The sequence below is a fragment of the Leucopleurus acutus genome (assembly GCF_964270905.1).
Source record: "Leucopleurus acutus genome assembly, chromosome: 6".
In the NCBI taxonomy this organism is placed as follows: Eukaryota; Metazoa; Chordata; class Mammalia; order Artiodactyla; family Delphinidae; genus Leucopleurus; species Leucopleurus acutus.
Genome location: NC_139149.1, coordinates 84,092,826 through 84,361,279, shown reverse-complemented (window position 1 = coordinate 84,361,279; position 268,454 = coordinate 84,092,826). Strand labels below are relative to the sequence as shown.

The following is a 268,454-nucleotide window of genomic DNA, read 5'->3' as shown; positions in this document are numbered from 1 at the left end:
ATCCCAAGTGAGAGAAGATGAGAGTTTCAACTACTGTGGTGGCGAAGCAAACAGAGAGGAGAAACATTTGTAGATTTAGGGACAGAATCAGCAGGGCCTGGATTTACAGGGGCAAGGGAGAGTTGTGCAAACTGCAAATAAGATAGATGATGATGCCACCAATAAAACAGAAAAAAGTGGTATTTAAAGGCGTGGTATGGGGATAAGGTCAATACTTGTATATATTGGATTTTAAATACTTGTAAGAGTCATAAGTGGAAAATGTTCAGAAAGTGGCTGGAAATATAGGTTCTTTTAAAATTTTTTATCTTTTACCTTAAGAAAGCATTCTGAGACAGGAAGTAAAGACATAGGAATCATCATACAAACGGCTGTCAAGTTAAAAGAATGAATAAAAACGGTCCAGGCATAGGGTATAAGATAAGAGACTGAACCTGTAACTGAGTCTCTAATCCTGAAGAAGTACCACTATGGTCTAAATGTTTCCGTCCCCCTCAAATTCATAGGTTGAAATCCTAACCTACGGATTAGGAGGTGTAGCCTTTGGGAGGTACTTAAGTCATGAGGCTGGAACCCACACGAATGGGATTAGTGCTTTAGAAAAGAGGCTCCAGAGAGATCCTTAGTCCCCTCCACCATGTGAGGACACAGAGGGAAGGCACCATCTTTGAACCACAAAGTGAACTCCCACCAGACACCACTCCAAATCTACCAGTGCCATGATCTTGGACTTTCCAGCCTCCAAAACTGTGAGAAGTAACTTTCTGTTGTTTATAAGCTATCCAGTCTGTGGCACTCTGTTATAGCAGTCCAAACATGTTATAGTAGCCCGAACGGACTAAGACAAGTTCCAACATTTTCTTATTCCTGAAACGTCTCCGTTTTTTTTTTGTTTTTTTTTTTGTTTTCTTTTTTTTTGCGGTACGCGGGCCTCTCACTGTTGTGGCCTCTCCCGTTGCAGAGCACAGGCTCCGGACGCACAGGCTCAGCGGCCATGGCTCACGGGTCCAGCCGCTCCACGGCATGTGGGATCTTCCCGGACCGGGGCACGAACCCGTGTCCCCTGCATCGGCAGGTGGACTCAACCACTGCGCCACCAGGAAAGCCCACGTCTCCAGTTTTAAATATACTTTCCAGGGCATGACATGCCCTCAATCACCACTTTATATCTAATAATTTACATATGAATTGTCAAACAAAAATGCACAGTAACATATTTTTTATTACCTTCTCCAGTGACAGAATTTCAGTCTTCTGATAATATTGTCTGTTCTGGGAAAGAAAAGCCACCACCTGCATTAAAGCTTGCTGAGTACAATTCAGACTGAGCCGTGTTTGTTCTTCATCATCAGACCTAGAAAAAAAGTCACTTCCTGGTTTAGGATAAATATAAACAATGTATTTAAAAGAATCCACAGTTTACAACCTCCTATAATAGGAGATCAGATTTATATGGAATTTAGGACTTAATTCCAAGCCAAACTATTTTCTAGAATAGTGTTTCTCAAACTTTCACATGCATCAAAATCATCTCATGGCCTTATTAAAACAGACTGCTGGGCCCTACCCCCAGAGTTTCTAATTCAGTAGGTCCGAGTGGGGGCTAAGAATTTATCTTTCTAACAAGTTCCAGGTGATGCTGATGTTGCTGGTCCAGGGACCTCACTCTGAAACCCCTGTTCTAGAACAGTTCTTAGTCCTGGTTGTGCATCAGAAATCTCCTGCTGTCTTCTTAAAATAACAGCTGCTGGACCCTTCCATAGATCCAGTGAAACAGAACATCTATGAATGGGGCTGGGGCAAACTGAATTTTTTTTAAGCCCTAGAAAAGTTAATTTTCAAACATCATTGAATACAAGAATCTCCTGGACAGATCCTCAGGCAAACCCCATTCTAATTACACAGATCTAGGATAAAGCCCAAAAATCTGCATTTTTCATAAGCACCCGTTAGCAATGATTCAGAGGTCCCTGAATCACCCTTTAAAAAGCAATGCCCTTAAAAAAAAATTAAAAAATAAAATAAAAAAAGCAATGCCCTTGGGAATTCCCTGGTGGTTCTGTGGTTAGGACTCGGTGCTTTCACTGCTGCGGTCCAGGTTCAATCCCTTCAATCCCTGGATCCCTGGTTGGGGAACTAAGATCCTGTAAGCCGTGGGGCACAGCCCAAAAAAAAAAAAAAACCAATGCCCCAGAGCCTCTCCAAAACAACTAGCACCAAGAAAGTTTTGTATTTAACCATATACTCTAAATATAATCATAGAATTCTAGAACTAAGACACCTTACAAGATAATGTGGAAGTGTAGTTTCAACACTGGAACCATCTGTAGAGATTTGAAAAGAAAAAGCAAAAACAATGCCTGGCCCCCAATCTAATGGTAAATCCCCGATATTACCTGTAATATGGAGAAACTGGAACCAAACTAAATGTGCATCAGTGTTTTAAAAAGTCCATCAGTTAGGAAGAGGAATACTTCAAGAAATTACAGTACATTCATAATAAACACTGTGTAACAATTAAAAAGAGAGACATACATGGATAGATTTCTAAGACATCTTAAGTTAAAAAGACAAATACAGCATACCATTTAATTAAGAAAGCAATGAATAAGACAAAACTACACATTTCTTTGTGTCCCTATACATGTTTGGAAAGATACCCACTTCTCTGAAAACAAAGGAAAAGACAACTTGAGTTGAAGATACTGGGATTGAGTAGAGGGGACAAGGAGAACTTTTGTATTGCTTAAATTTTTCATGCTTTATTTGTATAATTTTAATTTCAGTATTTACACAGTATTTCAGTATGGTAAAAGACACCATGACTGGAACCTATGCAAAATCGTATAAACAATTTTTCTTAAGATTCTTGGAATTCCCCAATATTATTAGAGGACATTTACTACGATTTTACTATAATGTATCTACACTTAAAAACCACTCATCAAAGAGTCATTTTTGGGCTTCCCTGGTGGCATAGTGGTTGAGAGTCCGCCTGCCAATGCAGGGGACACAGGTTTGTGCAACAGATTTCCATTTTATAAAAAAGTCATTGTACCTATCGTTTTTTTTTTTAACAATTATTAAGTCCTAGCTTTGTATAACTTGTCTTTTACGATGCTTTAGTAGGTATTAGGGTAAATCAGCCCCCAAAAAAATCTCTAATGAAGCAACATTTTTTTTTAATTAATTGATTTATTTATTTTTGGCTGCATTGGGTCTTTATTGCTGTGCAGCAACCGGGGGCTACTCTTCGTTACGGTACACAGGCTTCTCATTGCAGTGGCTTCTCTTGCTGCAGAGCATGGGCTCTAGGTGTGCGGGCTTCAGTAGTTGTGGCATGCGGGCTTAGTTGCTCCACGGCATGTGGGATCTTCCCGGACCAGGGTTCGAACCCGTGTCCCCTGCACTGGCAGGCGGATTCTCAACTCCTGTGCCACCAGGGATGTCCCTGAAGCAACATTTTGGTATCTCAGCCCTAATTAAATAAATGATTGACCTTCCAAGAGGCACTTTAATGTATTTTTCTTTTCAAGTGTTTGGGAATCATCATTTGCTGGGAACTGATAAAAGTAAACCTATGTTATCAGCATATAACTAGGGTATATCTGCATACCCTAAGGTAAAAATAACTTTCAACATTGCCAGGAGGATTAGAAATACTGTAGGATGTGTGATATAGTCTCTCCCACATAGAAAATAGTCAATAAGTGTTACTTATCATTTTTATTGCTTTGAAAAGATCCCATGTTTCTCCTTAGGGACCCGCAGGCAAATGAGAAGTATGCTGCTTTGTAAACCCACCCTAGGAAAGTGATTTGCTGCAAACTTAAATAACAGAGTTATAGAATCTGTAAGAAAGATTCTTACAAATTAATATACACAAAAAGATGAAAAGATATTGTACCTAGCAGAAAAAGAAGTGACAGATACACCTGCAATTCCTTTCACTGCAGAAATGACTTTGTCCAGGTCTTGGGTGTGGGTAACATTGAATTCTACTCTGTGTGTTCCCTCCGTGGGGTAGTCAGGAGCTCTGGAAGCATGGATGGGCCTGGAGGTACAAACTCCTAGAAAGAAAAAATTGTCAGAAATTGGAGTTTTTGTGGGTTTATTTAAAAATTAGAAAGATAAACCACTATGGGCAAAAAACTTCTAAGAAATGAGTATTTTTGAAAAGATTCATTCTCAGATGCTTATATAATATACACACACATACATATCCCTTATATATACATTCAACAATCCCCGTAATTTAGGGATTTAGCACAGACATACATAATCAAATTTATTTTCAGATTTTCCAGAAGACTCGTAAATATCACAAAAAGTTGGACAAGACTGACTCATGAATTTTTACATAACATATAGAATTGTGACTGCTTACTAAATTTACTCATGTAAACTATGATTCAAGTCGCAGATGCTCATAATTTACTTGACCACATTAATCCAGATTATATCATCACAGAAGCTTCAGCCCAAAATGAGTAAACTAAAAAGACTTGCTAAAACACATATGCTGAATTCCCTCATTGTGCTGGGCATAAGGACTAATTCAATAAAACTCTATTTGATTGACATATGAAGTATATTTTGGAGAAGCTTGAAGCTTTCAGTTCAGTTTAACAAGCGTTTCTGGAGTGCCTGAGTGCCAGGCACTGTGCCACATGAGTAAGGAATCACAAAGCTCGATCAAAAATGAAGATTTCCTATGCTGTCCTTGTTCACTAAGGATAAAAATTTCATTTTTCAAATGCAATTTAATTGCCAGATTTCAGCAAGATTATTTTAAAATATATGAAAGTAGAATAATGGTCCCCATCCCTAAAGCAGTTAAAACACTACTGGAAATACATTCTAAAATTTCAAAGCACTGGTAGGGAAAATACTGAATATGAAAGAAGAAGAGGCTTCTCACCAAGCCCTTTAGCCAGCCAGTTGTTGACTCCCTGCGGAGCAGCATCATAGGCCGTGTGAGGAGAGTAGATCCCGACTCTGTTCTCCAGTGCCCGGATCACCAGGCGCTCTTTCCAGGTTTTCCAGGTGATGCGCTTCATAGGTCGGAAAATGGGTGGATGGTAGGAGAGAATGAGATCTGCCTTCTTCTGCAGTGCCTCCTCCATCACTTCTTCTGTCAAATCATTGGTTAGGAAGAGCGTGTTTACAGTGTGTGGTGGGCTTGGTTCCACCAGTAATCCAACATTGTCCCAACTCTCAGCAAATGAGAGGGATGCAAAGTCATTCAAGGAGGAAAGGAGAGTCTTTAGATCCATGAAGGAACGGGAAGAACTGCAGAGCAGGGAATGGATTAGGCGGACTGTCGTGGGGACCAGGCGTACACGAGATGACAACATGCAGAAGTCAGGTAAAACTGAGTATCTGAAGTCAAAACACAGAAAATGGACCTTTGAGACAGCAAAGCATACGAGCAAAAGAGCTGTAGTCCTACGTGCCTGGCTTCAAATACTGGCTCTGCCACTTACTGGCACATGGTATCATAGGTAAGTCATTTAACCTCTCTGAGCTTGTTTTCTCATCTACAAAATGGAGACACTATAACTTACCTCACAGGCCGTCTGGAGGAGTAAATGGATTAATATGTTTAAGTCACCTTGCACAAACCTGGTGCACAATACACAATTATGTTCCTTTCCCCCTCCCACACACCCTTGTTCTTTTTTTTTTTTTTTTATTTTGCGGTACGCAAGCCTCTCACTGTCGTGGCCTCTCCCGCTGCGGAGCACAGGCTCCGGATGCACAGGCTCAGTGGCCATGGCTCATGGGCCCAGCCGCTCCGCGGCATGTGGGATCTTCCCGGACCGGGGCACGAACCCGTGTCCCATGCATCGGCAGGCGGACCCCCAACCACTGCGCCCCCAGGGAAGCCCACACCCTTGTTCTTGTTCTCCCCACCTGTGCTTCAACCACCCTTCTCCATTTCTCTAAATATTACCCTTCCTTCCAAGACCCTTTCGACTTCCTAAATAAAGCTTTTCTTGACAAACCTTCCTTTTCAGTGTCGTCCCTCTCCCTGTCCCACCTGCTTTTGCACTAGTTATTCTCATAATATTATATTCCTGTTTGTCTGTCTCCCCCAGTACGCTAAAGCTACCGGAGGACAGAAACTACCTTTTCTGTATCTCAGGATCACCAACATAGGCCAGCACTAAATGCTTACTATACAGACTGACACAGTCCCCCTTCCCCCATCATAGCAGAATTTGGAGTTAGGGTGGTACATACTGACATTAAAAAGTGCTTTATCAAAAGAGTAACAATAACATATTTAAAAAGTTAAGTGTTTTGTACGGTGACCAAGGGGGGAAAGTGGCGGGGTATGGGTGGTGGTAGGATGAACTGGGATATTGGGATTGACATGTATACACTAATATGTATAAAGTAGATAACTAATAAGAAACTGCTATATAAAAAATAAATAAAATAAAATTCAAAAAAATAGTTAAAAAAAAAAAAGTTAAGTGTTTTATCGGCAGCCAGAACCATGGGATGCACAGGTGAGTCACTCTGTGAATGGGTAGGGTCAAGGCAGGAAAGGGCAGGAGCTGCTGCCCCTGAGCCAACAGCTACCTGCCACACAAAGGCCAGAATCAAGAGGTGGGAGAGGTGAAGATGTAAGGGCCCACACAGTCTGTAAGCCTTATAGACATCTATATCCAATACAAAACACTGTCTGCTCCATTCTTAAATGTAGTATCTATGAACACTTTTGTTTTTGAAGAAAAGCATTTCATGGTATGCAAAATAATTAACAAGAAAGCATAGTCAATTGTAAATTTAATGAAATATAACTCAATTTCAAAAGCAAATTTTTTTCAATATTTGTATGCAGAAATATTTAATATTGGGACTTCCCTGGTGGCACAGTGGTTACGAATCAGCCTGCCAATGCAGGGGACACGGGTTCCAGACCTGGTCCGGGAAGATCCCACCGGCCATGGAACAACTAAGCCCGTGCTCCACAACTATTGCGCCCTCGCTCTAGAGCCCGTGAGCCACAACTACTGAAGCCCGCATGCCTAGAGCCTGGGCTCCGCAACAAGAGAAGCCACCGCAAGGAGAAGCCTGCGCACCGCAACCAAGAGTAGCCCACGCTCGCCGCAAGTAGAGAAAGCCTGCGTGCAGCAACGAAGACCCAATGCAGACAAAAATAAAATAAAATAATAAAAAAAGAAATATTTAATGCACTTATTCAATATACAGTTTGGAGTGAGGTGGAACCACTCGAACCTGGGGTCTTGGAAGATCTTCTAAGGGTCCTTATACCACTTCCACTCTCCAGATTCCACGTCCTGATACTACTCCACTCTCCAGACTCTTCTAAATCTGGCAAGCCCTAAAGTGAAGCTCTAATGGGCCACCACGCCGGTTCTGTTACCTACTGTTACATTTGAAGGAGCCCTTGTAAGTAACAAAACACTCCCCATTTCCTACGAAGCTGAGTAGCTTTAAGTCACAATTAACGAGAATGGGAGGCGGCAGAGCACGGTGGGAAGAGCACCGACGCTAAAACCAGACTGACTCCCAAAGCCACAGCTGTCTGAGGACTCTACCTCTGTGGTTTCCACCTCTGAAGGGTGCAAATAATAGTGCCCAGCTCACAGCGTGGTTGCAAGATTTAACCGTGAAGCTAGGAACAATGCCTGGCCTAGAGTCTGCACTATTTATTATTAAGATTCATTAGCAAGGCCCACTTTACAGCCTGCAAACAGCGCCCTCTTGTTTCAGTCCCCCTTCAGGCCTTTTCTAGAACAATGAAGAGCGCAGGTGGCACGGCCGATAAGTCCGTGAGTTAAGTCCCCGGGCCCTCTAGAGCGCTATGCTCTCCCGCGGCAAGCCGGTTTTCTGCGCCTATCTCCTCCCCTGCCACCTTTCGCTGCAGCAGGTTCGTAAGCCACAGCCCGCCGCCGTGGCCTCAGCTACTTACGCTGAAACTTAACCCGCCCAAGACTCACCAGCCCCGGGAACTCCGCGAGCGCTATTTCCGGTCCTGCGCGGAAGTTCCCGGCTTCGTGAAAGTGGGCGGGGCGGGGGAGCCGGTTGGAGGTGGTCTTTCCGGCTTTGCGACTGAGCCCAAGGCACTTCTAGAGGATGACCAGAGTTACGCTTGTTGTCCTAGTGTAATTATTAAAAGATAATTTTGACCCTTTCATAGTCACAAGTGTACCTGGTGGGGAGAAATTAGTATCTCCCTAGTTCTAGTCGTTTGGTTTGAGACGGGGCGGAGGGAGGAGGCGAGCAGGTGAGGGGCGTTCTCTCTAATGCGTCCCTTGCTCGACCTCCGGTGGCCTGAAGAAACTTAATTTCGAATCTGCAGACCCGTGGGGGCAACTGCGATTGCACCTTTGCTCTTTTAACAACCGCTGTGCTAATCGAAGTGGTTAAGTAAGTATGGGGTAACGTCACTTATTCTTTCATTCACTTAACTCAAATGCTCTTAGAGCGCTGTGTATGTTAGTTCTTGGACTGCTTCCAGTGAGTATTCTGTACGGGGAGGGTGTTGTTGAAATAAGACAATTAGTAAAGCATAGAGTATATTAGTGCTAAGTGCTATGGAAAAGGAAATCGTTAAGGCAGGTTTAAATAGAGTTATCAGGTCCAGACCAGACTTTCGAGAAGAGACTTGGAGGTGAGGAAAATAGCCGTACAGATGTCTGAGTGTACGTGTTCCAGGCAAGGGGAACACCCAGTGCTTAGACCCCAAGGCGGGAATGTACCCGGCCTGTGAAGAGTGAGCAGTGGAAGTAGGAGTTGAGGGGCTTGAGACGAGTAGTATCGCCTGATCGCTTTCATAACCGGGTTTTTATTACTTGGGGCAGGATGGGTGCTCATCGAGACTTTTTCTCTTAAATATGCGGTAAAGATGAGCAAGTGTGAGTTAAGGGAGGGAAATGAATTTAATTGTTTTTTCTTTTGGAAATAGAGGCTCGTTTTTGAACTTCTCTCAGTAAACTGAGAAAGTAACAGTACTTCCTGAAAGCATCAAGAAGAAAAATGGTAAATTTTACAGAATTCTTATGAATGTCTTTCATTATAAGTAATTTTTAGAAATTCAGTCAAGGGAAATAAAACTGCATGGAAATTTCAGTGACAAAACAGAGCAATGATAATCTGTAGAAGCATACAGTGTAAAGTGATTTCAGATTCTTTATGTTTTTCACTTAAAACAGAATTTACCTTTTATGGAAAAAGATTGATACAAGATGGATAGAGATGGAAAGGTGGTGTTGCAGGGTCAGAAGAGCATAGCCAGGTGTGGTCATTTTGATTGGATCCTTTTGCTCTTGATCTAAGGTGGACAACTATTGTAAGAAGAGAATTTTAAAAGGAAGCCTCAGAAGTTTTCCACCCTCTCTGGAATGGGGTAACAAAAGGAATATTCTAGCTACCAAAACAACAGATTAAACAAAAAGCAAGCAAGAAGAAGTACTCTGGTTACCTCTGCACTTTTACGATCTGAAAACACTGACGCTTTTTATGTCTGTTGTCTTTAGTGGAGAAAGAAATTGTTTTTTAAGTCTCTCGCAATTAAATTACATAAGAGAAATGGTGGAAACTATGTTTGTAAAAGTCGTTTTCTTACTATTTTTCAATATATATTAATGATTTAGTGAATTGCCACTTAAGTCAGTAATACTAACATAAAAACTTTTTATTTTTATTGATGAAATATTCAAACTTAAAATGATTATTTCCATCACAATATTTGCTCCCAAATATTTTAGCATAGATATCATTTTACCTTAACATTTATATTTCTCTTCTGGAATTTTTTTTCTACTGCTGAAATAAATTTTGAAGAAATACAACTTATCTCTCAGAGCTACGGTGTGGGTGGATCATCTCTGAAATGGTGTTTCTTTCTGTTTTTATTCAGGTAGTTATCTTTAATATCTAGTTAGGGAAATGATACAGTGCACAAAGTCACCTGAAGAAATCTCATTCGTTCTCACATTCTCTCTCCTTTTTAGTCGGTGACACTGCATACAGATGTAGGTGATATTAAAATCGAAGTCTTCTGTGAGAGGACACCCAAAACATGTGAAGTGAGTACCATAATGTATGTATAAAAGATGAGTTAATGCAACAGGATAACCATTTTGAAATTGAGTCATCTAACTTACACAACATCCAAACAAAAGTTTCTATAAAACTATTGTCAAGAAAAACCCGCAATGATAATTTCTGGTCTAATTTACACTTCTTTTTCTGATGTCAAAGTTGGATCAAAGAAAGGGTAGAGAATTTTTCTCTAACCACAGAGTGGCTGGTATCTTTTTCCTTTGGCTCATTTTCCTCAAGAAATGTAAATAATCATTAGATATTAGGTAAGAGAACTGTTCCATACATTATTTTACTTGTTTAAATGACAAGGTTCTATCCTTGTCATTTAAACAAGGAAAAAAGAGGGAGTTCCCTGGCGGTCCAGTGGTTAGGACTTGGTGCTTTCACTGCCATGGCCCAGGTTCAGTCCCTGGTCAGGGAACTAAGATCCTGCAAGCTTCGTGGCTCAGCCAAAATAAAAAAAAAGAGAGAGAGAAATACAAGAAGGAAAAAGAGTCAGCTATATATATTCGTTCATTAAGTAATTTATTTATGGAAGGCTATCTTGCCAGCAACTAGAACTACAGTGATGAACAAGAGACATGCCTTGCTGTTGTGGAGCTAATATTCTACCCGGGAAGATAGGCAGGGGGGAAGATTCATTCTAGAAAAAAAGTAATTCTAGAGGGTAATGATGCTTTGAAGGAAATAAAGTTGTGAGATAGAGAATAATGGGAAAGGATTTACTTAAAATAAGGTGAGGGCAAGCCTAGCCAAGAAAGTGATGCTTTAAAAACAGTGCGAAGGCTTCCCTGGTGGCGCAGTGGTTGAGAGTCTGCCTGCCGATGCAGGGGACACGGGTTCGTGCCCTGGTCCGGGAAGATCCCACATGCCGCGGAGCGGCTGGGCCCGTGAGCCATGGCCGCTGAGCCTGCGTGTCTGGAGCCTGTGCTCCGCAAAGGGAGAGGCCACAACAGTGAGAGGACTGTGTACTGCAAAATAAAAGCCACAAAAAACTGAGTGTGAAAGGTAATGAAGGCATCTCTCTGGAAGGACTTATAAAAAGAACATTCCAGGTATAGAAATAGCAGGTACAAGGGCCTTAAGGTGGGAAAGCCTGTGTTTTTTGGATGAATTTTCAGAAGCCTGATGGGGTTAACACAGTAAGCAGCAGGGAAGGGGGTTATTATCATTATGATGATGTAGAAGTAGGCTAGGTCATGCAGGGCTTGCTAGGCTCTCCTGAGGATTTTGCATTTTATGTCAAGAATAGAAGGAAGCTATTGAAGAGTTTTAGGCAGTGACATTATCCAAAGTAATGCCTAAAAGATATCATTTAAATAGGTTGTTGTAGTGTTTTCAATAAATACAATTGGCTTTTTTTTGTTTGTTTGTTTGGCTGTGTTGTGTCTTTGTTAATGTGCGCAGGCTTTCTCTAGTTGTGGTGAGTGGGCTTCTCATTGCAGTGACTTCTCTTGTTGTGGAGCATGGTCTCTAGGTGTGCGGGCTCCAGGGCGCAGGCTCAGTAGTTGTGGCGCACAGGCTTAGTTGTTCCGCAGCATGTGGGATCTTCCTGGACCAGGGCTCGAACCTATGTCCCCTGCATTAGCAGGCAGATTCTTAACCATTGCGCCACCAGGGAAGTCCCTACAATTGGTTCTTTATCTTAAATATTCTTAAATCTTAAATGGTTCTTATCTTCTGCTACATCATTTCTCAATCATTGTTTTTATTCTCTTCAGAATTTCTTGGCTCTTTGTGCCAGTAATTACTACAATGGCTGTATATTTCATAGAAATATCAAGGGTTTCATGGTTCAAACAGGAGATCCAACAGGTAAGTTATTCCAGTAATACCTAGGGTATATACCTAGGGTATGTAGTGTGAAGAAGAGACTAGACAAAGAAGAGAAAAATAAAAGCATGTGGGGTTTTTATAACTTACCTTAGCAAGAAATTTTTAAGCAGAAGGTACTAGCACCGAGCCCTAAAGTATGAACAATATTGATCAGGAGGGGTTTTGGTTTTTGTAGAGATATTTTATTTTTATGGTTTTTAAAGTTCAATTTTGGTAAGTTAAGAGAGGACGTACCAAATTTTATTTGTATTTAAAGGGTTATGCTATATAAACTAGCCCTTATGTTTAGAAAATGAACCCTTTTTCAGCTTTAATTAAATACTTTCTTTCATTTGTTCGTCTTGTAATATAGGTACTGGAAGAGGAGGTAGCAGTATCTGGGGCAAGAAATTTGAAGATGAATACAGTGAATATCTTAAGGTAAATCCAAAATACTTCAAAATCTATTTTTTCATGCTATGTTTACACTTGGAAACTTTGATACATATGTTGTAATAATACAGGTTAAAATAATTGGGCTTCCCTGGTGGCGCAGTGGTTGAGAGTCCGCCTGCCAATGCAGGGGACACGGGTTCGTGCCCCAGTCTGGGAAGATCCCACATGCCGCGGAGCGGCTGGGCCCGTGGGCCGTGGCCGCTGAGCCTGCGCATCTGGTGCCTGTGTTCCGCAACGGGAGAGGCCACAACAGTGAGAGGCCCGCGTACCGCCAAAAAAAAAAAAAAAAAGTCATCCTTTTTCTGAATTGGAAATGAAATGATTTTTTAGGCATTAATGAATGACTGCTTCCTTGGTACTAATCTGTCATCCTATGCCAGTGGTTTTCAAACTTTGCTGTTACAGATTCACCTGTGGAAGTTTTAAAACTATAAAAGATTAGGGCCTTACCTCCCTAAGTCTAGAGAAAAAGTCAGTAGAACTGATTAGGACCTCGATTGTATTTTAAGGTTCCCTGGTGATTCCTAGACAGACAAGGTTAAGAACTATTTTCTTATATACCAGAGTTGAGGATGCGTATTGAATATTCACGTACTCTAACCCAGAAATTCCATTCCCACATGTTTACCCTAGAGAAATTCATGTACATGTGCACTAGGAAGCATGTACAAGAGTGTTCCTAGAGTACTATTGGTAATAACAAAAGTCTAGAAACAATGTCTATTGATCTTTGAATGGACAAGTTGTAGTATATTCAGAAGTAAAATGTTATACAGTGAAAGAAATCAGAACTACAGCTATGTATACATGTATGAATCTTAGAAACATAATGTTAAGTGTAGAAATCATTTCCCGGAAGACTACAAATAGTATGATACTATTTTATAGAGCTCAGAAACAAGCAAAAGGAAACAATATATTGTATAGGCATGTATTGAATGTAAAGATATCAGAACACTGGTTACCTCTTGGAGAGGCTGAAGTAATAACTGAGAGGAGCACATAGGCATATGCAACAGTTTGGTAAATTTTAATTCTTAAAACTTGGAAATAGGTTAATGGGTGCTGATTTTATTAAGTTGTAAGTGGTACATATATTCTTATGTATGTATCAAACACTACATATGTTATTGGTAGTCACCTTTTAGGGAACGGTAAAGCATTAATATCTCTATGAAGCTGCATCTCTGTAGTTTGTCTTATTAGTGTCCCCTGATGAATAGCTAAAGATAGAGTAATCATTGGCGTTACCTTTAGTATATTTTATATTTGGGCATCTCCCTGTAAGACAGTTCTGTCTTCAATCTTATCAGTAAAGTCCTTTTAATTCCTGTACACAGTCCCTTGTATAGCAAATAGTATCATGAATATTAGAGTTAGACAAGGCCTTCCTTAGATCATCCAGTCCTGGGGTTATAAACTGACTGCCCATGGATGGAAGACCCACAGATTCATTCTCTATGGCCATTGGTTTAAAAAGATTGTAAACATCATGAGGCAAGAGCTACACTATTCCTTTTGCCAGGCTCCACCATTCCCTAACGTTTACATTCTGCCCAATTATCAATTTATTATCTGGTAACCCTTGTGAGGATTTGAATTATGAATAAACCGCTGAATTAGTCCAACCTGCCTTGTTTTACAGATAAGGAAACTAGCCAGAGTCCAGTGTATATGTGAAGAGATTATGGGGATTTTGGTTTTGTTGTCTGCCTGATCATTTCATGCCAGCACACTGTTCCTTAATATAAATGTAAGGATTATTTCTGTTATACATTGGTATTGCCAAAAGTGTTTGTGGCTCTGCTTCTCCAAAGGTGAAATTAATTGGGGAATGTGATTTGAGATATATATATATATATATATATACATAAACAACTTAGATACAAGTTTCCAGAGATACAGATAATACAGAAACTGAACATTTGGATTAGCCCTAATGGAAGATGGTTACATGTTTTCTTGATCCCTTAAATACTGGGAAGGTAGAGTGCACGTCTTGTTTCAGTCCTTTATTTGGAATACTTATGTAAAAACAGCTAATACTTTGGTCTTTCTTTTTCAGCACAACGTTAGAGGTGTTGTATCTATGGCTAATAATGGCCCAAACACCAATGGATCTCAGTTCTTCATCACCTATGGGAAGCAGCCACATCTGGACATGAAATACACAGTATTTGGAAAGTGAGTATTCTGGTTATGGTTTTCTTTGGAATTTCAATGCAAAGGATGCATATGAGTGGCTGTGATGATAGCATAACCAGTACTCAAAGAGCAGTATGAGAGCTAAATGTACGTGAAATTTAAGTCCACCACGTAACAGCCCCGTGACCTTGGGAAACGTACAACCTCTCTGAGCCTCAGTTTTATTATTTTGTAAAAGAAGGGCCAGTACTATTTTTTCAGGATCATTATGCAAGTTAACAGTATGTATCTGTTGTCATTAAGAATAGCATCTTGCATCAACTAACACATCTGAAAAACAGTTGCTTAAACAAGATGGTATGTGATAGTGGTTCTATTATATCACCAGTGTTCCAGGTGCCTCTGTCTTTCTTCTCAACCGTCTTTAGCTATCATTCTGAAGCTCACTTCATGGCCATAGCTTGGGCAGCACAGCCCCAGCCGGAACAGTTGTACTCCAAGTAGGAAGAAGGAGGAAGGGCAAAGGTGCTTGCCAGCTGAGTCAGCCCCTTTCTCAAGAGCTCGCCTGGAAAGCCCAGAACTTACCTACAAGGGAGGGTAGGCAGTGTTTCTTAGCCAGACATATTGCCACTCGCAATAAAACCAGGCCTCTGTGAATAAGAAGGGGAGATTGGATCCTAGAGAGTGTTTAGCAGTCTCTGCAAGAATATCCATTACAAGCCCTCTACCTGGGAATTGCTTTTATAAATCAACAGGAAGTCAGTTTGTCAACAAATATTTACTGTGCTTAATAAACCAAGGCACAGTTTTAGAGTTTATTTTATTTAACAGTTTGAATGCCAAGCTAGGTTAATTAAAAATAGAAGAGTCTACAGCTTTTCTTTTTTATTCCATATACATGTCTAATTTATAGATTAGTAATAATCAATGAAAAGGAATATTATAGCCTTTAGTAGTTTTTGTGGGCTTCACGAATGTGCGTGTCTTCCTTGCTCAGGGGCCATGCTAACCTTCTCTGTATCGTTCCAATTTTAGTATATGTGCTGCCGAAGCGAGCACCAGACTCCCTTTTTTTTCTTTTCTCCCTTAACCCACCATTCAGAATTATTGATTAGTAATTACTAGGACTTATTTTACTGGATTGGTAAAAAAAACTGTAGAGTTTAGAACAAGGATTCTTAATCTTTGGTCCAGTACCTCCTTGAAATTGTTTTGTATATATGCACATACATTTTTCTGAGAAAAAGGGTACATAGCTTTCCACTGGTTCTCAAAGGGGCCCATGGCCCAGATACTTAACTAGGCTTACTTGCTTCAATTCTACATGCCCTTTTTTGCCTGAGATCTGTTTCTTGTACCCTCTTTCTCTCTTACTGACCCAGAAGGTAGGAAAGCCTTTAGTTAGTTAGTTAGTTTTTACTGGAGTATAGTTGCTTTACAATGTTGTGTTAGTTTCTACTGTACAGCAAAATGAATCAGCTATACATATACCTATATACCCTCTTGTTTGGATTTCCTTCCCATGGGAAAGCATTTAAAACTTATAATTTCAAGACCTTAATTGTCCTACATTTGGGTGTAAAATCCAAAGGCTTTGGTTATAGTATCACTTTAGTGGAAATGTAAAATAAAATGGAAATCTGTTATCTTTTTTTAAAGTACATAGTATGTTTTAGGAATTGATTTGAATTGCACTAGGAGGTATTATCTAAAAAGCCACTTTTTCTTAGCAAATGTTTTAGACTAACTTTCTAGAACATATTAGAAGGATAGCTCTCAATATATATATATTTTTTCTTGATAGAAACATGAAGTGGGCTTGCTGGAAGTGGCATAACTGTTGAGCTTATCTTCTCCTATTCTGAATATTGTTTTTTGTTGTCCAGAAGCAAAAAATAAAAACACTGTATTTAAACAATAAAGTGCAAAGAGGCCACCCACTTCAGGACCTTCAGTGTAGGGCAGTACTGATAATACTAGTGTCATCCTTACATACTTTCTCCAGGTTTTTCCTATAACAAAGAAAACCTTATGACTGGTTATATTGGCCCCATTTGTAGCTATTCCATGTGAATGAGGCCGAATGTAATGTTTAGATACTTTGGTGGGAATATTCCTTTCCATTGCTATTGTTGTCTAAAGGCATAAAAATGAATTTTTGTTTCTGAATTTTGGCCCCTACCTATGGCAGAAAATCAAAGCGATATTTTATTGTACACTCAACTGGGGAATTCAAAGAACTATGAGACATGGTGAGACTGTAATTGCTATAGGTATTTGGATATTATGTTTCAATCTCAGGATATTTTCAAACATTATATTGTTTCTCTTTCAGGGTAATAGATGGTCTGGAGACTCTAGATGAATTGGAGAAGTTACCAGTAAATGAGAAGACATATCGACCTCTTAATGATGTACACATTAAGGACATAACTATTCATGCCAACCCATTTGCTCAGTAGCTATAATAGACCTGGACAGATACTTGGCAAACTATTCAAGGAACTCACCTATTATGGTTTACCCAGTTTTAATTATGTCAGAGATTGCATCATTATACAACTTGTTTACAACTAAGATCTACTTGTTTATAGCTAAGATCTTCTATGAGTTGGTGGTACCAAGGGAAGCCAAACAGCTTTTACTCCTATTCTTAGAGGGTATTCTTTACTGTAACTATTACCTAATGCATTTCTTTAATTTTTTTTAAAAAAACCCTATGTTTAATTTTGTTTTTCCATACAAATATTCATTTTAAAATGCTGAGTCTCAAATCCAGGCATTGTTGAGCACCCTAATTACATGCTCCTACCATATGTAGTCCACATCCTGGAAATATTATTTTCTATTAATTATTTACTTTATACAGTTAGAAAGAGGAAGGACAAATAAAGAGATGGCCTAGAAAGGCTGGTCAATCCAGTTGTTATTTTCCCTGGTCTTTATAGTAAAGGCTCAGAGAAGTCTCGAAGTACAGTAAACACTCAGAATTTCCCAACTCATGTGCCCATGGAACATTTTTAAAAAATATATCTTTTCTTGTAAAGCAATTATACCCCAATAAAGATGTTAAAAATAAATAAATAAAATTCTTAAAAAATATATCTTTTCAAAATGCAAGGTAAAAAAGAAATATAATGCAGGATAGAGTTCTACAGATGATCCATTTGAAAAATACAATTAGTTGTAGAGTTCTGGTTTGGGTTTGAATCACAGCTCTGCCCCCTAATATTAACTTTAGGCAAGTTAATATCTCCAAGCTTTAACTTTCTCATACATAAATAATCCTTCACATGACTCTTGTGAGGATTAAATGAAATAGTGTGTATAAAGCTTCTGGCATGTAGTAAGTGTTCTATAGCAAGTAAATGGAAGCTGTGCTCTTAACCATATCAGGGCTCTCACCTAATCAGGCCATTTATCAGGCTCTACCATTGATTTGTTAAAGAACTATGTCCCACTCACTGTCTAGATCACCTAGGTTAGATTTGGGGTATTTCTAAGACTGATACCAAACATTTCTTCGTTTGTATCATTTCTGCAGATGGCTGATCTAATTGATTCTTTCTTAACTGCAATTAGGGAGTTAGCTTGCAGTTATTCTCTTATTACTATTGGTACCTTCCATACCTTACACTAAACTGAGGGGCCAGTTACACTAATGCCCTCATGTTTTGTTTCACCCTTTTAATTTAACCATTAGTTTCTAGAATTGGTATTAAGGCCTCTTTTAGGCCAGAATTTGGTTTGCCACTTCTTATACTTGATATCTTTCTTCTCCAAACATGTCATTGAATTTTTGTCACCATTCTTAAGAGTATTTTACTGATTGTCAGGAAGTTTTTGTACTGACTGACATTGCCTCAATTTTTATTCCAAACTGTGCCATTTTTTTAGTGGTACAGATATGACTTCTGGGTTCTTAGAGCTCATTCTTATGTCTTATTCTTATGTCTGCTTAGTTGTACCCATAAGAATCTCATAGATAGGGAGGTATACTGGCTCCCCTTTGGGCCTCTCATAGACTACCATGAGGATCAAAATCCAGAACGTTGATTTCTGTCCACTCACACTGAATTGACTGGTTCACTACATTAGCAGTTGGGTAATTGACATTCTGTTCCATGTATTACTTGGCAGTAAGTATAAACTACTCAGAAGACTAGAAGACTAGAATATTGCTGATCAACCCAAGTTCTCTTTAAAACTAAAGTAATGTGGTTCCCCAGCTAGACAAGAGGTTGGCAAACTGCAGCCCTCGGGCTGGCCACCTGTTTTTGCAGATAACATTTTCTTGGAACTCTGCCATTCCCATGTTTATGCAGTAGCTCTGGTTGTTTTGTGCTACCAGAGCAGAAATGATTGGCTGTGCCAGAGACCAAATAGCCTGCAAGCCTAGAATATTTACTCTCTGGCCGTTTAAGAAAGTTTGCCAACCCTTGACCCAGACTATCAGAAGTTGCCAAATAATCATGGTTTCACAGCAAAGGGAGTTAAAACTCATACGAGTTTAAGGGATAGTATAAACTATGCCTGAAATCTGCTTCACCATGTTGCCGAAAAATCGGCTTCCCCGTGCACCGAGGCCGAACAGAAATACGGAGACACGGATTTTGGAGGAAGAGAGAGGTGGCTTTATTTTTCTGCTAGGCAGAAGGGAAGACAGCAAGCTAGCACCTCAACTGTGCCCCCCCTCCTTGGGAATCGGGAGATTTTAGATGTGGGGCTCACAGCCCGGGGTATATGGTAAGGATCAAAGTAGTGAAGGTCTTGCATGCTTCCTTTCCTTTGCATTATTTCAAAACAGTCATAGCTGGCGTCAGGCTGCCTGGTAATTGGGGTCTGGCAGTCTGGAAACTGCGTCCATTTGCCTCTCGTTTATCGGCCTGTGACCTTGTCTCTGAAATTCAAAAACTATAGGGGGTGATTTGTTACGAGGGGCCTGTAGAACGTAAGTGGCGGGAGTGAGAGGTGGGGTATGTAACACACAGTTAGGGGTGATGGGTGCCGAAGGTAAATTGCGTAGTGTCAGGGAGTGAGGTTCGCTTTGTAAAGTACAAATCCAGTTACTGCAAATTAGTGACAGTTAAACAAGGAGTGATTAACTCTCAGGGCTGGCTGTGCTGCTGCTTTCGCCTGCTCGATGCTCCCTTTTTTTCCGTTGCTCTCAGGAGAAGGAGAAAGAAAACTCACTTCTATTTACATCGCAACATGATTAACTCTCAGGGCCGGCTGTGCTGCTTCTCTGCCTGCTCGCTGCTCCCTTTGTCTCCCTTGCTCTCAGGGGAGGGAAGACTTCATGGCTATTTTTGCTGCAGCCACCATTCTTGAATTGTACCTGAATTCATTAGAATTCTTGAGTCCTGTTAGATACTCGTTTGGAGCTCTTGAGTAGAAGGCTTGCAGACCTTTTGGTTAATGGCAAATTGAATAGTTGTAATTCATACCTTGGTTGAACTTGGAAATTTCCAAATCCATTTAGCAACACATTCTTAATCTCTACGGTGGGTATTTCTGAAGACATGTTTTTTTGTTGTTTGAACAACTAAAACTAGTAAGTAATTTATTGAGCTTCTTCCAGGTTTGGGTACAAAGGACATCGGACACTGTCTACTCCATGGGAGCACAGTCTCAGGACCTAAGAGACATGTAAATAGATAAATTTTAATACAAAGGACTCAACTTTTAATCAGTTTAGTAAAGTGGATAGATTAGTTACTATTTCACTAATGGATTGGTGGTTCTTTAAATTCAATTTGTACCAATTGTGGTTCAGGTAGTGATACTCCATATAATAATTATAAAGCAAATCTAGAAGAATACATGATAATGGAAAATTTTTTAAATATAATGAAAAAGGAATTAATCCCAATCTTTATAAAGCTGCAAATATCAATATTAAAACTGTGATGTGTGAGGAATAAGACTAGAATAATAGAGTGTAAACAGTAGTGTATACATAGTTTATTTAAAGCAGTATCCAAAAATCATTTAAAAAAGAGAAGAGGGGACTTCCCTGGTGGTGGTGAAGACTCTGCTTCCATTGCAGGAGGCACGAGTTTGAACCCTGGCCAGGGAACTAAGATCCCCTGTGCTGCACAGTGCAGCCAAAAAAAAAAGTTATTCCATAAATTGTGTTAGGATAACCAGTAAATGACATGGAGAAAAAAAAGCAAAAGAATTTCACCTCACGTGATATACCAAAATTCCAGATGGATAAAAGAGTTGCCTTTTTAAGAAAACCGAAGAAAAATTTAAAACATTTCAAAGAATTCCTCTGAAGAAGAAAGGAATTTCTCAGTTTACAAACTTGACAGAGGTAAAGATGGAATAGGTTTAACTGCACGAAAATAAGACAAAAGAGAACTGTACAGAAAAGCAATAAGGTATGAATGGACAAGTCACAAGAGAAAATGTGCAACTTCACTAATTAGAAAATAAAGTTACAAGTTCAGTATCCACCAAAATAACAAATTTTTAATGTTATGCACTCATTTAGTTAGAGCCGCCAAAACAAAGTACAGTACCAGAGACTGGGTGGTTTAAACAACAGAAAAGTTTCTCACGGTTCTAGAGACAAGTTGGGAGATCACGATGTGGGCAGGGTTGTTTACTCTGAGGCCTTTCTCCTTGGCACGTAGATGACCATCTCCTGTCTTCACGTCATCTTTCCTCTGGGTGTGTGTTTCCCAATCTCTTTATAAAGACACCAGCTAAAGTGGATTAGGCCCCTCCCTAATGACCTCATTTAATCATATTACCTCTGTAAAGACCCTATTTACTGCCAACTAAAAATTGTCGCTTACTATCTGGCTCTAGTGTATAAGAATGAAGTCACTAGCCACTGCAGTCACTGACTTTCAACACACCTTGAAAGGAGTTCAGAGTGGAGATCAGGAATGAGGCACCCTGTGCTTTGGGGAAAACAGGCAGAACAGGCCTTCAGATAGATATTTTCAGAAGATTTTATGAGCCCAATTTCTTGCATCTTCTCATATCTAGAAAAGCACTAAAATCATTAATGGAGACACCTACCTGCTCCTCGTGACTAGCAGCAACCCTCTGACAAAAGGTGTGCTTGACTGCACATATCCCCCTTCACTAAAATCATATATAACACTAACTTCTCCCCCTACCTCTAGGGAGCAGTTCCTCAGAGCTGAGAGGCTATCTCCCCAGGCATTTTGCCCCAAATAAAACTTACCTCACTACTCTCACATAGTGCATTTTTTTCAGTCCACACTACAAATACAGTCACATTCTGAGGGAGTGGAAGTTAGGACTTAAACACATGAGTGTATTGGGGGGGGGGGCAGAGCCCTTCAAACAGCCCATAGCATGCACTAACAGATGCACTAAAATGGCTAACTTCATTAATGAAACTTTGGATATATCCTGAACCAGTAATCGGCTGTATGTGGGCTTTGCTAAATTTAAAACCATTTTGGAAAGCAATTTTGGCAACATGTACAGGATTTTTTCATTGGCTTTTACCCTGTAATTTTACTGTGAGGATTTCGCCTAAAGAAATTAAATACTCTAAATTGCTGTCTGCACAAACTGCAACTTTGACCTGTAATAGCAGAACATGGCTAATGCCCATATTTAGATTGCTGTTAGGATTAAGTGAGAACTTATGTACAGTGTTTAGCACAACGACTTCGATTAACTGTTATACTCCAAGGACTGGGATTCCCTAGGTTTTGCTTAACATTTAAATGTGCTGTTAAACATATACCGAATAGCTGTAAATTTCACAAGTTACTGTGAGAAATTTCTCCCTCACAAGTGAAATACTTACCTTGTACTTAGTGATCCTGACCCCATGTAAGAATCTAGGTATTAATGGTTTTAAAGCATCTTGAAAGCCATTTTGAGAAGCGGCTTAAGAAATGCAAACAAGCATAGGGATTCTGGGGATGCATATTCCTCATCACTTTACCCTACAGTAGTTGTGCATCCGTATCCGGCAAGTTATCTACGCTGCTCTCCTGTCTAAATAAAGCCAGTAAGATTACGCTTTACCGTAATACGTGATAATTTTATGCGTTCCACTAAATTTGTAATGAGTACGTGATTTTCTTCAAGTGACAAATGGAGAAGGGGCGGGGCGCGGGAGTCAGGATTTTCAATTACTTTGTTCCATCAAATTGCAGCTTGGAAAAAAAAAATTGCAGCTTGATTTTTGTTGTTGAGGTTGTTTCCTGATAATTGTCTTCTTCTAATGACCTTCCATTTCCCCCTTTTACAGTTTACTTCATCTTTACACCGCAGAGGTCTCGCTTAATGCGGAAATGTTGCTTGTGAGGAGTTCCACTTTCTGTCTCCAGGCTTTTGCTCTCACATTTCTTCGACTTTTAAAACCTCGGGAAAAATCTTTACAATCCAAGTTCAGTGCGTGTGGGTCCCAGCCACCGAAGATTTAACTAGTTTTAAACAGGTCTCAGAACTTTAACAAAAGCCCAAATCCAGACAATTCCCAATTTGGGGCTATTTGATGCAGATGGTGTATTTTTTTTTAAAGCATCGTTTAAGCGATTGCAATAGGGTACCGGCTACTTTGTACCCTGCTTCCCTCACTTTTCCTCATTTCTAGCGTTCACAAACACAATTTTTAGTGACCATGAGCGAGTCTCTTCTCTTCAACTCTTACAATGTTTTCTCAGAGCTGGAACGGAGAGCGGGGCCAACATGGCGGCCAGCAACAGCTTCCCTCCCTCCACCCTTGGGCGCTGAGCGCCCGACCCAGAACCTGCGCACAAGTCGGAGCCGGAGTCCGCTCCGCCCTCCCCGCCTGCGCGCCCCGCCCGGAGGCGGAGGCCCGCTTGCAGCGTCATCGTGTTTTCCAGGAGAGTCCTGACGCGGTGACTGTCAGCTCCATTTTGCTGTCGGAGCTCGCAGCAGCCAGCTGCGTTTTCTCCGTGGTCGCGTCGCAAGCATTGTCTCCTTAGGCTTGGACTCTTTTCCAGGACGGTAAGACGCGGGAGAAAGCAGGCCAGGTGTCAGGGCCTCTTTTTGTGCCTCGAGAGCGCTTGTGACGCTCCTCTCCAAGCTTGTTGGGCGCCCGCAGTCTCCGGCACGGTGACCCCCTTTTCACTACCCTCCCGGCTGCACAAAGGTGGCCCGCTCGTCTTCCATGCTTTGCCAAGCCCGCCGCTGCGAATTTCAGTTTGAACCGCAACGCTCCAGTCAGTCACTGGTGGAAGGTAGCGGTAGGGTTTGCCAGGCGGGGGAAGGTTCTCGAACGTTTGCCTTCCCCAAAGGGAGGGGGGAAGGGCCGAGCCCCGGAGCCCACGGGCGCCATGTTGTCTGCGGCGGCGGAGGCCTCGGCCGGGCTGTAAAATGGCGGCGGGGCGGAGACGGCAAGGCAGCCCGCGGGGGGTGGCGTTGACTCGGGTTCTGGAATGTTCCTAAGTCCCGCTCCTCTGAGGAAGTGTTCTTAACAAATGAAAGAACACGTTGACCTGGTGTTAGGCGGCGTCACTTAATGTCCAGTTGAGTCTTAAAGGATTCCGGGGAAAATGGCGCGTGCCTTTGCCTTCAGTGGTGTAAACAAAAGTCAGGTTTAGGATCTCGAGGAAAGAAAAATAATATGGCGTATTTGAAGGAGCGCGTGAGGGAAGTCGGGCAGTGGGGCCGTTTAGCCAAGGTACTATTTGCAGACCTCCCTGCCCAGAACAATTGGAGCTTCTTGATTTCGAGTTGCCTTTAGAGACGAGGTGAGGCCCGGGCAGTCAGTACCGATATGAACGATAGTTGGTGAAAAGTTTGTGTATAACGTCTTTTTCAAGTTGTTAGGAATTTGTGATTCTGGCAGGAGAGGATTTTTCCCAACGTTCAGAAATTGGGATTTCCTCCTCTCTCTTTTTCCAACCCTCTTCTAGTAAATCTGAGCGTGACATGAGTAATGCAGAATATCTATGAATAAAGTTCAGACTCTAGATTTTGAGGCAGCAGAAAAAAAATCATTGGGTTTATCAGTGATTTCAGGTTGGGTGATAATGATTTTTGAACTTTGATTTAAAAACAATAAAACGTCACAAGTAGAGTGAATTTGCAACAGTGTTGACATGTGGGGTAATATTTAACTGGGAAAAACTTGTCTTTTATGTAGATGAGACACTCAAAGAGAACTTATTGTCCTGATTGGGATGAAAAAGATTGGGATTATGGAAAATGGAGGAGCAGCAGCGGCAGTCATAAAAGGAGGAGGAGATCACATAGCAGTGCACGGGAGAACAAGCGCTGCAGATACAATTACTCTAAAACATCTGATAGGTAATGAGAATATTTATAGTGTCTCAGTATAAAAATATTTTCATTACAGTGTTACGTATCAGTTGTATCTCAGTAAAACCGGCGGAAAAATACATTTTCATGATTAAAACTAGAGGCGACTTACGATAACTGATTACCATTTCTGTTTCCAGTGACAACTTGTAATGGTTGTAAAATTGGGAGGTTTTTTTTTTTTTTTTTTTGCTTTTTGGTAAGAAAAGCGTAAAATCTTATTAAGAGTACTGTTTTAAGAGATTTACTGAGAATTTGAGGATATTTGGGATTAACATAGAGCATTGAAAATGCATTTTCACTTTTTCTAGCTATTATCTGGAAAGCAGATCCATAAATGGGAAGGATTATCATAGTCGACGCTACATTGATGAATACAGAAATGACTACAGTCAAGGATGTGAACCTGGACATCGTCATAGAGATCATGAAAGCAGATATCAGAACCATAGTAGCAAGTCCTCTGGTAGAAGTGGAAGAAGTAGTTATAAAAGCAAACACAGAATTCACCACAGCACTTCATATCATCGTTCACATGGGGTATGAGCTGTTTTAAAATATTTTGGAAATTTTATTTCCCTTGTGGAACAGGAAAACTTGAAATTGTGTTTGATCATTTGAGGAAGTTCTGTTTAAGATAAAGTCGTCTCGATTTTAACTTGCAGGAGTTTTTGTGTTTGTGCATTGGATAGGAAATTCTTCAAATACCATATCTGTATAGTTAATATAGTAATAGATTTTATTAGTAGTTGGCAACTAATTGTCATTCCAGTGACAGGAGGTAATTTAGGTTAGTTTATAGCAGGGATTACAAGATATTCTGAAAGTTTTCTTATAGTACTTCAATAAATGTGATTTGTTAAAGTCTTACTACAAATAGAAGTAGAATTTTTATATTTGTACGACTGAGGATTATGCTGTGCATGCCTCTTTGTTCTGGCAAAGCATATTCTCTAATCCTTTTTTCACTAAGGAAACCACTTAAACAGATTTGAATGTTATGGGTTATGGGTTAATTTGGAGATCAAGCTCAGATGACATTTTAAATACCATAGTGTTATTCTTGTATGCCAATTTTTTTTCTCCCCAAAATTAGGATTTTTAATTTTATTTGCTGTTTTGTTATTTTCTTAGTTTAGCTGGGAAATTATAATTTGGCCACAGTCTACTTTTGACAAGTAAATATTCTGCAATTTTGCAACATTAAATTAGGACACTAGAAACTTAAAATTATGTTTCAGTGAGTGCTACAACTAAGCATTTTTTAAAAAAGAAAAACAATTGTATTATGTTTTGTTGCCTTGCCACTTTGAGTATCTTATCTGAAAATCTGTTCCTTGCCATGTTTTTCTCCTGTTAACATAAACTATGTGCCCTGTGAATTTCTGGGGACTGAATTTGAAATTGCTCCTGCCAACCGTTTGTGGCCTGGCGTGTATCTGAATGCCTGAATATCTCCCCGCTGAATGAATTTCGTATTCTGCCCTGAATTCACTCGGGTATATTGATTGGCTGGATGATCTTGGTGCCGCCCACTTGACGTTTCCAGAAGAGTCACCGAAGGAAAAGAACCAGGAGTGTAGAGGATGATGAGGAGGGTCACCTGATCTGTCAGAGTGGAGACGTACTAAGTGCAAGATGTATAGAATATTTTTCAACACTTATTAACTTTTCAGATAACATAATCTATATATAGATTAAGATTTCAGGGATTTGGAAATCTTTTTTTCTTTCTCTGTTTTTGTTTTGTTTTTTTCCATTTCTTTTGGTGGGGGGGGTTGTGTTTTTACTTTCTTTAGAAATTTAATGTTTGTTATGCAGAACTTCCAAAACAGTAAATCAAGTTAATGAAATTAGTTTAAGAATGAAATTAGACCTAAAAATAATTATATATGTTTTTTGGCAGTGTTGACCAATAAAATATCTAGTGACTAAGGAAATTTGTAGCATCAACTAGAATAATCTGCATTTGATAGCCTTTATTGTAAGTAAACTGTTTCCACTTCTTGGTATAACTGAGTTTTATTTCTCTCTTTTAGATGAAATTGTAGATACTTTAGGTGAAGGAGCTTTTGGGAAAGTCATGGAGTGCATTGATCATAAAGCGTAAGTCTCCTGGCCTGGGATTGCACTTGGGAAGGTGAACAGTATAGAAAATTTATTCAGCTTTAAGATAAAGTCTGACCATGAATTAGACACATCATTATACCCTTTTAGCTTGGATTTTTGACTTGTGTATAGGAAACTCCAATAAAGTTACTAGCCTTTTGTGTTCTTAAGCAGTAGCTATTAATAGTATGTGTAAGTCTCTAATTACAAGCTGAGAATAGATTTTATTGTTTCAGAAAGTATTCTTTTGTTGTCCCACTGGGCACAGTTGTGGCCATTGTTGTTTTTTTTTTCCTGGATCGGTAGATTTTAGCCTTGGTTTTATATTAGGAGTCTGTGGAGCTTTGCTTACCCCAGACATTGAACCAGTCTTCAGGGTAGTTTACCTAGGAACCTGTATTTTTAGAAAGTAACCTAATTGATAAGGGGTGACACAGCTAGAGCTGAGAACTCTCCTAGATTTGTGTCATAAGTTTAATTATCTATGCCCTTCAAACAACTGATTGAAATTTCTTAACATAGTGTAAGAAATTTTCTTTACTTTGTTTCCTGTTTGATTTTTTTTCCCTTTGGAATGGCAAAGCTTTTCTAAATGAATTATTAGAGGAGGCTTCCTACTATTGGTTGGTAAGGTTCTGAGAACTAGAACTCTTCATCCTCACTATATCCCAACTTTTTTGGTAACCTGGACCAAAGGAAGATTGGAGTTATTAGCCAGTGACTGGTATTATAGGAAGATACTGCTCTATGTACATTTGTTTTACTTCTTAGTTGGAATGTAAATTGAGGTGATAATGTCCCAGTATTGCTAAATTAGAGCTATTGGTATGTAGTTAAAGGACCAAAAAAAAAAAACTCAAGTGGTCTGATGAAAAAAATCTGTCATTCAGCATGTGTTACCGACCCTACCGTATGCCCAAAGGTCATTCTAGTTGCTTACACTGAGTTGAAGTTAGAGTACTTACATATAATTAGACAAAACTGAATGCTAGACCATAAATTCAAAAAAACAAATACAATGGGTCAGAATAGAAGTAGTACAGTTTGAAGAGTGATGGAAAAATGGAATTGGACATCATCTTTATCATTTTTTTAATGTTAACTTTTCATTAACAGGGGAGGTAGACATGTAGCAGTAAAAATAGTTAAAAATGTGGATAGATATTGTGAAGCTGCTCGCTCAGAAATACAAGTTCTGGAACACTTAAATACAACAGACCCCAGCAGAACATTGTAAGTATCAAAATAGAACTTAGAAAAATGGCCTCGGGTAGATTTGAATTGTAAGAGGCTGTACTCAGTTTTTTTCTCATATGTTTATAGCCGCTGTGTTGAGATGTTGGAGTGGTTTGAACATCATGGTCATGTCTGCATTGTGTTTGAACTACTAGGACTTAGTACTTATGACTTCATTAAGGAAAATGGTTTTCTGCCCTTTCGACTGGATCATATCAGGAAGATGGCATATCAGATATGCAAGTCTGTGAATTGTAAGTGTTTGGCATATATTCCAGAAATTTGAGTTTATGGAGACTGGTTTTAATGCCAGACCAATTTGAATCTTTGAAAAGAAAAAAGTACAATCTAACATATATGATTTGGAGGCCTGACTTAATTAAGAGTAGGTAGGAGAGGGCTTCCCTGGTGGTGCAGTGGGTAAGAATCCGCTTGCCAACGCAGGGGACACGGGTTCGGGCCTTGGTTCGGGAGGATCCCACATGCCGCAGAGCAACTAAGCCCGTGCGCCACAACTACTGAGCCTACGAGCCGCAACTACTGAAGCCTGCGCTCCTCAATGAGAAGCCACCACAATGAGGAGCCCGCGCACCGCAATGAAGACCCAACACAGCCAAAAATAAATAAATAGATAAATAAATTATATTTTTTAAAAAAGCATTGTTTAAGAGTAGGTAGGAGAAAGATGTGGTTGATTACAAGCGGTTGGTCAGTTTACTGCATTTCATTCAGTAAAGAGAATATTGTCCAGCATATAATAATAAATTGTATAAGACTGATTTAACTTTTCTAATTTCTAAAAATGATAATCTAGAACCACTGGGTTAAAATTAAGGAATGGCAAATCTCAGCTTCATAAGAGAAAGATACTTCTAAGCAGTTAGCTGTCAGTGAAGTAACTTTTTAGAGGGGTAATGGGTTTTAGTCCCTGGTGGTTTTGTAGTAGGCTATTGAATGTTGACCACTTATTTGGACATGAAAAGCATTCAGAGAGGATTTTTGTTACCGGGCTTTGGGGTTTGGTTAGGGTTTTGGTTTTCAAATTTTAGAATACAGGAACTTTTTCTGTTTCATTCTCAGTTCTGCACAGTAATAAGTTGACTCACACAGACTTAAAGCCTGAAAACATCTTATTTGTACAGTCTGACTACACAGAGGCATATAATCCCAAAATGGTAAGTCTTTGATGTTTTATCTTCATAGTTTTAAGTGAATATTTTACACCTTAATGTAATGCCTCCTTAATCATTTATGATTTTCAGAAACGTGATGAACGTACTTTAATAAATCCAGATGTTAAAGTTGTAGACTTTGGAAGTGCAACATATGATGATGAACATCACAGTACATTGGTATCTACAAGACACTATAGGGCACCTGAAGTTATTTTAGGTAAGAATTTCTTAATTGTGCTTTGAGACCTGTGTATGTCTTTATTGAAGCTAACTAAAATTTATTTACAGTTCTAGGTGTTTGTAGGACTACCTTTTTCCCTTTTAGGGATTAGTATAGTAAAACACATTAAGGGTTTTAAGCTCTTTGTTATTCCAAGTAGTCAGCTCTGGGACTTTGAGAAGTTGCTTAATCTTTCTAGAATTCAGTTTGCACATTTGTAATATGTGATGGGATGTTATTTTTATTTATTTTTTGGCTGTGCGGCCAACGTGCGCCCCCTGCAGTGGAAGATGGAGTCTTAACCACTGGACCACCAGGGAAATCCCGTGATGGGATTTTAAAACATAATCATACAATGCCTGTTATACTTCATACATGTCATGTCTAGTCGTTGCATGGTGTAGCTTGCTCCCATTTTACAAGTTAGTAAATGGAGGTTTAGGAAAAAAAATTTTCCCCAAATCAGTCCCAAAAGAGTAAGCCAGATTTGGGGCTTGAAACTAGATGTCTCCAGAGCCCTAACTAATTCTTACATGCTATGCTATCGTATTATGTTTAAGCTTGGATTAAGTGATTCCATTCGGATCTTTCCAGCTCAAACATCAGATTATATCCTTGTTTTTTAAAATGTTGGTAAGAAATATTGAGGAGTTTTTCATTAACAATTTGCTTTACTTTGCAGCCCTAGGATGGTCCCAGCCTTGTGATGTCTGGAGTATAGGATGTATTCTTATTGAATATTACCTTGGGTTTACAGTATTTCCAGTAAGTGACAATGATCTGTTTCAATGACTTTGCAAAAGTAAATTGCCTGTTTATATGAATTCAACACAAAGTATACACATTTAGGTAGCGCTTTTTCTCTCTCTCATTATAGACTATTAATTGTAGGTAAAGGTAAAGAAATAAAACCACGTGTAATTCTGATGCTGTTGGGCATTTGTATTTTCTTTATAATTTATCATTTTATTGGAAACATTTCTAAGTATATTACAAATAGTTATCTTTGTTTATTTAGGGAAATTGTTGGTGAACTTCTGTAGGCCTTAATTATTTTTTCTTCTAAGCTGTAACTTGCTAAAAGTATGCCTGTTTTAGAGATCACCTTCCTTTGTGACCTGTAACCTATGGACTAAAAATTTAGCAGCTGTGTTAAATAAGAACAAAGCACAATGTGCAAATAGAGGTAGTTAATAACTTTTTTTTTTTTTTTTTTGGTTAATAACTTTTTGTTACTATTTTAGACACACGATAGTAAGGAACATTTGGCAATGATGGAAAGGATTCTTGGACCTTTGCCAAAACATATGATACAGAAAACCAGGTATGTTTAAGAGTAAGTGCCGTCGATCACCTTTGCTACATGTTTTAAGTTTTCATTGTCAACATTATAAACATGAATGGATATGGACTTATTCTTAGGAAACGTAAATATTTCCATCATGATCGATTAGACTGGGATGAACATAGTTCTGCTGGCAGATATGTTTCAAGGCGCTGTAAACCTCTGAAGGTAAGCTTGGGTCATTGCTTAAGTGATCAAAACCTTGAGTTTTCCCTATTTTTTTGGTGGGGAAATAAAATTATAATAAGTGGTAGTAGAAAAGGCTGTTGATTGTATTTATTTTCCTTTCAGGAATTTATGCTTTCTCAAGATGCTGAACATGAGCTTCTCTTTGACCTCATTCAGAAAATGTTGGAGTATGATCCAGCTAAAAGGATTACTCTTAAAGAAGCCTTAAAGCATCCTTTCTTTTACCCCCTTAAAAAAAGTATATAAATCTATAATTGTATAGCTCCCTTAAGAGATCATATGGACTGTATCAGTCTAATTTTTAAATTTAAGTTATTTTGTACAGCTTTTGTAAATTTACATTTTTGTATTGCCATGTTTATTTTGTTTGGGTAACTCGATTTAAGTAAATATTAGCTAAGTAAAGTAATGAACATCTTTCAGTAATTACAAAATGATTTATTCAGAATAAAGTTTTGTACTTACAAAATTTATATGAATCTGTATAGTTTGTTTTTAGCACCATTTTTGTTCTACCTGTTATTGTAAGAATGGATGTGTATCTCTTCCTGGAGTTTTCCTTAAGTCTTTGGAAATGTTTAGCTTTGTTTGCATTTTAGGGGTTGCCAGCATTGGGAGTTACGCCTTCCTTCTCTAAACCAAATGCAATGAAACCAGGTTATAGCATACAAAGAACTAGAGATGAGCCAAGAGAATTGTTTGCTCCCTTTATTCCCAAATTTAATATTGCTGCTTTCTTGTCACCCTCAGTGGGATTCCACAAATGGCTTTAGTTAGTGGGGAATTTAGGATTCTACACAGTTGGCTTTTTTTTTTTTAAAGACTTTTTTAGAGTAGTTATAGATTCACAGCAAAATTGAGAGGAAGGTGCAGAGATTTCCAGTATACTTCTTGCTCCACACATGTATAGCCTCCCGCATTATCCACATCCCTCATGTATTTAGGATTATAGGATACAGAGTGTTTTCACTGCTCTAAAACTCTGCTCTGTTCATCCTTCTCACCTCCAACCTCTGGCAACCACTGATATTTTTACTGTCCTTAGTTTTGCCTTTCCTAGACTGTCATAGTTGGCGTCGTATAGTATGTAGTCTTTTCAGATTGGCTTTCACTTTTTGAGTAATGTGCATTGAAGGTTCCTCTGTGTTTCCATAGCTTAATAGCTCATTTCTTTTTAGCTTACAATTTATTTTTTTTAATTTATTATGTTTTATTTTGGCTGCACCAGTTCTTAGTTGTGGCATGCAAATGTCTTAGTTGCTGCATGTAGGCTTCTTAGTTGCTGCATGTATGCGGGATATAGTTCCCTGGCCAGGGATGGAACACGGGCCCCCCTGCGTTGGGAGCATGGAATCTTACCCACTGGACCACCAGGGAAGTCCCCAGTTAATTTTTTAAATTCTGAAAGACACTGCAAGATCTAAACTTTGGGTAGTGCTCCCCACATGCAAACACCTGGTCAGGAACCCAGTAGAAGAGCCCTCTTTGTAGGAAGCATTGCAACAGTAGAGTTGTGTGGTACGGATATACTTTTACTGCAATTTTTAAAATTATACATATATTAATATATACATATATACATTAATATATACATATATACATTATGTATATGTATACAATGTATGTATGTTTATGTATATGTATATATGTATTTATGTATATATATGTATATATGTATGTTTATGTATATGTATATATGTATTTATGTATATGTATTTATGTATATATGTATATATATTTATGTATATATATGTATATATATTTATGTATATATTTATATATATATGTATATATATTTATGTATATATATGTATATATGTATTTATGTTTATGTATGTGTATATGTATACATATGTATATGTTTATGTATATGTATACATTATGTATATGTATACATATATACATTAATATATACATATATATACATATATACATATATTAAAATATACATATATACATATATATATTATATATATACATATATATAATTTTTAAAATTATACATTAATATACGTTAATAATGTAAATTACAAACGTATGTAATCAAATTAAAAAAATTAAAAATCTGAATTTAAGTATCCTAAAACCACATAAAATGGAAACTTTCACTCCTTTACATGGTAACACTAATAAAGACTTAGCAGCATTACTACCTAATGCTGTTTTATCCTAGTTCTTTCTGGAACATTCCATTTTAGTGTCTGTGCAGTTCACAATTGTCTATCATAAATATCTTTTACAAAAAGAACCTGTGTGAGCATATATTTTCCAAGGTGGTTTGTACCTATTACAAAATAGATGTGTACCAGAGAGAGCCATCAAGAACTAAAGCATTCTGGTTGCAAGTAATAAACATCTGTTCTCTAAGATTATGTGGACTTTTTATCTTATTTTTTAAAATTTATTTGGCCATGTCTGGTCTTCATTGTGGCATGCAGGCTCTTTCGTTGCTGCACATGGTCTCCGTTGTGGCACATGGGCTTCTCTCTAGTTATGCGTGGGCTCAGTTAGTTGTGGCACGCAGGCTCTAGTGCACGCATGGGTTTAGTTGCCCCACGGCATGTGGGATCTTAGTTCCCCGAGGACCCAAGTCCCCAGCATTGGAAGGCAGCTTCTTAACCACTGGACCACCAGGGGAAGTCTCTGGAGTTTTTAGACAAATAACATTCAAACATTTTCATAGGCCATCTCCATTTGTTCAAATATTAGCTCTTCATCTTCATGTTTTCTTTTTCCAGTAGTTAGTCTTCATTATCTGCTTGTAATTCCTTTTTTTTTTTTTAAGTGCTGAGTAATAGTCCATTGTTTCGGTATACCAGTTTATTCACCTATTGAACGACATGTTTGTTTTTAACTGTTAAGAAAAAGTTGCCTTTAACATCTGTGTGCAGGGATTTTTTTGTGGACTTAAGTTTCCAATTCCTTTGGATTGATACCAAGAAATGCGATTGCTATATCAAATAGAGTATTTTTAGTTTTGTGAGAAATTGTGATTTCCCCCCAGTCTAGCTTGTCTTGTTCTCTTGGCATCGTATTTCACAGAGAAGTTGATCTGTAAGAAGTCTGGTTGGTCATTCTTTCGTAGGTTGCGCTTTTGGTGGTAGGTTTCTAAAAAGTCATTGGTACCCAAGATCATCTAGGTTTTCTCCCATGTTATTTTGAAGTTTTATAGGTTTGTGTGTTACATTTAAGTCTATGATCCATCTTGAGTTAATTTTTGTAAAGGATTTAAGCCTCTAGATTAAACTTTGTGCTTTTTTTTTTTTATAAATATTTATTTTGGCTGCGTTGGGTCTTCATTGCTGCTCGTGGGCTTTCTCTAGTTGTGGCGAGCAGGGGCTACTCTTCGTTGCAGTGCAGGGGCTTTTAACTGCAGTGGCTTCTCTTGTTGCAGAGCACGGGTTCTAGGTGCATGGGCTTAGTTGCTCTGTGACATGTGGGCTCTTCCCGGACCAGGGCTTGAACCCATGTCCCCTGCATTGGCAGGCAGATTCTTAACCATTGCCCCAACTTAGGCCCTACATTAAGTTTACTCTGTCCTGACACTGCATCCTCCAGGTGGTGGCTGGTCATAATTTAAACACACACACACACACAAACAAACAAAAAAACACCCAAACACTTGTAAGTGGAGGTTGATTAGAATAAGCTATAAAGCCTGCACTGCTATAATTGGTCCTGAGGCCAGTGTTACTATTTATCACCCTCTCGTCTACCACACATTGTAGATTCACACTCTGCTAGTTGAGAATGCTTCCTTCTCATCGATGGGATGCCCAGACTTTCATCCCTTTTGAGGCGACTCAGTCTCTGCTTACCTTGCCTTTGTAAGGCCATGGTTGCTACAGTTGCCCACTTGGAATTATCAAGTCGTAGACATACCAAGAGTAAGTCCTTAAAGTTCCAGACATATTCTGCCTTGCCCCTGTAGCAGCAATCCTATCTTTCATAATAATCAGGCCCATTTCCCTGTGATATACTAACACCTTTACTTGGCTTATGGTCGGCCAGCATAAGAAGGCCCAAATAATCAGGCAGCAGTCAAAGCCTTAGGTTTAGTGGAACTCACTGGGTGTCCCCTTGCAGAAGTTTCCTCCTGTCCTTGGAACAAAACTTCCAGTTCAGGAGTGTTCCCAAGTGGGTTGCTGGCCCCGAGTCATGCATTCTATCCAGTGGGGAAACAATAGCACATGATGGTCATTAGTTCAAAGTGTATAACACATCTTGAAGGATAGTGCCCCAATCTCAGATTGTTACCCCTAAATTGATGTCTTAGCTGCACTTTTTTTTAATAGATCTTTATTGGAGTATAATTGCTTACAGTACTGTGAAGTTGTACACCAAAGTGAATCAGCCATATGCATACATATGTCCCCACATCCCCTCCGTCTTGAGCCTCCCTCCCATCCTCCCTATCCCACCCCTCTAGGTCATAGCAAAGCACTGAGATGATCTCCCTGTGCTATGCTGCTGCTTCCCACTAGCTATTTTACATTCGGTAGTGTATATATGTCGATGCTACTCTCACTTTGCCCCAGCTTCCCCCTCCTGCCCCGTGTCCTCAAGTCCATTCTCTATGTCTACATCTTTATTCCTGCCCTGCAACTAGGTTCATCAGTACCATTTTTTTTTTTTTTTTAGGTTCCATATATATGTGTTAGCGTACGGTATTTGTTTTTCTCTGACTTACTTCACTCTGTATGACAGACTCTAGGTCCATCCACCTCACTACAAATAACTCAATTTCGTTTCTTTTTATGGCTGAGTAATATTCCATTGTATATATGTGCCACATCTTCTTTATCCATTCATCTGTCGATGGACACTTAGGTTGCTTCCATGTCCTGGCTATTGTAAATAGAGCTGCAATGAACATTGTGGTACATGACTCTTTTTGAATTATGGTTTTCTCAGGGTATATGCCCAGTAGTGGGATGGCTGGGTCATATGGTAGTTCTATTTGTAGTTTTTAAAGGAACCTCAATACTGTTTTCTAACATGGTTGTATCAATTTACATTCCCACCAACAGTGCAGGAGGGTTCGCTTTTCACCACACCCTTTCCAGCATTTATTGTTTGTAGATTTTTTGATGATGGCCATTCTGGCCGGCGTGAGGTGATACCTCAGTGTAGTTTTGATTTGCATTTATCTAATAATTGGTGGCGTTGAGCATCTTTTCATGTGCCTCTTGGCCATCTATATGTCTTCCTTGGTGAAATGTCTATTTAGGTCTTCCACCCATTTTTGAACTGGATTGTTTGGCTTTTTGATATTGAGCTCCATGAGCTGTTTGTATATTTTGGAGATTAATCCTTTGTCTGTTGTTTCATTTGCAAATATTTTCTTCCATTCTGAGGGTTGTCTTTTTGTCTTGTTTATGGTTTCCTTTGCTGTGCAAAAAGCTTTTAAGTTCCATTAGGTCCCATTTGTTTATTTTTGTTTTTATTTCTGTTACTCTAAGGTGGGTCAAAAAAGATCTTGCTGTGTTTTATGTCAAAGAGTGGTTTTCCTCTAAGAGTTTTATAGTGTCTGGTCTTACATTTAGCTCTTTAATCCATTTGGAGTTTATTTTTGTGTATGATGTTAGGGAGTGTTCTAATTTCATTCTTCTACATGTAGCTGTCCAGTTTTCCCAGCACCACTTATTGAAGAGGCTTTCTTTTCTCCATTGTATGTTCTTGCCTCCTTTGTCATAAATTAGGTGACCATTAGTGCGTGGGTTTATCTCTAAGCATTCTCTCCTGTACCAGTGATCTATATTTCTGTTTGTTTGTTTGCAGTACGCGGGCCTCTCACCATTGTGGCCTCTCCCGTTGCGGAGCACAGGCTCCGGACGCGCAGGCTCAGCGGCCATGGCTCAGGGGCCCAGCCGCTCCACGGCATGTGAGATTTTCCCGGACTGGGGCACGAACCTGCATCCCCTGCATTGGCAGGCAGACTCTCAACCACTGTGCCACCAGGGAAGCCCTATATTTCTGTTTTTGTGCCAGTACCATACTGTCTTGATTACTGTAGCTTTGTGGTATAGTTTGAAGTCAGGGAGCCTGATTCCTCCAACTCCGTTTTTCTTTCTCAAGATTGCTTTGGCTATTCAGGGTCTTCTGTGTTTCCATATGAACTGCAAACTTTTTTTTTTTGCGGTACGCGGGCCTCTCACTGTTGTGGCCTCTCCCGTTGCGGAGCACAGGCTCCGGATGCGCAGGCTCAGCGGCCATGGCTCACGGGCCCAGCCTCTCCGTGGCATGTGGGATCTCCCCGGACCGGGGCATGAACCCGTGTCCCCTGCATCGGCAGGTGGACTCTCAACCACTGTGCCACCAGGGAAGCCCTGTATACATTTTTAAACTTTACAAATGAGATTGCACCTCTTGCTTTTTTTTCCTCTTAACAAACACAAGTATTTCTGTAAGATAGGTGTGGCAGAACTTTTCCAAAAATATCTACCACAGTATCTCCCACTTCACATGTTCTTTGGCACTGGTAACTGCTTCAAATAATAGACTATAGCAGAAGTCATGCTAGGTCGTAAAAGCCCATGAAGCTTCCTTCTTGTTTTCCTTGAGTACCTGCTCTCGGCAGCTCGCTTGTCAGGGACTACCTTTTGGAATCCAGCTCAATAGAATGCAAAAAGTTTGCTCCTATGTAGCTGTGCTCTCTCTAGTCTTCTTTGTGCTATTACTGTCATACAAATTACATCATTAGACATCAGAAGTTCATCAACACAGTTTTATCATCATTGGTTTATGGTACTTGTATTATACATCAGGAGAGAAAAAAATTAGAAACAAAAAATACATTTATACTATCTTTTATATTTACCTATGTAGTAACATTTACCAACATCCTTTATGTGAGTTTGAGTTACTATCCAGTGTCCTTTTTCTAAAAAATATCTATCTATCTATCTGTCTATCTATATGGCTGCGCTGGGTCTTAGTTCCGGCACTCGGGATCTCAGTTGTGGCATGCGGGAATTTTAGTTGCGGATGTGGGATCCAGTTCCCTGACCAGGGATCGAATCTGGGCACCCTGCATTGGGAGCGCAGAGTCTTAGCCGCTGAACCACCGGGGAAATCCCCACTGTCTTCATTTCAGCCTAAAGGACTGACTCCTTTAGTATTTCATGTAGGGCAGGTCTTCTAGTAACAGATTTTCTCAGTTTTTGTTTTTCTGGGAATGTCTCAAATTTTCTCCTTCATTTTTGAAGGATAAATTTGCTGGATATAGAATTTTTGGTTGGCATTCTGGTTTCTTTTTTTTAGCACCTTGAATCTGTGATCTCATTGCCTTCTGGCCTCTGTGGTTTCTCATGTATTCAGATGCAGCCATTCCAAGCCACAGTCCTTGTAGTAATCACTATTGCCATAATCGCCAAATGCAGCAGGCACTTGGTTCCTCAAACACTTCATTTGTAAGTGCTTCATCGATAATTTGATTAACTGGGATGCTATTCCATGCCATAGATTCCTCGACTTCTGTTTCCCACTGACAAAAAGCTCAGCAGTGCATTCAAGTACAAACCGGATCCCAAATACCTTTCTTTCAGAATTTTCTAGGACCACTCCTGGTACCAATTCTTTCCAGCCAGGAGACAAGAGAAAATCGAATTGTTTTAACAGAGGGATTTAATATAAAGTATTTTAAAGCAAGAACTAGAGAATTGAAAAGGCAAAGAGGGAATACTAATGTATCACAGAGGTAGTGATTACAGGAAGTAGAAATCATCTCTATGGCTGGGGGTAAAAAGGAAAGATGTTTGGATTATTAAAATAATTGAAAGGTTTAGAAGAGAGCCCAAAGAGCTGGGATTTAGCTTGGGGAGGTGCCCTTACCTGCCTGGTACTAGAGCCTTGAACTCAGAGAATGAGCTTCACAGAGCTGGGGGCAGACCTTTGAGAGGAAAATGCCAACTGGCTGGTGCTGGTATCTTTGAGAGTGACCATAATAAGACTGATTCTGGTAGTATGGGATTACTGCAAAATGGACCCAAGTGCCACTGCCAGGGTGAGGGCCATTGCTACGGTGACACTGACAGGAACAGGAAGCAAACAGGAAGGAGCAAGTTCTTCATCATTCCAGTCTCCCTCTAGAACCCCCTATAGGCAGAGCCTAACTGGGAACCAGATGACATAAAAGAAAGGTAGTCGGCAGAGTCCCAGCCCCAGCATCACATAGGAAGAAAGGGTCCGGAGCTGTGAGATGATAGCTTCATCATCTCTCACACACTACCACTTGATTTCTTTTCCTGAGATGATTGATCTACTTGGATTTTCTCCTCAAGTCTATTATGTTTAAAAATTTTTTGGCTGCATTGGGTCTTCGTTGCTGTGCGTGGGCTTTCTCTAGTTGCAGCAAACGGGGGCTAGTCTTTGAGGTGTGCGGGCTTCTCATTGCAGAGCACGGGCTCTAGGTGCGTGGGCTTCAGTAGTTGCAGCACGCGGGCTCAGTAGTTGTGGCGCACAGGCTTAGTTGTTCCGTGGCATGCGGAATTTTGCTGGATCAGGGCTTGAACCCGTGTCCCCTGCATTGGCAGGTAGATTCTTAACCACTGTGCCACCAGGAAAGTCCCTTTTTATATTTTAAAATAACCATTCAGGATTACATTCATCTGCATGTGTTAGGGGACCTAAAATAAAAATGATTTAAATAAGATAATTTTATTTCTTTATTATCTGAAAGAAGTCCAGATGTAGGTTGTCCAGGGATGGAATGCTGTTTGTGTCAAGAACTCAGGCTCTTCCTATTTTGTTGCTCTGCAATTCTCCACAATTCTTTACGGTCCAAGGATCCTGTTTGAACTCCAGTCATTGTGCCCATTTCCCAGCTAGCAGGAAGGAGATAGGGAAGGAAAAAAGACATAGCCTCTTCCTCTCAGGCAATGGTCCCCAACCTTTTTGGCACCAGGAGCTGGTTTCGTGGAAGACAACTTTTGCGGAGGTGGGGAGGGTCTGGTTCAGGCGGCAATGCGAGCAGTGGGGAGTGGTGGGGACCAATGGGGAGCGGCAGATGAAGCTTCGCTCGCTCACCCACCACTCACCTCCTGCTGTGCGACCCAGTCGCTAACAGGCCGTGGACCGGTAGGGGTCCACGGCCCCGGGGGTTGGGGACCCCTGCTCTAAGGGCACTAGAAAGAGCCCATCCCACCCTCTGTAGCTAAATCATATGGCCACACTTGCTTACAAGGGAGGCTGGCAGATGTTTTCTGAGCAGACGTGTCCAGCTAAAAGTTGGGGATTCTAAGAAAAAATCAGGGAATTAATATTGGGGACCATGATACGTCTGCCACACGGGTATAGTGCTAGGGATCTGCCCACTTTATTAACTTTTTTGGTTCTGAATTTTAATACGGTGCTTACTTTCATCTGTGTCTGGTATCAACCAGTCCATAGCCCCTGTCATTTCTCCCCAGTTTCTCCAGATGGTAACCCATTTTCTGCTGAACTTGTGGAAGGGCAGTGAGCAGGTGGCATAAGGGCAAGGGATAGAGGAGGTGGCTACTCCTCTGTACAGAGCCCAGTAAGCGCATCTATTTTCAGCTCCAGCCCTTACTCCCATCCTTAGAAAAACTAGTGGTCCCAATATCCGAGACTTTCCTGGGCCCTGCAGTTATCAGTCTACTTCTCATGGTTGTTAGCTCTCTGCTGTGCTACCGGGGCTTAGAACAGAGAAAGCTAAAACCAAGCCAGTAGGTCATCTGCTTTCCTTCTTCCAACAGCTGATTATTTTTCATCTGCCATTAACTCTTCTCTCTTGTTGTCTTAAATGTTGTTGTTGTTAAATGTAAAAGTTAAATGTAAAAGTTAAAAAGGTGAGAATGAAGTCTTGGGAGGACATTTACTCTGAATGCTTGACCACACTTAGAAAACATGACATTCATTCTTACTAGGCCATGAGGCTTTCAGTTGTCATCATGGGTCTTTCTACACGTTGCTAAAGCAGGCACGATGATGATGGTTGTTGGAACTTCCCTTACCTTTTACCAGTTCAAATCAAACAAGAAACCTGCCAGGGCTCTTAGTTCCCCATGAACACATCTTTCCTTGCCAAATAAAAATAATAGCCACTATTCACTGAGTGATTATGTGACAAGTACTGCATCAAGCACCTCTTTTATTTAAATAGATTTCATTGCAAACGCCTCAACCACTCCATGAGATGGGCATCATTTGATTTTACAGATGCAGAAAAGAAGGCTCAGGAGTTTTATTATTTGCCTCAATCGCACAGCTCGTAGATGAGTGAGACATCTTTCTCCAAGACTGTGTTTCAGGTAGGCATGCACTGTTTTGATGTCGAGGGCTTGCAAACCGTATTTTGTCCAGTGTAGCTTCCCTCATGGGATTTGAGTGGTAGGTGATAGCCCCTGAAGTGGACTATCCCCAATGTGCTAGCACCTCCAGCATCCTTGCTCTGCACTCACCTCACTCTCCATTACCTGCCTCCTCCTGTAGGCCTGAATTCAGGCATCCAGTCCTGCTCACCTCCACAGCCCTGAACTCATAGGAGCACCCAGCAGCATGCATCCGTTGACTGACAGCCTCTAATCCATCCTGGCCGCCATCAGTCACGGCAACCCTAACCGCAGAACAGAAATCTTGGATTCATCTTTTCTAAAGAAAGTTGCTTCTAAATATTTGTAATTCACACAACAGCCTTCGTTCTACATGTAAACATCCCCCTCAGTGCATTTTTTCATACCTTCAACTTCTAATCCAGGAAACACTGGATTTGTTCTCATTACTTCACCTATTCAACTAAAACGTAATGCTTACTACCTGACAAATACTGGATACTGGGTATATAGTGGTGAATGAGGGGAAGGCAGATTAAGTTAAAGAATTATGCAGGGTCCTCCAGGCAAAGGCAAACGCCTTACAACAAACTACACTTGCATTTAACTACTACTCTGGCTGTTGATAGATGCTGATGGCTCGAATTCAGGTGATGGCACTGGAGAGAAGTGATTTCAATAATTGGAATAGGCAGGATTTGATCTGTTAGATGTGAGGGCTGAAAGGGAAGGGACTTGAAGCCTTCTGGAGAGGGTAGATGCCATTACATTTTACGAAGTGAAACACTGGAATTTTTTGAATATGTACGTGTTTGGATAGGAGTTTGAAGTACACGTGAGCCGAACAAAAGCAAACGTTGTTTGGAGAAAAAAAAATTTTCTGAGGGGCACAGGCCTTTTGATGGTACTTTAAACACGAAGTCAAAACAGTAAGGACCAGGACAGGACTGAGTGTTAACCAACCCCAGCACTCAAAGGTTATTAGCATACAACAACCAGTGCAAGTCACTGCTTTTCTCTTTACATTAATAAGGAGTCTCATGAAATTTTATTCAATTTCAAGGGTACAGACAAGAAGCAAATTTCACAGAGAAATAACGCAGCAATATAATCACTGGCTTGGATGGCTGTACTTGAGGTTGTTCAGAGTGCCAAGAACTATCTGGATTATTGGCTACACAGTTTTCTCCATTCTTCAGCTTTTTGCCAAATGAGGATCCATTAGTCCTAACTAAAATGGAAATGAGGTGTACTTACAGACATAATATTTTATTCTCAGGATGCCAGAAAATGTAGAACATCTTTCTGAAGTAATAGGGGCTTCAGTCTGTAAGTGGGTCACTTATTTCCCCAATAGGTTTACCTCTAAGTCAACTTGAAGCACAGCCTTCAGGATTTCAAGCTTAAAAAAATGGTTTAAACTATTTTCATCCGATTTTAAAATGGTTACACTGACTGGAAATTCCCTGAAACAGCTCAGTTATATTTGATAACTTTGTAGCACCCCAAATTCGTTACACACATTTAATGCATAGTTCCCAGACCTGCAGTAATACAACCATAACCATTCTAATCATATCATAGTTTAATAAGATATTGGTCCCTCTAGGTAAAGTCTACAAAGCAAAGGACTGCACAGATTTGCTGCCACGTTTCCTCTACGGCACTGTAGTAGGCACAAGCAGTTGAGCTTTTACTTTAACTAAGGTTATTAAAGAGTTACTAAATTGACAGTGATAGAGTGAATTTGTAAAGTATTCTCATCATTTTTTCATTAAGAGGTGAAATGATAATCTTAGAATAAGGATAAAAGGATTGTAGGTGCATTGGAAAATTAAAATGATTGGATTTAATATGGCTGCTAATATAGCCCACAGTTAAACAGAAGGAAAAAAAGTAGGGAGGGAAAGGGAGTTTGGAAGCCTTTCTGATCCATACCAAATTTCACACAATTATGCATAAGATTGTGTTTAGGTACAAATCCACTGCATTTCAAGTTTTTAGACAGAGGCCAATTATAAATTCATTATTTCGAAGTCAAAAGTACTTATCACGTCTTCTAGATCCCACTTAAAGTCTTCTTAAAAACTTATTAATAATATTTCAAACCACTAGGTTTCAGTAGGCTGGTGAATAGACATACCCTCTATCAGTACTAGAGGACTAATACTTTACATGAAAAACCATAGCAAGGCAGTTTACCAGAATTCTCATAGAAATGCACATTAGCCTATTTTACATGGCACCTGTAAATAGCATCTGAGGAAATTTTTACAAAGATAATTCAGTAGTCTAGGTAATAATGTACACTAGAACTTTGGCATCTATGTTACATTTTAAATCAACCAATAGTTCTATCAGTTCCTGCAAGCAGCCTACTTGAATATGACAGTCGACTCATCAGTAAAATTTCAATGCCATTTATCAATGTGTTATAATGAACAACTTTAATTAAAATAAATCATTCACCTAGGATTTTAATTGATTTTTATAGATGAGAAGGAACCTGAATGATTCTATTTATGATACATTTATAAGTCAAGTAAGAATCTGGCAAGACCTCCAAAGCCAATGGGAAATGATTTGTCTGATGCCTATGGTGGGAAGGGTATAAAGCACGGCTATTATGAGATGGTGACTGGCAGGAAACAAAGTTCTTCTATTTTCTAGTGACCCTGACAGAAAAAAATACTGCTTCAAGATTTGGACACACATAAAGATACATTCGCCAACGCAAATGTCTATCACTAGGTCCCCTCCCCTTTTAAAAAAGATATATTAGGATCCACATTCTCAAGCGGGGGTGGTGTCACCCCCAAGTAGGACCAAAAAACCCCCTTACTCTTTTCATGTATAAAGCAGATATAATATATATACAGCATATCTATGATATTAAAATTCAATGGGGGGAATTCCCTGGCAGTCCAGTGGTTAGGACTCCACACTTTCACTGCCAAGGGCTGGGGTTCAATCCCTGGTTGGGGAACCGAGATCCCACAAGCTGTGTGGCGTGGCCAAAAAATTCACTGGGGCACTATTAAAAAAAAAAAGTTTAAAAGTCTTTGGGCCTGGGGTTGATGAAAAAAAGCTTTAAGAAACACTGAATTATAAGTCAATCTCTGTCACAGGCCATTTCTTCTCCCCACCATCACTATGCTATGTCAAAATACCGTGTGGCATTTTTGGTATTTGGAATTTTCGTAAGAACATAATGTCTCTAGGGCAATACTCCCAGAATAATTAAGATTAAGAAATTTATCATCCGCTCTAAACACATTTAATTATGGCATCTAAGAGGAGACTTATCCTTAGAAACTGACACCAAGTTAGGAAAATCAATTAACATTTATCTGATCATAATTACACGTACAATCTGAACAACTATATTACGAATTACAGTTTTGAAGTTGGCACTGGCAGCTGAAATTCAAAATTGCCACTTAAAATTCAAAATGAAAATCTGCAAAGCCTTTTTAGAAAGCATTCCCTTTCTTTACACTATACTGTCACAGGTGACTTTATCCATTTACTATAATATTGTAGTAAGTAAACACTACTTTGCCATGAAGGAAAAAACTGTGATCAGGGATCATAATGTAGTTCTGGAAGACTATACATTTTCACTATACACAGTATATAATAAGGTGCACTCTGTACTGCAAGTAACATGCAATGATTTGGTTGTAGAAACGTTAATGTAGTTTCTGCTACATCAGAATTCTGTGTAGGTGTTTACAGTTTGGGGGTCATAAGGATGAAAAGAGCAATTATTTAATGCTTACATAGTAGAGATGTCTGAATGCATAACATACAGTTACCAGTAGGCATTAACATGGAAATTACAAAAAAATTAAAAAAAGATTAACCTATATAAACCTAAGTGTAAGGATGGACTTTATTTAAAAAAAAAAAGTCTTTTAAGGACTACAAATTACAAAGTAAAAGCAGATCACTATGTAGAAACCTAGTGAATACATTTTGTCTGCGCATGAAAGCTTTATCAAAGTCATTTAACAATTTCACCCCCTTCACAACCGTATCAGTTATGATGCTCTTCTTCATAAGGTTATTATACCTTTATTTCAAACTATATTACATGTTATTCCCTCAAGATAAACTTTTAAACACCTAATTTTTAGCTCCTAAGAATGGCACCTCTGAAAGGGGCAATTCCCACGCAGTCTCTGGCGGCATTATTCCAAGCTCATTTCTTTCACCAATCAAAACAGCTTTCAAAATGTTCACTTTTAACATGAAATCTTTCCACCAAAAAGTGTGGCCACATTTTCTTTTCTAATGACTACATATAAAAATGGGTAGCAGCAAGAAAAGATGGAAATTAAAAGGCAGCCATTAAAATAAATGGATCAACTGTACAGAAGAGATATTTGGCTCATGGCAATTTAAAATATTGGCAACTGGGGTAAATTAGTAGGCAGATGCTTGAGTCATACATGAATCTGTGAAGAGAATGAAGCTGGCCCAGTATGACCAAGTAGGATAATCATTATCACTGCACTTCATTCTTTGCAACAAATACCCTAAGCCAACAGGAGATATGAGTTATATTTAGAATCCCAATCAGAACATGCTAACCACTTTTCTTTCAACAATTTTCTGGGTTTAGTACAGTCATTTGCTTTACTTATACTGTTTTATGAGTCCTTTCTTACCAATCTAAGTGTATGACAACTGTAAAATACTTTAAATGACAATGCTTTTCCAAGGTATATTTGAAAATGGCGGAAGCAAACTGAATGCAGAGGTTTCTCAATGGGTAAAAGCTCAACTTTTTTCTTCCCACCACCACCACATACAATTTCCCAAACACCTCACTTTCAAGTTTGTTCTCCATGGCTTCATTTTAAGGAATGAAAATCAGAGAGCAAACAATTGAGCTCAAGTACATCTGGGGTTAAAAATGCAAGAAAATATCAACATGCAAGCAGTGGTCCAAATACTCAAGATTCATGTAAATGAATCTACTGTATATGAGATTTCCATTGATGAGCAGGGCTTTGGGCATACCAAATTATCACACAAATCACTGCCTTCTGAGACTCTGGATACTTTTACAGTTTAATTTGCAAACAGAATTTTTATAACAAATTATTTTTAACCAAATCATATCTTGAAAACTGTTTATATAGAAAACCCAGGGAAAAAGTGAACTGTTCATTGTGGAAGGCCTTAAATTACATTATTACAGTAGAAAATACAGGAGGTAGAAGATAACTGAAAAGACTAATGCAACATTAGATTCAAATCTATAGCTCCTGTAGCTACTTAAAACATGGTTTTAGAAACTAAATCCAACATTTCCAGTAACCATAGAAACAGTTAAAATAAAATTTGCCATGAAAGCCCTTATATCATGCTTGATATAGGGAGGTAGGAAGATGTAAGAACCAGGACACATGAGACATGACATTTTATCTACAATTCCTGTTTGCTTTACTGAGGGTGTAGTTTCAAATTCAGTCACCTTCTTCAGCTTCAGACTCAGATTCTAGAAAAGGGGAAAAGTGCAGTCAAGCATTACATGGTATCAGAAAGCAAAACTTCTGTTTATAACTTTATTTAAGGAATTTTATTAATAATGCTCTACTCATATGAGGGGGATATTAAATGTATTCATTTGTAAACCTCAAAATTCATAAATATTAACTATTCTCAAAATTTTCTAATTTCCTAAGAATGACAGTATTATGGCCAAGCCATCAAAATACCTGAAGTCTAGTTTTCCTCACCTACTTTAAAGTAATAAGTTTTTGCAGGTCTGTCATAAATGAACGAAAATCTGTACTCACATACAAAATGGTACCTGAATGAAAGGCGGCAACATGTATGGACATACTCTTGGCCACATTAAAATAAGTTCTCAGGCTTTACCAAAAAAAAAAAAAAAACAAAAACCTGCTCAAATGAAAAGACTTACCTTCTTCAGCATTTTTGAGCCACTCTACAAACTTTTTCATTTGCTCAAGGAAGACACTTTTCCCCTTGGCAACATGTGCATCTTTATACCACTTCAGAATGGGTTCTTCACTCAGAACTTCAGCTATAAAGAGAGCAACCTTTACATTTGTGGAGTTTTCATACAGTACTTCTCTAACTAAGGCAGAGTTAGAAACCCCCTAAGGCAGCTGTCCTCAACCTTTCTGGCACCAGGGACCGGTTTCGTGGAAGACAGATTTTTCCATGGGGGGGTGGGGGTGGGAGATATGGCTCAGGTGGTCACGTGAGCGACGGGGGCAGCAGATGAAGCTTCACTTGGTCGCCCGCTGCTCACCTCCTGCTGTGCGGCCCGGCTCCTGATGGGCCGCAGACCGGTAGCGGCCCGCGGCTCGGAGTTTGGGGACCCCCTGCCCTAAGGTGCAAACGCCTTCAAGGCAAAAAAGATCTCACTGAAAAGCAAATATTTTGGTTGCTTACAAAATAAATCTGTGTTCAGAACTCTCTTAACTGGTTTCTTCAATGAATTAAAATTTAAAGTAGAAAAGATGAAATGAGAACACTACATTAAGAAACTTTTTATCAACTTGTGGCCAATGTATGAACCTACAAACAGGAAATCAACCTTATTAAACCAGTGATTCTTTCAACTGAAGGCAGTTTTATCCCTTGGGGACACCGGACAATGTTTACAGACATTCTTGGTTGTTACACTGGGGAGAGGTGCTACTGGCACCTATTGGGCTGATGCCAGGGATGCTGTTAAACACTCTATAGTGCATAGGACAGTCACCTACAAAATAGTTATCTGGCCCAAAATAGTAGTACCAAGGTTGAGAAATCTTGTGATAAATGATCAAGGATATCTCATAGATAATTCTTTAATTTTTTTTTTTTTAGGTGTGAAAATGGTACTGTGATTTTTTAAAAGTCCATGTGTTTTATAGATAAAATTAAAAGTTAATTACTAACTTTTCCAGAATTAAATGAAGATTTCTAAGATTTATTTCTAAACAATCTGAGTGGAGGTATAGATACTTTAAAGAAACCTAACCACAAGTTGATAATCACTGAAGCACAGGGTACTTGCAGTTCATTACCCTATCCTTTAAAAAACAAAACCAAACCAAACCTGGGGATGCAGGGATGCAGGTAGACCTCTAAGTTTAAAATATGGGAACCAACAAAATCATCTGTCTGGGGAAGAGGACTGGGGGAATATAGGAGGCAAAGTTTGAGGCCTCATCAAGAAGGCTTTAAATTTTAACTTGTTAATAAGCTTTAGAGATTTTTTAAAGATAATGCATTCAAAAGTAACTAATTAAATCAGAGACAACTCAGTCCTGTGATTAGAGTAAAATATTTTAGGGTGCTGACGTTCAGAGAACTACTCATTAGAATTATTTTGAGTTTCCTAGGATATTTGTCAAATGTATTCACAAAATTCAAAATTTAAATTACCTTTATAAAAAAGCACCACTATTTTCTGGAAGGCTTTCATGAAATGAATGTTGTCATAGCAATACTCCTGAATCTTCAGTAACAGAGTCAGCTCAGACTGACCTTGAGTTGTAAAGGCAGCAAGTAGAGGGCTGTATTGCTTTTAAAGGGAAGGGAGAAAAGATTTAGTCATTTAGTACGATGGCCGTCTATTATAAATTCCTAAGACATAACTCATCTTTTATAATCACTGTGAATTATATTCTGTTTAGTGGAAGTTAAAATAGAAGAGTAAAGCAGAAAAATTAAGCATTTAAATCAAAAAAGCAATACTACACCAAGGATTCCAGATAATTGTGAATACAATGTTAACATTTTAAAGGGAAAAAAAAAGAATCCTCCTGTTTTCCAATATTCTCTCAAAAGCAAAGACCATATTACAGGTTCAATCTACTTTTAAACATGTATTTGTTTTTAACCTGTGAGCCAAAGAAAGCCCAAATCAGACTTTTTAAAAGGTTATCATCAATAGTTAATATGTTATTTGTCTACTTACTGGTGGTTTATCCCCAGGAAGCACAGGATGTGATAAATCCTTTTAGAAAAGTACACTGACAGTTCACTTACCCCCACTTACAAGAATAATGTTTTACCAAGGCACAGTTCTAATACCTTCAAGTGCTTGATGGCTTGCTCTGCTACAAGCTCCTCTTTTTTGTTCCATTCCACAGTGCTCATTACACTGGACCATATTATTCCGATGACAACTGGTTCTGGGATGTTGTTTTTTTTCATCTCCTCCTTGACATACAAAATTATCTGCAAAAGAATCCAAATTTAGTACAGAAATAAGTTTGATATGTAGATACTACACACATGAAACTCAGACCTTTCACAAAAGCATAAACACCTTTCCATGCCACTAGCAATGACCAGGAGACCATATATAATCATAGAACTTTTAGAACAAGGAGGTAGGGACTTCTAGTTCAAACCCTGTATTACACATAGGCAAACTACCTAGGAAAAGACCAAGATGGAAACAGAAGGTCTGTCTATTGGCTTGCACCTTACAAAAATCCCCAAGTGTTATGATTTCTGGGTACCCATAAGGCAATGAATATGAAAAAGACTGAGGCAAAGTCCCAGCATAACATTCTATTGCTATTATAAAACTCACTGGTGAAATACTTTAAAGTTTCTGAAATGAGTAAAAATTTTCTTAGCCAGAAACTTGGCCATATAAAGATAGTTTAAATAAGAATATCTCACATCCTTAAATGGATCACCACGGGACATCTGTTCTTGAAGTTCTTTCTGGAGTTCCTTACGAGCTCCTATGGTTTGCTGATTCCGAACATACTCTGAAAGCTCTTTCAAGCCTGCCTCAGTAAAATACTTTGTGAAGTGTTCAACGCTTTGTTTATTGGCAGGAAAAAGTTCCTGAAAGGAGAATTTAATCTGGTTAAATGGTCTTCAAATCAGATTAAGAAAAACACTTTTCCTCTTTTCACAGATTAAAAATGGGAAAGTTGCCTATTAAGCTTTCAAGACTGTGAAGAATGAAAAGTTACAAACCATCAGTCTGTTATCCATGCTCACTTTCCGAAGACTTGCAGCTACTGCATTGATATCTTTTTCATTTATCCATGATTTAAAGAGCTTTACAGCAAAAGCTGCTGAAACCCCTGTAGAAAAACAGAGCTTACTTAACAGAAGTACCTTCCTGGATTTCAATGACTATCTCCCATTTCCTCCCTCTGAGGTTCCACCACACAGGATTATTCACTTTATCCCCAAGCTTACCCCTGAACTTCCCTCTGCCACTGCTTACCATTCTACTCCAATTTCTCTACTCTACCATTTGCTAGTTGTGTACTGTCAGTCAAGTTAAACTGTTTTCTGATGTGTAAAATGAGAGTAACAATTCTTAACACTTGACAGGGTTGTTGTGAGAATAAAAATAAGGCATGTTAAATAACTCAGTACTCTAAGCAATAAAAAGAAGTTAGCTTTTAAATTACTGCACAGAATAATTTAACTATGGAAATCACAAAAGGGAACTTATTTTCTTTTTCAGCTTGCCATTTTCCCCATTTTCTCTATTCAAGATGTTCCCAAGTTTCCCAGTTGGGATTAATCTCTCTCTGGGTTTCCACAGCATTTTTTTTTTACTTTACAATCAATCACATTTTGTCTAGACCCTGGATAGACAGTTGTTAAGTCTAAATGCCAAAGGTATACATTAAATAACTAATGAGCTGAAATGAACCAATTAAATTTAAGGATACTAGTTAAAAAACTAAGACTATCACACAAGTCAAATCTACATAAACTATATCTTAACTTTCGTATCAGTTCATCTTTCAGGCTCTTATCTACTCCACCCTCAGCCAACTAAAGATCATCCTTTACTAAAGGTTGATTACCTTCTTTAACCAAATTCTCATTATAAAGACTATTAAGAATGGATGCGTTAAGTGTTCCATTAGCCAGAAGAACACCAGTCAACATAGCCAGCTTGTTCCTCTCCGACTCTGAAAAACCCTTTAAGAACAGCAGCAGCTATAAAAGTAAATAGTTAACGGTTAAAAGAGCAAATGCATTACATAAATAGAAGCAGTAAAGCATATTATATTGGTTAAAATTGTGGGCTCTGGGGCCTAACCATCCAAGTTTATATCTTGGTTATAATACTCACTAGCTGAGTGACCTTGAGCAAGATACTTATTAACCTCTGTCTCAGTCCTCTCATATGTGAATGTGGATAATAAAACTTGTTTCACAGGGCTTTTGAGAATATTAAATGAGTTAATAATTAAGACAGTGTCTCATATTCATTAAATGATACTATTAACCTTACCAAATTTTCTGTGCACTTATATGTAGAATATCTAAGACTCAGAGAGCAAGTATGTTAAATTTCTCCTTGTTAGCTCTGATCTGCTACTCTCTGTCTACTAAACAAACCCCACTTGGATTTTAACCCCTTTGCCACTTGTTTGGATATAGAGCTAAGAAACAGTGTACAGCAAATTACAAAATGATATACCCCCAAACTTCATTTCAAAGACAGCTTTGAAATGAAATAATTTCATTTGAAATTTGAAATGAAATGAAATAATATCTAAATAATATCTAAACAGCTTTGAAATGAAATAATATCTAAAATTATCTCAAATCCGTGGCAGAATTAGGATTTAACATTCCCTTCTTTGACCCCAACCTTCTGTTTTCCACAAAGCATATTGCTGCTCATACCTTTTTAACTTCATCTTCAAAACCCTTCTCCAGGTATTTGTAGCGCCTGATTAACTTGTTAAAAACCTGTAAGAATAGTAAAGGAACTGAATGATAACCTCATACGTAAAAATGTCAGATTCCCAAAAGATCTAAGTCAGGGCAACTAAGACCTCTCCACAGTATCTCCAGAATAGCAAAGAAGTGAACCTTTCATCAGATGTTTAAACCAGCTTGGGAAGTCTGTCAATTCCCAAATCCTACAATATACCAATACTGTTAACACTTTAACTGCCACCCTGCAATAGATTTTATTGCCAAATATCAAAGCATGGACTAATTATTGCTCAAATACAAGTCATTTACCCATTTGTAGGATATTAACAGAATAGGATCATAAAATATAGTTCTACTTTCCTAATGACATAGACAACAATCCCTAGGTTAGATGCATTTTAATTCTTTGCTTACAGTAACACAAGCATAACTATGTATGCAACTTTCAAATGAGATTCTGACTGGTAAAGAAGCTAATCTGCCTCATTCACCTTTAAAAAGCTACATGCAGAATAATTTAGTGATGAAAATCACGACAGGGAACTGATTTTCCTTTTTCAGCTTGAATTTTTTCCCTAAAAAATGGATTAATTTTAGAGGGACAAACAGGAAAAGGAGAGCTGATTCAATTTTTTTCTATTTTGTTTTCCTCAGCACATTGTTAAGTTCCTAAACCATCATACTGCACACCCAGAACACCTCTAAACCTTCAGCTCAGATTCCTTCAACCTGCTACCAGCAATCTCTTAAAAGCAGAATATTCCTTAAACATTAGATGGATAACAGTTAACTGAAATAATTATGTAAAGTTTAATTTACCTGAGCAAATGCTTGCATGGTCTCTAGGTCTTCTTGTGCTGCGAACACACAGACATCTGTACGCATCATGTCATCTGCCAGTGTACCACCTGGGGCTAAGGTATATTTTACAAAAAATTTGCAATGACCTTCATTTAAAATTAGTAATTATTTCAATCTTACTTTCTTTTAAACTTTAACTTAACTTTTTATTTTTATGTTTCAGGTGTACAACATTATAGTTCAACCTCTGTATATACTAGTCAATCTTATTTTCTGTAAGGATTCTCATTATAAAATAAACTGATAAAAATTCTGAGATGATTTGAAAGCGAAGTCAATTTCTCAGTAGGAACATGGCTGGTTGGTTCAATACGTGTGAACAAAGTGAAAACAATTTACTGTAATAAATAAAATAACCCTCTTTAGCAATCCAATGAAACTCACTCACTGCATTAATTCAGCAGTGCCAAATCTGTCACTCAAGTGGAGATGTTCAGAATTGGTTCTGACTTTCCATATAGAAAACCTTTCATAAACTTCCAAAGAGGCTGGGCTATAAAAACCTGCAAGTTAGAGACTTTATCTTTTAGATACATTTGTAAGTATTTATGGATAAAATGATGTCTGACGTACACTTTAAAATACAGGGGAGGGGAGATGAAGTTGGTGGGGTAACAGATGAAGTAAGATCATTAAACATTGCTGAAGTTGGATAGCAGATCCTTAGTTTATTACACTATTCTCTCCAGGATATGTTTGAAAATCTCCTTATTAAAAACGATCCTTTAAAAAGCATTTTAAAAAGCGGCTTATTGATAGCAGTATTATGAATAGAAAATAGGTATGTTTCCCATTTCTTACTACAACTGATACTACAATAAAAGAGATACTCATCTGACTAGGCATTAGAACATATGAACATTTAAGTTCCCGTTCCACCACTGAGCAATTGTTTGATCGCATGCAAGCTACTGAAGCCTCTCTAAGACTCCATCCTGCATGTATACAAACAGAGTTCTGATTCTATCAGCTTGGCCGAGGTGCAATACACTGTTACTGTGAAAACATTTTGGAATACTTTAAAGAGCCATGGAAATGAAATTACCAGTATCCTTTGAAAATATGTAACTAAGTAGCACATTCTATTAAGATAGTCTGAGCCTGTTGAGGGTGGAGGCAGGAGTAAATCAGCAGGGCTATGGGTAGAAATATAATGTGAGCACATAATGTAACTTTGAATCTTCTAGTAGCCATATTAAAAATAAAAGGTGAGGGGCTTCCCTGGTGGCGCAGTGGTTAAGAATCCGCCTGCCAATGCAGGGGACATAGGTTCAAGCCCTCGGCCGGGAAGATCCCACATGCCACGGACCAACTACCATGTGCCACAACTACTGAGCCTGCACTCTAGAGCCCACAAGCCACAACTACTGAGCCCCCGAGTCACAACTACTGAAGCCCACGTGCCTAGAGCCCGTGCTCTGCAACAAGAGAAACCACCGCAATAAGAAGCCTGCACACCACAACGAAGAGTAGCCCCTGCTCGCTGCAACTAGAGAAAGCCCATGCACAGCAATGAAGACCCAACGCAGCCAAAAATAAATAAGTTAAAAAAAAAAGGTGAAATTATTTTGATATACTTTAACCCAACACATCAAAAATATTGATTTTAACATTTCAGTATTCAAAATATTAGAGATATCTTACATTCTTTTTAGCATTGTCTTTAAAATCCAATGTGTATTTTACATTTTCAGTACCTCTGAATTTGTACTAGCCACATTCTAAGTGATTGATAACCACAAGTGGCTAGTGGCTAATACATAGAAGAGTGCAGGATTAGAGTCTTCAGGTACAGAGCTGTCCTGAATTGGTTCCAGGACCGTCGTGGATACCAGAATCTGCAGATGCTCAAGTCCCTTATATGAAAGGGCGTATTTACATATAACCTACACATATCCTTATGTATACTTTAAACAGTCTCTAGGTTACTTATAAAACAGAATACAATGTAAATGCTACATAGTTACTGGAGTATGGGAAATACGAGTTTTGCTTTTTGGAACATTCTGGACAATCCCCCACCACCACTCCAGGGAATATTTTTTATTTTTGATCCACAGTTTGCTGAATCCATGGATGCGGAACCCTCGGATACGAGGGTTAAATTTATAAAGTATTTGGTAAGGCAGAACAAGAGATAGGGATTTCTTCATTAACTGAGAGTGTACAAACACAAGTTGGAAAAATCACTGATGGAAGATATTGTTGGGACTTATATGTCAGACAAGTCTTCCCCAAATGTTATGGTTCTGTAATGGATTTCAAATATAAAGCTAGACAGAGCAATGCAATTGGCAAATTTACTATAATTTGAGAAGAAAAAAATGGGAAAATCCTAAGGGGGTAAAAAAAAAAAAAGCCACCCTGATTTGATAGGTTTGTCAATTAGTTCATATTCTGGATTCTACATAATCCTCATACAACACACCTCCCACAAGACCCAGACACTTACCCAGCATTCCACCGGCCACCAGAATGTCAAAGAGTGTTTCTGCATATCGGCGGTAATCAAGTTTTGCTCCAGAAGCATCAAGAAACTTTGCTACTGCTTCCAAATCAGTACCAGTTTCAGTTAAGCCTTGAATAATGCAGTCTTGAAACTGAGTAGGGTCAAACCTCTCTTTTTCATCTGGGGGAAAACCCCAAAACATTCAGTTTTAAAAGGCTTACTAAAATACCATGAAACCATAACCTTATGAAGCTATAAATACTGAATAAGTTAACCACATTCATCACAATTTCATTTATTTCAATAGCTGGAAAAAACAAACACTACCTAGATTACCCAAGACCTGCAACACAAGCAAACACAACAGGAGACTAAACACACGTGCTTTGCAAGTTGCACCTCTACAAGTGCAAGGCAGGACTGCCTATCATAAGAAGTGTGGGGCTTCCCTGGTGGCGCAGTGGTTGGGAGTCCGCCTGCCGATGCAGGGGACGCGGGTTCGTGCCGCGGAGCGGCTGGGCCCGTGAGCCATGGCTGCTGGACCTGCGCGCATCCGGAGCCTGAGCTCCGCAGCGGGGGGGGGGGAAAAAAAAAGGAAGTGTGTGGCTTTTCTCCCACTATTTTTTCACACAAGTCTCCTAAGTGAGCTAAATGAGCTGGTGTGTTTCTACTGCCAGGTTACCATTTCCACCTGGAATGCTCTTCCAATGCCTCTGAGCTTTTCTGAAATTTAGGATATCTTCTATACCTCAAGTAAACTTCATTCCTGAGTGAAAGGGAGCTCTTGATTTTCTTTAAAAGTGCCCATAACACTTTCTACTTAAAAAAAAAAATCACTTATTTAATACTTATTAAGGTAATCTTTAGAAAGTACATTTACTGAGTATCCAATACATGTCATGTAGCAGTTATGAGTAAGGGCTCTGGATTCAAACTGCCTGATTCAAATCGAGATCACTGCCTAACTGTCTGAATTTTAGCAATTGGCCCCATTCTTCATGTTTGAATTTCCCTATGGTAAAATGGTGATTAAGAGTAGGACCTATCTCATAAAGTTGTTGTGAATATTAAATGACATAAATAAAATATAAAGCATTCTAAAAAGTGCCTTGGGTACATACCTAGCCTTTACTGTGCTGCTATCACACACTCCAGGGTAGGGTTTGATTTCCCTATCTAGGTTAGATGATATCTTAATTTCTACACAGCACTAGGGTGACCAACTCTTCCCTGTTTGCCTAGGACTTTCTTGTTTTTAGCACTGAAAGGATCTGTGTCCTGGGAACTCTATTCAGTCCCAGGCAAATTGGGATGGTTGTTCACCATACCCAGGACCCAATCATCAAGAACTAGGAGGCCATGAGTGATCGCAATCTGGAACTGGGGAAGTGACATCTCTTCTTGGTACTAACAACAATAATAAAACTACTTGATACTATATTTACACAAAGGCGGTATCAGTAATCCACATAACTTGAGGATACAGAGTTTTCCATTACTGCAGAATTGCTCTGGTTCCCAACTTCTATGCCTCCTCTTGAGAAAATTTACTGGCTTAAATCTAAATGAATCTGCAAAGACTAGAATCCAATTACTCCTTGGTCTCCCTGCTGTAAGGGGGCAGGCTACAATCAGAAATCATAAAAGATTCTGTAATATATATTTCAAAGTGTCTGCCACTCAGGATAGAAAAACACAATTTATAACGAGTAGCCTATCCAGTTCTCTATTTCCTAAAAGTTTCCTGTAAAATAAGGTCAATATGTGCTTTTGAGCAACAACACTGAAAAGTATAGGGGTAAAATATTAAACCCAATACAAAATATATCTGAGACCACATCTCACTTAACTGTGTGTCACTAGTGCAGTGCCTTGCTACAGAATTCAATATTCATTGAAGTACCTGATAATACACAGAAGTAGTTAATATAATTCTCGTAGTTTTCTTACTAAGTTTGTGAGGGAATAGTTTCAAAAGACACTGCAATGTGAACTCTGTTCCATAATTAACTTCCATGGGTTAAAGTCTGATTTTTCTCCCACAAATGTTCACACAGTTTGGATGAAACTAGTAGTCACGTTAGGAGCTCTCCTTTTATAAATTAACCTTTTCCCTCAAGCAAAAGTTTCCTTAAATGAAATTTAGCGAGTGAAAATGCAGCCCATACTTTCTCTTTTTTAGAGGCACTTTATCTGCACAACAAAAACATCATTCACTAAGCTGCTTAGATACATATATGTTGATACCAAAAGTCTTAAAGGTAGTAGAAATATTAAGGGTATATCTGAAATGGCAGTCAACTAGAAATTCAAGTTGCTTTCGGTACTTTCTCTTTAGGTTTTAATGCTAAGCAATAGCTTGCCAGAGGAACCAAGACATAAAAGTTACTTTGGAGGTCTGAAGAGAGATATTATTAAAATATAAATATTTACCTCTTTTTCTGGTTTTAAAACGCTGGCCTGATAGCGTTGGCTTTTGCTGCTTTTGATTATTCATAAAAGACACCCTGGGGGGGAAAAATAAGGCCTTAAAAATATGAGTGCCCCAACATCCATTTTAAAAACAAAGTATCAAACCCTGGCCTAGTCACATGTAAACCATATAGAACATACACTTAAAGTCTAGCAAGAGACCTGGGGCAGGCACACAGAATTACCTTTGCTTGAATTAAACTTAAGTTCAAAACCTGCATTTCTCCCTACACAAAACCCTTTAAAGATGAAATGTGAAGCACACTTTTAAATGACTTTTCAGCGCCACAACGACTAGTGGCAAATCACCCACCATAAACAGAGGTTAGTCTCTTCCTCTTTAAATTCGCCTACATCTTCCACCACTCTGAGCACCACAGAGGACTAACAGAGATGACCACCACAGTCAGGAGGTATCCCAAATATGCACGTCAATTTAAAGACGCTATCAGAGGGCGAATCCCTTCATCGAGGGGCCTGGTTATGAGGAGCACTACCCTACTCTGAAGTCGTGCCCGTGACCGCAGCGTGCGCTTGCACCACTCCAGCCTGAGAAAGGGGCTGAGAGCCGGCCTAGCCTTCTCCGCCCCATACCTTACAATACAAGCCGCCTCCCTGGGCACGTGTCTCCCCATCCAACCCTTCCCGTGCCTCCCGCCCAGGACCCCCTTGGGCACGGCGGGGACTCCTCGCCCTCAGCCCCCTCTCTACTGACCCCGTCGTTGGCGGTGGCGGCCGCTGCAGCGAGCTGACCACAGGCGCCGAGGCGCTTCGCGCCTGGGGCCCAGCCGCCCCGTACATCCGCCCTCCCTCCCGGGAGAGCAGCGGCGGCGGAGGCGGCCGCTGTGGTGGTGGCGGCTCCTCCGCCCCGCCTGCCGAAACCCCCCACGCGTACATCATCAAACAGAGACCACGGCCGCTTTGTTACCCAGGCCGGGAAGGGCCGCAGGGGGACCTGCCCAGCCCACTGCCTCCGCCTGTGGCGCCGCGGGGCACACTCGGGCCCCACGTTCCGGCCCGGTCACCCGCCCCTCGGCCTCCCTGCTGAAGCAGCGGCCCCGACCTCTGAATCCCGGCGCCGGATCTGATCCGGCCTCATGCGGCGGCCTCCGCCCGGGCCCATCCAAACCGGGCCGCACAGGACCTGTCGCCTCCCTCATCCTCTGCCCAGCGACTACGGGCCGCAACCTCGGCCCGAGACGAGCGGGCCCTGCGCCTCACCGAATTTAAGGCGAAGAGGAAAGAGCCAGAAATCCCGGAGGTGGCGGCAACTGCGGCGATGTCTCCTCTGCGACCGGAACTAACGAGAGGAGGGGAGGAGGAGGGAAGAGGTGCCACCCCCGCCCCGGCCGGTCTCCTATCGCGAGATTTCTTCCTCTGGTGCTCTGCCCGCCCCTCCCTGATGGCGGCTTCGGGGCGTGCGGTGGGAAAGGAGGCAAAGGAAGCGAAGAGGATTTTCAAAGATTCTTTATTCCTCTATTGGATTCCAGATTTCCCGGACACTTAGCCTAGACTAGCCCATCTTTCTTCCATCGCCGTGTCCTCCGGCCTCTTAGTTAGCACATGGAGGGGTTAGGAGAACGAATATCCCCCACCCCTGCCGGTGTCGAGGAAGTTGGACACGTCCGGCCCGAGTCCCTTCCCCACCGAGCCCCCCCACCCCCCACGCCCCAGTAGCGCCGGAAGTCGAAGCCCGAGGGCTGGGGGCGCCCGGGCCCTTCGTGGGCGGAGACCGAGTTGGCTAAGGGGTCCATACGTGGTCTCTAGTGCGGCTGGGCTTGGCAGCACTTGCTCAGGCTAAGTCCGAAGCGGGGCAACATTGCTCTGCGGTGCTGGCTGGGTGGGGTTGTGCACTGCCCTTCTTAGGAGCGAGGAAAATCCAGATGGGGTCGGAAGGAAGTTCGGCCCTCCGACTGTGGCCGCCATCCTTGCAGTGGTCTCGGTAGTTCCGCCCTGAGTATGATGGTTGTGGGAACTTGGAGATCATCAGAATCCTCTGGAGGACTTGTTAAAACACCTTGCTGAGCTTCGCCTGAATTAGGTAGATCTGGTGTGGGACCCAAGAATGTGCATTTCTAACAAGTTCCCTGTGATGCTTGATGTTGCCAGTCTAGGGATCTCATGGGTGAATCGCTGAATTAGAGGATGTATCATCAGAGAGCTGGGGGACTAAAAGTGCGAAAAGTACTGTGGACGTTGTAAACCTGTACAAATAACGATGCACAGTGTCTCCAGGATCTAGCCTCATATTTATATTCCGTTTGTACCATAGTTGTTTGCCTCTCCATCTGCTTCCTTACTCTCCTACTACCAGAGGAACCCTAAAAACAGGGTTTGTCCCTAAAATCACCTTTCTTGGACCCTGCTTCTCCTCCTTATCAAATATTTGGTAAATTAGTTTGTTTTAGTTGATTTATTTTTCCTTAACAATCTGATCTTTGCCCCATGCTCCTCCCAATTTCATGGAAAATTACTTTCTCAGAGTTCTTTCCCAGAATTATTGCCAAATCCAGTGATTCTTTCAATCTTGAGCATTTAGGGTGTTACCCATCTTCTTAAAACTTCACTCCAACTCTCCTGGTTACTTCTGCATAGTCCTTTGTATTTGCTGGCTCATCTTTTTTTTAAACATCTTTATTGGAGTATAATTGCTTTATACTATAAATTAGCTATAAACTAATGGCGTGTTAGTTTCTGCTTTATAACAAAGTGAATCAGCTATACATATACATATATCCCCATATCTCCTCCCTCTTGCGTCTCCCTCCCACCCTCCCCATCCCACCCCTATGGTCACAGAGCATCAAGCTGATCTCCCTGTGGTATGCGGCTGCTTCCCACTAGCTGTTTTACATTTGGTAGTGTGTACAAGTCCATGCCACTCTCTCACTTCGTCCCAGCTTACCCTTCCCCCTCCCCGTGTCCTCAAGTCCATCCTCTACGTCTGCGTCTTTATTCCTGTCCTGCCCCTAGGTTGTTCATAACCAATATTTTTTCTTAGATTTTTTTTCTTATATATGTTAGCATACGGTATTTGTTTTTCTCTTTCTGACCTACTTGGCTCATCTTTTTTGTAGTCACATCTTATGTCATCTTTCCTCAGATTTTCTTACATGGCAGTGTCATACATTCTCAGGGATTTAACTTTTATCTCCATTTAAAAGAGTTCCAAATTTATCTATTGAACAAATATTCGTTGAGTCCAGGCTCTGTGCTCTTTGAGGTTGAGGGAACAGCAGTGGAAAGATCCTGAGGTAGGAGAAAAAAACCTGACCTACTGGAGGAAGTGACAGGGCTAGTGTGACTGGGGCTTGGTGGGAGATGAGAGAACTGTGCGTAGCAGAATGAAGTGGCAAGAGTCAGACCTCTAAGTCTAGCCCCATCCTTTTTCTCAAGCCCCCAATCCACCCTATCTGGTATCTCTCCTGGAATACCAAACTAAACCCTTAATACTATTGATTACTCTTCCCCCAAGCCTGCATTTCTCACTTCTGAAGTTCTGTTAAAGATATAATGTTTCACTAATAAAAATAATAGCTACTTTAATTTAGCAGGTATGTATCATGCATTCTTCTAAGCACTTTCCATATTAACCTCATTTAATCCTCAAAACTACACTATATTCTAGAAACTATTATTAGCCCCATTTTATAGATGGGAAGACTGAGGCATAGAGAGGTCAAGTAACTTGCCCAAGTTTATTGAACTAGTAAGTAAAGAGCTTGACTGGAGCCCAAGCAGTCTGACTCCACCATTATAATATACTGCCTTGCCACCAAGATCTTATTTATTTACCCATTCAACAAATATTTATTGAACTAGAGACTTCTAGAGATACAGAAGTCATAACTTAGACCTGTGCACTCACAAAGCTTATCTTCTATATTTGTCACCTTTCTTATTTCCATCCTCCTTTCCTGGTACTATCTTGATTTGGGCCTCTAGTACCTCTAACTAACTGGGACTTATGCAATAACTTCCTAACTGTGCTATCTCTTTCTCCACACTTCCAGAGTAATTTTCCCAAATGCAGCCAGAATCATTTCTCTTCACAGTTTAAATACCTTGGTTTGTACTTGAGGCCACCTGAGGATAGCTCTGACCAATGTTTTCCACCACTATTTCCCATCATATTGGTGGTTCTTAACTTATTACCATCCATTATGGGGTGTGTAGCAAGCAATTCTTGACAAAAAACTTTATTAAAGTTAGCAAATAATTTTCTTTAAAAATTAAAGCAGATCGAAAGTCATCTATTATAAGATCATTATCATTCATTTGCATTCTGATATATGTTCTTGGAAGTGAGAGCGGGAGTGGGGTTACTAGGAGTTGTATATGGCAAGCAGCCTATTTTATCTATGCTTTTGGGTGCACCCATAGGAATAGGTGCAGTGGGCTGGCATGGGAAATGTTTATAAACTGGTATCATGGCAGAGAAAGCTCTTAAACAACTGAACTCTATGTTTTAGTCAGACTGGACACACTGTGTCTTCCCTCTTCTTGAGATGTCCTTCCCTCACTTTCTATTGTCAAAATCCTACTTATTGTTTCAAGCCATATCTTAAATACTACCCTTTCCTGCAAGCCTTTCTTAGTCATTGCATCTGATGTGAACACATTCCTTTTTTGAACTTTGCACCTTGTACTTTCTTCCTGATATTTGGTAACTTTTGCATTTGCAATTGTCTTATCTTTTCCCTTAAACTGAAATTCTTGATGGCAATGGCAATTTCTCACTCATTTTAGTGCTGCCTCAATGTATGGCAAGCAACATGCTTTAATATGTATGGAATGAATTTGATAAAGCCAGCACTTATATCACAATCATAGACTTGACTATGGAGGAGAAAGGGTGACAAGCTGGTTTACTTACAGGGATGCTGGAAGATAGACAATTAAAGGAAGATCTAGTCCCTGGCTATTTTTGTGATTTCACATGAGTCACTTAAGCTCTTTGTAAAATGTGAGTACCAAAGCTTTACATGATAGTTAAGACTCTTCTAACTCTCGTAATTGGGGTTCCAGATCTCTTTGTATCCTCGTTATTGGTATCCTTGAACTGATTGGATTTCCTAGCAATATATTCTGCTCCTACTTGATAAATACTGTACTAGTGTAACTGATGACCTTAAGGAGAGGAGGGATAAATCAGATCTTTGAGGAAATATCTCATAAGACAAGGTCCAGGGCTGCCTCAGATTGGCTTTTGTTTTGTTAGTGCTGTATAAAACTTTGTTATTCAGACTTTCAATGCTCAGTTAAGAATTCTAAACTGGCTAAACTTGCAAACTCCAGCTGTAAATAATAAAGGTTTTGGTAAAATATTAGCAACATTCGAGACAGTGTCTTTTTTTTTGAGTAAATTTATTTATTTATTTATGGCTACATTGGGTCTTCATTGCTGCGTGTGGGCTTTCTCTAGTCGCGGCGAGTGGGGGCTACTCTTCCTTGTGGTGCGCTGGCTTCTCGTGTTGCGGAGCGAGGGCTCTAGGTGCGCAGGCTTCAGTAGTTGTGGCTCACGGGCTCAGTAGTTGTGGCGCACGGGCTTAGTTGCTCTGTGGCATGTGAGATCTTCCCGGACCAGGGCTCGAACCCGTGTCCCCTGCATTGGCAGGCAGATTCTTAACCCCTGAGCCACCAGGGAAGTCCTTGAGGCAGTGTCTTATGATTAAAAGTATTTTGGAACTTTTATCATTGATAGGCCAGTTTGGCTTCCCTACTTTCAATTAAGATTTATTTCATGAATGAGCATATTTTATTAATCATTCCTGGCATTCTTCATAATATTTGTATAGGACTGGTATTTCTTTTCAAAATATTTGATAGAATTCATCAGTGAAGCTATATGGACTGGGGCTTTCCTTTATGGGAATATTTTAAATTAATAGTTCAAATCCTTTACTTGTTATAGATCTGTTCAGATTTTCTCTTTCTTCATTAGTCAACTTTGGTAATTTGTGTCTTTCTAGGAATTTGTCATTTCATCTAAATTGTCTAATTTGTTGGCATGAAGTTGTTCATAATATATATATATTTTTATTTTCCAGTACGTGGACCTCTCACTGCTGTGGCCTCTCCCGCCGCGGAGCACAGGCTCCGGACGCGCAGGCCTAGCGGCCATGGCTCACGGGCCCAGCTGCTCCGCGGCACGCGGAACCCTCCCGGACCGGGGCACGAACCCGTGTACCCCGCATCGGCAGGCGGACTCCCAACCACTGCGCCACCAGGGAAGCCCCATGTTCATAATATTTTATTATAATCATTTTAATATCTGTAAAGTTGGCAGTGAGGTCTCTTGTTTCATTCCTATTTTGGTAAATTTGTGTCTTCTCTTTTTTTCTTGGTCAGTATAGCTAAAGGTTTATCAGTTTGTTGATGTTTTCAAAGAAACAAAAATCTTCTGGTTTCATTGATTTTTCTCTAGTTTTTGTTTTATTTCATTAATTTCCACTCTGATCTTTATTCTTTCCTTCCAGACAAGAATGCCACAGAATTCCTGTTCTTATCTGAGGTTTAGCAGTTTTTCATGAATAAACTTCTAAATTTGTTGTTGCCCTTTGGTTGATTTCTAGAGTCCTGAAATGGTAGTTTTGGACAATCTTACCCAGTTTTCTAGTTTTTTTGGAGAGAGGATTTGCTGACCTCTTTACTCTGCCTTTGCTGTGAGATCCCCATAGTACTTTTGGATTAAAAATTTTGCCCTACTTAGATGAAAGGTGTTAGTTGCAACATGTGAGCTTGATATTGCTTTTAACTTTGGTGGTGGAAATAGATGCTGCTTTTTCAAGGACAAGTAACAATAGGTCTTTATTCCCATAGCTAGGAAGATGCCAAGGGCCTGTTTCAACAAGCACATTGCTTCCCTTGGAAAATGATCTGGGAAAAGTATTTATACTCCTATGCTTTGAATAGAAGATTATAGAACACCTGATGAACCTGGCTTAGATACTGTATCGTATATACACACACACTCATAAATACATATGTATGTATGCATATATGTATGTGTGTTCTTGACCTAAAACAGACTGCCAGTTATTTCTCCAGTAAAAATAGGTTTATCTGGGATCAGCAGATAATTGCAATTAGTGGTCTGCAACCATGGTGAGACACATGCAAGTCTTGGCACAGCAAGGAAAGGAGAACTCTTTTTTTTTTTTGCGGTACGCGGGCCTCTCACTGTTGTGGCCTCTCCCGTTGCGGAGCACAGGCTCCGGACGCGTAGGCTCAGCGGCCATAGCTCACGGGCCCAGCCGCTCCGCGGCATGTGGGATCCTCCCAGACAGGGGCACGAACCCATGTCCCCTGCATCGGCAGGCGGACTCTCAACCACTGCGCCACCAGGGAAGCCCAGGAGAACTCTTCTATAGAGGGGAAAAGGAAGTGGGGAGGGCTATAGAAAACAAAGAGTCCATGACTTTTCACTGGCTGAGTTGTCATCAGGAAAGTAAAGTTTTCTTATTGGGCTCTGCTCTTGTCCCAGGCCATGAGTGCTCCCCCTGCTGGTCTCCCAACTCTATTTAATTGAGGTTTCCATTTATTAATTTTTTACAGTTCCCCCTTTTGATCAAGATCTTTCGCTGAAAGCACTGCTGATCAAGAGTCAGGTTTTCCAGTTTCAATGGCTTTTTGTTCGTCAATGCCAGGAAGGATCTTTCCTGGGTGTAGTGTCTCATACTGGGGGAAAGTGCACAGATTGGAAACCTATTGAGGTCACATTTGAGGGAGAACGCTCAAGCACTTTTTATTTAACATCCATATGTTATCAAGATTATAGAGATTGGAGATTATCTGAAGTATTATGTCATCATCAAAGGTTCAGCAACAGACTTCCAACATGCCTTCTCTGTATCTTGGGAAAACTGTCTCATTAGATGTCATCTGCTTCAACTGGAAAATCTTTACTGTCAGGTCACCAGGTAATTTGCAGTTCCAGTCAGAGTTTGGTTCTTCCTTTAGTGTGTCATATGAATCTAAGAGTCTGTTCCCTGGAGTTTGGTGGCACAAGGGTTGGTTAGTAGTACTTGAAAGGGCCCTCTCCAGCAAGGTCTTCTGGAGGTTTCTTTTCCAAAAGACAAAATCTCCAGGTTTCAAGGTGTGATGCTTAAGGTCTTTGTCTTCCTAGAGTACCTGTGAAAAGATTGTCCTACCAAAACATGGTTATTTTTGATAGAAGCAATTAGGCTTTTGCAATATTGGAGTATCTCTCCTTTTAAAAGTTGTGGATCAAAAGAGGCAAGAGCCAATTGCATTGGGTGTCCTGTGACTCTCAAAGTTTATGAGTTCCAGAAGGCATGGATCTGAGATTTAGAAGGACCAACTTCAATGCTTGTGGCCAAGGTATTTGGAGGGCCTCTACAAATTTTGCCCATTGAGTCTTAATAGTGCTATTAGTGTGTCTGACTAAATTAGAGGATTGAGGGTGGTAAATACAGTAAAAGTGTTGTAAAACCAACCAAACAGTGCTGACTTGTCGAAGTATCTGACCAGCAGGACTTCCCTGGCAGTCCAGTGGTTAAGACTCCGAGCTTCCACTGCAGGGGGCATGGGTTTGGTCCCTCATTGGAAAACTAAGACCCCACATGCTGTGTGGCATGGCAAAAAAAAAAGAAGTACCTGACCAACAAAATGGTTCCTCAATCACTATGAAGTTCAAGAGGAGTCCTCCAGGTTGGGATAAATTTTTCCAAAAGTACTTTAGCCATAGAAGAGGCAGTAGCCTGTCTCAAGGGAAGGCTTCAGTTCAGTGTGAAAACAAATGGACTGTGACAAAAACATATTTATATCTATGAGATGAAGGAAGTTGTATGAAATCCATTTTCCAGAACTTGAGCGGTCCATTAAGCAATTTAAAATGTCTAAGAGCCAAAATTAATGCACAGAAATCTCTTGCATTCCTATACACTAATGATGAAAAATCTGAAAGAGAAATTAAGGAAACACTCTCATTTACCATTGCAGCAAAAAAATAAAATACCTAGGAATAAATCTACCTAAGGAGACAAAAGACCTGTATGCAGAAAACTATAAGACACTAATGAAAGAAATTAAAGACGATACAAACAGATGGAGAGATATACCATGTTCTTGGATTGGAAGAATCAACACTGTGAAGATGACTATACCACCCAAAACAATCTACAGATTCAATGCAATCCCTATCAAACTACCAATGGCATTTTTCACAGAACTAGAACAAAAAATTTCACAGTTTGTATGGAAACACAAAAGACTCCAAATAGCCAAAGCAATCTTGAGAAAGAAAAACGGAGCTGGAGGAATCAGGCTCCTGGACTTCAGACTATACTACAAAGCTATAGTAATCAAGACAGTATGGTACTGGCACAAAAACAGAAATATAGATCAATGGAACAGGATAGAAAGCCCAGAGATAAACTCATGCACCTATGGTCACTTAATCTATGACAAAGGAGGCAAGGATATGCAATGGAGAAAAGATGGTCTCTTCAATAAGTGGTGCTGGGAAAACTAGATAGCTACCTGTAAAAGAATGAAATTTGAACACTTCCTAACACCACACACAAAAATAGACTCAAAATAGATTAAAGACCTAAATGTAAATCCAGACACTATGAAACTCTCAGAGGAAAACATAGGCAGAACACTCTATGATGTAAATCACAGCAAGCTCCTTTTTGACCCACCTCCTAGAGAAATGGAAATACAAGCAAAAATAAACAAATGGGACCTAATGAAACTTAAAAGCTTTTGCACAGCAAAGGAAACCATAAACAAGACAAAAAGACAACGCTCAGAATGGGAGATAATATTTGCAAGTGAAGCAACTGACAAAGGATTAATCTCCAAAATATACAAGCAGCTCATGCAGCCCAATATCAAAAAAACAAACGACCCAATCCAAAAATGGGCCGAAGACCTAAATCGACATTTCTCCGAAGAAGATATACACATTGCCAACAAACACATGCAAGGATGCTCAACGTCACTAATTTCATTGGTGAAATGCAAATCAAAACTACAATGAGGTATCACCTGACACCGGCCAGAATGGCCATCATCAAAAAATCTACAAGCAATAAATGCTGGAGAGAGTGTGGAGAAAAGGGAACACTTTTGCACTGCTGGTGGGAATGTAAATTGATACAGCCACTATGGAGAACACTATGGAGGTTCCTTAAGAAACTACAAATAGAACTATCATATGACCCAGCAATCCCACTACTGGGCATATACCCTGAGAAAACCATAATTCGAAAAGAGTCATGTGGGCTCCCCTGGTGGCGCAGTGGTTGAGAATCTGCCTGCCAATGCAGAGGACATGGGTTCGAGTCCTGGTCTGGGAAGCTCCCACATGCCGCGGAGCAACTGGGCCCGTGAGCCACACTACTGAACCTGCGCGTCTGGAGCCTGTGCTCCGCAACAAGAGAGGCCGCGATAGTGAGAAGCCCGCGCTCCGCGATGAATAGTGGCCCCCACTTGCCACAACTAGAGAAAGCCCTCGCACAGAAACGAAGACCCAACACAGCAAAAATAAATAAATTAATTAATAAACTACCCCCAACATCTTCTGAAAAAAAAAAAAAAAGAGTCATGTACCACAATGTTCACTGCAGCTCTATTTACAATAGCCAGGACATGGAAGCAACCTAAGTGACCATTGACAGATGAATGGATAAAGAAGGTGTGGCACACATATACAGTGGAATATTAGCCATAAAAATAAATGAAATTGAGTTATTTGTAGTGAGGTGGTTGGACCTAGAGTCTGTCAGACAGAGTGAAGTAAGTCAGAAAGAGAAAAACAAATACCGTATGCTAACACATATATATGGAATCTAAAAAAAAAAAAAAGGTTCAGGAATAAAGATGCAGATGTAGAGAATGGACTTGAGGACACGAGGGTGGGGGAAGGGTAAGCTGGGACGAAGTGAGAGAGTGGCATGCACATATATACACTACCAAGTGTAAAATAGATAGCTAGTGGGAAGCAGCTGCATAGTACAGGAAGATCAGCTCGGTGCTTTGTGCCCACCTAGAGGGGTGGGATAGGGAGGGTGAGAGGGAGATGCAAGAGGGAGGAGATATGGGGATATATGTACATGTATAGCTGATTCACTTTGTTGTACAGCGGCAACTAACACAACATTGTGAAGCAATTATACTCCAATAAAGATGTTTAAAAAAAAATGGGAGCAATATGGACAAGAATCCCTGGGTTGTATTTCAGACAAATGGGACAATTGAGATAGGCACTTTTTGCAGCCTTGGTGTTTCCCCACCAATACTGATTGATGAATGCTATCACTTTGTCAGTAGACTAATGGTTTAGTGCATGTACAATAGTGAGCAGTGGGAATTTTAGTCTTCGGTAGGCCTGGGGTGTTGTTTCATCCAAATGAGAACTTTCTCTTTATCAAACCAACAATTGTTGAATTTTAAATCTTGTTTTTCTTTTTTTTTTTTTGAGGCTGGCTAACTTCTCTAGCCAGTGTTTCTAAGTTATCATTTGGGGAAATATCCCTTTGAACCATGACAGAGGTTTGGCTGCTGTTGGTTCCTTTAAGAGCAACATTCCTTGTGGAAATGTCAGCAAGATGATTTCCCTTAGCTTCCAGAGTCAAGTTTAGAATGCCTCGGAATCTTAATAATAGGTAAAGTGGCAGGTAAAAGTATTGCATCCAATAATTCCTGAACATAGGGGTCATTCTAAATTTCATATTTGCAGAAATAAGGAAGCCATGTTGCTTCCACAGCATTCCAAAATCATGAAAGTGCTTCAAAAGTATATCTAATATCAGTATGAGTATTGGCATTTTTGCCCTTGGCCTAAAGTGCAAGCCTCTTGGCTGAAGTAGTCATGGGTAAAGATACTGCCTCAACAACATCAAAAGGAGTTGCAGTATCATACCCAGCACAACATTTGCCATTGTCACCTTTTTTTTTTCACTATACATTGTTTAATATAGCAAATACAGAAAATTAGGAAAAATAGAGAAGCTATGAAAAGCACTATTAACAATCTAAATTTAATGGCTATATGGATTCTCAGAATCAACAAACTGAAAATCCACAATCTCCTCAAAAATATGTAGAACATTTACAAAAACTGGCCATTGTCACCTTTTAAATAAGAGCCATCATTGAACTGTGAGATGTCAGCGTTACGTAAACGTATTTCCTGCAGGTCATCATGGGGAGTCTGGAGGTGACCTGTCAGAATTAAGTAGTGGTGAGGGACTTTGTCAGTGATGGAAGGGAGAAGAGTAGCAGGGTTAAGGTTATTACAAAATAAAAGAATTACGTGAAGAGCAGTTAACAAAAGGATTTCACAGGAGGTGAGGCAGCTCACTGAAAGATGTTGAGTATTATGAGAGTTGAGGAGAGCTTCTACTGTATGGGGTATAAGAATGGATAAAGGGGATCCCACAGTTATTTTCTTGGTGACCTTAACCAAAAGGCTGTAACAGCTCTAAGGCAAGGGAGTATTCCAGTGCCATACAGTTCTGTTTCTGGTTATAATACCCTATGTGTTAACAGAGGCCCCTGTGTTTTGGGGTGAGTACCCCAAGGACCTTCCCTTCCTTTTCATATACAAAAGGGAATCTGATAATTGGGATGCCCAAAGGGCAGGTGGGCTCGTCAAACTCTCCTTTAAGGACTTAAAAGCTATGTTGTCTGATTCTTCCCATAAAATTGGGTCGGGGTTGATGTTCTTTAGTAAAACATACAGAAGTTTGGCCATAAAAGAGAAATTTGGAATTTAATTTCAGCAGTAACCAGCGAGCCTGAGAAAACCTCACAGTTGGTGCTTAGTTTGGGGGTCTGGGAAACTTAGGACATTATGAAGTCTGTCTGGATCTAGGTGTAGCCCTTATTCTGATATCTGATGCCCTAAATATCAAACCTGGATTTGGGCAAACTGCAATTTTTCCTTGGTGACCTTATGTCCCTTTAAGGCTAAAAGCTTTAGCAAGTAGATGCTGTCTTCCTGTGAGGAGGCTTGAGAAGGAGAGCAAAGAAGCAAATCATCCACATATTGCAACAAAGTAGAACCTCAAGGGAACTTTATGTCATCCAGAGCAGCCTTCAGGATTTGTGAGACTAAGGATTCCGAGTAAAAACCCTGAGGCATTAGTGTCCAGGTGAATTGTTTTTCTTCCCAAGTGAAGACAAAATGGTATCGGCTGGCTTCATCAATCAGAATACTAAAGAATTCACTACATGAATCAATTACAGTAAAGAATTTACTCTGGTGGGAATGGGTATCAGTAATGTGTAAGGGTTAGGGACAACAGTGTGTCAAGGGAGAGCAATGTTGTTTATTACTTGGAGGTCCTGGACAAACCTCCACCGTGGGCCCTTGGGTTTTCTCACCAGTAAAATGGGGGTATTACAGGGACTAGTACAAAGGATACTGAGGCCTTGAGCCTTGTATTCTTTTATTATGGGCTCTGTGCATTGAAGGCCTTCTTTACTTATAGGGTATTGATTAATTCCGTGAGGAGGTTTCGAAGGATCTATTTGAATCTTGATGGGAGGTGTGCTGTGAATTTTGCCAATATCGGTTGGAGATTTTGCCCATAAGGAGGATGGTAGCTCCTAATTCAATAGGGACAAATGATCAGTGTTTCCACAATCATTTCTAGTGCCATGAGAGATGGAGCAAATAAAAGACATCATAGGGTCATTTGATTCACCTTATTGGCTGCTGTGATGACTCAAATTCTAGAATTATTCCCCCTTTTGGGAGCAAGAAATTCTGCCATGATACTTCTCTAAGAAGTTTCAACCTAATAAATGGATAGAAGAGGAGGAACTAAGGAGAAAAGGGTGTATATGTCTCAAAGGGTCTAAATGAAAGGGAATCAGTTCAGAGATGGGAATCTCTCTTGGCTCATTAGAGCTTCCCACTATTTGAACTGTTTTAGTACTCCGAAGCAGGGGCTGCTTTATGGTTGTGTGGTTGAGCACTGAGTGTGGCTCTGATGTCTGTTAGGACTGGAAGAGATTCATCCCCAACCTGGAGAAATATTTCTCTAAACCAATTAAGAGGGAGTGTTGGGAAGAGCCCCTTTAGTTCTTTGGCACCCCATCATTGAGAATTGGGAGGCTGTTGGAAAGGCTGGTTAAAGGGCTGAAGGCACCTGAAGTGCTTGAATCTGTAAAATCTCCTTTCCAGTGTCCTAGCTCTTTGTAGTAGTAGCAGAAACTAGGAGGGTTCTGGTCTTATTTAGGGACCCTCAATTGCTGGAGTTGAAGATTAAGAATTTTGGCCGTCTTCCTTATAGGTGAGTCATCTAGAGTGTGAGAGCACTGGTTTGTCAGATTCACTAAATCTGGAGTGGAAATAATTTTGCATTCCATTCTGGCCTTTTTTACTTGAAGGGAAAGGTGCCAGTTCAGCCCATTAATAAACATAGAGCTAAAACCCACCTGGGTGGAATCAACATCTGAAGGAAAACCAGAATTTTCTTTAAAAATTATCTGAAGTCAACTGTAACAGTCACGAAGTTTCATCAGGTTTTTGTGTGCAAGGTTGAATTTTGTTCCAGTCAACAGGCTTTGGAAAAGCCCTAGGAATTGCTCAGTGAAGTCCGGTAGCAACTGCCCAAGCCTGATAATATAACAAGGTAGTGGGCTGGTTTCCTGTTTGTAATTTTAGAAACCTTTTAGGATTTTTTCAGTTAGCAGTTTTCATCCAATAGTGGGCAGACCTTCACTGACAAGTGTATGAACTAGCTGATATAAGTCAAAGAAACCAGATTGATAAGTTTGAATGACTATAGTAAATTCCTCAGCAAATCTGTGAGAATCTTTGGTTACTTTGGGAAAATATTTGACTATGGCTCACAGTTCAGCTTTAGTCTAGGGAATATAAGAAATTAAGGGTTTAGCCTCTGGATCCTCAGCAGGCTCAATTTTAAAGGGACAGGTTCTGATAAATTCAGAGGAAAAGGAGTGGGGAGAGTCAGAGAAAAAGGGAAGTTCAGAGAGGGAATTACTATGGAGGAACTGAGGGCATTGGAGGAAGGGAGGAAGATGGCACTGGAGGTGGAGCCTGAGACAAAGAAGCCTGAGGCTTTGGGAGACATTTTTCCTTTAATTATTTGTTTATTTCCCTCAGTTAATCTTAGAATCTTATTTTGCAGAGAGGCAATTTTACATTCAGAAGCCTCAAAATAACAATCAAAATAGGCATTCCATTCAGTTCTGGAAGTTTTAGAGCTATTGTAATATAAATTGGTTTTAAGAAAATTAAGTTTGGGGATTTCCAAAGTTCCCCATAATGGCCATTGATATTCTATTTTTTATTTTTTGGCTTCACCGAGTGGCTTTCAGGATCTTAGTTCCCTGACCAGGGATCGAATCTGGGCCCTGGCAGTGAGAGCGCAGAGTCCTAACCACTGGACTGCCAGGGAATTCCCATTATTTTAAATTGCCTTTGGTCAAGTCAGTCCATTTAGTCAGAAATGTGCATGAGGAAGGACAATGCATTTTAAACATGAAATCAGCCAGAGTCCCTCTCTAGGGTGGGGCATCCTCAAAATATTTGATAACTGGGGTATCATTTCTCAGAGGTTTTTCTCCAGAGTAACAGAATAATTTTTTTAAAAATTTATTATATTTAATAATATATACATATTTATTGAAGTATAGTTGATTTGCAATGTTGTGCTAATTTCTGCTGTACAGCAAAGTAATTCAGTTATACATACATATATATTCTTTTTTATATTCTTTTCCATTATGGTTTATCACAGGATATTGTATATAGTTCCCTGTGCTATACAGTAGGACCTTGTTGTTTATCCATTCTGTATATAATAGTTTGCATCTGCTGACCCCAAATTCTCACTCTATCCCTCCTTCATCCCCCTCCCCTTTGGCAACCACAAGTCTGTTCAGTATGTCTGTGAGCCTGTTTCTGTTTCATAGATAAGTTCTTTTGTGTCATATTTTAGATTCCACGTATAAGTGATATCATATGGTATTTGTCTTTCTCCTTCAGACTTATTTCACTTAGTATGATAATCTCTAGGTCCATCCATGTTGCTGCAAATGGCATTATTTCATTCTTTTTTATGGCTGAGTAGTATTCCATTGTCTATATGTACCACTTCTTCTTTATCCATTCATCTATTGATGGACATTTAGGTTGTGTCCATGTCTTGGCTATTGTAAATAGTGCTACTCTGAACACTAGGGTATGTATCTTTTTGATTATGGTTTTGTCTGGATATATGCCCAGAAATGGGATTGCTGGATCATATGGCAACTCTATTTTTAGTTTTTTGATGAACATCTGTACTGTTTTCCATAGTGGCTGCACCAACTTACATTCCTACCAACAGCATTTCCCATACCCTCTCCAGCATTTGTTATTTGTAGACGTTTTAATGATGGCCATTCTGACCAGTGTGAGGTGGTACCTCATTATAGTTTTGATTTGCATTTCTCTAATAATTAGCAAAGTTGAGCATCTTTTCATGTGCCTATTGGCCATCTGTATGTCTTCTTTGGAGTAATGTCTATTTAGATCTTCTGCCCATTTTTTGATTGGGTTGTTTTTTGTTGTTGTTGAGTTATATGAACTGTTTGTATATTTCGGAAATTAAGCCCTTGTCAGTTGCATCATTTGCAGATATTTTCTCCTATTCCGTAGGTTGTCTTTTTGTTTTGTTTATGGTTTCCTTTGCCGTGCAAAAGTTTGTAAGTTTGATGAGCTCCCTTTTGGGTTTTTTTTTGACCACACTGCATGGCTGTGGGATCTCAGTTCCCTGACCAGGGATTGAACCCAGGCCATGGCAGTGAAAGCCTGGAATCCTAACCACTAGGCCACCAGGGAATTCCCCATTTGTTTAGTTTTGCTTTTATTTCTATTGCCTTGGGAGACTGACCTAAGAAAACATTGGTACGATTTATGTCAGAGAATGTTTTGCCTACTTCTAGGAATTTTATGGTGTCATGTCTTATATTTAAGTCTTTAAGCCATCTTGAGTTTATTTTTGTGTATGGTGTTGAAGGTGTGTTCTAACTTCATTGATTTACATGCGGCTGTCCAGCTTTCCCAATACCACTTGCTAAAGAGACTGTCTTTTCCCCATTGTATATTCTTGCCTCCTTTGTCAAAGATTAATTGCCTTTAGGTGTGTGGGTTTATTTCTGGGCTCTCTATTCTGTTCCATTGATCCATATGTCTGTTTTTGTGCCAATACCATGCTGTTTTGATTACTGAAGCTTTGTAGTGTTGTCTGAAGTCTGGGAGGGTTATGCCTTCTGCTTTGTTCTTTTTCTTCAGGATTACTTTGGCAATTCTGGGTCTTTTATGATTCCATATACATTTTGGGATTATTTGTTCTAGTTCTGAGAAATGTCCTGGATAATTTGATAGGGATTGCGTTAAATTTGTAGATTGCTTTGGGTTGTATGACCATTTAAACACTATTAATTCTTCCAATCCAAGAGCATGGGATATATTTCCATTCTAAAAGAATACTTTTCAACAACTTACAGCTCAAACAACTCAATTCAAATAGCTTAAACAGTCAAATATCTCAAACAGCCTTCAGGCCTAATACCAGTCAGTTCTAAGGAAACAGCTTGATCCCTGGGGAGACAGGCTGAAGACTTCTCAGCCAGTTCCCATAGAACAATCCCTATTCCAATGGAATAGGTGGACAACTGAATTGACACAGTTTCAGTGAAACAGCTCCTGTTGCAGTAGTAATGGGCCAAAGGCTTCTCAGCCAGCTTCAGTTGAAACAGTCTGATCTCAGAATCAGAATAAAGTGCCAAATGAGTACTCACATACAGAACAAGGCCTTAACCAGAAAGGACAAAACCTTAAAATGGATTCTGAATAAGTCCTGGAGAGCTTCTAGTGCAAAGAGGCTGGAAACCTGAGTCCAAGAGAAAGACATACCTTCAAACTTCAGGGTCAGCAAGAAAAGCAGTGAGCTCACTGGGCTTAATTGTGGTTACTGCACCTGTTGGCTCATCTGCCCCAGAGCCATCTGGCCCCCATATGGGTTACCAGAATATTGACCTAAAACAAATAGACTGGCAGGTATTTCTCCAGCAAAAATGGGCTTATTCAGGATCAGCAAGCACACTCTATTATTTAGATTTTTGAGGCTTAGGGATTCAAGAAACCTGGCATTCAATCTCTCCACATAGGAATGATGATAGGTTAAGGTGAAAACTCTTTGTTCTTGTAAACTGTTTATTCAGAAAGTAGTTTGAGGTGACTTGCTAAGTAAGTAATATTATGGATGACCACAATATCTACATTATAACATTCAAGGTATTTATTAATAAAACAAAAAAGAACCTAACAGAGTTAACTGTGATGGCATATGGTATAATTGTTAGTTATAGGATTATTTAGGAAGGACTCTTTATTGCTTATTAATTCATACCCTTTGGTATACTAAAATGCAAAGGAAATCTTTTCCTTGTTCCTAAAAACAAGAAATCTTACTGATAACCCAGATTTAAATGTTTCTGTGTTAGAAAATTATCTCAAATATATGTTGAACTGTTGCTTGACATATTTACATGGCCATCTTTCTTTGATGTCTTTTTATAAACCAAATTTTACTTTTTGGAGGCCTCTGTGTGATGTAAAGTTATTTACCAAAAATAAAAAGGCAACTAAACTAATAGAACTGCTTTACTATTATTATTATTATTCAAAGTAGTATTAGTAGCAGCAGCAGCAGTGTACTACTACTCTTAATAGTAGTAGTCACTACTACTACTGCTACTAATTGGTGTGTTCTATTACTATTAATATTAATACACTGGTCATAGTAGACCTTATGTTTATAGAGGATGTTAATGTTTACAAAATATTTTCACATGCACTTAATTTTATTTTTAATTTATTTTAAAAATATTTATCGATTTATTTATTTATATTGGCTGTGATGGGTCTTAGCTGTGGCATGCAGGATCTTTTAGTTGTGGCGGGATCTAGTTCCTGGACCAGGGATTGAACCCAGGCCCCCTGTATTGGGAGCTTGGAGTCTTACCCACTGGACCACCAGGGAAATCCCTCACATGCATTTTATAACTTTCCACAGAAACTTTCTGAGTAAGAAGGACTGCTTTACTTTCAAAGTAAGCTGACAATGATTGTTATTCTTCCGAAAGAAGGCCATGGACTACTGTTAAGTAAATATAATATCAATTTAGCTGGTGAGGAAAAAGTAGAACCTTTTTTCTTAAGATGCGTTTCAGGTTCTACTCTTAAAATGCAGTATTAAAACTGTCTTGGAGGATTTCCCAGGTCCTTCTGGGATAAAAATAGTTTTCTTTTAAAACATAGCTTCCTTTTTCAGAACCTGACCAGTTGCAGGAGCTGTAGCCTCAGGGGACATTATACAATAAGGCTTACCCACAACAGAGATTCTTAGCACTAGGTGACTTGTTATAGGAAATGTAAAAGTGAAATTCTCCATCAGTTCTCTATACCTATTTCTTAGCATTCAGTTCACATTTTAAAATACAAAAATGCCATTAAGAATTTTCAGAAGCCAAGTAAAAAGGTTAAATAACATTAAGAACTTTGGTGTTTTCTAATTCAGAAAGACAAATGCACCCCAATGTTCACTGCAACCTAAGTATCCATCAATAGGTGAATGAATAAAGAAGATGTGAGATACACACACACACACACACACACACACACACACACACACACACACACACACGGAATATTACTCAGCCATAAAAAAGAATGAAATACTGCCATTTGCAACAACATGGTTGAAACTAGAGGGTATTATGCTTAGTGAAATAAGGCAGACAGAGAAAGACAAATACTGTATGTTATCACTCATATGTGGAATCTAAAAAGAAAACAAATGAATGAATATAACAAAACAGAAACAGGGCTTCCCTGGTGGCACAGTGGTTGAGAGTCCGCCTGCCGATGCAGGGGACACGGGTTCGTGCCCCGGTCCGGGAGGATCCTATGTGCCGTGGAGCGGCTGGGCCCGTGGGCCATGGCCACTGAGCCTGCGCGTCTGGGGCCTGTGCTCCGTGGCGGGAGAGACCACAGCAGTGAGAGGCCCGTGTACCGCAAAAAACAAAACAAAACAAAACCAAAACAGAAACAAACTCGCAGATGTAGAGAACAAAGCAGTGGTTACCAGTTGGAAGAGTGAAGTGGTGGGGAGGGGCAAGATAGGGGTAGGGGACTAGAAGATACAAACTAAATATGTATAAAATAAATAAGCAACAAGGATATATTGTACAGTACAGGGAAATACGGCCATTATTTTGTGATAACATTTTTAAAATAAATTTTATTTATTTATTTAGGCTGTGTTGGGTCTTCATTGCTGCATAAGGTCTTTCTCTAGTTGTGGCGAGCGGGGGCCACCCCTTGCTGCGATGTGCGGGCTCCTCACTGCAGTGGCCTCTCTTGTTGCGGAGCACGGGCTCTAGGCATGCGGGCTTCAGTAGTTGCGGCATGTGGGCTCGGTAGTTGTGGCTCGCGGGCTCTAGAGTGCAGGCTCAGCAGTTGTGGCGCACGGACCTAGCCGCTCTGTAGCATGTGGGATCTTCCCAGACTAGGGCTTGAACCCATGTCCCCTGCATTGGCAGGCAGACCCCCCAACCACTGTGCCATCAGGGAAGTCCCTTTATGATAACTTTAAATAGAATATAACCTGGGACTTTGCTGGTGGTTCAGTGGTTAAGAATCCACCTGCCAATGCAGGAGACACGGGTTCGAGCCCTTGTCCAGGAAGAACCCACATGCCATGGAGCAACTAAGCCCGTGTGCCACAACTGCTGAGCCTGTGCTCTAGAACCCCCGAGCCACAACTAATGAAGCCCGCGTGCCTAGAGCTCGTGCTCCGCTACAAGAGAAGCCACCGCAGTGAGAAGCCTGAGAACCGCAATGAAGAGTAGCCCCCGTTCACTGCAACTAGAGAAAGCCCGTGCACAGCAACGAAGATCAAATGCAGCCAAAAATAAATTTAAATAAATAAATAAATTTATATTAAAAAAACATTTCAAATAATTTTCTAAAACTCCATCTTAAGGTTTTGTTGACTGGTATAGGGGATGATAGAAATAAGATAACATGGTTGTCTAGAAAGATAACCTGGCCCTATGACCCTTATCTGAAGAAGGTGTAGGGATCCAGCAGGCAGTGCTGGGAGCACTATTGGTTCTGAGTGCCTTCTTCCCAGAGGATGCTGTCACTTGTCCAACTGGAAGGTTAGATGATTCTGCCATCTGAGTGTTGTGCCCACTCAAAGTGAACCTGCCATGTGAGATGCTTGACCTAACCCTTAACTGGTGGAGTCAGCCAATATTTATTAAAAGAATCTGTCGATTGTTGTATTTGTCAATTGCCCAATTGCTTTAGATCAGTTTGTGACCATCTGGTCAACTGTGGAGACCACTGGAGATTATCAAAGTAAGCCACCAGCAGACTGTTAGCATTTTAGAAAGATCACTTTGGGGGAAGGGAGGTGTGGTGGGCTAGAAGGTGAGACCCCATAGGATTCTATTTTAACCAGGGCAATATATACCTCTTACAATGTGTTTTGTATAATTGCTTCTCTTCTTCCTCCTATAGATTTTTAAGCTACCTAGATTCTGGCAATACCACTTTGGGGTGGTGTATCAGGATAGGGTAGGGGTGGGCAGCCAGATAGGGGAATTTTAAAAAAGCTCTTTACATAGTTCTGATATGTTCACGCTTGCTTCTTCCAGGTGCTTAAGGGAGTGGGGAGAAGAGCCTCAGGGCAGGAGAGGGGACAGGGTTTTGTTGTTGCTGTTGTTTTGTTTGTATGTACATGGTATCTCCTCAATGTGTATACATTGTGAGAAACTTGAGAATAGGATGTTGAAATATTAAGCCCCTAAACTTTGATTCATCTAGTCTTTAGTTAAAAATATAAATAAACTATTGTCACAATGGTGTTTGACAGGCTTGAGGAGGAAAAAATCAAGTACTTTGCATTTTCAATATACTGATTTGGATAAGCCTTGGAGAACATTTATATGCCAGCAATTTCTTAAGCACAAGGAACTAAGATACTGAACAAGTGGAAAAAGGTCTTGCTTGTATTGGTACAGGCTCTGCTCTTGTAATATTTGCTAAAAAAGGAAGAAGTTCCTCCTTAGTTATACATTTAATGTTAATTACATCGGGCTTGTTCAAAGTTAAGACAAAGTTCCTTGCATCTTCTCCCTGGAATGTAATTGTCTACTGGTTACATTTAGTCAATAAGTTATATTTGTTGTAGGATATGAAATTTATTCAGTTAAATTGTAAATGAACTGTGTTCATCAATTTCATCACTATATAAATTGTGTAGCCTCTTCTGACATACAGAAAAATCTCAGAGTCCTGTGTCTGTTTTTCCTTGCTAGCCGTGTATCACTGTCTAACTTTAAAAATATTAAACCATGACTCATATAATGTACAGTGAGCAAGATCAAAGATATAGTCAATGAGGGAGCCAAGATGAAGACACAAGTTCAGAGGAAGATATGAGAAACTGATACGGAAGAAAAGAATGCCAGAATAAGATTACACAGTTAGACAAAAACAAAACAAAACAAAAACAAACAAACAAACAAAACAAAAAACAACCCCAAACCCAAAAAAACAAAACCAAAAATCAAAACAAAACTGGTGAATGTCCTACAGGGCAAAAAAACTCCTGAAACCTTTGGGGTTATCTTTTCCACTCTACAGAAATCATTTGCTGTTTGTCAATGTTCTACAAGTTAACACCTGTATTAGTTTCCTATTGCTGCTGTAACAAATCACCACACACTTGGTGGCTTAAAATAATACAGATTTATTATCTTACAGTTTTGGAGGTCATATGTCCAAAATGGGTCACACTGGGCTAAAATCAAGTGTCAGCAGTGCTGTGTTCCTTCTGGAGACTCTAGGGGTGAACCCATTTCATGGCCTTTTCCAGCTTCGAGAGACTGCCTACCTCAAGACATATCTTTTCGGAGGATGAACCCTACTAAATAGTGGATACATAAATTTCCATTTCCCTAGAGCAGTACTGTCCAATATAACTTTCTGGGATGACAAATATGGTCTCCTCTGTGCTGTTCAATATTGTACCCACCAGCCACTCATGGCTTTTGAATACTTGAAAGGTGGCTAGGGTAACTAGAGAACTGATTTTTTAATTTAATTAATTAAAATTAAAATCTAAATAAGCCACGTGTGGCTTACGGCCACCATATTGGACAGGGCATCCCTAGAGCATCAAATTACTCATTAATGGGTTTATTAGTTCTGGAGTATGACTTTGAACCCTCCCACAGTATTTTTTCCCCTTATTTCCAAGTTTTGGAAAAAATTTCAACATGTGCAAGTGACATAAATAGTGACTCCAACAGATTAAAATTCAATAACAATGTAGCCTGATTTCTCTGTTAAGGAACTAGTTTCTTTATTTTTACCTTCCTTAGATCTCCTCGCTCATGAATATCTGAGTTACACAGTATAGGTTTCACAACTATCGAAACTTTCTGTTTGAATAGAGCATATTGTTTGCTCTTCCTTAGTCAAACATGTGTTAAGTATCAGTTTGAGATAGACCCTGTGGTAAAGGATGAGTAAAATACAGTCCCTGACACCACAGTGGACCCATTTTCTAGAAAGGGAGAATACACGTGTAGACAAATAGTTGGTGGGAGAGAAAGAAGAACCAGGTACAATAGGGCATAAAGGAGGGAAGGTCACATCCACCCCAAACTGTATCTGTCTCAGCAAGAAGGTTTATTGGCATGGTGGGTTGAATAGTGTCACCCCAAATTCATGTCTACCTGGAACCTCAGAATGTGACTTTGTTTGGAAATAGGGTCTTTGCAAATGTAATTAGTTAAGATTAGAGGTCATACTGGATTAGGGTTGTTCCAAGTCCAATGATTGCTGTTTTAATAAGAGAAAGAGAGAGAGCTGGACACAGACACACAGGGAAGAAGGCCATATGATGATGGAGGAAGAGATTGGAGTGATGCGGCTACAAGCCAAGAAGACCAGGCGCCTCCAGAAGAGGCAAGGAGGGATTCTTCCCTAGAACCCATGGCCTTGCCAACACCTTGACTTCAGACTTCCAGCTTCCAGAACTGTGAGGAAATAAATAGTTAAGCCATTCAGTTTGTGGTCATTTGCTACAACAGCCCTAGGAAAGTAATACCTTTTTTTTTTTTTTTTTTTTTTTGGGCTGCGCCGTGCAACTTGTGGGATCTTAGTTCCCTGATCAGGGATTGAACCCGATCAGTGAAAGCACCTGATCAGGGAAAGCGCCAAGTCCTAACCACTGGATCGCCAGGGAATTTCTTTTCTTTTTTTTTTTTAAGGAGAGTAATACAATTGGAAAGATACTCTGTAGCTCACAGAACTGAGTGCTGAGCTGAAGAAGCCAGGCTTCAGATGTGTAGGAACAGGGGTACCTCTGAGGATCTCAGCTGCAGAGCTCATGTACTCTCCATGCCTGGCCCGGCCATCCAGGCAATCTGCTCCAGTGGCCTTTTAACCTTGTGTACCTCACTCAGGAGTCTGACTCTCATCAGAGAAACTCTGAGCTGGCTTATTCTGTGCCTTTCCCACAGCCCTCCTGGAACACATGGAGTGGAAGACAGGTAACTTCTCAAAGGAAAAGACCCCAGTCAGATAAAAATGACAGATGACCACTATGCCAATGTTAGCACCATCCTTTTTGGAAGAAGAAACTGTACTGTTGGATGCTACTCATTTAGCCAAGGAGGGTGGGTGGTTACAGATGTTGAGAAAGATTATCCTGGCAGCTCCGTGCAGAGCGGTTTGGAGCAAGAGTAGCTAGACAGCTGGTGACGTCAGCCAGAGTGAAGTTAAGGGAGCATGGGGGCGTCTCCTGCTGCCATGTCTGTGCCAAGGAAAGAACGCTCTCGTTTTGCAATCTGCGGTTTCTTAACATTGACTCATTCAATGTTGTGTAGGGAGGCTGAGAGATGCCTTTATTTTCTATCGCCAATTATTTCCGCCTATTTTTTTACTTCTTTTTGGTATCTTGAAAGTCAGAAAGCTTACTTTTTGCTACTTGTCTACCCAGTTATATGAGACGATCAAGTGTTTTTACTGTTCCAGGGTGGAGCTCAGAGCAGATTGTTTTTCCTTTACGTGAGAGAAAACCCACCCAGAGAAGCCAGGCTCTGAAGGCAAGTGTACAATGCCTCCTGTGCACCCAAGACCCAAGGGGGAAAAACATAGAGCCCAGATGAGTGTCAAGGGTTACAATTTCTCACTATTATGGGCACCAAGGTACTGCTGACATGGAAAAGGGGGTGGAATTGTCTAGACAGAGAAAGGGGGAACAGCATCTCACTCAGTGGGTCCAGCAGGGGTAACAGGCAGGAACCACCTGCTTGTCCTGCTGCCTTAGACTCCCCCTGACATGCTGACATTTGGCCTTTGTGTCCCATCCATCTGTGGGGTCAGTCAGGAGTAGCTCTAATCTTGACAACAGTGACTGGGCATTCTGGGACCAGCTATTCCTGAAGGAAAGAAAAAGGTAAAAAGTAGCTAATAAAAGTGGTTATACTCTGCGCTTGTGTACAAATTGGCTGGATGGGATGGTGGTATGAGAGTTTTTACACTGTATAACTTTTCATATTTTTTTAACTGTGTGAATGTGTTACTTATTTAAAAAATTTAGTAAGTTTTATTCTTTAACAAGGCTTATAGAGCCCAAAGAACTGGTTTTTAGTATGTGGCTTCAAATATGTCTTTTAAAAAAAATGTTTTATTCATATCCATGCCACCCAGATTTTAGTGCATCAACTAACATGAATAATTTTTATTCAGACCCCTCTGTTCTTAGTGCTTTATAGTTCTCAACCATGACAAACGTTAAATAAATACCCAGTAACCATCCTTAGCCCTAATACACCAAATTAAAATAAAAATTATATTCACCATCATTTAAAATGATACAACTGATAAAACACACACATTTCTCACATTCATATTCGATTACACAGTTAAGGATTTTTTGTTTTTAAACTTTTTTCTTTTTTTTTTTTTTTTTGCGGTACGTGGGCCTCTCACTGTTGTGGCCTCTCCCGTTGCGGAGCACAGTCTCCGGACGCGCAGGCTCAGCGGCCATGGCTCACGGGCCCAGCCGTTCTGCGGCATGTGGGGTCTTCCCAGACCGGGGCACGAACCCGTGTCCCCTGCATTGGCAGGCAGACTCTCAACCACTGCGCCACCCGGGAAGCCCAAGGATTCTTTTTTAAAGAGCCAAAACATTTTTTCTTTATTACTTCCAACTTATTTTACCTTGGCTACTCCCACTAAGTTCCCCAGCTCTTCAGCTCATGTGTGCAAAAGTCTTGTGTAATTTTTTTGTCCTGCCTGTGACCCTTCTGCTTCTGTCTCCTTTCTCTTTGTGCTCCTGCCCCACTTCCTCCCTTAGACTCCTGTGGCCCAGTGAGACCTCCAGTCAGCCTGTGGACAGATGTGTCCCAGTCACTTCAGTCAGACATACTCATGGCCTTCAGCAGCCCTCAGCCTCCTCCAGACTGACTACATGCCCAGTCTTTGCCTTCCCCCCCAGTCACCCAGAGCTCCCAGCTCAGCCTCACCTCCTCTGTGCATTCATTCCGGGAGTCACTGCAGATGAAGGCTTGGTGAGCCCGATTGTGGATTCTGGCTGACAGGGTGTCATTTTTCCCTCTTACTTTCTGGTCAAATAACGCCTAATTCATATGCTGGTCTCTAAAATGCAGATTAGTTGAATTTGATGGATCCTGCTTGTTTTTTTTTTTAATGATATGTATTTTTTTAAGTTTTTTATTTATTTAAAAAAATTTGTTTTGCTGCATTGGATCTTTGTTGCTGCACGCGGGCTTTCTCTAGTTGCGGCGAGCGGGCTACTCTTGGTTGCGGTGCACGGGCTTCTCATTGCGGTGGCTTCTCTTGTTGCGGAGCACGGGCTCTAGGCGAACAGGCTTCAGTAGTTGTGGTACGTGGGCTTCAGTAGTTGTGGCTCACGGGCTCTAGAGCACAGGCTCAGTAGCTGTGGCGCATGGGCTTAGTTGCTCTGTGGCATGTGGGATCTTCTTGGACCAGGGCTCAAACCCGTGTCCCCTGCATTGGCAGGCAGATTCTTAACCACTGTGCCACCAGGGAAGTCCCAATCCTGCATGTTTTAACTACAACATAAAGGTGATTACAATTTAGAATTCTTTTACTCCATGTTACCCACTTCAGTATGTGGGAAAATGAGCAATTATGTATTTCTGAAACTGATACCAGATTGCATATTTTTCATAAACAAATTTAAAAAAATAAAATGTTTTGTGATCATGTTATGAAAACGTTTTTACATTGCTTTTTCCCTCCAAATTCCAAAACAATGTTAAGCAGTTGAATAGCTGACCTACCATGAGGAAAATACTCCTTTCCTGTCAGATGCAATACACAGACCCATAGCTACTCCACAGTAAAAACAAAACAATACAAATGACAGTTAAAGACTCAGAATGCAATTTCTATTTGCATTTTGTTTTAATTGCACAGCACGGAGAAAATTCTGACACATAGAAATAGTCGTAAGTGGTAAAGTGGCAAGAGGTTTTTTTGGGGGGGGTTTGTTTCATTTCATTTCATTTTTTTTATATTTGTCTTGCAATTTGAAGATGGTCTTTATTTTAAAGTCTGTACAAAAACTCAACAACCTGTTCATTCATTAGTGGTCTCCGATTTGTTAAAATATGGCATTTAGCACATCTGAGTGTGTGTGTGTGTGTGTGTGTGTGTGTAGCTGTCCTTTATTGAGTACTAGTGTCAGGCATAATACTATGCACTTTATATACCTTGTTTTATGTAGGAATTAGAGTGGACTCGCCATCACATCCATACCTGGGTGTATGTTGTTAAATTACTATTTTATAATAACTTAAAACAAAATTTTAAATGTTGCCTATTTTGATTTTTGTGGTTGGTATTGTGAGAGGAGAAACAAAAGTCTCATTTATTTAGTCTGATTTAGCAAAACTATCAATGCAAGTTCTCATCTGACAAAGCACAATGGAATTAAACATGCATATGTTAGCCCACAACTTGTGGGTTGTTTTAGACATTTAATTGGAAAATTAGCATTTGATGAATAAACTTTGTTTTCTTTGAATCTATAATGTTATTCTCTTTTGCTTTCAGTTTTTCTAATGTTGCCCATTAAGTGTGCAGAAAAGCAGAAGTTTAATTTTCTAACAACGAAAATACTTGTTCCTTTTTATCAGCATATATCTCCCAGGTAGTTTTGGTGGCCACTCTCCAAAGTCCTCAGTGCTTTGTATTTTGTGCTAAGCAGCAGTACAAAATTGTAGCAGTTGAACTCAACGAATACAAATAGACAACTCTTCCAAATAGCACTGGTTAATTATAAGTGCAGTAATCAATAGATTTTAATTTGATGTTTTGCACTCAAGTTGTAAGTGACTCTCGAAAGAATCAGGGAGTAGGATCTTTAAAATATCTTAATCCACTGCATTTCCATTTAAAGTTTTATTTTAAAATAAAAAGAAAAACTGCATGTTGGGTAAAACACCCTGAACTTTCCTTTGTCAGCATCCAAAGCCATTCACATTTAGTGCTGAAGGATTGAAATGTTGGATAAGATTTGAAGAGAAAACTTGATTTACACACTTGTGCAATCCTAAGATTCCACAGAGCACAGCTTGAAAGCCACTGGACTAGCTGATCTTGTCATTTTGAGTAATAATCTTTCAGCTTATTGATCTTACCTTTTAGGAAATGACAGCAGTGTTATGCTATAGGGATAGACCAGGGTTTAAATGTCTTAGGATCGTTTCTTGGGATCTAAGAAAGAAAGCAAATTAAATACTTAATATCGTAATGCCATTGCAATATTTCACCAGGAAAATGATATCGAATCTGTAGGTTTTGAAAAATTTTTCTGATGGGAGGTGGCAGGATTTTCCTGGGGAATGGGACTGTACCATTCCTTTCAAGTGACAACTCTGAAAAGACAGTGGGTCAGTGTTGTCATCTCTGCTACCTGTAATGTTGCTAATTAAGAGCGCACTTGGATTCGTTACCTATCTTCTCTGCTTCTCAGATGTGAATCCTATGAAAACTTTTGGGGGAGGAGAACAGAATGGGGAAAGTGGTTAGGCTGAGTGTTGCTTGGAGCCTTTAGACCCAGACTCCTTTGCAGTGATCCGAGAACAGCCCTGTCTACACATTTAGCCAAATGATTTGTGTGGTGCACACAAATCTTCCTTGTGGTTCTTAACTCCTGTCTCTGCTGGGAATTCTCCCTCTTAGGTTTGGCCGAAAAGCAGAACAAGCAGAAGATACATTCCCTGCCTCCGCTGCTGTCATGTTTTTGCTTGCAGAGTTGACTTTTAGTTACAAAGGTGTTAAAAACAAAAAAAAAAACTTCCCATAAATAATGAAAAGTTATGAAGATTCCGGAAAGCTTCTCCTGATATTTATTTCACAAAAATACAAAAAGATGACAACAAACACAAATAAAAACACAGCCCGACCCCCAGGATATCTTTACAAGTTTTATTCTTACTGTTTGCTTTTAATCTGTATCGAAATGTAAATGGAGGGCTAGTTTGCCCTCCTCAAAGGGATTTCCCTTATTCTCTACCTAACTGCTGCGCTGGGAGTTACTTGGCTATCTTTATTGAGAATCAGCCTGTTCCACCTGGGCTGGGCTGGCTGCAGGACAAATCGACCTCGTCTGAGGTAGATTCAGGTCAACTCTTCTGCTAAAGGTGATGGCAACTTTTAGTCTTTTCTAAAACCTGCTTCCTATTCTTCTCTCTAGACCTGGGTTCCTGGGGTGCCCTTCTACTTTGGGACTCAGATCAATACTCATTCTCTAGCTACCCCAGCCTTCTTGGGTCTCACCCACTCCCTAGCTCCTTGAGTGAGGACACAACTTTCCTTTTTTCTCAAGGATCCCAGCTCTGGGACTTAAACTGCTCTTCATCGGCCCTGGCTGATGTTCCCTTTAACTTCTCCCTTGTTTGGGGCCATCATTCCCTTCCTCCTTCCTCCTCTTTCTCCCTGGTTGGTTCCTTTTTTTTTTTTTTAAATATGTGTATATATATATATATATATATATATATAAATTTATTTTTTTATTTTTGGCTGCGTTGGGTCTTCGTTGCTGCACGTGGGATTTCTCTCTAGTTGCAGTGAGCGGGGGCTACTATTCATTGCTGTGCGCGGGCTTCTCATTGTGGTGGCTTCCCTTGTTGCAGAGCACAGGCTCTAGGCATGTGGGCTTCAGTAGTTGTGGCTCACGGGCTCTCAGAGCACAGGTTCAGTAGTTGTGGCGCATGGGCTTAGTTGCTCCGTGGCATGTGGGATCTTCCTGGACCAGGGATCGAACCTGTGTCCCCTGCATTGGCAGGTGGATTCTTAACCGCTGCGCCACTAGGAAAGTCTCATCCTGGTTGGTTCTTGATAGCTATGATTAAGGCAATATATCACTATGGCTGTCAGAGATACATCTGTGCCCAGTCTCACTGGTTTCAAGGCCTAGTGTCATCAATCCAGGATTGTTAATCATCCTCATTGGGCAGTAAAGGATGAATTTAGGAGGTTCCGTTGTCCCAACTCTGCACATTCCTAAGAAGGGGTTAGCCCTTGACCAGCTCGTGGGAGATAACACCTCAGCCCTCAAAATAACCTGCCTATGGGAGTGTTTTTGTTTACCTGAGGCCTTGGGCCATGTGATATCACTTGACCTGTGGAAGACCTGGACACTGAATGACTAAGGTCAGCTATGCAGGTGACCTCTGTCTATGTGACTGATCACTAATGAAACTCCTGGACACCAAGGCTCAGCTGAGCTTCCCTGGCTGGCAATACTTTGTGTATCTTCTCCCACATTGCTGCTGGGAAAAGGAGGTGCTATCTGTGTGACTCCACTGGAAGAAGACAACTGGAAGCCTCACCTGGTCTCTCCTGGACTTTGCCTTATGTGCCTTTGCCTTTGCTGATGTTAATCTGTATCCTTTCACTGTAATAAGCCATCACCATGAATTTAACAGCTTTCTGAGTTCTGTGAGTCCATCATTGAAACATCAAAACTGAAGATAGCCTTGGGGACTTCTGACTCAATCATCATCATCATCAATGTATATTGACCATTTAATATGTGTGACAACTGCTAAATGCTTTTCATGGTTCTTATTCAAACCTTATAACAATGCTGTAAAGAAACTAGAATTATTCTCTCCACAAACGTCTCCCCTCATTTTATAAAGAAACTAAATGATCAGAGAGGTTAAATAAATCATCAAAAGTAGGGCTGGGATTGCAACCCAGGTCCCTTTGACTCCAGGGCCATGTCTTAAACACAAAGCTAAAAAAGTGTGTCATAACTCCTTTCCCTGACCTGATAAGATGGCTACCATTTTCCTTTTTCCCATTCAGCGTCACTTATTCCCTCCCTGGTTCCACATTAAATATGTTTATTCCAGGATGCCTCCAGCTTTACCAGACTAAAGGAGTAACCTTCCAGAGACCAGGTAGGAGAATTTTTAGATGCAAAAATACACATTCACTGGGACTTCCCTGGTGGCGCAGTGGTTAAGACTCCGACCTCCCAATGCAGGCGGCCTGGGTTCGATTCCTGGTCAGGGAACTAGATCCCACATGCATGCCACAACTACTACATGTTATCGGGGTAGGTTCCAAAACCGTAAGGAAAAAGAATGCAGGCTTGTAGGACTGTCAGGACATCTCCCCATACCTGGAGAAATGCAAGGCTGTGTATGCATAGGATATGGGGTTGGGGACTAGTGTTTGGGGTCAAACCATCCAAGAACAGTGCGAGTAAAGCAGGCTGGCCACAGCACAGGAAATGTTCACATGCCTTTCCTCTTTCATCTGGCAGGAAGGGCTTCCTTTACTGCACTAAACAGGTGGCACTTTGAATGCTGCCAGCTCTCAGAGTCTGTGTACCTAGAAATGCAAAAGAAGCAGGGAGGGAAAATGAGACATGGGTACTAGTGATGTAGAGGGAGGAGAGCAGGTGGAAGGAGGCTGTTTTAGGGTTTTCCTTTTTTTTAGTTTTTTTTTTAATTGAAGTATAAATTGATTTACAATGTTTTATTAGTTTCAGGTGTACAACATAGTGACTCAATATTTTTATAGCTTATACTCCATTTAAAGTTATTACAAAATAGTGGTTATATTTCCCTGCACCGTACAATATATTCTTGTTGCTTATTTATTTTATACACAGTAGTTTGTGTCTCTTAATCTTAATGCCCCTTCCCCAGGCCCTCTCCCCATTGGTATGTTTTAGGTTTTCAAAGTGGGGAAGGTAAATGTCTTTAGAAACAAGACACTCGCCAACTTTATAGAATAACAGGGCAGGACAAGTTCTCCAAAGCAGTACTTTTCTAATTTTTAAGGTTGTGGAACCCTTCATGTCTCTGAGTCCTAAAGATTTTTTAAAAAATGAAATCCTTGTTTCTAAGGAAGTTCCTAATTTGAAAGTGTTAATTAGGCATTTTCTGTATAAAGGAAATTTCATTTTTTTTCTTGTGGAATTTTAAATGACTACACAAAATACATTTTCCAATAATGTTTCTTTCTCCCATCACGAAAAAGGAAATTTTGTATAGAAATGATATTTCTTGTGGTATCTGTTTGAGCCAGGCTGCTCTGTTGGGCTCAGAGCAGAAACTATCACCAGCAACACTGTTCTGACCAAGTTAACCACCTAAGAAAGGGATACGAGCAAAAATCAACAACTCTGATCAAGGTTACCAAAGCCACACTGGTAAAAAAACAAACCACTTTTGATATGATTATTCAAACTGCAGAAATTTTTATAACAAAAATGCTCCAGCCTTCTTACAAATGTCTGCTTTTCATTGATGCTGAAAGTCAATTACCCGTGAAAAACAGGCTGCTAAATCTTAAGGGCTGTTTTTTCTGCTCTCAGCAGTTCAACTTGATTTAATGCGGAAAACTCTTTTTAAGCCTTTGGGAGAGGTATATTTTGAAAAACGTCATTAACAGTTATAGGTATTAGGTGGAGACCTTAACTGTAATATTTACATGGTGACTTGTATTTACACAGTATTTTTACATGCATTATTTTACTTAATTCCAAAGGAAAAATACTGACTGTTTGACCCTGATTTCTGTTTAAGAAGTAGCTATATCCTGGCTTTTATTTACCTTATGATTATAAGAAGCTTGTTATAAGACGAGGTTTGGGACTTTCCAATGCTCATGTTCTAGTACACAGACCTGACCGTCTCACCTTCTTACTTGTCAGAACAAATTCTTTTGACAGAAGCATTCAAAGGCCAAATACAAAGAGTGTTAGTATCTATATTTCTCAAAAAAGATTTTTTTTCATAGTACAATGTTGCATGCCAGTGTGAAGCATTATATATCTCAACTAAAAAACCACATTGGAGTTCGACCAAATGTAAATGCTAATACAGGCTCAGATTTGCTCCAAGGTGCTTTAAAGAAACTGGTCTGTGTCAAGAGCCAGGCTACAACAATTTCAGGAGACCTGCTGTGTGAGTGAACTGTAGTTTCCAAAGATCTGAAGCAGCAGACTTGCACTGTGATAGGGGCTAGTTGCCAGCAAACTGCTGATTGGATAAGGACTATCCGGGTTTCACCCTGATGACGTGAAGATAAAGTTGCTTGGCCACACATTTCTATTTCTTTTCTCTCTCTGCCACGGAGAACAACAACTGCAGCCTTTCAGTTACAAGTTTTTTTCCACCAGGGAGTCAAGATCAGAAACTTACAAAGAAGGCCATTTTGGAGGACTACTTAGTCCCAGGCTACTTTGAATCCATAGAAACTGCCACAGGGCCTTTGCACTAGCTGTTCTCCGCCTGGAACACACCTTTACCAGCTTTACGCTTGCTCCCCCACTTCATAAAGGCCTCGGCTCAAATGTAAATACTCCAGAGAAAACTTCTCTAATAATCTAAAATAATCTATCACAAGCTAGCCCCCTACTCTTCTATTTTGCTTCACAGTATTTATCACCACCTGAAATTGTAGGTTTCTTTATTTGTTTACTGTCTGGTTTCCCCAATAGAATGTAGGCTCCATATGGCAGAGATTGACTATCTCACTATCTTTTTAGTTACCGGCAGTGCCTGGCACATGTAAAGGGCTGAATAAGTATGCTAGATGAATGAATGATTGCATGATAAATGATCAAAGCTGGGGCCACATCTCATACCCTTTTGACTGTAAGAAAAGGTTAAGTTAGACAAGTTTATTCTGTTGACACACAGGGATAACCCACAGTTAGGCAAGCGCTTATAATTTACAGTAATTGTTTGTCTTCCCCCTCTGGTATACCATAAACAACTAGAGAGACGGCGCCTTTGAGTCTAGTTCACCACTATACTCCTCGTACCTCAAACTATGCGAGAAGGAAAGTATCATTTAATTTGATTTGATTCAGATATGAATTTGAAGATATGAAATTTGATTAAGATGTGAAAGGTGAGTAGGGGGTTAGCCAGGTGAGGAAAAGCAAGAAAATGGTTCCAAGCTGTGGGAAGAGCTGGTGGAGGCCTCTGTCCTTGACATGAGGAACAGACAGAAAGCAAATGTAACTAATGTGGAGAGACAAGGTGGGGTAGGGAACCCCGTGTGGCTGGGGAAGTGGGTGGGGGCCAGCCATGCTGGACTTCGCAGGTTTATGCGTTTGGCAGGGCAATGTAAACAGGTTTATCTTTATCCTAAGGTCAATGGGAACCTTTTCGCCTCTGTACATGCTAGAGTGACATGATCATATTTGTCACACCACGTTGCAGTGGGTGTAAGGAGACCAGTTAGGAGGCTGCTTTGACCCAGGCTAGAGAGATGGTAGTTGGACTTAGAGTCTCTAGAAAATAAGCTTCTTGAAGGTAGCGATCACTCTCTGTTTCATTCACTGCCATATTCCCAGCACCCAGATCAATTCCTGGCACCTATTAGATACTCAGCAAATGTTTGTTTAATGAATGAGTGACATAGTGGTTAGAAATGTAGGAAATAGACTGGTGGAAAAGATTGTTAGGGGCATGGTGAAGGACTAGCTACTGAGTATGAGGGAGAGAACTGTCAGGCCAAGTCCAAGGTTTCTGGTTTGTGTTACTATATGGATAAAGGAGTATCGACATTTCCTGTGACAGGAAGTGGCAGAAGAATCTATGTTTTGTGCGTTTCTGGATCTCTCTGTTAAACTAAGAGTCAGGACTTCCTCCTCTTTGTCTCTCTTGGGAGGCCCCACTCAAGGCTGGCTTCTGGCTGTCCTCTCCTCTGTTGGTGTACAGCTGAGGAGAGGGGGCCTGCAGGCCAGAACAGAGGAACCCTTGGCTCACGGAAGTCTTGTCAAGGATTTGAAGAAGCCTATATTCTCATTGATTCAAATAGATGTGAGGTCAGTGGAATGGCTAGGAATATTGTGGGTCAGGATGAGAATGAAAGATAAATGGTCTTTCTCAACATGTTCTAAGTAGCCTTAATAACAAGAGGCTTATTATTAAGAAGTTAAAACTTCTGCCCTGCTCTTGCCTCCAAAACTTATTCCAGTGGCTATAAATAAAGATTATGAGGGGCTTCCCTGGTGGCGCAGTGGTTGAGAGTCCGCCTGCCGAGGCAGGGGACGCGGGTTCATGCCCCGGTCCGGGAGGATCCCACATGCCACGGAGCGGCTGGGCCCGTGAGCCACGGCCGCTGAGCCTGCGTGTCTGGAGCCTGTGCTCCGCAACGGGAGAGGCCACAACAGTGAGAGGCCCGCGTACCGCAAAAAAAAAAAAAAGTTATCAATTTGCTACTCCTAGTAAGAAGTCACACAATAGATTTTAAAGAAAAATTTAACAATGCATCTCAAACCTAAATGAAGTTTCTACTCCAAGGGTAGTTTTCACATAATCTGCATACAGCAGTGCAAACAAATTCTGACTTACTTTAATTCGCAATTTCACTATTTTAGCAATTACTCAGGGTTGGTGTCTTTGTTTCCTGGCAGTATTGACATTTTGGGCCAGATAATTTCTTGTTAGGGACTGTAGTGCATCGAAGGCTGTTTAGCAGCATCCCTGGCCTCTACCCACTAGTAGTAATATTTTCCCCCAGTTGTGACAACCAGAAATGTCTCCAGACATTTGGTAGCTGTTCCCTGTGGGAGCCAAATATCCCCTCTCCCCCAGTTGAGAAATGCTGCTTTAGATCCATTTCTCAGTATGACTGAGGACTCTGGGCCCCTCAGAGGTGAGTGGTTTGCTTAACATCATAGGGAATTGGTAGAGCTGGGCAGGAATCCAGGTCTTCTGAGCCCTCGGTCCGGGATTGTGTCCATGCTGCCGCTGCTTTCTAAGATTTCAGTAGCATCGTGCCTTCAATCCCATTTAATATTTCAGTCTTCAGGTTCTTAAGTGAGAATGTCTTAAGTGAAAATGTTATTCTATCAAATTAAAGCTTCTTGCTGAATTTTAGAGTTTTCAGTGAAAAAGAATATTAATAAATAAAATCCCAGGATTGCCATTGGGCAGATCATCTATCTTCTCTGAATCTCACTTTTCTCTAGGTGATTCATCTCCAAATGGTAACAGTTTATCGGGATTGGGTCCTGATAACCATTAACCTCTATCTTTTATTTCGTCCACCTGCATTCATTTACCAAGCTACCTGATCCATCACATTGTGTAGTAGTAGGTTTGGATGCTTACCTTGGATGAATAGGCGGTTAGCGGGGTTTGTGATGATGGCAACGTGGAGACATTAAGCTCCTCTGGGACATTGCTGATGGTTGGAATTCTGTACTCATCTGGACCTCGAGAGTACAGGACACCTTCTGGGGAGTATTTCACCTCTTCAGTGGTATAAAGGCCCATTCCCTGAATAAATAAACCTTCAATCTGAAGGGGGGAAAATGTCAAGCTCTGTGATATCGTGTGCCTTTTAGAAGGCCTTTACCTACCCCAAGTGGCTCTCAGGAAGCAGCACCCATCTTGGTGGGCCAGCACCTACTTGCCGAATATCAGTGGCCGGATTTTGACTGCAACATGCATCCATGACGATGTCTGTTCTGATTTTCTGCCAAAGTTAAAATTACCTGACCATGAGAACTTGAATTAAAAATACTATTTTAAGGTTTATTAAATGGTCCCAATTTATTCCAGGACTCGGGCTGGTTAATTAGCACTGCATTGAACCCCGTCAACATTAGAGGTGACGAGACATCTGCTAAGCTCTTCAAATTTAGTGCTAGGACTGTCAATGACCCCAGAAGGTCTTCTGCATTCGTGGTTTTGATTCCTCTCAGGTGACTCCAAAGTCCACGGCATGTTGGTGTGTTTGAGCGTCTCTTAGTAAATAATTGAGCCTGACTATTCATCTGATTCTCAGCCTTGATTCGTTCTAATATAATCATGAGCTCATCTAGTCCTCATAATGGTTCACTGTAGGTGGTATTATTGCCTTTTTATTGAGGAAATCATGTAGTCACAGCGGCTTGTATGAATTTGGGGATTTGCAAGATCTTGGGTGTATTAAGGGCGAATGTTGAGACCAATTTACTTCCTTCCCTGAGAAAAATCACACTAATCTGGCCCTTCTGTTGTGTCACTGGGCATGTGCATGCAGGCTGTGAAGGAGCCACAGAAAGCCCTATATGGCTGTGGTCTATCTCAGGAATATCTCTGGGCTTTCCTTCTCCCCCATGTCCAGTGTTTGTTCCAACATCATCATTCACTGTTTAGGCCCAATACCTGGGCTCCTACTTTCTAGTCCTTTGAATGGGAAATTCTCTTTTGATTCAACCATTGGCCTCTCAGACAACCTACTATGGGCACTGAGACCAACCTTCGTCCATTCTCAACCTGGATAGGGCAGGAGATTAGACACACCCCAGAGTGAGTTTTCAACTTATTTCCATCTTGAAACCTGGTGTATTTTGCATTATAGGTATTGGAAAATGGGAAGAGATGGCTGTGCACTAGCTGAACCTTCAGATGGTTTAGTTCACCAACCACAAATAGCCACCAGCAATAAGGCCTGTCATTTTATTTCTCTGATTCCTCTTTAAAATCAGTTTTGCCTCTTCAAAGAATGAACTATTTCAAGGGACCAAAGTGATACTGAAATGACTGAACCTTAAGCTATAATAAGGAAGGCACAGGGAAGACCAAATCTTAACTTTTCTGGCACCCCAAATTCTGGAAGATCTCCATGAGGTTCATTTCTTCAGGATTTCTACCAAGACCCTCAGGTGGAATTGCCAGATAAAATAAGTATGTCCCATATAGTGCATGGAGCATGTTTATACCAGAAAATTGTTTGTTGTTTATCTGGAATTCAAATTTAACTGGGAGTCCTATATTTTTATTTGCTAAATCTGGCAACACCTCCTTTAAGGTGGAGGATCAGACAACTAGTTGATTTCTAAAAACAGCTTCCCACCTAGTGTAGAGCCTCAAATGGGTTACAGGGGTGCCAAGATACAGACACAGGCTTTCGGAGGTCCTGGGGCAGGACACCCAGGTTGGTCACCTGCCAACATGGCTTCCTTGTTTGCAGTAGTGTGCTGTGCAAATATGATCATTGTCTATGTGTGCCAGGATGTGAAAAACATCCAGAAACACAAGTTTTAAAATAATCATGTGAGTAATCTGTGATCCTAATTTCATGAGTTTACTTCTTCACAATGATCTAGAATGAAAATGGAGACATAATATTAATGTGCCCTAAGGATAAAATTGAGTGGAATGTGAGGGCAGCTGCTCTCCAGACATCCCTTCATTTATTGTATTTTTTTCTTATTTATGTAATATCTAAGCAGTGGGCAAGTTAACCAACAATGGGGCAATAAAAGACATTTTGATAAAATTTATAGGTCAGTATTTGCAAAGTCCTTCCCATTTTTACATGGACTGACTATTTCTATTTTGGGGCAAGGTGGTTCAAGATGATGTTAGAATAATTAGTGTATGGAATTTAGATGTGTCATCGGTACATCCTGTAAATTTCCTATACTTTGGATTGTACTATATTCTATTTAAGGTTTCTGTAATCTCTCTGTTTCTAGAATGGTACCTGGGGTTTATCCTTTATGGTGGAAGTTATTAGTTTTTGGTTAAATATGACTCCCTGTCTCCAATAAGGGTGTTTTTTGGATGCTCAATTAAATAGTAAACACAAAAATTATTTTAATTACCTGCCCTCCCCTCTCCCCCAGTCTATTTCTTTAGGACCAGTAGTACCTTTGGGTTAATTGACTTTGGGGGAATATCACATTGCTATGTGCTTTCAAAACTTTTACTCAAGACAATTTACTAAATTACCTAGTCAGATAGATAACTTGACCTTCCTTTAGGAATAGACCCTTTTTTGGAAAAAAAAAAAACTTTGCAATGGAATAAAATATTTAATGCATTTTAGGCTGTCATGAGCAATTCCTTCTGTACTTCTTTTTGAGTGGAAGTTAGGATAAAGCTGAATTTCTAGACATTCCCATGGAATTGAAAGAATCTTGTCCTTATCGTACAAGTATTACATAATGAAATTGGGTTATTAGTGTAAACATAATTTTGTTGTTGTTTTTACTTGCTAAGAGGAAAATTGTCAAATAACTTACCTTGTGAGCTCCTGTCAGGCAGTCACTTTCAATCTTGGAACAGGTTACTCCATAGACATAGTAGGAAAAAGGGTCTCCTTTTCCTTTCTCCCGGTCCATGAGGGCCTTGTAGCCCCTGATGGAAGAAATAAAACCCTTTAGCTTGGGAGGGGAGGTGCAAACAATGTTGATTTGTTTTAAATTTACCAAAGTTTTAATGACAGCATTTTATTTGATTGATGTTCATTGTGACTGCTTTTAAGTTACCCATATTTACAGTCTAGCTACTTACAGCAACACTAACATTTGCCTCCATTTTTAAAGAGGATATGCTTTGTGCTGCAGTTAGGATGCCAAAAAGAGAGAAGCCAACAAACTGTTTCAGTCCAGACCTCACAGCGTTCTGCATCTTGAGGGTTTAAGGTTTGACTTTTAGATCTGCACGTTGAAAACCTCAATTGATTTTTATTAGGGTTCCCAGAGGGACCCCCTAGACTGCGCTAACCAAACTCATAGGGGACTGGTGGTGATTCAGGGCTGGTGAGAAAGGGCCGGTAATTCGATGTGTTTATTAATGGAAGATGGACCCAGCTAGAGGGCTGATTTGCCCTCTTCTTGGATTACTGAACTCAGGAATTTGGAACTTATTACGTACAGGGCACTGGGCTGGCCCTTACCTCCTTTCTTCATGAGGATTTTCTATACTCGTGTGTGTGTGTGTGTGTGTGTGTGTGTGTGTGTGTGTGTGTGTGTGTCTGGTTTGTTGGCTTGTTTCATTTGATTGTAAAACTAATGTCATACACTTCCCGCGTTTGACAATCAGCTCCCCTCTTTGTGCTTCATTTAATTAACGTGCATCTACTGAGGACCTCCCACTGCCAGGCACTGCACCCAGGATGCCTGGTGATGACCGTCCTATCCATCCTATCCATCCCTCCATCTTTTTGCTTTGTTACCAACAATAGAACCCATTCTAATATTTTTTTCTCCTCAGCTGATGCACTAACAATTTCCTTCTGACTGAGTTCAGAAGTCTAAGTTAAGCATCCTATCCATCTCTCTTGCCCAGCAAGGAGCTTCAAACTAGAAAAGTTTTATGGTAAAGGGAGGGAGATGTGTAAAATTGAGTTGCAACTTATTTCTAATGATATTACTACTCATAGTAAAGAATAGTAAATAACGATTAGACATCGTAAGTTATGTTTATTTTTTTACCAAATAGGGGTATTTTTATTATTTAATATTTTTTGGACATAGCTCAAAGGCCTATTCAAAGTCATGGAATTTGGGGCCTAGAAGGAACCTTAAGGATCACATAATAAAAACTTATTTTATGGGCTTCTCTGGTGGCGCAGTGGTTAAGAATCCGCCTGCCAATGCAGGGGACAAGGGTTCGAGCCCTGGTCCCAGAAGATCCCACATGCCGCGGAGCAACTAAGCCCGTGCGCCACAACTACTGAAGCCCGTGAGCCACAACTACTGAAGCCTGTGCGCCTAGAGCCTGTGCTCTGCAACAAGAGAAACCACCGTAATAAGAAGCCCGCACACCGGAATGAAGAGCAGCACCCCCTCGTTGCAACTAGAGAAAGCCTGCGCCCAGCAACAAAGACCAAACAGCCAAAAATAATAAATAAATAAAAATAAAGTTTATTAAAAAAAAAAAAAACTTATTTTACAACTGAAGGAACTGAGGCCCAGAGTGATTTGATGGCCTCATAATTTCTTAGCCAAGTCAAGGCATTATTGTAATTTTTACCTGGAGTATCCAGTGGCTGAAAGACTGATTATTTGTTCAAAAGCAGTTTCTGTGTGCAGAATGGGCATATTTAGTCAGAATAAAATAAACATACCATCTGATAGGTGAGAAGGAAAATATTCTGTATATCAGAATTGACATCTGACAATTGTTACTGGTGCTTTGTAACCAATAATAGAACCCATCCTAATATTTTTTTCTCCTCAGCTAGTGCACTAACAATTTCCTTCTGATTGAATTCAGAAATCTAAATTAAGCAAGTACAGTAGAATCTTGCTGCACATCTGTGGTGTAGGGGCTTAGTTCACAAGATATTTGGAGCTTCATTTCTAAGTGTTAGAACTCTGGTAAGTGTGTGTGCAAGTGTGAGATAATTGTTCTAATGAAATAAGATACAGGACATTGTAAAGTTGGATTAAACAAGTCTTTTCCCTTGAGATATATTCAGTAGCAATTAGACTTTTTAGTTTTCTTCCTCCCTTCCCAAATATCACATTTTTATGGCTTAGGAAGGCTCAGTCTTTTCTTTCTTATTTAAGAAAGAAAAGAGGTGGGCTTCCCTGGTGGCGCAGTGGTTGAGAGTCTGCCTGCCGATGCAGGGAACACGGGTTCGTGCCCCGGTCTGGGAAGATCCCACATGCTGCGGAGCAGCTGGGCCCGTGAGCCATGGACGCTGAGCCTGTGCTCCGCAACGGGAGAGGCCACAACAGTGAGAGGCCCGCGAATCGCAAAAAAAAAGAAAAAAGAAAAGAAAAGAGGTAAGGCCTCTGGTAATTCTTCACACACTTCTGTTCCTCCTCTCAGCGATGCAGTTCCCTGTGCTCTCTCTCCACTCATACCTGGGATACATCATGGAGCAGTTGTATCACCTGGTGATCCTGCCCTTTCACAGAAATCCACTCCTAGGTCTGACTCTACGTGGTGCGTGTGCGCACTACCACAGCTCTTTCAGCACAGGTTTGGATTGCTTTCTCATTTGTAGTAACAGACAGAGTGGAACACTTACCCAGTCTTTGCAGGTACCTTCTGGATTTTTCTTAATGATGGGCTCAAGGTGTTTCAGAAGAATCTGACAAGCATTCTTGAAGGAGTAAAGAAGTGAATCCTCATTAGAGAAGAGCGTGGTGGTTAGGATTTGAAAGAATATTGGTTGACAATTGATCAGGTCAGTGAATGCTTTTGGGGTGCCTGATACTGACACATTGGGAATGCAGAGACGATACCAACACAGCCCCTGATCATGAGGAGAGTATCAGTTATAGAGGGTGATTTCCCTTCCTCACTCACTTCCTGTGAAACTATGGGCTCAGCTGAATTTCTACTCTCAGATCCCCTTTCTAAGAATATTCATGTTCTTAATTCCTTCTCTTTTTTTCCTACATTTTGGATTTATACCTTGTTTTGTATTTTCCAGCCATTAAGATCTATGGAACAAAACATCCTATTTTCATTCAAATTTGTGCTCTTTAGTCTGTAACAGTGACATGCCAGTATCCCTCTGGGTCTGAAATATTGTTCAACTGTCTGTCCAGTCTTTTGTCTGTTCATCCATCTGTCATCAAACTACTGCAGTGAAGGCCTTGGCTTTGAGTGTGAAGTGAGAAAATAATTAAATTTGTTTCTGTGATAACCTAGACCCACAGAGTTTATGATCCATGATATAGAAGCCCCAAACCCTAGAAGATGGATTAATGCCTAGGTTGGGCTGACAACTTCCATACACACAGAGCAGTTCCTATTTTGTGTTTGATTCTACCTAAAATTGGATCTCATGAATTTGAGGTTTCCCACCTTGTTCTGAGCAAAAACAGTCTGTTTTTTGAGCCCCTAGGAGGTGTCTCCACAAAGATAAGATGGATTTGAAAGTGGTTTCTCTTGGTAGCCTAAGTGCAGTGTCCTGGGAGTGAGGCTATATGCCTCCTCAGAATGTCCCAGTGGAAAAAGTGGACAGTTTATAACAGAAACATGACAAATAGATATTACTTCAAAAGTACATGCAGTCAGATCTTTGAATTAGGAATATGAAGTCATGGTTCTATTCTGAACTAGTGAAAATTTAGCAGTCTTTTTTTTACATTAGTTAGAAAAATAAGTACAAAGAAAAAGGATGAGTAGTCTGGTGGAACTCTACTAATGCAGACACTTTAATTGCACTATATCTACCTGGTTGGGGTTCTGTCTGCCTACCTGCCTGCAAGAACTTGTTTGTATCAAGGCAAACTTGCACAGGTCTGCATTACTTGGTACCCAGATTTCTTTGTTCTGTGTCTCCCAGGGACACAGAAAATTTGTTCACCAAAATCCATTCTCCCCTTCTTCCATAGTAGCTGGGCCATGGTTTCGCACTGCTCTACATTTCCCCAACCTCCCCTGTTTTTGGACATGGCCTGAGACTGGTTCTGCTAATGGATGATGAGGGGAAGTGACTTGCATCCCTCCCAAGTCTGGCCTCCATGTTCTTTCCCTTCAGATCACCCAAGTGATGATGCTTAGGGCAACCTTGAAAGCCACGTGTTGAAGATGAAGGAATTGCCGTCACACTCTGGGTGCTCGAATGACCAAATATTCCCTCTGGATTGTGTGCAAGAAAGAACTTTTGTTGTGTTGGAGCCATTATATTCTGGGTCTGTTTGTCACCTCAGTTTAGCTTACTCCAACTAACACCCTCTCCTGGCATTTTGGTGATCCCAAGCCTATGTTCAGCGACACAGATAACTTCTCTGAATCCAACCACTGTGACTATATCCAGCTAAGAAAACCAGAGATGTGGAGAAAGCACCCAGGGAAAGACAGACAGGAGGAAGCACCTGTACGCCTCTGCCATTGACATCTGAGCCAATGGATGCTGCTGTAGCAATTGTATTAGGTTCCATGGCTGTACTTGTTTCACAGATGTGCATGTATGACATGGGTATTTTTAATTCACGGCTGGGCACTTAGGAGAAAAAGAAATAATTTCAAGTTTGGTAAGGACTTCTATGAAGACTTGAGTCATTATTTTTCTTAATTAAAAAATTACTATTTTTAGTACATCCACAATATCCTTTAAAGCCTAGAATAATGTGTCTTTTAAGAATTAAAACCACTTTTTAGTAGGGCCTCATGCTAATTTTTAAAGTGTTTTCTTGGTAATATCCCACAGCAGTTCTTCTATTCAAATTTAGTGCATTTAGGATGTTAAGGATTTCCTTTTTTCTAAAGTTTACATGTGTAGAGAATAGGCCAAGTTGAGATTATTCAGATTTACTTAGTGGCAGTGGCAGGAAGAGAGACAGAGAGTAGATTGACTGACTCAGTTTGGTCTTAAGTGTGTTGGTATTGGTTATCAGATGAACTTGGAAGGACCCTGGGGGCCCGTCTTCTTTCTTGCCCTCATTCCCACCTTACTTTAACTTCCTCCCTCTTTTCTTCTATTTGTTCCCACTTGCTTATACTCCTCTAGTATGTGCTATTCACTTTTTCCTTTTCTGTGCTTTTCCTTCCGTTTCTCTAGCAGACACATGTGGAAATTAAGATATTTAATCAAGAAAAAATGAAAAAGAAAGAAAGGGAGGGAAGGAAGGAAAAGAAAAAAGCACTGTTTTGGCCGATACTGTGTTTTAGTTTTTGCAAAAACACTTTCTCTAGATGTCTGCAGGTATGTACCTGTTCATACTTGCCAATCTTCAGACTAATACTGTTCAGTGATTAAGTTTCTCCAGAAAGACGCAAAATGAGAGAAAAAAAGGACAATTTGATGAATTCTTGGTGATGAAAATCCAAAAGGAATTTATTGGTCCACATCACTGGGAAGGATGGAGGAGCTAGTATCACATATATCTGTATCTAGGGGCTTTGTGGTCTCATCTGGATTCTCCCACAGCCTCTCATATTTGCTTTTCTTTCTACCATGGCCACGTCATTTTCAACGGTAGACAGGTTTCATCATGGCACAGAATTGCCTCTGACAGCCACTGGCCTATAGCATAGTAGCTAACCTACCACAAGGGAAAAATAGTTCCTTTCTCCTAACATCTACACATCAGTTCCAGGAAAGGACATTGATTGGCCTTGCTTGGCCCTGTTTCTTCTTCCTCGACCAATCCCTGCAGCCAGCAGGGTTCAGGAACTATGATTGGTCAGAACAGGGTCCTGTGCCTATATATCTGTGGCAGGCATTGGGGCCAGGAGGGGGATGAGGTTAAAAGGTACCAGAATTGAGGAGTCTTTCAGAACTATATGGAATGTGGGAGGGGTATTCCAAAGGAGCTAAGGGGCCGGATAGTCAAAAGCTGCAGATGTGCACTATAACAATCTAGTAAATTAGTCATAAAGTTACATTGATTCAATTTAAAGCATTATTCTGTTTTTTTATCCTGGGATTATATCTTCCTACTTTGGGTATATGTGTGTGTGTTAAGATATCCTTTAAAAATTATAGGATGATGACAGTTGATGAAATACTTGTCCTTGCTTCTCAAAACAATCCATTAGCCACCTGACGTTATTGTCCAAACTTTAAAAATTATACATACTGGTCTCAAAATAGAAAAGTTGAGAAACGCCTACTCTAGGTAAGCCTGCACGGTGTACCCACCACAGTGCTCTGGGGGCACATCAATGGTGTTTTCACTAAGAACCATCTTTGTCCATAAACCTGGGCTAAGCTCCAGGAGTATCTGCACATGTGTAGGATTTCCACCACCTCAGCCATTCTATTTCATATGTAAGAAGTTTTTCAACTAAATAGTCAAGATCTTAGGGTTTGCATACAGGGAGTCATCATTGACTCTAAAATTAGTGCCAAATGTCTGTCATGTCAACAATGTATGGAGAGATGAATTTTATTTCTCTCACCTGTAGCATTTTGGTGTAAATACCTTGTCCCAGTTCATTGACATCATGTGTGACCAATACGGACCCATCGGTGTAGATATGAACTCTCTGAAAGTCATTCCTCTGCTTAAATCCTCTGGCTGACCACTCAACCAGCTCCTTAAACATTTGTAAGTGCTTGCACAGGTTATGTGCCAACCTGTGCTCAGCTCGACATGTAAAGACGAGTAAGACGTGGTTCTTCCTCAAATAGCTCACAGCATAGTGGGGGGACAGGCTGGAGAGCAAGTCATTACTGTGTGGAATGTTCTGTGAGATAATGGATGTGGCGGAAGGGGCTCTGGGAGAACAGATCCAGCTGCTTCTGGGGAGCCTGGGAAGCGTTCCCCCAAATTACAACTGAATGGAATCATGGAGGGAAGAAGGGGTCACCACTGGGCAAGGTGGGTGAAAACTCCCCATTGTGTGTAAGGGAAAGCCTGGCTCCTTACCACAGTACGGGGCCCTTTGGGATTTGGTCTCTTGAACTTTCCCAGATTCATCCCTGTCTTTTCCCTCCTTGCTTCCAAGTCTGGCCTGACAGCTGCTCCTTCCTGACCTGTACTCTTGCTGATGCCGTTCTCTCTTCCTGGCCTGCTCCCCAGCCTTCAGACCCACACCCCAAGTCTCTATTCTGTGAAAATTTCCTTGAATGCTTCTCATTCCCCTCTGGGAAGGATCAATGACCCCTTCCTCTGCACTTCCTCTTACAGGGGTGTACTGGGTTGAATAGTGTCCCCTCCCACACCTCAAATTCATGTCCACCTAGAACCTCAGAATGTAACTTTATTTGGAAATGGAGTCTTTGCAGGTGTAATTAGTTAAGATGAGGTCATCGTGGATTAGGGCGGGCCCACTAGGACATTGGCTAGTGTCCTTATAAGAAGGTGACGCGAAGATGGAGGCCACCATAAGCTGGAAGAGGCAAGGAAGTATTCTTCCCAGGAGACTTCAGAAGGAACGTGGCCTTGCTGACACCTGTAGTTTGAACTTCTAGCCTCCAGAACTGTGAGAGAATAAATCTGTCGATTTAAGCCACCAAGCTTGTGGTACTTCGTTACAGCAGCCATAGGAAACAGATACTGGGGTGACAGGCTCTCCTGTGAGTCTCTCAGAGGAGGGGCCCTGGTCTTGTTCATCTCTGAGTCCTGCAGAGAACTTTGAGCAGGTCTGAATCACAGAGACACTAAATACATGTTTGTTGAATTGGACAAATGGAAATGTGGTATTTTTCTTTCCAGGAAGAGGAGGAGGAATTGGGACTTTATTCGTGTCTGGAGATGCCCGGAAGCCCAGGGTGGCTTGGAGGCGCTCCGGGGCATCAAGGCTTGTAGGCGCTAATAATAGTATTTATTCACCGTGGGCCTTTGACTCCCTCTGAGGAGAGTACTTCTCATACCTAATTGAGAGAGTAGGTGTTCCAGCTTTGTGAGTCATCGGCTGACCTGGAATAACACACTTCAACTCCCAGCCAGATGATTCTTGGGTGTGTCAATTTAGAACGCTGTGGGGAAGCTGGAGGCCTTTCAAATGGAGACAAAGTCGGCGCTGGATTTAAAGATTTTTTTCTTTTGTAGCAAGATGAGAAGCTGTCTCCCATGATGATGGTAGAGAGTAGGCTATGGTTTAGGTGAAAGGTGGCCATGCAAGTGAGGGGAGATGTGGTATAATAAAAAGTAAATATGTGGGGCTTCTCTGGTGGTGCAGTGGTTGAGGGTCCGCCTGCTGAGGCAGGGGACACGGGTTCGTGCCCCGGTCCAGGAAGATTCCACATGCCGCGGAGCGGCTGGGCCCGTGAGCCATGGCTGCTGAGCCTGCGCGTCCAGAGCCTGTGCTCCACAACGGGAGAGGCCACAGCAGGGAGAGGCCCGCGTACCGCAAAAAAAAAAAAAAAGTAAATATGTGGCACAAGGATATATTATACAATATGGGGAATATAGCCAATATTTTATAGTAACGATAAATGGATTATAACCTTTAAAATTGTGAATCACTACATTGTATACCTGTAACTTGTATACCTGTAACTATAATATTGTGCAGCAACCATACATCAATAAAAAAATAATAAAAACCAAAAAAGATGTGGTCTTTGGCCCTGGTTCTTGGCACAGAACTCCCCAAACTCTTGGAATTTACTGTCTTCTGTAAGCTAATGGGATGGTTCATGGAGGGAGCCTAGATAACTTCAGGATGGGTGCTCATTGCTAGAACAACAAAGTACATGGTCAGAGGGTGCCCTATCTCCCAGTCTCCAGGGAGGGGAGAGCAGTTCAGTCACCAATGGTCAATAATGTAATCAACGGCACCTATGTAATGAAGTCCATTATCAACGCCCCCCCTCCCCGCCCCAGGTGACAAGGTTCTGGGAGCTTCTGGGTTGGTGAACACATCCACAAGCTGGAGGCAGCATGCCTGGGTGAAGAGGGCATTGGAAGCTCGACTCACCTTCTCCCATCCCTTGCCCTGTGCATCTCTCCCATTTGGCTATTCTTGGGTTGTAGCCTTTGTAATAAACTAGTCATAATCATAGTAAAGTGCTTTCCTGAGTTCTGTGAGTTGTTCTGTGGCATTATCAAACCTGAGGGTGGGTAGTGGAAACCCCTGAATTTGTATTTGTCTGGGCAGAAGTGTAGGTAGTATGGGTACCCTGTTTGCACTGGCATCTGAAGTGGGGACCATCCTGTAGGACTCAGTCCTTGATCTGTGGGTTCTGCGCCAACTCCGGAACTGAATTGATGGACACGCAGTTGGTGTTGGGGAATTGGTGGAGGACAGACAGCACTTGGTGTCAGAGAGAAAAACCACCCTGGCAGCTATCCAGGATCTCTTATACCCCGGCTGTTGATTCAGTCCAGACTTGTAGACATGACGGTTAACCTCCTTGTGTCTCTTTATAAAATGGGCACTCTGGACCCAAACAGGAATGTGATCCAGGAGTCCAGGGAGTCCTACCCACCAGAGGAGCCACAGCCTGAGAGATGTGTCTGAGATCTCCTGTGGAGGGGCTTAGGGCTGCCCTGGTTAGCACACAGCATTCCAGGAACGCTGCCAATCCTACATTCAGCATCTCATTGAATCCTCATCAGTCCTAGGAGAAAGGGCTATTATTCTCCTTTTATAATTGGGGAAGCTGAGGCTCAGAGAGCTTGAATAACCTGCTGAATATCACACAGCTAATAAGTGGCAGGGCCATCTGGCTCCAGCTGATTAGGGATTTGGGGCAACTGCTTTATTCCCTAAGAGGGATTCCCTTTGACAGGGCAGCCTTTGTGTTGTGTGTGTATGTGTGTGTGCTGGCTGCCAGTAGCTGAGTATAAGTGGAAGAATGCTTTCAATGATACGCACAAGGGAGATCTAATGCACTTTCAGATTTGGATTTTAGATTTAGATCTAGATCTAATGCATGTAAGATTTTCCAGTTGCTGAGTTTCTGCTTTTGGTGGACAGCAACGGGGAGGCAGCAGCCTCTCCCAGTTTTCTAACATCCTTCCTGTATATGACCCATTGGGATTGCTGGGAAACTCATCTGTACCAGTCTTTGTGCTGTTCAAAGGTCCCATCCCTATGCCGCCCTTCCTCCTCCCTTCTGGATGAGCCTCTGAATGACTTGACTCTTCTTTCACAAATCTACCTGGGAGGATTTTTGGACCCTCCCACCCCCATTCCACCCCTGCAGAATTGACACAGATTCTTAGGAGAGGTGGCTAGGAGAACAGCCAGCCTGTCAACGGCAAGATGGAATGACTTCTCTGCCTCAGACTTAGGGGCACGGAAGAGTGCTGCAGGGTCTGGGGCACAGAGCAGGAGAAGCCCATTCTTGCCCAAGCCGTGAGACCTCCAAGCTCAGAAAGCATGGCACCATGGGCCTCGTGGGCTCCGGTCCCCTTTTGGAACAGCGGGGGTTCAGCAGGGGTCAACGCTCTATCATGGCAGTTTTGCTTCTGTGGATCTCATGATTGCTGATGCCGTTTTCTGCCATTGAGGTGTTTTTCCACTGCGCTGTATTGAAAGTGCTTGCAGATGGGGGACTGCTCAGGAGGGTTCTGTACATTTCTCCCAGGTGCTGGGGGAGGGGCCCAGTACCCTGAGAGATGTAACACTCTTCCCACATCGGAGAGCCAGAGTGTGTCTGAACGAGGGTTACTTCCCACACACACAAGACTTACCTGATGATACCTTGTTGCAGCAAATCCGACTTAAAACTTCATGGGGATCATAGCAATGCCTCTCTTCTTCCAGTAATTCTTCTTATTGAATTCTTTTTATTGCATTCTTCTGTTGTGAAAGGAAGACTTTTCCAGACATTCATTCCAACATCTTATCAGGGTTTCAGGGTTGAATGCCTGTTTGTAGATGGTTTTATCAACTGTTCTGTACATGTTTTTCTCCCTAATCTGAAGTGGGTGGGAAATTGAGTCAATAGTTATGATAAGACAGAAAATGATTGCAAAACAGAGACTTGTAAAGCCTCCCCACTAAAGCATAAACTTCAGTGTGGAGAAGACAGGGTCTTTCTTCTTTTTCTTTGAACAGCATGTGTTTTTGCAGAAATAGTGGGGAGCGGTATTTCTCCTGTCTTCTTCAATGCACCAGTCGGGGTCTCTCCCTCCTGGAAGTGGAAGATAGAGGTAGTAACTGATTTTTGAAGGGCAGTGGGATGGAGGGGCTGAAGGGGGTAGATTTTCCTTTTTTTCCTACAAGGTTCAGAGAGGGGAGCGGTGTTGTTAGACAGGATATGAAAGCAAGGATTTATTGTCATAACTGAAGATTTGTTTTGCTAGAGAGGAAGAGCACTGCAGCTAGTCACAAATAGCAGATCTTCTCTAAGCCTTCCAATTGCCTTTGGAATGTGTGGTCAAATCTTTTTAGAAATGTATTTAAATATAGGTGTGTCATGTCCTAGAAACTTGCAACATCTGACAAAGAAGAAGGGGAGCCCACTGAGATATGCTCAGGGTTTTTCATCATCCCCAACCACTGTGATGACAATAAAGGAATTATGATTATCAGCAGTTACACTGGCATACTACTACCTAGTTTATGAAACCAAATATTAACAAATTCATTTAATTCTTGCGGAAACTCTGTGAGGTGAGTCATATTGTCCTCATTTTGTAGATAAAGAAACTGAGCCACAAAGAGGCTGCCTCTCATTGTTCAAGGGTTCCACTGGCCCAGATTACCTTTCCATTCCCTGTGCTATTATTCTTCAAGGCCTACCCCAGTGCCATCTTCTCCAGAAAGTTCTGCTTGACTCCCCTCCCCCAAGCCAATGTGATGTTTTTCTCCTTTGTACCCATAGAACACTTTATGTGACTTCTCTTAGGATAACTACCGTCTTCCTTGTTCAATACTTAGGTGTTCCCCTGTGTGTAGGAAGTACCTCAACATTCACAATTCACAGACCTGGTTGTTCTCCCTGTTGAATTTAAGGACAAAGGGGTTTGAAGACATGGAGAGTCTTTGCTGGAGCAGAGGGTCTATACTGGGGAAACGGGATAGAAGTGGAAAAAGCAGGCTGGGATTTGCTTGGCATGTGTGAGGAGTGGAAGAGTGTTATCAACAATGATCTCAGTTGCCAGTGGCTGCCTCTCTTTGGTCTGGCATATCGTACATACTGTGTACCTTCTAGGATCTTGCACAAGATAATATTTTTGGAGGGCATTCTTTTGGCAATACCTCTCAAAAGTTTTCAAGTGCACCAGCAATTCCACTTCTGTAAGTTTATCCTACAGATATGCACAATAGAGCAAAGATACAACCTTGGTACCTCTGTACCAATACCATTTTAATAGCAAAAAATGGGTAACAACCTGAATGTGTATCAATAGTGGAGTGGCTAAATAAATTATGGTACATTCATGTTACACAGAAGTATTCAGTCATGAAAATGAATGAAGTAGATCATTTTATTGACATGGGAAGCTGGCCATGGCATATTAAGTAGAAAAAGTAGGTGCAGAATTATGTGTTTATTATGGTCTCATTTTGGTAAATAAGCACATATGTGCACATTTGCATCATATGTCAGCATTTATGTAATTGTGTATGAATACAGATGGGTGGGTAAACATAGAGAAAGGGCTAGAACAATAAACATGGAACTGTTAACAATGGTTACCCTCAACCAATATGGACGGGGGATGAAAGGATGTTCACTTTTTACTTTAATAACTTCAGTATGGTTTGAATTTTAAAAAGAGTAATTCCTTTCGTACAAATTTAAAAAAGAAAGAAAAAGAGAAATCGTTGCATAAGGAAGGAGACCGATAGGTGGAGGTGAGTTCTTTTAGGTAGCCCCTAATTTATCTTGAATTCTGAGCCAGGGCTAATTTGTATGGTTCTTCTGGGGTGTTTCCTTGAGTAGCTGGTTTCACACCTCATCTGACTCTTCAGCAACCTTGGTTATGACTTCGATTACAATCTTACCTCTTCTGGCAGAAGGCCACATTTGGCTGCCACAGCTGTGATGCAAGATTCTGTTACCAGGGTTCCTTGTGGGAAGCCAAATCTGCGAAAGGCCACGTCAGATGGTAAATTTGTCAGGCACGCATGGCCCTGGAACCTGAGGTTGGGGATTTTATATATGCATTTTTCAGCTTCAGTATAAGAAATTCTACTACCTAAAGTAAAAGGAAATATTCACATAATACTGGACATTTTTTTTCTCTCCTCTAAAAGTCAAATACAGAGTTGAACCTCTTGCGGAACTAGGTAAGTACTTGAAGAAAGTGCTCCACAAAGACTCATAGAAATTCTAGGGCTTCCCTGGTGGCACAGTGGTTAAGAATCCACCTGCCAATGCAGGGGACACGGGTTCGAGCCCTGGTCCGGGAAGATCCCACATGCCACAGAGCAACTAAGCCCATGTGCCACAACTACTGAGCCTGTGCTCTAGAGCCTGCGAGCCACAACTACTGAGCCTGCGTGCCACAACTACTGAAGCCTGCGTGCGTAGAGCCCATGCTCCATAACAAGAGAAGCCACCACGATGAGAAGCCCACGCACCACAATGAAGAGTAGTCCCCGCTCGCCACAACTAGAGAAAGCCTGCACACAGGAACGAGGACCCAATGCAGCCAAAATAAATAAATAAATAAAAAAGAAAGAAATTCTACATTCTGTTCACAAGCAGGATGGTGCCGGTTTCTGATGCACATACCTGCTCCAAGTCATCCAGTGTGCACCCTCCATTAATGAAGCACTCAATGTCTAGAGCTTTGATTCGCCCGTTGTTCATGAATCCCACCTGTCACCACATGATGGACATTTTACAATGTTTCGAATTTAATGCTAAGTTTGAGCTGCAGCCCAGCTCCTCCATGGGCAGGACTGAAGACAGACCACCCCCGTTTGCTCTGTGGTGGACCACGTCTGGACATTCTCTTGTTTTTCAGTGCTTGGCTGACAAAGACCTCCTCTGACCTGAATTTTGCTGAGCCCTTTCCTTTCAACGTGTAATTTTCTGGCTTCACAGTCAGTATGGAATTCTAAAGTTCTTGCTTGTCTCCCAGCATATAATTGCTACCCTCTTCTTCCTTGTTCTTGGAAGATTTTCCTTCACTTTTTACTGGTTTTCCTTCTAATTTAGTCTGTGGTTTTCCCCCTTGTGGAAAAGTCTCTGGGATTCCAGAGTGCATTGGAATGAATCACAGTGCATCTTTTTACAGGAAAGCCTCTGAGGTCGGGGAACAGACATGGGAATGACTGCTCTCATCTTACTGAGCTAGTGAAGCACTTTGTCACTGATGAAGCATGTAACAAATGTGAGCTCGTGTTGCTGTTAGTACCGGACAGCTTGCATTTTTCTCAAGTTGCCACTCCCTTCCCGCCAACCTGGATCATTTTGTCTGCACAGCCCAGGTTGAAAAGAAAAATTCCCACTCCCTAGTGTAGTTCTACTAAAAAAGAATTGGCCTTGGTCCCTTTGCCTTTCTGAAATCAGGGATAAATACATTGATGGAACCATTTGCCTATTTGGTTATCATCTACTCCAAGGGAACTGCTGGATAGTAAATCAGAGAAGTTATGAAATGGAGCAAAATGTACAAATTTAGAATTTATGGTAATTCCAAAATTCTTTTTATTTTTTAAATTTTTTTAATCTCCTCTCAATTGCCTTTCACCAAAACCTCCACTATTCTTTTTTTTTTTTTTACATCTTTATTGGAGTATAATTGCAATACAATGATGTGTTAGTTTCTGCTTCATAACAAAGTGAATCAGTTATACATATACATATGTTTCCATATCTCTTCCCTCTTGCATCTCCCTCCCTCCCACCCTCCCTATCCCACCCCTCTATGTGGTCACAAAGCACCGAGCTGATCTCCCTGTGCTATGCGGCTGCTTCCTACTAGCTATCTACCTTACGTTTGGTAGTGTATATATGTCCATGCCTCTCTCTCACTTTGTCACAGCTTACACTTCCCCCTCCCCATATCCTCAAGTCCATTCTCTAGTAGGTCTTTGTCTTTATTCCTGTCTTACCCCAGGTTCTTCATGACATTTTTTTTCTTAAATTCCATATATATGTGTTAGCATATGGTATTTGTCTTTCTCTTTCTGACTTACTTCACTCTGTATGACAGACTCTAGGTCTATCCACCTCATTGCAAATAGCTCAATTTCGTTTCTTTTTATGGCTGAGTAATATTCCATTGTATATATGTGCCACATCTTCTTTATCCATTCATCCGATGATGGACACTTAGGTTGTTTCCATCTCTGGGCTATTGTAAATAGAGCTGCAATGAACATTTTGGTACATGACTCTTTTTGAATTATGGTTTTCTCAGGGTATATGCCCAGTAGTGGGATTGCTGGGTCATATGGTAGTTCTATTTGTAGTTTTTTAAGGAACCTCCATACTGTTCTCCATAGTGGCTGTACCAATTCACATTCCCACCAGCAGTGCAAGAGTGTTCCCTTTTCTCCACACCCTCTCCAGCATTCATTGTTTCTAGATTTTTTGATGATGGCCATTCTGACTGGTGTGAGATGATATCTCATTGTAGTTTTGATTTGCATTTCTCTCATGATTAATGATGTTGAGCATTCTTTCATGTGTTTGTTGGCAGTCTGTATATCTTCTTTGGAGAAATGTCTATTTAGGTCTTCTGCCCATTTTTGGATTGGGTTGTTTGTTTTTTTGTTATTGAGCTGCATGAGCTGCTTGTAAATTTTGGAGATGAATCCTTTGTCAGTTGCTTCATTTGCAAATATTTTCTCCCATTCTGAGGGTTGTCTTTTGGTCTTCTTTATGTTTTTCTTTGCTGTGCAAAAGGTTTTAAGTTTCATTAGGTCCCATTTGTTTATTTTTGTTTTTATTTCCATTTCTCTAGGAGGTGGGTCAAAAAGGATCTTGCTGTGATTTATGTCATAGAGTGTTCTGCCTATGTTTTCCTCTAAGAGTTTGATAGTTTCTGGCCTTACATTTAGGTCTTTAATCCATTTTGAGCTTATTTTTGTGTATAGTGTTAGGGAGTCATCTAATCTCATACTTTTACATGTACTTGTCCAGTTTTCCCAGCATCACTTATTAAAGAGGCTGTCCTTTCTTCACTGTACATTCCTGCCTCCTTTATCAAAGATAAGGTTACCATATGGGTGTGGGTTTATCTCTGGGCTTTCTATCCTGTTCCATTGATCTATCTTTCTGTTTTTGTGCCAGTACCATACTGTCTTGATTACTGTAGCTTTGTAGTATAGTCTGAAGTCAGGGAGCCTGATTCCACCAGCTCCATTTTTCGTTCTCAAGATTGCTTTGGCTATTCGGGGTCTTTTGTGTTTCCATACAAATTGTGAAATTTTTTGTTCTTGTTCTGTGAAAAATGCCAGTGGTAGTTTGATAGGGATTGCATTGAATCTGTAGATTGCTTTGGGTAGTAGAGTCATTTTCACAATGTTGATTCTTCCAATCCAAGAACATGGTATATCTCTCCATCTATTTGTATCGTCTTTAATTTCTTTCATCAGTGTCTTATAATTTTCTGCATACAGGTCTTTTGTCTCCTTAGGTAGGTTTATTCCTAGGTATTTTATTCTTTTTGTTGCAATGGGAGTGTTTCCTTAATTTCTCTTTTAGATTTTTCATCATTAGTGTATAGGAATGCCAGAGATTTCTGTGCATTAATTTTGTGTCCTGCTACTTTACCAAATTCATTGGTTAGCTCTAGTAGTTTTCTGGTAGCATCTTTAGGATTCTCTATGTATAGTATCATATCATCTGCAAACAGTGACAGCTTTAATTCTTCTTTTCCGATTTGGATTCCTTTTATTTCCTTTTCTTCTCTGATTGCTGTGGCTAAAACTTCCAAAACTATATTGAATAAGAGTGGTGAGAGTGGGCAACCTTGTCTTGTTCCTGATCTTAGTGGAAATGCTTTCAGTTTTTCACCATTGAGGATGATGTTGGCTGTGGGTTTGTCATATATGGCCTTTATTATGTTGAGGAAAGTTCCTCTATGCCTACTTTCTGCAGGGTTTTTATCATAAATGGGTGTTGAATTTTGTCGAAAGCTTTTCTCTGCATCTATTGAGATGATCATATGATTTTTCTCCTTCAATTTGTTAATATGGTGTATCACGTTGATTGATTTGTGTATATTGAAGAATCTCTGCATTCCTGGAATGAACCCCACTTGATCATGGTGTATGATCCTTTTAATGTGCTGTTGGATTCTGTTTGCTAGTATTTTGTTGAGGATTTTTGCATCTGTGTTCATCAGTGATATTGGCCTGTAGTTTTCTTTCTTTGTGACATCCTTGTCCGGTTTTGGTATCAAGGTGATGGTGGCCTCGTAGAATGAGTTGGGAGTGTTCCTCCGTCTGTTATATTTTGGAAGAGTTTGAGAAGGATAGGTGTTAGCTCTTCTCTAAATGTTTGATAGAATTCGCCTGTGAAGCCATCTGGTCCTGGGCTTTTGTTTGTTGGAAGATATATATATATATATTTTTTGCAGTACGCAGGCCTCCCACCACTGTGGCCTCTCCCGTTGCGGAGCACAGGCTCCGGATGCGCAGGCTCAGCAGCCAGGGCCCACGGGCCCAGCCACTCCGTGGCACGTGGGATCCTCCCAGACCGGGGCACGAACCCGTGTCCCCTGCATCTGCAGGCGGACTCTCAACCACTGCGCCACCAGGGAAGACCTGTTGGAAGATTTTTAATTACAGTTTCAATTTCAGTGCTTGTGATTGGTCTGTTCATATTTTCTATTTCTTCCTGATTCAGTCTTGGCAGGTTGTGCATTTCTAAGAATTTGTCCATTTCTTCTAGGTTGTCCATTTTATTGGCATAGAGTTGCTTATAGTAATCTCTCATGATCTTTTGTATTTCGGTAGTGTCAGTTGTTACTTCTCCTTTTTCATTTCTATTGATTTGAGTCTTCTCCCTTTTTTTCTTGATGAGTCTGGCTAATGGTTTATCAATTTTGTTTATCTTCTCTAAGAACCAGGTTTTAGTTTTATTGATCTTTGCTATTGTTTCCTTCATTTCTTTTTCATTTATTTCTGATCTGATTTTTATGATTTCTTTCCTTCTGCTAACTTCGGGGTTTTTTTGTTCTTCTTTCTCTAATTGCTTTAGGTGCAAGGTTAGGTTGTTTATTTGAGATGTTTCTTGTTTCTTAAGGTAGGATTGTATTGCTATAAACTTCCTCTTAGAACTGCTCTTGCTGCATCCCATAGGTTTTGGGTCGTCGTGTCTCCATTGTCATTTGTTTCTAGGTATTTTTTCACTTCCTCTTTGATATCTTCAGTGATCACTTCGTTACTAAGTAGTGTATTGTTTAGCCTCCATGTGTTTATAGTTTTTACAGATCTTTTCCTGTAATTGATATCTAGTCTCATAGCGTTGTGGTCGGAAAAGATACTTGATACAATTTCAATTTTCTTAAATTTACCAAGGCTTGATTTGTGACCCAAGATATGATCTATCCTGGAGAATGTTCCACGAGCACTTGAGAAAAATGTGTATTCTGTTGTTTTTGGATGGAATGTCCTATAAATATCAATTAAGTCCATCTTGTTTAATGTATCATTGAAAACTTGTGTTTCCTTATTTATTTTCATTTTGGATGATCTGTCCATTGGTGAAAGTGGGGTGTTAAAGTCCCCTACTATGAATGTGTTACTGTCGATTTCCCCTTTTATGGCTGTTAGTATTTGCCTTATGTATTGAGGTGCTCCTATGTTGGGTGCATAAATATTAACAATTGTTATATCTTCTTCTTGGATCGATCCCTTGATCATTATGTAGTGTCCTTCTTTGTCTCTTCTAATAGTCTTTATTTTAAAGTCTATTTTGTCTGATATGAGTATTGCTACTCCAGTTTTCTTTTGGTTTCCATTTGCATGGAATATCTTTTTCGATCCCCTTACTTTCAGTCTCTAGGTCTGAAGTGGGTCTCTTGTAGACAGCATATATATGGGTCTTGTTTTTGTATCCATTCAGCCTATCTGTGTCTTTTGGTGCGAGCATTTATTCCATTTACATTTAAGGTAATTATCGATATGTATGTTCCTATTCCCATTTTCTTAATTGTTTTGGGTTTGTTTTTGTAGGTCTTTTCCTTCTCTTGTGTTTCTTGCCTAGAGAAGTCCCTTTAGAATTTGTTGTAAAGCTGGTTTGGTGGTGCTGAACTCTCTCAGCTTTTGCTTGTCTGTAAAGGTTTTAATTTCTCTATTGAATCTGAATGAGATCCTTGCTGGGTAGAGTAATCTTGGTTGCAGGTTTTTCTCCTTCATCACTTTAAATATGTCCTGCCAGTTCCTTCTGGCTTGCAGAGTTTCTGCTGAAAGATCAGCGGTTAATCTTATGGGGATTCCCTTGTGTGTTATTTGTTGTTTTTCCCTTGCTGCTTTTAATATGTTTTCTTTGTATTTAATTTTTGACAGTTTGATTAATATGTGTCTGGCGTATTTCTCCTTGGATTTATCCTGTATGGGATTCTCTGTGCTTCCTGGACTTGATTAACTATTTCCTTTCCCATATTAGGGAAGTTTTCAACTATAATCTCTTCAAATATTTTCTCAGTCCCTTTTTTTTTCTCTTCTTCTTCTGGAACCCCTATAATTCGAATGTTGGTGCGTTTAATGTTGTCCCAGAGGTCTCTGAGACTGTCCTCAGTCTTTTCCTTCTTTTTTCTTTATTCTGCTCTGCAGTAGTTATTTCGACTATTTTATCTTCCAGGTCACTTATCCGTTCTTCTGCCTCAGTTATTGTGCTATTGATCCCATCTAGAGTATTTTTAATTTCATTTATTGTGTTGTTCATCGTTGCTTGTTTCATCTTTAGTTCTTCTAGGTCCTTGTTAAATGTTTCTTGCATTTTGTCTATTCTATTTCCAAGATTTTGGATCATCTTTACTATCATTATTCTGAATTCTTTTTCAGGTAGACTGCCTATTTCCTCTTCATTTGTTAGGTCTGGTGGGTTTTTATCTTGCTCTTTCAACTGCTGTGTGTTTTTCTGTCTTCTCATTTTGCTTATCTTACTGTGCTTGGGGTGTCCTTTTTGCAGGCTGCAGGTTTGTAGTTCCCGTTGTTTTTGGTGTCTGTCCCCAGTGGCTAAGGTTGGTTCAGTGGGTTGTGTAGGCTTCCTGGTGGAGGGGACTAGTGCCTGTGTTCTGGTGGATGAGGCTGGATCTTGTCTTTCTGGTGGGCAGGTCCACGTCTGGTGGTGTGTTTTGGGGTGTCTGTGGCCTTACTATGATTTTAGGAAGCCTCTCTGTTAATAGGTGGGGTTGTGTTCCTGTCTTGCTAGTTGTTTGGCATAGGGTGTCCAGCACTGTTGCTTCCTGGTCGTTGAGTGAAGCTGGCTGCTGGTGTTGAGATGGAGATCTCTGGGAGATTTTCGCCATTTGATATTATGTGGAGCTGGGAGGTCTCTTGTGGACCAGTGTTGTGAAGTTGGCTCTCCCACCTCAGAGGCACAGCACTGACTCCTGGCTGTAGCACCAAGAGCCTTTCATCCACACGGCTCAGAATAAAAGGGAGAAAAAGTAGAAAGAAAGAATTAGTAGAAGGAAAGAAAGAAAGAAAGAAAGGAGGGAGGGAGGGAGGGAGGGAGGAAGGAAGGAAGGAGGGAAGGAAGGAGAAAAAGAAAAAGTAAAATAAAATAAGATAAAATAAAATAAAGTTATTAAAATAATTATTAAGAAAAAAAAAACGGATGGATAGAACCCTAGGACAAATGGTGGAAGCGAAGCTATACAGACAAAATCTCACACAGAAGCATACACATACACACTCACAAAAAGAGGAAAAGGGGAAAAAATCATAAATCTTGCTCGCAAAGTCCACCTCCTCAATTTGGGATGATTCCTTGTCTATCCAGGTATTCCACAGATGCAGGGTACATCAAGTTGATTGTGGAGCTTTAATCCGCTGCTTCTGAGGCTGCTGGGAGAGATTTCCCTTTCTCTTCTTTACTCTCACAGCTCCTAGGGGCTCAGTTTTGGATTTGGCCCCGCCTCTGCGTGTAGGTTGCCAGAGGGCGTGTGTTCTTCGCTCAGACAGGGCGGAGTTAAAGGAGCAGCTGATTGGAGGCTCTGGCTCACTCAGGCCGCGGGGGAGGGAGGGGCACGGAGGGGGGGCGAGCCTGCAGCGGCAGAGGCCGTCATGACGTTGCACCAGCCTGAGGCGCGCCGTGCGTTCTCCCGGGGGGGTTGTCCCTGGATCCCGGGCCCCTGGCAGTGGCGGGCTGCACAGGCTCCCCAGAAGGTAGGTGTGGATAGTAACCTGTGCTCACACACAGGCTTCTTGGTGGCGGCGGGGTCCGTGCTTTTAGCCGCGGCTCGCGCCCGTCTCTGGAGCTCCTTTAAGCAGCGCTCTTAATCCCCTCTCCTCGCGCACCAGGAAACAAAGGGAAGAAAAAGTCTCTTGTCTCTTCGGCAGGTCCAGACTTTTCCCCGGACTCCCTCCCGGCTAGCCGTGGCGCACTACCCCCTGCAGGCTGTGTTCACGCCGCCAACCCCAGTCCTCTCCCGGCGCTCCGACCGAAGCCCAAGCCTCAGCTCCCAGCCCCGCCCGCCCTGGCGGGTGAGCAGACAAGCCTCTCAGGTTGGTGAGTGCCTGTCGGTGCCGATCCTCTGTGCGGGAATCTCTCCGCTTTGCCCTCCGCACCCCTGTTGCTGCGCTCTCCTCCGCGGCTCCGAAGCATCCCCACTCCGCCACCCGCCGTCTCCACCCGCGAAGGGGCTTCCTAGTGTGTGGAAATCTTTCCTCCTTCACAGCTCCCTCCCACTGGTGCACGTCCCGTCCCTAACCTTTTGTCTCTGTTTATTCTTTTTTGTTTTGCCCTACCCACGTAGTGGGAGGTTTCTTGCCTTTTGGGAGGTCTGAGGTCTTCTGCCAGCGTTCAGTAGGTGTTCTGTAGGAGTTGTTCCACGTGTAGATGTATTTCTGGTGTATCTGTGGGGAGGAAGGTGATCCCCGCGTCTTACTCTTCCGCCATCTTCCCGGAAGCCTCCAATTCCAAAATTCTTGAAAGGTTTATATCGAACAGCTTAAGAATCTCTCTGCTCCCTCATTTATGGTACTATTTTGCTTAGCAAACCTTTCTTCATGAAAACTTCAGCCTAGCATTTGTCAAAATTACCAAATGACAAAATCACACAGAAAATCTAGCTATGTGTATGCTATAAGCAATTCCCAGATGAAGCATGTTTGATATAGAAACATTACATTAGAACTGTCCTAACACTGAATCACAAATTTGAAAAGTAGTATTGTTGTCAACCAGATCCCAGCAGTTATTTTTAATAGTGTTTATGCTATAGTTGCATAAAAATGCAATGAATGTGGTTTGAGACAATTTAAGTTATTTCACTAGTTAGTTTATTCTTTTTTCCTGTTTGCAAAAAGCTTTTGTGGTGCTTTCATAACCATTTGGTGGAAACACTTGTAAAAAATAATTTTGCAGTTAAAAAGGTCAAATGGTTTCCAAACAGTTTCTACTGCAAAATAATATTTTTATAGTCAAGAAGTTTTGGTACCACAATGTCTGTAGTTTCTTTCTTTTTTTTTTTTTTTGTCTTTGAGGAACCACTAACATAAATCCCATTCCTTCAATAGTGTATTTTTAATAATTATTGGAAATTATTTTTATCATTTAGCTTCTTCATAATTTTACAACAAATTTACTAAAAGTTCCTCATAAAATGTTATTACGAGTATTCAAACACACAGCACCCATTTTAATATTGTAGGTACTAAGATGATTGTTTTTAGAATTTGGCAAAATCAAAATAATAGAAAAGGATAAACCATTCAAATAAAATGAGGCACTTTAATATTTTCATCTTTAATACTTACTTTATATTTTCCAAATAATGGGTGTCTTCTCTCAGTTATTAACATATCATCTTCACAATCAAGAACAAGACGAATGGAGTGACCAGTTCTAAAGAAACAAATCTTAGATTCTTCATCCATCCCACCCACCCATCCATCCATCCATCCACCCATCTACCATCCGCCCACCTATTTATCCATCCCCTCATTTAACTATTTACCCACCCATCCATCTATCCACCTTTCTACCCATCCATCCACCATCCACCCTTCCACCTATATATCCAACCATTTATTTAACCACCCACCCGTCACTTATATACATTCACTGAGTGCATATGATATGCTAGGCACTGATATGAATTGATGTATGGCTAAATTACTATTATCTCTGTGTTCTAGAAGTCATTGTTTGACGAACTAGCCAAAGGAGATTAATGTCACATGTCAGTTAACTTGTGTTCTCATGGCTTCAAATTTGACCCTCACCTCGATCCAACCATTTTGCATATCCCCGCCACTAGTTACAGAGGCCAAAGAGTGTGAACAGGTAGATCAAACTTAACAACACAACTGGAAAAACAAGGCCAAACACACGGCCTAGGAAGTCTGGATTAGAATCTTCATTTTCAGCTATGAATGCTACTATGTTAGCTAAGTTGGGCCCTTGGGTAGTGAGGACGTCCAGGCTTTCTGTTTCTCTAGGGCAGAGGTTCCCAGACTTCGAAGTGCAGATGAATCATCTGGAGTGCTGGTGAAATGCAGATTCCTGAGCCTTAGCACTAGGACTCTGATTCGATAGGTTGGGAGGAGCCCTAGAATCTGCATTTTCCTCAGTGATTCTGATGCAGGTGTCTTCAGGTACATGTGGAAAACCACGACTCTACCACAGGGTTTTATGGTCCTCTTTAATGATGAGGACCACCTGGAGTATCAGTTAAATGTGCAGTTTCCACATCCATCCCCTGGTGATTCTGATTCAGTGGGTCTGGGATGGGGAGGCAAGAATTTCTATGAGCCCAGGAGACTCTTATTATCAGCAGTTTGGGAACACTGCTCTGGGGACCACTTAGTGCATGGCAGGTGTTGTAGCTTAAGGCACTGGTTCCCACACTTGGCTGCACAGTGGAATACCTGGGGAAGTTTTAAAATAGACTGATGCCTGGGTCAACATGGAGAAGCCTAGGTACTAGGATTTAGATGCTCCCAGATGATTCTGATGTGCAGTCATGTTTGAGAAGTCTTAAATGCACAAAGCTTGGTGGGAATACGATGAATTAATTATGCCTTGCTGACTCCTTGTTGGGTGTGAATACAAAGAGTTTCATTATGGAAAACACTGGGGATGGATTTCAGATCCCACCTTTTCCCCACCTGTCATTGCAAAACGAGACACATATCTGAGTGCTTTGGGACCCTTGAACTACATGGAAGTTGTCAAAGGAAGCAGGACCTTTGAAATTTGCAGGCTGATTCGGGCTTTGACATAGTAACAAAACAAAACAAAAAACAGCCATAAAAAATGAACGAGGAATAACCATTGTAAAGCAATTATACTCCAATAAAGATGTTAAAAAAAATGAATGAGAAATAGAAAAGCCAGCGCCATGAACAGCATGAACAGTGAAAGAGCAACACTTCCGGTTGAGGTCAGCCCAGGAGCTCTCTTTGAGGTTGTCATGTGTCAATTGAGCACACATTGAAGAGCAAGCCCTTCTCAGGAGCAGTGAGGGAGAGGGTGGGAGCCTTTTTTTCCTCATCCCACTGTCTTCAGCTGACGGTAGGAAGGAAAAGTTGGGGAGCAGCCTTCCCCCTTGACACTCCACTTGGGCAGGTGACTTGCCCTACCCCTAAGTGGGTCACCTTCCCTGAAGCTCGGGGACGGGGCCGCGTCAGCTCTGGAGGTGTTCAACAAATAATACCACTTTTCCTTTATAGAGCAAATTAGCCTATTCAAAGTTCTATGTGCACTTGACTTTTCCAATAACTCTAGGAGGGTACGTGTTATCTACAATTATAAAGAAAAAGGGACAGGAGGCTGAGTTGCCCAAGGACACTCAGGTGGTTCTGACAGCAGCCCAAGTGACTCTCAGGCCACTGATTTGCTCTCAGCTGTGTGCATTTTACGCCCTCCCGTGCCCCCAAGCGCACTCACCTGGTAGTGCCCACAGCTGCAATAGCCCTGATACGGCTGGTCCTCCTACCTTCCCGCCTAAACCTCCACCCACTCGTTTTACATGACAGGTGATTCTGTTGATGGGATGTTTAAAGTAGAGGACACTGTTTTCTGTAAAAGGTAGATAACGGGAAAGATTTACAAGATTGAAATGGTAAAGAAGGTTTTTGCTTCCTGAAACAGCACAGCAAAATTCATCGACATCTACTGTCAGTAAAAAACAAAGGAAGAAACAACTGAGATAGTCTGAATCTGTCTTTCAGAGCTCTACTGAGTCTATAAACATTGTTAGTCTCCAGCAGACTTTCCAGCAGAAAAATGGTACTTTCCTAAAGGGAAACTGTCCTGGATTCCTGTCAGAACCTGAATCTTAGACAAACACCTATCCCTAAAGTCCCAGCAAGGTGAAAGCTAGTGAACACCTGACAATTTACTAAAGAAGATATGTTTGCAGCTAAAACCTGGAGCACTTTATGACTGGGGAAATGAAAATGTGCTATGAAGTGATGTGTTTACTCCAAAGGTTACCTGTAGTGATTATTTTAGGGAAAAATCAAGTACGGAAATAATCAAGTGTTGTCATCCAGTCACAATCACATTTAAGCACGAAGTCCATGAATGTACACCTCAAGCTGAAAATGGCTGTGGCAGTTCTTTCATTTACTTGACAAGACCAGATAATATCAGAAAAGGGTCTGGGGTCTTAGCTGCTCTGCTGATGTCCAATACTTGGATTCTAAGATTCTGCAGGTAAAATGGTGGCCAGCTGTGAGACTGTGGAGGTGGAAGGCCATGACACAATTAGGAAGCTGGGGGTGATCCTGGACCTCACCTGCACGTGGGCTGGATCTTGTGTTGACACATAAATGTCCAGTTCTTTGTCCTCTGTCTTTGGAATAACAAGCACTCGCTGTGTTTCCATGTAAAACTGTTCCTGTCCTCCAACACGGATTTCTCCTGTTAAGGGTAAGCACAGGGAAATGCCTGAAGTTGTATGCTGGTTGGGGAATTCAAAAGCAGGTGAGACGTGCACTGGCCAGCTGGATTTGTCCTGACCAAGGCATTGATGGATCAGGTGTTTGTCCTGTGACAACTGAGGCCATCTGTTTCAGAGACTGAGGTTCTGGATAACAAGTTGAAAGTGTCTGCTTCACTTCTTCACTCTGTCCTTGACTAATCAAAGTCTTAGGAATTTTTCTTCTGTTTATTCTATTGCTTTCTACCCCCCACCCCCCAAAGCAACACATAAGTCAATTTGAAAGGAAGCGAGAAAAGAGAACTTTGGCAAAACGCCAAGACTTTAGAAGCTGGTCTTTCTGAGAGGAAATCACATGTTCTCAATGTCTGCGTCAGAAGAACGTTGCGCAAAGATTCTGTGAAACATCCTGAGTCACTTCAACAATTTGATCGACTTTTTCAAATGCCTCCTCAATGTTTCCTTGTTCAAGTTTTTTTTTCAGGGCACAGGAATGAGTTGTGTTTTATGGCATCCTGAGTGACAGGAAGAAAAAGAGCTAATTCTTTTTTTTTTTTTTTTTTTGCGGTACGCGGGCCTCTCACTGTTGTGGCCTCTCCCGCTGCGGAGCACAGGCTCTGGACGCGCAGGCTCAGTGGCCATGGCTCACGGGCCCAGCCGCTCCGCGGCATGTGGGATCTTCCCGGACCGGGGCACGAACCTGTGTCCTCTGCATCGGCAGGCGGATTCTCAACCACTGCGCCACCAGGGAAGCCCAGAGCTAATTCTTCTGACTGTTTTCTTCCAATGGCAATTTGTTCTTACTCAAAAACCAGTAAACTCCCGAAAATCGCCATCTGCTAAGACACACAAAGGAGTCAGGCAAGCAAGGGAGCACATACTAGAGTAGCAGACTCCCCGCAGAGATGAGATGTCAGAGGAAATAACTTCTAAATGGCAGAGAAAACCAACAAGGATTAGAGAAACATTTAGAGTTGAGATCTGGGGACACCATGATGGTCCGGGATGATAACTACTCATTTCTCATTTTCAGTGTAGATCTCCAGGGAACAAGTGATACCTCCAAATGCAGTAAGAGTGAGGCTCAGGGCCCTCCCTTTTTCCCCTCTTCTGGAAGAAAAATACTCGTGTCAGACTTAGGGAGCTCACATATAGGATGGAGACCATGTTAATGGGGGAGGACTAAAGTCCTAACACAGCTCTTGGGCAAGAAAGCCCAACAGACACAGTATGCAGTTCATTCATTTCTTTTTGTATTTGGCATATTTCATAAGGGCCTTTCTAGCCCTTTGCTCTAGGGGTGTTTTTTGGACAGTTACATGAACTGACTCACACATGAAGACTGGAAGCCATCCTGTCCTGTGGTTCTATGGATTGACCTAGGACAGCTGATCCTTGCTTAACCTTTAGATCCAGGTGTTTTCCACACTTGACAATGGCACCTGACTCCTGCATTCTCACTTGCCAATGGCCTTATGTCCATTGCCTTTCTTGCTAATGATGATAATGGGAATAATGAAAGCAGCTAATATTTATTGAGTGCATGTTTTGTGTCAAACACTGTACAATATACAGTGTATTTACATGTATTCTCACATGAATTCTATTATTCTCTTCATTTTCCAGATGAAGAAACTGGGCTTAAGGAGGTTAAAATAACTTGCTCAAAGTCACGCTTCAAATAAGTGATAGAAGCAGCTTTCAAGCCTGGGCTTAGTTTTCAGAAGCATCTTGCCTAATAATGAATACTGGATTTCTCAAAGCAGCAGAAAATGAAGAATATAGTTGAAATTTTCATTTTTTGCTAAACCAAGATCTCAATATGTCACCGTAGTACATGTGGAAGTATGTTTATTGCCGTCCCATAAATGTGTCCTAGGGTAGTATAATCTTATTATAATATATGCTATATTTATCAAGTACTAACTATCAACATGTGCCAGGCACTGTTCTAAGTGCTTTGCACACAGTAACTCATTTAGTCTTACAACAACTCGATGAAGTAGGTATTATTATTATTATTTTCATTTTACAAATGAGGAAACCATGGCACAGACAGGTTAAGAAACTTGCCCAAGGTCACACAGTTAGGAAGTGGTGTAGCCAGGATTCAAACTTGGCAGTTTGGTTTTATTTATTATTATTATTATTATTTTGCGGTACGCTGGCCTCTCACTGCTGTGGACTCTCCCGTTGCGGAGCACAGGCTCCAGACGCACAGGCTCAGCGGCCATGGCTCACGGGCCCAGCCGCTTCGCAGCATGTGGGATCCTCCCGGACCGGGGCACGAACCCACGTCCCCGACTCCCAACCACTGCGCCAGCAGGGAAGCCCTGGTTTTAGAACCTGTGCTTTTAACTAGTACCCTATACTGCCTCTCATATATATAGTCACGTTAATGAATGAATGGATTAATGAGTATTGGTATATATGACTGTTCTTTTAGCTACTTTTCTTTTTTTTAAATTTATTTATTTTTTATTTTATTTACTTATTTTTGGCTGTGTTGGGTCTCTGTTGCTGCATGTGGGCTTTCTCTAGTTGTGGCGAGCGGGGCCTACTCTTCGTTGCGGTACGTGGGCTTCTCATTGTGGTGGCTTCTCTTATTGTGGAGCAGAGGCTCTAGGCGCACAGGCTTCAGTAGTTGTGGCGTGCGGGCTCAGTAGTTGTGGCTCACGGGCTCTAGAGCGCAGGCTCAGTAGTTGTGGCGCATGGGCTTAGTTGTTCCACGCATGTGGGATCTTCCCAGACTAGGGATCAAACCCTTGTCCCCTGCATTGGCACGTGGATTCTTAACCACTGCGCCACCATGGAAGTCCTACCTGCTATTCTTCATAAAAGGATTTTAAAAAATTTATTTTATTTTATTTATTTATTTTTTGGCTGTGTTGGGTCTTCGTTGCTGCACAGGGGCTTTCTCTAGTTGCAGCGAGCGGAGGCTACTCTTCGTTGCGGTGCATGGGCTTCTCATTGCGGTGGCTTTTCTCTTGTTGCGGAGCATGGGCTCTAGGTGTGCAGGCTTCAGTTGTGGCTCTTGGGCTCTAGAGCGCAGGCTTAATAGTTGTGGCGTATGGGCTTAGTTGCTCCGTGGCATGTGGGATCTTCCCAGACCAGGGATCAAACCCGTGTCCCTTGCGTTGGCAGGCGGATTCTTAACCACTGCGCCACCAGGGAAGGCCGACCTACTTTTTTCGCAAAAGAATTTTTTTGCTGATGGTGGACAGTCCTAATCGGAGGGAACTCTAGATCTCTAAACGTTCCAAGTCCCCAGATATTTCATGAGTGTGTCCTTTGGGTACCATTTCCCCCTTGAGGAAATGGGATTGGAATTAAAATTTCAAAAAACCCTTGTTAGGATCCTAGTACAACCCTAGGAAGCGGGGTGAGCCAAGAACAATGGCTTGGACTTCTTGCAAACTTGATGAAATGGGAATTTGGAACAGAGTTGATTTGGTTTAGAAAGAACAAGAAACATGACCTCTTTAACACTTTGAATATTGAGTAAGTTGTACCTTTTAGGCACATTTTAAAAATGTTCAAATGGTTCACTAGGGCCTTTGAAAAAATTTTATTTTCTTTCACAAGCAAAAAAAGAAATAAGCTTTTCTCAACTTTCATTGAATTAGAACATGCAAACCCCTGTCCACATCTCACTTTTCTAATCTAAATTCATTATTTTTGCTGGAAGTAGCATTTTCATTCCATCATCTAGACCCAGAAATGAGAGTGGAAATTTCTGTGGAATTTCATCATGAAAGTCCCACTGCTTTTGGGCTCTACCTTGAAAAGATTATTTTTCCCAATATCCATTCTCACTATTTTCAAGTAATAGAATCCCCAATTTCTAGTGAATACCTGGCCACCTAGAATACAGTCTACATTTCCCAGATCCCCTTTCTAGGTATGTTGGTGTGGCATGTGACCAGGTTCTACCCAAGGAGAGGTAGGAAGGTTATGTGCAGCTTCTGGAAGTGTCCTTAAGGGGAGGGGATATGCTCTTCGTCATCACCTCATTCTCTCTGCTGACTGAAATGTGGACTCAATAGCCAGAGTTCAGTAGCCATTGTGGCCCAAAGCGTGATCTGGAGAATGGAAACCACGCAGGACGGAGCAACTATATACAAGAAGGCCAGACCCTTGACACTTAGAAACACATATAAGCCCGGGACTGGCCATTTCTAGATTTTCTGAATGTGAGAGAGAAAGAAACTTCTATTTTTTTCCTGTTTCTTGGAGCCAAAGCTAATTTTAATTCATTTAAGTAATATCTTCCAGAGCAAGCTGATTTTTCCAGAGCAAGCCAGTGACAAAAAAAAAAGTAGAGCCCTGAATTAGTCTCGCATTAAGAAGTTTGCAAAGGAACTTTTGATTCTACAAGCTTACCGGAGAGATCAGGCAGTCTGCTTACCTCAATGGTGAAGATTATGGGCTCCAGTTCTTCACAGGTTACCTTTATCTTTTTGCGTGCTTTGCCTGTACATCTGTCTCTGCAACCACAGCACAGATGATCTGGCCCATGCAGAGTACCTGCGGAAAGTACATACATGAAGCAGGTGGAAAATTCTGGGTAGAAGTACTGTTAGTGCAAACTTACCAATGGCTGGTGTTTTAGTTATCATTGTTGACCAATAATAACCACATGTGACTACATGTGCTTGGCTAAAAAATATTTCTTTTAAATTTTAATTTAAAAATTAATTAAAATCATACAGATGCTTCTACTACTGGCCATTTTACTCAGTGAATGTAAGCCCCAGAGTGGATGTGAGATTGGCTGTGACCTGAATCGGTTGCATCCTCTGTCAAGGGTCGTCCGCGAGTGTCGCCTTCATGGAGTCATTTTAGAGTTTAAAGATAAGGAGAGTATTTTTTGTACAATGTGATTCCTGTGCTTCCCCCCACCCCACAACCCCAAAATTCATATGTTGAGGGGCTGACCCCCAAGGTGACTGTATTGGAGATAAGGCCTTTAAAGAGGTAATGAAGGTGAAATGAGGTCCTAAGGGTGGAGCTCTAATCCAATATGACTGGTGTCCTTATAAGAAGAGGTAAGGACACCAGGGAGGCTCATACACAGAGAAATGGCCACACAGGAGAAGGTGACCATCTGCAAGCTGGGAAGAGTGGCCTCAGGAGAAACCTGCCAACAGCTTGATCTTGGACTTCTAGCCTCTAGAACTGTGAGAAGATACATTTCTCTTTTTTAAGCTATCAAGTCTGTGGTACTGGGTGGACCAAAAGATTCGTTCAGTTTTTTCCGTAAGATGGCTCTAGTAGCGCTTAGTTGTCTTTAACCTCATTTGAAACAATTTTGTTAGATTCTATGTGACAGCTGTCATATCAGTGTGCATTTAGAAAAAGACATCAAAATTGGTGAATTTTTGTGTAGCCATTTTAATATTGAAGATGGAAGAAAAAGAGCAACATTTTCGGCATCTTATGCTTTATTATTTCAAGAAAGGTAAAAACGCAACTGAAACGCAAAAAAAGATTTGTGCAGTGTATGGAGAAGGTGCTATGACTGGCTGAACGTGTCAAAAGTGGTTTGCAAAGTTTCGTGCTGGAGATTTCTTGCTGGACGATGCTCCACGGTCCAGCTGAGCATCAACACAGGTGGACCACTTGAAGTTGATAGCGATCAAATTGAAACAATAATTGAGAACAACCAACGTTATACCAACGCGGGAGATAGCCGACATACTCAAAATGTCCAAGTCAAGCGTGGAAAATCATTTGCACCAACTTGGTTATGTGAATCGCTTTGATGTTTGGGTTCCACATCTGTTAAGTGAAAAAAATCTTCTTGACCGTATTTCTGCATGCGAATCTCTACTGAAACGTAAAGAAAACGTTCCGTTTTTAAAACAAATTGTGACGGGTGATGAAAAGTGGATACTGTACAATAACGTGGAACAGAAGAGATTGTGGGGCAAGCGAAATGAACCACCACCAACCACACCAAAGGCTGGTCTTCAATCAAAGAAAGTGAGGTTGTGTATATGGTGGGATTGGAAGGGAGTCCTCTATTATGAACTCCTTCCGGAAAACCAAATGATTAATTCCGACAAGTACTGCTTCCAAGTAGACCAACTGAAAGCGGCACTCAACGAAAAGTGTCCAGAATTAGTCTACAGAAAATGCATAATCTTCCATCAGGATAACGCAAGACTGCATGTTTCTTTGATGACCAGGCAAAAACTGTTACAGCTTGGCTGGGAAGTTCTGATTCATCTGCTGTATGCACCAGACATTGCACCTTCGGATTTCCATTTATTTCGGTCTTTACAAAATTCTCTTAATGGAAAAAATTTCAATTCCCTGGAAGACAATAAAAGGCACCTGGGACAGTTCTTTGCTCAAAAAGATAAAAATTTTGGGGAAGATGGAATTATGAAGTTGCCTGAAAAATGGCAGAAGGTAGTGGAACAGAAGGATGAATACATTGTTCAATAAAGTTCTTGGTGAAAATGAAAAATATCTTTTATTTTTATTTAAAAACCTGAAGGCACTTTTTGGCCCACCCAATATTTTGTTATGGCAGCCCGAGCAGATAACATAGCTCCTAAATAACAGCCAACCTCTTCATCTGGAGTTCAACCAAAAGGACAGTGGTTTGTTTCATGGCTGGAAGAGAAACAGCCTGAGATGCAACAGTAGTAGCAACACCTACTGAGAGCCTTCACATGCCAAGCACTGTTGTAAGCACTTGGCACGTATCAGCTCATTTAAATCTCACAACAACACAATGAGGTGGGTGCTACGATTATTCCCATTTTACAGATAATGATATTTTACAGGTATCACGATACCATTTCACAGGTGATGATACACAGCTAGTGAGTGGCAGAGCGAGACCATGAACCAAGGTAGTTTGGCTCCAAAAGCAAGTGCTCAATGAATGATTGTAGACTTGAATTAAAAGGTCAAGGATGACATGAGCAACTTTATTAAAAATGGAGTATGTGAAGGTGAGTGGGAGGTGGCAGGAAGAGGGTTAGTCCAGGAAAGGAAAGAGTTCAGTGTAAATAACAGAGACTGGCTATATATTTGTACTCTCCTTTCTAGATTTTTCAAGAGTTTTCTATCCTGATATATGTCAATTCCAGCATTTATTCTTCAAATAAGAGTAAATTGACTCAAGAGCACACAGTGGGAAAACTCGGACTTGTTGTTTTCCTGTAATAAATTTCCTTTTCTCGATGTTATTTCCTGATTCCAGAAGAGTAGGTCCATCTGAATAAAGGCATTAGGGGTAGAGAGAAGCTGGAAGAATTGGCACTTCTAGCCCCCAGTGACAGAGAGGGCTGGGAGGCGACGGAAGGCCACCTGGAGGTGGTACCGTGGTGATTATCTGCACAAAGTCATGTGGGAAGGCACGTTCTGTACCTTACCTTATCCACGGCCAACAGTTTGTCATTTTCGGTACCACTGGTGCCTGGAATGTCCTCCGCTCTTATCACATCAACCACCCCAGGTAGTTCAAGGGCCTCGGACAAATCAATTGATCTGAAAAAAGAGAAATATTTAAGAAGTAGAAATCAGCAAGCTTTGAGGGCCCTAAACCTGAGGGAGAGATAGAGCATGGGTGAAAATCAAAATATATAACAACTGGTTCACCGTAGGCCCTGACCAATCAGAGCTGATCTGACACAGAGCAGGGTCCAGGAGGCCCCCTGCTGGGCCTGGGGTAACATCATAGCTACTGGGATGGGAGGAGAGGGAGGGACCAGTACGGCTGTGGCAGGGGTGTCCTTAGGAAGCTTAGGACAGTGGCCATTTACCATTCATTCATTGTTTTATCACCAGCTGAATATTAGCCCTACTCAGAGTTACTCCTTTGAGCCATGCTTGAGGCAGCAGCAGGGAGATGAGATTAGAATGAAAGCGAGGGCCCTAATTGTGATTTTTGTCTCTCTTTCATGATGGGCATTTCCAGTTACACTCCCTTCCTCCTCCTGGGGCTGGTGACCTTTTTAAAATTCTTTCCATAAGGTTCTTTGGGTTTAGAACATTTCAGGAGAATGGTCACATTCCTCCAAGGGAATCCCCAAGTGTGCTTTAAAAAAGCCTTTCGAAAGCTTTTCATTTACTTACATGATTTTTGCATGGGCTTTGGTACTGGTCACCAAAGCCATTGAAAGTTCTTTATCCAGCATGGGGATCTCATCACAAAATATGGCTTCATCTGTGCCATGTTTAAGGCCTGGTAGGTGCATGATGGGGCATCCAACTGGATCTTGGAGGGATTGGTGAGAATCCACACTCTACAGAGAAAGACAAGAGTTTCCCTGGAAAACTTTAATCTTCAGAAGTGACCTGGCCGATTACCAACACTCCTGATTCAGGATTGAGAAATCAGATGGTCACCCTCAGGCAACAAACAGTGGAGTGGGTCAGATGAGCGTGGCAATTTAATGATGTAACTAGACTGGGGAATTGTTATTTCGGTTATGCGGCAATGCTTTAGACAGGGCTAATGTTTTGGCAAAATTGTGAAGTAGGTGAAGGGGCACTCTGGCTTCCCCTTTTGGCATGTTCTTTTCCCAAGTGGTACCCCGCACCCCTTTATTCTGGAATTCAGAGGGTCTCCCTGTCCTGCTTTCTTACCTTTCCAATGATCAGCCTGTTTACACGTAAAGTGACCATGATGATGATGCCTTGAGTGCTATAATTCCTGAGGATGGGGGGGCCAAAATCTAAGCCAAAAGCCTGCTTATCGGCTGGAGCAGGGCCTCTGGTGGGAGATGGTGGGCACATGGCAGTGGAGTCTATCCAGATCTGGTCTAAGGTGCCTCGGCTGCCCTTGTGATATTTTTGTGCACAAAAATATCACTGGCAGTATAAGTAAATGGATGAATTGGGAGACTGGGATTGACATATATACACTATTGATACTATGTATAAAATAGGTAACTAATGAGAAGCTACAGTATATAGCACAGGGAACTCTACTCAGTGCTCTGTGGTGACCTAAATGGGAAGGAAATCCAAAAAAGAGGGGATATATGTATACGTATAGCTGATTCACTTTGCTGTACTGTAGGAACTAACACAACATTGTAAATCAGCTGTACTCCAATAAAAACTAAAAAGTAAAGGGAGCATGTGTTTATTCTGGAACTCTTCTCAGCGAAGATCTATGTGTGGACTGTGTGTGGAGATCGGGTGGCAGGAGGGGCTGTGCTCTAATAGATAATAATAGATACTTTCTAAATTGTCCTTCAAGAAGAGGGGCTTCAGTTACTTGCAGGGCTCTTGTCTTGCCGACTGGAGATTAAACATTTGCAATCAGGGCTGGAGGCTGAACCTTGCTACTGTCCTGCTCTGTCCTTCCCCCTACTCCTGGCTTAGCTGCTCCTCAAACAAATGCCCAAAGAACAGCAGTTTGAAGACACTCTCAATTATTAGTCAGATGGTCAAACTGTTTCAGGTCAGTTTGGCCCTGAGGGCATCCAGCGGTAGCTCAGGCCTGATCTTAGATCCAGCCTCTCCCTGGATCGACCTGAACAAAGGGCCAACGTGCTAGCAAAAACTAGAAAGTTAGAAGGGAAAATCACAACTTTGAAGCACTTGCTTCTTCACACAGCTACAGCTGTCTCTTAGTTTCTCGGTTTCCATTAAATTAAACTCACTGACCTGGTACCTTTGGACTCCCTGGGGTACTGTGACCGGGAAGTCTTCTAGAGCACTTAGGAATCGGTCTGAAATTTCAGGATAACGGTGTCTGTTCTGAAAGACGATTCAAAACAATAAAGATAAGCTGATTAGTCTCTGATTAAACTGGGCTTTGAAAGTGACTTGGCTTAAGTAGCCAAGAAACCGTAAGGTTCGGGTAGCCTGGATGACGCAAATCCACATCACCTCCCAGGATTCACTTCTGTGAATGTTCTTTGCCCTCCCTCCCTTTCCACATAAGGAAGACCTGGACTGACTGTTTGAATCTGATCCTCAAGCCAGTCTGAGGAGAGAGGGGCCTGTCAGCAAGCTGGGCAGAGGCAGGAGGAGAAACAAGAAAATCTGGGGTTGGAAAAGCCATTCTAGAACGAGCTGGGGTGGTTCATTGTACACAAAAGAGCCCAAATCCTGATTATTTTCCTCAGCAACTCAGTTTTTCTGAGAGAGCAGCAAAACTGGGAAGGCTCTCTGGGTGTCACTGAAACACATCAAGGGTCTTGATTAAGAAATTCAATGGCAGCAGGAGTTATTCTAGTAAATGTGGTCTGTGAGGGTCTTCATCTTTCTTTCTTTTCTTTCTTTTTTTATTTCGGCCTCGCCGCACAGCTTGTGGGATTTTCGTTCCCCAGCCAGGGATCAATCCCGGGCCCCCTGCAGTGGAAGCACGGAGTCTTAACCACTGGACCTCTAGGGAAGTCCTGTGAGGGTCTTCATCTGAATGAATGAAAACCAGAAAGTTTAGGAACACACTGGGCTGTTGGCGTGGGGTGTGACTGGGGAACAGGGGTGCAAGTTAGGGTAAGAGTTGTAGTCACAGTCAGGGGAGGAAAGATAGATTCAGAAGAGAGAGGGGGAGGGGGAGAGAGAGAGGGAGAAAGAGAGTGAAAATATTTTGCTTTGGTAACATATTCCAGAAGTTTATAATCAGAAATTCTGAAAAGAAGCTACTTAAATATTAGCATATAAACCTTTCAGGTTTTTGTTTTGAATTTAATTTTATTTATTTTCTTATACAGCAGGTTCTTAGTAGTCATCCATTTTATACACATCAGTGTATACATGTCAATCCCAATCTCCCAATTCATCCCACCACCACCCAACCTTTTAGATTTTTTGAAAAATAAAATTTTGTTTCACATTTCATATTGAATATAAAATTCTAGAATAGGCAAAACTAATCTATAGTGCCACAAAGCAGATCAGGGGTGTTGCCTGGGGGCAGGGGTGGGAGGATTGACAGCAGAGGGGCAAAAGGGCACTTTTTGGGGTGATGGAAATACCCTATCTCTTGTTTGAGGTGGTGGTGAGGCCAGTTTACACAATTGTCAAAACTCTCTGAGTTTAAATAGGTACATTCTGTTCTATGTAATTATACCTCAATAAAGTTGATTTTAAAAGAGAAAAAAATTGCACATAGGAGGCAGGGGTCCCGTCATGTTTCCCTGCTCAGGGCATGTGGTAAACATCTGTGCACTGAAGACAGTCTGGCATCCTGAGCCTCACGCAGTAGCCCTTCAGGGCTGACTTCCGGAAGAAGGGATGGCTGGGAACTGACAGGCTGCCCACAAGACAGTTTGCAAAAGTAGTGGGGAAGGTGGGAGCTTACGCTGCCAGGAGCACATAAAAGCCAGAGCACTCACAGGCACAGAGAACAGTTCTACTAGCTTCTTCTGTTCCTGCAGAACTTGTAGGTAGAATTTGAAGAAGCAGCTGACCACCAGAGTCCTCTCGAATGCCACCCTCCCACCTGGAGCCCAGCCTGGGAGGGAGAGTTCATCCAGGAGCAGCCTGCAGGCCTCATCCAGCATCAACTCACCCCAGCGCCTGGAGAAGGGCAGCCTCAGTGACTACTGGCACGTGCTAGATATTGGATGGTGGCGGTTCAGACACCCCCGAGTCTCATTTTATGAGTTGGATAGGCACTTAGAAATCACCTAAACAAGCCGTTCAGGAAAACTGGGGCCTGGGAGGCTGCACTGAGTAGCCTGAACATGCTGGAACCAGGCATTAAATAAATAGACGATTAGGGTCAATTCCATTATGAACTGGACACTGCCTTTACTGAGGAAGAAATAGAGTGCCCCCGAGCAGTGGGAGTGGGAGGTACCACTTGGATGCTGCCGGTGTGGGTTTGCAGGAGTGTTGATGTGCGCAAGAGCAGTGGGGCTGAGCACAGTCCTGGGCCATATTTGTTGTATCCCTCACTCAAAGAGCGGCACCTAATTAATCAAAGTCAAATAAGGTTGGATTCATTTAGCAAAATTACAGAAAGAACAAGCAATGATTCTACATATAGGAGTTTCCATCTTCCCACTTGTTTTTTTGACGTCAAGCTTCACCATCAGGGTCCAGGGTTTGTTGCTTACCTCCCCAGGAGCTGCTGGCAGGATTTCTGTGCACTGACTGTGGCAGCCCCGACCCCTCTGTAGGTGATGCTCAGGTCCTCGACGGTGTCTGTGCCCTCCCTGAAGAGGACTTGCCTGCCAGCCTTCACATGGGCCAAGGCATTTTGCTGGCACTGAGCCTGTCAGAAGGCTGACACAGATTCCCACTGTGGAGACAAAAGCCGTTTGGAGTTATTTGATATGTTAAAACTAAGAGCAAGTTTTCTGCTTCTTGGTGCCACGAATTAATCACTTAGACTCAATCTAAATGGACACAAAGGACGCTTGGCACAATTTGAGGACAATTTGGCTGCCTGTTCGTTCAAAGAGAGAATGACGTCCTCCCAAAGGTCTGTCCCCAACCCCCCATACCCTCAATGAACAGGGATCACTGCACACTTTCCCTCTGAGGCCAGGATGCCTCTGCACAAAATGCCTGGAGCATTTCCACATGCCTTTATTTCCGGGCGCCATTAACTCCAGTTTCCAGTTCCCTTTGTCCCCTGTGAGGATGGAGGAGCCTTCTCAACACAGGTGCTTTTAAGCGTGATTTGCTGAAAGTGTGAAAGAGACCCACCGAATTTCTGGGTTTGTAGATGCTATCATTTTTCCATTTTGCAAAGTTCGTAAAGGCGTTGAATAGAACTTTCCAACGGTGGACTAGGGACTCTTCTAACTGAGACAAGAGTCGGGATGGTGATGGCTGCTCCCCTTACCCTTGGCACCATCAACACTGGTGTGCTGACATAGTGTTAACGGAGATGGCCGGTGCCTCGAGTGTGTTTCCATCTGTGTGGCCACCGAGGGTGCTGTGTTTGGTCAGCTTGTTTTCCTCTCTGGGGCCCTTACCCAGATGCACACTGGCTCGGGAACAGATTTCAAAGTTTCCATTCCCAAGGAAAAATAAAGGAAGGTCATACACGGCTGAAAGCACGACTTAATATAAGACTTCCTACATGACCAAGGTGACTCCTGCCTTGGGATCACTGTGTGTGTGTATGAAGTATTGCCCCTCTTGGCAAGACTGTCCTCTGGGGTTCAGGTACAGTTTGGGGGAGAAGCACAGGGAACAGGGAGTGAGGACAGAGGGCTCCCTCGGTAGCTGGCTGGGTGGCCACATCTCCCCCAGGGCTGGTGTATTAGGCACTCCTGTTTCTCTGAACTGTTGGGGTCAGCTCCGGGGTGGGGGTGGAGCACAGAGGTCCGGCTGCAGCCTCTGCCTCCTTTGGGTCAGGTGGAGAAGCTCATTCTGCAGCAGGAGAACTTGAATTTCCGCCTCCCAGCGTTGATATTGGACACGAGGGGCTGTGGAAGCACCTCCGCGGGCCGGGCAGGCGCCACCCCACAGCTGAAGCAACGACCGCAGCTGGTCACCCGGAGCCGCCCGCTCAAGGGTTGCTGAAAGCCTTGGTGCCGCACCGGGCTACAGAGGACAGGAAACAGGTTTTCAGGGCAGCCTTATTTTCCTTCCATCTGTTCTGAAATTTCTACAGATGACTGGACTCAGTTATGCAAAGAGAAAAACAACTCTCAAAAGTGACCAGCAGAATTCTTACCTTTTGAGAGTGGGGGATATACGCAGACTCCGCAGTTCCCTCCGGCTCCAGGTCTGCACTCGCCAGCCCAGCAAGAAAATGTTCGCTTAGAGGAATCTGTTGAAGAAAATGACATTTCTGCACAGGTGCAGCAGGAATGCGAGATTATTCTGTACTCTTAAATGTCAGCAGCGGAGAAGAAAAGGTCACCTTTCTCTGCGAGGAGCAGCGCGGGGATCTGAGCGCGCCGTGGACCGGGCCCCCTTGTCCCTTCCACAGGGAGGGGTGGCAGCCGCTGCATGACATTTACTCTTGTTAGTGCACGTGCCGTGTGAACTGGGTCTCTTCCTGTCCCCAAGGCCTGTCAGGCCTGTTTTCATCTTTCAGCAGAGGCTGGTTAACTAAATCTAACTCATTCAATACTGGGATCAAGGTAAGGGCGTAACTTAAGCTGAGACGTGGTTTGTTTCCATTATGAACAGAGCTCAAATCATTGGATTTGCCTTTTGTTCTTGCCACCGCTGTTGGCCTCTAAGCGGGATACCCACACCTTTAAAGCAAAATGAACAATTCACAAAACCTCCTTTCGGCCCCGTTGTCACCACATGGTGGTCAGAGAAGTCCCCTCTGGCTTTAAAAAGTGGTTGTGGCTCCACAGAGGAGATGATCAAGCGGCAGTGCAGGGAATCTGACGTGGGTTCCGCTCCTGGCACAGCAGCGATATGCTGATTGGAAGGCAGGCGGCAGGGGGACCCCAAAGGAGCCCCTGTGGACCTTTCCCTCCCTGCTACTGGCCTCACCGGAGCGGGCTGGGCTCAGGCTGGAGGTGGCTTTGGCAGAGCTGGGAAAACAGAGACCTTAAGCCAAAGGTAACGACCAACATCCCAGCAGAAGAACACAGCTAGTACTACTAGTCCTAGTGTAGAAGGCCCCACGGGGGCCGGGCCATCCTTGCTATCCTGATGCCCCAGAGCCTAGGCTGCTTCTCCCTTAGTCTTTGGGGGTTGAGCTAAGGTCGTCCTGGACCGCAGGCCTGGAGGACTCAGCAAAACAGTTGACTGGGCCGGGCAAGGGTGAGGCCTTTCCTCTCCTCCCCCCTGGGTGGGTCCCACACAAAGCTGAATGGGGGCATGAGAGCTTGTCCTCTACCAGTAGGTCTGTCCCAACACTTCTCAGTTCCCACCCACCAGGGACAGCCAGCAATCCCCTGGGGAGGGTTACAATGCCTGTAATATAATTCCTGGTTGGCCACACCCCGAAGTTCACAAGGGGCAGTGTGACTGCTCCCCTGCACCCAGTGCCAGCCTGTCAGCCGGTAGGAGGGCATTTGATGGGTGAGGGAGGGCGTGGAACAAGGGAAGCGGGGAGTTAGAAGCCCTGGGGAGGCCCTGATGGAGAAGAAACAAGCATGCCCATTTGGAAATCAGGCAGACTGGGTCTCCATCCCATGCCCACCTCTACAAGTGACCTCCGCCGGGTGGTTGCACACATTAGACATGACGTGTGTAAAGTATCCAACAGAGCCTGGCACAAAGTCAGCACCCAGTAAATGGGAGTGCTAGCATCCCTGTAGCAGCCGGAGGCAGTGTGAAGGCTGAGCACTTCGGGGGAGACAAGGGTGGTATAGCACGGAGCGCCCCAAGGGAGCGTCCCTCTCAGCCAGCACGTACAATTAGTCATCACCTTCCTCCTGCCCCCAGGGGCCCCACGATGTCCCCAGCGTGTCCTAACTAGATCTGTGGCTTCTCTCACAGAAACTGGGGGTGTGGGCATGAAGAGAAGGAGGTGCTGGTCCTTGGGCCACAGAGAGCCTTCACATCAGCCTCTGATACCGCCCCAGGCTGATGCGGGCTAACTGAGCTGTGGTCCAGGCTGGGTGTTGCGTGTATGTGTGGCAGGTGGTGCAGAAGGAGGCATCAGCCACCCCTTACATCAGTGTGCCTCCTGCCAGGAGCCTGAGCTTCCCATGGTGGATTGAGAGCCGGAGACCTGGGCTCTGATATAGCAATTCTTTAAAAAGAGACAAAAACTTTTCAGGTGCTGTCCAGAGTGTTCTGGGGTAGCTTACCTTCTGAAATCAGATTGAGGTTAGTGTTGCCCACAGCCAGAAATGGATTCAGATCTGGATAGCGATGCCGGCTTATAACGTGTCCCCCTAAGGACTAAGGAGAGAGAGTTACAGCCTCGGCCTTCGATCCCTCAAATCCGAGACCCATAGGCACCTGCTTACGGTCTTCTCTGGTAGTGAAAGGGTCAGGAGGAGTCTCAGTGTGCTCTGCAGACGAGACTCAGTTCAGACCATGTGGGAGGCCTCCACCCACCTGCGACTTTGGATCGGGTGAGGAATGGATGGTAACACTCTACGGTATTTGGTACGTTCCACCTGCTGTCTAACCCCTTCACACGTATTTACTCAATCCTCACAACAACCCAGTGAGATGATGCAATTATCCCCCCTTTGCAGATGAACACACTGGGGCACAGAGAACTTATGACACTTGATCAAGGTCTGCCAGCCCTTGATCTGGCTTCTGAGCCACCCCTACTTAGCTGGTGCAGGTGGCCACAGTGCTGGCCACAGAGGTGCCGTCCTGCCTTGGGATCTCAGCCTCATCGCACGGCCTCTGAAATTGGTGGACTTCCCGGGGGCTGTGTTGAGGTGCTGGGCATCCACATCACTGAGGGAGAGTTGCCCTTTTCCTCTTGGGAGATTCCACTTGGATCTGGTCGAGGCTGTAGCATCTCAGAACGTGGCAGGGAAATGACTGGCCAGTCCGCTCAGTGCTCTCCTTCCCATGTAGTGATGGAATCTACAGTGACAACCTGGGCTGTGTTGACCCGGGCTGGAACATGGGTGAGGACAGGAAACCCCAGTTCCTCTATGAACAGCTCAATTTTTTTTTTTTAACATCTTTATTGGAGTATAATTGCTTTACAGTGGTGTGTTAGTTTCTGCTTTATAACAAAGTGAATCAGTTATACATATACATCTGTCCCCATATCTCTTCCCTCTTGCGTCTCCCTCCCTCCCACCCTCCCCATTCCACCCCTCTAGGTGGTCACAAAGCACCTAGCTGATCTCCCTGTGCTATGCGGCTGCTTCCCACTAGCTATCTACCTTACGTTTGGTAGTGTATATATGTCCATGCCACTCTCTCACTTTGTCACAGCTTACCCTTCCCCCTCCCCATATCCTCAAGTCCATTCTCTAGTAGGTCTGTGTCTTTATTCCCGTCTTACGCCTAGGTTCTTCATGACATTTTTTTTTTCTTAGATTCCATATATATGTGTTAGCATACGGTATTTGTCTTTCTCCTTCTGACTTACTTCACTCTGTATGACAGACTCTAGGTCTATCCACCTCACTACAAATAACTCAATTTTGTTTCTTTTTATGGCTGAGTAATATCCCATTGTATATATGTGCCACACCTTCTTTATCCATTCATCTGTCGATGGACACTTAGGTTGCTTCCATGTCCTGGCTATTGTAAATAGAGCTGCAATGAACATTTTGGTACATGACTCTTTTTGAATTATGGTTTTCTCAGGGTATATGCCCAGTAGTGGGATTGCTGGGCCGTATGGTAGTTCTATTTGTAGTTTTTTAAGGAACCTCCATACTGTTCTCCATAGTGGCTGTACCAATTTACATTCCCACCAACAGTGCAAGAGGGCTCCCTTTACTCCACACCCTCTCTAGCATTTATTGTCTGTAGATTTTTTGATGATGGCCATTCTGATCGGTGTGAGATGATATCTCATTGTAGTTTTGATTTGCATTTCTCTCATGATTAATGATGTTGAGCATTCTTTCATGTGTTTGTTGGCAATCTGTATATCTTCTTTGGAGAAATGTCTGTTTAGGTCTTCTGCCCATTTTTGGATTGGGTTGTTTGTTTTTTTGTTATTGAGCTGCATGAGCTGCTTGTAAATTTTGGAGATGAATCCTTTGTCAGTTGCTTCATTTGCAAATATTTTCTCCCATTCTGAGGGTTGTCTTTTGGTCTTGTTTATGGTTTCCTTTGCTGTGCAAAAGCTTTGAAGTTTCATTAGGTCCCATTTGTTTATTTTTGTTTTTATTTCCATTTCTCTAGGAGGTGGGTCAAAAAGGATCTTGCTGTGATTTATGTCATAGAGCGATGAGCAGCTCAATTTTAAAGTTCTTGTTTCCACTGAGTGGAAATCTGCTTCCCTGGATTCTCAGCTATCGGTCATACTTCTACCCTTTGTGATCATATGAAATGCATCACACGTCTCCTTGGGAGTCTAGAAATATTTGAAGGCAGCTCTCGTGGTCCCTCTGATTGTCCCCACCCCCACCATTCCTCTTTCTGATGTGGTTTCCAGCCCCCCACTCTCCTGCCACCATCTTCTTGCCAGGCTCCAGATTTTGAGTCAGAGTTCTTGACAGTGAATGGGAACATTTTGGAATCACTTGAAGAGATTTTTCGAAGGAAACATGTTCTCCCTCCATTCCCTGTATCCCAAGGATTTCTAATACACCATTTGGGGTATGTAAGGGAAGGAGCGTGTGTACTTTGAAAAGTTACTTCTGCTTTCTTCTGAGGTCAAAAACAATCAGACCTTGAAGTGTGATTCCCTGACCTGAGCATTATTCTTCAGCTGTGATCTGAACAGTCTGAGGTAGAGGAGACTACCCTCCTTATTTTAGGTATTATACTTCTGTTAACGCAGCCTAAGTCTAAATTAGCTTCTTTGAAGGTCTTATCACCAAATTAGCACTTGTTCCTACTTGGCTTATTCTGTTGAACTTGACTTAGAGTCTTCTTTGAAATATGTTATTAAATAATGTTTGTTAAATATTGAATAGTTATTTATTGTGCCTGTCGTTTCAATCTGCTGAGACCCTTTTGCACACTGATTCTGCCAATGCCTATTTCAACATTTCGGTGAGGTTAAGAAATAGGTGCAGTGGGCCTCGTGATTGGCCCGGAGGACATACGGCCACGGCCACGTTCCAGATCTGCCTGCCCACCAGGCTCTTCAGGTGCTTCAGGAATGCTTGGTATGTCTGGGTCTTCTCCCGGAACTCAGATACCCTCTCAGCCAAGATGTCCTTGACCTGGGCCAGAAGACAGGCAGCACCTGTTGTCAGTCCTGAAGCACATTGTTTTTACAGGTGATGTGGAAGGAGCAGCTGGATTGTAATCATGGCTCCAGGGCCTTGGTGTCCAGCTAGTGCGGTGGCTCTCCACACTGGCTGCTCAGAGAATCAGCAGAACTCAAACAGCACAGGTGGCCCACTCCCACGTCAATCAAATCAGAATCTCTGGGTGCAAGCCTTTATCAAAGTCTCCCCAGGGAGTTCTCCTGGGCAGCCAGGGTTGGGAACCCCTGGGTTGGTCTACACTCTTTGAATGAACGCAAGAAAACAGAGGCTAGAGAGAAGGGATGATGGTAAAAACTAGCAGGTGGCAGACTCTACTAGAACTTTCCATGACCCCCTCCTGACTGACCACAGTGAAGCTATGCAGAGCTGTTTTGTGATTAAGCGGGATAAATATGATGGCATGGAAACAATCAAAGGTCTTACAATTTCCTAGGTCATTGTCTGAAATCAATAGTGCTTTTACTGTTGATTTGCACCTCTACAGGTAGCCTTGCTATTCAAAATCATCAACAACCAGTTCCAGGAGGGGCACCGGCCAATCAGAATGAACACAGCTCATGCAAGGAGCTGCCCTAGGTATTATGTTGGTTGTTGTTAGGTGTGTGGATCTTGGGGGTTCCCAGGGAGGAGCTTGGGGGCAGGAGCAATGGAAGAGCATCCATCTAGGGGGATCAGGGCAATGCTATTTGCTGGCTGGCAAGGAAGTAATTCAGAATTTAAAAACCGTTGCAGCCATACTTGTGAGTACTGGCAGTATCTAAGTGCTGGCTTTGGGCTTCTCTGTAGTAGGGATGTAAAGGGTTCAGATCAATCTTTGAAAATGAAGAAGCCACCAAACCATCAGGAGGTGACTTAGCTGGACTTTAAAAATTAATCTCTCTGGGGTTTGTAGAGTGAATCACTAACACGTAGAATCTGATTTGACATCATTTCCAAGGCTGGGTTCTAACCTCAGTTAGTCTGTTTTTTAACAGGCTGTGGGCTGGGCTTTGATTTTTCTCTTGTGGATTAATCGTGGAGAATATTTCACCCTCCCACATAACTTTATCTTCATCAGTATTAACAATGTACTTGGCACAATACTTCCCCCACCCCTGCCAACATACACGCACAACACCCCCTGCTGCTTCAATGATCACAGCTAACCTCATTGATTAGGGAAACCACTAGTTTCTCCTTATTATCTATATGCTAAGCAAATCTTGCCTAAAAGTACCTAAACTTCTCCTCTGCCGTGGAGCGTCTCTCAACTTAGAGTCCTCACCCTGTTTCTGCTTCAGCATCTCATCCAAGGCACTCTGTAACACGGGATCCCATCCCAGACCCACCAGGGGTGGTCTATTGCTTCCCATCACTACAAGTTCCAATAAAGCTTGGTCTTTAACTTCTGCAAAATCCTGCCTTCCCTTTGCCTGCAGAAGCACTGGGAAGACCAAGCATGTTTCTTATCATACAGTTCCTCCTGCCCTAGAGACCCAGAGCCTTCTTCGTAGGGAAGAAATCAGAGACAAAGACATTATTATTATTGTTAATCTTTTTAAGGTCAGGAGCATCACACAGGCCAGTATGATCATCCCTTATTTGACACAGAATAGGGCAGTTCAGCCCTAGGGGAGAGTAAACTGTCAGCTGTTGCTACCGCCTGGGTTCTCAGAAGAATGGATTTCAAACTCAGGCTGAGGCCAGACAGTCCACTTTGGGGCTTTCGTCTGGCTCTTTCCGTTGCTCACATTACCCCCTCACTCTGTGCCAGGCATGACACAGCTGTGCCGAGGAAATTCTATTTACTGTATTTCCATTCATATTTTATTCCATCTTGGGTCACAAAACCTAGCCTGTATTTCAACAGAGTTGAAAAGAACCTTACCTTTGTTTGATTCTCAGAACATGGATTTTGTTTTAACTCCATGCTTCTCAGAGTTTGCAGGTCTATGGGTTAAAGGCGCAGCAACTTCTGGAGCGTTTACTGTACTAAAGATTTTGAAGAAAAAGAAGTGTACAGAGCCCAGCGTGTATGTGACATGGATTAGCACACAAAATTTAAACAAACGGAAGCTGTCACAGAAACTGATTTCCTGCGGGAGACCGCTGCTGCTGGTGGTGGTGGGTACATCTGGCTCCCACGTACCCCTCCCCCACCAGTGTCCTTCATTCTTCTGGGCCTTAGGAAAAGTTTGGGCATCCTTGGAAAGGTCCCTGGAGGCCACTAGAGATTACTCACACTTAAAGTTTAAGGGGCCCCCCGGAAAGTGCATTGTTTGTTTCCTCAGATTTTAGAATCTGGCTCTACTTTGCCTGCAGAGTCCAAACAGCCAACTGGACAGGCCGTGGGGTGGGCCTGGGGGACGGGGAATGGCAGTAAAGACGAGTTCTGGATTGGAAGTGGGAGATGTGTGGCTTGACGACCCGCCACTAGCCAGTTTGGGGACCTTGGGCAAGTTCACTTTCCTTGAGTCCTGGCCCCGGCGGAGGTAGATATAGGGGCTCAGTGGGATGGAGAAAGTCTTCCCCCTCCTTCAAACAGAGCAGCTTATTTTCATTTACTAAGATTTGTTTGAGGACAGGGTTGTGGTGCTGAAGACAAGTTTGAAAACCGTGGGCTAAACGATGCCTGGGGTGAACATGAGGGGAAGGGTTTTCGGGTCTTGACCGTCTGCTTGAGCTACTTGACTGTACTCCCAAGCCACCCATTTTACTATTCCCTCTTTCTCTTCTCTCCAACCCCAGGATTTCAGGTAAATCTAAGCACATTCTCCTCCTCTTCTGAGTGGTATGCAGGTGTGCTACCTGAGTCATCCCAAGGCTGAAGCTGTGGTGCTGGGCAAAACCAGGAAGGGTCCCTTTCCTAGCAAGTGGGTAGGGTGAGGCCAGGGAAGGGCAGGCTTGCTGGTCTGCAGCACGGTCAAAGTCTGGCTGGTGATGGTTGAGGCCGGGAAGGTAGGACTCCTGGATGGCAGTGATACAGCCAAGGTGGGTCCCCTCCCCTGCCCACCACCAACCTCCAAAAACATACGGTGGCCTACCAGTCAGTCTGGACTAAAGCTTTCAGTTCAGTCAACCTCCCTGAAGCCTGAGTTAAGGAAGTCATTATTACCACTGCCTCCCAAATTCAAGTTTCTGACCCACTCATTTGTTTGTTTGTTTTTTGCATTAAGTTATTTGTCAGTAATTTAGCACATATATGCATGTATCTGGGACAGGCACATATATGCTAGGAGATCTGGGAGATGAGGGAAGGACTAAAATAAGGTTCCTTTTGCCAAAGGGTTTGCAGTGCATCTTGAAGGCAAAGCCTTGCATGTTTCCTTCCTACTCTGTGGGTGCCAGCTTGCCTGATGCAGTATCTGTACAAAATGGGCCCTTAAGGATGTTGTAAGTGACTGGGGGTGTTTGCCCGGGCAGGTTTTTGTCTCACTTGGCCTTTTGCCGTTGTCCCCATGAGACAAGTAGCATTTGAGTGCCAGACACTACATCGCCTACTTTCCTCCTGCGAACATACTCCCTCCCTGGAATTGACCATCCAACCATTGGAGAGTGCCAGTTCTCTCTTGCTGTCTTCCCATTAAAGTGACACTGCAAGACTGTGGCTTTTTTTTTTTTTTTTTTTTTTTTGCGGTACGTGGGCCTTTCACCGCTGTGGCCTCTCCCGTTGTGGAGCACAGGCTCCGGATGCGCAGGCTCAGCGGCCATGGCCCACGGGCCCAGCCACTCCGCGGCATGTGGGATCCTCCCAGACCGGGGCATGAACCCGTGTCCCCTGCATCGACAGGCGGACCCCCAACCATTGCGCCACCAGGGAAGCCCGACTGTAGCTTTTTATAGGCAAGAATCCTGCAGCTGAGTGCAGGGTCTTGAATGACATTATCCAAGTACCTCATATTCTGTGCAAAGCTTTTGACAGTAAAGTTTCATGGTGGGGATGTCATATCACATCAGAAAAATGATGAAGAATTGGAAACAGGCCAGACAAGATAAAAGTATGAGGAGGTTCTAAACTATATAGCAAGTTTTAAGTTTAGTGCAGGAATCGGTTCATTGATATTTTATGAAGAACACCTGGAACTCACCATCACTTGTTTTAGACACCATAATCAGCTCAGAAATCTTAGCAGGAGAGAGGAGAACTGGGTGAAAATGTCCTTGAGATTTCAACGCAGGTCCTGAAAGTAAATGCATTATATATTCTAGAGAGCGTTAGGAAAGAGAAAATGCAATTTTTTGGCATTGAGAGTTTCTCATAAAAATATTCAGATGCTAATTTTAAAAACTGGCAATAAGTGTATAGATGTTGGGCTTCCCTGGTGGCGCAGTAGTTGAGAGTCCGCCTGCCGATGCAGGGGACACGGGTTCGAGCCCTGGTCTGGGGGGATCCCACATGCCGCGGAGTGACTGGGACCGTGAGCCACAACTACTGAGCTTGCGCGTCTGGAGCCTGTGCTCCGCAACAAGAGAGGCTGCGAGAGTGAGAGGCCCGTGCACCGCGATATAGAGTGGCCCCCACTTGCCACAACTAGAGAAAGCCCTCGCACAGAAACGAAGACCCAACACAGCAAAAATAAATAAATTAATTAAAAACAAAAAGTACCAATGCCACCGTGGATGTGAGGATTAAATTAGTCAATGCTTTAAAAAAAAAAATGTGTATAGATGTGAAAGCAGTGGCCATACACCCTGCCAAGTAATTTTATAGCACAGGCTCTCCTGGTATATGTATTTATTTATACTCTCTACATGTGTATAAAAATAGGAAATAAAATGGATGAGAGGTTCTTAGAAAACCCTTGCATGTGGGCACCAGGAGACACATATAAAGATATCTGTAATAGCAAAAACTTGGAGAACACTCCACATCCTTGAGCAATAGAATGGGTGAGCAAATTGTGCCCTGGACACACGATGGAATCCAGCAGCACAGTTACACGCAACAATGTGGGTGAATCTCAGCTCGAGAATGTTGAACGCACAAAGCAAATTGCAGAAGAATAATACCGTGTCAGTCTATTTATGTGAAGTTCAAAAATATGCAAAACTAAGGGACATGGTGCTTAGTTACTCAAATATATGGGGTAAAATTGTAAAAATGAGGAAGAGACTGACCAACATTGTATTCAGGCTAATGAGTGCCTCTGAGAAGAAGGCGGGGGGGGGCCTGTGGTTTGGGAGGGCCCATGGGGCATTCAAAGTTCTTGGTAAAGCTCTGGTTCTTAAGCTGGGTGTGGTGATAACTGGGTGTGCATTGTTAATATATCCATACATATTTTATAAAATTCTATTTTATTGAACAAAAACAAAGTTAAAAAGGACAAAGTAAATTAAATGATAAACTGTCCTCTAATACTTTTTTCCCACACCTCAAGAGGTTACACTGCATACTCCCAGGGTATATGTACCTCCAATTTTGGAGACCATTTTATATAATAATACGATATTTGTATTATACTTTAATATTGTATATATAATTTATATATGAGTCTATATAGCACATATATGCTAGTATTTATAAAAATATATAGTAGGGCTTCCCTGGTGGCGCAGCGGTTGAGAGTCCGCCTGCCAATGAAGGGGACACGGGTTCATGCCCCGGTCCATGAAGATCCCACATGCCGCGGAGCGGCTGGGCCCGTGAGCCATGGCCGCTGAGCCTGCGCGTCCGGAGCCTGTGCTCCGCAACAAGAGAGGCCACAACAGTGAGAGGCCCGCGTTCCGCAAAAAAAAAAAAAAAAAAATATATATATATATAGTAGATATAAAAATACTATGTTATATAAATAATTATTATATAATATACAATATAGTAGTATATTTTATGATACAGTATTATAGCATTTTTATTTAAAAAATGAGGTTTTTATCCTTAAAAAGTAGTTTTTGTAGACTGTGAGCACAGTGGGGGACAGGAAATCCACCTCGGCACAAATGGTGGACTGAGAATCGTTGCAATCACTCACCCAGCGAGGTGCTGTCCAGGATGAGAGGGCCTTCCAGGTGTTTTGCTTTCAGCTCCAGGAGGTCCTTGAGGGTCGCAGGGGAGATCCAGGTGACGCTCTTTCCATGAAAGGCCAGGGTTCGTTTTTCTGGGTTCTTTGCCATTCTCTACTTGCAAATAACAAGGTGTGTGCACCTGTGCACACCTGTATTCCTGGGTTATGATAGATCCTAGGTGGAGGTATGTTCCTCTAGAGAGATTTCAGAAGTTCTGGGGTCCCCTTGACCAAAAAGACACTCACTACACCCATTGGCTAAGGCCTGAATTTTCCATAGTTAGATATTTACTCCTTTAGCTTAAGCCTTGATAATGTGTATTTCTTTGGAGGAAACCGACAATATGAGCTGGCATCTGTCACTGACCCTTCAGTATAGATTAATTCAACATAATTTAGTATCATGGCCTTAAAAATCATAATTATACTAATACTCCTAAATTAGAATCTTCAGCTTTTCCTCTGAAATCCTGAACGAGTACTCAGTGTCTCTCCTTAGATGTGTAATAGGCATCTCAAATTTAACGTGTCCAAAACTGAGCTCCTCATATCCCATCGCCCTCCAAGCCCCGGAAAAGGACCCCCCAAAGGCAAAAGGCCCTGCTCCTCCGGAGGTCTTCCCCTTCTCTATAAATGGCCACTCCCCTTTCCAGCTACCCAAAGCCCCGGAGTCAGCAGTGAATGCGCTCTCTCTCCCACACTCTACAGCAGCGGTCCCCAGCCTATCTGGCACCAGGGACTGGTTTCGTGGAAGACAGCTTTTCCACGGACGTGGTGGTGGGGGGATGGTTCAGGCAGTAACGCGAGCGATGGGAGCAATGGGGAGCGGCCGATGAAGCTTGCTTGCCCGACGCTTACTCCTGCTGTGCTGCCTTGTGCCTAACAGGCTGCAGCCGGTATCTGTCCGCGGCCGGGTGGGTTGGGGACCCCTCCCCTACATCACATTCATCAGGGAATCTTTTTTTTTTTTTTTTTTTTTGCGCGTTACGCGGGCCTCTCACTGTTTGGCCTCTCCCGTTGCGGAGCACAGGCTCCGGGCGCGCAGGCTCAGCAGCCATGGCTCACGGGCCCAGCCGCTCCGCGGCATGTGGGATCTTCCCGGACCGGGGCACGAACCCGTGTCCCCTGAATCGGCAGGTGGACTCTCAACCACTGCGCCACCAGGGAAGCCCCATCAGGAAATCTTGTTGGCTCTTCTTCCAAAATGTATCCAGAATCCACTCCGTCCTCACCACCTGCATGCTGGCCGCCTGGACCAGCACCACCATCCTCAGCATGACATTAGTGCCCTAATGGGCTCACTGCTCCTTCCCTCGCCCCCTCCGCAGGCTATTCCCATCCCAGCAGCCAAAACGACCCCGGATCCCATTACAAGGTTAATAGGAGCGTACCCCTCTTCTGTCCAACCTCTCTGATAGCTTCACATCTCAGGCAGAGTAAAAGCCAAGTAGTCTAAGTTCAGCATGGTCTGCCCACCCCCCTGCCCGCAGCTTTCTGATCTCTCTGGTTCACTGCGCTCCAGCCAGGCTGGCCCCTGCTCCGTCCCTTGATCAGACCAGGAGTTCTCCCCTCCTTGGCACCTTTGCACTTGCTGCCCCACTGCCTGGACTGCTCTTCCCCCATGTATCTTCATGGCCAGTTCCCTCCCCTCTTTCAGGACTTTCTTCAAATGTTATCTTCTCAGAGAAGTTTTCTCTGGCCGGATATCTAAAGTTGCAACCCCCTGCATCATCCTATCCCCTTTCTCTGTTTTATTTTGTTCTCCTTCTCACTTGCTAACACACTATATAACTTATCTAGTATCTTGCTCAGTGTCTGTCTCTGCCACCAGGTTACAAACTCCTTGGGGTCAGGTCTGTGTGAGTTTTGTTCCCTGTTGTATATTCAGTACCCCAAACAGTGCCTGGCACATTGCTGAATGATGAATATTTGTTGAATGCATGCATAAACACATCAGAGTCTTTCAGAAATAGGCATTTTATGGAATGGGACCACTGGATGTTAGAGAGGAAAGATAGAGATGCTGACAGAGGAAAGGCTGAGGTATCAGGAGGCCCTGGAAGTGCCCCTTGAGGTCAATATCTGGAAAAGACTGGAAAGGCCAAGTTAGAAGCTGAGAAAAACTGGATTGCTTGGGACAGTCAGTAGGGACACACTGCAGATGACAATGATGGGAGTAATGACGAAATTGCTTTAAAAAATAACCTCAGCTGAGGCTTCAGGGAAAGTGTGCAGGGCAACAGCCAGGGCTTGGTGAGCTGGACAGGGACAGGCATACTGATTTGATCAAGCATTTCCACAATTTGATAATTTCACAGGAGGGAAAGTGTGGTTTTAGAAAACTGAGCTTATAACCAGTGGCATTGAAACGAGCACATAAAACACCCAACTCATCTTACCAAGAGTTCTGGGGGAAATATGAGTTCCTGGGTAAGGTCTAAGGGCTGGAACTCCTCTTTTGCAAATAGCTCCATGCAAGTCTCTATAAGGGGCAGAAGAAGATTGTTCTGTCAGCCCTGCTCAAATGGAAACAGCATTGTAATTCTTTACATTAATTAGGCAAAATGAACATAGTAATAACTATCTGATTCTCCTTGTATGGGAAAATAGTTCAAACCAAATAGTTTTAAATAAGAATCTTTTTGTAAGAGAAATACTGATTTGACACTAATGTGATGTTAAAGAAAAGAGTATTCTATTAAATAGTTCAAACAGTACCCTGCAAAACACCAAGACAGCCTATGAAAAACAATCACAGGTCATATAAGTTTGGGAAACGCTCTCCACTGTGCCCCAACCTCTATCCCCTCACCTGTCAAGTCAGGATTCAAAACTCTGAGAAGTCCTATAGTTTAAGTAAAAAAAAGACTCTAAACATACAGACCCATGTGTAAACACACACACACACACACACACACACACACCCCACTTGCTTTAATAACAATAGTTAACATTTATGGGGTGCTTATGTTCCAAGTACTTTTACACGTATTAATAATTTACTTAATCCTCACAACAATTGTACAAAGAAAGTAAATTATCAACTCCACTTTACCTATTAGGAAACTAAAGCACAGTGAAAAGTTACCCAAACTGGAATCTTGTCTGAATCAAACATATTTCAGTTTTTGGAAACACTTATTCCCAGGAAACCTTCCTAAAGAAAAAGACAAATTGGGAGGGAACTGTGGGATGCAGGGCTAGAGGGCTGTGTAGTGGGGAAGAGCATGGGGGATAGGGAGACAGACAGGTGTGGGTTCCTTCTCAGTTCTGCCATGACTTGGCTCTCTGACCCTCTCAATGGAAAGGTAACCTCTCTGAAGATTAAATAGAAATAATGCCTATTTTGAAGGGTAATTGTGACAAGTAAGTGAAATGACCTGACATTTGTCCAATACTCCTCTGCCTTTTTCCTATCTCTCTAAGGTCTTCCTAGGTTGCAGAAGGACAACTTGTAGTTGTTCCTTGTGTAGGTTAGGATCTCAGACTGAAGCATAACCGGCCAACATCTGAAGATCAGTTTTTGTGTAAGTTGGAATTAGAAGTATAGGCAGTACCTGATAGTGTCTGAGAATTAAAATGTAAAACAAACAAAATGAATCAGAGCTGAGGGATTAAAGTTCCCCTAAACAGGGACCAGGCCAAGACTTTATAGTTACCCCATGGAAGATATTAACATAGCTTCAAGAGAAGGGAGTGTCATGGGGCAGACACCTGCCATCCAGCAGGTCTACCTGATGGATGGAGGGGCGTCTTCTATGATGTTACCCTTAAGATTATCCAACTGCTCTGCATCCGTGGTCACCAAGCAACCTTCGCCTTATAATGTGGCTTCCTGTGTGTCTTTTCGTATAGGGAAAGGACATGTGGCTCAGTGATCATAAGATCCACCTCAAAATTGTGTTTCTCTTTATAAGGAATATTGGGGCACAGTCCAGTTTAAGTGTGTTCTTTTGCATTTGGTTAAAGTGATCCAGGTGGACCCCAGAGTGCAATCATTGCCCAGATTGAATTCCCGGGGTGTTAAGGATAGAAACACATACAGCAGGGAATGAAGGGCTCAGTTTTGTCTAAGGCCAACTGTGTTCTCTTAGTTTTCCATGTCTACAGGGAGCAGACTCTATTTTTCCTATATTCGAACTAGGAATTCTTTCTAAGTAATTCCTTTAAGAGCTTGGCCGTGGGTCTTTTTTTTGAAACTAGTGTCTCTCAGAGAGCAAAGCCAGAGACTGGTGTGTTTCTGGCTGGACTTCCCAGCTGTGGGAGCCATGAACTCGCCATGTATCTTTGGAGAGGCTCCTCAGCCTTCCTGACATTGCAGTGTCCTCTCTCTGCAAAGGAGGAGATGGTGATAGAGGCCAGCTCTGCATGAGGAGGGCCAGGCAAGGATGGGACTCATCATAGTTGGGGTAGGTCTTTTTTCTCTTGTCTGAGTGGGTTTATGATTTATTGTTTCAGCCTTCCAGAGAGTGAAGGGGAAATCAGAGCGTGGGCTTTGAATCACCACTTTACCCAGATCCCAAATGAAAAGTGCATTATTCGTGCCTGCACTTTGGACGTCTGTAAGTAAAGCGGAGAATGACCATCAGAACTCACAAGCACAGTTGCAGCACTGGCCGGCATTAAGCGATACTCTCAGGAAGAGGACAAACAAAGGGACTCACGTCACTTTTCCTGTCGAGCGAGGACGAATCATTTTCTCCCCGATCCAGGCAGCATTTTCCTGTTCCTTTCTGTTGACAACCATTTGACTCCTAGGATAGTGAAATGCCTTGAGATGAAAAACTTTTTAACATGTAAATGGGTGTGTGCCTTGAAGGGTTTGACAATTTAAATGAGGCTCCAAACTTTTAAGGTCACTTTTGGTGGTTTCTACTGGAATAGGGGTAATCACAAGATCTTCCTTTTTTTTTACTTTATTTTTTAAATACAGTGATACAGATAAATATATAGAATATATAACACACACACAGTATATATTATATAGCTTAAAACAATAATAAAGAATATGGAGAAGCATAAAAGAAATAAACTATCATTACTCTATCCCACTGGTAATATTTTTATGTAATATATATTTGTACTATAGTTATAGTACAATATACTTTTTACTTTGACTTTTTGTTCATTTATTTGCCTATCATTAAAAAGCCTTTAAAATATAATTTTGCTGATTGCATAATAGTCCATCTTCTGGCTATTCCATAATATAGTTGTAAAATTTGCTATTGATGTATACTTAGTGGGTTTTTTTTACATTTTATAACTACAAATAACATAATGAACATTTCTGTTCATTGCATGTACAGCTTTGTGTACATCTCTGAATTTTTTCTTAGGTGAATTCCTAGTTGTAGAATCAATTGATAAGATGCTTTTCACAGCAATAATAATTATCCATTCTCTAGTATATACAAGACTCAACAACATTGAGTATTATCATTTATAAAGGGACCTTAAAAAGAGAAAAAAAAAGAAAGACAAAAAAAAAAAGAAAACCATTTTGGAACCAGAGCTCCCCGACATTTGCGATCTGCATGGGACTGACTGGGAATGAATGGACAATCAATGAATTTTAAAGCTGGTTTCCACTTGCTGGTTCTTTCATTTCCCATTTTCTCCAAGCTTACCTCTTGTACCTTCTTCCTCAAATAGTCTCTCCTAAGTTTCTAGTAAAATACTTTCTTCCAGATACTTCAGTTCTCTGTCTCTGCACAAATGTCTCAGGCTGGCAGTTGTGCAGAGACAGCTTCTTCTCTGTCCAAGAAGCAAAACCAGCTGAGCGAAGCCAGTAGCGCTTCCTCTTTCACTCAGAACTCTGAGCGCTCTCATGAGTGAGAGATAACAGAAGAAGCCAGTCTTCTCTTGCCTAATAAATGGGAGCCTTGGGTATTCCCACCGGGGCTAGGTTCCTTTCATCCATTAAGGTCCCTGGGGCCAGTTGGCTGCAGGGTGGGTCTCTGACTGTATTTTTGCTTTTATCCCCAGAGTCTGTGCCTGGAAAGATGGATAACATCCATATTCCAGAGGGAGAGAGGTTGCCTTTAACTTCCTTTATTTGTATTTCACAAGTGTTTTCCTATTTACACCGGCAATTTGATGGGTTTACAAGATATTCATTTTCTCAGCTTGTCACCTGCTGGCTCCCCCATGTGGCAGTAGAAGATGGGACACTCACTGGGGACCTGGCTGGCTCTGGGGAGTGGGACACACCTGCTGGTCTATTTCCAGGCCCTCATCCACTATTTGTGGAGTTGAGGCAAGAATACAAATGGAGGCCCCCGGCCTGTGGCCTGCTGCCCTTCCCTCCCCACCCTGCCTCTGTTCTGTACCATGAAGGGCCTCACACACTTGTGAGCCAGCCTGCATGTCCAAGCTCTGTCTACTCGTTCCCCAAACAGCTAGTCTTTGGCCTCAGGGTGCGCATGCTGGCTGTTATGATCTTCCCGAGGAAGATGGACTTGGGGAAGAGACTTGTGCCTGGGAATGGGGTCAAGAATGTATCTGGAGCACAGTCTAGAAAAGGGTGAAGGCTCGAGGCAAACAAGTCACTTTGGCCCCATGGCCCCCTGAGATTGGCTGGCGGAGGACCAGCGAGGGGCTCTCCAAAGTTTGGAATCCCCCTTGCTTGGGTCTAAGGGCAGTACTGCGTACGTCCATCCTGCCCTCTGTAGAGGGTGATCAGATGTACTTGTCTGGTTTCCCTGGCAAGCACTATTCATAGTGTGGACAGCATCCTCAATACAGTAGTAACTATTTGTTGAGTTCTTACTAAGTGCCAAGGAAGGCTTCATTATGAGCCTTCAATTTCTCATTTGATTTTCACAGCAGCCTAGTGCGGTGTCGCTCTTTGGTGGGGGAAACTCCCTGCGCTCTGGTACTTGGGGTGAATTTTGGATTCCACTCCAGATTTTTGGCTTCTTTATCTGCTCACACTTTCCCAGCTGGTTTGGATTCTTGGAACTAACCTTGCCTCCCCAAAGCAAATTCCATGTCTTTGCTTGTCTCCTTGGGTTTCCTTGAGCTCTCCTACATGTCCTGTCCCGAGGCCTTGCTGAACTAGCCACGGAAGATGTCTGGCTGGCTGGCTAGACCACCTAGCTTCCCAGTGGTGTGATGTAGAGCATCAAAGGTAGTGTAACGTTCACCCTTCTCTCAACAAAGAGCTCAAACTCCCGTGAGTTAGTTGGAGCTAACTCAATTGGTCTTCCCTATGGTCTATTTAGATGGTCTAAAAAATTAGGGCTTCCCTGGTGGCGCAGTGGTTGAGAGTCCGCCTGCCGATGCAGGGGACATGCGTTCGTGCCCCGGTCCGGAAAGATCCCACGTGCCGCGGAGCGGCTAGGCCTGTGAGCCATGGCCGCTGAGCCTGCACGTCCAGAGCCTGTGCTCCACAACGGGAGAGGCCACAACAGTGAGAGACCCGCGTACCAAAAAAACCCCACAAAAAACAAAAAAACAACTCACCTCCTGTGCTCCCAGCCTGGACCAGCTGTCACTGTCATTCTTGCTCTGTAGGTTGCCCCCACAGTCCCCTACTCACCAAACAAAAGGTCCCTCCACTTGCAAGAATTGGCCGATACCCAGTGCAGTGGCATAGATTACCTAATCAGAGAAGAAGAAAAGTTATCAGTATTCTTTATTTTTACTGACTCTTAATTTATTTTTCTTTAGAAAATTGAAACAAACACTGGTGTTTTGTTTTGTTTTTGAGAATATTTAAATAGCCACTAGGCTGTTCACTGATTTTTTTCTTCTTAGATAATTATCCTTCCCACCACCTCAATTCCAGTTTTATTCTCTGTTCTAAAGAAGATGATAGTCTATCTGGTGAGCTCAGTTGCATGCATCTATTAAATTATTTATTCATTCAACATGTATCTATTGACAGCAACTATATTTCAGATACTAGGTAAGATGCAAGCGATCCCAAAACAAGAAAATGTGGCCGTTTCTAAGGCACCATATGAGTGAAGTGTAATGCCCCGGACAGGTTGTTAGTAGTGCCCCTCAGTGGATTTTAGGTCACTGCATCAGAATTTCTGCTATTTGTTTAAAATGCAGATCTCTGGCCTTTCTCCAATTCTCCTAAATTAGAACGTCTGGGTCCCGGTGGAGGAATCTGCATTTAAGAGGTCTGCGGGTAATTCTATTGCATGGTAAAGTGTAAGAAACTCAGGTTTCCACAGATGAAGGCATGGGAGAGGGTGGGATGGAGGAGGGTCAGTGTGGACTCGAGTTCATCGGGGGAGACTTCACAAAGAAGCTTGGATTGAAGGATGAGAAAGCAGTGGATTGGTGGAGAGCAAGGAAGGGGCATTCGGGGTTCACAGCGCAGCACAAGCAGAGGTGCAGAAGTGGAAACATGCGGAGGACTGAGGGTTGAGAGGAGACTGGCCAGCAGGGACTCATGTAGCTGAGGAGGAAGAATGAGTTTGGGAGGCCAGCTGTTGGACTTCTCTGAATGCCGGGTGAAGGAGGGTAGGCGTGGCCACATGAGGGGTAAGGAGCTGCTGAAGGACCTCAAATAGTGGAAGGACCTAAGGAAGGCAGGGTTTTAGGTGATTTGATCTGATTTTCTGCAATGGAGCAGAGAGAGTAAAGGAAGTCCAGCGGCAACTGGCAGATTAGGAGAGTGTGTGGTGCTCACCCTTCAGGCCTCAATCTAGGGATTTGTATATCTATTGTGTAACAGATGTCTGGTTTAGGGATTGTTGACAGCTGAACGTGAGCTTTATTGATCCTGCAAAAGGGATATGTTTATGAACTCCTCTTTATTTATTTATTTGGCTGTGCTGCGCTGCTTGTGGGATCTTAGTTGCCCAACCAGGGATTGAACCCAGACCCTCAGCAATGAATGCAGAGTCCTAACCACTGGTCCACCAAGGAATTCCCATGAACTCTTTAGTAACTTAAACCCATTGCAAATTTTAAAGGATCCCTTCGATACATGAAGGGCTGTGTTATGGGTTGAATAGTGTCTCCCCCCCCCCCCCCCACAGAAGATACGTTGACGTTCTAACCTCTGGAACCTGTGAATGTGACCTTATTTGGAAATCTGCAGTGATGCAGATGTAATCAAGTTAAGATGAGGCCCTACTGGATTAGGGTAGGCCTTAATCCAGTGACTGGATTGTAAGAAGAGGGAAATTTGGACACAGACACACAGGGGAGAAGGCCGTGAGAAGATGGAGGCAGAGACGGGAGTGATGAATCTCTAAGTCAAGGAACGCCAGGACTGCTGTCCACCACCAGAAGCTAGGAAGAGGCAAGGAAGAGTCCTCTTCTAGAGCCTAGATTTCAGACTCTTCACCTCCAGAACTGCGACAGAAGGAATTCCTGCTGTTTTAACACCCCCAGTTTGAGGTGCTCTGTTATGACAGCCCGAATGAAGGCAACCACATAAGTCACTGGGTAGAAAAGTAGGGTGTCAAGATGCGGGCGTGGGCCACGCGTGCTCTTTAGTTCTGTGCAGCAAGTGCTCTGATGAGCAGATACACCTTGACGTTCTTCTCTGCTCAGGGGTGAAAGCAGCTACTTCAGAAACAACCGAGGGGTCCCTGAACGGGGCTGGGGTGGCATTGTAGGTGGGGAGGAGCAGGCTGACGCATGACCCCACCTGGCTTTGGCGGGCAGTGGGCTTGTTCGCCAGACCTACCCCCCAGGGCTGCCGGCAGCTGCTCCTCTGAAGGCTGCGGGTGGCTCCTGGGCAGCGTGTACATGGACACCACCATCCCTGGGCTGCAGATCCTGCACCGGGTGCCATGGCTCTCGGCAGTCCTCTCCTGGAAGGACACAGGCATGGTCACAGGCCCTGCCTTCCTGCTGCCACCGCCTCCTGCCAGGGTCCACATCCTGTGTCTCTCTTGTCATGGTGGAACCCTCTCCCTGAGCAGTGCACCCTCCCCTTGGGCAGAGTGGGCCGTCATCCCCTTTCCTTCTGGAGGAGGTGACCTGGAAGCCGTGTTCTAGCATTACAATTACTTCTCAAGCTCGAATGCCCAGATCCTTCTAACTGGGAATTAGCATGCAACCTCCATTCCCAGAGAGAGAAGAATTCTCCAGAAATCAGTAATTATAAGGAAAGCATGTGTAATTTCAAAAACAGTTTCCTTGACCACCCCTATTTCTTTCCCTGGTTCCGAGCATGGGGTCACCTCTTTCTGATTAACTTGGAGACTCTCCACTATGGACCTCATGTTACTTTGTTCTTTAAATTCTTCTGGTGTGGCTCAAAAGGAGCTCTGCTTTCAAAGGTCCACGATTTTGGTCTGTGTTCTAGATCCTTGCAATTTAAAGTGCAGTCCGTGGACCAGTGGTGTTGGTTCCACCTGCGGTCTTTTAGGAAATGCAGAACCTCAGACCTCTGCTCCAAACTTTTTGACTCATAATCTGCATTTTTATTTGCGGTACGCGGGCCTCTCACTGTTGTGGCCTCTCCAGCTGCGGAGCACAGGCTCCGGACGCGCAGGCTCAGCGGCCATGGCTCACGGGCCCAGCCGCTCCGCGGCACGTGGGATCTTCCTGGACCGGGGCACGAACCCGTGTCCCCTGCATCGGCAGGCGGACTCTCAACCACTGCGCCACCAGGGAAGACCCTCTGCATTTTTAACAATCTCCCAGCTGATTGATTCTTGGGCACATTAAAGCCTTGCTCTGGATTCAGAATGTAGTATAATTCTAGGATTTGGGCTTATTGGCCTTGGGGTGAACATCCTCTCCGACCTTCTCAGAGACTCTAGTAAACTCTGCTGGATCTTTTGCCTTTGTTGACCTTCCTGGAATTGACTCTCATGTGGTTAAATCCAGACTCCTTCTCCCTGGAAGGACTCACAGTGTTAATGGGTCTGGACTTATGACTCTCCAAACCCCTGTGACAATGACAGAGGAACTGGTGTGTTTATACCAGTGCGTGTCACAGTACTCTTAAAACTCCACGCCAGAGGGAATAATCCTGAATTTTACCCTGTTATCCTCAGAGGTGCTTTATTCAATGCACAATGCTCTTTGTGCAATATTTATTCTGCCTCACAGTCTAATTGGCATTAATCAATGTTTTGATCATGCTGTTATCATTCAAGCAGAAAAAGTAAGAAGAAAGATGATCAGCTACTGAAATGTAGATGGATTTCTAGCTTTCTTTTAAATCACTTAACAGATATTATTATCTTGATCAATATGCATCCAAAGCTTCTACTTACTGGACCACAACCTAGAAGCCCCAGGAGGCACAGTCAACACGGCGTTGATTACAAAGACAGCGTTAAGAAATGAGGAATTTAGGATGTGCTTTACCTGCACGGGGTGAAGCCTCATTTTGATGCTTCCAACACCTTTCACAGTGGTGACAGCAGCCCCACACAGAGAGCAGATGGGCACCAGGCGCACGGTGACAGAGAAGTGTCTTATATGAGAGGCACAAGGAAAGTCCAAAGGAGAAACACAGCTCTGCCCTGTGGGGAATGTGGGAACCAAGAAGGGCAGCAGAAACCACCCCCTCTCCCTGTCACTCAGCCGAGAGGATGGAGACCCGGAGGAGTGCCTGGGAGGAAGAATTTAGCGTCCTTTCTGCTGACTTTGTATTATTTATAAGAATTGGGATCCTTAGGGGGAATGCGGGCATTCTGAACCTCAGAAACATTTTCCAAGCCTAGAACAGACCCACCTGGGTCTGGTCTCAGTGGGAATGCACTCGTGTCATCAGGAATATAGTTGGATGTCAACTAGTAAACATTAGGACATTGATCCCATAACAGGTAAAAGACGCACCTTTGTCTTTTAACTGTAGTTGATAATTTTTTTGCTTGTTCATTTTAAACTCTCTGTATAAGGTCATTCAGTAGAGTTGGAAGGCCTGTGTCCTGAGGCCATTTCTTGATTTCTTGGGCCAGTGGATTTGGGAGCAGCCCAAGTCCTGGAATCTGGCCCTTAATGAAAGGCTGGAATCATGGCCCAGATCCAGCCCAACAGTAGAAAGAGCATTAGTGTCAGAGCCAGAAAACGTGGGCTCAAGTTGTTGTTCTACATACTAGTTGCATGACCTTGAACAAGTCACTTCATCCTTCTGACATCAGTTTCCTCATCTGTAAAATGAATGCTTGGCCTAAATTGCGGTTTCTTTCTTTCTTTTTTTAAAAATAAATTTATTTATTTATTTATTTTTGGCTGCATTGGTCTTCGTTGCTGCACGCGGGCTTTCTTTCTTGTTGCAGCAAGCAGGGGCTGCTCTTCGTTGCCGTGGGCAGGCCTCTCGTTAAGATGGCTTCTCTTGTTGTGGAGCACGGGCTCTAGGCACGCGGGCTTCAGTAGTTGTGGCACATGGGCTCAGTAGTTGTGGCTCACGGGCTCTAGAGTGCAAGCTCAGTAGTTGTGGCGCATGGGCTTAGTTGCTCCACGGCATGTGGGATCCTCCCGGACCAGGGCTTGAACCCGTGTCCCCTGCATTGGCAGGCGGATTCTTAACCACTGTGCCACCAGGGAAGTCCCTCTTTCTTTCTTTCTTTCTTTCTTCCTTCCTTCCTTCCTTTCTTCCTCCCTCCCTCACTCCCTCCCTCCCTCCCTCCCTCCCTTCCTTCCTTCCTTCCTTCCTTCCTTCCTTTTCTTTCTTCTTTCCCGCACTGTGCCCATGCGGGATCTGTGGTATGTGGTATCTGCAGTATGCAGGATCTTCCCTTCCCTTTGTTCCCCAGGGATCAAACCCGTGCCCCTTGCAGTGGAAGCACAGAGTCTTAACCTCTGGACCAACAGGGAGGTCCCTTAATTGGGGATTCTTAACCTGGGATGCATTGATGGGCCTTGGGAGGTCCACGATCTCCCGGAAACTGTGTGCAAAACGTTATTAGTTTTTGTAGAAGCTCATAGATTTTTATCAGCTTCTCAGAGGGGTCGAAGACCTAGAGAGAGTTAGAATCACAAGGCTGGAAGGTCTTTGAGATCTTCGTAAGCTGTGAGATGAGAGTGCAAGCCTGGTCTCTGGGCATTTGGGCAGATACCTTATCTCCTGGGATGTGGGGTCTCGCTTAGACACCATCACGGTGCAGGCGCCACAGCCTCCTCTTCTGCAGGCGTACTTCCTGTCAGGTGCACTGGGAAGGGTGGTCAAGGAAAGACTCCCAGGCGGACACGTCGCCTCTATCAGAGCTACCTTCCTAGGGTGTCACTAGCAAGGAAAGTCTCCTTTGTGGGGTGAGGTGCAGATCTGAGAAGGCATTCGCCTGCCCGCAGGCCTCAGTCAAGGCCACTCTATATCTTCCTAGCTTTGTGACACTGGACATAGGAACCTCTCCCTGCCTGTGTCGTCACTTGCAAAGAGGGAAAGGCAATACCTACTTTATCCTCACAGGCTTAGCATAAGCATCTTGTAGGATAACAGAAGTAAAAGCCCTTGGAAAAATCCTATTTCATTATAGGTATTCTTCTGGGTTCCAATCATGTAATTGGAAGAGAAACACTTATTTTTAGCAGTTTAATGTATTGCTAGTTTTGCCCAGTAATTTGTACTGCATTTGAAACCAAGTCAGTGACCCTTTGGAGAAAACTCCCGTCCTTATTTTCATATCCCACCCGGAGTGTCCCTCTGCTCCTGCTTGGTCTAGGTCCAATCCCAAGGCGCAGCCTCTGCTCCTCTCTTTAGGCATCCTTCTCCCTGATTGTGGCCCATTTCCACACAGTTTATGGATTGGATGTAATTAACTAGACTGGCTAAGAAGACTTTGGAATCTTTGGCTTTTTATTTTTTTTAAGCCATATGGCTTGCTCATCTAAATTAAGTCATAACCATAAATGCTTATCAGAGAGGTGTGTGAATGAGTGGAGTGGGCTGGGTGTGACTGGAGAGCTTGTGCCCCATTTTAGATGGAGGATGACAGGCCCCACTCAGCTCTAAGCAAGACTGCTGCCAGGCAGGAAGGACTATCTTCCCATTTTTCATGAGAAATTCCTATTTTTTTTTAAAAAAAATGAGATTTCCTAATTTTAAAACATTGACAACGAATTAAAAACCATGTGGGCTTTTAAACAAAACTTGTCATTTCTGTCTTTTTTTTTTTTTGGGGGGGCTTCTCTGAGAGATCCATTAGATTTACCAATTAAAATATGTTTGCCATTATGAAGATCTAAATTTCAGAATATAGAATGGTGGGGAAAATCTGTTGTGAGAAAACAGATGTAGAGAAAGGTGATCTTCTCCTATGACACGTGCTCTTCCTGAATCTGGAGAATTTGGTTTTCTTCCAGGGAAGGGTACATGCAACACAAACCTCTATTACATAACCACTGTCTTGGGGATCTGGAAGGCACTTAAAGGAATAATTAGTGCTGAAAGAAAGAACTTAGCTTCTATTTCATGGCTATTAAATCAAGATATAAGAAACTCTGGGGAAACTTTATCCTCTCCAAATAGCTCAATTAACTTAATATCCTTAGAACCATTGCCAAAAGCAAATAGAGAGCAAGGGCCACGGGACCTGGCTGTGTGGGGATGGAGAGGTTTGGTTAGTTCTCATAATTGTAGCTGGCCTATGTTTTTTTTTTTTTTTTTCGGTACACGGGCCTCTCACTGTTGTGGCCTCTCCCATTGCAGAGCACAGGCTCCGGACGCGCAGGCTCAGCGGCCATGGCTCACGGGCCTAGCCGCTCCGCGGTGTGTGGGATCTTCCCGGACCGGGGCACGAACCCGTGTCCCCTGCATCGGCAGGCGGACTCTCAACCACTGCGCCACCAGGGAAGCCCCTGGCCTATGTTTTAAGGCAAACACAGACACGGCCAAGACTTGGATCAAAAGGCTCCAGTTCTTTTGTAAGAAGGTCAGCAGGGTGACTTTTGGGTCCACATTCCTCTCGATCACCTGCACTGGAAACAGAAAAGAGAATATTATGGGAATGGAATGGGTGACCCCGAGGAATGCCTGTCATGGCCTGCTTGGTTTATGGACTGGGGTATATTAGGCCTGATTTCATTTGCCTCTCTTTTTGTGCTCTACAGGCAGACAACTTTTACACACATCTATGGAGTAAAAGATGCACCAAGCATCTGTGGCAACAGTGCTCTTATATGTGATTAGAGTTGGGAACCACCACTGGGTAAAGATGCCCCTGTGCTTTCCTCTAAGAGTTTTATAGTGTCTGGTCTTACATTTAGATCTTTAGTCCATTTGGAGTTTATTTTTGTATACGGTGTTAGGGAGTGTTCTAATTTCATTCTTTTACATGTAGCTGTCCAGTTTTCCCAGCACCACTTATTGAAGAGGTTTTCTTTTCTGCATTGTATGTTCTTGCCTCCTTTGTCATAAATTAGGTGACCATAGGTGCGTGGGTTTATCTCTGGGCTTTCTATCCTGTACCATTGATCTGTATTTCTGTTTTTGTGCCAGTACCATACTCTCTTGATTACTGTAGCTTTGTAGTATAGTTTGAAGTCAGGGAGCCTGATTCCTCCAGCTCCATTTTTCTTTCTCAAGATTGCTTTGGCTATTCGGGGTCTTTTTGTTTCTATAGGAATTGTAAAATTTTTTGTTCTAGTTCTGTGAAGAATGCCATTGGTAGTTTGATAGGGATTGCAATGAATCTGTAGATTGCTTTGGTTAGCTAGTGGGAAGCAGCAGCATAGCACAGGGAAATCAGCTCGGTGCTTTGTGACGACCTAGAGGGGTGGGATAGGGAGGGTGGGAGGGAGGCTCAGAAGAGAGGGGATATGGGGATATATGTATGTGTATGGCTGATTCACTTGTTGTACAACAGAAACTAACACAGTTTAGAGAGAGCTATAAGATAGAGAGCTATAAAAAAAAATAGAGAGAGCTATAAAACAAAAAATGCCCCTGGCACTTAAATTCTTCACGTTTGCTCTACTATCTAATTTTGTGGAGTCTTTCAACCCAGTATTCTGTACCCTTGAACTACTTCAAACTGGGGAAGGACTTGGATGCTGTGTGTGTGTGTGTGTGTGTGTGTGTGTGTGTGTCTGTGTATGTAAGTGTGAAGGGTCCTTGAGGGAAGGAGGCTGAATAGTAAGGGTTTCTATTCTGGCACCTCTGAGACACCTCCTGTGGGGAGTATGTTTGATGACATCCGGGATCCTAAGACTTGGTGGCAGAAAGGGGAAGTGAGGGAGTTGCTACCATCCTGGAGTGGTCCCTGAATGTGCTACTAGCAGCGTGGCCAATGGTGAGCCTTGTGGCCCCAGCTCAGGACCCAGGGAGGCTCTGGGAGAACACTGGAATTCCTCCCTCCCTCACCTTGAAAACTGCGGGCTTTGGCACTCTAAAGCCATGGAGGGAGCTTCTTTGCTGCTTCCTTCCCATTTGCTTATTTCCTTTCACTTTTTCTTTGGGTGTCCTGTAAACACCTCCAGCCATTTTGTTGCAACAGAGGAAAGGAAGCTACAGTGGGCCATTCATGTTTGGTTCTTCTTCCTCCCCAGAAGAAAAACATGAACTTGTGTAGACCTCAAAGAATAAAATAGTACAGGAAGATGCTTCCAAGTTGAGATATTACAATTCAAGAGCTTTCTGGATCTCTAGGGGCTGCTATCAATGAAAGAAGCAGCCCTCATCTGCCTGCCCTTACTTTCATCCCAGGTCTTTTGAATATTTATTTATTTATTTATTTGGTTGCCCAGGGTCTTAGTGGTGGCATGCAGGCTCCTTAGTTGTGGCATGCATGTGGGGTCTATTTGCTTGACCAGGGATTGAACCCGGTCCCCCAGCATTGGAAGCGTGCAGTCTTAACCACTGCGCCACCAGGGAAGTCCCCCAGGTCTTTTGAAAGCACTTAATGAGAATGTGGTTGGATAATATTTTTATAATCTAGCTGATTCCACCCCTACCGCACAACCTGTGTTTCCTCTAACCCTTGACTTATTCCCTGTCCGGGCTGCAGCCACTTCATTCTGGACTCATGACTCAGAAGGGATGCGGGACAGAAAATAGAGGAAGGAGCCTCCAAAGCCCTAGCCAGTGGAACAAGCGAGTAAGGACTCAGCTTGTAAGTGAGAGTTTTGGAAGAATGTTTGGTGTCTGCTGGCAGTGGAGACTGGATACGGGAGAGAGAGTTAAAACCAAAGTCATGAGAAGGTAGAGGCTCTGCTCTATCTCCTTCCTTGGGCCAAGCCCCCACATGGGGCAGGGGTGGAGGTACCTGACCAAATTCCAGCTAAGCTCATGGGATGGGAAGGCTGAGGGGCCCTGGAGGAGAGGTGGCAAGACCCCAGAGAAGCTGCATGCCTTGGAGCACAGAATGGTCCCTTGAGAGATGCATGAGAGGAACAGGCCCGGCAGAAGGCACTGAGGGTTAACTAGTGGCCTGTGTGGACTGATGGTGAGGCCTGGAGGGGTGGCTGCCAGGGAAAAGTGTTGTAGAGTTTCCTCCTGCAATTCAACTGCAACTCAGGGAAAGGGGGGGCCTGGAAATTGACTGCAATTACACGTCAACTAATTCTGTATAATGGAGACTCAACAGGAAAATTAAGTTCAAAAAATAGAAAAATAAAGAGCGCTCCATTTCTTATCCTCCTGAGTTTGAGAATCGGTATATGTTGCTAGAATAGAGGGCCTCCGGTATATCAGGCCCAGTGCTAAGGGCCTCGTATAAGAATTTAAGAGGTTCCTAATCAATGAAAGAAGCGTCTCTCTCTTAATCTTTACAATAGCCATAAGGACGGGCACCCTGAGGCTCAGGGAGGTGAAGTAACTTGTAGAAACTTGTCCAGTAAAAGGCAGAGCCGGCTTGGAACCAAGTCTGTCTGACACCGAGGCACGTGCCATTACCCCCAATGCTTTACCGCCTCCCCACATTCCCAGAGGCCGAGCCTGGGCGGACTGGATAACGGGCCACATTAGCCTGGTTCCCAGCCTATGGTTCTTGTTCCTGATTGGAGCGGTCTCAACCCAAACAGGCCACAAGTGCTCTCCTCACATTAGAAGTTTCCTGTTGTCTCTGCAAACTATGGTAGTGATACCCAACCCTTACCCTCCACCCATTCACAAAGAAAACCAATTCATCCGATCTCGATGGGCAAGGCATTGCACCCGTAGATAAAGTTTCACCTTCCAGCTCCAAATGGGAGAATGCTCTTTGGTACCAGCTGCAGAAATGAGCAGAAAGGATTTAGGTCCGAGCAACTGAAATCTCTCCCTGTGTGGAAGCGGACAGCCTGGAGCCCCAGAGAGCAGGGCAGGGGGTGGAGACTCCCTTGCTCCGTGGCCTTTTAAGTCAAGGGCACCTGTGTGGCCCCGCCTCCTAGCTCATGCCTCACTTTGCCTCCCACCAATCCTGGCTTTGAAGCTTGCTCGTGAATAGCCCACACCTCTTCAGTGTGAAAACCATAAACAACTGTTTAAACTTAAACCCACTCTGCGTGCTGCTTCCGCCCCAGGGGCATGTCCTGGATGCACTTCCTCCTTCTCATGGAGAGCTAGCAGTGGGCTTTCGGAGACCTCCCACTTGCCCCAACGCTTTTCTTATTCTAGCTGCAGAAATGTCTCCTCATAGGAAATTGCATGGACAAGTCCAGTCTGTGCCCTGAAGTGGAGGTGTAGGGTGTTGCATCCACCCAGCACCTTGATGCCCTTCCTCCTTCCTCCTGGCCCACAGGATTATTCCATTGGAAAATAGTGATCCAGTCTAGGTAACCACTCAACAGATAAATAAACTGGGGCCCACCTCTCTGAGCGCAGCTTCACCGCTTTCTCCCTTGGTCGTCGTCTCTGCCACACTGGCCTTTCCCTGCTTCTTGAATGTGCTGAGTTCGTTCCTGTCCTAGGCCTTGGTGCATGTTACCCGTTCCGCCTCGACTTCTCTTCTCTCAGATGCTGGCATGTCTGTGCCTTCTTGGTACTTGGGTCTGAGCTCTTCCCTGACCACCCCGTCTGAAGGAGCATGTCCGTCACTCTCCTAACAGCTCTGTTTCGTTTTCTTCATGGCACTCAGTCCTACCTGACGTGGATGCTTCTTCACCTGGTATTTGCTTTCTCCACTAGAATGTAAGCTCCCTGAGGGCACCACTGTATCCCAGGCCTGGAATGGTGCCGACCACAGAATAGATGCCCAATGAGTACCTGTTAAGTGACCAGAGAAGGCTCTTCCATGCTGCAGTGATAGCAACCCTGTTCCTGTCCAGCTGTGGTTGTTTGTCCTTGTATCTTCCCTCCTTCTCTATTTACCATCAAAAGCAGCATCAAACCTCCCTTCACTGCTTTCTCTCAATTCCAAAGGCATCTGCAGATCCAACCAATTGCTTCTTTACTTTCTACTTAATAAACCAGGATACCAGTCTCTAATCTGCTACTAATAGTTTGTTGGCTTATCAATGTTCGTGTCTCATTTTCCCAATTAGGTAATAAGCTCCTGGAGGTTAAGCAGCTGGTTGTTTCCCCCACCATGCTCAGCATGGATGACAACTTGTTCATTGCAGGGATTCATGAATGCTTGACTTATTACCCCAAATACTTTAAATGAAGGAGGCATTAGTGATCATTCATTCATTGGCCCAGCAGTTATTAAGCATCTACCTTGCACCAGGCACTATGCTAAGTGGTAGAGGCACAGTGGAAAATAAGATCTACATGTTTTCTTCCTCTGAAGAGTTTATAGTTAGTAAGAGAGACAATTAACATGTAATTAAATATCAACCATTGTGAGAAACATAGAACAGGGGAATTAGCTTTGTCTGGGGAGAGGGATCAGAGAAGGCTGCCCTGAGGAAGGGACATGTAGGCCCGCAAGATGACTAGGAGTTGATTCCAAGAGAATTGGGAATGGAGGGGAGGCAGGCTGGGGGAGAGGGAGAGTGGCATGTGGAGACGGAGGCCCTTCCTCTGGCTGCTTCCACTTAGGGGAAAACCGACGCAGGGATTGTTTAAGGGTCCACACAGTCTGTTCACCATCTTATTCTGCCCTTGTGTTTTTTTTTTGTTTGTTTTGCCTCTGCCCCTGGCAGTGGAAGCATGGAGTCCTAACCACTGGACTTCCAGGGAATTCCTTCACTCTGCTCCTTAAAACAGAGCAGCCAGTGATCACAAAGAGCACACGATTCCCATTTATTGGAGCGCGGATACTGCCAACGAAAAGCATAAATCATGGTGTTTCAAAATATTTATAGGAGTAACTCCTTCAGAGTCAATATAAAACACAAGCATTTACTGGAGAAGATCACTTTTAGAGTACTAAAGTCAGATTACGGTATTAGAGTTGGAAGATATAAGTACTATGGATTAGGGAACCAAATACATTCATTGCTGGGAAACTGGAAACTGACCTTGAATGGCTTTAAAGAAGTGTTTTTCAAACACGTTTCAGCAGGGAAAGTTTTGCTTGAATGGTATCTTGTGAAGTGTAAACAAATTATTAAGACGGTTACTGCTTATCCTGGAGGGCTATGGGTGAGGCCTGAAGTCCTCTGGTTTTCTCTCCTTCGGAAACCCTCAGGGCTCTGGGGAGCTGAGTGTAAAGATCCCTCATGGCAGAGGGAACAAAGGTTGTTCACAGTAGGAAGGTAGGAGGTTGTCTCTGCCAAGTTTTTCTGATTCTCAGATCTCGTTCAAGACAACAGGAAAAAAGCAACCACTGCCTTTTTTTTTTTTTAATTTCTTTCCTTTTAAATGGGTTGTTCCGGTGGGTGAGAGAAATGCCACATCTATTGACCCAGGTGCTTGTATGTTTGTTATGAAAAAGGTCTTATGAGTTACATCAAAGAATCCCTGTCACCCAGGGAAAGAATTCACATTGGAAATGACACCCCTCCCCAACAATTCAAATGAACTTCTTTCTGGGAAAAAAAAATGTAACCAGTCTTGCCTGCTGATGTAAATGGAAAAGTACTTGCCACTACTTCTGTGTCCCTGGGGTGCTGCCTTCTGTTGCGAGCTCCTCAAAACCTGAAGATGGAACACTGGCAAGCAGACCAACAGAGGGTGCTTTTAGGAACCCTAGGTTGGTCATTAAATGACCTTAGGTTGGTCATTACATGTCTATGTTCCAGGCGCTCCATTCTCTTTGACTGTGAGGTCCCTCCCCTGCCCCTCCCAGCTCCAATCTTCCAGCCTCTGTGGAGCCAGGTGGCTGCTGGGCTTGTGGGAAGCTGAGTGCCAGTGAGGCCTGGGCTGTGTGTGGGGAGAGGTTCCAGGCTGGGGGAAGAACCTGGAAATCTGCACTTTGAGAACTGTGAATCTGGAGGAGAGTTTGGTCCTTTGGGGTGCAGGTGTGCCACATGGGCCACCCAAGCCCTTCCTTCCCAATGGTCTGGGCGAGTATGAGGGGAGTCAAGGGAGCTGTAAGGCTGTGAGTCTTCCTCAGTTTCCTTAGAAGGGTGCTGGCAGGCTTCCTGCTTCTGCCCTGCCAGCCCACCGGGTGAATCAGGATCACTTTGGCTTCTGTAGCCTGGTGCTTCTTAGGGTACTCCAGTAACTAGGTTGGAGCCCAGTAAGCTGGCAAATATATTCAAGGGGGCCTGTGGCAGATTGAGCTGCATGAATTTCCCAATGTGATCTTATTTGGAAACTGGGTCTTTATAGATGCAGTCAAATTAAGGTGAAGTCACACGGGATTAGAGTGGGCCCTATAAGGGCCCTTATAGGGAGAGGGAGATTTGGAGACAGACAGACATACACGGAGGGAAGATAGACATGGAGGCAGGGATTGCAGTGATGTGTCTATAAACAGGGAATACCAAGCATTGCTGACAACCACTGCAAGCTAGCGAGAGGCAAGGGACACTCCTTCCCTGAGCATTCAGAGGAAGTATGGCCCTGTTGACACTTTGATTTCAGACTTCCAGCCTTCAGAACAGTGAGAGGATACATTTCTGTTGTTTTAAACCAGCCAGCGTGTGGTAATTTGTTAGCGCAGCCCTTGGCAACTCATACAGACCCAAGAGTTAGAGGGACAATTATTCAAAATAGAGCACACTCAGCAAAAGGGAGCTGTCGGAGGTGACAGCTGTCAATTTGAATTAAAAAAAAAAAGATCCTTGAAGTGCAGCCCTCATTAGGGCTGCCCCTTCCATCAGAGGCCCAGTGTGCAAGGGCCTGGGAGGCAGAATGATTTCAAAGGAGGGGCTGCTGCTGCCTTGTGCCCGCACTGCGGGCTCCACTTCCTGTCCAACTGGTTAGGTGAGGGCCTTTGGCTGGTCCAAGCTGCACAGCCTCCACCTGCCTGCTGAGTGTACCAGCTGGGGCGTGGCTACCTCTGCCTGTTGTTGAGGAATGGAGCCACCTGGAGCTGTGCTGGCCACCAAGCAGAGAACAGCCTGGGGCAGGACCATGGTAGACAGCCCCCTCCAGGGCAATGCCCAGCAGAGGCATTGGGCCCAACTTCTGCCCAGCAGAGCTGACGGGGTGGGACCCTGAAGTCAGTCCCAGCGGCTCCTGAAGGCAGGTCATAGCCCCAGTGGGCCTGGAAGCTTCTAGAGCATCTAGCCAAAGGGGGTTATTCTAGAGCATCTAGCCAAAGGGGATTGTTCTAGAGCATCTAGCCAAAGGGGGTTATTCTAGAGCATCTAGCCAAAGGGGGTTATTCTAGAGCATCTAGCCAAAGGGGATTGTTCTAGAGCATCTAGCCAAAGGGGGTTATTCTAGAGCATCTAGCCAAAGGGGATTATTCCAGAGCATCTAGCCAAAGGGGATTGTTCTAGAGCATCTAGCCAAAGGGGATTATTCTAGAGCAGCTAGCCAAAGGGGATTATTCTAGAGCAGCTAGCCAAAGGGGGTTATTCTAGAGCATCTAGCCAAAGGGCATTGTTCTAGAGCATCTAGCCAAAGGGGGTTATTCTAGAGCATCTAGCCAAAGGGGGTTATTCTAGAGCATCTAGCCAAAGGGGATTATTCTAGAGCAGCTAGCCAAAGGGGATTATTCTAGAGCAGCTAGCCAAAGGGGATTATTCTAGAGCAGCTAGCCAAAGGGGATTATTCTAGAGCATCTAGCCAAAGGGGATTATTCTAGAGCAGCTAGCCAAAGGGGATTATTCTAGAGCAGCTAGCCAAAGGGGGTTATTCTAGAGCATCTAGCCAAAGGGCATTGTTCTAGAGCATCTAGCCAAAGGGGGTTATTCTAGAGCATCTAGCCAAAGGAGGTTATTCTAGAGCATCTAGCCAAAGGGGATTATTCTAGAGCATCTAGCCAAAGGGGGTTATTCTAGAGCATCTAGCCAAAGGGAATTATCCTGGAGTCTTAAGGATTTGGACATCTCTGGACCCGCCATCCTTTTCTTCTTTCCTATTTCTTCCTTTTGCAATGGAAATGGCTATTCTATGCCTGTCCCACCATTGTATTTTGAAAGCACATAGCATGTTTTATTTTCTGTGTAGCAGTTTGCCTGCATGAAAGAAGGACATGAATTCTGTGGGGCAGGGGTGGAATGCTATGGTCTGAACGTTTGTGTCCCCCCAAATTCATATGTTGACTCCTAACCCGCAAGATGATGGTATTAGGAGGTGTGGGGCTTTCGGAGGTGATGAGGTCATGAGGGCAGAGCCCTCATATAGTGCCCTTATAAAAGGGACCCCAGAGAGCTCCCTGGCTCCTTCTACCAAGTGAGGGCACAGTTAGAAGACAGCAGTCTATGAACCAGGCAGCAGGTGCTCACTGGACACCAGCTCTCTGGTGCCTTGACCTTGGACTTCTGGCCTCCAGAACTATAAGAAATAAATGCTTGTTGTTTGTAAGCCACCTGGTAGTATTTTGTTACAGTACCCAATGGACTAAGACAACCCCTGCCCCCAAGACTTTCTCAAGAGAAAAACCAACCGACCAACTAACAAGCAATTCAGTCGATGGAGGAAGACTGGGGAGATGTGTCTACAAGCCAGGGAACACCAAGGAAGACACTCTCTGTGAGCTGAAGAGAGATCTGAGTCTAGAGATTGGAAATTCTCCTCAAGTTCCAGGCTGGATTGAAGAGAAAGACACCCATCTGACATCTCCTGACACCATTTTCCTACTCCAAGGATACAAAGAATTTCTTACAAGGTACTAGGTTGAAAGATCAAGTTTTCTATGAAGGAAAAAAATTCAGCCTGGTGTCAAACTTCTCGCTGCCACGTGGACGACAGAGGGTGGGAGACTAGCAGCTGCAGGTTTGGTTTCTGAGAGGAGAGAAGGGCAATAGATACCCTGTGGGTGGAGCTAAGTATTACTGCCAGGGTAACAACCACCTTACCACCTGAGAAGGATCAAACAGAAAACAACCCCATTGAGAAATGTGAAGAGGAGAGGAAGCCTGAATTATATAAATATGTGACATTATATTATTTGTTATATATGTATAAATAAATAGAAAAATTAAACATTTTAGATAATTATAAGATATAGAAATGAAATAACTATTACTACTTAAAAATAATGACTAGCAGATTGGATTAGAAAAATACCCACCCTCCCCCCCCCAAAAAAATATATACATATACTAAGAAACATGTTTAAAGTGAAAAAGAAAGGATGAAACGTAGATGGGTGAAAGACATAACAGGCAAATGTAAACAACAAGACAACTTATTATGGAAGAGAATGGCAAAGATTAAAGCTCTATCACTGAACAAAGCACCAGGAACAAATGTATTTACAGATGAATTTTACATAATTATTAAGATAATGCCAATGTTATTTAAACTCTCCCAGGTCGTATACAATAGAAATTATCGCCAGTTCATCTTATAAACCTAGCAAAATGTTAACAACGAAACCCAACTCAGACAGTACAAAAAATTGTAGAATAGTTCTGCTTATGAATGTAGACACAAAAATTCTAAATAAAATATTAGTAAATAGGATCCAGCAATGCACTAAGGGATAATACACGAAGTAAGGCTTGTTTCTGGGACACACATGCAGTTCAATATCAGAAATTTATCACATTTTAAAATTTAACTTAGTTTGTTACATCAAGAAAATAAAGGATCAAAATTAATCAAATTGATAAATGCTATTAAGTTACTTGGTAAAATTCAGCAGACATTCCTAAGAAATACTCTAACTCAAAGAGAACAGGAAGAAACTAGTGAATAAGTGTATTTACAAAAAATAATAATTAATATTATCCTTATAGGCAAAAATAAAAAAATTCAATTAAAATCAAGGATTAGCTAGGGATGCCCTTTCTTACCCTAATTGGATAACACTGCCTTGGAGGTTATAACAGATGTAGTAAAATAACAGAAAAATGAGATAACTTGTATAAGTTGATATAAACATTGGAAGAGAAGAAAACTCGATTTAGTGATTGGATATAATATAAATATTGAAAAACTAATAGTTTTTGTTATTATGTAAATACACACTTAAAAATGGAAGTGGAAGGACTTCCCTGGTGGTGCAGTGGATAAGAATCTGCCTAACAATGCAGGGGACACGGGTTCGAGCCTTGGTCCGGGAAGATCCCACATGGCGTGGAGCAACTAAGCCCGTGTGCCACAACTACTGAGCCTGTGTGCCGCAACTATTGAAGCCCTTGTGCTTACAGCCCGTGCTCCGCAACGAGAGAAGCCACTGCAATGAGAAGCCCACGCACCGCAATGAAGAGTAGCCCCCGCTCACCACAGCTAGAGAAAGCCCGCGTATAGCAACAAAGACCCATCGCAGCCAAAAAATAAAAATCTCAAAAAATAATAATAGGGCTTCCCTGGTGGCGCAGTGGTTGAGAGTCCGCCTGCCGATGCAGGGGACACAGGTTCGTGCCCCGGTCCGGGAAGATCCCACATGCCGCGGAGCGGCTGGGCCCGTGAGCCATGGCCGCTGAGCCTGCGCATCCGGAGCCTGTGCTCCGCAACGGGAGAGGCCACAACAGTGAGAGGCCCGCGTACCGCAAAAAAAAAAAAAAAAAGAAAGAAAGGACTTACATATGGCTGGAGTAGAATGGTAGAGAGAAATGGAAAAAAAGAACAATGAGTTTTGTGTAGGACCTCCAAGAGACACTCACTCTCCATTTATTTTTCTCATTTCAGGGAAAGAAACCTTTTTACTCATCATAAGATGATATACTGACTTATGTAAACCACCATGGGGTAATTTACCCCAGTGATTCTCAACTGTGTGAAGTTTTTAAAAATACAAATACTCTGATTGCACGCCAGCCTAATTAAACCAGAATCTCTGGGATGCAATCACTCCATCACTTTTCAAAACTCCTCAGCTGATTCAGATGTATGGCCAAGTTTGGAAGCCATGAGTTTATGCCCTTGTCTTCACCATCTCTCCCACACTAGAGTCTGTACTGATGACACGGCAGATGTGTTAGCACTAGATTCTCATCTCACTGGTTGGGAATAGGGTCCAGGCTTCATCAGTCCAATTTAGTCTCTTGGAAGAGTGCTTGGTGTACAGAGCAAAAGTGGACCCTGGGTTCACTGTGCAGTTATGTTTTTTGTGTCTTCCAGTCCCCCTCCCCCATTAAGCTTACTTCCTCTTAATGTTATCTCGCTCTCCTTTTTTCTCTCAAATTTTCCAGTGTTCATTGCTCTCCTGTCTTACCCTTATGCCTCCTCCAGGAAATAGAGGCAAGAGTTCCCATCACCACCCAGCCCATCCCTACTCATCTATAACTGCAGTCAGCCTCATCCCCATTCCAGGCCGGGAGGGTGAGGAATCCCCCCACCTCCTCCCCTGTGCTCTGGATCCCATCTATTCTTTCTTTTTTTTAACGTTTTATTTTTTATTATTTAAAATTAAAAAAAATTATTATTATATTTATTTATTTACATATTTATTGGAGTATAATTGCTTTACAATGGTGTGTTAGTTTCTGCTGGTGGCGCAGTGGTTGAGAGTCCGCCTACCAATGCAGGGGACGCAGGTTCGTGCCCCGGTCCGGGAGGATCCCACATGCCGTGGAGCGGCTGGGCCCGTGAGCCATGGCCGCTGAGCCTGCAGGTCCGGAGCCTGTGCTCCGCCACGGGAGAGGCCACACAGTGAGAGGCCCGCGTACCGCAAAAAAAAAAAAAAAAAAAAATCTTGCTTCCCATCTATTCTTGTCTCCCCATGGACTCGCTCCATTATCAATTGCCTTCCTAAGCTCTTCCTTTCTAGGGTCTCATTTCCCTAAATTCCCTTGAATTTAAAAGTAAAGTTCAAGTGTTTGTTGTGCTAAAAAATATCCCCAAATCATTGTCTCTCTTCACCTAATAGCCCATCTTTCTCCCCTTCTTAGTCAAGTTTCTTCAAAAGCTGTCCAAGACTTCCTGGCCCTCCAGTCACTCCTGTCTGTACCTCACCGTCTGTACCTCGCCTTCTAGCCCCACGTCCCTGCTGACAATGCTCTGGGAGCAATCTAATGGCTCTGGGCCACTCCCTGGAGTTTCATACTATTGCACTTCTACCATCTTGGAACTTTCTCGTCTAGTTGCTCCTCTTGGTCTCCTTTGTGAGGGTGTCTTTCTTTGCCCATTTCCCTGTCTGTTGTTCTACAGTGTCCTGCACTTAGAAGCTCTTCTCTGGTTCCTGCTATATTCCAGACAACCAGGGCTGAAAACTTGCCTTCACCACTAACTGGCCCTCATGACATTGACAAGTTATTTAACCCTCTTGCCTCCGTTTCTGCTTTTTTCAGTATGAGTGATACTCAAGCCTATCTCAGTGTTGTTTTGGGGACTGAATATGATAAATATGTAAACTACTTTGAACAGTGCCTCACGTTTAATAAATGTTAGCTATTTTTATTATCATTTTTAGTATTTATGTTGATAAAGTCGAATAAACTATAGCTCTGGGTTAGACCTCTCCTCTGAATAACAGACCTGTCGACATAGATACCTGTGGACAACCCTCTCAGGTGTCCCATAATTACTGCAATGCAATGCGTCCAAAGCTAAACTCACTCCTTTTCCCTCCTCTGCTTCTCCTCTTCCTAATCTGTGAACAGCATCACCCAGGGACCTAACAGAAAAACTTGGGAATCATGCTAGACAACTCCCCCACCACATTCAATTAGTGAGCAAATTTACATTTTAGGTCAAGGTGACCTAAAATGCTCAATCATGTAGCATGGTTTGAGGTCTCACTCAGCCCTTCCAGGGGAATAACTCTTCTAGTGTATGTTGACCTAACTCTTCTGCCAGGACAATGTATCACCTCTTTGTGTTAAAGGCATTGTTGCCTGGCTCCCACTCTGAGATCTCCTGCTCAAAAGCAAAGGAAGTAGCTGTACAGCAATGGAGAGCATGGCCCTGAGAGATTGGCACACAGGACAGATATACTCTGATGGGAAGAAAGTCCATGGGAAAGATCTGGAGCTTGGGACGTTGCAGGAGAGCAGGCCTGGAGGCTGTGTGAGCGCGATGGACACCTAGAGAGAGGAGAGGGGACATATGGACAGGAAGTGGAGGCCCTGCACTCTTTCCAGAAGTGCTGGGGCCAACACAAAGGATACTGGATCTTCTTGGTCTCGGGGTTGTATCTTGACACCATGACGGTGCAGGCACCGCAGCCTCCTCCCCTGCAACCATACTTCATGCCTGTGAGGTGGACCGGAAGGAAGGGAGTCAAAGAGAAGAGGGGCCCAGGCCGCTCTGCTTTCCACTGGTTTCTTCTTCGGATACTGATAACAAGTAAGTAGTTTTCTGGAGTCTCCCACCAAGATTTCCTGCTTAGAGAGTTGTTCTACTTTTTTGCATATAAATGAGCTAACTGATGAAAGGGGAGAAGAAATCCCTACAGACCCACACTACACTGCTTTATCTGAAAGCCCCGATGCATTTCTGAATGCAACGTTTTCTGGATTTTAGAAACATAGTACAGTCGCCCTCCAGGTGGGGCTAGTGTTTGCAATCAAACACCGTTTCTGCAGTGAGCCATATGTATATTCACGCTGAGTGGGACCCATGAAGACTACAAAAAGCCTCATGCCAGTTAGATCAGAGTCTGCGTCCCAACGAGTATGAAAAAGCCTGTTGAATTCAGGGTTGTGGACAATGGATTCTGGACTCGTGTTATATTATTGCTGTGGAAGTGCTGGGAGATGGTGCGTGTGTAAAACTCAGAAACCCCCATCGGGAAGTTAAACTTGCCCTGGTTCGGCAATGTAATGCTTTTGCTTTCTTATGGGATTAGAGAATATTAATTGAATAATCTTGGCTCCTGAACCAGTAATGTCAACAGCCTCTGTGTTCCCCTTCCCTGTAAGACGCTGGCATATTTTCACAAAGAAACAACAAACAATATATGTAAATTCCCTGCTATAGGTTCTATTAGAATCTACTGGAATTTGCTTGGGACCTTTTCTGGGTGAGGTTTAAAAGGGACTTCATGGGTGCAGATTATACTTGGCTTGGGTGGAGTTTGAGACTGATTTCATCTTGGAAGTTGCTGCCCATGAAGAAGTAATACTGGATCAGGACACCTTGGAGTAAAGTGCTGAGATTCTTTGCAGAGGTTCATAGGGGCTGCACACCCACTTCCTCTGTTCTTTGGTCCTCAGTCTAAGCCAGCTCAGGAAAGTCAAGCTTTCGGCCTTCAGGCAGAGTCGTGTGGGTGATACCTAGTGAGAGTGCACCGTTGACCAGAACAGAAAAGGCAGAGAAACCCTTTCTCTTTGCCTTTGGTGTCCTGACATTTCCAAGCAAAGGAATCCAGGAGCCGTCTGGCTCAAAGATGGAGGCAAATTTTCACTTTTCACTCTGTCAGACCTTAAAACAGCTCTGTGCTGCACATGTTAACATTGCCTTGAGTGAAAAGTAAAAAGTTGATTCAATTGGCTGCTTTGCCCTCTGGTCGTCAAACAACTCATTTGATGCCACTCCCACCAGAAGTGTCTGACTCAAGCAGTTTCTTCCGTATTCTGTTGACTCATCCTAAAGCCCATCATTAGGTAGGGTTGCCAGATAAAATATAGGACACCCAGTTAAATCTGAATTTCGGATAAAAAACGAATTATATTTTAGTGCATGTCCCATGCATTCAAATTCACCTGGGCATACTGTATTTTTATATGCTAAAGTTGACAACCCTACATAAGTCAAATACAAACAATAATATATCAGAAGTTTATTTTTTGGTCCTTTAAGAAAAGAGCTTTCTGGGGCTTCCCTGGTGGCGCAGTGGTTGAGATTCTGCCTGCTAATGCAGGGGACACGGGTTCGAGCCCTGGTCTGGGAGGATCCCACATGCCGCGGAGCAACTAGGCCCGTGAGCCACAACTACTGAGCCTGCGCGTCTGGAGCCTGTGCTCCGCAACAAGAGAGGCCGCGATAGTGAGAGGCCCGCGCACCGCGATGAAGAGTGGCCCCTGCTTGCCACAACTAGAGAAAGCCCTCTCACAGAAACGAAGACCCAACACAGCAAAAATAAATTAATTAATTTAAAAGAAAAAAGAAAAGAGCTTTCTCAGTGCCCCCAAGATACACAGCCCTACAGCATATCCAGAAGTTACCCTGAGACTAAATGCTCATGGCCAGCACGGGCAGTTGACCATGGAATTTCTACTGGCTTCTGGTCATCCATCAGTGAGTGATTGTGTCCCATGTGCCAGGCAGAGAATGTGACGTCAGGGTCAAACTTGATTCTTTGCCTCAACGATCTCACTCCTCCTTCATCTCTTGCTACACCCTCCCATCCCCACACACAACTCTTTACATCCATCAGAATAAATTGCTTTCAGTTCCTCAAAAGCAATATATTCTCTCGCCTCTGTATCCGCCCCAGCTCGCACATAACACCGACAAGGATACCCTCGCCCACAAGACTTCCCTTTGCCTAGCAACTCCTATATAACCCTCCTCTCCTCCTTCTGTCCCCAAGCCTGCTGTGAGTGCCGTGCCCGTGTCCCGACAACATGGCACTCATCCCGCCCGCTGTCTACTTCTTCACTGGCTGTTTCCCTCACTAGACCGAGGGCAGAGACTGTCTTCTAGCTTACTGTCATTTGAACACCTGGTACTTGGTAAAATTCGTCAACTGAATAGCTGTTTCAAGTACTGCAAGAAGTGTTAGGGCTTCAGTGATGGTATATGCTAGGGGAAAATAAGGACAAATGTTTAGGGAGCCTCTGACACATCCCATTTCTCCAGTTTTATCCTAGAGCCAGGATCTCACCGGGATTAAGCAACTCTCCATGACACACCCTCCTTGACCCAAGCAGCTGTGGGCCATCCGCTCTTTGTGGTGCATTATCTTGTTTTACAGATTGGATCGCTTAACAGCAGGCTAGGAGGTGTCACGTGGAAGGGGAGGTGATGCAGGATTGCACCCCGACAGGTCTGGGCAGGGAGGCTGGTCTGGGTGGGTAGCTCAGTGGGAGGCTGTGAACTTGGGCAAGGAAAGAGTGGAATGGTTGAAGGGAGGTGGAGATGGCTCCAGACAGTTTCCTCTTTGTGTGACTGTGTCTTGTTCTGGAAATGACACCTAAGCCAGGCTCCAAGCCAGCAGTAAATTGGAGTTTTGTGGCAGCTGAAGTTTTTGTAATATTGGACACCTGCCTTAAGGAAAAACAGATAAAGTTATGAATAAACTTAGGTAGAGGGCTCTGGGAGGGACCATGAGAGTCCTGTGGAAAGTGAAGAAGGTCAGTGCTGGTGTGTGCATGTGGGGTGCTGATTCTGGTAGGAAATCTGTGCTTATTCATAAATATTCATGAGAATCACCCACTTGAGGAGCAACTTAAAAATAAAGCCCTTAATTCCATCTCAGAACTGCTGACTCTGTAATCGGAGGTTGAGATCTGGAAGTCTTAGGTGAGTCTTAATTCCTCAGCACAACTTATTTATGATACTAGGCACCAGAAAGGGATGAACAGAGAGGGACACTGGGGGAAGGGGTGGGAAAATGGGAGGCTGGGGCTGCTTCTGGCTGTGCTTACCTGAGAGTCCATGAATTTTCAGCTTGTTCCTGATATAGGATTTCTTCATTTTAGGATGTCTAGAGAAAGCATGGTAAAGTGTGTAGTAGATTTAGAAGTGTAATGAAAGGGAAGTGATACGGTGTGCTGACTAACACTGAGATTTTGAAGCTGGGTAAATGGGAGATGGCGGAATCAGTGAGGGAGGATTTGGCCTGTTTGGTTTTTGTTTTGTTTTGTTTCAACTATAAGCCAATTCCAGGAATAGTGAGTGCAATGGGGACACTAGGGGAAGATACTGGCTACAGTAGTAAAATAATGGGGTAGGAAACCAGATTGAAATGTTAAATAGTGAAAGATGGAGGCTGGAGAGAAAATGAGGTATCGGATACACACAATTTATTAGATGAGTCTGGCAAGGAAAGAACAGGGAGAAAGGAAGTCATGTTTTTAGATGTGCACATTGGGAGGCAAAAAGACAGAAGCAGAAGGAAGTGAAGATTCTGGAGGCAGGATTGTATTGTATACCACTGACTCCTCAGTGCTTAACACAGTGCCTGGCTCTTAGTAGGTGCTCAATAAGTATACTTATAACTTATTATTTTGTTATTTATTTATTCATTGGCCACACCTTGTGGCTTGTGGGATCTCAGTTCCCCGACCATGGATGGAACCCAGGCCACGGCAGTGAAAGCCCAGAATCCTAACCACTAGGCCACCAGGGAGCTCCCTTAACTTATTATTTTGAAACAATTATACTCTCACAAGAAGTTGCAAAAATAGTACATGGTCCTATGGGCCTATCCCCCAGCTTCCCCCAGTGATGACATCCCACATAACTACAGTACAATAGCAAAACCAGGAAACTGACATCTCCATCATGCTGATAGCCAGACTCCAGAGCTTCTTCAGATGCCATCACTTACGCATGCACTCATGTCATGTGGGTATACTCAGGTCTGTGCAATTTTATCTCATAGATCTGGGTAACCACTGCCACAATCACTGCCTTGTGCTACCCTTTTATAGTTGCACCCAAACCCAGGAATTTCTTTTTGACTATTTATTGAAGGTGCAGGAGGAGTGAGAAGTGAAAAAGGGTCCAGATCAGAGGTTAACAGCTGGGAGTGCATTAGTTATACATCGGGATTTTGAAATATATTTATAAAATCTTGTTTTCTCTGATACGGATTATAAAAAGGTGACAAGCCAATGAAATGCCCTCGTGGGAAGCTGTTGTCAGTAACATGCACCCTTGAGCAAGTGGCTGGACATTTTTAATCTTGTTTTTGGTGGGGACCCGCCACGCGGCATGCAGGATCTTAATTCCCCTACCAGGGATTGAACCCGTGCCCCCTGCAGTGGAAGCATGGAGTCTTAACTGCTGGACCGCTGGGGAATTCCCTGGCTGGACATTTTTACATTCACACTCCTGAATATAAAACCATCTCAAGGTGACCATGGGGCTCAAAAGTCATAAAGTTATTTCCAAAGTTAGCACCCTCGTGGTTCACTGGACGATTATGTTGGGTTTGCTCAGGTGAAAAAATACAACAAATAAAGCACGAATCTATCACTTTTAGATGCATTCTCTGAACTCCAACTAGACTGTACAAATTGAACACAAGCTTATTTACCTAGAACAAATACAGAGTGACTGTCTTCAGAAGTCTTAGCATGGTCTCTTTTCACCACCCAGTCCGGATCGATTGCAGTAAAATGTGAGGATACAGACTTTCCTCAAGTGGAATAGTAGATTTACTTCAGGGTCACCATTCTTCTCTATTACCTATACTGTTGAAATAAGAGAAGGGGTTTTAGGAAGATAATACCAACATGTTATGGCAATTCTATCCATTGTTTTGGGGGGCATTTTTTTTTTTTTTTTTTTTCTGTACGTGGGCCTCTCACTGTTGTGACCTCTCCCGCTGTGGAGCAGAGGCTCCGAACGTGCAGGCTCAGAGGCCATGGCTCACGGGCCCAGTCGCTCCGCAGCATGCGGGATCTTCCCGGACCGGGGCACGAACCTGTGTCCCCTGCATTGGCAGGCGGACTCTCAACCACTGCGCCACCAGGGAAGCCCGGGAGGTATGTTTTTGATAGGTGGTGGCTTCACAAGGACCAAAAACAACAAAGGAAACCATTTCTAACACTTGGAACTAGAATTTTGGAGAAATAATGGAGCATTATTTCAGAACTTTCTAATATATGTGACAATTGTAAATTCTGTATTATTTTTCCTTAGAGTTACCTGGAAAGGACCAAGATGGGGAAACAGGTAGATTCCAAAATTGACTCAAGATAACTCACAGCCACATAAAGTCATAAAAATGTTTAGCCTGAGCAGCTTCCCTAAGGGAGTCATAAGGGAGTATGTTATAGGGGAGCCACTTCTGTCTCTGCCACCTCCCCTCCCCCAGTGAAACGGAGGTGCCAATGTGAAGGAAGAGCAGAAGAGAACATAAATCTCTGCTCTGTCTGTCCTGTGGCGCTCCAGGCTGCTCCTCCCAACAGATCAAACCTGGCACATGAGATGAAAGCTATCTGCCGTCCCGGACTCAGGCAGCTCCTCTGCTGGGTACAGTCAGGCAAGATTAGAGACGAGAATTGGAGAGAAACTCATCAGGAAGGGCAGCAACACTGAACCCAGAGAAGAGAGGACACAGGCTCAGTAGTTGTGGCTCGCGGGCTCTAGAGCGCAGGCTCCGTAGTTGTGGCGCACGGACTTCGTTGCTCTGCAGCATGTGGGATCTTCCCGGACCAGGGCTGGAACCCGTGTCCCCTGAATTGGCAGGCGGATTCTTAACCACTGCACCACGAGGGAAGCCCCTTAATCTTTTTTTTTATATTCACTTGTTTCTTCAAATTTAAGGGTTAAGACCTCGAACTACTTAAAACCAGAAACATGTACATAAGCTTGCTATGGGCTGGAGGCCGTTCTCAGGACTCCCTTAATCCTACAGCAGCTTGGTAAAATGGTATTGTCATCTTCACTTTCAAGATGCAGAAACTGAGGCACAGAGACATTAGGCAACTTGTCCAATGTCAGATAGGCAATGGTGACAGAGTTGCTCCAAAATCTGTGTTTTTGACCTCCTTGCTGTGCTCCAGATGGAAACATGGTAGGAAATGAGGCTGGAGGAGTCGCCAGTGACCAGAGTCTGGCCAGAGCATGTAGGGAGGCCTGGTAGGCATGGTAAAGGTTTTGCTGAGCTGTCTAAATATGATGGGAAGCCATTGGAGGGCTTTTAGGAGGGGGTGACAGGGTCTAAGTTTTAAAAAGATGGCTCGGCTGTTTGCAGAGAATGAAGGGTAGGGGCAAGGGTGGGAGAAGAGAGATAATTAGAAGTTATGACATTGGCCTAGTCAAGGGATGATGAGGCTTGGACTAGGGTGACAGTTGGGGGAGTGGTAAGAAGGGGCCAGACTTGCTGACAGATTGGATGTGAGGGATGTGTGTGTGTGTGTGTGGGGGGGTGGAATCAAAAATGTCTCCACAGGGCTTCCCTGGTGGCGCAGTGGTTGAGAGTCCGCCTGCCGATGTAGGGGACACGGGCTCGTGCCCCGGTCCGGGAAGATCCCACATGCCGCGGAGCGGCTGGGCCCGTGAGCCATGGCCGCTGAGCCTGCGCGTCCGGAGCCTGTGCTCCGCAACGGGAGAGGCCACAACAGTGAGAGGCCCACGTACCGCAAAAAAAAAAAAAAAAAAAAAAGTCTCCACAGCTTTTGGCCTGAGCAGGGGACTGGAGCTGTCTTTTACATCTCAAGTTCTATTTGGATACGTAAAATTTGGGAACCCTAAAAAACATGCACGTGGTGCAGATGGAGACGGTGAGTGGGTTGTTGGATATTCAAAGCAGCCTGCCTTTGCTTCCTGTCTTGAGGAGAGGGAGGGCTCCGGGTTTGGGACAGAATTTCACTACAGAGACTCCGATCTTCCTTCGAGCCCCAAGTTCTGACCTCACCAGCTGGGCAGTACAGCCCCACCCTCCCCTGCCTTGCTGCCTCCGCAGTTCCCATCCTCATGCCTCTGCGTGCTCCTTACCCAAACAGGAGTTTGAAGGATGAATACAAGAACAAAGAAAGGACATTTCAGCAGAAGGAACCACCGTGTAAAGTCAAGGAAGTTTGAAATTGCGTATTATGTTTCAGAGATTTACAAGTAGTTTTATCCTTGCATATGAATTGCATGAGAATGAGTGAGAGGAATATGAGTATCAAATAAGATGATTCATTTATTCAAAAATATTTGCGTGCCTGACAAGATCCCTGTTCTCCTGGGTCTTAGGGGTGTGTGTGTGTGAGTTCTGTGGGAACCGTAAAGTACTACATATTGGTTTGGCCAAAAAGTTTGTTCGGGTTTTCCTATAACATCTTACAGAAAAACCCAAACGAACTTTTTGGCCAACACAACAAAATGCCATGTATTTAGAATGTGATGGGATAAAAACAACTAGAGAAATAAGTTAACTTCAGGAAATGGTAAGCCATGTGATAAAGAGGGGAAGGTGATACAAACTGACTTAAAAGACTAGTTTAGTTTTGGGTATTCAGCACTGCGGTGCGTCTGAGCTGAGTCCTAAAGGCCAGCCTGCTGAGAGAAGGCACAGGAAAAGAGCCCCAAGTGGCCCCAAGGAAGAAATGAGCTTGTCATGTTGAAAAGCAGAAAGAAAACCAGTGTGGGTGTGTGTGGAGAGAAGGAGGAAGATGGCGTGAGAGAAGGTCAGAGATGGCAGGGCCAGGGAGGGGGCTTCGCAGGTTTCTAGGTGGGAAGGGGTTCCACGGAGAGTTTTGAGCTGGGATGTAACATGATTTATATTAGATCATCCCACTGTATAGAGAATGAGTTATTGCTGATAAGAGGGTAGCCTGGAGACCAGATCTGAAGCTATTGACGGGGTTGATGGGGAATTAGACTAGGGTGTAAGGTGGTGGCATCAGAGATGGAGAGAAGGGGACAGAGTTGGTATGAATTCTGGAGGTAGAACCAACTGGATCAGTTGATAGATGACATACAGGTGGGGGTAAAGGAAAGAGAGGACTCAAGGATCAGTCCTAGGTTTCTGGCTTGAGCAGGTGGGTGAACTGTGGAGCCATTTGCTGAGATAGGAGGACTGGGTTCGTAACGTTGGGGGTGGGAGCAAGGGAGCCAAGAGTCTTCTCCTGGGTCTGTTCAGTTTGAGTTGCTTATTTGACTTTCAAGTGCACGTGTCAATTGGATATAGGAATCTGGAGGTCAGAGGAGTCATCCAGACTGTAGATGCCAATTTAAGGGTCATCAGCTCCCAGATGATATATAAGCACAAACTCCATGGGAACTGTAAAGTCATATTTCTGTTGTGGCAGGAAATATTAGCTGATGTACTTCCCACTTGCCACTCCTTTTCCCACTCTTCAGGTATTGGTGAGGGCCTGCCACACTCCCAGCCTTCAGAGTGCGGTTCTTACATCAGGAATGCAAAAAGAAATGCAGAAATGCCAGGCACAAAGACAGGGATGCCAAAGGTGAGTGTCTTCTCCTAATGCCACTGTCCCAAATCTACTACAGGATCTTTGTACTGCTGGGTTTCCATTGAGTAGGACTCAATTTCTGCTGCCAGGTGGAATAGAGCTTGAGATAGAATTTAAACATATATATTTACATATATATATATAATCACTATATATACATATAGTAAATGATGTATAAAATATATTACAGTTGTGTAATAGCTAACCTTTATTCAGTACTCAAGTATATGCTGAGTGAAAGGCTCCCCTGTATTAGCTCATTTAATATTTGTGATAATCTTTTTATTTTTTAACATCTTTATTGGAGTATAATTACTTTACAATGTTGTGTTAGTTTCTGCTGTATAATGAAGTGAATCAGCTATATGTATACATATAACCCCATATCCCCTCCTTCTTGCATCTCCCTCCCACCTTCCCTATCCCACCCCTCTAGTCACAAAGCACTGAGCTGATCTCCCTGTGCTATGCAGCTGCTTCCCACTAGCTATCTGTTTTACATATGGTAGTGTCTATATGTCAAAGTTACTCTCTCACTTCGTCCCAGCTTACCCTTCCCCCTCCCCCTGTCATCAACTCCACTCTCTTCGTCTGCACCTTTATTCCTGTCCTGCCCCTATGTTCATCAGAACCTAGGTTCTTTTTATTTTTTTTAGATTCCATATATATGTGTTAGCATACGGTATTTGTTTTTCTCTTTCTGACTTACTTCACTCTGTATCTGTGCATTAATTTTTTTTAACATCTTTATTGGAGTATAATTGCTTTACAATGGTGTATTAGTTTCTGCTTTATAACAAGGTGAATCAGTTATACATATACATATATTCCCATATCTCTTCCCTCTTGCGTCTCCTTCCCTCCCACACTCATGTGCATTAATTTTGTATCCTGCAACCTTACCAAATTCATTGATTAGTTCTAGTAGTTCTCTGGTGGCATCTTTAGGATTTTCTATGTATAGTATCATATCATCTGCAAACAGTGACAGTTTTACCTCTTCTTTTCTAATTTGGATTCCTTTTATTTCTTTTTCTTGTCTGATTGCTGTGGCTAAAAATTCCAAAACTATGTTGAATAATGGTGGTGAGAGGGGGCAACCTTGTCTTGTTCCTGATCTTAGTGGAAATGGTTTCAGTTTTTCACCATTGAGAACGATGCTGGCTGTGGGTTTGTCATATATGGCCTATATTATGTTGAGGTAGGTTCCCTTTATGCCCATTTTCTGGAGAGTTTTTATCATAAATAGGTGTTGAAATTTGTCAAAAGCTGTTTCTGAGTCTACTGAGATTATCATATGGTTTTTATTCCTTAATTTGTTAATGTGGTGTATCACATTCATTGATTTGCATATATTGAAGAAACCTTGCATCCCTGGGATAAACCCCACTTGATCATGGTGTATGATCCTTTTAATGTGCTGTTGAATTCTGTTTGCTAGTATTTTGTTGAGGATATTTGCATCTATGTTCATCAGTGATATTGGCCTGTAGTTTCCTTTGTTTGTGACATCTTTGTCCGGTTTTGGTATCCGGGTGATGATGGCCTGGTAGGATGAGTTTGGGAGTGTTCCTCCCTCTGCTATATTTTGGAAGAGTTTGAGGAGGATAGGTGTTAGCTCTTCTCTAAATGTTTGATAGAATTCGCCTGTGAAGCCATCTGGTCCTGGGCTTTTGCTTGTTGGAAGATTTTTAATCCCAGTTTCAATTTCAGTGCTTTTGATTGGTCTGTTCATATTTTCTATTTCTTCGTGGTTCAGTCTCGGAAGGTTGTGTTTTTCTAAGAATTTGTCCATTTCTTCCAGGTTGTCCATTTTATTGGCATAGAGTTGCTTGTAGTAATCTCTCATGATCCTTTGTATTTCTACAGTATCAGTTGTTACTTCTCCTTTTTCATTTCTAATTCTGTTGATTTGAGTCTTCTCCCTTTTTTTCTTGATGAGTCTGGCTAATGGTTTATCAATTTTGTTTATCTTCTCAAAGAACCACCTTTTAGTTTTATTGATTTTTGCTGTTGTTTTCTTCATTTCTTTTTCATTTATTTCTGATCTGATTTTTATGATTTCTTTCCTTCTGCTAACTTTGGGGTGTTGTTTTTTTTTTCTTCTTTCTCTAATTGCTTTAGGTGTAACGTTAGGCTGTTTATTTGAGATTTTTCTTGTTTCTTGAGGTAAGATTGTATTGCTATAAACTTCCCTGTTAGAACTGCTTTTGCTGCACCCCATAGGTTTTGGGTCATCGTGTTTTCATTGTCATTTGTTTCTAGGTATTTTTTGATTTTCTCTTTGATTTCTTCAGTGATTGCTTGGTTATTTAGTAGTGTATTGTTTAGCCTCCATGTGTTTGTATTTTTTGTAGTTTTTTTCCTGTAATTGATATCTAGTCTCATAGTTGTGGTTGGAAAAGATACTTGATACATTTTCAATTTTTTAAAATTTACTAAGGCTTGATTTGAGACCCAAGATATGATCTATCCTGGAGAATGTTCCATGAGCACTTGAGAAGAAAGTGTATTCTGCTGCTTTTGGATGGAATGGCCTATAAATATCAATTAAGTCTATTTGGTCCAATGTGTCATTTAAAGCTTGTGTTTCCTTACTTATTTTCATTTTGGATGATCTGTCCATTGGTGAAAGTGGGGTGTTAAAGTCCCCTACTATTACTGTGTTACTGTCAATTTCCCCTTTTATGGCTGTTAGCATTTGCCTTATATATTGAGATGCTCCTGTGTTGGGTGCATAAATATTTACAATTGTTATATCTTCTTCTTGGATTGATCACTTGATCATTATGCAGTGTCCTTCTTTGTCTCTTGTAATAGTCTTTATTTTAAAGTCTATTTTGTCTGGATTGAAAATAAAAGGACAAAAATTATAAACCATTCAAACAATAAGTAGAGAGAGAGTGTGACTATAGAAACATCAAACAACATTTCAAGAAAGAAGTATACAATTCAGAGCAAAAAAAGAAAGAAGTATTACCAAAAATAATGATAAATGCGACAATTTATCAGAAATACTTAAAAATCCTAAAAGTGATTTATTTAATAACAGGACTTCAACATACAGTGTTAAAGTCCATACCCCAACAACGACAACAACAACAAAAATGTCTATTTTGTCTGATATGAGTATTGATACTCCAGCTTTCTTTTGATTTCCATTTGCGTGGAATATCTTTTTCCATCCCCTCACTTTCAGTCTGTACGTGTCCCTAGGTCTGAAGTGGGCCTCTTGTAGACAGCATATATACAGATCTTGTTATTGTATCCATTCAGCCAGTCTGTGTCTTTTGGTTGGAGCATTTAATACATTTACATTTAAGGTAATTATCGATATGTATGTTCCTACTACCATTTTCTTAATTGTTTTGGGTTTGTTTTTGTAGGTCTTTTCCTTCTGTTGTGTTTCCTGCTTAGAGAAGTTCCTTTAGCATTTGTTGTAAAGCTGGTTTGGTGGTGCTGAATTCTCTTAGCTTTTGCTTGTCTGTAAAGGTTTTAATTTCTCTGTCGAATCTGAATGAGATCCTTGTTGGGTAGAGTAATCTTGGTTGTAGGTTTTTCCCTTTCATCACTTTAAATATGTCCTGCCACTCCCTCTGGCTGGCAGAGTTTCTGCTGAAAGATCAGCTGTTAACCTTATGGGGATTCCCTTGTATGTTATTTGTTGCTTTTCCCTTGCTACTTTTAATTTTTTTTCTTTGTATTTAATTTTTGATAGTTTGATTAATATGTGTCCTTGCATGTTTCTCCTTGGATTTATCCTGTATGGGACTCTTTGTGCTTCCTGGACTTGGTTGACTATTTCCTTTTCCATGTTAGGGAAGTTTTCAACTATAATCTCTTCAAATATTTTCTCAGACCCTTTCTTTTTCTCTTCTACTTCTGGGACCCCTATAATTCCAATGTTGGTGCGTTTAATGTTGTTCCAGAGGTCTCTGAGACTGTCCTCAATTCTTTTCATTATTTTTTCTTTATTCTGCTCTGTGGTAGTTATTTCCACTATTTTATCTTCCAGGTCACTTATCCATTCTTCTGCCTCAGTTATTCTGTTATTGGTTCCTTCTAGAGAATTTTAAGTTGCATTTTATTGTGGTGTTCATCTTTGTTTGCTCTTTAGCTCTTCTAGGTGTTTTTTAAAAGTTTCTTGTATTTTCTCTATCCTATTTCCAAGATTTTGCATCGTCTTTACTATCATTACTCTGAATTCTTTTTCAGGTAGACTGCCTATTTCCTCTTCATTTGTTTGGTCTGGTGGGTTTGTACTTTGATCCTTCATCTGCTGCTTATTTCTCTGTCTTCTTATTTTGCATAACTTACTGTGTTTGGGGTCTCCTTTTCACAGGCTGCAGTTCGTAGCTCCCGTTGTTTTTGGTGTCTGCCCTCAGTGGGTAAGGTTGGTTCAGTGGCTTGTGTAGGCTTCCTGGTGGAGGGAACAGGTGCCTGTGTTCTGGTGCATGGGGCTGGACCTTGTCTTCCTGGTGGGCAGGGCTGTTTCCAGTGGTGTGTTTTGGGGTGTCTGTGAACTTAGTATGATTTTAGGCAGCCTCTCTGCTAGTGGGTGGGGCTGTGTTCCTGTCTTGCTAGTTGTTTGGCATGGGGCATCCAGCACTGGAGCTTTCTGGCTGTTGGGTGGAGCTGGGTCTTAGCATTGAGATGGAGATCTCTGGGAGAGCTCTCATTGATTGATATTATGTGGGGCCAGGAGGTCTCTGGTGGTCCAGTGTCCTGAACTCGGCTCTCCCACCTCCGAGGGTCAGGCCTGACACCCGGCTGGAGCACCAAGACCCTGTCAGCCACATGGCTCAGAAGAAAAGGGAGAAAAAAAGAAAAAATAATAATAAATAAAGATTTTAATTACTAAAATGAAAAATTAAAAAAATTTAAATAAAAAAATTTAAAAAGTAATAATAATAACAAAAAGAGAGCAACCAAACCAATACACAAATCCACCAATGATAACAAGTGCTGAAAACTATACTAAGATAAACATAAAAATCAGAAACAAATCAGTCTCAGACAGAAACCCCAAGTCTACAGTTGCTCCCAAAGTCCACCGCCTCAATTTTGGGATGATTCGCTGTCTATTCAGGTGTTCCACAGACGCAGGGTACATCAGGTTGATTGTGGAGATTTAATCTGCTGCTCCTAAGGCTGCTGGGAGAGAGTTCCCTTTCTCTTCTTTGTTTGCACAGTCCCTGGGGTTCAGCTTTGGTTTTGGCCCTACCTCTGCGTGTAGGTCACCCTCAGGCATCTGTTCCCCACCCAGACAGGAGGGTGGTAAAGGAGTGGCTGATTAGAGGGCTCTTGCTCACTCATGCCTGGGGGAGGGAGGGGTACAGTAGGTATAATTGGAATGTGGGGCAGCCTGAAGCGGCAGAGGCCGTCATGATGTTGCAACAGCCTGAGGCATGCCATGTGTGCTCCTGGGGAAGTTGTCCCTGGATCACAGGACCCTGGCAGTGGCAGGCTGCACAGGCTCCTGGTGTGTGTGTGTGTGTGTGTGTGTGTGTGTGTGTACTGACCTGTGCTTGCACACAGGATTCTTGGTGGCTGCAGCAGCAGTGTTAGCATTTTATACCCGTCTCTGGTGTTCGTCTCTGGTGTCCGAGCTGATAGCTGCGGCTCATGCTGGTCTCTGGAGCTCATTTAGGTGGTGTTCTGCCTTCTGTGTGAAGACGGGGAAGGAATCCCCTCTCCTTACACACCCCAAAACAATGGTCTCTTGCCTCTTAGGCAGGTCCAGACTTTTTTCCAGACTCCCTCCCAGCTAGCTGTGGCGCACTAGCCCCCTTCAGGCTGTGTTCACGCAGCCAACCCCAGTCCTCTCCCTGGGATCTGACCCCTGAAGTCCAAGCCTTAGCTCCCAGCCCCTACTCGCCCTGGTGGGCGAGCAGACAAGCCTCTCGGGCTGGTGAGTGCCGGCAGCGATCCTCTGTGCGGGAACCTCTCCACTTTGCCCTCCACACCCCTGTTGCTGCGCTCTCCTTTGTGGCTCTGAAGCTTCCCCCCTCCGACACCCGCAGTCTCCTCCCACTAAGGGCCTTCCTAGTGTGTGGAAACCTTTCCTCCTCCACAGCACCCTCCCACTGGTGCAGGTCCCGTCCCTATTCTTTTGTCTCTGTTTTTTCTTTTTTCTTTTGCTCTACCCAGGTACATGGGGATTTTCTTGCCCTTTGGGAAGTCTGAGATCTTCTGCCAGGGTTCAGTAGGTGTTCTGTAGGAGTTGTTCCACATGTAGATTTAGTTCTGATATATTTGTGGGGAGGAAGGTGATCTCCACATCTTACTCCTCCACCATACTGAAGGCCCCCCATTTTGATAATCTTTGAGGTAGGAATCAAATCTCCATTTTACAAATGAGGTTCTGAGGCACCCAAAGATAGTTACATGTTTTGTACAAGTGAGTCTGTGCCCTATGAGATTCCTATTTGTAATTTCTCATCCTTGTTTCCTCAACCACCTGTGAGACAGAGAATAATTCTCAGTTTCCTTGGAATGCTGGAATAGTCTACCCTAACAGAGTAATAAAGTTCTCACTGCCTGTGAAATAGAAACTATTGCAGCTTTTAAATGTCATGGTAATTTATCCCCTAGCTTTTATCCATCACGTTTTTAAAAATTGTATGGCCTGACTCTGGGTGCCTTCTAGCCCCTCGCTGGGTTGGCTTAGTTTCACCACTGATGGAACCTGCTTGGTTGAAAGACCCAGAACCACCCTCCTGAGATGTGTTGGCAATTCCAGGTCCAGGTTATTTTGACATCTTTTTCAAGCAGATGGAGCTGCAGTGTCTCCCTGGTGAGTAGAAATGTGTATATATAGAACACCAACTGTTCCTTAAGATTTAATAGCACAGAGTTCCTTCCAGGGCTTGTTTGAGCTTGTAATAATACAGAGATATGGTTTCTCCTACCATGTGAAAATGGGCAGTTATCCCTTGGAGTTAGATATTTCTTGAGGTCTTGCCTTATCAGTAGGCATGGATCTTGTTTGCTCAAAGATGTAAAACTATGGACTTCTCATCCTCCCTGGAAATGCAGGTCATGTTGGGAGCTGGGCTGCATCACAGGCCTGGAGATTTCATGGAGCCACCCTCTGGAGTCTAAAAGCACCAGCTGTTGAAACACACACATGCCACTTGTCCATGTGTAGCAAATCAAACACCCAGACAGAAATAAGGCCCCTTAGGACAGAATTGTTTAAAGGGTACTGCTTCCCTCAAACATTTCCATAGCTTTTGCCTATAATTTACAATCTGTACTTGATGTTGTTGTTTTTGAATTCTGGTTCATCTGTGCAGTGGAGCCTTCGGTTCTGCCCACCAAGTGGCTGCCCAAGAATTCCATAGCATTCTTCTGCCATGCAGTTGCTCTCTACCCCAGGAGCTAAGACAAACGGGCACATGGAGGGCTGGATAACACTGCCCTTCTCTTCTTCCGGTCTAAAACGGGGGTGTGGCCTCTCTGCCACTCCCCGCTCCCTACCCGGCACCTCCTGTGCCCGCTGGCTCACCTGCATCTCCAGCTGGGCCCTGCTATAGGGCATTTCTATTTCTATTAGACATTGTTTGTTGTCATTGTAACAAAACGGGCTGTTTTTTAAGGCTTCTGGCTTCTGCGGTGTGACAGGGCAAAGACTGACGCAGTAGGTGAGTCCTTCCCACCCCTTCCTCCTTCCTCCTCTCTACCCCTCACAGGGAGGGGCATTTCCCCTCCCCACGGGTTTCTGTGCTTCCCTTCCTGGAGAACAAGCAGGTTAATGGTGGGGAGGAAACAAAAGGAAGAAAGAGTTGGGGAAGACAGACAAGCCAGACTAGGGTTAGATAGGTGGGTTTGCAGTAAGGGCAGTTAGTTGCAGGGCTTGACCGAATTAGGAGGAAACAGGCTTTCTGGAGGTGTGATGAGTTACAGATTTCAATGAACATTCTTCAGGAGACACAAAGACTGGAAAACACACTAACATTATTTTTGGCTACCAGACTGTATTTCTTAATGCCGCTTGGTACATGGATCCATGGGAACTGGAATCTGCTGGTACACAAATTTGGTCAGCCAGGACCAGAACATTTATTTGGATCCTAGTGTACTTTGCTGGAGGGACAACCAGTCGTGTTCCATGGGCGGACCCTCTGAGAGTAGCACTGTCCATTACAGGCACTTTCAGCTCAAATCCCCTCTCCTCCATCTCAGGACCTACCTGCCTGCGACTCTAGGATTCTGCCCTCTGCTGGGCTGACGTACCCCAGTTTAGAGGGCCACGAAATGTTTTCTTTTCTTTTAAAATCAGAAGAAAAAATGAATATAAACCACCCTGGATGATACTTTTGTACCAATTCAGCCGTAAAATATAATTTCTAATATTTGTTTATGGAGGAAGGAGCCCCCAAAGGCAAAAGTCCCCCAAACAGGCCCCATTTGCACCACCTGCCCCAGTCACAGGGCCCACTACGATCAGGGCAGGTTGAATTCAGAAGTGAAATATGTGCAACATGGCTTGCCCACAGCCCTAAGCCAATTCTTCAACTTTGCTTTTAATAAAATGGGTATAGTAATTTGGTCTTCATCTGTTTAATTCCTCCATCTGTCGCTCAGTTGTCCTGAAACCAGGCAGCCTCTTCAAACCCCAGCACATCAGCTAATCATTTCAGTCTCACATTCCCAGCTTAGTTCACTAGGTCAAACCCATTATTTTCACAAACTTCTATATGGCTACTGTTATTCTTGACACCTTTTTGATTCAACTAAATTTACCCAAATAAAAGCTTCACTGTGGTCACATGGACTCCTGTGGTTTGGGTGTCACTCTAGCATGCGGAGCACCCAGATAGGTATGAGCCTTTTGGGATCCAACTCAGTAAAGGAGTCTCTGTATTTGGTTGTAGACACCATAACTTTGACTCTAACAGCCAGGTTGAGAGCCTCCCAAAATAGACTTCTGTTTTCAGTTCTAGTCCCTCGAACTTGCTTCCACACTGCAACTGGAAGGATCCGTTGAAAACACAAATCTGAATATGTCAATGTCAGCTGCGTGTGCCTAAACCCCTCAGTGACCTGCACTGTATTTGGAAGAAAGCAAAGATGCTAACATGATCCTGCCTGGCAGGCTCTCCAACCCACTGACATGCTCCCTGCACAGGCCTTCTCCCAGTCGCTGGCTCACACCCCTCATTTCCCACCGCAGAGCCTTCAAGCATGCTCTTCCCTGGCACCATCTGCTGCAGTTCTTGCCCAGGCAACGTCTCCTTATCCTCAGGGCGTGGCATTGCTGTTGCTCTCTCAGAAAGCTGCCGGACTCCCAAGTCTCAAAGTCCCTTATACTCAAGTCTCCCAAGTCTCAGAGTCCCTTATATTTCTACTGAGCACTTAATAAAGCTTGCAATGACATTTGTGTGATTACTCGGTTAATGTCAAGTCTCCTAGGATCATAAACTCCATGCGGGCAGGGTCTGTCTTGTTCACCATGTGTTTCCAGTGTCTAGCACAAAGCCTGGTTCACCTGTGACTTTATAAAGACAAAATGGATGCTCTTTTAAAAAGAATGACTAAATGCATACTGTAATGAGCTTTATCCTGAAGATTTTAGAGTGGGTCTATCCTGTCCTTTCGTACTAAAGAACTGATAATAAGCCTATCCACTGTGGCTCAGACGATGGTCTGTGTTCTTCCTGGACCCTCTTCTGGGTGATCTATGCTGTTCTTGTCCTGCTAGGAGTCCCACTACTTATTTCAGGGCTTTCAGTGCTCATCACAGACAGTTGCTAACTTTTACATAGGCACTTGCTCAAAGAAAAGTCTTTAAGTGCAAAATCCCTTTCAGTGATTTCTACTGAAGTCTTGGCCTCTCTCCAATTTGCTTCACAACTTTCTAGACGGCTACTTAATTTTTTAATGAAAAGGACTGCGCGATGCTGTGGCTTTGTTTAACTTGAGCATCCTGTGTCTGTGTTCTCTTTGGTAGCTTCATTCTCTCTGCAGGACCGGCAATGCCGCCATGACTCTGCACTGGTGAAGGCACCTGCATTCTGGAATGACAATAAGAGTTCATTTTTATTGAGTGCTCACTATGGGCCAGGCACTGTTCTAAGTATTAGCTTATTTAATCCTCAGATCAATCTAATGAGGCAAGGACCGTTATAGTACCCGTTTACAGGTCCAAAACACCAAGGCATGAGAGTTTAAGAAACTTGCCCAAGGTCATACTCTAGAAGTAGTGAAGCCAGGACTCAAACCCAGGCAGCCTCGCTCCAGCATCCTGGCTGGTCACCACTAAGCACTTCTCTTTACAGAACGGTTTCCTTCGGCCCTTGCCTGGTACAGTTTTCAGTTTCTTTTTCCTACCAAGATGCTTTTCAAGAACCACTGAATCTACTGCAGAAAACAGCCAGGCTGGCTTAAACATGTTTGGCCTAAATTCTCTTTGCTCCAGAGCACAAGGATAAACGCCACCACTCTCGTCTCGTGGTCATGGGTCCTCAAGACGCCCGGCAGCGTTCTTTCTTTACAAGGATGCCCTGGAGGGAGAACTGAGGATGGCTGCTGCTGGCCTGGTCATTGTCCCCTGGTCCCCGCGAGCGGGTCCTGGCGGGGCTGGCTGGCTTGTCTGGGTCCTGGTCCTCCCCGCGCCGCGGCGTCAACGGCCCAGCGGCCGCGATGCTCAGGGGCCTCGCGGGGCGGACCTTCGCGCGGCCGGTGCTCCGCGCGTGCGCGTCCGGACCTCCGCCCAGCCCCGCCCCGCCCCGCCCCGCCCCGGCCCGGTGACCCCCGACCCGGTGGAATCTCCCCGCCCGAGAAGCTCGGCCGCGACCCGTACCTGGTGGGCGCACGACCACGCTCTCCATTGAGTCTTATCTGAGAAAGCAAAGCGTCCGTGTCCCGCGGGAAGTGTCGGTTGAGCAGGTAGCATTCATTCCTCGCTCGTCACCAGGCGCTTCGCATCTCGGCGGGACCCTCGCCAGGCCTTTGCGGTCTCGGATTTATGGCAAGACGGGTGTTTGGGCACCGGGAGAGGCTGGTCAGAGTGGCCAGTGGCTCCAGACCGGGTCTGGGTGAGCTGCACATCGCCGAACGCTTCCCAGGCCGCAAACGGTTTGAGCCTGTGCGCGTTTTCCCCCGAAGTCGCCCAACGTTCCGCGGCTTATTTCCTGTGACCGCCTCTCCCTACTGGCTGGCCTCATCCATGCCACTGCCAAGTGACATTTGCCCATCAGCCCGCAGACCGGAGTCCATGGCTCCTCACCCGAGTTTTGAGACCCTCAGCCCCCCTGGAGTTAGGGGCACATTAATCGAGGCTTGCTGGGGTTCATCCACTGCAGGGGTGTGATCTTGTGCTTTTCAGGCTAGCGGAGGAGAGGGTTTTTGTTTTAAGTAGGTGTGTAATGGGGGACTTTTCAGGGCCTTTCAGATCTTGCTGTCTAGTGGTCGCCCCCTTCCCCGTGGCAGGCGTTGGCTCTGCCTGAAGGTGTGTTCCTGCTCTGGCTGTGTGCCCAGACTCCAGCGCTCACCACTTCTTTCCAGGTGTTCAGTACTTCATGGCTCTAATGACTAATTTGCACTGACTCATGAATCTGTCTGCGGCCCAGACCTCTTGCCAATCCTGAATTAACTGCCTGTTGGATAAACCCCTTGGCTGACTACCAGGCTATAAATCTAAAATCAAATTCTCCACCTTGCCTCTGAAAGCAGCTCCTCCTCCTGTGCTGTCTACTTCTGTTAAAGGCACTTCCTCCACTCACCTGAGTATAACCTCGGACTTACCTTGGACTCCTTCTCCCCTGCCCACCCTATCCTATCACCCCATCCTATCAGGTGGCAGAGGCTGATAATATCTATCGCTAGTACTTATTTAGCTGTTAATATGTGTCAGACTATGTTAAAGACTTTTACAGCTCAGCTCATTTAATGCAGGGTCTCTACTAGGTAGGTACCGTTTTTTTCTCTAGTTGACAGGTGCAGAAGCTGAGGCACCGACAGGTCAAAAACTTGCCTAAGGTTAAAAAACAAAATAGACATTTCTCCAAAGAAGATATACAGATTGCCAGCAAACACATGAGAGAATGCTCAATATCACTAATCATTAGAGAAATGCAAATCAAAACTACAGTGAGGTATCACCTCACACCAGTCAGAATGGCCATCATCAAAAAATCTACAAACAATAAATGCTGGAGAGGGTGTGGAGAAAAGGGAACCCTCTTGCACTGTTGGTGGGAATGTAAATTGATACAGCCACTATGGAGAACAGTATGGAGGTTCCTTAAAAAACTACAAATAGAACTACCATACGACCCAGCAATCCCACTATTGGCCATCTACCCTGAGAAAACCATAATTCAAAAAGAGTCATGTACCACCATGTTGTTCATTGCAGCTCTATTTACAATAGCCAGGACATGGAAGCAACCTAAATGTCCATCAACAGATGAATAGATAAATAAGATGTGGCAGATATATACAATGGAATATTACTCAGCCATGAAAAGAAATGAAATTGAGTTATTTGTAGTGAGGTGGATGGACCTAGAGACTGTCATACAGAGTGAAGTAAGTCAGAAAGAGAAAAATAAATACTGTATGCTAACACATATATATGGAATCCAAAAAATAAAAATAAAAATGGTTCTGAAGAACCTCGGGGCAGGACAGGAATAAAGACGCAGATGTACAGAATGGACTTGAGGACACGGGGAGGGGGAAGGGGAAGCTGGGACAAAGTGAGAGAGTGGCATGGACACTTACACACTACCAAATGTAAAATAGATAGCTAGTGGGAAGCAGCCACGTAGCACAGGGAGATAAGCTCGGTGCTTTGTGACCACCTAGAGGGGTGGGATAGGGAGGGTGGGAGGGAGAAGCAAGAGGGAGGAAACATGGGGATATATGTATATGTATAGCTGATTCACTTTGTTATAAAGCAGAAACTAACACACCATTGTAAAGCAATTATACTCCAACAAAGATGTTAAAAAAAAAAACAAACCACACAGCTAGTTTAAGTGGCAGAGCTGGGATTTGAACCTAGTCATCTGATTTTTTTTGGCTGCATTGGGTCTTTGCTGCTGCACGCAGGCTTCTCCTTGCAGTGGCTTCTCTTGTTGCGGAGCACAGTCTCTATGCACACGGGCTTCAGTAGTTGTGGCACGCGGGCTCAGTAGTTGTGGCTCACGGACTCTAGAGCGCAGGCTCAGGAGTTGTGGCCCACAGGCTTAGTTGCTCCACGGCATGTGGGATCTTCCTGGACCAGGGCTCGAACTCGTGTCCCCTGCATTGGCAGGCAGATTCTTAACCACTGCGCCATCAGGGAAGTCCCAGTCACCTGATTTTATAAATTTATTTATTTATTTATGGCTGTGTTGGGTCTTCGTTTCTGTGTGAGGGCTTTCTCTAGTTGTGGCGAGCGGGGACCACTCTTCATCGCAGTGCGCGGGCCTCTCACTGTCGCGGCCTCTCTTGTTGCGGAGCACAGGCTCCAGACGCGCAGGCTCAGTAGTTGCAGTCACCTGATTTTAAAGCCACTATATCGCAAACCTTTTTCAATAAGTTAGCGTTTTATGAATATCACAGCTCAGCGATGGAGGCAGAAGAAATAAGACATGCCACCCACTTTAAGGCTTGCAGTCCAGGTGGGGATGAAGAGAGAATTGGAGAAGCAGACAGCTCTCAGTGTGCAGTCCCCAGCACGGGAGGTTGGTATGGCCAGTGCTGTTTCCATGGCTGCTTCTCCACTAGACTGACTGCCTCGGGGCAGACGTATCGTTACTGTGGTTCTCCCTTGGTGCCACACAATGCCTCACACAGAACGTGCTTGTGGAACTGACCCAAACTGCTAAATGGTGTTCAGACGACAGATGCGATAGCAGGGAAACTGGGGGCCAGTCAGTCTGGCTGGGGTCATTGGGAGGAGAGGAGACTTGAGGGATAGAATAAGGTTAGAGGTTGTTATAGACTGAATGTTTATGTCCAACCCCCTCCCCTGCCGATTTCTGTGTTGAGATCCTAACCCTCAAGCTGATGGTATTTGGAGGTGGGGCCTTTGGGAAGTGATTAGGTCATGAGGGTGAAGCCCACATGGATGAATTAGTGCTCATATAAAAGAGACCCCTGAGAGCTTCTTTACCCTTCTACCATGTGAGGTTACAGCAAGAAGACAACCGTCCATGAATTAGGAAGCAGGATCTCACCAGATACCAAATCTGCTGGCATCTTGATCTTGGACTTCCCAGCCTCCAGAACTGTGAGAATAAATGTTTGCTGTTTAAGTCTATGGTAATTTGTTATCACAGCCTGAATTGACTGAGACAGAGGTCCTTTCCCTTTGCTGTTTTTCCTTCCCCTCCCCTCCCTTTCCCTCTCCTTCCCTCCTGATCCCCTTCCTGTCCTTTGTTCTCCCCTCCTCTCTTTCTTTCTTGGTATGCACTTTTAATTCTAGATCTTGTAAAAGTTTATTTCTTAAGCAAAGAATTTATCCTCCTTCCCCAGCCCCCTACATCCACTAAATCTCTTCTAACTACCAATGCCTGTAAGTCTTGTCTTTTTTTCCTCAGGTTAAGGTGCAGTAGGGATTGTCCAGAGCAGTGCTGTCCAATACAAATGTAATGTGACCCACAGATGGAAGCCACATATATATAATTAAAAAATTTCTAATAACCACATTAAGAAAAGTAAAACAGGTGAAATTCATTTTAATAATATGTTTTCCTTAACCCAATATAGCCAAAATATTATCATTTCAACATCTAATCATATAAAATTATTCATGAAGTATTTTACATTCTTCTTTTTTGGTAACATGTTTTCAAAATCCAGTGTGTATTTTGCACTCCTAGCACATCTGTCTGGACTAGCCTCATTTCAAAGCTCAATAGCCACTTGTGGTTTATGTCTGTGGTATTGGGCAATGCAGGTCATGCTGCTCTAAGGAAATGATCATGTGCAGCACACCTGGGGTAAGCAGAGGAGGCTGATTGTGGCTGAAGACTGCTGCACAGCTCGAAGGGTCAAAGCCTGCCTGTAACCCATTCAGGGCCCAGATAGGAAGCGCCATTTCTCAGTCCTTTAAAATGCATATGCCCTTTTGATAAATATAAAAATCTTATGGCTTCATATTTGAAAATATAAAATGAGTAAGTTTTATTTTTGAAATGAAAGCATTCTATTTGTTGAACGTGTGAATTTACTTTTAAATTAACATATATCACCAGCCCCCATGCTCATTAGGCATCACTGAAGGAGCTGCAGAGAATTCACAGGAAGGAAGGACCTCACATCAGGTCTGCAAACCAATTCACACAGGCCATCCGAAGCAGCTCTGGCATGGCTGGACTGTTGCTTGTTAAAGTTGGGGCCAGGCCCCTCACCCTGTGAGATGCAACCACAGCATCTGTTATGGTGAAGAACATAGAAAACCCCAGAAATATTCCTGACTCGTCTAGGCCCTAGGGGTGGAGGAGAAAAAATTAAAAGGGAGGGTAATAAATAACATACCCTGGAACACCCAGCCCATGAAGGGTAGGCACAGTGACCTAGCTGATTTAGATAAGCACCTTAAGGTCCCCCTTTCTTCCATCTCTGGAGCCTGTAGCTGGCAGTCTGCTGGGGAAGCACAGAGCGGGATCTCTCTTGTTCACTACTGTATCCTCCAGCCTGGCCCAGTGACTGGCCCACACAGGGGTGCAGTGAATGTTTGTAGAATAAATACACCACTGATTAAACATGTGTCAGTCCTGGCTGGCAGCCTCTGGCCTCTTCTAAATTGTTGCTTCCTGGGATTATTCTTTTTAAGATGAGGGTATTTTCAACTGTCACTTGTGAGCAGTTCCAGGGCAGCCCCGAATTCTGTTGCAGAGCTTGGTTTCTATTTGTGCAGGGAACTGTTTGGGCCCCGACGGAGCTCTGTTCTGGAGGAGAGTAGGCCCAGGCAGTAATTCAGAAGCTGGCCGAGCTTGCAAGGTGTGAGTGGCTGGCTGAGGGCTGGAGTGCACATGTCCGAGGGGACTGTGTGGGTGAGGGTGGCCAAGCTGGCCAAAGGTTCAGGTATTACCTACAGCACAAACTCTCAAAGGATGAGGAGTGTTTAGAAACATCTTGCTTTTTGGATGACACGCCTAGTCAGGCCCATGTCAGAGATTTGTTCTCTGTATGTATTCTGAATTAAGAAAATAATAGGTTTTTAAAAGCTTTTTCCAAAGTATAAACTTGGAGTACTATAATAATGAATCAATGCTTTTACAGAGTAAGTATGCCCCTTCTCGGAGAGTCCAGTGTGTCCTCTTGGGGGGCAGTGCCTACCGTTGAGGGTCTCTGGGTTAGGTGTCCCCTGCCGTCTGTTCTAATTCTGATGGGGTATGTTTCTGGGTCCTTTCCAATTTCCAGTTGCCACTGACACCCCACCCTGTCCTCCCTTCCTCCTGCTAGGGGGTGTTCCTCTTTGGTATCTTTCTCTTATCCTTTAGTCTTCTGTCTACCCCCACTAAGGCCCTCCTGCTGCCTCAATCCCACCCCACTTCCCACACACAAGCCTGAACCCTGCTCCCTCACCACCAAGCTCCTTGTGGTGTTGTTTTTTTTTTTAATTTTAAAAAAAAATTTTCTTTTTTGGCCATGCCTCGAGACATGTAGGATCTTAGTTCCCTGACCAGGGATCGAACCCATGCCCCCTGCAGTGGAAGCACAGAGTCTTAACCACTGGACCACCAGGGAAGTGCTGCTCCTTGTGCTTTTACGTGTCTTTCTCTCAAGTTGAAATGTAAGCATCCCAGAACATGGGCCCTGTCCAAATGTGTCAGGGATACTCATTCATCCTGTCCTCTCTTGCAGGCCTTGTCTCTCATTCTGCTGGCTGCACAGGTTGACTCCTGCACAGGGGCTTTCAGGCAGTGGAAGCCTAGTTTGCTCCCCAGGCCCTGACCTGTGAGGGGCACATTGGAGGAAGGGGGCCTTTTCTAAGGTACCTGCTCTATGGGCTAGAGCAACCTGCAGCGGTGACCAGAACCTACGTGACCCTGCTGTGATAGAGCTTAGATCCGGGTGGGGAGATCCAGTGGGGAAATAAGTAGACTCAGAAGTAAGCTTAGAACTGGGGCAGGGCAACAGATGAAAAATAAAAGGTGCTTAGAGACAGAACCGCTGTGGGCACCTAGATAAGGTGACAGGCAGAGCTGGCTTCCTGAAGAAGTGATACTTACAGTGACACCTAGGAGGCAAGGAGGTGCCAGTCGGGTGAGGGAGGGAGGGGAAATCCCAGGCAGAGCGGCAGTGTGATGGTTAAATTTATGTGTCAGTTTGGCTAGGCTATGGTGCCCAGTTGTTTGGTCAAACACTAGATGTTGCTGTGAAGGTATTTTGTAGATACGATTAGCATCTCCAGTCAGTCGACTTGTAAAGTAAAGGAGATTGCTTTGACACTGGGTGAGCCTCAAAATCAGCTGAAGGCCTTAAGAGCAAAAAACTGAGGTTTCCTGAAAAAGGAATTCTTCTGTCTCAAAACTGTAACATAGAAATCCTGCCTAAGTTTTTCTAGCCTGCTGGCCTGCCCTACAGATTTTAGACTTTTCACAGCCCTCACAATTGCATGAGCCAGTCCCTTAAAATAAATCTTTTTGTGCACATATTTGTATGTATGTATATATGTATACTTTTGTAGGTATATATGTGTATCTATACATGTATGTGCGTATGCACGTTTACGTATATATGTATGTGGATGCATGCACGTAAGAATATATATATGCGCCATCATCACCCTGATTGATGCCGGCGGCATGTGCGAAGGCTTTGAGGAAGGGAAAAGCTGGGTGTGTTCAAGGAGCTGAAGAAGGCCACGTGGTCCTAGTGCAGTCATTGTGGCACAAGGATCCTTGGGAAGGGTTGGCAGGGCAGACCATGCAAGGCTTTGGCAATCACATTCAGAACTGTGTAGTTTATTATCAGAACAAGGGAAGCCATCGAAGAGTTTTTACTGTGAATTGCATAACTTTTTCTCTACTCATGTATTCTTTAGCTAATCTGTTGCCTGACAGATCAGTTATACCTTAACTCACATTAATATGCCTAAGATATCCCTCAAGCAGTGAGTGACTAATGCTGGGAATTAGCAGGCAGGTGGGAGAGTTATTTTGGCCCAAGAAAACTTCAAGGGCCTTCATATGACATCAACATGTGGCTCACTGCTCCACCTATACTGGTTCATTCGGGTCCTGCAGCAGTGACCATGGAGCAGCTCTGTCCTCGCCAGCAGTCTGGTCTTCCCTGCAGCTGGAGGTACACAGGTCTCCCCTACCTCCCTCTGGGTAAGCCAGAGTGCTCCAGGGAGGTGGGAGGGATCCTGTGGTTGTGATTCTTACGCCTGTCTCCTCTGTGATGCCACCAGTGCCTTTCCACATATATTCCACTCTTGAATCCTGTCCACCACCCTGGGGAACGAGGTCCCTGCACTCTGAGTGCCCTGCCCAGGGTCAGGTGGCTAGATGTGGTGGAGTCGGGGCTCAGCTGGAGTTCCTCAGGGTCCAGGCTCAGGGCTGTTGCCCCTCATGCCTCAGTTGTCTTTATTCGAAAATAGGCAGATGCCAGCCCCCTGGGCAGAGTGTCCAGGGCTGGGAGGGTTCATAGGGTGAAGAGACATGGGATGAAACAGGACCCTGGAGGGTGGCATTCATCATAGCCTGGAGTCTGCTGCTTAACCCACCAGATACCTAACTGTATCAGAGCTCTAGAGTCGCTTGGCCCCTAGGAGACTGCTCAGACTCCCCAGAGATTGCTTAGAATGCAGACTCATTACATTAGTTTATAAGAGAAACCATACTGTACAGACAGTGTTGGCCCAGTGCACTCTTCCTGCAGGCAAATGTACAGGGGAAGCCAAACTGTGATCAGAACACTTTTTGGTGGGCTTAACATTGGGCAGAAATATTTGAATGATACTTCACTCTAGCCATAGAGAAACTTGATGAACAATACACCATCTCAGTCAAAACAGGGACCATATGGGTCACGTTTGTGGCCGAACTCCCATATAGCAGGCGCTTGATGTAAATATTTATTGAATGAATAAATATGATTAAACACCTGTCTAGGATGAATTGCTTATTAGTGTTAACAGTAACATAAGTAACACTAGCAGCTCACACTTATTGTCAGTTGACCATGTGCAGGCACCTGCCAGGCACTTTGCATGGGTTGCATCCCTTAACCCTCACAACAATTCTATGGGTCAGACACTGCCATTGTCCCCATTTTAGATGAGGAAACTGGGACTTGGAACCGTTAGGTAACTAACTGCCCAAGGCCCCACAGCTAGTAAGTGGGGGAGCTGGGATTGGACTCAATTCAGTCACACTTCTGATGTGTACTACTGTGATTCAACCTCCCTCTCCCCTCAACAAGGCTGCGGCTACAGTTTTTCCTCTTTGAGACCAATTTGCTATAGTTGATGATGACTCGCCTCTTCTATAGACACACTCTTCTTTGACATGGGAATACTGTTTCGTCTGCAGGGTGGTCATGTTTGTTGATACGCCTGATTTTTCCCTCATCTCCAGGTTACATGGTGATTTCTCCAGTCTCATTTTCTGCCACTGTGCATTGAATGATATTACAGATACCCACTGTCTCTATTGTACAGAGCTTTCTTATTTCCTTAGAGGGCTTTCCCCTTTCTCCTGGTTGGCATATAGCAACTATATAATTTAGTTGTTTATACCTCTGAGTGCTGGACTAGGGGAGAAGCCCAACACCTAAGACAGGTAATGAAGCCCAGTCCATCTGCACCTATGAACGAAAAGTCCCAAGGGGTCAAGAACTCTCAGGGAGAAGATACAAATGCTCCCCAGGGCAAAGAGGCAAGGGCTTCATGACAGGTTGATAATCCCAGGTCTCCAGTGAGGTTCCCTACTCTCTGACATATGGCCTAGATGGGTATGCTGTTGGGTGAGGAAGACAGGGAAACTGGGAGACAACGGTGTATGTAGTGTTGGGTTATATGTCGTTGTTGAACAAGCACACTAAAAACAGCAACAACAACAGCAAGAAACACAAAGAGAATTGTGATGCATCATTATGGCCTCTTCCATGTGTGGTTCTGAAACTGCACAAGGTGACACTCTCCCAATCTACCAGATATATTTATCCCAGGATTTCAAAAGTTCACCACCATTGGAAAGGAGATTCTTCTACCACTTACACCCTTATTTTTAGGGCCTGGAATAGGTTCCTAGTTGTCCTTCTTGTAAGCCCTCTGGAGGAGGTAAAATCTGAGAATCATGGGTCACCTTCCCAGTCCTGAAGAGTGTCTGTGTCAGTCCAAACTTGCCACATGTATGGATTCCCAAAGGATTTTATCTAGTGTAGAACTCCTGATACTCATTTCACATAGAACAATGCATTTTCTGAAACAGATCATTTTGATGCTATGAAAATATATTCTGGCAAAATATATCATGACCTTTTAATTTTTTTAAAAAAATTATTTATTTTATTTGTTTATTTTTGGCTGCGTTGGGTCTTCGTTGCTGCGCGTGGGCTTTCTCTAGTTGCAGCGAGTGGTGGCTACTCTCTGTTGTGGTGCATGGGTTTCTCATTGCAGTGGCTTCTCTTGTTGCGGAGCACTGGCTCTAGGTGCACGGGCTTCAGTAGTTGTGGCATGCGGGCTCAGTAGTTGTGGCTCACGGGCTTAGTTGCTCCGCGGCATGTGGGATCTTCCCGGACCAGGGCTTGAACCCATGTCCTCTGCATTGGCAGGCGGATTCCCAACCACTGCACTACCAGGGAAGCCCTTAATTTTTATTTTAATGAAGCTTGTTTAAAAGAAGAAAAAGTTTAAGTGACAACCCAAGCCCCGAATTTTTGAGTAGTCCATCTTTTTAGGAAGCTACTAAAATGAAAAGATTACTTACTCTGAAACTTGCTCTGTAATGGAGTTAAGTTCATGATACTTGTTAGGGCTTAGTAGAAGGATATGTTGTTTATGAGATAAACTGTACTGGGATTACCCTTGACCTGGATATAGTATGTGGACACTTCAGAGCAGTTTTTCTCAAACTTTTTTTGACCATAATTCACTGTAATATATAAATTTTACATTTTTACCAGTACACTCAATGTGTGCTACGTGCACACATTCACACATACAGAGATTTAAGAAATAAATCCCGTCCCTCATGTATAAAACATTTTGATATTGCCTATATTAGTGTATTAGATTCTGCTTAATTTAAAAATTGTGGTTGTAACCTAGTACATTAACTTTATGATCTTCTATCAGGCAGTGAACTGCAGGTTGAAAAACTATTCAGGAGCCTACCTGAGAAATTTTACCCAAGGGACAGGAGAAGGGCCAAGGAAAGAACAATCTCTGTCTTTCTTTAGGAAGTACAGTGTAGTAAACTTTACACTTTCTGTGGGGAAATACAGGCGCTGATGGAGGGGGCCTGGGAGCCAGCCATAGATTTGATGCTATTAAAGAGAAACAGCAATTTAACCCACCAAATGTTTGTTAGGTGTATCTTATGTGTAGCCATTGTTCTGGGACTGAGAATACAGGTGAGAGAAATACGCCTTGGCCTCAAGATGCTATAGATACTGACTAGTGGATAAGGCTATCTAGGAAATGCCCATAGAATGAAACCAAAGAGGTCCAGGATGGAGTCCTGAGGAACATCAACATTGGTGGGAATGTGCAAAAACAGACAAACAAAAAGCAAACAGGGAAGGAAGAGCCTGAGAAGGAGCGGGAACATCACGAGGGTGCAGCATCATAGGAACCAAGGGAGGAGCGTATTTTAAGAAGGAAGGAGTGGGCGAAGCTAACCATGACGAATCTGCTAAGAGGTCAAGAAGGGCTAAAGTAGCCCAGAGGTCTTTGGGGACTTTGGGAACAGCAGTTTCAGTAGCGTGGTGAGAGAGGAGGCCAGATTATACGGTTGAGAAGTGGGTAAGCTGTAAGCTGTATAAACCAGGTCTGGTGAAATGCTATCAGAGGTGATGACCTTTGAAGTGACAAGCTCAGAGAAACATCACCTTGGCTTTATTAACATTTTCCATTCCAACACCCCAACTCTATGTGTGGGCTGATGTATTGCCGCATCACAAATAACGATCAGTTCTGTAGATTGAAAGGGCATTAAGCCCAACCTCTTTGAGCTGCTATATCCAGGACCATAACTGAGGTCAAGATAAGGATGTTCATCTTGCCATGTCAGTCTTTAAAACTTAGAAAAAGATGAAAAATCAAATGGAAGACTAGATTCTCCAGGGACTGGAAGCCCCTAAGCTCCACACATATTAAAATGGGAGCCCAGGTTTTAATCCCCTTATGTGACATTTAGGTGATTGCATAAAACCCTCAGCTTTCCTTAATAGGGAAAAGGAACACCAAAAAGTTCCTGAGAAATGGGAACATAGTTGGCTTTAGACAGGAGTAGTAGAGCAGGGGTCCTGGAAAGTCAGATGAGTGACAATTCAGAGTATCCACCTAAGAAAGGGTTGATTACGTTATTACAGAATGGATTAAGTTCCTGTACAATGACATCTTTGCGCTTGGCTTGAGATAGGGGATGTGTCCCTGTACATTGGAGGGGCTGGGGTCGTGTAGGAGGTCCCTTTGGGCATCATATGAGGGTTGGGATAGAATTGGAGGGAGAAGGGAGAAGGATACAGGACCAGCTTTCGGCTTCAGCATCCTGAGCTTGCCTAGCAGGGATGCCCTGGCTTTGTTCTCTTCAGGTGTAGATTTCACTTTGTGGAATGTTGGGGTAACCCTCTCACTGGTAAGGGTGGCCTCAGGAAGGAAGGCCCTTGGTAACAAAGCGTTGTGAGTAGGACTTAACTTGCTTCTTGCTTGAGGGGTAGTGAGCTTCTGGTGGTGATGTAGATATTTCCTCCCTCTCTAACAGTGTGAGCAAGTTTTACAGGATACAACCTCCCTCTTGTTTTAGGGGATAGAAGATGTTCCTTCTCTTTGCTGCTGGTCCAGAGGCTGAATAGGGTGAAAGGAATTCATCGAACATCATCTGCTCGTTCACCTGTTCTCTCAGAGAAGGTGAGCAGCTCCCACTGTTGGTTTGCTGTGTGGACATGCCAAAATCCTGAGACTTGTTTGACATATAATCCAGACGGGCTGACTGTAAAATAAATCCTTGGAGTCTTATTTTGAGACTTTTACCAGTGCAGGTGAGCTACTGCATCACGTGGTCCAAGAGTGCGATGGGATTGTTCAGGCTCTGAGGTTCTCATGGGGATCATTATGTAATTAACTGGGGGCAGAGATAAGCCAGCCCAAGAAAGCTGCAGTAAACACAGCTAAAGGTTCAGAAAGAGGGAATGCATGCTCTACCGGCTAACAGAAATCCCCATTCCCCCTTGCCTCCACTTCCCTCCAAAAGGAAGGAGTGTTGCCACCAAAATAGGCCAAGGGCTAAGGCTATTTTATTGGTTACTCCTTTCATTGTGGGGACATTTCAATGAGAAAGGCTTTCCTAGTGACAAGCTCAAACTGAGATGTTCTCTCACCACTGTCTTGTGTGCTTTTCTGTCCATAGGATGGAGGAGTGAGAAGGTTGGGGCTGCTTTCAAAGGGAGGCTGTAGAGGTGAGATGCAGGAGATGCTGGGCAGGGTCTCCTCTCCTGAGAGGAAACAGGTGCACTCTCTCTCCCTCTCTGGTTCCCCTTTGCCCCCCTGACTTTTCCTCCTACTAGGCTAAGGAAAGAGAGCTTGGGACATTGCCAACAAGAGAGCTGTCCAAATTCTGGAAGGCCTGGGGTGGGGATTAAACTCTAGATTTTATGGAGAAACTCTTCTTACCTCCAGTTTATGCAAAGGAATTTTCATAAATTGGGCATACTGTCCCTTGCGTTTGCCAATGTAGCTCCCAACTTTCTACATCAGGGCTTTGGGCTGAAGATCCAAAGGAAAAATCAGCTTATTTGTACGTCAGTGTCTGGGACTTTCGAGGGCAGGGGTCAGAGAGTTTAGGAGTGTTTAGGATTCCCTGTCATTGCTATTTATAATTATTTGTCAACTACCCCACCGTGAGACGATAAAAGCTTCTTTTAGAAGCATAAACAGAAAGGCTCTACAAATGTGTGTGTGTGTGTGTGCATAAGTTAAAACCTTTCTAGAGAAGAATTTTGTCCTTAAGTAAGAGACTACAGAAAAACCAACAATGCTCACTTAAAACCAATGTCCATATTGTTTATTAATTCAAGGACTCAGTAGTTTGTTCAACCGGGAAAACTTTGGGAAGTTTTCAATGTGTGTATACGTGTGTGTGTGTATCATTGTTGGAACTGACTTTTAAATATGTATGAGAAGTTTTTTTGTTTTTGACTTTTTTCTTTCTGGAGATGTACTGATTAATTGAGAACTGAGGAGTTCATTTGTTTCTAGACAATTCAAAACCCTGTTTCAGGGAAGAGAGTGAAGTGTCTGTCTTCTAAAGCTGGACAGTGTGTAGGTCAAGGGTCAGGGAGAATAATGTAGGTCCCCAGTTGTTCCCATACCGTCCCTTGCTCTTCACAGTGGTATGCTCTGCTTACATAATCTTTTCTAGTTGCAAAACAGTTAATTTCTCTTAAACTTAGAGTGGGCTGTTGAAATACCTGAGTTTTAGTAATTTTTAGGGGCTCATAAGGGACATTTGACAGCATCTGAGGAGAAAGGATTTCTGCTATGAGATTATAAGTGGGAACATTGAGGAGTCTTTGGCATCTGGGGAGCTAGTCCTTCTTCCTACAACAGTGTGAATCTGGAGACAAATCTGCCTTGGTTAGTGTTTTCCCAGATTAGGCACCATTAGCCTTTGCTATCCCAGTAATTCCTCACCTGTTAGATTGAACCACACGAAATTATCATTTTTATGTCAAAAATAGTCAAACACCAACAAATTAGTATGGTTTAATCCAATACTAAACAAGGGCATCTACTGATAAAGTACTACACTCTTGTTTTGAAATGCTTTGCCCTGTTCTTCTAGTAGATATACGGATTTATTTAATTTTTATATTTGGTAAAACCAATTTGGAAATTTTGGTACATATTTGTCTGAGACACTCGAGGAAGGATCCATTTGATAGTCTTGGGTCAAAGAGGTTGGGTAAAGCCAGGATCCACCTGGAAACCTTTTGGGTCTTATGGGAGGGCTGTTAGCCCTAAGAAGTGAGCAAAGTAGATGCAAACTGCATTGGCAGGGCCTCTCCCTCTGCCTTGGGGGACCCTGGCTCCTCCTATCATCCACTGCTACATGAGGGACAAGGGGGATGAAACTGTGAGGGCCTGTGAAAGGAATCAGGTTTATCTTTTTATTTTATTTAAGCATTGGCTCAAATGCATCCCTCTGGGCTAAGCTTGAGAAGTGCCAAGTCCTCTGTTGTTGGCAGATGATACGAGGACTACAAAACCTCCCAATACTCTGCAAAGGGCACCAATATGGCTTCTGTGTTTTATCAAAAAACCCCAAGGACTCTGGACACTGAAATGAATGTCTTGGTGCTAGAGACACCTTCTGAGAACTAGTTATAGCCGATAGGAGCTGTAGTCATGCCTTTACACTCTGGCATCATCTCAATGTAGTTTTCCCTTCTGTGTTTTCTCTCTTGTGTTTTTCATTTCTGTATCTCTCAGGGTTTTATTCTCAGTGAATTCCTCAATATGATTTTTTTCCCCTGAGAGATAGATAGAGTGGTTCACTCATTCATAAAAAAATTTTTTACAGGACAAATTAAAGGAAGGTTTAGATGCTTACCTCGGAGGAATAGATTGCTATTGGATTTCATGTTGGTGCCAGCAGAGACACAGGGAGCTCCTCTGGGATATCAGCACTCTTTTTTTTTTTTTTAATCAGGTATTTTGTGCAGCTTTGGACCATGGGTGTCTACGATTCCTTTGGAAGAAACTTTCAGCTCCCCAGAGTATAAAGTCCAAGACCTTGAATAAACACTCCTTCAAATCTAAGGCACAGAAAGAAATGAATCTCACTTTTTTATACTGTGCTAAGAATTTCCAAGTATCATCTAAAGACATAGTTCCTTTAGTGACTGACTCCTCTGGAGTCCAGGAGTCTCCAGCTCTCAATATTCTACTTGCAGATGCAAGAAATGACTTTCTGATGTTCTTTTGCAGATTTTAGGGAAGTGCCTGTATTTGCTTATAAAAACAAATAATGCTAATCTTCAATGGTCCAATGAATCATTTACATAATGGTGATTTTAGAAACAGATCCCCAATTCTCCTGTGGTCCAACCTTTAGAACAAGGTTCATTCATATCAAAGTCATTTGACCAATAGGAGGAACTCTCAGATCCTTTTTTAGTTACTAGGATGTCTTTCAAAGTCTGAGGATGGTGGCCAAGGTCTTGGATCTGTTCTCTCTCAGGGGAGAATGTCCCAGCCAATTTCTTTAGCAGTGGGTTCATATCCCAGCATCAGTCCCCCTCTTTCCCTCATTCCAAGGACTAAATTCTGACACAATTTGACTACATTTTTAGTCTAGTAGTTATTTAAATAGAAGTGAGCCCTACAAAAATTTGGTTCAAGAAGAATTAATGATTGGAACTGTGAATTTCACGCTGAAATAAACTTTCAAACATTTTCTTTGTTCATATTTGTGATATGCTAAAACATTTGGGTTATATTAAAATGTTAAAGAGCACAATTGTTCAGCTCTTCACTGTGGAGTTAAGGCCCCCAAGCTTTCACCCTTGGCCCATCTATTCTCGCTCCCTCTCCCTGCCATGATCTTGGATTCTGGTGTGGTTTCAACTACCACTTCTCTGTGGATCACTTCCAAATCTACATCTTCATCGCAGGCCCTGAACTTTGGACTTGGATCTCCAACCTTCCCCTTGACACTTCCACCTGGGTCTCTCATAGATACGTGGGAGTCAACAGAACTAAGCTGAGCTCATACTTTTGTCTTTTAAGTGTTCATCTCCTTCTTAACTTGAAATTTCAGTCCCTGAGACCACCATGATTGGATCTCCATTATGGAAATTTGTGATCTATTCTTTCTTTTTCTTCCCATCTACTGCCTACCCCATCAACACCAGCCAATTCACCTCACATTTCTGAACATCTCTCTCCTCTTCCTCACTCTTCTACTGACCTAATTTATGCTTCTTCCATCTCTTGCCTGTCTGTGATGAGTTCCTGACTGATCTCCTTAGTGGTTACCTAGACAGTCAATCATCAGTCAGTGGTTCCTACTGTCAGTGGGTGTCACACACTCCTGGAAAATTTGTTGAAAACACAGATTCCTGGACCCTACTTGATTCAGTAGGTCTGTAGTATTGCCTACAACTATGCAATCTATAAATGTTTGTTGAGTGAATAAGTAAATTCAAGGATTCTCCTTCTACACTTGTATGAGAAAATAAAAGAAGATAAGGAAATAATTTTAGTTAATAGGACAGTTTAGTGATGCCCAGGAAACAGAAGAAAGAGCGTTGCTTCTCTCAACCTGTACTCAAAGCAAGTAAAATATGTGATTAGTGTGTGGAACATTCATGTACCAACTCACTGGTGCCATAGAATAGGGTGTGTACGTATCTGTCCTATGTCAATTTTCATTTGTTTCAAAATAATTTTTTATTTTCCTTTCGATTTCTTCTTTGGCCCAATGGTTGTTTAGAAGTGTGTTGCTTAGTTTTCACATATTTGTAGATCTTCTCACTTTCCTCTTATTGATTTCTGGTTTCATACCACTATGGTCAGACAAGCTAGTTGATACAATTTCAATCTTCTTAAATTTGCCGAGATTTATATTGTAGCTATCATATGATCTGTCCTGGAGAATATACCATGTGCACTTGAGAAAAATGTGTATTAGGCTGTTGGATGAATGCCCTATATTTCTATTAAGTTCTCTTGGTCTAAAGTGTGCTCCAATTCCAACATTTTTGTTGATTTTCTGTCTGGATGATCAGCAATAGTGCTGAGAGTGGAATATTGAAATCCCCTCCAATTATTTAATGTTGTCTATTTCTGCCCTAAGACATGTTATTAATTGCTTAATATATTGGGTTGGCCAAAAAGTTCATTTGGTATTTTCCGTAAGATGGATCCCGTCGCGCTTAGTTGTCTTTAACTTCATTCGAAACAATTTTGTTAAATTGTATTGTGACAGCTGTCATATCAGCACGCATTTTTAAAAAAACTTATCAAAACTGGTGAATTTTTATGTAGCCATTTTAGTATCGAAGATGGAAGAAAAAAGCAACATTTTTCAGCATATTATGTTTTATTATTTCGAGAAAGGTAAAAATGCAACCGAAATGCAAAAAAAAGATTTGTGCAGTGTATGGAGAAGGTGCTGTGACTGATCGAACATGTCAGAAGTGGCTTGCAAAGTTTTGTGCTGGAGGATTTCTTGCTGGACAATGCTCCACAGACAGGTAGACCAGTTGAAGTTGATAGCAATCAAATTGAGACATTAATTAAGAATAATCAATGTTATACGTCGTGGGAGATAGCCGACATACTCAAAATATCCAAATCAAGCATTGAAAATCATTTGCACCAGCTTGGTTATGTTCATCGCTTTGATGTTTGGGTCCCACATAAGTTAAGCAAAAAAAACCTTCTTGACTGTATTTCTGCATGGAATTCTCTACTTAAAAGTAAGAAAAATGTTCCATTTTTAAAACAAATTGTGACGGGTGATGAAAAGTAGATACTGTACAGTAAGGTGGAATGGAAGAGATTTGGGGCAAGCCAAATGAACCACCACCAACACCACCAAGGGCCGGTTTTCATCCAAAGAAGGTGAGGTTGTGTATATGGTGGGATTGGAAGGGAGTCTTCCATTATGAGCTCCTTCTGGAAAACCAAAAGATTAATTCCAACAAGTACTGCTCCCAATTAGACCAACTGAAAGCAGCACTCGACGAAAAGCATCTGGAATTAATCAACAGAAAACACAAAATCTTCAATCGGGATAATGCAAGACTGCATGTTTCTCTGATGACCAGGCAAAAACTGTTACGGCTTGGCTGGGAAGTTCCGATTCATCCGCTGTATTCACCAGACATTGCACCTTTGGATTTCCATTTATTTCGACCTTTACAAAATTCTCTTAATGGAAAAACATTTCAATTCCCTGGAAGACTATAAAAGGCATCTGGAACAGTTCTTTGCTCACAAAGATAAAAAGTTTGGGGAAGATGGAATTATGAAGTTGCCTGAAAAATGGCAGAAGGTAGTGGAACAAAACGGTGAAGACATTGTTCAATAAAGTTCTTGGTGAAAATGAAAAATGTGTCTTTTATTTTTACTTACAAACCGAAGTCACTTTTTGGCCAGCCCAATATTTCGGTTCTTGGGTGTTGGGAGTGTATGTACTTAAAATTGTTATATCTTCTTAATGTATTGACCCCCTTTTCATTATATAATGACCTCCTTTGTCTCTTGTTACCCTTTTTGGTTTGAAGTCTATTTTGTCTGATATAAGCTGGCTATGCCTGCCTTCTTTTTGTTTCCATTTGCTTGAAATACCATCTTCCATCCTTTCACTTTGAGCCTATGGGTCTTTTAGAGCTGAAATAAATCTCCTGCAGGCAGCATATAGTTAGGTCTTGTTTTGGGGTTTTTTTTTTTTGGTTTTTTTATTCATCCAGCCACTCTGTGCCTTTTGATTAGTGAGTTCAATTCATTTACATTTAGGGTGATTATTGACATGTAAGGATTTACTACTGCCATTTTATCTTTTGCCTTCTGATTATTTTGTCTCTCCATTGTTTCTTTTTCCTTCTGTTTCTGTTTACATTTTAAGTTGGTGGTTTTCCATGAGGATTTGCTCAGTCTCCCTGTTTTTAATATTTCATGTCTCTATTCTAGATTTTTGCTTTGTGGTTATCATGAGGTTTACATAAAACATCTCATAAATAAAATAGTCCTTTTTCTTCTGATAATATTTTACTTTCAGTCTCCTATAAAGGCTTCATCTTTTTGCTTTCCCCCTTTTATATTTTTGATGTAACAAATTATCTCTTTTTATGCTGTGATTTGATTACCAAGATGTAGTATCTATAGTTATTTTTATTGATCTTTTCCTTTAACCTTTGTGCTATAGGTAAGAATATAATATATTATTCTAAAAAAAAAGTTACAGTATTCTAATTCTGACTATTTATCACCTTAATCAGAGTTCTGTGTACTTTCCTTTTTTTGTTTCAACTTGAATAGCTCCTTTTCAACATTTCTTATAAGGCAGGTCTAGTGGTGGTGAACTCCCTTAGCTTTTGTTTGTCTGGGACAGACTTTATTTCTCTTTCATATCTGAAGGATAACTTTGCCAGAGAGTGTTCGTGGCTGACAATTTTTATCTTTCACTATTTTGAATATTTCATTCCACTCTCTCTGGCCTATAGAATTTCTGCTGAGAAATCTGCTGATAGCTTAATGGGGATACATTTGTAAGTTACTGCTTTTTTTCCCTTGGCTGCCTTTAAAATTATTTACCGTTGACTTTTGCCAATTTTAATATAATGTCTCTTGGGGAAGGTCTTTTTGTGTTGCAAAAATAAGATGTTCTATAGTTATGTACATTTGTATATTCAGTTCCTTGCCCAGTTTGGGAAGCTCTCAGCTATTATTTCTTTAAATATGTTTTTTCCTCCCTTGTCTCTTTCTTCTCCTTCTGGGATGCCCATTATTCTTATGCTGGCTTTTCTAATGTAGTCAGATAGTTCTCATAAGGTTTCTTCACTCCTTAAAAATCTTAGTTCTCTGTCCTCTCCCACTTGAATCATTTCTATATTTCTATCTTTGAGCTCACTAATTCTTTCTTCCATATGATCTGCTCTATTTCCAATGTATTGTAATGCATTCTTCATCTCATTTATTGAGTTCCAGAAATTCTGTTTGGTTCTTTTTCAGATTTTCAACCTCTTTGGTAAAGTAGTCCTTCTGTTCATTAATCTTATTCCTGAGGTCATTGTATCATCTTCCTGAATTTTCTTGTAGCTCATTGAATTTATTCATAACTGCTATTTTCATTTCTTTATCAGTTAGACCCCAATATTCCATGTCTTTGCTAGAAAATTGTCATTTTACTTTTGTGATGCCATATTACCATGATTTTTCACGGTGTTTGGTGAAAAGTGCCTCTGTCGCTGCATTTGAAGTAGCAAATTTCTCATTTAGGCAAGGCTTTATTTTGATTCTAACCGTTCTACAGACTGGTAGTTAAGAGCATTCCTTTTGTTTTCCAGAAGGTGGTGCTATAGCACAAGTTTTTGGTTTCTCTTACCAGCGCTAATTAATTGCTGAGATTGGGCAGTGTATTTAAAAAAAAAAAAAAAAAAGCAAAAGGTGATGGCAGAGCCAGTGAGCCAGTTAGCACTTGGGGCTTTGAGTGTGCCGATGCCTGATAGGGAGGTCCTCCAGTAGAGGAGTCCCAGAGGTCCTTGGGCAGTGTTCTTGCCTCCTGAGGCAGACAGCGGGAGACATTTTCCTTCAGTTCTCTTTGCCTGCTTCCCTTTCCTTTTCCTCTCCCCAGTCACTCTGGCCTCTCTGCCGCCACCAGCTCTGCCTCCAATTCCCTCTCTTTGCCAGTTCCTCTAGGGTCCAATCCACCTTCTTTCAGATGCACAGAGGGATGGATCTCACGGGTGTCCTGTTTATGCCTTTCAGGGTGCTTTTTTTTTTTTTTTGCTTATGGATGTCCGATTAGTTGTAAATCAACGGGGAGAGAAAAAAGGAACGACTCATGACACCGTGCTGCTGATGTCACTCATTATAAAATTTTTGATATGTAATCTAATAGAATTTTTAAGGTTTATAAGTACCTATACTAGTCCATCTCCCTATAAAATTAAAGTTGCAAATTTTCACCAGTCTTAATACTATAGTCATTAAAAATAATAGTTATGAAGGTGAGGTAATAATGTGGCAAATAGGTATGATAAAAACATATCAAATGGGAAAAAAAAGACAGGATATGAAATTATGTACATATAAGACCTGACGAAATTATGTACATAAAACTCCCAGACGAAAACATAGGGGAAAAGCTTCCTAACATTGGTCTTAGCAATGATTTTTTTGGAATTGATACCAAAAGCACAGGTAACAAAAGCAAAAGTAAACAAGTGGGACTACATCAAACTAAAATGTTTCTGCATAACAAAAGAAACAATCAACAAAATGAAAAGGCAGCCTACGGAATGGGAGAAAATATTTGCAAATCATATATATGATAAGGGGTTAATACCCAAAATATATAAAGAACTCATACAATTCAATAGCAAAAATCCAAATAACTCAATTGAAAAATGAGAAAAGGACCTAAATAGACATTTTTCCAGAAAAGACATATAAATGGCCAACAGCTATATGAAAAGATGCTCAATATCACTGATCACTGGGGAAATGCAAATCAAAAGCACAATGAGATATCACTTCACACCTGTTAGAGTGGCTACTATCAAAAAGTCAAAAGACAACAAGTATAGGTGAGATGTGGAGAAAAGGGAACGCTTGTGCACTGTTGGTGGGAATGTATTGGTGCAGCCACTGCAGAAAACCAGAAAATTAAAAATGGAGCTACCGTATGGCCCAACAGTTCCACTCCTGGGTATTTATCCAAAGGAATTGAAATCACTATCTTGAAGAAATATCTGCACTCCCATGTTCATTGCAGCATTATTTACAGTAGCCAAGATATGGAAACAACATAAGTATCCATTGACTGATGAGTGGATAAAGAAAATGTGGTCTATATATACACTGAAACACTGCTCAGCCTTAAAAAAGAAGGAAATCGGGACATTTGCAACAACGTAGATGAACCTGGAGGATATTATGCTAAATGAGATAAGCCAGACACAGAAAGACAAATATTGCATGATCTCACTTATATGTGGCATCTAAAAAGCCAAACTCATAACAACTTATACTCTAAAGAGAGTAGAATGGTGGTTACCAGGGATTAGGGTGTGGGGAATTGGGGAGATGTTGTTAAGGGTATAAACTTGCAATTAATATATAAGTTCTGGAGATATAATGCACAGTATAATGATTATATCAACAATTCTGAATTGTAAACTTCAAAGCTGCCAAGAGAGTAGATCTTAGTGGTTCTCACCACAAAAAAAGAAATACAATAATATAATAGAGGTGTTAGCTAATGCTAATCATATTGCAATATATAAATGTATCAAACCAAAACATTGTATACCTTAAACTTACACAATCAACTATACCTCAGTTAAAAAAAATTGTTAACATGTCTTACACAAAGTAAACACTCAGTAAATGGTGCTTATTCACTAATCCTGGGGCTAAAGACAACCTGTGACACATATTTTCATTTAAAAGTTATGTCTAGTTTCAAGTTTTCTTTGTTTTTTTAAGTCGCAAGTTTTCCAAGTTCAAGGACCATATTTTTCATCATCAGGATATTTTACTAATCTTTTCATATGAACTTATGCTTGATTCATAGTCACCAACTTTTTCATATCCTCCCATTTAGAAAAATAAGTATATTTCTTTGAGGAATGGAATTTAAACATATTTACCTTAAAGTCATTTCAGTTCGCTCTACTCATCCCTTGGTAACAAATTCTTCCATCCGTTGTATTTCATGGCATTGGTTTATAGTTATAAGTTTATAACATATATTATAACATATATAAATGTTAGTATTGTATATATGAACAGTGCAGATTATAATATTTTCTGAGTATGACAACTCCTTTTTACCATTCTTCTTGTAGACAGGTTGGTTTTGACATATACATTGAAAAAGTTGTGCAGTATTTTTCAGAATGCCTGTCAGGACATGCCCATGTTCACACATTAATCAGAAGAGGAGTTTGAGAAGCCTTGCGAGCTTGGGGAAAAGAAAAGAACAGCCAAATACTGGCAGTGGGCAGGGAACCTCGGCCAGGTTTGGCATTTCCTGGTTTGGCTGCCGGTGAGGTGATGTGTGAGCCTGGCTTTGTATGATTGCATTGAAGAGCCGGATCATCAACCTCCCTTCTGATTCTGTGCATGTTGGGGAAACTTCTGGTTCTGTTGGCTTCCTGTGTAGACCCACCTCCAGGGAGGAGACTGTGATGGTCATAGAGAATCTGAGTAGTCTGTTCCTTTTACAGTTGTTATGATTCTTGTTCCGCAACTATAAAAGAGCAAAAAGAGCAGGGAGGGTTTTCTGGTGATGTTTTGGCTTCACATCTAAGTTTACTTTCAGAGAGAAAGCAAAACAGGTCAGAGGCCAACAGTGAGTGAATTTAAGAAATACACAGAATGTTATGAGGTCATTAGAGGACTATAAAAAGCAAAGGTCAGCAAGCAACCTCCTACTCATGGTATTTTGGGACTCCTTGTAGAGGTCTTAAGTTTAGAGAAATATAGCAAGTTAGTGTCTTAAAAAGAGTAACAAAAATGATCACACTGTAGGAAAAGGGATCTTAGAAACAAAGAACAAAAATTCATGACCAGCTTTGGCCAGTGGGAAAACCCCCTCAACACTTTCTGTGTTCTTTTGACCTGTTCTCATCATTCTTCAAGCACTCCCTTGCTTTCTGGCACAATTAGATTTTCAGAGGGCTGACTCCATGCTTTTTCCAGATTTGTCCGTGTTTCTATGACTCCAGTATAAAAGTAGGCAGGTCATCTCACTTGGCCTTGACAGATCCAGGAACAAGGCTCCCGCCCCGCCCTGAGCCTGCACCCCACTCCGGGTGGATCCCAACCTACTTCCAGATGTGGGTTGTGACTTTATGGCCATCACCAGGAAATCATACCACCCTCCCAATAAGCCCGAAAGATGTGCCCATATATGCTTATCTGGGAAGAGCAGGGTTAGTTTTTGTTGCTTGCAGTGGGATCTCCTTGTTGCCTTCTTGGACAAACTCCTTTGTCTGATGTGGTACATTGTTCAGTTTTATTTGTATGGGGCTCTTTTGGTCATCTATGGTTTGACTCGCAGCTACTATAATCAAGCCTCCATTTGACAAGAGACCCTCAGGAGGCAGAATGTAAGGCAATATTTCTGGAGGGCAAGATATACTAGGAAGCAACAAATGTTGCATCCTATTAATTATTGAGACCGAAAGGCATAAGCGCTAAATCCATGCCAGACAGCACTAAAAAACTTTGCAAAAATCCCTCTATCCTAAGCTGTTGACATTATGCACGGGACCATCAACAGCTAGCTTGTAATAAACCTGTGGTTGTTTTAGGTGTAACGAGACATTACATATAGGAAATTGTGGGACTTATCTCAAAAATTTCCACCATCCCAGCATGATAATACATTCCTCTCCCTAATGAAAGAAGCATTCCTTTCAATGAAAGTAAAATAAAATAAATAATAATAAACAATATTAAAAATGTGAACAATGAAGCATGACTTTTCAAAGCTTCTCTTCTCTTCTAATAGAAAATAATTTTAGGACAGTATTAAATACCCCTTACCTAAAATATCCAAGTGGTAGAAAGACTAATGCTTTTGAGTAAAGGCTTCATTAACCTGCAAGAGAAATGTTTTCAAAGGAAACATATAAAACTGGACAAAAGGAGCAAAGCATGGGAAAATGCCCATTTTCTTGCAGCCATACTTCTTATTATTGGGAATATTAATTTGCTGAGTGAACAGCAAGCATGGTGAGGAGACAAAGTCACTGTTTTGGTGAATCTGTTTGAAGAACAATTGTAAAAGTGATGAAGGTAAAAGTCTGTGGTGGAAGTTTAAATGCAGGGACCCCAAGCAAGATCTTCCCGTCCCCATTCCTGGGCCTAGGGTGGAGCTACAGCTATGGGCTATGGTTAGAATATGCATAGTATATTTTTCAGTTTAAAGGAACAAAGTGAAAAAGAGGTAACTTTGGTAGATCACTTATGTTGCTGCCAGTGTGTCCCATCCATCACTGCTCCCTGAGGGTTTCCCGTGAAACATCAAAGTGACTTTCAAACAGCACTAATTAAGCACTCATGTGGCTTTGCAGAACCTCTGCTCCCTCAATTTTAAAATCTGGGTCACGTTGTCATATGAACGTTTTATTCCTGGCAGAAGAGCAAGGACTGCCACCCAGGGGATACCTATCCAGTTTTCCCATGAAAGTTTAAAATGTGCATGTGGCAAGTAGCACATATTTGTAAATTAGTCAAAGATGTTTTTCAAAACATGATCAAACTTAACAGCTTCTCACGCAAGAACTTCCTATAAATGTATTGCTTTTTCTCTGTAAATTCCCAGAAGTGAACGGGATGGTGTAAGGTCTACTTTCTTTTGCTAATAACCAGACACACACTAAGTTGCGTTTAAACAAGAACAGCATTTAACAGCTCGGAACTGCTTCCCCGGATGTGAAAACATATCCATATGAACCAGATACTTCTGTTCTGTAAACTCTGTGTTGCTGATCTGTATCTGTCGCCTAAGCTCTTGCTACTTAAAGTGCAGTCCACCAGCATAGGCATTACCTGGGAGCTTGAGAGAAATGCAGCCTCTGAGGCGCCACCCAAGACCTGTTGAATCAGAATCTGCATTTTAACAAGATGCCCAGGTGATCCGTCTGCTCCCGAAGATGGGACAGCCCTGGGCAGGGGAGGAGAAGGAAGCCCTGAGGGATGCAGTAGAACAGGAGACAAGCGCTTCTACCACACAGCCCACCGGAGCTCTGCAGGCTTCAGCCACACCTGGAGCTCACCTGCCCCTTCCGGGTGTCATTAGGATTCTGGCTACTAATGGGCTCACGGTGTTGCGTGAGGGTCTGGCAGGACTGCTGCAGGTGGAAAAAGCAGAGTGACAGAGAATTAAATGGTCAGGACTTCTAAATGCAGCAGAGGTTCTCATGTGGCACCGACCATTGTATTCTCTGTCCTTCCTCAAATAGCTTGCATGTGGTTTGACTCCACATCTAGGTGACGGCCAGGCCCTGGTGTTCCTTGTAGAAACGGTGGGGCTTAGAGGGTCACCCCAGAGGTAAAGGAGGAGGCTGGAGGGAAGCCAGACAATGTGAGCCCCATTCGCCCAGTTCTACCAAAACAGCTCTGTGGTTATTTGCTTGATCTGTTAAGGTTCCATTTAAGATTTGCTGAATACTTAGCAAGGCTACGGATACCACTGCCCAGAGCAGCGAGCACCAGAACTATTTCCCAGATCAGGTAAGAGCAAGGCCACGTGGTGTGAAGAGACGTGGGTTTTGGAGTCAGACATCCCTGGGCTTGAATAGCTCTGCTTCTCCTCAGCAGACGTACACTCTCCATGCCTCAGGGATCTCATCTGTGAGCTGGAGATACTAACAGTAGGTGACCACACACCTGGTCTGCCCAGGACAGTCCCTTGGTTACACTTCTTATCTTTACGTTAATATTGACGACTTCCTTTGCTCTCCAGGGTATCTTGGTTTGGATGATATGGTCACCCTAATACCTACTTTGAAGGGTTGTTTTAGGTACTAAATAAGATTAGGTAACTACAGTGCTTGATGTCATCTAAGTGACACTTATTAAAGAAGACATTCTTGTAACCCGAATGGTTACAGAGTTACCAGTATTGAGTAGGTTACTCTTGGCCTTGGTACTCAAGTTCGGCAGACCAAACCAGGGAGATCTCTGCCCACACCCTTTCAGAGTGGAACGTTGCACTTGTCTTTTTTTAGCTACCGTGACCTTTGGCTCTCCAAACCCCTGAGAGGGCTGTCTAGGGTGGTCATCCTTCTCAAGAAGGAGGTATTTTGTGTAGGGGCTTGTTATAACTGTGCTCTGCTTGAACATAGAGAGTGAAATGACAAGGGTACAGGAGTGGTACCAATTTACATTTCAAGCCTTTCAAAGAGATAACCTCCTGGCTCAAGATCTACTTATCTCCACCTGAGAGTTCCTCTTGAGCCCCCTTCTTCTGTAGTTTCCCATGGCCAGGCTGGGAGTGAATGGATCATATTACATTCTATACTTCAAATAATGCTTCAGGAAGAAAGGCACTGTGTCCTGCCTTTGTGAAGTTAGGGTCTTGGGGTGGTGTTCTTAAAATGTATTAAGGAAAAATAGAACTTACGCTGCTAAACAATAATCCTGTGCCCACTATTTCAGGCGGTACAGAGAAACACTATGACATGGTGTTTTACCCTCTTCTGTCCGGTGCTCATGAGGAAGGAAGGCATCATGAGAAATTTTCTGGACTAGAGCAGAGGGTCCTCTGGAAAAAGGGTTTGAGATTAAGAGGAGGTTTGGTGTCAGTAAAATCATCACCCGCACAGCTTTTCCATTGACATCTGCACTAGTGGAGACCAAGGTTGGGCACAGTCATGGTATTTATCTCGCCAAGATGTATACAAGACATCAGTATCTTTAATTCATGGCTGGCTACCTGCACAGGAAAGCAAGTGGACAGAATGTGGTCTGGGACACTAATTTAAACCTACAGAAAAGTCTTTTATCTCTTTTGAAAAGTGATGAGATTCATAATCTATGGTTTAGGTGAATACATAACAACCAAATATCTGTAAGAGTTTGAAAACTTTTAAATAGGAAGTGCTTCACTATACCCCAAACCTGTCAAGTGTCAGAGGTCAAAACAAATCCCACAATGCCACATGACATGGGCTTAAAAAAGTCTTTATTGAGGAAAGGGGGTTCTTGCAAAGAGAAAGCACAGATTCCCCATCTTTTCATGACCCATGGAGAGGCCCACTGTACATGCAGCATGGGTCCATATTCTAGAGGAAGGGCCCTGACTCTACTATGGGTCCCCCTTTGATGGGATGAGCATGAGAAAGTGGGCTCATTGATGAGGCAATGAACAGGTTGTCTGGTACCAGGAAGTCTGAATTTGGGGTGCTAATTATGTACAAGAGTTGTCTGGGGATACTGGTAGCCCAGCATTGGCTTAGGAGCCCTTGAGCAATTACAGATTCTCTACAGGAGGGAAGGAGCCAGTGGTCCTTGGGGAGCTGAGTTTTGGTGAAACCCCTCTCAGTAGAGAGGGGAGGCAAAGCCCCCCTTCCCAAATCCCAGCTGCCTCATTGACAGGTAATCCAGAATGAGCGCCTAGGGACACCTGTGGGCAATTGTGGTCATTGCATTAGAAAGGCCACAGGTGATATAATAGTGTCTGGGAATATTGTATAAAGTCTAACCTTGGCTGATGGTGAAACTGAAACAACCTCACACGTAGCATTTTGGTGTTAATACCTTGTCCCGATCCAACTACATCATGAACTACCATTACAGCCCCATCTGTGTAGACATGAATCAAACAGCAGCCTGGAAATAAAATTAGAAATCTGTTCTTCCTGCCATCTGTACATGAATCTTTGACAGTGAGGCAGTCACAAATGAAGTACCAAAAGTCCCTAAAATAAAGACAGTTTCATTCAAGTACGTACAGGATCAATGGGTTCATCCAAAGGTGTGTGCGACCTGTGAATAGCAAAGGTGCCACTCCATGAAAACTGTGAAGTAAAGAAAAGCCTACATGTACACTTTATTGTTAGAATTTAGTCCTGAGCTTTCTCTCGGTCCTCTTGCCATTTTCAGCTGCACTAATAGTTACAGTTCGAATGCCTGCTGGGCACTGTTCTCCCATCTCCCTCTCTCCTATTGTGAGGTTGAATTCAATGGGGAATGCTCTCACCCTGCTTCTTCTGCCCTGCGAAGCAATAACAAATTGACCCAAATTGTTAACACCCAGCGGAATTTAGAGCTCCTTGTCCTTTGTTGGCTTACTGGCTCCTTTTGCCCGCAGTTGTCATTTAGGGATCGCCACTCTGTCCTAGTGAGTGTGTGTTCCTGTTCCTCTGAGCCTATTACTGTCAACTGCTTCTGGGGAGTAAAAAGCATGCAGAGAAAAGTAAGGAATAGAATACAGCAAAGTATAAAGAAAAAAATCATCCGTTATCTCATTGCTCACACCCTGCTATCATAAGAAAAATTGAATAGCGCTAATATAAGTCCTCAGTCCCTTATCTGCAGTTGTGAATTGCAAAAAGCCCTGAAAACCAACGTGGTGGAGAAACCTGACTTGATCTTATCCAATGATGAGATTCGTAGTCTTTTAAAAAAATCTCAGTGTGAATAATCATACACTTCACTGAGGAAATACAAGCTTGGATAGGGTATGTTGCCCCAGACTCTGCTGAAGATTTTACATAGTATCTGGTAGACGGATCATATGATCTTTTAAATCAGGAAAATTAGGATCCCAAAATACGTCTGGCCTAAAGGGCTTCGTAGAAGGGATTATGAACATGTGCATGTACCCAGTTAGAAAAATCAAAACAATACAGGAAGGTACAAGATGAAGAATGAAGTCTCCCCTGCCCACTTATCAGCCCTGCCTCTTTTCCTAAAGGTAACCACTGTCATCATTTCCTTGAAATTCCTTCTAGAATTTATTTTTATGAATACGCCATAATTTTGTGAGATGATTTTTACAAAAGATATAATGTTATAAACATCATTCTTGGATATTTTCCCATAGCAGCATATAAAGCTCTACCTCATTTATTTTAATATCTGCCTAGCAGTCCATCATATAGATGCAGCGTAATTTATTTAAGAAGTCCCAAATAAGGAACACTTTTTTTTGGGGGGGTGCCCTCTTGTATAAATATCTCCTGAATCAGTGAGTCCGACCCCAGGTAAAGAAAAGAATGGAAAGAACAGCTCTGCTGGATGGTGCAGCATTCCCAACCTTTTGTGGAGCTGGGACAAACCATTGTTTTCTGGATCTCAGGACAGCACCTCCTCCTCCAAGGTGTTATAGCATATATTTGTTATTTAAATTAGAATACATGTATTGTGAGAATTAAAAAATATGTGTATCACAATATCATGGGGGGTGGGTCATGAAGATTCCATCTATAAATGGAGTGGGCTGTGGGTTTCTATTTGAGGGCTCATTAGGAGGCAAAGGTAGAAGGTGGGGCCTCCCTCAAGGAGGTGAGCAGGTAGAGAAAAGACGAGTTCTGAAGCTCCTAGAATAGTCAGAAACATCGGGAGAACACAGGAAAAAGCCCAATAGGCCAGTGATGCCGTCATACCTATTGCCAAGGGATTAGACAGTGAGTCAAAGGGGCCGTGGGAGGGACTCAATGCGGTTCTGGAACACGAGACAAAGCTGCAGAGGCAGTTGGGCTTGGATGAGGGTCAAGAATGAGGCCCAGGCCCCGGGCAGGAGAGGAGCTGCTGAGAAGTGCCCATGTAAGTGTTTCCCTTGGTATAAGCAGAGGAGGGATGTGCCTGGGACAGGCTCAAACCTCTGCCCTTCCTCCTTCCAGATGCCAAGGGTGTCATGCCGCGACACGTACAAGCCTTGGGGCGAGGGCGGTGGGAGGGAAGAGAGGAGACGATGAGTGAGCTCTGTGGAATTCGTTTGGGGGAAACCTGGGACATCCATCAAAAGGACACGCAGTCACTAGAGTACAGCTGAAGATGGGGTGGCCGAGCGTCAGTGTCGGGGAGCTCTGATGTGCGACCGTCGATGCCAGAAGGCGATCAGGGGAGGGAGGAAGTCCAACGCCCAGGGAGCCCCAGCTTAGAGACTGCAGGGAGGGAGCAGGGTGAGACGGGAGTCCTGGGGATTCTATCCTGGCTGACGAGTCGCTGTGTTTTGTTTGGCTTTAGGCGGCGTCCACAGGTACAGCCCTTCCTCCCTTGGCTGCTTCCCGTCTCCTGACAGCGGCCCACGCTCACACCTCAGCTCTTTCCTTCTTCAGACTAAACGTTCTGAGTTTCTTCCATTATTTTAATGTTGTAGCTCTCAATCACTTCTCTGGTTGACTTACTTGATACTCTCTGGTGGGCTCTATTGAAGAACCCTGAACTACTTATCTGTTGAATGAATGATCCCTCCAAGGGAAGCAGCCGTATATGACCCTCTACCTGCCTGACCCCTGACTCCTTTATGGTGTGCTGTCACACACTGCATTTCAGCACATATTATTGAGCATCTTGTATGTGTATTTTATGTGCTAGATACTAGGAGAATAGAAATGCAGAGGCAGGAAACGTCCCCCCACAAGAAGCCAGTGGTCTGGCAGGCAGACCAGCTTGTGACAAGCCACTTGATTCAGAATGAGATGTTCAAGGTACTGGGAAAGAGAGCACCTGGCATGTGGGAAGTGCTCACCAATTATGGTGCTGAATGAACTGTGCAGGGAATCTAGGCTCACACAGGGAGATTTCCTAGAGAAGGTGATGTCTGAGCAGGGATTTACTTCTAATGCACAGTGGAGTGGGAAATCACCCATGCTTGTAAATTAGTCTTGATAAAGCTCAGAGTAAGAACCAAAGAGCCTCTCCCGCAGGCTGAAATCTCCTGCGGTATAGTGCTTGGGCTTTGTGATGGTGGTTTTAGATTCTTAGTGGTATTTTCTGCTTCTTTAGAGACTCAAGGCTATATTCCACAGTGTTGATGGTGCCAGAAGAATATCCTTCAGTGAACAGCAGCATTTGTGTAACCAGGTTATAAATGCATGGGGATGAATCAGGCTTGGCCCAGTGTCACCCCAAATCCTAATCTGTCTGTATTCCCAAGGTCCCCCCAAACAAGGAGACCTGCAAATGCTATGGCTTCTATTCATACGTTCATCCTGCTTTTAGCCTTTCCCTCATTCCCTGCATTAATGTTCCCTTTTCTTTTATGTGCAGTGACTCAACTGTCACAGAGTGCAGTACTGGGGCTTGATAAGAAGGTGCAGAAGTCACATTGTCAGCGGAGCCTGTGGGTGAACACAGGGTTCTGTAGATATTTGAAACTGCAAGCTAGTCAGTCACTGAATTTTTATTGCATGTAATGACTTTCCACACCTTATATTTCCCAAGTAGTAGGTGGCATCCTCCACTTATTATTATGTCATGCCTACCTTTAGAATAAAATGGATTGGAATAAAATGGAGAGGAAAAAAATAGAATCTCAACTTTAAATGATTTGAGACTGTGAGTTCATGTTTATGGAGTATTCCAGAAACCATTGTCATCTTCTCGACTATATGAGTTAGGAGACAAAGAGTAGAATAACACCCAGGAAAGAGTAGGAAGCTATAAATTTCTTGCTTCTTCTTAATAAATGAGGCAGCTGGGAAGCTATCTTTATGTTTAAGAAGTTCCTTTTCTGTTGATCTTTCTTAGGAGTCACCATGGACCACTTTTTGTGGTTTTTGTACATAACTCTCAGTTTTTAAGATTGGTTATCAAAAGCAATTCATTGGATTTCCTCTGAGTAGTTGGAGATTTTTTTCAGTGCTTTCTTTTTTTTTTAAAATTGAAGTATAGTTGATTTACAGTGTTTCAGGTATACAGCAAGGTGATTCAGTTATACGTGTATATTCTTTTTTGGATTCTTTTCCATTATGGTTTATCACAGGATATTGAATACAGTTCCCTGTGCTATACAGTAGGACCTTGTTGTTTATCTATTTTAAGGATAGTAGCATGTATCTTTTAACCCCAAATCCCTAATTATTCCCTCCCCCCACATTTCCCCTTTGGTAACCGTAAGTTTGTTTTCTGTGTCTGAGTCTATTTCTGTTTTGTAAATTTACAAGTTCCTTTGTATAATATCTTTAGATTCCACATATAAGTGATATCGAATGATATTTGTCTTTCTCTGTCTGACTTACTTCACTTAGTATGATACCCTCCAAGTCCATCCATGTTGCTGGGAATGGCATTATTTCATTCTTTTTTGTGGCTGAATAGTATTTCATTGTATATATATATATATATATATATATATATATATATACACCACATCCTCTTTATCCGTTCCTCTGTTGATGGACATTTGGGTTCCATGTCTTGGCTATTGTAAACAGTGCTGTTATGAACATTAGGGTGCATGTATCTTTTCGATTAGAGTTTTCATCTTTTCCGGATATATGTCCAGGATTGGGATTGCTGGATCATATGGTAGCTCTATTTTTAGTTTTTTAAGGAACCTCCATACTGTTTTCCATAGTGGCTGTACCAATTTACATTCCCACCAACAGTATAGGAGGGTTCCCTTTTCTCCATACCCTCTAGTTTGAGATATTTTTTGGTTCCTTTATTATTAACTTTGACAAGATTCTTTATATAATTAATGGCGTTAATGATTCACTGTTCTGCAAAGTTTTGTTTCAAGCCTTAATTTCTCATATTCTTCATCCAAATACCAATCCATGTTCAAACCTTGCCATTTATTTCTTCTCTCATAACATTTCTAGGATTCTATTCTCCTCTTTCAACAGCCATCCTTTTGTCTGAGCCTTAATTCTCTCACATCCAAACTACTGCAGCTGTTCAAATTCCAGAGTCTTCTCTAACCGTTTCTATTTTAAATCCACCCCATAAAAGTGGCAGAAGCCACCTCCCAAGAAAACATCACTTTGCTTGCGACACCCGTAACAGAAACCTAGTGGTTTTTCTTCAGTATACTGAACCCCGCCCTTTTCTTTTTTCACTGAGTCACTTAATACCACCTCCTTTATGAAGCTCTTAAGATCACAGACTGCATAATTTTGGTTGGACTACTAAAAATTGAACATATGCCTATAATGCCTTTTAAAAATGATCCTGAGTCAGGCGGGCAAGGCAGCACATGTGCCACGAAGATAACCTTGGGTCTGAGGCTGGTGATGGTTCCACTGAGGCAGGTGAGGAGGGGTGATGGTAACTCTGCAGCTGCAGGTGGGAGCAAGTTAGAGAAAGGTGTCTCTCTTTCTTTGTGTGGCTGTGTGTCTGCTCAGTACAGGATCCGTGTTTGACTCAGACATCAATCAGGAAATAATTTCTGCTGCCTCACTGGGCAGAATACAGCCCACCAGCACAGAATGCTGGGCCCCACTAGGAACAGACAGGTAGAAAGTAGAGCAGGTGAGCCCCTGGACGAGAGGCCGGGGGAAGAGCAGGAGGCATTCTTTGCAGTGAGTGGTGGTGGGAGCAGCCTGTGTGGAAACATGATGATAAGAAGACTAGGTGTCTAGGAACTGAGAATAATTCGTGTAGTGCAAGAAGGGTCCTGAATCAGACATCCACGGAGCTGTGTGGGGTAAGGAAGATACTAGAAACATAAACATATTGTAAAATTGAAGCAGAGAAAGACCAAGGACAGTCTTTAGCTCTGTCTGAAGACTCACCAATTCTTGGATGAGGGATGAACTGAAAATATCAAAGCACCACTGCATGTAATTTCTATCATCTTATTCTCTATATTTACATCTAAGTTACATAAGATTTTCCATGATTTCTAAAGATTCAGGGATGCATAATTAATTCTTGATATACTTCTGGGGAAGAAAAGAGCCCCTCCGTGGATTGTTACCAATAGATATTTGGATTGGGTGGCGTCTCAGAGAATCTTGTGCTCAGAGTTTGCAAGACTGATAAGTAGCTCCTCATAAAGCAATGCATGAAGGAAAACAAACAAAAAAGCCTGACTGACAAAATCCCACCCCCAGGGATTTTGATCTAACTGGTCTGAAGGGGAGATAAGTATCAGCATTCAAAAATCTCTCCAGGTGATAGTAATTGCACCAGGGATTAAGACCACTGCTCAAAAGAATGGTCTTTGCTGGGTCATTTCTGCCTGGGGGTGGCGGGAGTCCCAGGAGCCCCCAGACACCATGGCTGGGGTAAGAGGAATAGAGGCGACGATAAGCAACATGAGTCCCAGCTTGTGGCCCGTATCCCAAGGGATAATCATGGCAGGTAGGTTGGCAGGAGATGGTATGTCACACTCTTAGGTGTACAAGGACACTGGGGAAGAACAAATTACTATTTATAATATATTTCTGAAAACTCTTCTGAATCCCCTGAAGAAGGCTTTGTAAAGTCTGAGGTTAAGCCCAAATAGCTTACTAGTGAAATATCAACAACTGAAGGATTCTATACATCCATTAATAGTTATGAGGATGTTTTACATGATGAAAAATTACATAAATGGCAATGGGGAAAATTCTCTAAAATTGAATATATAAGCAGAAACAAATGAATTTAGCTGTATGTAAAACTGATGCTATTACCACAAAACATTAATCCAAGTAGATGTTGAACTCGATTTTCAGGGTATACACTCTCACTAGGATCGATTGTTAGAATAAAAAGAAAGCTTCAACTTTACTTAGTAAGTTTGTGGTTTGTAGTGCTGAGCGTAGTGATTCTGAAGCTATTTTGTGTGGGTGTTTACAGGACTGAGCAAATGAATAAATACATGTATATTTTTGGGAACCAGAGTTCTCAGTGTGGGTGAAGGGGGATACAAATATGGAATGGGGGAAAGTGAGGAAGAACCCTGTAGTTTTGGATTGAAATTAGAAGCATTAAAAGAAATATGAACTCATTTCTTTTAAAAATATGTATTTCCTAGCTGAAAATAGGAAAGAGCAAAGACACCCCAGTAGCAATGAACACACCTAACACCAGCTCTGGTTTCTCAATACCATTTCCCACTAAAAGTAACCCGGGCTCCTTGGAGAAAGGTCAATTCCAGATTTGGGGCAATCTTGTTGAATTAGCAAGTAAGAATGTGCTCAAAAGCTGATGGATTTATGTCAAAAGGCTACAGGAGGCAGCTTGAAGGGGCTCCTACTGGCAAATGTGGAACAATCTGAGTGTCAAAAATCATATGGTTGGAAAGGATTTTGACACATTAATTTTTTTAAAGTCCATATTGATACAAAAAATTTAAATTTCTTTACAGAAGAATGTCAAGTAATAAATGTAAAATGTATAATAAAGTTAGAAGAAATCATCAGGCAAGAATCATCAGTGATATTAAAACCAATGGGTGGGGCTTCTCTGGCGGCGCAGTGGTTAAGAATCCGCCTGGTAATGCAGGGGAAGTGGGTTTGAGCCCTGGTCCGGGAAGATCCCACATACCACGGAGCAGCTAAGCCTGTGTGCCACAACTACTGAGCCCACGCACCACAACTACTGAAGCCTGTGCTCCTAGAGCCCATGCTCCACAACAAGAGAAGCCACCGCAATGAGAAGCCTGTGCACCACAACGAAGATTAGGCCCCACTTGCTGCAACTAGAGAAAGCAATGAAGACCCAATGCAGCCAAAAATAAATAAATAAAATAAATTAAAAAAAAATAAATAAATAAAACCAATAGGTGAAAGATTTGGGAGGAACAGAATATTCATTCAGTCTCAAACTATCACTCCACGGATAGCATATTCACTACAAAGGGGAAAAGATACCTTTGCATAGGATAAACCTGGCAGTACCACTTTAACCAAATGATCAAACTTAATATCACTGATAATGGGGCACATTAAGGTCTTGTGCCTCCAGATGTGTGGTGCTCAAAAGACATTCCTGATGTTCCTGCCAAAAATGTTTACCCTGAATCCAATCAGGAGGGGAAAACCATCAAATCCAAACAAAGGGATATTCTGCTGAACGGTCCTCCTGGCTCTTCAAAAATATCGATGCCATGAAAAAAATATCTGAGACAGTTTTAGAATAAAAGAGATAAAAGAGACATGCAGTGTATGATCCTGGATTCAATCCTGGACCAGAAAAAAACAAACCAAAAATTCCCAGGACACTATTGAGTCAATTGGAGAAATTTGAATATGACTCATATATGAGAGAAATAGTATTATGTAACGTTAAATTTCCCAAGAATGATTGTGTTGTGATTATGAAGGAAGATACTCTAGGAATACGTGTGTGTGTGTATTTAACATTTTATTTCCTTCTGATGTTTTGCTATTTATATTTTTTATTTTGAAGAATTTCAAGCATTCACAAGAATGAACACTGATAGAGGAGGGTGGGGTAGGGGAGAGAGAGAGAGAGAGAAGGGCACAAATATGGCAAAATACTAATAATTGGTGAATCTAGGGGAAGAGCATACAGATTTTCATTTTTCCAAATGACTGAAAATTTTCAAAAAAATTTAAATAGTAAAACATAAGAGAAACATGTTAAATAGTTTTCAGAGAACATTTAAGAGGTAGTTGGGAGGATTTTCTGCAGGAAGTGAGGGTGAGAGATTGAGAATGCCACTTAGTTTTCTGCCTTCTGTGCATAAGTAAATGATAAGGTCATTATTTCAGGTCAAAAACAGAATAAGAAATTGGTTTAAGGAGGAGGATGGTTGGTTGAGTTTTGATCTTGTTGATTTTGAGGTGTCCATGGCCCAACCAAATGAAATATCTTAGATAGAGAAGTCAGATCTTCATGGGAAAGGTCAGGGCTAAAGTGGATAATTACCAGCATGGAGAGGGTAGAGAAACGATGAGAGACAGTGAGAGCACCAATGAGACCTTAAAGAAAGTGAAGAGCGATGAGCTACGGGATCCAGGGGAACTCCAACATTTAAAGCAGTTCTTAATCTAGGCATCAAGGAGTCTGGGAGACCCCACAGCATTTGCCAATATCCACTTCTCTTCCTTCCTAAGTGTGTAGCTAGCTACTTTTCTCAGTTTCTCCTGCCTCTAGGTGAAATCATGTGACGGAGCTCCAGCCAATGGAATGGGGGCAGGTACCTTCCCCTGCTTTTAGGTGATATCATGTGACCAAGCTCTGGCCAATGGAATGGGGGCAGGATCATATGCGTCTTTCACTCTCCCTGACTTCCCGTCTGTGCAGTTGGAAGCTGAAGACTCCAAGGTGGCTGAGCCACATAATGTTGGAGGGCGGATCCCTGAATCATGCTTGGAGAAGAGCCACCTAGGAGAACATTCACACTGATTTGCCCAATCAGGAAATCAACCTCGGTTGTGCTAATCCATTAAGCTTTGGGGTTGTTTATTGAAGCTGGTAGGCTTACTTACACAGGAAATAGTTTATCTGGGAGAAAGGTCCTTTTTCTTTGGGAGAAAGGTCTATACCTTTATACTTTAAGGGGTCTGGATTTCCAGAAGAATAATAGGACTAGGCAGAGATGGAGGAGCCAGAGAGAAATTAAAGAAGGAACAAAGAGGCACAAAGAGAAACTCGAGAGATTAATGTCAGAGAAGCCAGGAGAGTAGAGTTGCAAGGACCAAACGGTCTGCAGTGTAGAAGGCAGCAGAGATGACCAGAAAGAGCTGAAGAGTGTCTCACATTGGAGGACTAGTAGGCCACTGGTGGCCTTGGCAGAAGCAGTAAGTTGAGGCATAAACAGGAAGGAAGGAAGTACACAGGGTACAAAATTGCTATAAAAACTTGTCTCTGAAGGGAAGGATAAAGAAACAATAGCTAGAGGAGGAAGCAGAATCAAGAGAGGGTTACTTTTAAGGATGGGATGGACTAGAGTTTCTCAGAATGAGGCAGTAAAGAGATGGAAGTTAAAGGTATGGAACACAGAAGGGATAATTGTGGAGAGTGAGTGGAACAAGGGAGCTGGTGTCAACACTGACCCCGGAAAGGAGGGAGGAGCCCTCACCATCCGAGGCTGCATGCATGGTGGAGGTGGGGAGGGGAAATGGGGATTGGGGCAGTTCATACTTGATGGGCCTCAATTATTGTTATTCCTTTTTTATGAAGTAGGAGGCAGCTATTATCTGGGAAGAAGGGGAGGAGGACTTTTGGAGGAGACTAGAGGAGACTGGTACAAATCGGGGCTGGGCTTTGCCTCTTTCTTGATGTTTAATATTTGCCTAAGCTTTAGCTTTTATACCTGGGTTCCACAGCTATAAATCAAGAAAATGACAACACCTCATTTAGAAATGCATCATGACCCCAAAATCGTGACTAGAAATGTACCAACCTGTGTTAATGCTGCATCCTGACTTGACAGGTATATGTCCACTTCTTTATCCTCTGCCTTTGGTGCCACATAATAATGTTCCTGTCCTAAGTGTGTTTCCCCTGCTAAACACAGCAAGCAGATGAGGGTCTTATATTTATTTTTATTAAAAACTTAAAAAAAATTTTTTTTAAAAAATTTTTTGGCGTTGTCTTGTGGCATGTGAGGTCTTAGTTCCCCAAAAGGGATCGAACCCGGGCTCTCGCAGTGAGAGCGCAGAGTTCTAACCACTGGACTGCCAGGAAATTCCCACAGGGTCTTATTTTTAGAGCTACTTAATTTAAACATATTCAAAACACAATACAGCACGTTTTACTAAGTGTTACTATTATTTTCTTCTGGGTCATGGGAGTAACATTTGGTTTCCTATCTTGATTACAAAGAATCATTTTAATTTGGCAAAGTTTTCACAGGCAGCTATTATTATACACAGGAGAATTGAGCGATTATGTGCAATTTAAAATCTCTCACGTTTGGCTCCATTTCCCTATCTGCTTTCATTGGCGTATTCTCAAGAACTAGAAACTAATTATTACTGACTTGAGCAAAAAGTCAGTGATCAGATAAGAATAAATAATGAGATGTTCTCACCCAAGGGTGAATCTACTTCTGCAATGAAACTGCCCAGGGGGCAGGGGTGGCTTCACCCAGCACATAGAGACTAGCACTTCAGCAGTCACACCCAGCCAGTCATTTGTCTTGCATCTATCTACTAGAAAGATTAAATCCAAACCACAACCAGCACCCACTGAAAGAGGCCTCTTTAGGTGTGGGGAAAAGGGAACCCTCTTACACTGTTGGTGGGAATGTAAACTGATACAGCCACTGTGGAGAACAGTATGGAGGTTCCTCAGAAAACTAAAAATAGAACTACCATATGACCCAGCGATCCCACTCCTGGGCCTATATCCAGACAAAACTGTAATTCAAAAACATACACGCACCCCTATGTTCATGGCAGCACTATTCACAATAGCCCAGACATGGAAGCAACGTAAATGTCCATCGACAGATGAATGGATAAAGAAGATGTGGTACATATATACAATGGAATACTACTCAGCCATAAAAAAACAAAATAATGCCATTTGCAGCAACATGGATGCAACTAGAGATTATCGTACTAAATGAAGTAGGTCAGAGAAAGACAAATACCATATGATATCACGTATATGTGAAATCTAAAATATGACACAAACGAACCTATCTATGAAATAGAATCAGGCACATAGAAAATAGACTGGTGGTTGCCAAGGGGGAGGGCGGTGGGAGAAGGTTGGACTGGGAGTTTGGGTTTAGCAGATGCAAACTGGTATATACAGAATGGGTAAACAACAAGGTCCTACTGTATAGCACAGGGAACTGTAGTCAATATCCTGTGATAAATCATAATGGAAAAGAATATGAAAAAGAATGTGTATATATATATATATATATATATATATATATATATATGAGTCACTTTCTGTACAGAAGTAATTAGCACAACATTGTAGTTCAACTATACTTCAATAAAAAGTTAAAAAAATATTAAAAAATTTAAAAAGAAAGAGTCCTCTTTAAAACCCACAGGGACCTCAGCTGTGAAGAATAAATGGTTGTATGTGACGGGGAGAGGGGAGGGAAGGAGTGGAGGATAAAATTTTTTTTTTTTTCTAAATTTCACTGAAGTGGGAGGTAAAAACTTCAGAAATCTATAATTAATCGTAGGTAGTAGTTTGTTTGCCTTCAAGAAGCTGGAGATGGTGCAGAAAAGTACCAGGGCAATTGGAAAGAAGCATTTAATGATCAACCCATCAACATAAATTTTAAACTGACCTGGTACCAAAAAATATTTATATGTGGGCAGCTTTTGAATTCATACCCCTGAAGATCTAGGATGGGTATCCTGGAATTATTAGGTTCATCCAATTTCAGTTCTCTCTGTGATAGAAGTCTGGGAATTTAATAGTAACTCCAATGAAAAGTGTTGCTGAAGATTCTGTTTTCAGGCCTCTGTTTCTATCTCTTCTCCCTCCAGCTTCTGCCATGAGTTTGGTGGCTATAATTTTCCTTAATAAATCACAGGACCAATTCCTTCTCTCTCCACCCCTTTACTTCAGATTCTGGTCTTAGAGTATTTGTCTTTTTATTCGGAAATCTCTGAAGAACTAGGTGTGATATATGTTTTAAAAATTGATTTTCAGATATTATTCTCTCCTTTGGTGATGTCATTCACTCACACGGCTTCTCCCCAACCTACATCTCCAGCCTCAGCATTTCTCAAAGCACCAGAATTTCCTTCTAACTGGCTGTGGACAGTACCCTCAAATGGCTTGCTGGCCCCTTGAACCCTCGTCTTCTGCCAATCTCTAATTTCAAGGTTTTCTTTGATTCTTTTTACTCTTCACACCTAGTTAGCGACTCGTACCTGTATTCTCCTCTCTACTTCAAGGTGCCAGCCGTCATCTCTCACTTGGCATACTATAATGACCTTTGACCTTGTTTCCAGTGGACACTTACATCCAAACTGCACTGCCAGGTTCACTGAAGGGAAATTTTGATCCTATCACCTTCCTATTCAAACCCTCAAATGACTTCCATAGTCTATGGAACCAGTACTATTTTTTGGCCAAGGATTCAATGTCCATCATAAAACCTCCCACTCTTCTCTGAGTCTGATGTTCTGGTTGGTCCATCTCTTTACTAACTTCCATGAGAAGAATTAAGATGAGTCAGTTGCACCCAAGTTCTATAGAAGCAGCATCATCGATTAAAATCGCATCAGTATTTTAAAACTTTCATGATGAAAAGGGACTTAAGAATTGACCTTCAATTACTTGATCAAAGGTTGAAATGCCTCCTCCACATTTCTTTGTTCTCATTTTTTGTCAGGCCTGATGAATGACCTGTGTTGTATTGCATCCCGTGGGTGGTAACAAACAAAAGGTATTACCGATATAGTGTAATTCAAGATTCCTGATTTTGGTCGCCTCCACATTCTCACACTGAAAACCAAACGCAGTGTTAACCGTCACTCCAGGAATTTCCTAGGACAGCACAGATTTCAGACACAATGTCCTAGTGCCTCAAACCATCTTGACCTGGTACAGCTCAGAAAATATGACCATCATATAATGGAATCCCGTCATGTGCATACTTAACTTAACTATGAACTTCAGCCTTCACTGAAACTGGGACTCCTCTAACACCTTTAATCCTCACAACCACAAACATTCTGGAGGCTTAATTTAGATTAGTCTAATCCCTGCAGGCGAGCAGATGGTCTTTAGAATTCTCCCTCCACCCCTAGCCAGGAATTTGATGGGAATGTTAGAGGAGAATGATTTCAATACTCAGACACCTGCATAGAAACTTAACCCTTGTTCCGTATTTTAAGTCACGTTGTTCTCAGACTTTAGTTTGCATAAACATTACCGAATAGGATCATATGTATAAAACCTTGTGTTCTGGACTTTATGGACAATTCAAGGGATTTTTCAAGGTTACTTTTAAAATTTATTTTTCAAAATTAAACAACACAGAATCAAACAGAATCAAAATGTATTTGATGGACAGTCTTGCCCCCATCATAAGTAACATGTCAGAAGGGAATGAAAATGTATAGCAGCAAGGTCCCTGTCAGCCAGGGACAACATGCCCTGGGATGATGCGTGGGGTTTCTTGTAGGGTAGAGCATGGGGTTTGAACGCCAGCTCAGCTCTGCCACCACTCGCTCTATGACCTCAGGCAATTCACTAGAACTCTCTAAGCCTCAGTGTCTTCATCTTAAAATGCCAACCTAAGAGGGTTCTTCGCTGTCTCAAATTCATTCTGAAATAAGGCTTAGTACAAATAAATAATCTAAGGTTCTAAGATTGTGAGGAGGGTTACATGTGGTCCTGTGTATAAAGGCCTTTGGAAAATAGCACCAGGGAGTAGCAGTTGCCACTATGAAAACACCATGAGAATCTGAGACACTCTGGTCACACCACCTGGTCCTATGCAGATGACCTCTCTACTTCACGGCCATTATCATGGGTCATCCTGAGTTTTTATCAGGTGGACCGCACCAGGCAATGCCAGGGCCTTGGAGGCATCAGTGGGACTGGGGAGGAAACAGAACCACAAAGATGTCGTGACCCTCTGATGTGTGAACAGCATCTCAAGAACCCCAGTGTAATTCACAGGAGCACCACCAGGCAAGTCTATAATGGCAGTGTGTTAAAACCGTGCTAACGCTATGGAAGTGGAAAATATTGGTTTCATTGGATGCTGAGGATGACAAAAAAGGGCGTCCGCAGGGGAGCATTTTGTTATTCTCACCTTCCACTGAAGGCATATCCTTGAGGTTTCCTAAACCAATGCTCAGCTGGTGGCACTTCTGGGAACTCAGGCTCCTTTGAAGATGGACATTCAGTAAAACAGTAGAGAGAATTGTAGCTCTTTGGGATCTCATGAGCTGAGGAAGTAGTTGTCATCCTTTACATTCTCGGGTAGCAATGGCCAGCTCTTCATATACCAGCTCCTTATCTTGGCAGGGATGCACTCTTTACCTGCTCCCAAACCCAGTTTTCTTTCTTCTTTAAAAATTTTCTTTGACCAAGCTAAATGCTGGGATTGCTTTGTTGTGAAATACTTTGATGTACTGAGTTGGGTAGATTGTTAATAGACAATTATGCCTTTATAATACCTGCTAGATATTTCTGGCTTTCTAACTCTGCCCTTATTTACTTACATGATTTTAACATGTGGTGCTGGTTGCACACCCAGGAAGCGTTCTCCTGCTAAGACAGGCATGTCCTCACAAGATACAGCCTCTCCTGTGGCATCTTTAATACCTGACTGGTGCATGATGGAGCATCTACCTGGGTCTTGGAGGGGCTGCTGAGGATCGACACTCTATGTTTACAAAAACAAAGCCAATCACGAAGCAAATCAACGAAGCAGGAGTGTTGATGAGATGGAGACATCCACTAAGAAATGGGTAGATCCTTCCCTAGTCTATGTGAGAAAGAACTTTCCAAACTAGTCTGTTCAACTTAAACTGGACTTTTCTTCTTCCTCGTTGTCTTACCAGTGTGAAGCTAAGAGGGTAGGTGTGATGAAGATGAGTTGGGGTGGGGACTGGACCACGAGAGAAGATGGACTTGGGACAGCTAATATGTGGGAAAGTCTGCTTTTCTGAGAAAGCATACATGTTTCATAAAACAGATCTTAGTGAAAGTCCACTTGAGGTAAACATTTCTAATACTGGCAAGTGGAAGGCCATGGGCTCTGGTCAGCGTCATCTGACAGCTTTGGAAGCCAGCCTATGTGATATCTCCCTCCAGGCAGGCAGTGCTGATCAAACGAGGGTCACGTGGGAAACTGGGAGACAGGAGTTCTAGTGCCGGTTCTGCTGTCTTAATTTTGGGAAGGAGTTTTTGTTCATTTGCTTGTTTGCTTTAAGCCCTTTGGGCTTCAGTTTCTAAACCAGCAAAAGTGCAAGATTAGATCCATGCTTCTCAACTAAAAAACATTTGAACTTATAAACCGAGAGCAGAGAATTTTCTATTGACGTGGGACTCTGAATTTGGAGGTGGACTGAGGATAAAATTCCATTCAGGCAAATGGGGCAACATGTAAAAGAAGATCTTAAAGGAGTGTCAGTTCTTACCTTCTGTAATTCCATGTAACCAGAGGAATTCCATGTAACACAGGGAATACTCCTATCCCCTGCAGACGTCTTCCAGAGATCCTGGGGGTGAACACTGGGCAGATCTCCAAATAACAGGCTCTTTTGTGCCATCTGGTAAACCTATGTGGGCCAACAGCCAACCCAGCCACAGCAGATCAGTCAGTGCCAGTGCGAGAACCAGCTTTCTGATCTGGGAAACACGTTTGACCACTGCTCTGCCCTCTCTCTCCTGTTCATCCCGGGTCTATAGCAGTGGGTTGGTCTGGGGTCCTGAGGACCATGTGAATGTGACTGTCTGTCGTACATGCATACAACAATAAGTCTTTCTGCTTCCAGCCACAGGGGTCAGCCACAAAATCCTTTCCCTCTGCATTTCTCTCACGCTTCCTGCTGCCTTTTGTTGTATTTTTGTCCTTCAGATCTGTCTTTAGTGTTCATTTTTGTGAGATTTTATTAGCATAAAAACATAACAGAGCTATAGGGAGGGTGGGAGGGAGACGCAAGAGGGAGGGGATAGGGGGATATATGTATACATATAGCTGATTCACTTTGTTATACAGCAGCAACTAACACAACATTGTAAAGCAATTATACTCCAAAAAAATGTTTTAAAAAGTCAATATAATTTTTTAAAAAACGTATAACTTCACGGATAATTAAAGAAATGCTAATCAAAATAGTAAGATACCCTTTTTTCTAAACTGTCAAATATTAGAAATATATATGTTAGAAATATATATACTGTATATATACAATATATATAAAATATATATATACCCAGTGTTGGTAAGGGTGTGATGAAATAAATGTAATCATACTCAGTTGCTGAAAGTATAAGTGGAAATAATCTTCCTAAAGGCTACAAGTATTAAGGACCTAAAAAGTGGACAGAAACTTCACTTCTAGGAACTAATTGGAATTGGACATAAGTGGAAATGAAATGCAAAGATTTATGTACTAGAACGTTCACTATAATATTATTGTTCTCAACAATGAGGGATTGGTTACATAAATTATAGCATATCCATCTGAATAAAAAAACATAGCCATTAAAATTGTTTTTGAAAAATAGTGACATGGAAAAATGTTCATGATACACTATAAAGTGAAAAAAGAAACATGTCTGATTATATATAAAACATAATCATCACTTGGTAAAAATATGTGTTTTATTTATTCACATATTTATATACACCCTAAAAACTGTTAAGACTAGAGGAAATCTGTTAAAATCATAATGATGTGTTAAGAAAAACTATCCAAGGCTTGGAAAAAAGAATGACTGTATGTCCTTTCCATGTCATATCAAAACAGTCTAGCAGAGCCGCTCAGTGATTATCTGATTCTCTAGGGGAACACTCCTTTGTTTAAGTTACTATAGTTGTCACCTCTTATCTGAAGGGACTGTATTCCAAGACCCCCAGCAGCTGCCTGAAACTGCAAATAGTACTGAACTCTATACATATTGTTCTTTTCCTCTACATACATACCTATGATAAAGTTCATAAATAAGGCACAGTAAGAGAATATCCAGACTGCCAACATCACTACTCTCGCTCTTTGGGACCATTATGAAGTAAAATAAGGGTTACTTGAACACAGGCACTAGGATACTGTGGGTAACCGAGATGGCTACTAGGTGAATAACGGGAAGGAAACGCTGAACTAAGGGGTGATTCATGTCCCTGCCGGGATGGAGTGGGACGCCGAGAGATTTCATCATGCTCCTCAGGATGGCGCACAATTTAAAACTTATGAATTGTTTATTTCTGGAATTTTCCATTTAATATTTTTGGAGTGCAATTGACCAGGGGTAACTGAAACCACAGAAAAGTGAAACTGCAGATAAGCAGGATGACTGTCTTTACTATTGATTTAGAGCCTGGACTCTGTGAAGTTACATGACAACATGTGGATTTTTTCCCCCAGTAGCTAATCAAGTTATATCTGCTCTTAAAGATTATGGTTTTATTCTCTGCAAGATAGGAACCATCTTTGTATCTAAACTAGCAGTCTTCCTTCCTTGTTCTCTCAGTGCATGTACACTCAGTCTCTCAAATTCACTTTCATTCAGTTTTATCATCTAGCTGGTTCCCTCAGTGATGAGTTAAATAAATCTTTCATGTGTGCTTAGTTTAGATTTGTATGAGAATCAAGTTTTTAATATTTTTGAAATACTTTGACTGTGGCTGTATATTGGAGGTAGGTTTATAAGAGATTTCAGTGTTCTTCCTTACATCCTTCCATATTTGTCAAACATCCATGAAAGGACATGTTTCACTTTTATAAAGAAAGCACAAAATGTATGTGTATACGTGTATACGTACATTCTAAGTTGATTTTTCAGTCCATACTTGACCTGGTCCTATACCCAGTGAAGGGCTTACCTCCCCGATGATTTCCAAACGTGGCTTTGCAACTAACAGGGCAGACTCTGACTCCAGGGGACAAGAAAAGGCGTTATTATGCTCCCGGAAAACTAATCTGGGTTGCTGGATAAGTACAGGTAGGTTGATAAAATCCATTTCCACTGTCAGCTGAGCTGGACGGGGAACAAACTTCTTTAGTGGGAGCTGAGGACAAGTGCCTGAGTAAGGACACGCTCCCTCCCACCCCCTTCATCAATGGAAACGAGTCAGAGTCCTGAATGAGGGACAGGAAGCACAGGAAGGTCTGAAATGTGAGAGCCAGGGGAAGGCAGAGAGGACCACAGGAGGAAAGGGGGCCAAGCATGAGAAAGAGCGGGAGGCAGCAGACTGGAGGGGGAGCCTGCGGAGACCCCAGTGCCCCCTTGTAGGCTGGGAAGGGAGCTGGTTCAGGCTAGTCTTTTGCACCCACACTCTGAATTTATCTTTCATCTTCCCCTCCCGACTTCACCTCGTTTCCAACCCCATAGCCATGCAGCTGACATGACTGTGGTCGCTGGTATTTGCTTAGAAATGCACATGAGAATTTCTGGCAGTTTCTTACTTTTGTTGCTCTCCTTTGCCTCATTTATTGACTATTGGAAACAATTCTTAGTGAAAAATCCAGATTCGAGTGCTTTAAATGCTGTCTTCCTGCAGAGACAGCTGCCTCACTCAATAATAACCTAGGAACAGAGGTGCTGTCATCCACTGGGCCCTGTGGTACATATTCTGGCCTGGAGACACCACCTAGACAGCGACCACCTGATTTCTCATTGTCACTAAGGCCAGGACTGATAACACATCTGTTTTCTTGGTTCTGTCACGTCAGAAACCATATCAGAGAAAAAGCCACATCCCTAAAACTAGAACATAAATTACACCGAGGCAGGCGAGAAGGTCTTTGCTGCCCCCTGTTGGTGAGATTCTACTAACCCCTAACATTTTATTTCAAACATTTAAGCAATATGCTACTTGGTTTCCGTATTTTTACTCTTTGAGAGTTCTGGTCCTGGTTTTGCCACCTATTCGCTGTGAGACCTTGTTGAAATAATTAAATTTCTTTGGACCTCAACCCTCCTCACCTATACCACAAGCTTATTAGTCTCTTTCAGTGATATGATTTGTGATGCTAAGGGTCCTAGGTTTTTAGAACTTTTAAAGAAGATGGATAAGAAAATAGTGCAATGACCTAAAGCCCTCTAATGATGTAGATCAACATCTAATCTGTTATTACTGTTTGCACCTAGGCATGTGTAAAATATTTGCTGCAAACTCTATTTTTATTATGTTGAATCCAATTCAAGATAAAAATAACTGAAACAGATGAAAGTGGACATCATAAACTTCATAATCTTATACCTTTCCAAAGACAGAAATGAAAACAGAAACTAGGACTTGATCTGGTTTAAGGCTTGCATGTGTTTCTCCAGAAAGAAAATGATCCTTTAAAGGAATTTACTGCGTTCCTTCTTGTTGGGGGTGGGGGAAGAAGCATTAATTTTAGGCACCATATACTACGGAGACAACCTTATACTCTATTAGTCCAGTAGTATTCTTATTATAAAAAGGCATTCTAAAGTTAGAATGAAGTTGAAAATAGCCACACATAGTATCGTGACTCTCCCACGATATGGTTATATCCAGATGTATCTAGGGACCCTGCCTTGGAGAAAAAGCTTTCCAGCTGTGCTAACAGAGCAAGACTCCTCCAGCTTACGGGAAGCACTCTGCCGAGGCCACAAGGGGGCAATTTATTGGGCAGAAGGGTCTGAGTCAGTGAGTAAATGTGACAGTGGCAGACAGATGGTATACTGTGGGAGAGAGCATGTGGGAGAGTTTGAAGAGCTGAAATATCTTGAGAGGGTCAGTGGTGAACACAGGTATGTTACTCACAAGAACAGTGACATCAACAAATAAAATCCAAATGACAGCGATAACATCAATCAATGAAAGACAGCCATAGAGGCATGTGATTATTTTCAATCCAAATCCTGAACTGTAGACGTGCAACTAAATATTACTCCCCTGGAAGCAGTCTCCTTGGGAGAGACCACACACTTATCTGAAGAGTGCTGTCCTCCTCAAGACATTTGGGGAGCCCTCTGGGAGGGATGTTCTTTCAAAGCCTGTGGCCTCTGTGGCAATAAATGTTTATCCTTTGAAGGGGGTTTGCTTCATGGTAAGAGGTAAAAGACATTCAAAAGCCAGCGTGATGGGTAAGGCAGAGGGTCAGATTGGCTAAAACATTTTTTGGTCCAAAGTCAAGTAAAGGGCTTCCCTGGTGGTGCAGTGGTGAAGAGTCTGCCTGACAATGCAGGGGACACAGGTTTGAGCCCTGCTCCAGGAAGATCCCACATGCCGTGGAGCAACTAAGCCCGTGCACCACAACTACTGAAGCCCGCGTGCCTACAGCCTGTGCTCCACAACGAGAGAAGCCACCGCAATGAGAAGGCTGCGCACTGCGGCGAGGAGTGGGCCCGTGCGCAGCGGCGAAGACCCAACGCAGCCAAAGGTAAATAAATAAATAAATAAATTTTAAAAAACGAAAAAAAGTTATTTTTTAAAAAAAAGTAAAAAGAGACCTATTTTTCTCGTGTAGTTTGTAAACCAAAATGTGTTCTGTTTTGTCTTCAGTTTCACCACAGAGGGGCACTTCCCCAGTCCGGTCCTGTGGGAACTTCCCTTTCCAATTAATTTACCTGACAAGGTCAGTATAAATCTAGGTATTTTATAGTCAATAGGCTCTTGACACCATGAAAGATGTCTTGTGATCCTCATGAATCCTCTTCTGGGGATTCCACTATAGTTAAAATTTTTCCCAGGGAAGCACTATTGAGCCCTTCCCATAGCTGCAGTACAGATGCAGGCAGCCCAGAGCTGACGAGGAACGAGGGCGTCAGGTGTGAGTGAGGGCAGAGAAACGATGGCCCGTGGGCAGCACACAGTCACAACCCTCCTTCTGGGGAAGCTGCCCCCCAGGGAAGGCCATGGATGAGGATTCCATCTTTGAAGAATTCACTTTGAACACTGGACTGCAGATAGACTGAGATTACCATCAGTGGTTAAAGGCCCTAACAGAGAGAGACAGCCGTTCTAACTCAAGCAGCTAGAATGTGAACAGAACAGGATCCAGAGGAAGCCAACAGAAACACAAAGCCCCAGCATTCAAAGAGGAGTGTTTAGACTGGGCTGCAGGCACAACCCAACAATTCTTTTATACAGAGACACTGAGGGCTAACAAGGATAACTCTGTGGTATGTTATTTATATGCAGATTATAGTTTATAGTTAATAATTTATAGCTATATATGACATATTATAGTTGCTATAATATAGAATTACCCTAAAAGTTTGAATAAATTGTGTCATTCTCATTCACATTGATTACCAGTTCAGTTGCTCTCAACGAATCCATTAGTTGTCTTTTTAAATCTCCTTTGGGGGCTGTTAACATAGACTTTCTGGATGGGATAGACCCTCAACAGACAATGGCAGACAGGGCCTGGGTGGGGGGACCAGGAAGGCAGCACCCACCTCCCTTAGAACCTGGTCATTCAAGTGGCTTATGCCACGAAGATACGAAATTAAGTAGTCCGTCTGATTTGGCCTTGTGGAAGCACAGATGGATGTAGCAGGAAACGGCAGCAATACTGAGTGACACAACCTTTCCTCACTAAGGTACCCACACCCGGAGGTGGGCCAAGAGAACACAGAGCCATGATCTGCTGTGAAGCCCAGGTTCTCAAGTGATTCACCGCTGTGTTTTCGCCTCTGGGAGCTGTGTGGCGGCCTCTCCCAGGCTGTCCTGCCCGAAAGCGAGATATCGTCATTCAGATTCTGTAAGCCTGGAAAAGAAGGCGAGTAGGGAAAGAAGGCTCCAGTGGACATACGGTGACAACTTTTTTGTTCGTAAATGTCCCATTTTTCTGATTATTAAAGTAACATATACTCATTGTGGACCATCTTGTAAATACAGAAAGTAAGAAAAAGAGAGTCAAAATAGCTTAGAACCCCTGGAAAAATACGGACGGAAACCATTAGAACCCTTTCTTGCTCCACAAAGTCGGCGCTCCCTCCCGGGTGATGGGTGCATCTCCAGCCTCTCCCCTCGTGGTCCAGCAGCAGCACTGTTTTCCATCTCCAGCCCCTGGCATGCGCTGCGCTCATCCTCTTTACCTGGTTATCCCCACTTACCCTTTGATCTCAGCTAGGAGAAGCCTTCTCTAACTCCCCTATAAAATCGGTCCTCCTGTTATCTCTTCCCCTAACACCATGCACCTCTCCTTTGGAGCACTTGACCAGTTGAAATTTTAGTTTGTGTGATTATTTGTTTGACATCTGTCTTCACGCTTAAACTGTAGGCTTTGTGAGGGTGGCGTCCATGCCTTTTTTTTTAAAAAAAGACCATTGTATCCCAGTGCCTAGCACAATGCTTGCTCGCTTCCTTGTCTAACTTGACCAAACCCTCCCCATCTTTGAGGTTAAGCCTGAATTCCACACCCCTTTCCCTATGCCTTCAGTAATTCTCTCTTTCTCTCATTTCCTACTAATTTGTATCCAGTTCTACATGACTGGCACGGAATCGTTCTCTAAATGGGTCACATTCCTAGGTGATGCTTTCAGCAAGTGCTAACCTGACTTCCTGCTTCCCTCTCTTCCTCCACCCATTAACAAATATTCCTGTGCACCTACTGTGTGCCTGGCACTGTTCTAGGGCTGAGAGCAGACAAGTTCTTCTCTAACAGGAAGCCAGCATTTTAGCAGGGGAAGACAGCCATCACCAGATCAATGAATAAATAAGGACGGTAATTTCAGATATGATTAAGTGCTGTGAAGAACCAAAGCCAGGTAATAGGGTAGGTGTGAGAACAGGGGCTTGTAAACACTTCCTGGTGATTCCAGCAATGGTGGTTATAAAGCGTCACCATGCAGGAGTGAGGTTTAGGGGGAAAAATCTCAACTAACGAATCTCTGCCTTGTAAATTACTCTCCTCCACCTTTCCATTCCATCCCATATTATAGTCATGATTTTTAAAAAGGAAAATATTTTTTTCACTTCATAATTGCTTGTTTCTAAGAATTTTCTGGCGTCACAGGCACTGCACAAATTCTGTTTCATACAATAATTCACTCAGCAGAGGGAGCTCACGCTTTAATTTTGGGGAGTTGGACAGAAAGGAAGATTTTTAAAAAAGAACCTGAAATAAATGCTGCAACTCTCATTTTAAATAAGGTTTTCTTTGAGTACTTCTTGGAGCTAAGACCATTTGACTAATACATAAATAGATGTGACTGATGAATTCATTTTGGGGAAGAATTTTCTTTAATAAGGTTCTGTTTTACATATCAAATAGGCTAATTTAGAACAGGTATCCCAGCTCAGGAGTCTAAGGATTCATCTAGAAAGAAGACAGCTGTCCACTTGTCCACCTTTCTGTTAAATTGCACTCTGAACTCAGAACATGAACTTATTTGACTCATTCTAACATGACTGTGATTTGACACTGAATGCGTGCATGTTGAGGTCCCTGCCTTTGAAATTATAAAACAGATATTTATTTAGACTTCAAAGAATGTTTACTACAACATGAGCCAAGGTCAAAGGCAGAGTGAAGATTGAGAGAATGAGTTAATCTCTTAAAGAGCCAGAACCATGAAGTTGACTCAGCAGTTCTGAAACCACAGGTGAAATCAGCAGCAGTAACAGCTGGGGTTTTGTGTGTGTAAACTACAATTTTCAGTTTCCCAGAGGACTACAATAATGACAGAAAAGGTGTATTAGGTAGACTTTCTCTTACTGTACATATCTGATTAGTAATTCTGCATTCTAATTCTCATTTCTACAAGATGGAAAGCAACATTTAAAAACACACTGTCTTCTTATTAGCAAAGTCAAACATTTATTAATAGAAAATTGAGGAAAAAAACGTTAAGAAGAGCATAAAAAACACAAGATATTTATTTTAGATTAGCACTTGCAACTTTATATCTAGCTTTAAAATTAATGTATGCAGTGTGGGGGTTTTTTGCTCTGTTTTTAAAATTGACGTATAGTTGATTTACAATGTTGTATTAATTTCTGCTGTATAGCAAAGGGATTCAGTTGTACACACACACACACACATATATATATATATATATATATATATACACACATTCTTTTTTATATATTCTTTTCCATTATGGTTTATCATAGGATACTGAATATAGTTCTCTGTGCTATACAGTAGGACCTAGTTGTTTATCTATTCCATATATAATAGCTTACATCTGCTAACCCCAACTCCCCACTCCATCCCTCCCCCAACCCCCTCCCCCTCGGCAACCACAAGTCTGTTCTCTATGTCGGTGAGTCTATTTCTGTTTCATATGTATGCAGTGTTTAAAATGGTTATTTATTTTTGTCTTTTCCTCACTTAAAAATCCCCAAATTCTCCTTCATTAAAATTTAAAAATCGCCTTAACTGGGCTAATCCAAAAACAGTACAATTTTGAAAGCATCCCTTAGATTGTAGAGGAAGATTCCACTGATGAAAAAGAAAATATTGGGAATTCCTTGGCGGTCCAGTGGTTAGGACTCCATGCTTTCACGGCCTAGGGCCTGGGTTCAATCTAAGATCCTGCAAGCCGAGTGGTACAGCCAAATAGTATCACACTTACCGCTCTTTTTCTACGTCTATCTTTCCCACAATACGATGAGTTCCTAGGGAAGAAATCATGTCTTTTTCATTATTTAGCAGCATATAGCCCAGTGCCTGGCACATGGTAAGTGCTTAATAACTATACAATTAGTAGACAAATGAGTGTTTTTGGGTTGCATTGGGTCTTTGTTGCTGCGTGTGGGCTTTAGTTGCGGCGAGCGGGGGCTACTCTTCATTGTGGTGCGCGGGCTTCTCATTGCGGTGGCTTCTCTCGTTGCGGAGCATGGGCTCGAGGCGCAGGGTTCAGTAGTTGTGGCTCGCGGGCTCTAGAGCGCAGGCTCAGTAGTTGTGGTGCACAGGCTTAGTTGCTCCGCGGCATGTGGGATGTTCCCAGACCAGGGCTCGAACCCGTGTCCCCTGCGTTGGCAGGCAGCTTCTTAACCACTGCACCACCAGGGAAGTCCCCCAGATGAGTGTTTTAAAATGATTTTATTTTACCTGTACTTTTCACAGAGTAATATTGGTCTATGGGATTGAGTACAAAAAAATAAAAAGAAAGAATTGAGTTCTAAATAGTTAAAAAAAAAAAAAGCCTCTCCTTGTTGGATACCTTTGGGACAGGCTGCTTGGAGAAGGGAAAGCTGAAGGAGTGAGTGCCTGGTGACTATTTTGACCTGTGAAAACACCACGGGCTGTTTAGCAGGGAATGTGGTCGCTGTTGCCGTCTGCTGCTGGAGGGGAGAAACTCACTAAGCCTGCTTGAACAATGGAGGTAGCTAGGGCTGCTAGAGGAGTTTCTGGATGAATCAGCAAATATTTGTTGAGCCACAGCTCTGTGTAGAAAACTGAGTCTGAAGAGAAAATGTACAAGAATGGGCATCAACAGAAAATCTACAAACAACAAATGCTGCAGAGGGTGTGGAGAAAAGGGAACCCTCTTGCACTGTTGGTGGGAATATAAATTGGTACAGCCACTATGGAGAAGAGTATGGAGGTTCCTTAAAAAACTAAAACTAGAACTACCATACGACCCAGCAATCCCACTACTGGGCATATACCCTGAGAAAACCATAATTCAAAAAGAGTCATGTACCACAATGTTCATTGCAGCTCTATTTACAATAGCCAGGACATGGAAGCAACCTAAGTGTCCATCGACAGATGAACGGATAAAGAAGATGTGACACATATATACAATGGAATATTACTCAGCCATAAAAAGAAATGAAATTGGGTCATTTGTAGAGACATGGATGGATCTAGAGACTGTCATACAGAGTGAAGTAAGTCAGAAGGAGAAAAACAAATATTGTATATTAACGCATATATGTGGAACCTAGAAAAATGGTACAGGTGAACCGGTTTGCAGGGCAGAAATAGAGACACAGATGTAGAGAACACACATATGGACACCAAGGGGGGAAAGCGGTGGGGGTGGCGGTGGGGGTGGGATGAATTGGGAGATTGGGATAGACATGTATTCCCTGATATGTATAAAATAGATAACTAATAAGAACCTGCTATATAAAAAAATAAATAAAATTAAAAATTTTAAAAAGTCAGTTTAAAAAAAAAAAGAGAGACAATGTACAATCTTTACCAGGATTTTCTGAATTTTCGAAAGATCAGATGTGGTTGAGCATCACACTGGAAAGTATGATTTCTTCCAGCCTCATGATCCTGTGATTTGGTTAGTGGCAAGTAGCCTTAGCTTTCTTTAGCAGAACCATCTGTAACATAAGGGTCTCGTTATAATAAATGAGAACACACCTTTTGTCTTAGTCACTATAAATAATTGCAGCATCCTTGCAAGAGAGATAATAATTGGATGGAACATTTCCTTAAACTTTGTATCAGGCCCTTACAGGTAGGAGAATTATCATTAGTGGGAAAGAAGCCAGCTAGATTTCATGTTGCAAATAACACTGTGACCTAGAAGCAATTATCATAGGCCTAATAAGCAAAGTGAAATAAAACTGTGACAGATGAGGCTTGTTTTTGACCACATTCTAGAGTTGGACTGAGGTGGAATTGCTCTCTAGAAGCCAGAGATTTTAATTATATAACAAGCTGGCTATTAGTTGGGCAAAAGAGTGAGTTTGAATCGCCAGGTATGTATTTTGATTTGTGAGCAGATGCTGTGACACATCTTCTTTCATTAATTTTGATTTTCAATCAAAGTAGGAACTGTGGTGTCATTGCTGTCACCATCACAAGTGTTCCCCACAAGGGGAGCTTTAGGGTCCTTCATTTTCAGTCCCAGAGGTCATTTATGCTTCCTAGGGTGATCCAGGGGGTCCTCTCCCCATAGAAAGCCAGACATTTCTTTTTGGGCTGTTTCGCCAATCTCAGCAACAGATAAATTCAGACTTAATGCTGGTGTCAATGACAAACACACAGCCTTCATTAGAGCTTACAAACTGAACAAGATTTAATGGAACCCACCATGGATAACAAAACAAAGACAGATACTCATAGAACAGTAGCCTAATCACTTCACAATTAAATTCACTGCTTTGCATATTTATTTTTCCATCTCTTCTAGTTTAAAAAAAAAAACTAAGTGGCTTTTAATTAAATCTTATCTTATAAACAAACAAGAATCTTACGTGCCAGGGATGAGATTTCTAATGTCAGCTTCTCAACCGAAGAAATAATTGCTGGCTAAGTTACAAATGATAACAGAACATCAACAGAGAATTAACTGTATGTGTGCTGGGAATGTGTGCTATTTATCATCAGGCAGGCTTGCAAAGTGCCAGAACACTGAGTCCATCAGGAAATGGGAGACCCAGGTTCTAAGCCCTGACTGACCACTAGGGAGCCAGGTGAGTTTAGGAAGATCTCAGTGAGTCTCTAGGCTTGATTTTATCTGCAAACTAGGGATTTGACTAGAAGCTACCTTGGTTCTCAGAGGCCATACTTCTGTGAGGTAAGGCTGGCTGTGTGTTGAAACATGGTAAAAGAACAGAATGTCAGACTTTTTAAAGCCAATAAGGACCCTCCTTTCACCGACCATCATTGTTTCCCAAGCAAGATTGAGGGGTTTTACAGCTACAGCGGAAAGTTGGACTTTTCTCAGTTAGCAGAAGTGAAGAGCAGAATTTTGTTAAAGTTTTCCTCCCATTTCGTTTCTCTAAAGCCAACGGCACTGCAAGTGAGAGCTGACAATAAGATGGAATGAACAAGTCAATATTTATGAGGGTGATTTGCAAAGAGTAGATCATGCTTAATTGGGTGACCTTTTCTTTTCCTTTTTCTTCTTTTTAATGGACTTCTGTGCTTCCTGTTTTGACCTGGTACAGGGACCATATAATAAGTCATATTTTCTAAGTCTGAAATAGTTCCTGTTCCACTCAGCCTAACTAAATTTGCCACTATTTTATGATGTTCAGCAATGAATATGGTGTTCAAGGAAAAGCCCTGGACTTCTGCTTGCTCCTGCACATGAATAAATCTGAGAACCACTGGTCTAGTTTTATAGACGGGAATAACAATGAGGCTCAAAGAGGGGGTGTGACCTAGTGAAGGAGACACAGGTGGTTAATGTGAGCAGAACCACGAGCCCGAGGGCACCAGGCTCCCTGCCTGGAGTTCTCTAAAGTTGAAATGGTTCCATACATCTGGAAAAAACATGGTTTAAACAACTTTCGCTAGTTAAAAAAAATAAGGAAACCATTTCTCAAGGGAATTGAATTAATTTATTTGAAATTAAATTTGATGATACCTTTATAAAAATATTTTATGCAAAACTGTTTTGCTCTTTGTGGGAGCCATCAAAAGGGCAGATCTTTGGGTGGAGTTCTGTGTTTCCATAAATCATTTCACACTGAATAATTTCAACACTGAACAAAAATCATGGTGGAAGTTGCTTAACTGACTAAAGTGATGGAAATTGAACAGTAAAGGCAGATTGGCTAAAAGAGAATTTCTTTTCCTAAGAATTCTGTAAATCTTGTCTTAAGTTATGTGTTTTGTCGGAAAGAATGACAGAGAGATGGAAGTTTCTGGGAACTGATTAAAAGCTCCAGTTAATGAAACAATCTGTACGCTGTCTCACCAGGTTGGGCCAGTGGTTCTCAGAGGATAGTCCATGGATTCCTTTCAGGGGTTCCAAGGTCAAAACTATTTTATAGTAATAGTTACCCTCTTCCTTCTCATTCTCTCATGAGTTACACTGGAGCTTTCCAAAGGTTGCATCATGTGTGGTACAGCAACAGGCTGAATGTAGAAGCAGATATGCAAATCCAGCTGTCTTTTAAGCCAGTATTAAAGAGCTTTGCAAAAATTGTAAAACAATGCCACTCTTCTCACTGATTTCTCTTTGGAAAGATAGAGTTATTCTTCATGAACCATATGTTATTCATGCTAATGTGCAATGTGTTCACCCATGTTATTTTTTTTTTTTAATTTTTATTGGAGTACAGTTGCTTTACAATTTGTGTTAATTTCTACTGTACAGCAAAGTGAATAAGCTATACGTATACATATATCCCCTCTTTTTTTGGATTTCCTTCCCATTTAGGTCACCACAGAGCATTGAGTAGAGTTCCCTGTGCTATACAGTAGGTTCTCATTAGTTATCCATCTTATACATAGTATCAATAGTGTATCTGTGTTGGACTTCCCTGGTGGCGCAGTGGTTAAGAATCCACATGCCAATGCAGGGGACATGGGTTTGAGCCCTGGTCCGGGAAGATCCCACATGCCTGTGCGCCACAACTACTGAGCCGGCACTCTACAGCCCAAGAGCCACAACTACTGAGCCTGCATGCCTAGAGCCCATGCTCCTCACCAACAAAAGCCACCGAAATAAGAAGCCCGTGCACCACAACGAAGAGTAGCCCTTGCTCGCTGCAACTAGAGAAAGCCCGCACGCAGCAACAAAGACCCAACACAGCCAAAAATAAATAAATTTATTTAAAAAAAAAAAAAGGGCTTCCCTGGTGACGGGGTGGTTGAGAGTCTGCCTGCCGATGCAGGGGACACAGGTTCGTGCCCCGGTCTGGGAAGATCCCACATGCCGCGGAGCGGCTGGGCCCGTGAGCCATGGCCGCTGAGCCTGCGCGTCCGGAGCCTGTGCTCCGCAACAGGAGAGGCCACAGCAGTGAGAGGCCCGTGTACCGCAAAAAAAAAAAAAAAAAAACAACAAGACAAAAAATTCCCAGTTTTAATTTCACATACTTCAAATGTTAATAGATATAACCCACATAAACAAAGGCTCTTTAGGGCCCTCAGTCATTTTTAAGGGCATAAGCAGTCTTGAGACCAAAAAATTGGGATGCCCTGCAGGGCAATGGTGACACAGCAGTGAATGCCACATTCTCCTCACAGGCGGCTTGTGCTCACAACCTAGTGAGTACATGGGTGATGTCAATCTGGCAGAAGATACCCTACAGGATAAGGACAGAGCTCTAGGGAGCACAGGGGGATTCCTCCCCAGACTTGAGAAGACTGTTAGTGAAAGGTTTCTGAAAGAAATAGAGAAGGCGTTCCTCAGTCTATGCTTTCGACCCACCCCTTCCATCTCTGAAGTTTTCAGCTTCTCCCTTTTACTTGTATTCTTCCCATCAATCTTCAAGCTTCTTCCACTAAAAAATAATACAAAACTCAAACTCTTCAATCTCAATTCTCCACCAAACCCTACTGATTTTGCCTCTTAACCCTCTCTCCCGTCTGCCCTCTCTCTCCACCTCCACCACCAGCACCCTAATCCTAGACACCATTGTCCCTCTCCTGGGTTGTGTGATACCCACCTTCACCCTGCATTCACCTGTGACCCCTTCCAATATTTACCCCATACAACAGCCAGAGTAATCTTTCCAAACGGTAAATATCCTTTATTGAAATCCTTTCATGACGCTCCATTACCTGCGCAAAATATTTATATTCTTTAGATCTGCACTAAAGGCCCATCAGGATCTGCCCTTCTCTGCCCTTTCCAGTCCCACACTTTGGGGTAGGGGTGGGGGTTACAGTGAACCCTCCAACAGGCGATGCCCTCATCATTTGGGATTGTTGGTTTTTCCTGAAAGCTCTGAGTTCCTCAAAGCCACTAGCCAATACACGTGATTTTTACTTTACCTAGAATTCCCTCTCCGTGTCCCATTCATTTCCCCTTCTTACTTCTTGATAACTTCTATTGATAATTCAAGTTTCAGCTCAAGCTTGGCGCTTTGGCAAAGTCTCTCTGGATGTCCACCCTCTCCCACCTCTTGCTCTCTGCTCCACTCCCAGCCCCGGTTCCTAGGTCTCCATACAGCCCTCTTGGCCTTCTATCATTAATTGTTATGGGCACATCTGTCTGACTCTTCCATCCGACTGAGCTCCTGAGAGACAGGCAGTGTATCATTTCTGTATCCCAAGGGCCTAGCAAAGTGCTGACGTATGGGATGCTCCCCACAGAGTCCAAGAGATGCCTGGAGGAACAGGTTTTTAAAAAGAAAAGAAAATGCTTTAAACCTGTGCCAGGCTGTCAGGTAAGTGATACAGGGAGCTGGTAACTGCCCTCACCTGCTTACAGTTTGTACCCTGGGTTTTCTCTGGATTTTAATAAAGATGCCTGTGTGCCAAAACAGACTCTGACTGTCCTGCTTTGGACACAGAAGGAGATGAGTGCTACTAGATGAAGGGTCATGGACAAGGTGGGTCCACCCAGGGGCAGGGCAGGGAGGGGAATGCCTTCCACAGTTTCCTGAAGGTGACGGTAGTGCAAAGGTACCCATGGGACAATTTGATATTAAGTCTATTAACATTTTGAGTAAGTAAAATTTCCTATGATAGATAGTAAATCCTTGTTCACTTTGGCTTTATTTTTAGTGGGGCAAAACCCAAAGAAACAAGTTCTAAGGAAGAGAGTGTTTTTCTTTGAAGATGTTTTACATTTTCCTTTTGACATTCACGTTAAGATATCTGAGTTAAAGATGCTGGAAAGTATCACCTGGGAATGAGCTGATGGACTGTTTATTCCCTTAGAGTTGACATAAAAAGAGAAATAAATCAGGAGAAAAGAACGTACCATTAATTCAGGTGGAAATATAAGTTCCTGGGTTGAGTCCAAGGGCTGCAGGTCTTCTTTTTTACACAATTTGGTACAAACTTTAAGAAGAAAAATTAGTGTTTTAATCTTTTGATTAAAAACAAAAGTCAAAGTTTGATAAGCACCACGGTCATTAACAGCCAGGTACTGAGCCTCTCCTGTTTGAAAGGCCCTGGGCTGGGCTCGGGATGCATGGCAGTGAGGGACAGACCAGTCCCTCAGTTTTACTCTGGCGAGAGGAGCATCTGCCAAGCAGTTGCCCTGTGCCAAGCACAGGGCCTGGCTGGAGCAAGACGAACTACAATTAGGGCCAACAGAAGCCACGCATCAGAAGAGGGGTCCAGAGGCAGGCCCCCCGGAGGTCAGGGAACAGAGGTTGCAGAGGCTTCCTGGAAGAGGGGCGAGGAGGGAATGGAGCCTGCCCAGACCCAGATTGGGAGGCTGTCCACAAGGTGTTAGGAAGAAACCAAGTCGGTGGCTTTGACCACAGGGAAGTGATTAGAAGGAGGCGGTGTGAGGGGTCAGAGCAGACAGACTGTGGAGCGTCTTCAAAGGGAAGGTTTCTTGAGCTACAGTATGCAGTGGTTCCTGATTCCAGACCTGCAGACTGGTTGCGTTTGTCACCTGGGGAGTTTTGTAAAAATTCTGAGCTACTCCCAGGCTACTCCGCACGAGGTTCCAATCCAGTAAAACTGAGGGAAATCCTAGGCCATCACATTTTTAAAAAGCTTCGAAAGGAATTCTGGGAAATGTGAGGCCCCTGCTGTGAGTTGCGTTGTGTGGGAGGTGTGGGAAGGAAGGTAACCAGGTGCAGAAGTTGTGTAATGATCTCAGTGTAAATGAAGATGGTCTGGATTAGGGCAGCGTGTGTGCGGAGGAAAAGCGACAGATGAGCTTGAGGGCTAGTGCATGTTAAAATCATCAGGCCTTGGTTCTGGGTGAGAGAAAGCACACAATGATGGTACCATTTACCATAAGCATGGAAGGCAGGAGAGGGGCTGGTTCAGCAGAGTAAGAGTGGAGGTTATAGTGAGCTCAGGATTAGGTATGGGAGGGAAGGGTCCAGAGAGAGCAGCGGTAGGAGAGGATTCAGGAAGCATTTATGGAGATGTTACCTGGAGTCTCAGGAAGGAAGAGACGTTAGAAAAATGTATGGCAATAACAGCTAGAAAGGGGACAAGGAAGGGATGCCAGGGTGGGGAAAAAAAGAAAAAGGAAAGGGGACAAGGAGGGTGAGTGCATAAGGATAGAGGGGATGAGAACTGGCTGCACCTATGGGAAAGGCTGTCTCATAAATGAGGCACGGATTTGCCCAACATTATCCCATATGTGGACATTACAGGAAAGCGGGTCTCAGACAAAATTAGAAATGGCTTTCTAAACCAGAGTTGGCCTGGGGAACCACTGAATCCAGTTCTGTCTGTTGGCTATTACAGTTCTAGGGAAGTCTACCCGTTCTAACAAGGACTAAACATGGTTAGTTGACACTTTGCAGGGAGGTGATGTAAGGAAAATTATAGCTGAAGAGTGAGGAATGGTGAGATTAAGCACTTTATTCGATTTTCTGTAACATTATTTTTTGTGTATATGAACTACCATCCTGGAGTCCACTCTTCTTTATATTTCTGTTGATGTCAGAAGTATCAAATGTGGCTTAAGGAGTCCATTCCCAACACCGTCCTTAGTCTCAGATTGGCGGGACTCCGCTCTGGGTCCCAACTCTGGCCCCTTCTTGCCACACCCATCCCCAAGGGGCAAAGGTCCTTGGGACCAAAGGGACATTCCACTCACAGCCAGTACCCCACCTTCCAGCCACAAGCCACGGACACACACAACCTCCGAATTCCCTGCTGCCAAGGCCCCAAACCCACTTCCAGGGCCCATGTTGGCCCCTGCTCTGGTCCCTCCTCGCAGAGAGGGCAGGGGTACAACCAGGGGCTCACCCCCGGGCCTGTGTGGTGGCCAAGGGCAGCTCTTTGGGGCATGGAAGGAGCTTGGAGACGTGAGCTGAGCGCCCAGTCTGTGATGACACCAATGCAGGACTTTAATCCATTCTTTAATCTTTCCTTTAGACATATTTCCTTGCACATCCCCCTTTGGCATCATCATAACGCTTTCTCATTTTTCCACATTCTTCTTAACAATTTAGGAATCCAAACATCTCTGGATATTTAACTTCTACAGTTTATACATTTGTAGGAAAAAGGTTATGTTTTTAAAATGAATAATTCTATATAGTCTTGCTTAGCGACTTATCCTAGGTTTTTTAGGGAGAGGGATGTGGAGGCAGTAGGCATGAGAGGGTCTGAAACAGAAGCTCTATGGATGGTACGTATACTTAGTGGCTATTGATTCCACACAGCATGAAAGATGGAAACAGCTTCTCCTCTCTTCCCCATAGACCATTAGTACTAATCAAGGATGGAATCGCATTCAGAGAGAACACACGCAGTTATTTCAGAAAAACGTTTCACTTTGGCTACGACTCCACAAAACGTGCTGCTGAAATGACAGTGTGAGAAATAGATTCTTTTCTGTTTCTCCCTATCACAAAGCTAGATGTAAGGAAGATGGCATAATCTGTTTTCACTTAGAACATGCTAGTTTATAAACTTCACCTTCAAAAAAGCCATTAAGCCACTCCCTGACTGTATTTCTGAGAAGAATATCTAGTTACCCTCATTGAGAAGGGCAAAATGGCAAACCTCTGAGTCTCTGATGCACAGTATTGTGCTTTCCTTGAAAACCAATTCCACGTAATGGGTGTGATGCTTTGCTGTTTCCTCCAGAAGTCCTGGCTCGGCAGCTCTCAGACGTTTTATACTCACAGTACTGAAACTTTTCCCACTCTCCACGATGGGTCTGTAGCCAGTACAGCGGCATAATTGCCTGGGTAGAAAGAAATATACAATGATTCGACCCAAAGTTCACTCCTCTGCCCTTGGAATGTCTCCCTCATTCATAACTAAGACTCCTCTCCCCTCCAAAAAATTACTGGGTCTACAAAATCCCAGTAATTTTTCTAGATTGAACTAGCATCATCAGAAGACATTTAGGACACATTTCTGGACTGCACTCTGTGGAAGGGGGCAGAGCAGGAAACCAGTGAAGAGAAAGGGCAAAGGACTGAGGAAACGTCTTCAAGGGTACAAGTCACGTGCCAGAGATGTGCCCATCTCGTGAGCAGAGGCTCTGCCTGTTTTTGTTCCAGACCCTCTTTCTTCTGTTGTCGTTCTTATTTCTTTTGTTCTTGTTTTTAAAATTATAATATTTATTTTTTATTTACATACAGTAAAATTCACTCTTTTTAGTGTCCAGTTCTGCAAGTTTAGACAAACTCAAACAATTGTATATCCACTACCACGAACAAGCTATGAAACAGTTCTGTCTCCCTCACAAACTCCCCATGCCCTTTTGGAATCACCCCTCCAGCAACTCCCTGTCCCCAGAAACCACTGATCTGTTTTCTGATTCCAGACCCTCTTTTCAAGGATGTTGGTATAGTGAACAGCTTTGGAAGATAAAGCAGTGTCTCCCATGGAGGAATTAGCAGACATTCTTACTGTCCAGTATACTAAAGATAACGTCACCTTCTGGCAGGCTTACCATCCATTATAAAAGATTTGAGTTCCCTAATCTCAGGGTTCCTCTCCTGCAATGCAACCCTTTGCACATCCAGGTGTCCACTGGCCCTACACATATTGCCTTAGGAATTGAGGCTCAGGAAGCGGGCATAAATTCTAATAATCTAGCTCTGCTGTTGCTGTGAAGAATAAAGTCCTTTGTCTCTGATCCAGGAGTCTTGTGTCTTCTGCTGGCATCCATCAAACTGTGTCAGGCTAACTTGTTAGTTTGTAAGTAGGGTAAAATCTCAGACCCTTTACAGTTCTTGGAGGTCACTAGGTGGTATTAAGATATCTTGTAACATTGGAAGGACTGACCCAGACACAGAGGGAGTATCTCTTACAAAGGCTGGGAAAGCGTGTTTGCGGGAATGGCTCCTAGATCTGATCAGGATGTCACTGTATTGTAATTAGCTCTGTGTCTCTTTAGGCCAGTGATTCTCACCTTTATGGGAAGTGGTCATAGACTCTTTGAGAATCTGATGATAGTTCTGTTCTGTGAATGTTTCCTCAAAATCACATGTGGATACACACACATTTTGCACATTCACAGACCCCTTTAAAGACTTTAATTGGCCCTGGATCAGAACCTCTGGTCTGGATTGATTCTCACTAGGTGTAAAGACCATATAGGCATACTGCTCATAACACAGTAGGCACTGATGCTTGTAGAAAGGAACATGAATACATTTGAGCAATAATTAAGTAAATTAGAATACTAAAAACTTATATAGATGATACCCCACAGTATGAAACCAAAGAAGACACTGGTTGTAGTGGGGGGAAAGGTGATAATAATAAAAGAGGTCCTGGTAATTCTCCAGAGAAAATAACAAGGAAAATGACCTCAGGAAAATAAGCATATTCAGATGAGTGGTTAAGAACGTGGATGCTGCAACCAGATTACCTGAGTTCCAATCTTGACCCTTCCACTTGCTAGTGACGTGATCTCAGGCAGTAACTTACCCACTCTGTACCTCAGTTTCATCATCTGCACAGCCAGCATATAGTACCTACCATAGAATAGCGCCCGGTACCTAGAAAGTTCTCAATAAAAGTTAGCTGTTACGGTGGCATCTAGATATTAAAGCACAGACTATGGGTGATAAAGAAAGAAGACTTGCAATTTTGGTGCAATGATGCTACTGTTGTCTAATGGACACCACCAAAGCCTAGAGGGATGAGATCCACGTGGTACCTGGCAATGTTAAAAACAAGAAAACTAACAAAGGGCGGGACCATATGATCATAAAATATAAACTTGAGTGGAAATCCAGGAACTTCACAGGAAGAAAGGGAGTAGAGACCATTTGGGTGAGGATGCAAATAGAAACAAACAGAAATGTACCTACGACTCTCTCGTACCTCACACTACGGGCCACAGTGCTTGCTAAAAGTAACTGTCCAGATTCCCAGCTTTTATTTTCCTAACTTAGTGGGGGTTTTTTTTGTTTGTTTTGGTTTTTTTTTTTTGCGGTACGCAGGCCTCTCACTGTTGTGGCCTCTCCCGTTGCGGAGCACAGGCTCCGGACACGCAGGCTCAGCGGCCATGGCTCACGGGCCCAGCCGCTCCGCGGCATGTGGGATCTTCCCGGACCGGGGCACGAACCTGTGTCCCCTGCATCGGCAGGCGGACTCTCAACCACTGCGCCACCAGGGAAGCCCCCTAACTTAGTGTTTTTATACCTGACCCTCTGATCCTTGGCTTTCCGTGGCTTTTTTGTTTTAAACATCTTTATTGGAGTATAATTGCTTTACCTTTGATACCTGCCTTTAGCCACTTAGTTTTGGGGCTGAGACTTCTACTTCTGGCTTATTGCATCCAGCTTCCTTGATCTGAGCATATAGTTTCAGCATCCGCTGCGGCCCCAACAGGGGTTGTCTTCGTGCCTCCAAACCCATCCGACCGCTTGAACCAGAAGCTTGCTCCCAGCGGGGTTTGGACAACACAAGCCTCTTGGCCCAACGAAAGGTACGGATGGGGCCTCCCTAAAGCAAATCACAAAACTGAAACAGAGGGAGAATATAGCTGGGAAGGGATCCTTCAATTACCCAGGTTTGAGAAGCTCTACCTCTTTTAAAGAAGAAGCCCTAAAAAATGCCTGCGTGGCTCAAATAGTGAGAGGAATAAATGAGGGGAATGGCTGTCGAGCCAACCACAAAGGCTGTGATAGGAGAGTGACAGAATGTTTAGGGAGAACATCTTTGGGTTCATAACAAGAGAAAGACAAGGGTGGGTGTTGTTATTCAGGGCTTATTCAGGGTTATTCAGGGCTATAGGCTTCTCAGAAGTCCATTTCAGAAAGTACAGAGCAGTGATGGCTCTTCTCCCATTTACCAGCAACTGTAAAAAGGAAATATAGCATAAAATGCCCAGGAAGCTCTCAGAAATGAAATTTGGAGGATGTAACTGTAAATGAAGAAGAAATAAGCACTGTGGGTGCGGGGGGCACTGTAACCAGATTGTTCTCTGCTAGGCAAAGACAAAGAAAGGATGTGAACAAATTATGGAAGTAATGGGGCAAACTGACGCCAAAGGCAGAAGTGTGAATCAGAGCAGTGCCAAGTTGGCTAAGTGCCAGACAGAGAGAACTTTTGTGGGAAATGCTATCGAACATAAGATGTATCAATCAAAGAACAAATATACTGCTCAATGAAGATAGAGTAACATTAACAAGTGTCAGAGAGAAGGCACAACTATTTTATTCCTAGTTTTGCTTCCGTATTTCTCACCAGAGGAATACTTGGTAAACCAAAAGCATCAGATAAGCACATTTAAAAAGATGTGATGCCCACCACGCGTGGAGATTTTAAGACAGCACTTAGCTTCTTTAGATCTGTTCAAGGGGTCAGATCGATCAAGGTGAACTTTGTCCCATGACCTTGAATTTATAGATGAGATTGTGAAACCATGGTCAGTAGTGTTTTGGGACATCACAGGAAACCAGAGCAGAGCTGGAGCCCGGGAGACAGACAACCATTGATCCTGGTCCTCGAAAAAATGCACGCTGATGAGGTTGACTTTGTTCTCGGGCAACTTTCTGCATCTATTCTGGAATGGGTTATTGATGAGGGGGCCTCGAGAAGTGGTCCCTAAGAGGAAACTGAATACTGAAGAAAACTAGCCTCTTTCCCTTTTGAGAGAAGATTTCTTTCTTTCTTTTTTTTTTTTAATAAATTTATTTATTTATTTTTGGCTGCATTGGGTGTTCGTTGCTGTGCACGGGCTTTCTCTAGTTGCAGCGAGCAGGGGCTACTCTTCGTTGCGGTGCGCGGGCTTCTCATTGCTGTGGCTTCTCTTGTTGCGGAGCACGGGCTCTAGGTGCCGGGCTTCAGTAGTTGTGGCTCGTGGGCTCAGTAGTTGTGGCACGTGGGCTCAGTAGTTGTGGCTCACGGGCTCTAGAGCTCAGGCTCAGTAGTTGTGGCGCACGGGCTTAGTTGCTCCGCAGCATGTGGGATCTTCCCGGACCAGGGCTCGAACCTGTGTTCCCTGCACTGTCAGGAGGATTCTTAACCACTGCACCACCAGGGAAGTCCCTTGAGAGAAGATTTCTACGCTGAGAAGCTGGTCAGTGCTGTAGACACAGTGCGCGGGGGTTTTATGAGGCATTTGATGCTGGCTGTGCTCCCTCTGTGGAGGCGATGAAGAAATGTAAATGCATGATACCCCAGAAGGGTTCGTACTTGAGTGAACAAGTCCAATGTCAACAGTGTTGATTAACTTTCTCATAGTTCTCCGCTTGGCTTATTCTATTCAGTATTTTAATCAATGACATACAGACAGACAGAAGGTAATGTTTATCTGATTTGCAAATAATAGTATCAAAGTTAGAAAACAACGTGACAGGCATATATGCAATTTAATAAGAATTTAAAAGTTTCCAAAATGGCAAAAGGGGAAACACTGCTTTAAAAGTCTTAAGGCTTTTTTCAATTGAGTACAAGTTGATGAGTCATAGGGAGTTTCTTCTGATCCCTAAGAGTCTATAACTTCATAAGCGTTAATAATCCTTAAATCACAACTGTAGCAGCTACAGCCACAACAAAACGTAAAGCAAACAAAAGTTCATTGCTTCTTTTGGCTGACTCTAAGTACATAATTAAAAGATTTTTAAAGGCCTAATATTTCCAAACACCATTCCAATAACATTGCAACTGCATCAAAATCACCCGTGCAAAGACTGTTTCCATAAACACGTGCTTCCCAAACATGCATTATGTTAAAGTGAGCAGACACAACTGATATGATGCCAAGAATGTAACAGTCACGTGGAAAATTCACTTTACTTCTTGGCTGGCTGCCTCAGTTTCCCCTCCTGCTAAATAGGAATGGATAATATTTGCCAACACAGCTTGAGAGAAGTGGGTCACAGAGATCAACGAGTCAATCTTTGCCAAGTCCTTTGGCCTGATTCCTTGGAGGAAAATTCTTGAGTGTCCTGCTCATCTTGTCAAGGATGGTACTCGTTCTACAGTGTAGAGGTTTGGGACTCACCACCCAAGCTTCCCATTGCTGCTTCCCATTGACTGCTCTGTGGTGGGGCTCTGGGTGGTTCCTTAGGAGAGTGAAGGTGCTCGTCACCATGTCTGGGGTGCAGAACTCGCAATGGGTACCATGGCCTTTAGCAATCCTTTTCTAAAAGCAGAGAACACAGAGCACCCAGCCTGAAAGCTGAGGGGTAGGAAGCTCTCAGAAATGAGGCAGAGGCTCCGACTGGTGCAACTGAAGGTCGGCACAGGCCCGGCAGGCATAGGCTGGAAGTGCTGTGATTATTCACATGTAAGATGCCAAGGGATGCTTTCTGGGGAGAGAGTCCATTGATGTCGCTGGGGAGGAAGTCCTCGAAGTTAACCCGGGACATGACTTCAAGGGCACAGTTTGGCTTCAACCAAGACCACAGGCATTGAGATTATCTGCTTTTATTTTGTTCTCCCTCTCTTTCTGCTCCCAATTAGGGAAAAAAATTGAATTCGAGGGATTTGTTGTAAAGTCTTCTGTCCATAGAGAGAGCTCCAGCTTTTCTTCTTATTTCCACTGAAGGGTTACCTGGTGTTTCATTCATTGTTGGACATTTGTACTCATGCAGCTGAGTACCTGAGTTTAAAAATCCCACACAAACTCAGCCTTGAGACGAATGCGCCCAGCTGCGTGCCTCTGATGGTGTGAGGGGCTTTGTGGGAGTAGAAGGACAAAGGGCCGGTGAGGTTCCTTCCCCCTGGCCTCTGGCTCAGTGGTCTGCCAGCGACCTTCCTGGTACACCAGTGCCTTATGGTGTGGGAGGGTCATTTACACGAGACATAGTCCTTGCCCCCAAAGGGTTTAGTACTTATTCAACGTGTATAGTCTTGACTAAAGACTATCACATTAGCATGCCAAATTCAAATATCTTAGTCACAAAAGTGTTTTTTTTTTTTTAAGTGTTTTTTTCTGGCTAGAATTAGCAGCTTGGCCATTTACACAGAACAAACACAGAATAGGCAACCTTGTCTTTTTCATTTCGTTATAGGAAACAAGATAAATACGCATTTCCGTGTCTTTGTGCATAGGTCCCAAAACCTTCCTGCAGGAAGGATTCCTCCCTGAGGCAATTAGATGGTCTGAAGTGACTCAGAGAGTCACTCCCTCTGCACCCCTTGCCCGTACATTTTTACGGAAGCGTAATAAGCTTCAAATAATAATAAAGCCACAGAATGAAAAAAGAAATTAAGAAAAGGTTACCATTTTTTCCTATGAAAGGGACAGAGACCTTCACCTACCATATACATATTTTTTAACATCTTTATTGCAGTATAATTGCTTTACAATGGTGTGTTAGTTTCTGCTGTGTAACAAAGTGAATCAGCTATACGTATACATATATCCCCATATCCCCTCCCTCTTGCGTCTCCCTCCCACCCTCCCTATCCCACCCCTCTAGGTGGTCACAAAGCACCGAACTGATCTCCCTGTGCTATGCAGTGGCTTCCTACTAGCTGTCTGTTTTACTTTTTCGCCTGCTATCTTTGTTCTCTAAAACCATAAGCCATGGCCCGAACAGCTAAAGGAGCCACCTAGATCCATATCTATCCCGAACTCATTAACATATGCTCTTACCTGAACTAGATCAATCCTGGTTTTGGTGCTTCCTATGACTTCTAAGGTGGTGGCAGCAGCCCCATCGAGAGAGCAGATGGGCACCAGGCAGGCAGTGATGGAGGAGTGACTTCAGAGTTCACACAGGGAAGCTGAAAAGAATTGGCACAGTGACAGCAGCAGTTTCCAAAAAAGGAAAAGGAAAATGTATTTAGATGATTATAATAGTAATTACTTTGATATGAATACAATTAGTTGAGTATGTATCAAAGCTGGGCCATTACATAAATGATTTAGAACTTGAGTATGGAGACCTAAAAATAAATATTCTATTACTTGGAATTAAAAAAGCCATTTCCCCCTCCAAACTATCTTGTTGAAAAGTATTTTTGGAGTTGAAATGGTCTCTGTTTATTCCTATGCCCTTTTCAGTTTGCCAGCTGTTATATGTCTGGTCAAATAAATTCGTTACCCTTCAGACAATCTCCAGGTTACCTGTGACCTTATAAAGACCCAGAGGATATGAGGAAGTTAAGAGACCACCTTGAAGGCAAGTCATTCAATAACTTCAGCAGAGTGTAAACTCCACGAGGGCAGGTAACTTTGGTTCCCAGTGCCTAGGACAGGGGAAGCTTGATAGATACTGGTTGAGTAAATGATGAGGATAATTGGGCATTTCCCCTAAATGTTCAGGCTTTTGAATGCACATGAAATTCATTGTACCTCTCAAGAGGAGGAGAGAACTTGAGTTTGACCCTGAATATGGTCACCTGTCTACAGGAGGGTTATTAGGAAGGGGGAGAGCAGGCTTTTAGATCTCTCCTGGGGTCTCTCTCTTTTTTTCATTCACACAAAGACAGGAAAGGAGAAAGTATCTAAAAGGCACACAAACCATCGAAAATGGAAAATTTCTAATATAATTGGAGCCTCCCCAGTACCACTTCTTTTAAACAAGGAAACATAGGATAATTGGAAGAGAATGTAACACAACTTTGGGTGCTTGGCCTAAAAAAAGAAAGAGAAATCTATAGCCATCCCGCACAAAATGCCTGAACTTTCAATTCATTCATAAATCGATGATGGAATGAGCAGAGGGGATGTAGTGAATTAGAGCTGGTTTTCTGCATGGTTGTGGGACACACCCCAACGCTGTCATGACACCTTTATACAGTCACAAGAATGTGAAGATGTTAAAGTGGAAAGAAGGTACACGAACAAGGTACTGCTGCCTGTTGAGTTTCTAAGGGCGCTTTTCACACTTTTTTTTGGTATTGAAACAAGCAAAAAAAAAAATCAATGTCTCTCAGGGTCCTTCTCTTGATGGTGGCTTTCACTTCTTGCCTGATTGCAGGTATAGATGTGTTTTCTGGTCTCCAAACCTGCCCCAAGACAAGTCTACAGGGGGCACCTGTCTTTACACTGTGATTGAAGGTTAGGAATCAGTCAGAACAGCCTCCAGGAGGCCGGACTGTCAGCCACAGTCTGGGGCTCAACTCTGGTGAATTCAGGCAGACCCCAGCTCTCCAGAGCTCTCACTGGTCAACCCTCAGTTCCACAGAGGGTCTGTGCAGACAGTGATCACGTGCTCACAGCTGACCTGGCGGCTGGCCCTGGAGACCAAGGCAGGACCCTCAGCTACACGTGATACTGACCAAGAGGCTGAGGGCCCCCATGAACTTAAGTTTCTCAGAATGAATCAGGTGTCAGGGAGTGGGGCTCAAAAACTTCCACATTTTAAACAATATCTCCAGGTAATCATTATCCTTGATTAAGTTCAGGAACCATTGTTTTATACCATTCCATTTGCAAGACAAGCCACTTACTTTAATCCTACCTACAGTCGAAATGTTTGTAATGCCTATTTAGGTCTTCCGCCCATTT

The 268,454-nt window shown here is 42.6% G+C and overlaps 5 protein-coding genes across 7 annotated transcripts in view; 2 read left to right on the top strand and 3 right to left on the bottom strand.

The window, feature by feature from the left end:
• NIF3L1 (NGG1 interacting factor 3 like 1) overlaps window positions 1–7,479 on the bottom strand; it is a 14,819-nt gene extending 7,340 nt beyond the window's left edge. Inside the window, exons 1-4 of the mRNA XM_082841125.1 lie at window positions 7,252–7,479; window positions 4,922–5,382; window positions 3,908–4,070; window positions 1,228–1,354 (exon numbers count right to left, since the gene is read on the bottom strand). Of these exons, the coding sequence (XP_082697251.1) occupies window positions 1,228–1,354; window positions 3,908–4,070; window positions 4,922–5,357 (726 nt within the window). The 5' untranslated portion in view covers window positions 5,358–5,382; window positions 7,252–7,479. The remainder of the gene's footprint in view (window positions 1–1,227; window positions 1,355–3,907; window positions 4,071–4,921; window positions 5,383–7,251) is intronic.
• A 606-nt stretch (window positions 7,480–8,085) lies between these two features.
• PPIL3 (peptidylprolyl isomerase like 3) lies at window positions 8,086–17,521 on the top strand. Of its 2 annotated transcripts, none has more exons than XM_082841230.1 (7): window positions 8,086–8,141; window positions 8,945–9,018; window positions 9,993–10,067; window positions 11,808–11,901; window positions 12,275–12,342; window positions 14,423–14,541; window positions 16,838–17,521. In XM_082841230.1, the coding sequence occupies exons 2-7, from the start codon at window positions 9,016–9,018 to the stop codon at window positions 16,962–16,964; spliced, it is 486 nt and encodes a 161-aa protein (XP_082697356.1). In that variant the 5' UTR covers window positions 8,086–8,141; window positions 8,945–9,015; the 3' UTR covers window positions 16,965–17,521. The 2 variants fall into 2 exon arrangements, with proteins under 2 accessions (XP_082697356.1, XP_082697355.1); XM_082841229.1 differs by having other exon boundaries at window positions 8,095–8,406.
• Window positions 17,522–23,361: 5,840 nt separating this feature from the next.
• On the top strand, window positions 23,362–32,578 carry CLK1 (CDC like kinase 1). Of its 2 annotated transcripts, XM_082841331.1 has the most exons (13): window positions 23,362–23,475; window positions 24,617–24,780; window positions 25,104–25,332; window positions 26,342–26,432; window positions 26,832–26,898; window positions 28,018–28,134; window positions 28,225–28,391; window positions 29,218–29,312; window positions 29,400–29,529; window positions 30,215–30,297; window positions 30,777–30,856; window positions 30,955–31,045; window positions 31,169–32,565. In XM_082841331.1, the coding sequence occupies exons 2-13, from the start codon at window positions 24,617–24,619 to the stop codon at window positions 31,310–31,312; spliced, it is 1,458 nt and encodes a 485-aa protein (XP_082697457.1). In that variant the 5' UTR covers window positions 23,362–23,475; the 3' UTR covers window positions 31,313–32,565. The 2 variants fall into 2 exon arrangements, with proteins under 2 accessions (XP_082697457.1, XP_082697458.1); XM_082841332.1 differs by lacking the exons at window positions 23,362–23,475; window positions 24,617–24,780; window positions 26,342–26,432 and having other exon boundaries at window positions 25,218–25,332; window positions 31,169–32,578.
• Window positions 32,579–46,109: 13,531 nt separating this feature from the next.
• On the bottom strand, window positions 46,110–59,140 carry BZW1 (basic leucine zipper and W2 domains 1). The gene is made up of 12 exons (XM_082840933.1): window positions 59,054–59,140; window positions 57,794–57,867; window positions 55,364–55,540; window positions 52,870–52,964; window positions 52,015–52,080; window positions 51,183–51,318; window positions 50,332–50,441; window positions 50,026–50,196; window positions 49,426–49,572; window positions 48,775–48,913; window positions 47,297–47,419; window positions 46,110–46,867 (listed from the first exon to the last, which is right to left on the bottom strand). Exons 2-12 carry the CDS (start codon window positions 57,855–57,857, stop codon window positions 46,836–46,838), a joined length of 1,260 nt encoding a protein of 419 aa, XP_082697059.1. The 5' UTR covers window positions 57,858–57,867; window positions 59,054–59,140; the 3' UTR covers window positions 46,110–46,835.
• Window positions 59,141–65,431: 6,291 nt separating this feature from the next.
• Window positions 65,432–166,233, bottom strand: LOC309963293 (aldehyde oxidase 2-like; the record flags this gene model as incomplete). Its single annotated transcript, XM_082841587.1, is given in 42 exon segments — window positions 65,432–65,539; window positions 94,559–94,747; window positions 94,860–94,925; window positions 97,465–97,579; window positions 99,200–99,248; window positions 100,202–100,280; window positions 102,007–102,135; window positions 104,036–104,122; window positions 108,214–108,252; window positions 108,256–108,318; window positions 108,322–108,450; window positions 110,486–110,641; window positions 110,644–110,679; window positions 111,219–111,305; window positions 120,374–120,461; window positions 122,508–122,532; window positions 122,535–122,615; window positions 122,618–122,639; window positions 123,361–123,486; window positions 123,923–123,982; window positions 123,984–124,019; window positions 127,913–127,968; window positions 127,971–128,031; window positions 130,896–131,010; window positions 131,599–131,768; window positions 133,141–133,233; window positions 134,820–135,003; window positions 135,546–135,706; window positions 135,710–135,730; window positions 137,120–137,229; window positions 139,167–139,260; window positions 142,071–142,219; window positions 146,300–146,392; window positions 148,181–148,325; window positions 150,613–150,695; window positions 152,883–152,967; window positions 155,757–155,818; window positions 157,872–157,998; window positions 159,509–159,617; window positions 161,206–161,298; window positions 162,949–163,058; window positions 166,180–166,233. Coding segments are annotated over 42 exon segments (3,945 nt in total).
• Between the last annotated feature and the right edge of the window lie 102,221 nt (window positions 166,234–268,454).

Excerpts from the sequence above, each read along its gene's own strand:
- PPIL3 (XM_082841230.1), top strand. Across the intron at positions 10,068-11,807 it reads GGACACCCAAAACATGTGAA|AATTTCTTGGCTCTTTGTGC; the intron begins GTGAGTACCATA and ends TATTCTCTTCAG. Across the intron at positions 14,542-16,837 it reads AAATACACAGTATTTGGAAA|GGTAATAGATGGTCTGGAGA; the intron begins GTGAGTATTCTG and ends TTTCTCTTTCAG.
- CLK1 (XM_082841331.1), top strand. The coding sequence starts at position 24,617 with ATGAGACACTCAAAGAGAACTTATTGTCCTGATTGGGATGAAAAAGAT. Across the intron at positions 26,899-28,017 it reads GAGTGCATTGATCATAAAGC|GGGAGGTAGACATGTAGCAG; the intron begins GTAAGTCTCCTG and ends TTTCATTAACAG. Across the intron at positions 28,392-29,217 it reads GATATGCAAGTCTGTGAATT|TTCTGCACAGTAATAAGTTG; the intron begins GTAAGTGTTTGG and ends TTTCATTCTCAG.
- BZW1 (XM_082840933.1), bottom strand. The coding sequence starts at position 57,857 with ATGAATAATCAAAAGCAGCAAAAGCCAACGCTATCAGGCCAGCGTTTT. Across the intron at positions 50,197-50,331 it reads GCATGGATAACAGACTGATG|GAACTTTTTCCTGCCAATAA; the intron begins GTTTGTAACTTT and ends TTCTCCTTTCAG. Across the intron at positions 49,573-50,025 it reads GTGGTGATCCATTTAAGGAT|ATAATTTTGTATGTCAAGGA; the intron begins GTGAGATATTCT and ends ATTCTTTTGCAG.